The sequence below is a fragment of the Chelonia mydas genome, chromosome 5, assembly GCF_015237465.2.
Source record: "Chelonia mydas isolate rCheMyd1 chromosome 5, rCheMyd1.pri.v2, whole genome shotgun sequence".
Taxonomy (NCBI): Eukaryota; Metazoa; Chordata; order Testudines; family Cheloniidae; genus Chelonia; species Chelonia mydas.
In genome coordinates, this window is record NC_051245.2 from 124,461,907 (window position 1) to 124,750,264 (window position 288,358).

The following is a 288,358-nucleotide window of genomic DNA, read 5'->3' on the forward strand; positions in this document are numbered from 1 at the left end:
AGTAGGGCTGACTTACTGCTGGTCCCCACCCACTGCAAGATGGGGAAGAGTTAAGCCCAACGAGACACAGGAGTGCTCTGCCAGAGGCTGTTAAAGAGGACGGTGATCAGTTGTTCTCCATGTCCACTGAAGGCAGGACAAGATGTAATGGGCTTAGTCTGCAGCAGATATTAGGAAAACCTTTCTAACTAGAAGAGTAGCTAAGCTCTGGAGCAGGCTTCTAAGGGAGGTTGTGGAATCCCCATCACTGGAGGTTCTTCTGAACAGGTTGGACAAACACCTGTCAGCGATGGTCCAGATTTACTTGGGCCTGCCTCTGTGCAGGGGACTGGATTAGAGGACTTGTTAAGGTCCCTTCCAGCCCTACATTTCTATGGTTCTATGACACCTTGCTGTGTTGTGAGTGATCCGCTCCTAGCCAGTTATGCTGGCTTCCAGGCAGTTTACACTAGCTAAGTGCCTGCACTGAACCAGAGTGACTGATCTCACATTCCCCTTTTCTTCACTAGTTCCAATGTAGCACCCATTCACTCAGCCCCTGCTGGATTGAACTCTTGGTTCAGAAGCTCCCAGCTGGATTCGATTGTAAAGTCATTAGCATATTCAGTAAATCAGGAACATGAAAACACCATGTTCTGCATCCGCTTCCTTTAGTTTTTGGCTTTTGGTGGACTAGGATGCTTCCTCCTTTGGTTTCCAGCCATGAGATTGCTTCTCTCTGATTAGCTAAAGAACCATGTGGTTGAGTTATTTCAGTATCATGCAATGTTAATACTGGAACAGCTGTTTCATAATAGGGATGATACTTTATTCTGGATTAATTCCTAGAGACTCCCATTAAAATGCTGCTCTTAAAGAAGGCAGATGTTTTTTCCTCCCTTAGCTGAAAGATATCATGGGCTGTGTCCTTTTCACCAGTAAATGTTAAATATCAGTTTGGTACCCACAATTCAAGAAGGATGTTGATAGATTGGAGAGGGTTCAGAGAAGAGCCACAAGAACAAATAAAGAATTAGAAAATATGCCTGATAGTGACAGAATCAAGGAGCTCAATCTGTTTAGCTTTACCAAGAGCAGGTTATGGGATGACTTGATAGTCTATAAGTTCCAATGCTCAGAACAAATAATGGGCTCTTCAGTCTCACAGAGAAAGATAGAACACAATCCAGTGGCTGGAAGCTGAAGGTAGACAAACTCAGACCTGGAAATAAAGCATAAACTTGTGACAGTGAGTAAGTAACCATTGGAACAATTTACTAAGGGTCATGGGGACCACGGACAATTTGTAGGCCAATAGTGGATGTGTTTCTAACAGATCTGCTCTGGGAATTATCTGGGGGATGTTCTGTGGCTTGTGCTAGACCCAGGGCCGGCTCCAGGCCCCAGCGTTCCAAGCAGGTTCCCGGGTCGGCAATTCGAAAGGGGCAGCAGTTCCTCTGGCCGCGGCTGCAATTCGGCAGCAGCTTTTCTGTTCCGTGGCAGCAAATCGGCCGCAGCTTCTTCCTTTTGCTGGCAGTTTTTTCAGTGCTTGGGGCGGCAAACTGTAGAGCCTGCCCTGGCTACACGGGAGATCGGACTAGATGATCACAGTAGTCCCTTCTGGCCTTCGAATCTATTATTTGCATTTGTAAAGCTCTAATTGCCAGTGGGGGAGACTTCCCCCTTTTGCAGAGGGCCAGCCAAGGCTTGGGCAGTGGCTGGAGTCCTCCCAAGGTACAATGACTAAAGCCCTATTTTCAGGATTGACGGGACATTTCAGCATTGCATAGGCCTTGTGCATGGGGCAGGGAGCCTCCCACAATGGAAAGACATAGCCTCTCATTTTAAAAGGGTTTGGTGCATTAAGCTCAAAGTACATTGCTAGGCAGTGACCGGCACAGCCTAGGTGGTGCCTAAAATATACCACCCAAAAGCAGGGTACAGACACCCTTCTGAGATGCAATTCCTCCCCTGCTTTTTCCTTGCTCTGGGGGAAGGGGAGCAATTAGCAGCAACAAATTACTAGGACTTCCCTCCCTGCAGTGCTGGTTTGTTCCTCTGGCAACCAAGTACAGGGAGAGAGCCCACTCCCTGGCCACCCACTGTGGGGAGGAGGTAAATGGTTACTCCAGAAAAGGTGCCTAAGCTTGTGAAGGCATGTGATCCAAGCCCTTAACCACTGTCCATTCACCACGATTCTAGGCAAGAGACTCGCCAAAGCCTGGGAGTGCTTTAGCCCACAGTAGAGTTTGCAGGACATCCAGAGTGGGAGTGAAATAAGTCCTGCAGGGAATTCGCCACCATACATGGGCAATTGGAAGCCTGTCTGACAAACTTCAACAAGCCTCTAACTGGATAAGGCTTGTGCAGATGAGGCTTATTTTCTTTGTTCCCCTGTAGTGCCTGTGTGTGCCAAGCACAGCACAACAGCAGTGGTGTGGAATTATTCCCCTCCACTCCCCATTTAGCTGCACAAAGCCGATCCGCCCATGACTCTGCAAAACGGCAATAGCCGAGCCGAGGGGGGCTGGCAGAGTTGCTCTTATTTTCATCTGCAAGAATAATCATCTGCGATGCTTGATGCGCATCAGGCTGGTTTGTGCGTCTGATCCATGTTGTCATCAGAAGATTAAATTTTGTGAAAAGGATTAGATGGAGAAATGGCACATGCTCTTAAGGAACCATCGTGCGCAATTCATTAATGACAAGCAATGTGGAGTTAAAAGGCAGACAAGTGTCTGGAACAATGCTTGTTGTGCTTAAAAGGGATTTGGCGCACATTCACATTTGTGCATTTAAGTCTTTGAATCCTGAAATGATTTATCTCTGAACATGGGACTTTTCTCTCCTTATAATCCATACTGAGAATATGTAATAAATGCAATGAATTTTCTCATTACTATGTCTAATTTTAGGTAAGGACAGGTCATAGGAAGACCATAGAGGATTGTTAGTTTAGCATATCTGTTTTCCTCGAAGATATTTGTCAAGATACTCAGATTTAAAGGGAACTAAGTCCTGGAGTCAGCAAAATACTTAAGCACATGCTTGCATCCGCCTAATTTCCATTAGATTTCAATATGTGCTTGAAGTCCAACACCTAGTGAGACTCAAGCATGTCCTCAACATTAAACCTGGGCTTAAGTGTTTTGCTGAGTCAGGGTCTGTGCACTGGTCATTCACTTCTGACGGTTATTGCATCAAAATCCAGAGTCCTTCGACTTCTGTAAGCACCTCCCTGCTGGAGTGGAGTCTGCAATCTGTTTGACACCTTAATCCAGGGCAGACCCGTGGTGGTAACACTCTGCAGCACAAGCTGCTTTCTGCAGCCTGTATGACAGCTACAGCATGTGTGTGTGTGCTCAGCATCCAGAACAGAGCACCTCAGAGTCCCATCTCTTCCATGTCTCAGTGCTCTCTAGGCAGTGTTGTAGCCGAGTCGGTCCCAGGATCTTAGACACAAGGTCGGGGAGGTGATATCTTTTATTGGCCCAACATCTATTGGTGAGAGAGACAAGCTTACACAGACCTCTTCTTCAGGTCTCCATTCCATCGCATAGCATCTGCTGTGCTTCATGCATGGTTTGATTAGCCATGTTGAATCAAAGGGGTTTCCAGACCTCCAGTGGTTTGACCTTCAGTGCAAAAACCTCTTTGACAGTGTTCCCAGCCCTCTGTGACCTAAAGCCATGGACAGCCGGTCAGGCAGCTGGCTTTCAGCATACCAGTTACTCAGAATGCCCCGTTGTCTGACTTCTGGGCTCCTGCTCCCCTTACAAACCAGGTCAGACCATGTACACGATCCCCACTCCTCACTGGTATCATAGGGGCAGTTTCTGCACTGGATATTCAATCACCTGCCCTTTGATTGGGTGTGCAGTTGGGGGGAAGAAATGAAAGGCATGAGGAGACTCTGCTTCCCCCAGCTTCACGTGCAGCCTGCATAAGGGCTGGAGAGAATGCCAGTCCCTGTGTTTGGGGGGGAGGCACTGCTTCTAATCCCTTGGGGGCGGGGGAGGCCAGAGGTGGAGCTACAGCTGTGCTCCTCCTTCTCACTGGCCAGTGCTCCAGGAGCTGAAGCATCCTGGTTCATTGAGGCAGAGCAGCATTCTGGACTCCCTCGCTGCCAGTGCAGGGCTGTACCTGGATAGCAAGGTCCAGGGAAGGAGGGGTGGAGAAGGGAGGGGTGGGGCCATGGTTGTCCATGCATCCCAAGTGAGATTTCCTGCACCCCATGAGCAGTGGGTGCTCTCCCGCAGTGCGCTGGAGGGATTCCCTCTCCCTGCAGTAGGATCCTTCTCAGAGCTCCACCAGGGAGCTGCGCCGATTGACACATAGGTGCCGACTCAGTGGGTGCTCTGCACCCACTGGCAGCCAAGCTCCCCTCCCCCCATCTCCTCTCCCCCCTGAGCATGCTGCGTCCCCACTCCTCCTCCTCCATCCCAGCGTTTCCCACCCATCCGCCACCAAACAGATGTTTGGCAGGCAGCATTAGCATTCTCCTGGGGGTGGGGTGGGGAGGGAGGAGCAGGAATGTGGCATGCTCAGAGGAGAAGGTGGGGAAGAGGTGGGGCCAGGGCAGGGATTTGGGGAAGGAGTTGGAATATTGGCAGGGAGGGGGCAGAGTTGGCGTGGGGACTTTGGGGAAGGGGTTGGAATGGGGGCAGGGAAGAGGTGGGGCAGGGCCTCATGGAAGGGGTGGAGTGGGGGCAGGGCTGCAGGGGAGGTCTAGCACCCGTGGGAAAGAGGGGGGAATCGGCGCCTATGGATTGACACAGGGGCCTGTTCTGAAAGTTGCTGATTTTACTCCCATGCTGGCTCCCAGAATTTAAAAATAGAGCTGGTCAGAAAATTTCCAGCAACACCATTTTCCATGGGAAAATGCTGATTTGTCAAAACCAAAACCTTGCAGGGGAACGTCTCCATTGCAAGAAAATTTTGACAGAAGCCAGGCTGGCTTCCTGCCTCCGAGCCAGGGCTCTCGTGGCTGGCAGGGTCCCTGCTGCGGAGCAGCCAGGGCTCCGGGCTGCTCAGGGAGCCTGGGAAACATTTCCAAATAGTTGCAATGGAATATTGGGGTTTTGTTTTGCAGGAAATTTCAGAATTCCTGTTCCAAAGAACATTTCAAAATTTGCGTCGATTCGGAATGAAATCTTTGTCTGGAATTTCCCGATGTGACCCACAAACCTCTTGGTGCCAACTGGCAGAGGGCATGGGGTTACAGGCACCCCTGGGCTCACCAAAGGGTCAGGTGAGGTCTCTACTGAAAGCCTGTGTCACACTCATCTGAGAAATGTATATGCAGATAATATGTAAGGAGATATCCCATATATTGGAAATTATGTTCCTATGGCTGACCCTGGCTGACCACTGTGTCTTACAATGGAAGTCTGTTGGCATCTTGAGTCAAATGCTAATGTACAGATTGCAGGTGCTGGAGGAAAAACACAAACAGCAAGGATCACCCTGTTGACAAGTAAAGTCAATGAACTTTTGGGGTGTAACTGGGGACATGGAGGTACACTGGGCATCCTTCAGTCTGGGAAGACAAGCAGCCAGCAGGTGTGACTTTATAAAAGGGGGATCTCAGCCATCCTGGTTGAAAACAGTGGAAGAAGGACTTGGGGTAAGCTATCCTGTAGGAGACAGGGGCTGGCTTATGAGTTAAGTTGAGGCATAAGAATATCATTTTATTTTTATATGTAACTACTTGTTTCCAATATTCTTACTTGCTATCATTTGAATATCTTGTCTTGGCTAAAGAACTGATTCTTGTTTTCACTGTCAATGTACCTAAGTGCTGTGTGTCAAGTAGGGTGCTGGTGATCCTGAGTTGAAGCTTGCAAGCTGGTGTGCACTATTCCTTTTGGGAATAGTGCAACTGAGAGCTCCGTGTGCGTTCAGTGGACCAGAGCCTGAACGCTATAGGTGATGTTCCGGGTAGGTGTGCACCTTTCGCTAACCTGATCTGTCTCGATTATTATCTTTAAATTCCCTTCCCCAAACCTTCACTGTGTGTGTATGTGACAATTTCAGTGCATGCCACTCTCGCCAGCAGACAGGGAGGGAGGCAGGTGATGCTGACACTCATTTTGCAAGCTCTCTCTGGAGAACCCAAGTGAGATCCATCACACACATGTCTAGAGAGTGCTGGCTGATGATGCAGGGGGCTCGCTGCTCCTCCCCCGAAGCCAGAAATGCTATATTAATTAATGCTGTGCTCCCCCAGCCTCACATCTGTTCATCCCCTATCAGAAATTAAGTTTATGACTTCAGGTCTACATCTATCCCCAGCCCCTGCTGCTTCTGTAAAGGGTCTTCTCCCCATGCCTCCCAGGCCACGGGGGAGGGAGCAGATCCAGTAGGGACCCTCTTCTCCTTCCTAAGCCTGATGGTGCAGGAGGGGAGGTGCTGACCCATTTTTCCCAGGGGGGGAGGGTGGAAGAGGGAGTGGACGAGCCCAGCACCTCTGGGCTGGTCATCTGCTCTTCCTCCCCTCCCGTGAGAATGTGTTGGCTGCTCCCTCTCCCACTTGCCCTACTCACAATCTCTAAAGGAGAGGTGGGGGGGGACACACTGTATGTTTCCTGCAGCAGCTCTGATTGGCTGCCTCCCCCCCTGCCCTGCCTCTTGGGAATGAGTAGCCAATCAGTGGGGCTGGGGATCGCATGAAGTTTGGAGCTCGTGGCATCACCCCAGACTGGAGCTTGTGACATCATCCCAGACTGGCCAAAATTCTGTTACTCCTCATGACATCATGAGAGACAGCCACCCTGCTATAGGTGTTTGTAGCAGGAGCATGGCACACCATAATATGTGAAAATTCTTGCACGTGTCTTGAACACTCCATTGCCAGCAGAGGTCAGTCCATGAATCTAATGGTAAGATAAGTACATTCCATAGCACGGATAAGCACCAAGACACTTTTTGATATGCCAAGAAGTTTCAGCTAAAATGGGTCAGCTGTGTCCAAGGCTGAAGTTGAGCAAACCAGTATGTTTTTCCTATGTTACATTCTTATAAACACTTCATTAAGAAACTCTAGCACTCCTGGACTTTGTAGCAGGGACCTGAAATTTTGGCAGGGAATGTTGCCTGGTGTCAGGAATGTGCCTTTTGTCATCCCTGTGAAAACCTGCTCAAATTATAAGACTGACAATCTCAGTTTGCTCATGCTTGGTACAGACTTGTTAGAGTTTGGCAACTAAATTCACTGAAGATTCCATCTGTACTGAGCATGCTGCAGCCTGGGGCCAAGCAGCCCTGTTCTTGTGATTACTGCTTCTGGCTACCGTGGCCAGGGTGGCATCAGGAAGAGAACTGAGAGCAGGGGGATTGACTCTCCCATACTCTCAATGCTCCTCCCTGCCCCTGGAGGAGAAGGAGGGAGAAGCTACACTACCATGCAGAGGGGTGAGTAACAGGAGGGCAGGGGACGAGATTGGGAGGGAAAGGGGTGTCAAGCTTTCTGGGGGTACCCAGGGCTGTGAGTCAACTTGCTCCCACCAGCCCTTAGTGTGGGGATCTGCTGTGGATCAGCTCCTAGACTGCACCAGCCACAGGCAACACAAGCCCTCCCCTCTCAGTCCACGCAGGCTCTGCTCTCCCTCCGCAGGTAAGTGACTCCAGCTGGCTGCTCAGAAGATCCAGAGGGTGAGTCCAGCCCCTGCCACACTGGACACTCCCAGCAGGTCCAGAACTGCTGTTCCCAAAACAACAGCCCTACCCAGCTACACCTCAGAACACACCTCCACTTGCACACAGCACATGCATTGGTTATAGTGCAAATGAGTTTATTGAGCAAGGCTCAGCCATGCTAGTGACAGCAAGCAGAAAGAGTGGAAATAACAGGTTACATAGAAACCAAAATAACACTCATTCTAGAGCCTTAACTAGCAGAAAGCACCTTGTTAGACAGGAGGGCAATATACCCCAAAGCCTTTCTTCTCGTTTTCAACCATGATGGCTGAGCACCTCCTTTTGTAAGACCAAGCCTAGTCTTCTCATTAGATGAAGCATGCCAGGATCTTTGTTCTTCAGCTGTAAACAGGGGTCCCTCCCCCGCTGTTCAACACTTCCTGATAATTTCTTCTCCTGACGTCCACAATCTCTTCACTAGCATCTGACACCGGCTGCTAATAACTTCCAGTGTAAGATACACAATGGTCAGCCAGGGAGAAAAGTGCCTCCCACTTCCTGTCTGGTGGGACCTGTCTTAAGGCATATTACCTTGGGAGACCTGCCTTAACTATAGGGCCTTAAGACCATAACTTCCCATACATGTCCGTATCTCCTCACATAGGATCTGCACATGTACATCACAAAAATGGTGATCCATCTGACACAGGCTTTCAGTAGAGATTTTACATGACATTCTTTGGTGGTCTAGTATGTACACACCGGATCCAGGGGATCCCTGTAACCGTTATACACCTATCTGCCCATTAGCATCGAGGTCCTGGGGTCACACGGGACTAGGAGCAGAGGGACAGGCATAGAAGGAGGCAGATGATGGGGATAAGAGGGAGAGAGAGTTGGGGGGAGAGGGGCAAGAGCCAGAAGTGGGGAAAGATAGAAGTGAACTGTGTGTGTGTGGAGGGGAATCAGTTAAGACAAGAAGCAGAGGATGAGAGAGGTAGATGGGAGATGAGGACAGGAGAAGGGGGAGCAGGAGGAATGGGTAGGAGACAGGGAGGAGAGTGGGGTGGAGACAGTCTCAGGAACTGAGGAGGGAGAATAGGAGCAGGGGGAGGTGTCAGGGCAGAAGAATGTGTAACCACTAGTGCACACCCCTGTCCAGAACCTGGAATTGAACCCCGGGATCCTCTGCTGTCCGCAAATTGCTGTGAAAACCACTGGCAAAGTGTGTGACCCCATCCTCCCCTCTAGCGGTAGATTTACATAGTAGTTAACAGCCTACTCCTGCTACCAGCCATGTTGTTAGCTCGAGTGGTCGGGACTGTGGTTTGGATCTCAAGAGCTCACCCCCTGCTGATGACTGGTCTGTGTTCTGTCAACATGGTTCAGCTGAAAGCTGCCCTGGAGAACTGGATTCAATCCATGCCTCTGCCCCAGCTTCCCCGTGTGAGGCCGAGCAAGTCGCTTAAACCAAAACTTCTTACAGGTGGCCACTAACTGTATTCTTAGGGTACCTGAATCAGACAGTGAGGGTCTGATTTGCAGATGTGTTAAGCACTCAGGACTGCAGTGAGATCAGTGGGAGCTCTCTATTCTGAGCATGTAAAGTGCTATGAAATGCTAAGTACTGTGAAAAATAATGCCCTGGGCTTCTCGCGTTGGGCTCCCCACATTAATTGACGCTTGACAATTGTGACTTTAATCCTGGACACAATTTTATCCGTACAAACTGGGGATAATGCCATCAGACATCACAGGGGCATTGTGAAGATAAATGTATTAATGTTTGTAAAGAACTAAAATACTATGAGAGCATCAGAGAAAAGTCCACGAGGACACTGGTAATTCTGTATTCAGTGCAAGGCTTAGATGGTGAGCAGTAAATAGTGCATGGGGCTGAAAGATGAGGATAAAAGGAAATATTGAATAGCTGCACATTATGTGAGCACCATCCAGTCTGTGCATTGAATGAAGCAGAGGTCCTGGGGGGAAAATAGTATGCGATCATGTAATTAAAGACTGGATCATAATGCGTACAGTGAATAGAAGTTGCATGGGCAGCCTTAATTTGAGCATTTCCTAACTTTTGCTTGTTTGACACTGCAACCTTAAGTTTCTTTTAACATCTTGGGGGAGGGGGTTAATTTATATATATATATATATACACACACACCCCAATTTTATGACTATTGATCTTCTGAATGCTTGGTTACATGGACCATTGTTCTGCTGCTGAAGTCGTCATTCTGCTGTTGAATGTGATTTCAGTTCTTCACCCACAGTTCCAGCAGGCGGACAGCTTTGCAAAGATGGATGTGGTGGCGAAGAAGAGATGCAGTTCTGTCAAAGGGAAATCAGGCACCCGGTACATGTGTTCCCATTGGTTATGTACACGATCATTGAATGATTAATAAACCTATGAACTGTACCTACTGTAAAGTTGAGATGTTCAATTTTATGAATGCCTCAGTCCCCAATTGGTTAATAAGCTAGGGGGTCCACTGTACATGTGGGTGTTTATAGATCAATAGATTAGCTAGATATAAAAAGTGTGTATGTATGTGAAATCTTTGAGTCTGATCTTCCACAGCCTGATGCCATGTGGGACCAATTTCACTGGCACAAAATGAGTGGAAAGTTAGGGTAAAATTCTGTGGGTCTGATTCTCCAATCAGATAAACCAGGACTAACTCCATAGAAGTCAAGAAAGACATTGGTTTTACACCAGCATATAACTGAGAAAAGGATCAGGCCCTTGGATTTGCACCTTCCATTTCACGCTGATTTTGCACTGACTTTGTGTCCGTGTAAGTGACTGCACAAGGTGTGAGGCAGTGGCCAGCCAGGCTTCGTGGTCTCCAGATGCCCTGCTGAACTAGAGCTTGATTCTGCAAGTCTGAAGTTAATGGGTCAGATCCTCAGCTATCGTACCTGGGCCTAGCGCTCTCAACATTTAAGGGGTTATGCCAACCTAAGTCAGCTGAGGATGTGTTGCCCAACAAGAATAGAATCAGACACTTAAGGGGTGTGGAAAGAGCCCACTGGACTTAACTGGTTGGCTACGTTTTATTTCTCTATTAAACAAATCAAAGAAGCACAGCATTCTGACATCACATTTTTATATATTCCATGCATGGCATGTAAGCCCTTTCTTTACATGAATCGCTACTTTTTCAGGCCCTGATTTAGCAAATCATCCCTACTCAGCCAAGAACTCAGGCACTTGTTTAAGTGCTTTGCTGAATTGGGGTGGATTTAACCACATGCTTAGGTCCTTTGCAGAATTGGGGTCTAAGAAGGCCAGTTTCAAAATGGCAAACGAGATGATTCTAGGATTCTGTATGTTGAATTATTCATTAGTACAGCTATTAACTTTCCATCCGAGATCTTGTGTACATAACATGAAATTCAGACCGTCCTCTTTGCCATCATCATGTAAAGCAACTTAATCTCCTTGGTAATGAAAGTTCTATCATGAACGATTTGCACCAATTCATTTCGTGCCCAGTGAAACGTAAAAAATAAAGATTATGGTGAACATCATGGGCTTGATCATTAAAATCAATGAGTATCTTTCCACTGACGTGATGGACTTTGGATCATTGTCAATAGATGGGAGGAATGACAGTTTATTTGATTCCTTTAAACCATCTGGTAGTTAGCTAGCTTTTCATCTAAGCATCCCTTCTCCATCCTCTTTGCCAAGGGACTTGAAGTGTGCTGGAAGGCTGCAGGTAGCACTAGTCAGAAAATGGAATTTCCATTCCGCAGGAAATTCCCATTTGTTGAAATTTGTTTTCTTTTGAAATTGGAATGAAAACTCAAAAATCTAAAATTTTCTGTGAAACAGAAATCTCCCCCAAATTTTGATATGAGACTATTTAAACATTGTTTTGAGAATGTCAGAACATAATCTAATACACAATATGAGATATAATGGGCATATAGAGTAAAATACTAATTTAAATATAATATAAAAGTCAAAACAATATGGTAAAGTCAAGACAAAACACACTTACCTTTTCAAGATGATAGAAATGAAAGGAGAGACAAAATCCCTCTTTTTGACTTTCTCTCATAGAAAATTTCAGTGGAAATTGACATTCCTGCAAAATGTTTCCATTGATATGAAACTGCATTTGCTGATGGAAAACTGTTCCATTAACATTTTTTCAACCAGTTCTAGCTGGAGCCGTCTTGGGCCGGGTAGCACTGAGTACACTAAAGAGAGGTTCCAAATCTTTCCTCTGCCCAGGCTAGTGTTTAAGGGTGGTCACTGGACAGTGCAACTAGAAGGAATGAGATGGAATTGAGCAAGGGAAAATGTACACCTCTTTCCTTCTGTTCTGGCCTCTTTGTCCCACTTGGGGAATGCAAGGAGGGGGAATCTGGTCCAAGATGGCCAGCTGAGAATTTCTGGCATGGGGAGCTCTCAGCTCATATGAAATGACGTAGCTAGGTTCCACACCACCTCCCTCCCATCCCTCAGCCCTGCTTTGGTGGGGAGGAAGGAGTGTGTTGGGGTTGTGGGACCATGGGGCAAAGTATGCCTGCGTTGTGCCAATTCACAGGTCCCATAGGGACCTTTGCCAGTTGGTGTAAACTGGATCAGCCCCATAACTGCTCTACTTTATTTCGAGGGGCTCTAGAATCTTGAATCTGTTCCTGAGGATTTTCTGTGAAAGGCACTTGGATACTGCAGCAATGAGTGGCAGTAAGAAACTAAGACAGATTTCGTCAGCAACACATTAAGAGGGGGAGCCTCTTTCATGAGAGCATCAGGGCAGAGGTGACCAGCAGAGGAAAGGGACTAGTAAACCTACAAGGAAATGATAGATGCAATACTCTTTAGTTATTTTAAGATTTCCGTTGCTGTCGTTTTGACCCCATTCCCTCTGTGTTTCTCTGAATATAACAGGTCAGGGCCCTCAAACCTTTTCATAACCATATATTTTTAAAAGTTCACCATTTTTCTGGGCAGCTGTAGCCTTTTTTTAGCTTCCTTAAATGTGAATTATAGGGCTGGTCAATCAGTAATAAAGAAAATTCAGATTTCAAAGCGTTTCAACCAGTTCTAGTGAATTGGCAGCTGGCTAAGAGGAGGAATCTGCATCATGCGCTCAGCCGCATCTCCACAGCCCAGCAGCAGGATATGTAAGAACCACAGCATGGGACCTGCTGTGAGAGAGCCATCAAAGTCTCCAGAATTAGAGCAGGAGCAATGTTAGGAAGATTTTTGTCACCCCACTCACGCCCTGAGCCTGCCCCCAGTGAAGTCAGTGGCAGCAGGAGCAGATATATAACAGTCCCTGATCTTGCAATCAGAGACGGGTGGGGAGATGCATGCACCCACACCCTGCCCCAGATTCAATTTATGAGCTACTCTTGCAGCAGTGTGGCCCAGTAGATACAGCATTAAGCTAGGACTCAGCAGGCCTGGGTTAAGTCTCTGCCACTGCTCTGCTGGGTGATCTTGGACTAGTCATTTCCCTGCTCTGTGCCTTTGCTTTCCCATCTGTAAAATGGTTATAGTGATACTGACCTCATTTGTAAATCGCTTTGAGATCTGATGACAAGCGCTGTAGAAGAGCTAAGGATTATAACTATTCTTTTATTACTTGCTCTGGATTTTCTGGACATTCCAACTGCATCAAGCGTGCTCCCAGGCCCCCTTCAAGTCAATCGGGCTCCCCAGGGGGACAAAGGCTTGCCTGCACTGATCAGATTCCTGGCGCAGGGACTTAGGCTATGTTGCAGTGAAGCGGTACAGACAAGGTATAAACAGAGCTTACTGTTGTTTGGGAGGCTGGAGAGATGTAAGTTTGAGGTCTTTAGGCACAGTTTCCATCAAAAAAATTTCGATTCTCATCTTTGCTCAGTGCTTGGATACTCATATATTGATGACAGCACTTTATGCAGTGCTATTATTATGGAGAAATGTTGCCATTTCTGATTTTACTGCTGATCATTTAGTGTGCTATTAAACCACATTGCTTCCAGTTTCACATGCGGGCGTTCTGACCACATCCTGTTGTTTCCATGCGGATCAGGTATGTTCTATAGATAGCTGGATATTTAAAAATATCATTGCCCTGAGTGGATGATGTGACCAGTGGCCCTGCTGCTTTCTGCTTTGCTAAAGCAGAGTGCTCTTCCCATTGTCATTGTGCCAGTTTTTGGAGACCTCCCCATCTGTGTTCTCCAGCCCCCTTCCTATCAGAGAATGGCCAAGCTCTTGTTTCAAAATCTGCCTGTTCCAAAGATTTGGTGACCTTCAACTGCCTATTTGGAGATGACCTTAGCAACAGATCTATTCCCTGTATGTATTTTTTGTTCTGTCTTCTTGATGGCAAAGAAGCAGTCTGTGAGCTCTGACCAAATTCCAGTTGTGTGGCCTCCTGCCGGGTTCTTGCCACTTCCTCTGAAGCATCTGGTACTGGCCAATGTCAGAGACAGACCCTGATCTATCTAGTCCACTACCCTGATTCAGTCGGGCAGTTCCCCTGTTCCTATGACATATGAGAAGGGCAGGATCTAAGAAAGGGTGAGAAGCAAGACGCCAATTGGGGTTATGCTTAAGTATACCAAGCCCATCTCTCAAAGACCTCGCTGAGCCGCCTGTCATGTTTCCCTGCCCCTCTCCAGTGACACTGGTCAATCAGAGCTGATAATGCCAAATTCCTAGGTCATAAAATGCCATCTCTGCCAGCTGCCTGCAGCAATTTTGCCAGCGCAAAGAACTGTTGAGGCCCCAGCCATATACTGGTAATTTCTACCTTATTCTATCCAGGTGCCTTATACCCTGCCCATTAGCTTAGCAGCTGAATGTGTTGGTGCTATGAATGCGGAGAGCTAGGAAAGGTTCCACCACTTGTTGTTTCCTGGTATGACCCCTGGTGGGAAGAATTAGAGAGTCACATGATATGTTACTGGGAAGGAGTGTCTGCCCCACACTGGCTAGTAAGGGGTAAACAAAGTGCTCGGGCGGCTGAGTGAAAAGCAGCCAATAGGAGAGGGGATGTGAGAAGCAGCCAATAAGGGCCCAGCAGACCCATATAAAAAGAGCCTCAGGGCAGAGCAAGGTTAGTAGCTGCTTAGAGTTTGAGGACTGTGCCTGGAGTAGGTTGCAATCCTGTAGCATCTTAGACAAAGCAGTGCAGACAGGGACCTGGGGAGAAAAGCAGGAGCTCCAGATGGGTGCCGTGGCCACGGGGAAGTGGGCGAGGGAAATGCAGTGATAGTAGAGGCAAAGAAACACAGTAAGTGACTGCAGTTCGGAGGGTCCCAGGGCTGGGACCTGGAGCAGTGTGTGGGCCTGCGTCCCCCCCCCACTCGCCATTGTAGAAGTGGTAGGACTGTTGACTGCAGTCACCACTGGACTAGTAGCTAAACTCCCCCGGAAGGGGGGAACACAGATATGACATGGCCACAGGGCTGAGTCATGAAGTGGACGCTGCGGTTCCTGTGGCTGCAAGAGGGGCTGCAGGTGGATGGCAGAGATAAAGTGACAGGTGCAAGACTGCAGATGAGGGTGTTGGCCTTGAGCTAACCCCTAGAGCAACCAGAAAGAGATGCTGGGCTGGTGATGAGTGACATGCGCCATTCAGTTACACAAAATATTATTGGACTAGCTCCTGGAGACCCCAAATGAGATCAGGACCCCATTTTGCTGTACAAAGAGGGCTGATTCTAGGGGTGGACTGGTAGGGTGATCACTCAGGGTGCCAACTTCCAGGGGGTCTGGTATTGCTGTTTCACTCTGCTTTTTTTCTCCATTCTGTCTTGCTCTGATTGGCCAGCTGTGTTTGGAGGATGGGGTGCTTCAAAACTCTTTCTGCCCTGGCTGGCAAAAGGGCTAGGCCGCTCGTGTGTACAAGCACATACTAAGAGAGAGTGCCCGGCCCAGACAGCTTGCAATGTAAGTAGACCAGACAAAGGATTGTGGTGGTTAGGTGGGGCAGACAAAGAAGGGGCTGGGACATGCCAAGTCACACCCAATCAGTGGCAGAGCTTGGAATAGAGCTCTAGTATGTGGAGCCTGTACCCGACCCTGGCCTCTCACATCACTTAAGTGACAAATTGCCGGGCAGCTCTTAAAACATAAGGCTCTACACGTTTTAGAAAGCATGGGCACCTCTGAGACTAATGGAGCCCAAAGTAATGTCAGAAGGAAATTTTCTGGTCTCCCACTCCCCTGGCTTACCTTCTGTCCTCTGGGTCGAACGAGTGGATTAGCTTGTTCTTTGAGAAGCTTTGCAGAAGTGTTCAGAGTGCCTTTTCTCCTTGGTGGTTTGCATGGTATTGGGGAGAGGGGAATATTTTTACCTTTTAAAAAAGATGCATTGAATGAAACACTTTCAAATACAGAAATAAAGGGTGTGGAAGCAACATCACATCCAGCAGCAGGAGACACAATAACTACACTTAGTACTTTTCATGCATAGATCTCAAAGTGCTTTACAAAGGAGGTAGGTGTAATTAACCCCCCTTTACATAAGGGGAAACTGAGGCACAGAGGAACCAACTTAAGGTCACACTGCACCAGAATCAGGAGTAGAACTTGTCCTGCCTCCCTGTAGGAGGGGGCAGAACTCCCTAGACCCTCCCTCCCAGGTCCCACTATTTGTCATTTACCTTCTGTACTCCCCCAGTGGCTGCCCCTGGGGCAATTGCACCCTGGGAGAGGGCTGGTTTTTCTTCCTCCCTTCCCCTTGTGAGGGAGGAGAATCTGGTTGGAACAGGGGTCAGCCTCTCAGACAGGGCTTTATGGGCTCAGTCTCTCAAAGTCTATTGCCCCTGTGTAGGGTTTACCTCCTACCCCTCTTCCTGGGCGTGTTGCTTGGCTGTCAGCTGGGGCATCTCTGGAAGTGCTGTGACCCCCAGCTGTCTCCTCAACCAGCCTGCCTGTTAATAGCAGTCTCTGCATGGAGCAGCCTTCTGCCTGGTCACCAGCCCTGCCTATGGTAAGCTTCCCCTTCTCCTCCAGGTTGAACAAGCCTTGCAGTTGTTCTTCCTTTGCACAGCACAGACCCAGAGAAGCTGGCTAGCCTCCTCCAGGCCAGTGTCTCCAGCGCTGTCCCTTCCTACTCCCTGAGCTGGGTGCTCTATCCACTGGGCCTCACTGCCTCTGGTTTGTTGGTTTCAGTGAGACCAGAATGAGAGCATCGCGACATCTGCAACAAGAAGAATTCTGGCAACTGTTCTCGGCTGGTTCCTCCCCATTTTGCTGGTGGCTATGATGTTGCTTCCGCTTCTGTTATCCCTGGATAATAATAAGCAATACCCCAGGAGCCCCAAGCTGGGATCATTGTGCTCCATGCTGTACAAACGTAACAAAAAGATGGTGCCTGCCTCCAAAGATTTTACAATTTAAGGATAAGCGGCAATAGGTGACACAACACAGATCAGGTCCTGGAAGAGTTAAATTGTGTTACTCATGCCTCCTCGTCATGGCGTTTCAGGTCAGAGGGGACTCTCCCTAGGAGACTTGTCTGACCTCCCTGTATATCAGAGGCCACCAACACCACCCTGCAGCCGCCCATGAAATCCAACAACTGGAATTAGAGCAGGAATCTAGACTATTGTAGGCCATAGAGAAAGAAAGAAAACAGGTTCCACTAAGCAGCTGATAGGATGTTGATGGAAAGCCAGGGCTAAAAGGCCCACATCAAATCTGGAGTGGGGATTTCAAGGAGGAACACAAAGGGGTTGGATTGTTTTTGAAAAATGACCCACTAGCTGTCCTGCAGCAGGTACTGGGCTTGCATGCCATAAGATGGCAGGTCTCCCTGAGCTTCCCCTGACGGCATGCTGTAGACTCGCCAACCACTGGGGTTTGCTTTGCACCTCATCCGAAAAAGTAGAGGTTATAAAACGCAGAGAGGCCTTGAATCAGGAGCCAGAGGGGCAGATCCCAGTGAGCGGCGCGTGTGCACCCGCAAAGCAAAATGCAGAGACAGTCTGGTTTTCGGTTCCGCAGCGGCGCATCCGGATTAAGCCCCATCTTTCAGCGGAGTTACTCCAGGTTCACACTGAAATCAGCACCTGGCCCCGTGTCAGGGCTGGAGGGAGCTGCGCCAGCCCAGCCGGGGAGTGTGGAGTCTCAGAAATGCTGGGGGAAACCTTATGTTGTGTTCCGGCAAAATCCGGACTCCCCAGCGCCTCTGACCTTGACTGGAGCTCTGAGAGTCTAGTGCCCCCCTCCCTCCCCCGTCCTGCCCCAACAGGGTCCATGGCTCTGCTGACTGGGGGCTGCAGGGGGACCCTTCCCCATGGCCTCGTCCCTAGTCTTTAGCAATGGCAGGAAGAAGCGAGGTGTGATCCCTCGACCCCACCCCGCTGCAAAACTGAGTCACCCCCCCTCCAGCGGGACCCCAGTTGTCCGGCTCCCCAGCTGGGAGTTGCCCTGCCCTGCCCCCGGGATCGGAGCCCAGCCCGCTGAACCGGGGCGCTTGGCCGGGCGGCTCCCCCCTTTCACCCTTCAGCCGTTCCCTGTGGGAGGGGGATCCGTCTCCTCGGGCGCTTGGCTCTCCCCCCCCCCCCCCGCCCTCCCCCCGGGGCGTGCGAGCGGCTGGACGCCGGGCTGTGTGTGTGGACGCTCGGCACGGGGCAGGGCCCGGAGCTTTGCCCAGGCTGGCGCGGCTCGTTCGTGGCCCCGCACCGCCGCTCTCTCCCGACGGCTCTGAGAGACACGCGGCTCCTCCAGTGGCAGCTCCCGCCTCGGGACTGACAGCCGGGCCCCGCGTACTGAAAGGCCGGGGTGGGGCCGGGGGCCCGCCGCTGCCATTGCCGCCCGGGAAGGTCCCCTGGTGGTGGTGGTGGTGGGGGGGAGTTGGTCCTGCCACAACCCCCCCCTTAACCCCCCCCCCGCAGCAGGAGCGCTGCGAACCCCTTGCAACCCCCCTGGTGCGGGCTGGGCGGGGGTGGGCTGACAGTGTGTGCGGGGGAGGGGGCGCAGCCAGGCTGGAGATGCCGCCCTAGCCGCGGCAGGGGGAGGAGGAAGCCGCCAGGTCCCTCCTAGCCGAGTGCAAGGAGGGATGGTCCGGAAATCCCGTGATAAAAAGAGGGAGCGGGGCAAGCGGGAAGCTCTCGGCTCGGTTCGGCTCTAACTTCAGGGGACCGCTCCGGCCCGCGCCTTGCTGCGGCTCCCCCATGGACCCGGCCGGCTGGAGCTGCTAGGGCAAGCGTCGAGCCCCCGCTGCGGACCCGGAGGGGCAGGTACGTCTCCCTCCCCCACATCCCGCCCCCGGGGCGCTGTCCGCAGCCGCCGGGGTGCTGAGTCCGGCCCGGCCGGGCTGCAGGGACCCGCCGTGGGCCGGGAGGTTGCAATGCCTGAAAAACCCGCCTCTGCACGGGGTGCCTCCGCGGTCCCCTCCCCGGGCCAAGCAGCGCGTGGCTCGTGGCTGGGGGCAGGTTTCCGGGGGGGACACACCCCGATACCCTTCCTGGCAGAAGTTTGCAGAGGGGGGGAACACAAGCAGCGCGTGCAGCAGCCGGAGCTGGCGGCCCCCCCTCTCCATCTTGCCCCCCGCGAGAGGCTCCGAGCCAGGGGTTTGCAAGCGGTGCAAAGTCCGGCCGGTTACCCGAGCCAGCCTCCCGCTCTGCGGGTTACCCGGGGCTGGAGGAGCTGGGCTCCCCGGCCGCCCAGGCTCTGCAATGCCCGCCGCGGGAAGCGCCCTGCTGCCAGAGGGCTGACACGCCGCTTCCCCTTCCCGGTCAGGCTCCGGAGTTCAGCCGGCGGGGGGGAGGGCATTGGGGGGGGGGGGGGGCGTTGCGGAGCACACACAATTTGCGGGCATTTAAAAAGCCGCCCTAGCCGCAAAGCCGGGACCCCGAGCGCCCCGGGGTGCTGCATTCCCAGCTTCCCCCCAGCCCCCGCCCGAGCCACGCTGCCCTCAACTCCAGCCTTTGCGTTTTGCACCAAACCCAGAGGCGGCTGCTCCCGGGCGCCCGTCACTGACACGGATCCGTGTCACTGGCCGGACAAACGGGGGCTGGGGCGAGCGCCCGGTGCCCCGAGTCCTGAACGGCCGCCCGCCCCCCGGTGCCCGCAGCGGTACTTCCTGGCTCGGGCTCGGGCTCGTCAGCCTCACGGTGCGGGCTCCTGCACCAGCCGCTGCCAAAGCGGAGCCGGTTCACCTTCAAACGTCCCCGCGGCTCTCCCCGGCTGGGGCTGCTGCCTTCCGAGCACGCGCCCCGGCAAAGCCAGCCGCGGCAACAAAGTTGTAGAGCCCGGGCGCGGGGCTGCAGGGGGACCCCGCCAACCAGGCCCCCCCGGGGGAGCAACAGGGGCGGTGCAGCGCCGTCCTGGTGAGCGGCCCTGGCTGCGCGTGGCTTGCTGCCAACAGAGGCGGATGGGGATGCGCTTGCATCTGGGAACGAGTGCTACCCGTGTAAGGGGATCGCGCACACACACACGCGCACACACACACACGCGTGAGCACACTGCGCAATGAGGGTGGGCTCACTGTAGTGTCAAGTAACTTCCACTGTCCTGGAAGCAACTGACAGCAAGCTCTCCGAGAAGGGCTCCCCCGTGGGGATAGCCACACACACACACGCGGTCCGGCCCTCTGTCCTCTAGACCGACCTTTGTCTTGTCTTGCTTTGGGGGGTTCCCTCGCAGGCCGCGACCCGAGGACTCCTTCCCGTTCGACTTGCATGTGAGATCTGCCCGAGCGAGGAGGAATCTAAAGCCATCACCATGGATTTTGTTATGAAACAAGCTTTAGGAGGTAAGTGGGGTTGGGGCAGTTGATGCTTTGGGGTGCGTGCCGGACAATGACATGGGCCCCCCTCTCCGTAGCGCATCCCCCCCCCCCCCAACCCAGGAGTAAAATTGTATCTTTCAAATCCCACTGGAGAACCCACTGGAGAAGCCCCACGCAGTGCTGCTGGCACTAGGGCATGGCATTGCCCCACGGCACCCTCCGCTTCTTTCCCCGGGAGGCCCAATATAAAAGTCTTTCGACCGGAGCCAACATCCTGGCCCTGATATCCCTGGGAACGCGGGGACTGCATGTTTGCTGAATTTGATCGCCAGTAGGGGGCAGCACCGTGGAGAGCAACAAACACAGGACTTGATTTCAAGCCCGTTGAAGTCAATGGGAGAGTGTCCATTGACTTCTGTGGGCTTTGGATCAGGCCCGCAGATAGGTGGAAGTTTGGGGCGCTAGGCAGACTGACAAACTTCCATCGCTAGTAGCTGGTCGCCCATACAAAACAGCCACTGCGTGCTTCACTGCTCCTGATAGCGTCCTGCCTTCCGGGACAGCTCCCTGTCTCGGTGTGGTTTTGCCAGTCCAGCATGCTAGTTACAAACAAAAAACCTGCCAATAGTGGTCAGATCTAGCCAGAGTAAGGCCAGATAAGTGGTAAAATCTTAAGTGGAAGAGCTGGCCCTAAATTCTATTACAGACGCAAAACTTTGTGCAAACTCTGACACAGCCAGATGGTGCAGACATTTTGTGCAGTACATAAGAACAGTTGGTTTTCTAGAACGGCTACCACAGGCAGAATCCGTTATATCAGTTAAGTATCTTTTTCCTGGCTTGCACCTGATGCCCTTTCTCCTTATTTTAATGCATTTCTTATTGTGGATGACGATCGTTTTTCACCCGGACAGTGCAAAAACGAAATGAAAGAAAAACACAAATGAAGAAAAATGTTTTATAACAGAATTCCCTCATTCTGTGCTGGCTGTGTGGCCCATTCCAACCCAGCCTTTAGCAGGATCATTACAATTCACTCTTTCTATAACACTGACTATATTTTAGGTACATGCGATGTTTAGGTCTAATAGGTGGTCAAGGGCACAATTCTCTGATTATTCCGATCATATGGTAACTGCCCCATTTTTCCTTTGTCATTGGACCTACTGCGGTTTTATTGTACCGCGTTACTGAAGTCATTTTCTGCATTATAATCACTTTATAAGGACACTTGCCACGAGAGTCACTGTTCATGTCTATCAGAGGTTTCGATATTCAAGAGAAAATGCAGTTTTCGCTTTTTAAAGTGAAATAAATTAACAGTTGTAAATTGCAAAAATCAATCAGTAACAAAGCACAAGTTCGCACTGAGGTGCTGCGGATAAAAGGGTTTAATTTTAATTCTTCTGGGTTGTACAGCATTATTGGGCAGAATATATCTGAACCCATAATTGACACCGCAGATTCACAATGTGTTGTCACATTTAATTAAATTCCGCGCACATTTCAAAGGGGAAATAATTTAATTGAGGGCAAATTCTGCTACCCTTCCTCAAGCCTGCACCATGAGCAATCCCACTGAAATTAATTTCAGCACTGGCAGAGTGGAGTACTACTTATTGCAAGTAGGTATGGGACACTCAGACCCGAGGGACTACTTAAGTAGTCAGGTATTGCTTATTATGATTAAAAATGGCAGAATCTGGCCTTTGCTGGAAAAAAAATAGAGAGACCAAAAGACCTGCAATGTCATATGCTGTGGAATTGTAATTAAGAAATAACAATTGAGGTGCACACCATTTCCTGTGGATTAATAACCAGCTGGGAAGAGTTGATGGCCCAAGGCATAGCTAAGGATCTTTGATCCTAACCAGGCATCAATCCCATCAAAACGCCAATGTCAATATTTGCATTATAACAGGGGCATTCAAAAAAGCTGTTTTAAAAACCATTTTATGTCTCTGTTTTTGCATTTTTGGCGCATCAAGCACATGCTGCGACTGGCATCACTGTCAAGTCACTTTGCAACTCCCAGGCGTTGGTACCATAGACTCGCTCACCATGTGTCTATTTTTCCCCCCCGTTTGTCTAATAAAGAGAAGTAACTGCAGCATTGTTGAAAATCATTAAATGTTAATTAATGAGAGTGAAGTACCACAGCCAACATCATTAACAGGTTTCAGTTTTTGGAAGCTGAATTGCCACAGATACATAAAATCACAAGTAAGAATCACTCAGCCAGCTGTTTCAACATAACATTGTCGACACTGAAGAGCACCGACATGTGCATTATGCTGCAACAGCTGGCAGCGTGTTTTTAATTTGCATGTGTTTTTTTATTAATGTTCATAAAGAAATAAGCAATAAAAGCTACACAAAGGTAAACAACTTACAGTTTGTATGTTACCAAATACTGCACATTTCATGGGCTATCCAATGAAATTATGCAATTACACAACTTGTCAAAGCTGCAGGAGCAGACAACACAAAATCAGACAATATTACACAGACATAACATGCTAGGGTGGGAGTAACAATAATAGTAAAAACAGACATACATAAATGGGCACAAAAGGGAAGGAAGAGATGGGGTCGAAGGGGATATGCAGAGAGGGCAGGTGGAATGCCAGTCTGGTATTTGCTGCAATGGTATCTCAGCATTCTTTACCCAAATGTATCAAGAAACGGGGTCCATATTTTTTCATTTAATGTTTTATACATCAATAAACTATTCTTTCTTTCTCTGCTAACTCAGAGAGGTCGGAATACCCCTGCTCTAGTCTGGACATAAGTCTACTCTTCTGTTTTTGTAAAATCATGCACTTGGTAATCAAGAACCAAAGTCTTTGTGGTGGAGTTAATCCTAGCATAGTAGGTACATAACATATCTTATAATTTGGAAGAGGTTTTTTAAAATTTTTTTTAAAGTTTAAAGAGAATTTTTAAAGTTATTTGTTTTATGTGCTGAACCCACGTAGAGATGCTTTTTGGTGTCTATTTTCTCTGCATTTTTGAAATATGAGTTGATTTTCTAAATCTCCGTGTGCATTTCAGAGAACAAGTCCTCATGTCCATAAAGGGTTTTATACTAAACGTTACATTTTGTTATTTTTAATAAGTGTCAACCCCTCTTCTTTCATGTGAAGACCCACTGAATCTTGCGTTTCCAGTCAATGGAAAAACTCTCATTGGCTTATGGGAAAGAAAGCTTGTTTTTGCTAGAGTATCTTGCATGATATGGTTGTTGCATTTTCCATAGGCGTGTGCTCTAGGAATTATTTTAGGCAAGTCCTTTGGCCTGTGTAACACAGGAGGTCGGACTAGATGATCTAGCCTTAGAATTTATGAGTCTTTCACAAGCTCTTTTTGTATAAATTTGTCTCATTACCTTTCTATTTAATGCCATTTTGACCATCATTGTTTTGTTCTGAGAACATTTTCCACTGTGCAAAGTTATACCCTTCAGGTCCAATTCCTCTCTCACATGGGTAGAAATAAGAATTAATACCATTCAAATCAATGGAGTTATCCACCATGTTAGACTGACACGAGCAGAGAATCAGGCCCACTTACTGTTACCAGCGTAATACCTTGGACAATGATAAATTATCCTCCTGCTATTTCAATCTGCTCTTTTATCTGGGTAGGGATAATTTCTCCCCACACGCAGCTCTCCTGACATTGTGCACTTTCATGTAGTTTGGCCCAGAGAGACCCATTACTCATCCCTGTCGTGTAAGTGGCAAGCAGTGGAAATTCTGACACCAGTTGAATTGCACACCTCCTTGGGACCAGTTAAAGAAAACCAGGAAGAACGACGTTCCTTCAGAGGCTTCTGGAAGCAAATAGGATGGAATTTCATCATGCACTTTCCATGTGAACAGCGTTTTCTTCTCTTGAATCCAACAGCAAAGACATTTGCAAACTAGAGGCACTTAGGGATGGATTTTGAAAAATCCTCAGCAGTGGGACCAGAGCTTAGTAGAGCCTGGATGGTTACACCAGCTGAAGAGATGGCTCTGAGTTCTACTAAGTCAGTGTGAGCCTGAACTTGGATAGCCTTATGTCTATGAACAGTGATATTGGAATCAATCAGTGCAGTTCTCCTGGCCTTTGGGACTCAACTCCCTTCCTGACTGAAGGGAAACATTGTGAGGAGAACTTTGCAGTTTGCTCCCCTCCACCAGTGGGTTTTCCAATGGGAGAGGATGGCTTGGCCCTTAACTACTATAACTTCTAGGATACATGTTTGTGAGATTTGGGACCTGGTCTTTGACATGGTCCCTGATGACATGTCATTTGGCTCTAATAACATGCTGACAAACAAGTCAGATTTGGTCCATGTATATTTCCAACAGGAGTAGAACAAGGCTGTAAGACATTCAGGGGTGTGGATTGGTTCTTATTGGAGTTGACTGCTGGGTCAGAGGAAATTATCTGTGATGGATCTGGAAAGTTAGAAATGGAATTTTGGTCACTTTTCACCAACATTCATATGTGGGAACTGGGAAGCTTTGTTGTAGGAATGTTCATGGAAGATGAATTTTGGCCTTGTGGCCAATATGAGTTTTGGAGGGAAACTGTATTCCAGACGTAGGAATCTTCCTTTACTACCCAATTGATTCGTCCAAAGAAGAGTGCTGTTTACATGCAGTCAATAACCATGCTTTGCACAAACTTCAGTGCCAGCTGTGCCATCGGCGTAATGCTGTTGTGCCCACACTAGGGTTATGTCTACACTAGAAACACTACAATGGCATAGCTGTCCCACTGTAGTGTAGACACTTATTGCAGTGATGGGAGGGGTTCTTCTGTCACTGCAGTAAATCCATCTCTGCAAGAGGCGGTGGGGCTTAGATTGGCTTAACTATGTCTCTTAAAGGGGTGTGAATTTTTCACACTCCTGAGTGACATAGGTAGGTTCCTCTAAGTTTTAGGTGTAGAACAGGTCTCTGACTATCCCCTGGCATCTGCCTGGGCTCCAAATGTGTCTTTTTAGCACGTCTGTATCCCACCAGAACTACCTCTTGTTGAGGGTGTGCACTGATGTCCACTAAAAGCGGTGACAAGTACCAGCTAAGCAATGCTTTACACAGCAGAGGGACAGACCTACTAAATATTTCTCTGATCCTGAGCCAGAGCCCTATCACGGGGCTGTTCCACCTCATCCCGGCTAGGACAGACCATGTGCATCTATGCTGCAATTTTTGTATCTCAGTAACTGTGCTGCATAGTAATGGGTGGCAGAAAAATAGAAACCAATCTATTAAAACATTTCTCTTGGTACATTATATAAGCAATATTGTTCCATATGAGACATTGTTTAGTAACAACAGCTGCGGCAAAGGATGGTGTGGCTCCCACACCCCTGGCCAGAGCCCCGACACAGAGACAAATGCAGGGACTTGAGTAGGACCATACATACACACTGCAGTTACTAATTTGTCTGCCACAGTGACAGTGGCAAACGGTGAGAGGGAACAGCCAGCTGAAAACCGGTAAATGTAATAATTGCACAAGGCAGACTCAGGAAATATTGCTGTACTGTGTTTAAAACCAGCACAGCACCTCTGGGAGGAACTGTGTTCCCCAGAGCCCAGGATGAACACAGTTAAATTAGATGGACGTTGTCGTATGATTTCACCATGGAAAAAGCCCCGATCAGTGCCCTGCCACAGAGACAATTAAATAGCCCAGATGGGAATCCAGCCACAATGTTTTCAGCTGGGATGCTGCATGCAAATGCCACACACAATTATTCTGTTTGACTGTGATGGGAGACAAAGCATTCTAAATCTGACCTCGCCTAGAGTTAGACTTGGCAGAATTAGTAGATGCTGAGATTCAAAAAGTTAAAGCTTTGTGATTGTTAAACTACAAATTGTCAACATCACAGGCCAAAATATACAAAGTAAATGTCCTTAAATCAAACTCTGATAAGTTCTCAAGCAGCATTGTTCTTACTTTGTCCATTTGTCAATTTTGATTATAATCGATGGAAGTATTTTTCTGTTGTTGGTTTGTGTGTATGGTGAAATGTACTGACATTTGCCAATAAAAAATTAATCCTTTCAGATTTACCTACAGTACTCAAAAAGTTCAATTTCTCTATTAGCGATGTCTAAGACAAGGCCCCATGCAAGGTCACCTGGCCTTAAAAAAAAGAATAGGTTCTATAATTACAGTTGGACTGGAAATGGTTTTCCCATCCCCTGAGTTTAAGATTTCAATATTTTTGACCTGAATTGGGATGAACTACTGAAAACTAAAAAATAAATAAATTTGCAAACCAATAATCCAAAAAAGAATTGGATTGGTCAGTCAAACCAGTTCATTTTGATAATTTCAAGATGTTTCATTTCAATTTTGACCTTGTTATCTTTTAATTTCCCCCAACATTCTTTTGAATTGGGAGATTCATCAAAGCTGGCCCTTTTCTGTGAACAGTTTTGGTTTTGATGAATTGGCATTTTCCAATGAAAAAATGTTTCACCGGAAAATTCTCAGCCAGCTCTACCTAAAATCCCCTAATCCTGCAGGCTTGGCACCTCCTAGTGTCATAAACTGTTCTCACCCTCTTCCTCGAAGAATCAATGGTCCAGTGACCTTATTGTTTATCCAGTAACGAAAGGAGAACAACACCATGTGACTAAGGTGACCGATCACACTGTGAAAATAACAATCAACAGCACATGCACATTTCAAGAGCAATGCGGAGGCTGACTTCCATTTGCATTGAATATTCAGGCCCCAATCCTGCAAGGTGTCCCAGTTCTTTATGCCTATGTTAGCCAGTGGGGTGCCATATAGACAATGGGGGCTGTCTGTGCTGAACTGCTGTTGGGAACAGGGACTTGCTGAATCACTAACAAATCTATGAACATCAAAGTCTGCTGGCAAACAAAAGACGTGGAGAAAAACGTGCTAAATTTACTGAATACATCTGTCACTGCAAATAGTTTATCCAACTCTAATTCTTACTATAGGTGTTACTCCTATACATACATATAAACTGATTAGCGAAATGCAAAATCTTTTTACTTTATTAAGTGTTCACTTAATCCACAGACAGTACAGTGAGTTAGACAGTATGTACACCGTAATGATATAATAAACACAGAATAGGTCAAGATCTATCTATCATCAGTATGTCTACCCAGAAATACCATATATGCAATTCTAAGATATGTAAATACTGTTTTCTGATTTTTTCACTTTTCTGTATTATATCGGTATGTTCTTCATATAATACATGCACGTCAGCAGTGTAACAGATCTCAGTGAACTAAACATCGGACGTAGATAATTGTGTTTCATATTGGATATTCAGTATGTTGTACTGATCACATTGTTTGGTGTTGGCAGAATAGAGCTGTGGAGTAAAATAACATTCATTTCAAACTCTGCCAAGCTGACCTCCTGGTATTTTTATATGGCATTCATACAGAGTCAGGAGGAAACACTGTGATTGATGGGTGCAGATGTACTCATGCTACAGGCAATGGGAATTTTGTCTGTAATGTATCACAAGGAAAAGTGTCTGTTCCACCCCCCTTGCTTCTCTGCATAATCATGGCTGTGATTCAGCAGCGTACTCAGACACATAGTGAACCTTAAACCCATGAGTGACTTCAATGGGACTGCTCAAATGCCTGAAGTCAGGCATGTGTTTAAGGGCTTGTCTTCACTACTGGAGTAAGTTGACCTAAATTACGCTACTCCAGCTACGTGAATAAAGTAGCTGGAGTCAACTTAGCTTAGGTCAATTTACTGCAGTGTCTTCACTGCGCTGCCTCAATGGGAGACACTCTCCAGTCTACTTCCCTTATTCTTCTCGGGGAGCTGGAGTACCAGAGTCGACCAGAGACCACTCTGCCATTGATTTAGTGGGTCTTCAATAGACACACTAAATTGACCTCTGAGCGTCGATCTCCCCATAGTGAAGACCAGCCCTAAATCCCCCTGAAGTCAAGTGGACATGAGCATGGGCTCAAGTGATTTGCTAAATCAGGGCCAGTCCTGGGATTACACTAATTGAATATATGAAGATGTGTGACTCTCAGACACTTTGGGAGGCAGGTGATGATCATTATAATACTATTTCAGTGCCACGGATTTAAGGGTTTAGGATCAGGCCTTTTCCATAGTTTGTTAGGGATGGTTTTTACCTTTGCTGTGTAACCATGAATAATTCATTCACTTTCTCTTTGACCCATTGTGAAATGGATATTAAAATACTGGCTTATTTCACAGAGCATCATGAGACTTAACAAAATTAAAGTCAATGGGGCTATGCACATGCTTAAAGGTATGCACAGTGATGATGAAGAGGGAGATTTTCAAAGGCACAGATGGGTGTCAGACATCGAAGACCCACTAACTTTCAATCGGTATCGGGGCCCTGATTGCCCTCAGTGCCTTAGAAAATCTCCACTTTATTGATTCGGCCTAAAATCCCTTCGGGTGTCTTGGATTCAGGCTACACTGAAGTTTGAAAGGTTGTTCTTGTTGTAATTAACAAGTAGCTTTCATATCTGCTTGCTTTCCATAGCCTCTGCTTGGATTAGATGAGTTTGAAGTGCATTTGTATGATGAATTGACAGCATAGATTTTTGATGGGTGAATTTAAGAGAAGCACTGACTATTTTTCCATTAAACTGTTGGCAAGTGATTTTCATCAGTGAATCTCAACGCAAATGGCTCTTTGGAAGGCAATAATCATGGTTGTTGCCGAGCTAAGACTAGAAATGAAAATCACTGAGGTGACAGTATTATCAAAGGTACCAGAATGTGGTTTCAAGACATAGCACCAGATACTTTGCCAGTGTAAATCAGCGTAGAGTCAGAGACCATGCCAGTTTAAACCAGCTCAGGATCCAGCCTGTATATTCATTTAGGAACAAACCCGATCACCAGTATTCAATCCTACATGGAATAGCTTATAGAATCGGGGCTTTATTTTGCAGTCATTCCCATTGAGATCAGGTGGAATTACTCAATGAGGACGGTCCTATACAATGGATTCAGATCCAGTGTAAACTGATGTAACTCCATTGTAGACTAACTGATTTACAGCAACCTAGTATCTGGTGCAATGTGGGTAAAAGTGGCAGAATCTGGCCCTTATTTTTTTAGTCTCTATAAATCAGTGAAATCAATGGGAGTTAGGTGGCAAAATACCTTTAAAACTCTGGCCCTATGCCTTTCTTTTCTCAGTCCTGCTCATCTCTATGCTTACTTTCTTCTGTTGATCCCATTGTCCCGGCAATAATGTAAATGAAATCCTGCCTGAGTGTTCAGTAGGTATTAGGCCTCCTTTTGTTGTATTTGTAAATTAATATCAAGAGCGGACTGAGCTTATTCAGAGTCCTGTGATGGATGTGTGGTCTGGATCTGCTGATTGTAGGGATATGCTGAACTAGGATGTGTTCCATTTAGCAGCCATTTGTCAGACAGCCCATCCAGAATGCGTCTATTTCGATAAGGAAAAATGATTAAAACTCACCAAGCTGTGAGAAAAATGATTTGCCTCTGGGGACAAAGGAAATCTGAGACGCATCAATGGTTTCATTTAGGACTGATCGTTAAAAAACAACAATAAGCAAACAAAGAATGGAGGAAAAAGAATTACTGTTGATACTGGAAAATCAAAGAGAAATAATTCTTTTTAGGAAGGTTTTGCTTCATCAGCAACGTGATTTTGTCTTGCACCAAACACTTTATCATTAAAGAAAGAGCAAAAAGTTACGTCTTAGCAGAGAAAATATTGACACATGAAATCAAAATGTTAAAACTCCATATTGAGATTTTTCTAAGCCTGTTGCCCTTTGGCTTGAATTGTAGCATCAAATGCATAATTGCAAATGAGCATGGTGCCCAATAGGATAATAGAATCATAGGACTGGGGGGGACCTTGAGAGGTCATCTAGTCCAGTCCCCTGCACTTGTGGCAGCACTAATTATCTAGATCATTCCTTACAGGTGTTTGTCTAACCTGCTCTTAAAAATCTCCAATAATGGAGATTCCACAGCCTCCCTGGGCAATTTATTTCAGTGCTTAACCATCCTGACAGGAAGTTTTTCCTAATGTCCAACCTAAACCTCCCTTGCTGCAATTTTAGCCCATTGCTTCTTGTCCTATCCTCAGAGGTTAAGAAAAACAATTTTTCTTCCTCCTCCTTGTAAAAACCTTTTACATACTTGAGAACTGTTATCATGTCCCCTCTCAGTCTTCTCTTTTCCAGACTAACAAACCCAATTTTTTCAATCTTCCGTCATAGGTCATGTTTTCTAGACCTTTAATCATTTTTGTTGATCTTCTCTGGACTGTCTCCAATTTGTCCACATCCTTCCTGAAATGTGGCACCCAAAACTGGACACAGTACTCCTGTGAGGCCCAATCAAAGCTGAGTAAAGGTGAAGAATTAATTCTCATGTCTTGCTTACAACACTCCTGCTAACACATCCCAGAATGATGTTCGCTTTTTTTGCAATAGTGTTACACTTTTGACTCATATTTAGCTTGTGGTCCACTATGACCCCCAGAACCCTTTCCGCAGTACTCCTTCCTAGGGAATCATTTCCCATTTTGTATGTGTGCAACTGATTGTTCCTTCCTAAGTGGAGTACTTTGCATTTGTCCTTATTGAATTTCATCCTATTTGCTTCAGACCATTTCTCCAGTTTTTCAAGATCATTTTGAATTTAATCATAGAATCATAGAATATAAGGGTTGGAAGGGACCTCAGGAGGTCATCTAGTCCAACCCCCTGCTGAAAGCAGGACCGATCCCCAATTAAATCATCCCAGCCAGGGCTTTGTCAAGCCTGACCTTAAAAACTTCTAAGGAAGGAGATTCCACCACCTCCCTAGGTAACGCATTCCAGTGCTTCACCACCTCCTAGCAAAACAGTGTTTCCTAATATCCACTCTAAACCTCTTGCACTGCGACTTGAGACCATTGCTCCTTGTTCTGCCATCTGCTACCACTGAGAACAGCCTAGATCCATCCTCTTTGGAACCCCCTTTCAGGTAGTTGAAAGCAGCTATCAAATCCCCCCTCATTCTTCTCTTCCGCAGACTACACAATCCCAGTTCCCTCAGCCTCTCCTCATAAGTCATGTGTTACAGTCCCCTAATCATTTTTGTTACCCTCCGCTGAACATTTTCCAATTTTTCCACATCCTTCTTGTAGTGTGGGGCCCAAAACTGGACACAGTACTCCAGATGAGGCCTCACCAATGTCGAATAGAGGGGAACAATCACGTCCCTTGATCTGCTGGCAATGCCCCTACTTATACATCCCAAAATGCCATTGGCCTTCTTGGCAACAAGGGCACACTGTTGACTCATATCCAGCTTCTCGTCCACTGTAACCCCTAGGTCCTTTTCTGCAGAACTGCTGCCGAGCCATTCGGTCCCTAGTCTGTAGCGGTGCATTGGATTCTTCCGTCCTAAGTGCAAGACTCTGCACTTGTCCTTGTTGAACCTCATCAGATTTCTTTTGGCCCAATCCTCCAATTTGTCTAGGTCCCTCTGTATTCTATCCCTACCCTCCAGCATATCTCTCCTTCCAGTTTAGTGTCATCTGCAAACTTGCTGAGGGTGCAATCCACACCACCCTCCAGATCATTTATGAAGATATTGAACAAAACCGGCCCCAGGACCGACCCTTGGGGCACTCCACTTGATACCGGCTGCCAACTAGACATGGAGCCATTGATCACTACCCATTGAGCCCAACAATCTAGCCAACTTTCTATCCTCCTTATAGTTCATTCATCCAGCCCCTACCCCTCCTAGCTTGGTATTGTCCGCAAACTTTTTAAGTGTACTCTCTATGCTATTATCTAAATCATTGATAAACTATTGAACAGAACAGGACCCAGAATTGATCCCTGCGGGACCCCACTCGTTATGCCCTCCCAGCATGACTGTGAACCACTGATAACTACTCTCTGGGAACGGTTGTCCAACCAGTTTTGCATCCACCTTATAGTACTCCATCTAGGTTGCATTTCCTTAGTTTATTTATGAGAAGGTCATGTGGGACAGTATCAGAAGCTTTACTAAAATAAAGATATACCATGTCTACCACTTCCCCCCATCCACAAGGCTTGTTACCCTGTCAAAGAAAGCTATCAGGTTGGTTGGACACAATTTGTTTTTGACAAAGCCATGCTGACTGTTACTTATCACCTTATTATCTTCTAGATGTTTGCAAATTGATTGCTTAATTATTTGCTCAATTATGTTTCCAGGTACAGGAGTTAAGCTGACTGGTCTGTAATTCCCTGGGTTGTCCTTATTTCCCTTTTTATAGATTGTCACTATATTTGCCCTTTTCCAGTCTTCTGGAATCTCTCCCGTCTTCCATGTCTTCTCAAAATAATTGCTAATGGCTCAGTTATCTCCTCAGTCAGCTCCTTGAGTATTCTAGGATGCATTCATCAGGCCCTTGTGACTTGAAGACATCTGATTTGTCCAAGTAATTTTTAACTTGTTCTTTCCCTATTTTAGCCTCTTCTGATCCTACCTCATTTTCACTGGCATTCACTATGTTAGACGTCCAATCACCAGCAACCTTCTTGGTGAAAACTGAAACATAGAAGTCATTAAGCATCTTTGCCATTTCCACATTTTCTGTTATCCGCCCCCATCATTGAGTAATGGGCCATCCCTGTCCTTGGTCTTCCTCTTGCTTCGAATGTATTTGTAGAATGTTTTCTTGTTACCCTTTATGTCTCTAGCTAGTTTGATCTCGTTTTGTGCCTTGGCCTTTCTAATTTTGTCCCTACATACTTGTGTTATTTGTTTATATTCATCCTTTGTAATTTGACCTAGTTTCCACTTTTTGTAGGACTCTTTTTTTTGATTTTTAGATCATTGAAGATCTCCTGGTTACGTCAGTTTGGTCTCTTGTCAGACTTCCTGTCTTTCCTACGCAGTGGGATAGTTTCCTCTTGTGCCCTTAATAACGTCTCTTTGAAAAACTGCCAACTGTTGTTCCCCTTAGACTTGCTTCCCATGGAATCTTACCTGCCCACTCCCTGAGTTTGCCGAAGTCTGCCTTCTTGAAATCCACTGTCTTTATTTTGCTATTCTCTCTCCTACCATTCCTTAGAATCATGAAGCCTACCATTTCATGATCACTTTCACCAAAGCTGCCTTTCACTTTCAAATTCTCAACCAGTCCCTTCCTGTTTGTCAAAATTAAATCTAGAACAGCCTCTCCCCTGGTAGCTGTCTCCACTTTCTGAAATAAAAAAGTGTCTCCAATACATTCCAAGAACTTGCTGGATAATCTGTGCCCTGCTGCATTATTTTCCCAACAAATGTCTGGGTAGTTGAAGTCCCCTGTCACCACCAAGTCCTGGGCTTTGGATGATTTTGTTAATTTTAAAAAAGCCTCATCCACCTCTTCTTCCTGGTTTGGTGGTCTGTAGTAGACCCCTACCATGACATCACCGTTGTTTTTTACCCCTTTTATCCTTACCCAAAGACTTTCTACAAGTCTGTCTCCTATTTCCATCCCAACCCCAGTCCAAGTGTATACATTTTTAATATATAAGGCAACACCTCCTCTCTTTTTTCCCTGCTGGTCCTTCCTGAGCAAGCTGTACCCTTCTATACCAATATTCCAGTCATGTGTATTATCCCAATACAGCCCTGATACTGCAATGTGGTCTGCTAGCATAGAAATATAGGGCTGGACAGGGCTTCAGGAGGTCAACCAGTGCCCCCGCCAAGCTGAGGCAGGAATAAGTACTCTTAGACTATCCCTGTCAGATCTTTTTCTGTGGTGTGGACCCTTACACTTTAATGAAATCAATAGGACTGGGTGCCTATGGATCCCCTGGCAGAGTCAGGGACTGTGGCCCTGATTTAGCAAGGTACTTAAGTGTGTGCATAATTTTAAGCATGTGAGGGGTTCCATTGAAGTCAGTGGGATTACTCATGTGCTTAAAGTTAAGCATGTGCTTTAGTACCTGGCTGAATCGGGGCCAGAATATGTTCTCTGTGTGTGTGTCCCTTTGCTTGTAAAGCTGTGTCCCTGAGTCATCACTGGTCCTGCTGCACAGGGCTGAGAGAGCTCTAAAATGCTCTGAAGCCTTCAAGACTAGAAGTCCATGCTTTGCCCGTCAGGAGGTTAGGGACCTCCCCTTTCCTATGGCACACAGCTCTTGTTTCTAACCATGGCAGGTCACCAGGATGAGCGGCCTCTCAGATAGCGAGGAGCTCACATAAAGAAGCAGCACCACTGTCAGAGAGGCGAATCTTGCCCGTGGCAGGAGTAACTGGACACAGTGTGAGGGTGGTGGTACTGGGGAGCAGGAGGTGGGGTTATTCCACATTTGGTGAGAGAAAGAGGAAACGTTTCTAGGGTGGCTGATCTCTGAACAAGATGGCGGCTGCTCAGAGCTGTTGAGAGGGTTGGAATGTGTCCTGGAGGAGAAGGATTAGTGAGCAGAGGACAGAAGAGACTGTCCAAGGAGTATGGTGACTCCATACCACACGGCTCTGCGGTCTATCCCCACCACCACGTGAGATGGACGGATGTGTGGGCATTCATACATTTTGACACAGTCTGATGGATTTTACATGGGAAATTATCTGAGCTTACGTAGCCAATACCAGAGACAGGCCTGAACTGACCCCCTGTTTCTGACACCTCTGGAGCCAGGCAGAAGGTTAGAAACTGAATCTGGCTCTGACTTTTGCAGCTGGCCCCAATGCTCATAATGGGCTGAATCCACAGATCTGAATGCTCCTCGGGCGCTGAAACCCAGATCTGAATTTTCTGGCTCAAACGCTCTCTATTTCATACCACAGCAGCATCAGAATAGCTGTTCCTTTAAGGCCTGATCCTGAACTGCTGAACTCAATAGCACTTTTCCCATACATTTCAAGGAGCACAGATCCAATGCCCATTGAAGTCAATGGAAATATTTCTGTTGATTTTGGGAGGATATTGGATAGGCCCCAGTCCACAGGGTGTCTAACTGTAAGAAGGACAAGAGTCCCATTGAGATCAGTGCAATTGCTTAAAGTTAGGCAGACACTTAAATTCTCACTGAATCATGGTCTTATGTAGCTTACTGGCTGGTAGCCTATTATTTTAGCTGTAACTTGATCACAGTGACTTGCTTACAGCCCAACCTTGCATTTCTTGTGCATCCAGAACTCCCATTGGCTTCAGTGGGGACATGAACAGGGTTCAAAGTGGATAAAACTACACATAAGGGTTAATTTCCCCCCATAGGATTTTAGTCTGATGCTGACCATTTTGATGTATGGGTTAAACAATGAAATCAAGAAGAGTGGTAAAATGTATTAGTGCTCTTACTTACATAGCCGAAGATCACACGGCAAGACATTTACAGCAAGCTGGGTCTTTCAGCCTCGATTGATTTATTCTGCAATTTTAAATTAGCTAATTTCAAACTGGTTGGGCTCAGTCATTGCAGAAACACATTAATACAAACAAAATAAATTAAATCTGCTAACTTTTGATGTGCATCTTATTAGAGTTAAAATTTGTCATTACCTATACAAATGAAACTGCTTACTAGCTACTTATCAAGAATTTGCAGCATGACTTGAATCCCGTAGCTTTTTTGTAGTGCTATCGACCTTGGAGCAATGTCAAACGTGCAGCAGGCATCCACACAAGTTTGGAATTCAAAGTACTGAGAAGTATCGTTTAAGGAAGTAAATTAAAACAAACAAACAAGCAAAATGTCCTTTGGTGGGCGAAGTGGTGAAATTGTTTTGATAACTCTATGGGCCGGGAAAATGGAATGAAGAAACAGGAAAGCAGATGGCAAATAAAGAAAAGATAAAAAAGGATAAGAAATCCATCTGGGTGGATGGATAAGTAGATAGGCAGTTAGGCAGTACTTGCTCACTTCTATCTGTCTGATCAATCATTTTCACATTTTTTTTCTCCATCAGAGGGTGTAGGCTCAGCTGGCTGATTTAGAAAGAAGCATCTGCTTTGTGCTTATGGCACTGGGCAAGGAACTAGCTTCAAGTCTCAACCATGGCATGCATTCCTTGTGACTTTGGGAAAGTCACTTACTCGCTGGGCTAGATGTAACTTTACAGTCTGCCCTCAGAAAGAAGCAGTGCACATCTGTATCACCCCGGAAGCAGAGAATAAAACATGCTTCAGAGAGTCATAATAACCATTTTCCTTTCTCTGGGAAGGGAGAAAGTTACTTCACCCCTTCTTGAAGAGCAGTGCTCTCCTCCCAGCCAGCTGCTCTGGCCAGCATGTGGGAAGGAATGAAGCCTGCAGGCTCTGTGGCCTGAGTGTTTGTCCTTGCACTGATATTAGATTCATCCATCGAAACCCAGGAAAAATGATGTTTCAGTTAGAGCTGTTGGAAACTTTTTTGACAATTTTTTCTGTCAAACAATTTTTTTCTTCAAAAATGATTTATTTCCTTGAAAAATAGTTTTCCATTAAACTATTCATTTTTTGTGCTGAAAACTGGAAAACAATTTTTCAGTTTTAAATTTTTCAACAGAAACTTGTAGGGAAAATAATAATTCCCCAACCAGCTCTGGTTATAATCTGTGGCAAGCAATTTATTTTACACTGAAATTAAACTTACATCAGCCATTTTCCCCATAGCCAATTTCTGATAACAACACAAACGGTGGTGTTTAATGTCTGTAGCCCCATTGATTTTTGGGACCCAGACCTGTTCCTGTTAGAGTTAATGGGAAAACTCTCATTTCTTTTGGGGCTTGGACTGTGCTGCTACAGTTTAAGGTGACCTTTTTCTTCTTTTTTCCAAGCCCTTTTACCGTTAATCGACATCCACCAATCAGATCCTTTTGTTCCAACCTCTCTGCTTCCCAACCAATCAAATACCAGTTCCAGAAACTTCTGTCCAATCTCCACATCCCCTGCTAATAATGTCTCAACTTACTTTTCCAAGAGGGTGCAGTTCCTACAGTCTCCACTAGGTGGCACAGTGAGCCACTACAATAATGCTCCATGTGAGAACTTGTCTGCACTATGCGTTACTTCAGTATAACTACGTCACTTGGGGTGTGAATAATCCACACCCTTGAGCGTCGTAAGTTACACCGACCTAAGCGCCGGTGTAGGCAGTGCTATGTCATCAAGAGAGCTTCTCCCGCTGACATAGCTTACTGCCTTTTGCAGAGGCGGGTGTTATAACGGGAGAGCTTAGAGCCTCGCCACTACAAATGGTGCAGCAGAACAGCTGTATTGGTGCAGCTGTGGCGCTGTAAGTGCTGTGATGTAGATGTAGCCTGACTCTTGAACATATAAAGAACTCTGTAGAAGACCAAGCTATCCAGGGGTGCTGGAGCAATTTGTATAGTTGGGGTGCTGAGAGCCACTGAACCAAACTGTAAACCTTGTATGTGATGGAAACCACGTCAGCCTCCCCAGCACTCCTAGTTCCAACACCTCTGAAGATATCTGTTCTCACAACATTCTCTTCTTTCCTTTTTTTTCTTTTTTGTGTATTTGTAACTTCCCCCTTTTTGTTTTTCTTACTGCATAGTTGGGAGATCATAACTACACCTTCACTGTCACAGGGCTTGTTTACACTTACTGCGGGATGGATGCATGGTGATCAAAGCATCGGCAACCGATTTAGCAGGTCTAGTGAAGACCTGCTAAGTCGACCACAGATCACGTTTCCATCAACTCCTGTACTCCACGCGAATGAGAAGAGGAAGGGGAGTCAACGGGAGATGCTCTCCCATCAACATCACGTAGTGTGGATCCCATGGTAAATAGGTCTAAGCTACGTCAACTTGAGTTACGCTATTCACGTAACTCAAATTGCTTAGCTTAGATCGGCTTTCCCCTGTAGTGTAGACAAGACCATAGATACACAAAAAATGCATTACTACAGATTGAAAGAGGCCTGAAAGAGAAAGCATCCAATTATACAGAGTTTTATATTATTATATGAATTATATTATATTATACGAAAAGAAAATAAGCAATCTATTTGTTAACTGGCAGTTTGGACAAATGTTTTTTACAGGTTTTTCTGGGTGTGTTGAGGGGAGTTTTAGACTTTGTACAGTTAGAGTGTATGGAGGCAGAGGTGTATAGCTGTGTGGGAATTTTTTGACAAATCATTTTTTGCCAGAAAATGTCAATTTGAAACCAAGCTTTTCATGGAAATTTATCTGTTTTGATGAAAATTTTGTTGAGACAGGTTTCTCAGGTTCAGGATGGAATTTCTCATGCAAGAGCAACCTACTAGCAATAGCTCAGGGATTAGGCACTCATCAGGGAGGTAGATGACTTAGGTCCAACTCACTGCTCTACCTAATTTGGAGCAGGGACTTAAGCCTAGTTCTCCCACATCCCAGGTGAATGCCCTAACCTCTGAGCTATTGGCTACTCTGGGGTAGAGCTTGCTCTGCTGTTTTTCCTGAAATATTTCAAAGGGTTTCATTTGTGTTCTGCACTGGAATGAAATCAAATATTGAACTCTCAAAATTTTTTCAGAAGACAGAATTCTGATTTTCTGGCCAGCCCTAATCTGAGGCAAATTCTCTGCTGGTGTCAATTGGCATGGCTTAACTGAAGTCAACATTGAGGGCCATTGGAAAAGGTTGCCAAGAGGTAAGGTAAATTCTCCAGCACTTGGAAATTTTAAGGTTGTGTCTACGTGAGGGAAATTATTCTAGAATAGGCATGGCATCAAATATTCCTCTATAACTATTCTGGTATAATTTCCCCGTGTGGAGACTCTTTCAGAATCAAAGTGATTTTATTCCAGAATTATTACTCTACTTTCAAGGTTATTCTGGAATAGCTATGCTGGTAAATTTCCCAATGTTGGCAAGACTTAAGTAAAAATGGGATGTCTCTTTTAAGGATACATCTACACTTGGAGCTGGAGATGTGATTCTCAGTTCAAGTACACATAGGCTAGCACTCATAATAGTAGTGGCATGGGGCAGTGGCAAGTGATGGCATGGACTATCTGTGCTGAGTATGTATATGGGGGGCCAGATGGCACAGCTCCAAGTGTAGACATAGCCTAACAGAGATGCTCTAGTTCAACCACAAATTGTTGGGCTGGATGCTGGAATCACGAGATGAAATTCTCTGGCCTGTGCTATGCAGGCAGTCATAGATTCATAGATATTTAGGTCAGAAGGGACCATTATGATCATCTAGTCTGACCTCCTGCACAACGCAGGCCACAGAATTTCACCCACCACTCCTGCAAAAACCTCACACCTATATCTGTGCTATTGAAGTCCTCAAATCGTAGTTTAAAGACTTCAAGGAGCAGAGAATCCTCCAGAAAGTGACCCGTGCCCCATGCTACAGAGGAAGGCGAAAAACCTCCAGGGCCTCTTCCAATCTGCCCTGGAGGAAAATTCCTTCCCGACCCCAAATATGGCGATCAGCTAAACCCTGAGCATATGGGCAAGATTCATCAGCCAGATACTACAGAAAATTCTTTCCTGGGTAACTCGGATCCCACCCCATCTAATATCCCATCACAGGCCATTGGGCCTATTTACCATGAATATTTAATTACCAAAACCATGTTATCCCATCATACCATCTCCTCCATAAACTTATTGAGTTTAATCTTAAAGCCAGATAGATCTTTTGCCCTCACTGCTTCCCTTGGAAGGCTATTCGAAAACTTCACTCCTCTGATGGTTAGAAACCTTCGTCTAATTTCTAGTCTAAATTTCCTGGTGGCCAGTTTATATCCATTTGTTCTTGTGTCCACATTGGTACTGAGCTTAAATAATTCCTCTCCCTCTCCGGTATTTATCCCTCTGATATATTTATAGAGAACAATCATATTTTCCCTCAGCCTTCTTTTAGTTAGGCTAAACAAGCCAAGCTCCTTGAGTCTCCTTTCATAAGACAGGTTTTCCATTCCTCGGATCATCCTAGTAGCCCTTCTCTGTACCTGTTCCAGTTTGAATTCATCCTTCTTAAACATGGGAGACCAGAACTGCACACAGTATTCCAGGCGAGGTCTCACCAGTGCCTTGTACAACGGTACTAAAACCTCCTTATCCCTACTGGAAATACCTCTCCTGATGCATCCCAAGACCGCATTCACTTTTTTCACGGCCATATCACATTGGCAGCTCATAGTCATCCTATGATCAACCAATACTCCAAGGTCCTTTTCCTCCTCCATTACTTCTAATTGATGCGTCCCCAGCTTATAACTAAAATTCTTGTTATTAATCCCTAAATGCATGATCTTACACTTCTCACTATTAAATTTCATCCTGTTACTATTACTCCAGTTTACAAGGTCATCCAGATCCTCCTGTAGGATATTCCTGTCCTTCTCTAAATTGGCAATACCTCCCAGCTTTGTATCATCTGCAAACTTCAGTCAGACCGGATGATCATAGTTGTCCCTTTTGGAGTTAAAAACTACAAATTAGGCCCTGTATGGTTAAATCATGCCTCCAGATCATTTTCATCTTCCTCTCAGTTGCTTTATATTTTATTTTCTGCTTCTCCATGCATAAAGCTCTTCTGATGCAGCTCACATAGGGGACAAGTATTCTACGTGCCTGTTTTCAATATATTTGTTCGTTTATCCTACTGGAAACTCTTGGGTCTTTTGCACTTTAGTAGAGAGTGGAATCTTTTCAGAACTAGGTGTTTCAAAGGATTGAATTTGATGGTTTTGGACAGTGTACTGAGGACAAGCTGTTAGGTGCAATTTGTGAACGCCAGCACTCTATTATGTCAACTTCAATTGGTCCCAAACCTCACTTTATGTTCCTGTCCTCCAAGCTGGCAATATCCTTAGGGGTCCATGTGGTAGAGGGCATAAAGATGGGATGCTTCCGGGAAGACAGATGGTGGGCTAGAGCCCAGGGGTGTGTGCCATCCTATCTCTATCCTGCAACCAGCACATGAAATGGCAAGCTCAATAGCAAGGATTTTTAATGACTCCATAAACTTGGGGGCCGTACCCTGTGGCTGAAGAATTGCTAATATAGTACTTATATTTAAGAAAGGGGGAAAAAACATGACCAGGGAAACTACAGATCTGTTAGTTTGATCTCAATTTTTTGCAAGGTCTTGGAACAAATTTTGAAAGAGAAGGTAGTTAAGACCATAGAGGTAAATGGTAATTGGGATAAAATACAACATGGTTTTACAAAAGGTAGATTGTGCCAGCCCAACCAGATCTCCTTCTTTGAGAAGATCACTGATTTTTTAGACAAAGGAAATGCAGTAGATCTAATCTACCTGGATGTCAATAAGGCATTTTATACAGTTCCACATGGGAAATTATTATTAAATTGGAGAAGATGGGGATTAATATGAGAACTGAAAGGTGAGTAAGGAACTGGTTAAAGGGGAGACTACAATGGGTCATACTGAAAGGTGAACTGTCAGGCTAGAGGGAGGTTACTAGTGGAGTTCCTCCAGGATCAGTCTTGGGGCTATTTTTATTTAACATTTTTATTACTGACATTGGCACAAAAAGTGGGATTGGGCTCATAAAATTTACAGATGATACGATCTCGGGAGGTATTGCTAATACGGAGGAGGACCGGCATATCACACGAGAAGATCTAGATGACTTTGTAAACTGGAGTAATAGTGCAAAGTGCAAGGTCATTCACTTAGGGACTAACAACAAGATTTTTTGGTATAAACTGGGGACTTATTAGTTGGAAGTGACACAGGAGGTTAAAGACGTGGGTGTATTGGTTGATCACGGGATGACTATGAACTGCCAATATGATGCGGCTGTGAAAAAGGCTAATGAAATCCTAGGATGCATCAGGCGAGGTATTTCCAACAGAGACAGGCAAGTGTTGGTACCATTATACAAGGCAATGGTGAGACCTCACCTGGAACATGGTGTGCAGTTCTGGTCTCTCATGTCTAAAAAAGATGAATTCAAACTGGAACAGGTGCAGAGAAGGGCTATTAGGATGATCTGAGGAATGGAAAACCTACCTTATGAGAGGAGACTGAAAGAGCTTGGTTTGTTTAGCCTAACCAAAAGAAGTCTGAGGGGAGATATGATTGCTCTCTGTAAATACATCAGAGGGACAAATACAGTGGAGGGAGAGGAGTTATTTAAGTTAAACATTACTGCTGACAGAAGAACAAACAGATACAAACTGGTCATCAACAAGTTTAGGCTTGAAATTAGATGAAGGTTTCTAACCATCAGAGGAGTGAAGTTCTGGAACAGCCTTCCCAGGGGAGCAGTAGGGGCAAAAAACTTCACTGGCTTCAAGACTGAGCTTGATAAGTTTATGGAAGTGATGTTATGATGAGGTTGCCTACACTGTCATGGAGCCGATCTGCAACTGCTTACAGCAAATATCTACAATGACTGTGATGGACACTAGATGGGGAGGGCTCTGAGTTACTACAGAGAATTCTTTCCCAGGTGTCTGCCTGGTGAGTCTCACCCAAATGCTCAGGGTCTAACAGATCACCATATTTGGGGCTGGGAGGGAATTTTCCTCAAGGTCAGAGTGGCAGAGAGCCTGGAGGTTTTTCGCCTTCCTCTGCAGCATGGGCCATTGGTCACTTGCATGTCTGAACTAGTGTAAATGGTGGATTCTCTGTCACGTTAAGTCTTTAAATGATGATTTGAGGACATCAGTAACTCAGCCAGAGGTCAGGGGTCTGTTACAGGAGTGGGTGGGTGAGGTTCTGTGGCCTGCGATGTGCAGGAGGTCCGACTAGATGATCATGATGGTCCCTTCTGGCCTTAAAGTCTATGAGGTCTGCAGAGATGGCTGCTCAATTCTTACACCTGCAGCTACGATTGCTCCTGCGCCTGACTTGTTCTGAGCCTTGCTCCTGTCCTGCTCCCTTGCCCAGATTCTGACTCTAGTTCTGACACTTGACTTGATTCCTGGTCCCTGACTCTGGCTTTGTCCCATGGTTCTGGCTCCTGTCTCTCATCCTAGCTCTAACCACTAGGCTGGACAGCTCACATTCTGGTTCAGAAACATAGAGACTCTTCAGGAGAAGTCATATGGCTCTGTTTACTGGAAGTGAAAATGAATGTGATCATTGTCCGTTGTCAGATTTGGATGCAAAAAGTGTTTATGATCAAAGACAAATACAGTAGGAAGACGAGGAACTGCAGGAGGCTCATGACTTTTTGGGTGGACCCTATGCATTTTGGTAGATCCCCATTTCTGTTATGGAAGTTATAGCTGGTTTAGAGAGTATACGGGTCCTAGTGAGCCCAGTTATAAACTATCCTGCATCAGTCATCCCAGTCAGACTGCACGGGTTTCTTCTCGGTGGGGTAACCTCTAGTTGGATGCCCTCCGAGGCAGACTCCAGAAAAGGACTGTCAGTTGCGAGAGGAAGAGGCTATCTGCAGAACCGTGCTCCTGTGAGAAGCACAGCAGGTGCCTGCTTCAGTCGGGTGGTGCAGAGGCCTAAGGGGCTCTGGGAAAGCAGGTATGTTACACCCACAAGCCCGATCTCCATATACACACACACATGAGTTCAGAGACCAGCAGGTCATGCCCAGCTCGGGGGAGGGGGGGTGCGAGGATGGCTTTAGCCTATTACTGAGCAGCAGCAGAAGAACAAGGATTCTGTCCCTGCTATGCTTGACTTGAGTGACACTCACGTAGGTAGGGCTTTAGGTTGTAACACACCAAGCTCTTTAAAGCCCAGACAAAATATGTTCCAATTAAAATACTGCAGATTAGATGTTCTCTAGACCAAGAAAGAGCAAGTGGATCAGCCAGAGATATCCTGGCACAACAGGATCACCATCCTTGACTGGGTATGACTACATTGCAAATTATTAATAATCATCATCAGCAGCTGATATCAATCTGTCCATGTCAACGGAGCTGTGTTGATTTATATCAGCTGAGGACCTGACATCTGGGCGAAAGCAAATGACTTGCTGGTAATGCAAAGGAGACACTTGCAGATCTTTTTTCCTGAAACTTTAATACCTAAGAGGAAAAAAAACCTGAACCCAAATTAAAAATACTGCTTTCATGGCTCAGAATATTTATTGTTTCTATGAAAAGTTCCAGCACTAGGAATCGCGTTTGAGAACCTTACCAATACAAAAAAACATGCTTGTTCTGTACTCTGCCAAACAAGAGCCCCCTACGCGGGTTACATAAGATTTTAAACATTCCTCGCTTGCCGCATTGACACTTCAAAGTTAAGCAATTGTCTCTTTTGCTGCTCTTAAGAACACAGCGACTTAGTTTTGCTTTTTTCCTCAAGAGGTGGTCCACTTAGTTGATTAAACCGCAACTCAATTATAAATGGTCATGCTACAATGTGGGAATAAAGCAGATGTAACAGACTTCAGCTGATAAAGTCATTATTTTTTGCCTTGTTGGTTAACTGGAAATTATGGGAGGGATTAGTTTTAATAGCTCCTGGGTGGCAGGCTTCCCATCCTCGTCTTTGCTAACATTAGAGGATGCAAGAGTGGTTCAAAGAAATTTGTGCATTTCATGCTAGGATACAAAAGGTAATGGGGTAATTTATAAAAGATTTAAACTGAACATTAAATCCAAGAAAAGCCAAAGTAAGCAAATGATGAAGTGACAACTTAGTTAATATTTTAGTTGAAGTGAACCCAGAAAGCATGTTGACATTGGTGCATTATTTATAAGTATAATGCATCTGCAAAAGCCACATTAAACCATCAAAGATGTCGGAAGGGCAAATAAGTCATCTAATTGGAGTCTGCAGAGCGACCAAAACTCTGCTGGAGATGGTCCCTCCTTGGCATTCTTCACTGACAGAGTTTCCCTTGGAGCCAAGCACATGACAGCTTGGTAGCTGTAGAAACAAAGCCTCTTGATGCTGGGTTCATGCTGAGGACATGCTTTTAAAATGGAATCTGATGCTGGTTCGAGCACAGTGTAATATTCCGTATTCTCCAGGCTGCCTTTTCCTCTTCATTTAATGCTTTCATCTAGTCAGGGGACAGGATGTGGGCTAGACAAATGTTGAGGGGAGCTGGGCTAGTAAATACAAAGCCAATATGTGGTTTTTCCCATGGATACCTGCTAGACCATGGCAACGGAGCACTTCTGCAATTACAGTACCCAACCCAAGAAGGCAAAACATCTAACTATAACCATAATCCTAGAAAGGGGAATGGAGCACCCCCTACAAGTGAGTCATGTAGCAGACAGCAAGATCCGGGCAAGGCAGCAGATTCACCTTGGAACCAGTTTAACACAGGTATTCAAGCTATTCAGACTAGAAGGATGTCTAGTGGTTAAGGCATGGGCCTGTAACTCAAGAGTGCTGGGTTCAGTTCCCCACCTCTGCTACAGACTAGTGGTATGGCCTTGTGGAAGGCAGTGGATTTCTCTATAAAGTGGGACTGATACCGCTTCCTTTGTCTATTTAGACTGTCTCTTACTAAGTGTTTTTGAAATGTGTAGCACAAAAGGGCCCTGTGCCTGGTTGGTGCACCTAGGTACTATTGTAAGGCTGTAGTGGTCCCTAGGGCTCAGGCTCCTAGGGAGGCCACTCTGTCTCATTGCATCAGACAACAAACATTCAATTAGTAGTCTATGGCTCTGGTCACCTGGGTGGGGCACAGCAATGAGCAATCTTAGCCAGGGCAGACAGCAAACACACAAGGCACAGGCCTGGGGTGAATAGGCAGCCACCCAGGGGTTGGGTAGGCAGCAGCGGGGTAGGGGGACCCGGGCCCACCGTACTCCATTGGGTCCCAGCCCTGGGCCCTAATAGTGGCAGATGGTTCTGCCACTGGGTCAGCAAGGATCCCACTGCAATACAAGGACTCGTACTGAGACAGAATAACCAGACTAGTGTCTGGTTTCCCTGGGCTACTTCCCATCCCAATGTCATCGCGGCTCCCCAGTCGGTGAGTCCTCCGTCTCCCCTGGGTAATCGGCAGATGGCAGCAGCTCTTCTCCGCACTTGGTCTCCTCCACTGTCAGGGCGCTACATGGCTCGGTAGCAGGGCCAGAGTCCTGCAGCAGGATAGAGACATCTGTCTCATTTCCTGACTCCCTCCCAATTGAGCTGAAGGGCCTGCCTCTGATACCTCCTGTCCTGGCCCTCCACTTCTGGTGCCGGGGCAGGGCTGGCTTGGCTTTGCCTTCCAGGTGGAGTATAGTGGTCCCTTACTCTCAGGCTTGGAGGGAGGCCACTCTACCTCACTACAAATGTCAATAAACAATAACATCACCAGAGTAAAAACAACATATTAGGCTACGTTCTGGCCTTGGTTGCATCCACACAAGCGTACTGAAGTTGGTACCCTGAACACATATACTTACTGCTGAATATATGAAATGCCTCATTTGAAATGCCTGATTAGCTAAGCACAGCCATAACACACTGTCTCACTGCGTGGTCATTACTCTGTCCTCCTGAAAAGATCTAGGTGAGCTACAGCTATAAAATGCCAAATCCCTGTCTCTCAGTCTGGATCGGTCTGGGTTTTTGCCAGCTCTCTGAAGAACTAGCCATGGATTCCAGAGTCTAACTTTGGCACATTGGGAATTACAGATGATGAGCTTCCTTGGTGATCAACCTGATGCTCATAAAGAAGAGGGTGGGAGAAATAGCAGCAGTCCATTTTGTGTACGTTCCTATAGCAGGGAGGAGTGAAGGGGTAGGGGAAACAATACAGCTATTCTGGCCAATATTAAATAAGAGTGACATCAGGTGTGATTGATTTTGTGATTGACCATCAGCAGATCACAAGTTGTTTACAGACGGTGAAGGAGAAGGTTCTGATTGTTGTACCTGGACTGATCCAAATGAACGAAGCCCCCTGAAGTCCAACTGCCCTTGATTTCAAAAGGTCTTCAGAGTTACCCCTGCAGGTAGCGCTTTTAAGATGCTTACCCGCATCTCTATTTGTTGCTTTCATACTGCATTTCGCTCTTAAGTTTCTTTCAGACCTTTCTCTGCAGCCGAATGCCCAGAGGCATTATCTGCTGGTCTCATTTTTCTCACTTCAGTGAAACCTCTGCCAGAAGGGACTCTGCCTCTCTGTGTTTTGCTCCAGCACCCAAACTGAGCCCAAGAAAGAGCTCCACAGCGGCTGTGTGAGAACTGTCTGAGTGAATCAGAACGTCTGTGTTCATTGTATCAGACTTAACATCAGGGATAGTGTCCATCCTGAAGGACAGAGGGGCCACGGCCAGGTCTACACTCAAAAGCTAAGAGGACCAGCTACGTCGCTCAGGAGTGTGAAAAATGCACACCCTCACCAACATAGTTAAGCTGACCTAACCCCCAGTGCACACAGCACTAGACTGATGGAAGTATTCTTCCATCGACTTATCTACTGCCTTGTGGGGCAATGAGTTAACTACACCGATGGGGGGAATCCCCTCCCACTGCTGTAGTGAGTGTCTACAGCCATGCAGCTGTAGCATTTCCAGGGTTGAGAAGCCCTAACTCTGTGGGTCGCACCTGCTCTCTTTACTCACAGGAGTCATCTCTGCGACGGCAAAACCACTACTTGTGTGAGTAAGGAAGGCAGGGTTTGACCCTTTGAGAGAATCCTTCTTACTTTTGGTTTAAAAAGTCGTGTTTGGAGCACTGAGGAGCAAGTCTGCTGGTGTCCTCCATTTAACTCTAGCTCACTTCTAGCAGCTCTCTCTGGGCACCTTGTGATAGCCTGTCATGTTACCGAGCTGCACTGCACAGACTGTTCACCCAGCTGTCTTATGTGTCAGCATTAGGGGGCTGTCCCTTTTCTGTTGTGCTCTTTAGGAACATGGACTTCTTAGGGAGGTCTGCTGGCATCCCAGTGCCTGAACGAATCTGCTTGACATTTTATTAGTGGGATGTTAATGATATACAGTGTGACCAAGCTGCCTTCTGCGTTTCATTAAAATGTCAAGTTCTGCTTTGTCTGCTGGCTTATCATTTAGGGGGAGCTTGGAGTGAGGTTGTGGAAAACCAAATCCAGTTTGATTAAAAAGCTATGCAGTTCAGTTTAGTCCAAGATAAATGTTCCTCGTATTGCTTTTTGCACCCGGGCTCATTTCTTCCACCAGTACATGCCTGCTTTCTGATCCCTGCAATTACCTCCATCAAAGTGGTTACTGGAACTGGCAATTGGAGAGCAAAGTGGAATGACTACTACTTTTGTGAGTTAGCACACCAGGGGAGGGCTGATCTCTGGGTTAATAGTGAGTTATGAACTGGGTTTGTGCGAGATGTAAATGGGGCATATAATTCAAGGTTAATGCTATTAAACTCTGTCGCTAACTGTCTCTGGCTCTAGTCTGTTCTCATGTGCAATGATATAAATGGGATTAACACAAATGAAGTCAATGGAATGCTGGAAGAGCCTAATGTTTATTTCCCAATGTCAGGAAAATCTCCAGGCACTTCTCCCTGGCAGGGGCCTGGATCACTGACCTTATGGAAATACGAGTGGAGGTGTCAAAGAAAAACTCTCTGAGTCCCCTCCAAAATCATTCTGTCCCAGGAGCCAGGAGGGAGTTGTCTGAGCCAGTGACCTTTGGCATAGGTATGCCTCCTGACTAGTGCTGGGCAAGAATTTTTTGGCTGAAACCTTGTTTTGGTGAAAAATGCAGATTTGGCAACACTGAAACATTTCACAAACTCGTATTGGTTTTGCTGATTTGTTTTTGGGGAAAAAAACAACAAAGGAAAAAGTCAGCAAAAGCCAAAATGAAACTTTGATTTTTTCTGAATGGAAACAGCTTTCTGTTTTGTCATCATCTTCCGTTTAATGCTACATTTTAAAAAAAGGCTGAATAACACCATGTAGGGGTTGCCCAGAGCTGTGTATGACCTTTATGCAGCGCTTGGCAATCCCCAGTCTCATCAGATCTCTGAATGGCACTGGCCTGCCTCTCTCTCTCTCTATACACACCTGTCACACTTCAGGATAAATGCACCTGTATTTCCCCCTTGTGGGCCAGCAAGGGCACTCATGCTCAGGCTTCCGGTTGCCCAGCCATCACCTCTTGGGTGGAGAGCTGGTATCTCCAGGCTGCCACAGCTCCCTGCCTTCACTGTGTTATTCCCAGCAAAGAGAGTCTGCCTAAGCAGGCCTGCTGGCTTTCTCTTCAGAGACTGATCACAGCATAATTACCCACAGTTACAAGCTGCCCCACCGCTCTTTCTAAGCAAGAGCATTGCATTCTTAAGGTAAGCACATTACAGAGAAAACATATTAAAACAATAGAGGAGCCTACACACACTACTAAGCTTACCAGTGATTATCCCCACCCCTGCACTCCACAAGGGCTTCAGGCCCTCCCCCCATCTCCACTCTGCTGGGTATCAGTCCATCCAAACCCTTCCGTAAGGACTGGGGCCTCCCTTGGACAAAAGCTCCTGTTCCTTTGCTGGATCGGAATGAAGGCCCTGAGTCATCTTCAACTCTGGCTATTTATTCAAAAGTCCTTTCTTTGTCTGTTGGGCCCTGGAGAAGCCAGCTGGGATCTTTGAACTGTCCTAACATAGCAGACAAAAGGTCCTCCCTCTCCCCCGGCCCAGGGCAAAGCTTCAAAGAGCTGGTAACTGGAGGAATTATATTAGCATATCTCCTCCTCCTAGAGATGTTCCATACAGTCTCATAATAACAGACACACAATTGCATTTTTAACACAATGGACCCCAAAGGCATTAAACTTAATTCAATAAAATTTACCCAGGATATTGTCTCTAGTGTATCTCTAGCCCCATACACACCCGTAATAGAAATGCAGGGTTGGAAGGGACCTCCAGTGGTCATGTAATCCATCCCCCACCCCTTATGCTGAGGCAAGGTTACATAAGAACATAAGAATGACCCTACTGGATCAGACCAAAGATCCATCTAGCCCAGTACCCTGTCTTCCGACAGTGGCCAATGCCAGGTTCCCCAGAGGGAATGAACAGAACAGGGAATCATATACATACATACATATACCAAGCCACCTCCGACAGGTGTCAGTCTAAGCTGTAACCTGTCTAACCATCTATTTATCTGTACACACACACACACAAGTACACACCTACCCACCATCTTTTTTGATCCAGTAAAGTCAGATTGAGGAGCCAGACATGCTTCACTGGAAGAATAAAGAAGCAATGAAAAGCCAGTCATCATTACCTAAAGTACAACTTCATTAACCTGTGATCAACTCATCAGCTTACCTTTCAAGCTGAAGCCTTGAAGTCGCAAACTAAGACCAGTACGGCACTCAGACCGATACGCAATCTTGCCAATGAAAAGTCACCTCGATCATTTTCATGAAAGACTGTTTCACAATGTAACATTTTAAAATGCCTTTTCCTCACGTATCTCTGTCGCTCTGGGGAACATTTGCAGCTTCTTTCTATGACTAAGTGTGTGTTCTTCTCTAACACAAAAGGTGATAATGAAGTCCTTTACAGGATCCGTGCTGCCTGCCATGTACAAGAGGGTGAATTACAGCATCTGAATACATTCTGGCCCCCAGTCTATGAAAGAGGGAGGAAGGTTATTTAAACACTTTAGGCATAATGTAATCATTTGGAACATCAAGATGATTTGCCGCTTGCATTGGGCCCAATCATATAATAAGGAAATGAGTCACAGCATGCAGCTTGTCGAGTTATTTCACAATATGAACTATCTTTGAGCATATTGCATTGTGTGGCATGTCTTCATGACACTGCAGTACTACCTAGTTCTTATATAGCAATTTTCAGCAGTAGATCTCAAAGCATTTTACAAAGGAGGTCAGTGTCATGATCCACATTTTACAGATGGGGAAACTGAGGCACAGTGGAAGCAATCTGCGGAGCCAGGAATAACCTAGATCCCAGTCCAATGTTCTCTTCATTAGGCAACCCTGCCACTAGGCCAGGCATGGACTATATACAGAAGGGAAATGGTGACATTATTGGGTCAAGCATTATATTTGCCAAAGCATGCAGTTTCGTGATGAATGAAATTATTCATGAATTTGGGTCAAATTTATTGAGTAGTTTTGGCTAAATAAAAAAGAGGAATTTTTTTTTAAAGTCAAAATAGAGCATTTCAGCATTTTAGAAATGAACAATTTTGACATTTTGTTTCACCAGTTCACTTGGAAACTGTTTCATTTCTAAACGACGTTTGAAATGTTTTACTGAACCCAAATGATTTTTTTTTTTTGGTTTCTCGTTTCGGTGAGAAAAATTGAAAAGATCCGGTTCCGTTTGAAGCAAACTAGGTGGGTTTTTGGAGGGTTCTGACTGGTTGCATGGTCTACCGATTCTGCACACCTGTGAAGACCTGACCCAAAGTTTATTGAAATCCACGAAAGAGCCCGAATGATTTCAAGGGCTTTATGCTTACCCAAGATGCAAATCAGTGGAAACTCAAGCCCAGGTCTCTGCAGCTCTGAGTCAGATTCACTGTTAAGAGAAAATGTTTGCAAAATGTTCCCCTTTGTTTTCAGCCCACTAAATTTGAAGTGAGTTAGATAACCTCAGTGCATTCATTTGGATTCTTTCCTTAAAACTGTTAGTGTTCGGCAAATGTGCACAATTAGGCTATTCTAACAACAACAAAGCTTTGGGGAGGAATACCGAGCGATTGCTGGAGCACCACTGGAATTTGATCTGTCCTATGTTATGTGCTGTCAGAGCCCCACAGTTGTCCTGGAACTCATCTCCTCCTTTCAAGGATTTAGATAATAGCATCTGTCTCAACTGTCCATAAAATATATATGTTTTGCTTTAGAGCCTACGCTGATAAGCCTAATTGTCCTCATATCCATTTGAAAGGGCACTGGGAATTTGCAGTTGAAATGGTGTTTATGCTGTATTACTGCTGCGAATGTTCTCTCTTCATGGGCTGCATGCTTGATGGCATCTTGCTCTCTCTTCATAAGCAATATAAAACCTACTGCCACCATGACAACAAACAGCCCTTTGTTTAGCCCTCGTGTACAGTCAAAACACCCTTAGAAAGTTGGCATTTGCAGCACTGAGTCTCTGTATTATTTCAATTTGGCAGAGGAAGGCAGAGATGGGGAATGATTCTTTTTGTACTTTCAGCGCCATCGGTTGGTATTATGGCACCACTGCACACTTCAAGGCATGCGTGACGGGGTGGACTAGGCCCAGAGGCCCCCTGCTGGAGGGCTCAGGGTCCTGCCACACCCCGTCCCAGAGGGAAGCAGAAGAGAAGTCCTCCAAGTGGCTGAGAGTGGTTGCGGGAAAGCAGCCAATGAGAGAGGCTGCAGGGAGCAGCCAATCAGAGCTCAGCAGGGCCATATAAAAGAAGCTGCAGAACAGCGCAGCAGTCAGTTGCTTCCTGGAGCTTGAAGGGTGGTGGACAAGGTGTTTGGCTAGCTGGAAGAGTAGCAAGATCACGGACAGCTCACTGCAGGCCAGACTGAGCCCAGGGAAGACTGCTGAAGCTTAAGACAGTTTGTGGGCAGGGACCAGGAGAGCAATGAAGGAGCTCCAGGCTGGATGCTGGGACTGAGTAAGGACTGAGCCTAGGGAGGGCTGCAAGAAGACAGCTTCTTCAGGGAGGAAGCCTTGGGGGGATGGCCCCATACCAGGGCCAGGATACGTTTTAAAACTATGTACCCTGGAAGGGGTTTGTTCTGTTTCACGTGCAGAGGCTGGAGGGCTGAGTCCTTGAAAAACCACCTGAGAAACCACTGACAGGGGTCACCATAAACTAAAGACCACAGAAACACCCAACCAGAAGGGGCTGTGCCGAGAGGTGGGTGCCGCTCTGTTACAGTGTGGTCTCTATAAGCTGTTTCCATCTGCTTGGTCTCCCTTTACCTTCTTCAGTGCCACACACACACTCAACTGCACTGTAAGGAGCTATTTCCACAGACATTAAGGACGTGCCATTAAGGATGCAGGGGGCACATCCCTCTGGAATGGGGGTGGCTGATCAGGGGAATGGTGAGTTCATCTTACAAAGTCTGTCTATACTGCAGTGTAAGCCCAGGGTTAGTTGAACTCACGGTAGCAGACTCTGCACATGTTAAACTAGGGCTCCAACGTCCACACTCATTTGTAACCCCAGGTGAGGAATTGTTGAATCCTAGGGCTCCAGCGTCTGTGTTGCGTTATGCTGGCCCTAGTCCACCCCCCACATCCCAAACTTCCCAGGGCCACTCTAGCCCTTTGTTCTTAGTGCAGTGTGGGAAAACTGACTCTCCATGTAGACCTGTGGAAATGTGCAATGCTCTTGGGAGGCTCCCAGCGCACGAGTCCAGTGGGGCTACGTCTACATCACAAAGCAATAGGGCTTGAATCTTGGGTCCTAGTTTGACTTGGTTAGTGTCTGGGTTAGTGCAAGGCCTAGGTTAGTGCAATTTATGTGTAGACCGAAAAGAAGTTAGGCTTGAGCCTGAGTTTGAACCCTGGGCTTATGTTGCAGCGTAAACACGCCCTCAAAGAGCCTGGCTCATTTAGCCTAGCAAAACAAATGCTGAGAGGGGATCTGATTGTTCTCTATACATACATCAATGGGATGCACGCCAGAGAGGGTGAAGAGCTATTGAAGCTGAAGGACAATGTTGGCCCAGTAACAAAGGGGAACAAACTAGCCAGAAATATGCTTACACTGGAAATCAGAAAAAGGTTTCTAACCATCAGAGGAAGGAGGTTCTGGAACAACCTCTCAATAGGAGCAGTGAGGGCAAACAAACTAATTTCAAGATGGAGCTTGATAAGTTTGTGAAGGGGATGATATGAAAGGATTGCCTGAGATAGAAGGGGACTGGACTCAGTGACCCAGGAGGCCCCTTTCCATTTTATGCCCCATCTCCCTGTGACAGGAAGGATTAGCTGGGAGAGTGGGGAGGAAAAGAGCTCTCAGTTATTCTCCTGATTCCCAGTTTTCATTTAAAAACACTCCTAGGTTGTACAGCTGTGGAGAAAATCTTCATAATGCGATCCTCATGCAACCAAGGCAGTGATGCCTGCCTGAATTTGCAGAGAGTCTGAAACAGTAGCTCTATGGTGTGAGCTGCTCTGTTCATTTCAGTGGGTTCAACTCAGATGCCAATGCTGGTAGTTTAAATGCTAACATTTAGCATTTCACATTTAACATTAGCAGAAGCTGGGAATGGACGACAGGGGATGGATCACTTGATGATTACCTGTTCTATTCATTCCCTCTGGGGCACCTGGCACTGGCCACTGTCAGAAGACAGGATACCGGCCTAGATGGACCTTTGGTCTGATCCAGTATGGCCGTTCTTATGTTCCAACTCTTTGACTGCTTATCCAAGTATGTAAGAAAGGAGAGGAAGGATCATATTATGAAGTTCTACATCCAAAGTGTGTGTTGCTTACCCTTGGGAGGGCATGAAGGACTAGGTTAGGGAGCATATGAAGTGTATACGTTAGGATGGATTGGTCTTTAACAACTCCAGGTGGTTGAAAGGAGGGAGATAGGGAAGAGAGGGCATAATTGGTTTCATTTTCCAGAAGCAGGGACTCAGCTTTCAAAAGACTGGGGAGCACTGAATTCAGGAATCTTGGTGGAAGACTATGCAAGATTTAGCATGTGCAGTACATAAAGCAGGACTGTGCCTTGTTATGTGATGTACAAGTACAGGGATACAGTGCCCAGAGATTTACAGTGTTCTCACCAGGCTGGTCACTAGCTAATTTTTACTTTAGCTAGTCTCTTTGTAGAATTGCGTTCAGAATCAAAATAATACTCCACCTTGTGGGATGTTTTCACATGTTATCAGGGCGTGCAAGTTAATTTGGCTGCTAACTTCTGACCTGCCTACACTTAAGCTGCTGAGAGCAGTTCCAAATGGCTGCAATTAATGACTGATAATGCCTTTTTTGTACCATGTCTTCAAAAACCATTGGGAAGGTATTTCAAGGCTCTTCTTGAATTAGGCCAATATTTTCAAAAATAGGTGCCTAAAGTTAGACTCCTAAATCTATACTTAGGTGTTCAAATAAGTGGCCAGTTTTAAAAAAACAAGCCAATCCAAAACATCTAAGCAGTTAACATCTCCCACTGACTTCCCATTTAGGATCCGAGCATTGAAACCTTAGTTCTATGCCTTATGAATAGGGAAGAGCTATCATCTGATGAGGGCATGATGTGCTAATGATATTGCGTAGAACTAGGGGCTGCAAAGCAGTGATGGTTGTTGAGCCTCTGTCCAGAAAATGTAGTGTGTCAGGAAGCAAATTTAAGAGGAAATTCTCTGCTGGGTAAAATTAAATCCACAATTTTGTTTCCTAAACAGCCAAATGAGACCCTGTGCCAACTCTGTCCTATGTTCCACACCTGCTCAGCATATTGTGATGTGTCCATTTCCCGAAGTCGCTTGGCTGAAGCTTAGCTTCAGACATGAATAAAACAGAGGTGATTGGACGCTGCTAACATCTAATGCAAGGCGAGTCTCAGTGCTGCAATGCACCAGATCCTCCGCTGGTGTAAATGGGCGAAGATCTATTGGCATTGATTTCCGCTAGCTGAGTGTAAATCATTCCTGGCCCTTCGTGTGTATCCATTTTGAATGGCATTTTCCTGCCACTGGGAACAGAAAACAAAGATCCTAGAAAGATCAGTACGTGCCATTCTCCTCTGGTCTCTCTTTGGGGAGTTGTTCTGTCCCATCAGGCACCTTTGTTTGGGTGGTGGAGGCTTCATACTTTATTGTGTTGTTCACCATGGCGATTGCTCCCTTTTAGCGTATTGATGTTGCTTTGCTTTCTTAGTACAACAGATTTTGTCAGTGCCAGATTGTGTTGGTTCGGGTAGAACCGATTAGAGAAGCACTGCTGAAAGTCATCAGTGACTAAGATGTGCATAGCAAAGGGCTTCTCTGGTGACCCAGCAGGCTATTTCTGCTCCCCGGTGTGCTAGGGTTACGAGTCAGTAGACTTCGCTTTGGGGTTGAAAGCACCAAATCACTATTTTTACACACACACAGTAGCACAATGTATATGAGACAGAGGGTCAGTAGGAAAAGAAAGAGAGAGTAGACACGTATCTTGAAAACAATGGGTTTGGGATGATTTTCCAAGGCCAAAGGGAGCAAGGCGTCCAGCTCCTACCGACTTCCAATGGGATCTGAGCACCTTCCTGCTCTTTTTGCCTTTCAAAATCTCCCCCATAATTATGACGCTTTATGGAACTGAAATACCCACATGGCTTCTGCCACAGCAGCCAGAATGAGGCAATGAGGAAATGAAATATCCTGGGAAAACAACTGTCCTATCACCCCCTTAGCGGATGAGATGGTATATTTCATCAACTGCACATCTTCATCTTCCTTCTAAACACGATGCTGATGGTAGCGGGCCTTCAAGTGTGTCTCATTTCAATGCCTTGGATTCTCTTGAATTATATATTGCCTTGGACCAGAGAATTAAAAAAAAAAAAGCCCCTTCCTCTCCCCAAGCCTATGTATCCGAAGTAGGAGCAGGGAATGATGTGCCGGGAGTCTGACCCCTCTCTACTGCTGGAGTGGCATGTGATATCCTAGTGTTGAAGTTCATTTCCATAGCAGTTTGCAATGTGATAGTCATGCCAGAACTGCTGGGAATAAGAGGTGGCACGGGTACCACTCCCACTGTTATGTCAAAGTAGGTCCAGTATTGCTATGATGCCCGCCATTGGGGTATCATGTGGAGTAAGGTGTTCCTCTAGGTCAGATGTTCTCAAACAGGGGGGTGCAGAATGTATTTTGGAGGGGCATGAGACACTTAATAGAAAAAAACTGACTGCGCACATTCAGAGTTGGGCAGCCAAAGAGAGCTGGCTGCTGGCCAAGTGCCCAGCTCTGAAGGCAGAGCCACCACCAGCGGCAGCAGGGAAGTAAGGATGATATGCTATTGCCACCCTTACTTCTATGCTGCTGCTGGCAGCAGCGCTGCCTTCTGAGCTGGGCACCCAGCCAGCAGCCACCGCTCTCTACACTGCCTTCCGAGCCGGGCACCCGACCAGCAGCCACCGCTCTCTGTGCTGCCTTCTGAGCCGGGCACCCGGCCTGCAGCCACCGCTCTCTGCGCTGCCTTCCGAGTCGGGCACCCGGCCTGCAGCCACCGCTCTCTGCGCTGCCTTCCGAGCCGGGCACCCGACCAGCAGCCACCGCTCTCTGCGCTGCCTTCAGAGCCGGGCACCCGACCAGCAGCCACCGCTCTCTGCGCTGCCTTCCGAGCCGGGCACCCGACCAGCAGCCACCGCTCTCTGCGCTGCCTTCCGAGCCGGGCACCCGACCAGCAGCCACCGCTCTCTGCGCTGCCTTCCGAGCCGGGCACCCGACCAGCAGCCACCGCTCTCTGCGCTGCCTTCCGAGCCGGGCACCCGACCAGCAGCCACCGCTCTCTGCGCTGCCTTCAGAGCCGGGCACCCGACCAGCAGCCACCGCTCTCTGCGCTGCCTTCAGAGCCGGGCACCCGACCAGCAGCCACCGCTCTCTGCACTGCCTTCCGAGCCGGGCACCCGGCCTGCAGCCACCGCTCTCTGCACTGCCTTCCGAGCCGGGCACCCGACCAGCAGCCACCGCTCTCTGCACTGCCTTCCGAGCCGGGCACCCGGCCTGCAGCCACCGCTCTCTGCACTGCCTTCCGAGCCGGGCACCCGACCAGCAGCCACCGCTCTCTGCGCTGCCTTCCGAGCCGGGCACCCGACCAGCAGCCACCGCTCTCTGCGCTGCCTTCCGAGCCGGGCACCCGGCCTGTAGCCACCGCTCTCTGCGCTGCCTTCCGAGCCGGGCACCCGGCCTGCAGCCACCGCTCTCTGCGCTGCCTTCCGAGCCGGGCACCCGGCCTGCAGCCACCGCTCTCTGCGCTGCCTTCCGAGCCGGGCACCCGGCCTGTAGCCACTGCTCTCTGCGCTGCCTTCAGAACCGGGCACCCGACCAGCAGCCACCGCTCTCTGCACTGCCTTCCGAGCCGGGCACCCGGCCTGCAGCCACCGCTCTCTGCGCTGCCTTCAGAGCTGGGCACCCGGCCTGCAGCCACCGCTCTCTGCGCTGCCTTCCGAGCCGGGCACCCAGCCAGCAGCCACCGCTCTCTACGCTGCCTTCCGAGCCGGGCACCCGGCCTGTAACCACTGCTCTCTGTGCTGCCTTCCGAGCTGGGCACCCGGCCTGCCACCACCGCTCTCTGCGCTGCCTTCCGAGCCGGGCACCCGACCAGCAGCCACCGCTCTCTGTGCTGCCTTCAGCGCTGGGCACCCGACCAGCAGCCACCGCTCTCTGCGCTGCCTTCCGAGCCGGGCACCCGGCTTGCAGCCACCGCTCTCTGCTCTGCCTTCCGAGCCGGACACCCGGCCTGCAGCCACCGCTCTCTGCTCTGCCTTCCAAGCCGGACACCCGGCCTGCAGCCACCGCTCTCTGCTCTGCCTTCCGAGCCGGGCACCCAGCCTGCCGCCACCGCTCTCTGCGCTGCCTTCCGAGCCGGGCACCCGACCAGCAGCCACCGCTCTCTGTGCTGCCTTCAGAGCTGGGCACCCAGCCTGCAGCCACCGCTCTCTGCGCTGCCTTCCGAGCTGGGCACCCAGCCAGCATCTGCGTTGCCTTCAGAGCTGGGCGGTTGGAAAGCAGCAGGTGCTGGCTGGGTGCTTCAGGGAGGAGGGGCGTAACCTACTACAGATACAAATAAAGGGGGCACGATCACTCCCCCTTATCATAGCACCTTACTCCATGAGAAGTCCCATGGAAATCAATGGGGCTACTTTGGAGGAAGGTAGCCAGCATGGGTAGTAGGGATGTCAGAAACTGACCTTTACAGATTTTCCATTCCAGGCACAGACCGAGCCGGACCCTAGTGAGCTTATGAAACAGGGATCTTGGTGGGGTTTCACCTTGCTCTGCAGCCAGGATTATCTGTGTATATCTCACTTAATTATTTCATAGAATCATAGAATATCAGGGTTGGAAGGGACCTCAGGAGGTCATCTAGTCCAACCCCCTGCTCAAAGCAGGACTAATCCCCAAGTAAGTCATCCCACCCAGGGCTTTGTCAAGCCTGACCTTAAAAACCTCAAAGGAAGGAGTTTCCACCACCTCCCTAGGTAACGCATTCCAGTGTTTCACCACTCTCCTAGTGAAAAAGTTTTTCCTAATATCCAACCTAAACCTCCCCCACTGCAACTTGAGACCATTACTCCTTGCTCTGTCCTCTGCTACCACTGAGAACAGTCTAGATCCATCCTCTTTGGAACCCCCTTTCAGGTAGTTGAAAGCAGCTATCAACTCCCCCCTCACTCTTCTCTTCTGCAGACTAAACAATCCCAGTTCCCTCAGCCTCTCCTCCTAAGTCATGTGTTCCAGTCCTCTAATCATTTTTGTTGCCCTCCGCTGGACTCTTTCCAATTTTTCCACATCCTTCTTGTAGTGTGGGGCCCAAAACTGGACACAGTACTCCAGATGAGGCCCCACCAATGTCTAATAGAGGGGAATGATCATGTCCCTCGATCTGCTGTCAATGCCCCTACTTATATAGCCCAAAATCCCATTAGCCTTCTTGGCAACAAGGGCACACTGTTGACTCATATCCAGCTTCTCGTCCACTGTAACCCCTCGATCCTTTTCTGCAGAACTGCTGCCTAGCCATTCGGTCCCTAGTCTGTAGCGGTGCATGGGATTCTTCCGTCCTAAGTGCAGGACTCTGCACTTGTCCTTGTTGAATCTCATCAGATTTCTTTTGGCCCAATGAGGGGGCCATTGAGGGGGCCTCGGGAACTGGTGCGCCTCGGGCCCTCCTGTTCTCTGCCTGTGGCACATAACAGTCTAGTCTCCCATGGGCTGTAATACTTTGGTCTCATTTCAGTTGCTGGGTTAGTGTGTGGGGGTTGGGGGTGTTGGTGGCCTGTGACTTACAGGAGGTCAGAACGGAGAATCTGATGGTCTGGCCTTAATGGTGACTCTATGACACATGTTTAACTTTAAGCTTGTGCTTCGGCCCCGTTGGAGTCACTGCTTGGCTGGATCAGAGCACTGTGGAGCAGCGGAGCTCTGGCTCTTTGTCCCTTACTTTCCTTGACAAGAGTATTTCCTATCCAAACTGGCCCACCTGAGAGAGCGGGGTGTTTTCTCTGGGGCAGCTACCAGGACCCGCGTTCCTCCTTCCTGTGCTTCAAACCAATTTGCTAAACTCATGACCACGGGCTGCACAGAGTTAGATTTGATATTTAATTGGGTAATCAGAAGTTTGATTGGGGGTGGGGTCATAAAGAGTGAATCAGATAATATACAAACTGTCCCATTAGTGCTGGCAACAAAATCAAGGGTGTTACAGCTGGGAAGGTTTTACCCAGGAACTTTCAAATCATTCTGTCCCCATCCTCTCTCTCTCTCTGTCATTTTAATTTGAAGTTGTCTTTAAAAAAAAAAATTAACAGAAAGGATGGCACTTCAAAGGGCTATTTGGCTGTTACTGGCTGTTTCTCCACCCTTCTCATCTCCTTGTCTGTCTGACGGAGTCGCTGTCTGTCAGCCTTGCCTCAAACACACTTCAAAGGGAAAAGAAACAAAAACAAAAAACAAAAACAAATAATCTCCTGGCAGTTGTGTTGGCTGCCGGCTGGGTAGCGCGCTCTGTAGCTTGGTAATGAAGCTCACTCTTCTTCACTAGCCTGCTGACAAGCGTGCTCTGGGAAGTGGCAGGGAGGCGGAAGCCAGGAAGATCCCGATGCATGTGGAGCTGGCAGATCATCAGAAAAGGAAGAGGTCCCTGGAGCTCTGGTCTGAACCTATTTGTCATTATGTGCCACCAGGTTTCCGCATATTGCCCCCTATTCTACCAAAGCCCTTAACTTTAAGCCTTGAAGGCAATGGGATTATTCATGTGATTTAAATTAAGCAAGTGCTTAAATGCTTTGCTGGATCAGGAGTTGACCTCTGTCCTTTTCCATACAAAAGAAGAATATTCCAGTCAAACTACTATCTGTAGATTTATCCACCTCACACTGGTTCTAAGTTCCTTACAAATGGGTGCCTAAAGCTAGTGCTGTAGCATCAGCAGCTCCCGTTGACTTCATGGGAGCCTCTGGGTGCTCAGCACTTGTGAAAAGCAGGACACTAATATAGGTGCCCAAATCTGGACTGAGGAGCCAACTTTAGGGCCCTATTTTTGCAAATCTTGACCTTGGCAACATAAATCCCAGCCACTGCCTAATATTCAGCTTCTGAATGTTTCCCAAATCATTTGGCATCTCTTGCACTCCATGGACATCCTGAATACACATCTCACCTGTCTCCTCCTGTCCCATGCCAAAGGTGGCTTTGCATGATTTAAAAATCTTAGTACCTTTAAAACTGTTTTTCCTCTGTCCACTATTTATGGTCAGCAGCAAACAATGGAACAAAACGGACCTGCTTTAAATATCATATGGGACCAGAACCTCCACCCATGTAAATCAACATAGCTCCATTGACTTTACTCTGTTCAAGTCAATAGGGCGATACTGATTTATATCAGCTGAGCATCTGGCTGCAGATCGTGCTGCTGTTTTCTGTGCATCCATGCTATAGAAACATTTTTTTTCAGAAACGTAAAGGCGGGTGAAACGGTGTAAGTAAGTCTGTACCTGATCTCGCATCAAAACACCACAATATGCTGCCAGTCTCTTAATTAAAGCATATACAGCAGCATCAGTACTGACAGTCATTTAGCGATGTCACTTCTGGGTGATCCCGTTTTACATCAGTTTAGTAACAAATGGGAACACCTGGGTTAAGAGGGGATTCTGCACTTCCTCCATTATACACTCTCCCAGGGTGTTTTTATTCCCATGATAACGTAACTTCTGGGAGGTTTGGCTGTTTTGCTAGACAGTCGATCAGACAAGCACTTTCTGGTTCGAGCTATGTGGATTTTCACCCATGAGCTTTGCTTCAAGGTTTAAGTTTGAATGAACTCACAATCTCAAAGCAAAACTCCATTGAATTGGCCAGGTTTTGATTTGTGTGTGTGAATCCTACATGTGACAGTGAATTTGCCATGATTTCAAGTGTATTTTGCCAAGTCATTTTGAAACCTTCTGAACACTGGGGATTTGAAATTCAGACCTGGGTGGTAACTAACTGCAGGAAACATCCTCTGGATGTTTAGGGGAATCTGCATTTGTTACACTTTGATCACATTGCATTTATACTTTTTGATGCATGTGATTTCTACCAAGCCCTGTGTATGAATTACCAGCATGCTATTTTCAAACTGCTTTGACAATGTGTATGAAAAATAACAGCCCAGTAGTTCCCTCAGTTTATGTGGTGTATTTTTTTAAAACAGACTGTGAGTGGTAAGTGCTCTGTGACCCCTGAGGCAACAGCTAATATAATAATCCCTACTTTTATCACCAGCAGATCTCAAAGTGATTTATGAAGGAGGTTGGTATATTATTCTTATTTTACAGTAGGGGAAACTGAGGCACAAGGAAGGGCCGTGACTTGCCTGAAGTCACCCAGTGGTAGAGCTGGGATTAGAAGCCAAGTCTGCTGATCCCAATTTAGTGCGCTAGTTGCTAGGCCACAAGGGAGGAAAGAGAAACCATAGGCTACCTGGCAAAGGTGCTGAGAGAGCCCCCATCACTGTGGCTGAATGCCTCCCATGACCCCTGAGAGAGGGCAGTGCTATTACCCCCACTTTACAGATGGGTAACTGAGGTGCCGGTCAAAGGAGGGAACTCTTTCCCAGGTCCGACCCTGGTGCCCTAACCACTAGTCCAGCCTTCCTTTTTAGGCTAAGTTATTCAGATTCCCCTGCCCCTCTCCACTCTGTATAAAATATTTCTCTGCAATCCTTTGTGATGAGCTGCCTAATTCTCTGGTGACTGTCATAATGTACATAGCCCCAACTCCTACTGAAAACCCCTTTGCATCCTGTATGCCGCAGACAGGCAGATATAGAGACAGATATATTATACTTAGGCTGGGCAGAATTCGACTTCTATTATTTTTTTATAACTTTGACAGTTAATACTGATTTTTCATTTTTTGATTGATTTAAATGTTCACAGGTGTGGGAACTTATGGGGGATGGTAATCGGACAAAGGGGAGGTCAGACAATAATTATTTAATAACAGTAGATGTTGAGATCCATAGAGCTAAAGCTTTGGAATCATTAAAACACAAAGTGTCCAAATGGCAGGGTCAGAATGTACAAATCAAATATCCTTAGCTTAGTTCTCAAGCAGCATTGTTCTTACTTTCCCTGTCTGTAAATTTCAGTGATCCTGGATGGGAATATGCTGTGTGTGTGTGTGTGTGTACGGTGAAATCGACATTTACTGATAGAGATCTAATCCTTCCCAGCCTATGTATGCTATATGGATGTTTGTAGAGCGCATTGGAGAAGTAGGATGTTAGATGCAGTGACAGATTAGATATAGTCAATTTCAGCTGGGAAACCAAATGCAAAGATCTGGGAGCAAATCCTCCTCCCTGGTTCTTGCACGGGGAGCATCCGCCAGCGGGAGGGCCAGCCTGGTAAGGGAGTAATTTGGGCTGCTGCTTCTCATAGCCGCATATTTGTCACTGCCTTCCCGCTTCTGCTCCAGCCCGCCGGGCAGCCGGAGTGCACCTGGGATTTGCTGCTCCATTACACAGCACCAAGGAGACACTTCCTCTGGGCACCGCTGTGAACATGAAGGCATCCGAAGCTTAGGTCACATTCCCACAGAGGAATAAAGCAGAACTTCTGAATGCCTAGGACTAACCTTCCTAACAGAGGCAAAACAAGACAGATACACTCGAACCTCCAGCCCCTGGGTTAACTCTACTCATGAGAGGTGGGGGAAGGGGAGGAGAAGAAATAAGATTATAGATCCCTTTGAAGTTGGCTTCAGTTGCTTCTGATCTCACTCCTGTTCCAACACAGTTTGGATCTAAGTGGAACTTCCCCCATGCCAGGCTGGACAGGAGGAATAAGAAGCTGTCTATTTCATACTACTGCTGAGGCTGGATTGGGGCTTTGGAGATACACAGAGGACTTGTCAGGCTGCAGTTCCTGAGATATTCTTTCATGGGTTGAGTAGATAATTCATGCATTCTTAGGTACTTTCCTGGTGCCCATCATGTCAGTATCTGAGCACTGCATGATCTTTACCCTCACAAAGCCCCTGGGAGGCAGGGCAGGACTGTTCTCTCCATTTGGGGATGGGGAAATGAGGCACAGAGAGACGGAGTGACTTGCCCAAGGTCACACAGGAAATCAGTGACAGAGCAGGGACTTACACCTGGATGTCTCAAAGTCGCAGGCTACTACTCTAGCCGCTGGAGCATTCTTCCTTTTCTGTCTTGCCGAATAGGTGTTTGTTATGAGAAACAAATTTCTCCTGGCTTTGACGGCGGAAATCCTTCCCAGTTTTGGCTAGATCAATAGAAAAGTGTAACTGTCTCGCCTCACCACTGTGGCGCCTCCTGCTGGTTGTTCTGGGAATTAGCTCAGTCTTTTCACAGGGCGCCCTCCTCCAGTGGTGTCACTTCTGCTCTGGACCCGCGTCACCTCCAGGATCGTGGCGTCCTCTTCAGGACACAGCCCTCCAGCCGTTTCCCATCCCGTTCTCCCCCCGTTCCGGGGGAGTAGGAGTCCTCTGGCCAGCCACTCGCCTCTGTGGCCAACTGCAGCCCAACATTCTAGCCACTTGCCTCAGTGGCAAACTGCAGCCCTTCACTGGCCACTCCCCTCAGTAGCAAGTGAGGGGCGGGGAGACCCGGGTCCGCCCACTACTCCAGGTCCCGACCCAGAGACCCTTTAAGCAGCAACCACATGCTGCATCTCCTTCAACTCCTGCTGTCCGTTTCCCTGGGCCACTTCCCTGTAGCCCTAGCACCTTCTCTGCCCCTGTATCATGACTTCAGTCTTTCAGCCAGTCAGGCTGGAGTTCCCTCTCCTCTCCTGACCCAGCCCAGCATTGCCCTATGTTGGCAGTTCCCTCCGCCCTTCAGGGACCAAGTCCTTTCTCCCTGGACTCCCAAGAAGGAACTGACTCCTCTGCCCTTCAGCTCTCTTTATATATGGGCCTGCTCTGCTCTGATTGGCTGCTCCTTGCAGCCCCTCACTGATTGGCTGTCTGCTGCGCAGCCTCCCCAGGGCTGCTTTTTTAACCCTTTCTCCACCAGTGTGGGGCAGATGCCCCATCACAAACAGACACAAAAATATTATCCTGGACCCAGAGATTCTGAGAAATACATGTGATTTTGGATGTTTTTGTTTCTTTTCATCTGCTTTCCTATCTCTGATTATACATATTACAGTGCAATATGGAGACATGTTACCCTACAATCACATTAACCGATAATGTCCTTTTAAGCATCGAGATAATACTTTTAAGAAGATCTACAGCATAATTAAGTTGTATTGCATTTAATGGGCTACCCCAGTAAAACCCTATAAGCCCCCTTCCTGAAGAACTCCCAGTGACAACAATGGGAATTACACACATGTAACCTGCTTTTTGAGGCAAGGATCATCTTTCTGTTAGGTATTTGTACAGCGCCCAGCACAATAGGGCTGGGTTCTCTAGATGAGACGGCCATACCAATAAATAATAACAATAATAAGTAACCTGAATCTGCAAACATCTACTGCCAAGCGTAGTGCCAAAGCGTAGTGCCACTCTAACTGCATTGCCTGGTAAGCCCTACTCTCAGTAGTAATTCTTTGCAAGTTTGAGACTAGGACCAAAGTTTTTCTCAACAAGACTGCATGCCTGAAGACATGCTCTTTCTTTCTTTCTCTCTTTCATTTTCTGATGGAGAAATATCTGAGCATTGTCTGACACTCTGGAATCTGTACATTCTCTTTGTATTTTGGTTACCTATCTTACAGCTTTCCCAAACTGTACATGAAAGGACCACAGATCTGAATGTATTTGGCCAGATCCTCAGCTGACATCGACTTCACTGGAGCTATGCTAATTTGCACCAGCTGAGGATCCGGCCCCAGACCTCTAACTACAACTCAGGCAGAGACTGACAAAAGCTCATCTGGTACGTAGCAGTATCACAAGTCGACAAATGTGCCTTGGACAAAAGACACAGCAAAATCAGCTACCTATGGATGTGACATTTTGAAAATGCTGTAAGGTCATAGAAGCTTTGTATTTGTTCTGTCCTCTAGATTGGAAATCCAAAGGGCAGAATAAATTACCCAGGCCTGGGATTTCTTCCTTGCCGAAACACAGAGCTGTTGACAATGGGGTAGTTTTTTACGGCGCATCCAACAGGGAACACTTTGTTACAAGTAAACCCAGAGCAAACAGGGACGTGATGCTGAGAGGTACCGAGTGCCTCCTGAAAAGGGCTGAGCCTGGCTGGCTGACTCGGAGTAGGTGCTCAGGGTGTAAAAAGATGAGGCTGTAACTTTGTAGCCAGCCAGCAGCAGCCTACCTGCAAACCCGGAAATATCAGATAAAACCCCTTTTATGTGCTCCAGATAATGGGGACACAAAAACAATAAACAAATGAGATCAACAGTCAAATCTTAATATAGCTGTGGTTTGATACTGCCATCCTAAAATAGCAGCTTATGCTGTGAGTAGCCATTTGAATCAGAGACCCAGGAGGAGGGGCAGCAGAATCCGCCCCCTGAAGAATATTACTCATGCTAGAAACCAATTCCTCTTTACAGAAACACTTATTTTAAATCCAGTGGAGACCCACCTTAGTGACCAAGGCTGGGAAAGCCAGTTCTTTAGCTCTGTGGCAGAAGTCCCCTATGGAACACTGAGGAGTCAGTCCAGTTCTCCTCTGATCGGCTACTCTGCCCCAAACTCCCTGAAACATGGGCATGATTGGCTGGCACGGGGCTCTGAATTACTCTCCATGTAGCCCCAGCAAAACCACCCTGGCTCTCAGCCACAGGGCTGTGATGAGGGTGAGTCTGGCAGTGGATTCCCCTAGAGGTCAAATTCCAGACCCCCTTGTTAGAGCTGGCATTTGTGTCTGCAGGACCCAGCTGTGGCGACAGTCATAGACTCATAGAAGATTAAGGTTGGAAGAGATCTCAGGAGGTCACCTAGTCCAACCCCCTTCTCAAAGCAGGACCAATCCCCAACTAAATCATCCCAGCCAGGGCTTTGTCAAGCCAGGCCTTAAAAACCTCCAAGGATGGAGATTCCACCACCTCCCTAGGTAACCCATTCCAATGCTTCACCATCCTCCTAGTGAAATAGTTTTCCTAATATCCAACCTAAACCTCCCCCACTGCAACCTGAGACCATTACTCCTTGTTCTGTCATCTGCCACCACTGAGAACAGTCTAGATCCATCCTCTTTGGAACCCCCTTTCAGGTAGTTGAAGGCTGCTATCAAATCCCCCTTCAGGCTTCTCTTCTGCAGACTAAATAACCCCAGTTTCCTCAGCCTCTCCTTGTAAGTCATGTGCCCCAGCCCCCTAATCATTTTCGTAGCCCTCCGCTGGACTCTCTCCAATTTGTCCACATCCCTTCTGTAGTGGGGCGGGGGGAACCAAAACTGGACACAATACTCCAGGTGTGGCCTCACCAGTGACGAACAGAGGAGAATAATCACTTCCTTTGATCTGCTGGCAGTGCTTCTACTAATACAGCCCAATATGCCGTTGGCCTTCTTGGCAACAAGGGCAGACTGCTGACTCATATCCAGCTTCTCGTCCACTGTAATCCCCAGGTCCTTTTCTGCAGAACTGCTGCTTAGCCAGTCGGTCCCCAGCCTGTAGTGGTGCATGAGATTCTTCCCTCCTATGTCATCCACATAGTCACCTTTTCTTAGACTGTTGAGATTCCACTTTATTATAATAAGTATTAGGAAACACTATTTCACTAGGAGGGTGGTGAAGCACTGGAATGGGTTCCTTAGGGAAGTGGTGGAATCTCCATCCGTAGAGGTTTTTACAGTCCGGTTTGACAAAGCCCTGGCTGGGATGATTTAGTTGGTGTTGGTCCTGCTTTGAGAAGGAAGTTGGACTAGATAACCTCCTGAGGTCTCTTCCAACCCTAATCTTCTATGATTTTATGATTCTATTTGCATTATTTTTAGATCATTTGGGTGCCAAATTCTGCCAAGGGAGAGTCTCTATTGGACTAGGATGGCAAAATCTGACCTGCATAACATAGAGAACAAAGTAAACCATGTGTACATGGAATTTTGTCATTAAAGGGGCACTCAGCTTAAAAATTATGGGCTGGTGTAAATCAGCATAATTCTGTTGATTTCAGTTGAGGATTTGGCCCTATCTATTGTACAAAAAAAAAGAGTTTAACTGTGTGACTATTAAGACCTTTAACTATTAAAAAATGAGATTCCTCTTTCCTTTTTACCACATTTACTGCTTGTTTAATTTTTGCACTTCACTGCGGTCGGTGAAGATCGATGAAGTCCATTTCACTTTGGTTTTTAGTCGGTCACTTACAGGTTCCTTCCATGCTGCAATAGGTTGGTGCAGGTCAGTATTTATTTATTTTAAAAAAATCACACCCATGGAAAAATGTCTGTTGTTCTGAGGTGTTGTAAAAGCTCGTTTTCCAAGATCTGAATTTTGGGTCAAATTGGAATTGCCAGCATCCCTTTAAAAAAAAACCACCTTAATTGTAAAGGCTGGCTACAGCAGTAGCAGCGTACAAAAGGCAGTAAGTGTCAGGTTGTGATGTGGCCAATGCCCTTTACTTCTTTCCATTCAGTCTGGGAGTGAAAGCAGTAGGCCTGAAAGTCTGGTTGATGCATGATGCAATGTGAATAAAGAGCTTTTGTGGCATTTGACATGCTTGCTTTCTGGCTCTGATGATGAAGGGTGAAGGTTATCTGCATAAAACAGCCATAAATCATACTCATTGTGCTAGATAAGGCTGCTGATTGAATTCGCCACTGAAATTTGTACCTTATTTTCTGGAAATTAGTGACTTGCAAGGCATGATTATAAGATCCTACACCAGGCTGACTCCATTGTGGTGTGTGCAACTAATTGACAGTTGGAATCTACACATAGTGGATATAGTAGCTGGATACATAAGTTATCAAAGTCAATCTATCAGCTAACAGTGCTGATTTAGTCATTAGTGTATATTGTCTTCACCTGCATTAACTAAGGACATACTTTTAAGCCTGCACCACTGAAATCAGTGGGAGGTTTGCCAATTACTTCACCGCAGGCAGCATCCTGCTGAGCATTCTGGCCCTGATTCTGTACCCATTGGCTTTCAAGCGTCTACTCACAGGCTTAAAATTCAGCCTGTGTTGAAGTGCTTTGCAGTTCTAGGATCATAGAGACCGGCATTCTCTCTACACAATCAGAGGGTGAAACCTGGCCACGTTAAAGTCAATGGCAAAATTCCCATTGACTTCAGTGAATTTCACCCAGAGTCTCTGACGTTTCCTTGAGATTATGGTGCATACTCTTAAAGGGATTGAATTTTGGCTCTACAACTGCTCCTCTGAACAGAGCCGCATGAAGAACACAAAAGCAACTCATGCCAACGTTCATTCCGCTCCTGTACCGCACTTTGATTCAACCAAGCGTGTGCCCTTTGCTGGTCACTGTTCCTGAACATTCATGCAAATGTGCATTTGTTCCCACACATCGTTAGCCAATGGCTGTCCTTTGTGGTTGCAAATCACCCTTGTGCAAAAGGCTAGCACAAGGCAAGTGCATTACTTAAGCCCCTCTTAAGCCTTCAAAATAAGAATTAGGTGGTGCATGGCTTTCTTGCTTCTCTCTGTCCGTAGGAACAAGGGTTATTCATAATTCTCTATTTGTTAACAACTGTTTGCCTGTAAAGAAACTTTCACTCATCCTATCAAGGAGCAGAAAAAATATCATATGACAGGCAACAAGTCACATATCCTAGGTCACAAAAATAAACAGCAAAGATAGAAAGCAAATGGTTCATGAATAACCCTCACTCAAATGCATTGCATTCAACGCTTACGATTAAAAGATTCATTTGCAGAAATCAGGATTAGGACATGATTTGTAAAACTGCTACATTCACAGTCAGTATGATTTGCAATGAATAATATGACCAGCTCTGCCTCTTGGTCTTTCAATAGCTTATGTGGCAGGATGATGAATTCACTATTTCATATAAAACTAACCAAACTGAGTAATAGAGTGACTCAGGATATACACCAGAGTAACTGAGATCAGAATCTGGCCTGTGTTGTGTAGAAAGTCATAGAACTGATCGGTTTTTGAAAATGATTGTGATGGTAATTTATCTCAAAGCATTTGACCTTTGAAAACTTGAACAGATTCAAATAAAATATCAGCACACAAAGGCGACACTTTGCTAGTTTTTCACAAGTTAGACATTAGAGCAAGGTACAAATGGTTGGGAATTTTCCATGACAATATTTTTCAGATAGAAAATATAGATTCTGCAAAATCAAAATTTTCATGGAAAAATTTCAGTTTGGGGCTTCTGCAAAATCAAAATATTCTGGTGAAACATTTTGATTTGCTGATTTTTTATTTTTTTTGGTTTTCCCTCTGAAAAATTGAAACTAAATGTTTGGTTTCAGGTTATTTTGACACTGAGTTGTGTCCACCTGAGCTTCCTTGGTGTCTCCTGGGAGTTGTAATTTGGGTACTTCATTCCCCTACTTTTCCTCTATGGGCTGGACTTCCTAGCTGGACTACATCTCCCATGATGCATCATGGCCTCCTTTCTGGATGAATTGTTGGGATGCATCATAGGAGGCTGTGATGCATTGTGGGTGATGTAGTCTGGATGAGTAGCCCAGCCCATACAGGAGAATGGGGTCATGAGATACCTGAACTACTACTGCTATGCAGTACAGTGGTGGCTCTGGCAGATCTAATTCAATGCTGACTGAGCTGAAATAAAATATCTTGAATTTTCTGAATTGAAATTTTTCAGAATTTTTGTTCCAGGAAAAACTTCAGTATTTTGATATTTCATCCTACTTTGGGACTGTGCAAAACATGGGATTTTTATGCATTGTGTGTGACTCAGTTTATCTGTTTAAACTTGCGCTGCTTGTTACATGACCTGAAGGGTTTAACTTATTTCAGAGACACTGGGAGTGGGTAATCAATGGGCTGGTGTGTGTGTCATGTAGCCATGTCTGTATTGGGCTAAGGGACTATAAAGACTCGCTAACCTATGAATAGTCTACTTGGGCAGTACAATAGAGATGTAAAAGAAGGTGGCCAAATCAAGAAAACTGGTTCTGGCACGTGGGCTGGGAACGAAGCAAAGGATCCCCTGGTGCGGGACTTTGATCACCTCACAAGGCTGATCGGGGGTCACATGACAGAGAACAAACCCTTTGTAAGAGGGAAGGAGCAACACTAATCTCTTTCCATGGCCATTTCACCACCACACCTGCTCAAGGCTGGGGAGCTGCCTGCTGAGGTGGAGGACTCTGCCTCACTGCACACAGGTGGACCCTCAAGGCCTCCCATAGGAAAGGTGAGCTAGAGCGAGGGCGACATGGTGGTCAGCCAGCTGGTGTTTTCCAAATGGTCTCTGCGGTGCTAGCTGTGAGTATGGCTGTGGGTTTGGGTTGGAATCCATTTGCAAAGCCTGGGTCTGTGTACTTCAAGGGTCACATGCCCCTGGAGAGATGAACTCTAACCTGGAAAAGGGTGGACCTAAGCAACTGGGAAGTCTCTGCCCTACTCTCAGGGCTGAGGCAATTGGGCTGCAGGCTCTCAGCCCTTGGAAGAAGGTGCTAGACTGAGAATCTGCACCCTGTGGGTTGCTCAGCACACTCTGAGCTAGAGGCAGTGCCTGGGCACTGCACAGACTCAGGGAGCTGAAAGCACCTGGGGGGACCCAATCGCAGTTGCCTGGTGAGTATCCAGCAGGAGGCGCTTGGCAAGAGCTGCCCCAGGCATGAGAACTGATGTTGAAATATCAGAATTTCCTTTGGGACAGAAATTCTGATTTTCAATCAGTGGCAGCGCAGAAATGTGTTATGAAGTGTATGAGCAGCCCCTAAGGGCGTTAGGCACCCGATTCTCATTGAAATTCAGAGTTTTGGGTGCCCAACTCCTCTAGGATTCTACAAAAAATCCCAGCTTTATCCCCAGTTTCTTATCAGCAGTAAATATGCTACAGCATGAGCCATGCAATCTAAGGACTTGCGTACATGGTGCCTTGATAGGTTTCATTAAGAAAATTCCAAAATGTTTCATTTCAATTTTAACTCTTTTATTTTTTAAAAAACACCCCTTTTAGGCTAATTACCATGAAATTTCTAAACAAAGTCACTTTGAACTAGAAAACCAGAATTTTTCACTTTTTGAAATGCCAAGTTTTGACAACTTTGAAAGCTTTTCTCTGTGTTTTTTTTTTTGTTTGTTTGTTTGTTTTTTTGAGTTTGGAAATTCAACCATGTTTCACAGACAGCTTTGGTTTTGACAAATTAGCATCTTTGAGTGAGAAAAAATGGTCATATTCCCAATCAGCACTATTCCTAGGGTCGTGTCAGTACACTTGTATTCCTTGATTGAATCAGAATCCGTGCCTATGTATTTTATCTGCGACAAAACTTACTAAGGCTGAGATTGTCAAATTTGCCACAGGCAAACGGAGACCCAGCTGTCAACACTTGTATGGGAATTGACCATCCAAATTGCTCCAACATCTTGGGGAAAAATCTCAGCACAACAGATTGTTTCAGCCCCCATTGCAGTCTGGGGAAATCCTTCCATTGACTTCCATAGCTACAGCGTTAGGCGTGATGCTGGTATTTTACCCATCTGTGGTAAAAGCAAAGGGAGAGGAGCAGAAGAACTAGCAGGCTTAGCGACACCATGAGGTGAAGATCCCAGCTAATACATCCCACTCAGAGAAGGTTTAGATACCAATTGTCTTCTCAGAAGGCCACTGAAAACACGGTGTGTCAGCCTCAAAAATAGACCCATGACCAAGATCTACAGGGAATGGAAGTGCTACCCCAGCCTCTCTCCCTTTCCTTCCTGGCGGCATGGCTTCCCCAGCAACCAAAGGAAGTTGTCTTCTATGGGAATGGTGTATGTGGTATGTACATGCATTCCTGGCTCTGCTTGTTTAGATGATCTTTGTCCATGTTCGGTGGTTTGGGGTCAGAATTTTCTTTGTCTTTCCTGTGCTGTTCATCTCTGCCAAATGCAGGGGGTAACCAGGTTAGTGAAACATGGGCCTCCAACTCTACAGATATTATCATGACCTCCCCACTGCGAAATGTCAGTTATAGCACGTTTGCCATCCAGATGGAGAGCTGTGAGTAAACAAAACATGGTGAGGGGGAGGGAGTGTTAAAAGCCCCAGAATGTGATTAAAAATGAGAAGAAATGAACGCAAGCAATAATAGCAAGGTAACAAAGGTAGGAAGGGCCTTGTCATTCAAGGCCTGGGACTCAGGAGAGCTGGATTCAACTGCCAGCTTTCCCCCAGGCGTCCTACAGATCCCAGCGAGTATGTGAAGTTTGGGGGTGAGGGGAGGCAAAACTACAGACCCTTTGGCCGAGCCAGTTCCCCCAACTCTTCACCAGAACTATTTGAGGAAATTTTTGCAAGGGGAGCCATGCAGGGTGCCTGCAAGCCAGACCCCTTGTGAGAGTGTATCCAGAGGAATGGGCAACCCAAATTTCTCTTCAAATTCAGTCTGGTCTGGGCACTCCTAATGTCCATGGTCTGTTCCCAGCTGGCTGAGAATACAGGAGATGATCATCACTTGGAGAGGAAATGAGACATGTTGCCTGTTGAGATGTTTACCAATCTGGTGACATTTAAAAGCTCCATATGATTATTTATTTGCATTGCAGTCGTGTCTAGCCCTCCTAGCCCCATTGTGCTGGGTGCTGTACTGAGGCCTGATCCAAAGCCCACTGATCTCTATAAAAAGGCTGCCTCTGACTTTAATGGGCGTCACAATGATCAGGCTGGTCATGCAGAATATGAGCAAACTGCTACAACATATTTTGTTTGCAGAGCAATGGGAGCCATATTGGACCCAGGATGTTGGACAGAAAAGGCAGGTGAGGTAATACATTTGCTGGACCAGAAAGAGACAAGCATTCGAGCTACACAAAACTCTTCTTCAGTCTGTAGCTTGCGAGCTTGTCTCTTTCACCAACAGAAGTTGACTCAGTGAGAGAGATTACCTCATCCACCTTGTCTGTCACAGCATATTTTGACAGTTGTACAGAAGATCTGTGGATGAGCGGTGCCATAAAATTGCAAAGGAATATTTACTGGATGGCTGCAAACTTGCCTCTGGTTCTTTACCCGTGTCGTTTTTCAAAGGGCTATGGGATGATATTGGATGTAAGGCTTACACAATTGTTTGAGTGCCTTATGCTCTGTAGACCATAACAACAGGCCCTATCCAGTGGATTAGGGAGATATTGCTAAAATCAGCCAGTCAGGAACTAAGTTATTCAAGAAAAACTTAGGGCAGAGCCTCAGCTGGTGTAAATTGGTGTAGCTTCATCAAAGCAGCTGGACACAGATTTACACCAGCTGAGGATGTGGTTTTGTTTCACTGATGAAACATGAGGGGCTAAATGTTGCTTTCCATTCCTCCAGGGTCAAACTACAATGCAATGACCCCAGATTTAAAGAAGAGCAACAGAGGCAGAATTTAACCTAATAGTTTGCAACTGCCAGGTGTTAGAGAACTACTGCTGGAAAAATATTCTCAAGTTTTCTTGAAACAAAGGACCAGATACTTAGATTGTGTAAACTAGTGTCACTCCATTGACTTCAGTTTGCACCTGCTGGGACCCTGGGCCGAGTAGCCCTGTGACATTAAAAAAAATCTTTCCTTCTAAATTCTGCTCCCAAATAGACAAACAATTCACACAAAGATTTTCCAAACTCTTGTTTGAGTCACTGAAAAATGCAAAGTATCTTGACAATAGCCAATGTATTTTTTAGTGTACCCAAGTCATTTAAAAAAAAAACACAATTGTGCATTTGGTGAAGCTATGAAATATTGCTTTTTCTCAGGTAGAGAGCTCGTAAACTAACCCTGAAAATCTGGGCTTATAATGGAAACCCTGACAGACTCTTAGCTATTCCTGGCACTACTGAGTGCCTCAATAAATTCTCCCTGGCTTTGCACTTCCCATCATGATTCCCCCCAAATGTAATACATTTATAGCAAGTAATCACTTGAAAATGTAGGCAAAAGCTTTTAGATGAATAACCTGCTGTTTTGTGAATATCTTTATTAAGGAACACTGATTGAAATATTAGTTTCGCAGCGGGGGGGGGGGTAGCTGTATTTTTCTGAATAGGGTTCTTATCAAAGTCCTTTAAACATTTAGCCACAGATGTTCTTTCTCTTTCATTAAAATTTTTAACAATCTCCCCAGAGCTTTTATTCCAATTGTTTTTTTTTCTTAAGAGCAAAACCCCTCTAAGATATTTCAAAATGGTTGTGATGAACTTTGTTTTCTTTAGGCTGCTCAGATCAGGTTTCAATGACAATCGAAAGAGGAAAGGGAAATGTGGAAAAGAGAATGTAAATAAGGTAGAACCACAGTGATTGGCACCCATGCCTGGAGCTCTGATCCAGAGAAGTCCTTAAGAACATGGGTAACTTTCAAGCTGTGCATAAGTTTAATGCTAGGTACAAGCTTAAGTGCTCTGCTGGATCAAGGCCCACTGTGGAAAGGGCTGAATCCTGCACAAAGATCAAGCTGTTGGCTTGTGCATTGGAGCGATCTGGGGCGGTCTGGGTGTACGTCACAAAGTGGGAGGCTGTTAGTTTCAGCCCAAGCTTCTCCACCACTTCCAGACTATGCTAGAGGTGAGGAGAAAGGTGAAGATGGAAAAGGAGCTCATTCAATGGAACCAGGTATCCATTGCCTAAGCCCCTTACATTACCACCATGGGTACAATGTCTATAATCTCATCACTGGATCCTCCATTCTGAAAACACAGGGAATGAGATTTTAGGATGCAAACTTGCCCACTGGCTTCAATAGGAGGAGGGAGCAAGCCTTTAATGCAGGAGGCCTCACTGAAGACCGCTGCTCTGAAATCTTTACTGAGGTGTCAGGTTAAGATGGCTCTGTGGTGACATTCATCTGGTTTGCGGATTAGCAAAATGGGATTTAGACAGGTCCTGATCCACTGAATGTTTGTTTCTAGTGGAAGTTCAAGGTGAATAAAAAGTCTGTGGGGAGCTGAGCTTAGAAGCATTTCATCTCTTGTGGGTCAGTGGCATTTTGAAAGAGGGTGTTGTCAGCAGAATGCAGGTTAGTCTGAAGAGGTGCCAGACTGAGAAGAGTGTTTGATTTTAATAAAGCTAAGACAAAGCCAGAAGTGCCTTGAGAGCTCCTCAGTCGGAACAAATCCAAGAGCAAAACTGACCAATCTGAAAGCACAGGTGGTGTGAAAAGAGCTGATCTGATCGCTGGCAAAGGAGTCCGCCTCAACGTCAAAAGAGCACAGATCTTGCCGCTGTCTGCACTAATTAACAAATGAAAGCCTGCAGAAATAATGTGCCGTCTGTCAGATCCTTTATTGTTTAACGTGTAAAAAAAAATATATGACAAGCAGCTTTATTCGGAAAGGCTTTGAGATTCCTATTTGCATACCGCACTAGGAAAATGCACTGCCACTGCTCAGATGCGCTTGTCCGTCAGAGTGACGAGCCAAACCCTCAGGGCCAGATTGTGGCGCAAGCACTAAGTAAGGGGACGTGTGTAGTCGTGCTGCCCCAGCAGCAGAGGAAGGGCCCGATGTCATAATCTGGTCCCTGGCTCCTGCTCCAGGTGGAAGTAATCTTCAACCATATACCGTCAGTGAGCAGGTGTGTTTCCAGTCAGGTCTTGCTGGACTCAGTTCTTGGCCCTACACTATTTAATGTTTTTACCAATGACCTGGCAGAGAATATAACATCGTCACTGAAAGCTTGCAGATGACCCAAAAATTGGGGGAGTGGTAAATAAGAAGAGGACAGATCACTGAGTTGGATTGCTTGGTAAACTGAGCACAAGTAAACAATATGTCTTAATTACAGCTACATGTCAATATCTAGGAACAAAGAATGCAGGCCATACTTACACGACAGGGGACTCTATCCTGGGAAGCAGTGACTCTGTAAAAGATTTGGGGGTCATGGCGGATAATCAGCTGAACATGAACTCCCAGTGCGACGCTGTGGCCAAAAGAGCTAAAACAATTCTGGGATGCCTAAACAGGGGAGTCTTGAGCAGGAGCAGAGAGGTTGTTTTGCCTCTGTATCCGGCACTGGTGCAACCGCTGCTGGAATCCTGTGTCCAGTTCTGATGCCCAGGGGCGGCAGGTTTGTATAATTTTTGGCGGTGCCCAGAACGGGTCCAAGTCCCGCCCCACCCCCACCCCCCAACCCATGCCTAGGGCTCTGGGAGGGAGTTTGGGTGCAGGAGAGGGTGCAGGGGGCGGGCTCTGGGAGGGAGTTTGGGTGCGGGGTCTGGGTTGGGACAGAGTGTTGAGGTGCAGGTGGGATGCAGGGGGCAGGCTCTGGGAGGGAGTTTGGGTGCAGGGTGAGGGGTCTGAGCTGGGGCAGGGGGTTGGGGTGCGAGAGAGGGTGAGGGGTAAAGCGCTTACCTCGGGTGGCTCCCGGAAGCGACCCGCACACTCCTCTGGCAGCAGCTCCTAGGTGGGGGACCGGAGGAGTTTCCATGCATCGCTGCCTGCAGGCACTGCCACCTCAGCTCCCACTGGCCTCAGCTTGGGGCTGGGGCAGGGTGTGGGGGGACCCCCCCCACCAGCGGCCACAGGGACCTGCCGGCCGCTTCTGGAAGGGGAGTGGAGCGAGCGGGCAGGAAGCCGTCTTAGCCCCATTGCGCTGCTGGTGGCGGCGGCAGGGGTCCTTTAAAATTGCCCAGGGGTGGCAGGTGGGGCCAGGGGGGACGCTGAGGGGATGCTCCAGGGGCAGCAGGCAGGGTTGGGGGAGAGACCCGACCCCGAACTTTGGTGGAGCCGGGCCCCCATGGTCTCGTATTGGTGGAGGACGGCCATACAACTTGCCGCCCACAATTGAAGAAAGATGTTGATAAACTGGAGAGGGTTCAGAGACGATCCAGGAGAATGATTAAAAGATTAGAAAATATGCCTTGTAGTGATACTCAAAGAGGTCCATCTATTTAGCTGAACCTTCTCTTTGCTAAGAAGTGACTTGATCATGGTCTAGCAGTACCTGCATGAGGAACAAATATTTAATAATGGGCTCTTCAACCTTGCAGCAAAAGGTCTAACAAGATCCAATGTCTGGAAGTTGAAGCTAGACAGATCCAGACTAGAAATAAGGTATACATTTTTTACCAGTGAGGGTAACTAACCTTTGGAACAATTTACCAAGGGTCATGGTGGACATTCCATCACGGACAATTTTAAAATCAAGGCTGAATGAATTTAAAGATACATCTCTGGCAGAGCTGTGCGAATAATGGCTTGTTTAGTTCACTGGCAATTCTGAAGAATAAAAAAAAAGGCCTTGGGTCAATATGAAAAATGAAATTTTTCAAAATCTTCTTCAGCAAATTGAAAAGTCTCTCTAAAAAATTCTTTTCAGTTGAAAGAAACATTTCATTTGACTTGAAATATTTTGTTTCGATTTTGAGCTCTTGTCTCTCACCCTTAATTTTATTTTAAAAAGAAAATCTTTGGAACAAAATCACCCTAATTGAAAAGTTGTAACACTTTTTGTTTAGAAAATAACATTTTGATTTTTTAAATTTTTTTTTTGGCAAAGCAATATCAAAATAGACACAAATGCAAAATGTCTGTCACCTCAAATTGGCATCTTTTTTTTAAAAAAAAGGTTCGGTCAAAAAATGTTGCCCAACTCTAGTCACTAGAAATAAAAATGGAGGGTTCCCAGCCCAAATAACTGGAACCAAAGAGGCCTGAAGAAGAGCTCTGTGTAAGCTCACGAGCTCGTCTCTCTCACCAACAGAAGTTGGTCCAATAAAAGTTACCTCACCAACACTGTCTTTGGAATCAGAGTCATTATACAGACCATTAGTAAGAGACCCATTTCGATCTTAATAGGGATGGATGAATTGTGTTCAAAGCCAGCGTTGATTTTGCCAGGATCCATCCAGCTACTGTCTCTCATTGGTGACTTGTCGAGGCAGGAGGTCAGATAGAAATTGCACGGTAGGTATCCTGGAGAGTGGATGGGAAACAGACAGAGGAGGAAGACTCTTGAGGCTAGAGAGAGAAGACAGCCCATCTAGCAGTACCATGAGTCTTTGAAAATTCCCTACAAACATTGGCTACAGATCACAAGATGATTAAACAAGACTGTGGAAACTTCCAGTAGTGATCACAGAATATCAGGGTTGGAAGGGACCTTAGGAGGTCATCTAGTCCAACCCCCTGCTCAAAGCAAGAGCAATCCCCAATTTTTGCCCCATCCCTAAATGGCCCCCTCAAGGATTGAACTCACAACCCTGGGTTTAGCAGGCCACTGCTCAAACCTCTGAGCTGTCCCTCCCCCTGAATGATACAGTTGATACTGCAACTGATATTCTCTTATTGATTAACTAGCTAGGTGCTTCTATATCTAGATGGTACTGGGTCTGATTGCAATAGGAGATTCAGATAAGATAAAGTTGAGAAGAGAGGATTTCCTCCCCTTTCTCCTCTTTGAAGTCCTCAATTTATGTACAAAGCATAAAAAGAGAAAATACAGTAACATCGGAGGGCGAGTAGGAGGGGGAGCACTTTAGAAGTGAAGTAACATCCTAAGTATGATAGACAGCTTTGATAGCGTGAAAGAGAATCAACATTGAATAATGCTTCTCAATTACAGGAGGCAGCGCCAAACCATTGCGCCACAAAAGGGAAAAAGGCATTGAAATAAACCAAGATTAAGATTCAGCCTGCCTGTCATGCTTTCTAAAGCAGAGCCTGATGCTGGTTTCTCAAAAGACATCAGAGAGGGATGGGTTGCAAAGGGCCCGATCCAAAGCTCACGGGGCTGAGATTTTGAAAGAGGCTTTTAGGATCTCACTCTGAGAGTCTTGTCGTTGGCTAGAATGGTCCTTAGGCTAGTCCCAAAGCTAGGCTCCCAAATGCAACTCTGACATCGACTTCAGTGCCCTTAAATAGCCGCAAACATTGTGCTCGGACTTTGTAACAGGCCCCCTTCTAGGGCAGGCTGACGACCCTCCTGAGAGCCATGCACAGAGGCGACGGGGGGGGGGCATGTGGGGTCAAGTGCCCCCAGATTTCAGACCCTGGCCGGGCTTGCTCTGCTCCGCCTGCTGGCCAGAGAGGCGGGCTCTGTCCTGCTGCACCTCTGCCCCGGCATGTCCAGCTCGCTCGGCCCCTAGCCCCGGCAGCCGGGCCTGGGTGGGGGTGGGACGGAGCCACTTCTCAGGGGGCGGACACTCCCCAGCGCAGCCCAGCGGCCGCCTTAGAGAGCCAGCTGGGGAGGAGGCGGTGCCCCCCAGTCTCTCCCCTCCCGGCTGGCAGGGAGTGGGGCCGAGCGAGCCGGACACGTGCTCGGGGCGGGGGAGGGCTCGGCGGGAGGAGTCAGAGCCCTGCCCCCCAGGTGACTCTGGCGGGGAGAGCAGAGCGGTCGCTGGGAAAGGCGCCAGGAGCAGGGTCCCTCCGCTCCGCATGAGCTGGGGCACTGCCTGTGCCCCTCCCCCGGCTCATACGTCCACGGGCGCATGGGTGCTGCGGGGAGACCGTGGGGCTGTGAGTCTCCCCAGGCTGCGGCCAGCCCCGGCCCGGCCCGGCGGCGCGTGCTCCCGTCTCCCGTGGCCCCAGGGCCCGGCGGGATTGGCTGCTCTGGCCCAGGGAGGTGGGGCTGGAAGGTTCCTCCTGGAGGCAACACAGAGGGCAGTCACTTGCCCCCCCCCGCCTTTACTTTGTGCCCCCTCAGTATCAGCAGGGACCAGGCGTCTCCGGCCATGCAGTTCTCAATGTGGCCAACAATTCTCTGTTCAAGTGCTTTTTTTCAGTGGAAAATGGCTTTAAATGAAATGGAAACTTTTGCAACTAAAAATTCTGCTTTTGTCAAAAAAAAGAGAACTGAGTTTTTTGTCTTGAGTTTCACTGAAATCTCCCAAAGAGTGTGAAGAAAACTTCTATATGAAATCAAATCATTGTTTTCATATAAATTTTCTGGAGGAGTAAAAATTTGCCAAGCAGCCTGAGTGGTGGATGAGTCCAAATTATTTGACATTTTCATTTTTTAAAAAGACATTTTTGCATTCTCAGAAAATGGCCCATAACTAAGAGGACTTCACATCCATCTTCACTAGTCAAGATCCTCTAGTTAGAGCATTGGACAAATACACTTCTTGTTGATCTTCTCATGCCAGGTGAAGTGTTGCCAACTCTCACGATTTCATCATGAGCCTTGTGGCATTAGGTGTTTCCTTTAAAGCCCCAGTCTCTGGAGTGCTGTGACTTCATGAGATTTTCAGCTTTTATATTAAGGAGGAGATTTCTAACCCTCACGGTTGCAGAGAAAAGCTGGAAAACATGATCCAAGTGGAACATAAATGTACAAAAGCCAGAAAGCAAATAAAAAGAACTCTTAACTTATTTATTTTTTAAAAGCATGATTTTTAAGCCCATCCTAGGCTATTTTGGGGGGTGACTCCAAACAGCAAAAAGTTTGGGTTGGTGATATTGCAGGCAGAGAGAGGGATGTATGTGTTTTTTGGCTTTCCAGCCCCTCAAGTTCATGGGTCTTTGGTCTGATGGAATAGTGGGGACTTCAAGCCAGCTGGACTTGAAATCTAGGAGGACATTAAAAATGGGAGTGAGGGAATAAGGTGGGGAGCTAAAGTAAACCACAGCAGGGATAAAAAGTTTCCAGTCTCCGGCAGGAATCAAGGACATAAAGCACAGAGGTGATCAGCAGATTCATAGATTCCAAAGCCAGATCTTCTAGTCTGACCCCCTGTATAACTGTTAGCAGCTTGTGGTGTGGTGATCAGGTAGCTGGTCAGTGGAAATAATACAGTAAGGGTGAAATTCACCCTTGTGCAGAGGGGCAGTGGTGTATTGTCCTTGCATTGGCTCTGTGCACTGGTGAACTTCATCCAAAGGCAGCAAAGAGACCACAGCGTTTTTCTTAGGGCTTTGGACGGTCTTGTCCCAGTTTGTTTTCTTTTTCCCTCAAACCCAATTAAGTCTGAGCCAAAACAATGCTTGAGAAAGAGAGATTGCCATCTCTAATTCCCACTTGTTCTCCCTCCATTTGTGTAACACGAGGAGAAACGTGGTCTGGTCATGCTGCCCCAGAGAAAGGCTTTCACTCTGATCTGGGACACATCTTTTAGTAACTGCTCTGAAGCTAGGATTTTAATCCCCCAGTCGAGATGCTCAGCAGTGTGGCGTGCAAAAGCTCCAGTGTGCAGTGAAACCTGTGTGTTTGGGCCTGGTCCTGAGGCTGAAGGAGGGTGAAGAGGAATCTCCCCTGATCTCAGATGGGAACCTCAGAACTGCTTGGGGAAAGGGCCGGTGAGTTCATACAAACCAGCTTCCTGCCCCAGTGCCTTTAACAACTCCTCACTCTCTCTTCTTCTGGGGCAGGGGAGAGGGGCCAAGTTTCCATTCATGTAGGGAGGTGAGCAAGGATCCCCAGCCTTGTTACATCATAGGCCCAGTGGCCCTGGGCTGAGCGCTTTGATTCAGGTTGCCAAGCAGGACAGACTCAAGTCTTGCACCCTCTGATCCATTCAGGTTCCTCAACTGGGAAGGGATGTGCAGCCTTTCCCACAGCCAGAACCTCAAACAGGCACCATCTGAGGTGATTTGTCCCCCGAAGCGCTGACAGCCATACATGTCCACCTGGCAGGGAAGGCCATGGGATCACAGACTCTAGCTCTGGGAAGGGGTTGGGCTTGTGCGGTTGTGTAAATGCCACGAAAGTACTAAGGGCAGGGGGTCGAGCTAGCAGCATGGTGTCATGCTGTGGGCCGGCGTTCAGCTCCCTTGTTTTGCCAGTCTGTTCCCGCCTGAACGACTAGGCTGTTACTGCTTTGGCATGGCGCCAGGGCTACAGAGCATCGCTGGGGCTGCAGAGTTGTTAATGCTGCTCGTGTTGCTATTCTTGGAACTCTGGCATCAGCTGCACTGGCAGAGAGTGAGGGGGGTGAAGCACTGGAATGGGTTCCCTAGGGAGGTGGTGGAATCTCCATTCTTAGGGGGTTTTAAGGCCCGGATTGACAAAGCCCTGGCTGGGATGATTTAGTTGGGGTTGGTCCTCCTTTGAGCAGGGGGTTGGACTAGGTGACCTCCTGAGGTCTCTTCCAACCCTAATCTTCAATGATTCTATGAGAGTGCTGTATGTTTATTCAGCACACCTCAGTGTTAGAGACCAGCTCAGTTCGGTGGTGAAGGCGCCCGCTGGGCCAGGTATGTCATCACTGAAGCACACTCCAACAGGTCACAGGGACACTAATGCCCGTGCCAAGGTAACGGCTCAGTCAACAAAACAGGATGCTGTCCCCTTGGCCGATACAAAGTTCCCCCTCCTATGATTTCTCCTTTAGTACATTGAGATGAACAAGTTACATATCACACTGCAGATGTGTTACCACCCTTCTCCTTGTACCTGCTTGTTCAAACCAAACATCCTCATCTGTTATCCCGTCCTCCCATCCTTACCTTACAGGGGTTGGTGTGTTCCTCTACTATCTCTTGGGAATGTGTTTACATTGTTACTTGAGAACTTGGGTGTTCTTGTACTGTCCTCCCCAATCAGGAATGTGCTTCTGTGGTTAGCTGATACCTGGTGTTACTCTACTGCCAAGGCTACTCTGGTTCATGCTCTGAGTTATGCCTTGGGCTCCAGCAAGGCCTATGTGGCACCACTCTTATAATACATCAGTACTCACTCTGGGCTGCATCGTGGCTGGCCCTTATGCAGGTGCTCGATGTGTCGGTAGAGGGAGCGGGGACATGCCAGGAGCCATTGCTCCACAGTGTGGTCCCCTTCTGGACAAGCCAGACTTGCAGACCCTGTTCCCCAGGGTGTGCAGAGACGTTACCTTCCCCGCGTCTCAAAGAGGGTCAGGAAAGGGAGGCGAGAGCACACAGGACCATGGCCCCATCCCCTCCATATCGTGCTGAGCAGTGAGATGGGTGCTCAGGGTAATGTACGCTGCACCCCCTGCAAAGATATAGTCACTGACCCTCTCCCCCGTCTGAGAGCATCAGAAAGGACAGGTGATTTCAGGCTCTACAGTACCCCCTGCAGGGCTGTTCCTCAACAGCCTGCCTGAACTCAAGGGCTTGAAATAGGGAGCTAGAGTCTGATCCCAATCTGCATGGGCTCGCTTTACAAACAGAGGCAGCTTTGCTTACGAGGAGAGCAGAAGAGCACATTCCCATGTGTGGAATGACTGCCGATGGTGCTGCCTAGTGGTCATGCTTGGCGGAATGTCTCCCTGTTGAAGCACAGTCCTGTCCTTCAGTGCCCCTCCCAAGGGTTCTTAGCCCCCCCTTTTAGCACCGGGGCTGGGAGGGCTGGGCCCTGGAACAGTCAGTCTTTTGTTGCTGTATTGTCCTCTGACAATCTGCTGTATTGTCCAGGGCCCAGTGTGGGCAGCTACATCCAACACCTTGGGGTGCTAAGCCACTTCCCCCTAGATCACTTCGCACCGCAGTCTTCTTCCGCTCCCCAAAGTAAATCACTCCAAGCAAGTCTCTGACCCGCACACCCCGTCCCCTGCTTCTCCTTTGTGGGTTTGCCCAGGTCTGTGTCGTCAGAGCCCAGGCAGTGAACTCCTAGGCAGTATGCTCTGCTCAGAGCCACCATCTGCTGCCTTCCACTGCCTGCCTCTGAGAGCTGTTCCTTGCTCTCCAGTGCGAGGTCTGTACGCCCTGTCACGTCCTGCTACAGACGACCCAAGATCCATGATTGGAAGTGACTGCTAGGCTAAAGCAGAGGGATTACTCTTCAAGCATAGGGGCTGATTGACTTGTTTCAAACCCAGGAGGACAGACTGTAGCAGATCACAACCTGTGCTTTTTTTTGTTACAAGGTTGACTCTTAACAAACACGTGTACTGTAGGCTTCCAAAATGACCTGCTAACGTTCGTACAGCACTTTGGCAAGGGGAAAAGGCCAGATATACTGTAAGTGCTGAGTATTGTTCTTTATTTAAAAACAAGAACCAAGAAAAAATTTTCTGGAGGGATGTTTTGCTTGCTTGGTGACAGTAGAGACTGTATAGACACTCTTGTATTCATTTTATTGAGGGCCTGATCTAATTCCCATTAAAATCAATGGAAAGATACCTGTTGACTGCCATGGGAGCTGGATTGTACCCTAACTAGTTTACTAACAGGGAGATCATGCCCCATGTGAAAGGAGGGCTGTTTGACAATGTTTTGCCAGCGTGTTAATTTGGAGAAAAAAACGACACTTGGACCAATGTGAACAATGTTTGTATTCTAACTTCACTTTAAATTCAAAGAAAAAATGTATTTGAATTGCATGGAACTGAAATGAACTTCCTTTAATTTTCAGGGTTTTCCCCCCACTTTCTGTCTCTCCCTTCCCTCCTTTCTAAAGGAAAAAAATCTTTAATTTCAAATCAAGTTTGTGGAAAACTCAAAAATTTATGGGGGAGGGGGAATTAGAATTTGGGGGAGAACTTCAAACAAAATGAGAATTTTTATTCTAAATTTTTTTTCCAGAGAAAGGCTTTCCTGCTTTTGAGCCATTCCTGGAGGGGCGGGTTCTTCTGTGTACAGATCTTTCTCTACTGAGTCAGAGTCAGCCACTTCCTCAATGATGTCTGTCTCTTTCCAGGGGCCCTCAGAGATGTCTCCATGCATTTGGAGAGTGGTCAGGGGGTATGAGAGTCCATATTTTCCCCACACAGACCCTATGCACGTTTGAAATGAGCAGTCATAGTCAGAAGCTGTATTAACTTTCCTCTCTGTGGGGGCAACTGCCCTTTAAGGACGCTTCAGTCAGTTATGGTTGGGAGTCAGCACGAAGGCACAAAGCAACCTCTTCCTTGTGACAAGTTGTGTGGCAACTCTACAGGGTAGCACACACAGAGGCAAAGGAAAAATGAGGGCATTCCAGGGCATGTCTCCCCAGTGTGGAGTGTGATTGCGACTTCAGAGGTATTCCCACCAGTCATCATATAGTTCATTTGCATACTGCAGTCTTATTGGTTAAGAGTAGTGCTAGTCAGAAATTTTTCATCAAAATGATTTTCCAGCAGATAATGCAATCTCTGCAAAACTGAAATTGTCTGTAGGGAAATTTTGATTTTTTTTCTGCAATTTTTCAGTTTTCCATCAGGAAAAGTGAAATTAAATATTTTGGTTTGGGTGGGTTTGACCCAAATTGGAATGTTTTTGTATTGTTAAATGGACACAAAAGATTTTGTTTCGTGTCGGTTAAATATCAAATAGCATATTCCTATGGTGATGCATTGCCTCATGGGAGCTAGAGGTCAAACCCCCATTCTCACCTATGGACTGGGCTCCCTGGCTTCCCTCTCACTAAGCAGCATGGTGCATTGTGGGAGTCACATGACTACAAGTGCAGATGGGAGATGTAGTCCAGCCAAGGAGCTTTGCAATAGGGCAGAAGTGGGGCATGAAACTGCCTCATGGGAGTTATAATTCAGGCTGATCCCCATGATAGAGGAAAGTAGTTTAATGATGAACTAACTTGCAACAAAGTGTTTCAAGCCAGTTCAGTGAGTGAAAATGGATCTTCTTGAAAGATTGCCTTGAAGTATGGCTGAAATTTTCCAAAGCAACTCATTATGTTGGCTGCCATTCTGCAGTGTCAACGTGAGATGGCTGAAAGGGTTCTGCTTTTTTCAGAGGCTAGGTGCTAAGTATTTCTACAAATCAGGAGCTCTTAAAGTGTTTCAAATCGAGTATCCTAAATCATTAGCTACTTCTTAAAATTTTGGCCATGTTGACTTTTTCAGCTAGTGGTATCTTTTGTGAATCCATTCAATTAATCCGCCTTTGCCGTCAACAGATTTAGTTGGGGTTCGTCCTGCTTTGAGCAGGGGGTTGGACTAGATGACCTCCTGAGGTCCCTTCCAAGCCTGACATTCTATGATTCTAACCCATGTTCTGCTTCCACAATGAAGTTTATAGTGGAAAACTAGTGCCTTTGGATATTTAGTAGGAACAGTGCAGTTGTGAACAGCTTCTGTTGTCACTAAAGATTCTGTGGCCAGGCTAGCCCTGCATGCATTAGATAGTAACGGCTATCATAAAACAGCTGAGATTCCTTCTGTTGAGTATGAAAAGTACAGTCTCATTTAGCAGCAAAATACTTCTGCAGCAGATGTCCCAGCATAAGTCAAGATTCCTAGGGAATATAACATAGAATATCAGGGCTGGAAGGGACCTCAGGAGGTCATCTAGTCCAACCCCCTGCTCAAAGGATTACCAAGCCCCAAATGGCCCCCTCCAGGATTGAACTCAGAATCCTGGGTTTAGCAGGCCAATGTTCAAACCACTGAGCTATCCCTGCCCCCAATGTTTACATGCATAATGCTGGATGACTGCTTTTTGTTGTTGTTCCCCGAATTGCTTAAAATTTTCAAGCTTTGGTTCTCAACAGCTTGGGGACTACCTTCTGTAGCTCCACTGATCTTAGCACAGCATGTCAGCATGCATGGAACCTCGTTCCCCATGTCAGCTTTTTACACAGCCTCATTAAGTTTGCAGCAGGCCAACTGATGATTCACAAGAAGAAATATCATCCAGCGGATCTTCTTAGCCCTGCGGAGCCAAGCCAGCTAACAGGAATAAACAATAATAAAATCTCATTTTAGCCAGTAGAAAGCAGACCTGCTTCTGAACACAGCCAGCAGGCAGATCCGTGGAATGCAAAGTTAATATAGTTACCTGGGCATTTTTCAGAGCAGAACCCACACTTTGATATTGATGGAAAAGCATAATTGTGTATTTTACATAGGGCAAAAGCCTTTTACAAGGACTGGCTGGATGTTGATAATGCTAGCTATGAAAAGCATCTAAGCAGAACTATGGTGCTCTTCAGAACGCTGGTCCCAAATCTCTGTTCCAATTATGTTCATTCTTATTAAAAAATAAATAAAATCATGCCAGGGTTTTTCAGCACCTTTTGAGTAAGAACTTTTGAAGAAGCCAGGCTATCCTGGCAGGGTGTGTGAGCGAGAGAGTTGGTGGCGTGAGAGACAGAGAAAGGAGATTCTCTGTGTTGATGTCTGGGAGGACATAAAATATTAACAGGTGGCCAGAGGCACAAGCCTACAGGAGTTCACAGTTTTCAACAGAACAAGGAAATTCTGCTTTCAACCAATGACCACAGGTCAGATTCTCCGCTCTGTTGCAGCCCCTCTGTACCATTGTAACAGTGTAGCCAGGCCGCATGTTGGCCAGATCTCTCCAGCGTAGGGAATTCCCTGGGGTAAGCAGGATCTCCCAGTGGGGGAGTGTTGGCAGAACAACTCGACACCTGCCCCCCTCATGTGCTTCCCGTTGTAGGGGACATGCCAAGGTCAGGGATGGGGAGTGAGGGGGTGTGTTGAGGATGAGGCAGGGCCATGACTCGAGCAAGCGGGGCTCTGGCTATTCTCAGCCGTGGAGAGGCCCATGGGGGGATTGTAACCTAGCGTAGCCCTGTGCTCTCTTCTTTCTTCATCTTTGATTCCCACCCATAGCTCAGCAGTGACAATGGGACCCAATAAAGTCTTTCCTCCATGTTCTGGCTTCGTTGGCTTCCTTCATCTTTAAAGCTTTTTGTTCTGTGCCATTCTTCACCGTGTCCATCCGACACATCCTGGGACTTCCTCCATCTCGGGTTCCTTGCAGTCTGGTGTGCCTCTGGAAGTGAACTGGCAGGCCTTCCTGCCTTGGCTGGTGACCCCTTCAGGGCGGGGTCCAGGAGGAGATCAGAAATGTCCGTATTACCCCTGGACTGGATGCACCCTCTGGAGGCACAGGAGGGACAGCAGCCCAAGGAGCACTAAACAGTGCAGACAGCCCTGACACGCCTGAGCTGAATGGGAAAGGGAGACCAGCAGCTCTGTGCCCTGTTTCCTCAGTACCTCTGGCTGCTGGGAGGCCATGCTGGGCAGGAACTGGGCATTATCTGTGGAATGGGGACCAGATCCCCTTCCCTCCAGTATAGCAGTATGGCATGTATACAGCTACCATGATTTGGGGGACTATTCAGCTTGGCTGAGCCCTTGTTTGAGATCTGATGATATGCACTATAGAAGAGCTAGGCGTGGCTCTGTTGTTATTCATGTGCGAAGTAACGTTGTAAAGAGCTTTTTATTTAATGAGATTGCCAGATCCGAATATGCCTGACCACGAGCTGCAGCTCTGCATCTGCTGCCCGCCAGGTAGCCTCGCTCCTCTGGGAACCAAGGGCATAAGCTGGATGTGCCATGGGCAGAGATTAAAGCCGTGCACATTCGAGAGGCCGCACCAGAGGACAACTTAGAACTGCACAGATGTCAAGTTCAACATAGCTACAGAAATGTTACCTTCACAACAAGATGGTGCTGCCATAGTCTCTGGTTTAGTGCTGTTTTGTTTGTGTGGATCACAGCATTATCCTGAGGCCAAATTAGTGAGATACGCAAAGGAAAGGGTGAATTGCCATTGTAAAAGGTCTTAAGGCAGAGTGGCCTAGTGCCTAGAGCACTGCGTTAGGATTCTGGAGAGCTGGGGTCCATTCCCAGATCTGCCACTGCCTTGCTTGGTGACCTTGGGTAAGACATTTCAACGTCCTGTGCCTCAGTTTCCCCATTCCTGGAATACTTCTCCTTTTGTAAAGGGCTTTGTGATCTATTATGGAAAGTGGATAAAAGCCAGACATGTCACTATTGTTTTGTAAACAATTTTGATTCAACTGAGCTGAAGCTTACAAGCCTCGAGTCTGGCAAATACAGTACATTTGTGTGAACGAAATGGGGGGGCCCAATCCTGACCCAGTTGAAACCAATGGAAGGTTTTGCCTGCCTCGGAGGCTGACTTCCCTGCATTCTGCCACTGCAGGTGAAAATGGGTGATTTTACAAAGAACTGTTGGAGCTAACTTTCAACTAAGCGATGTCGTGCTATAGTTCTGGGCTGGATTGTGGCCAGCTCTTTCATACTCCCCCTTCTTAATTCTTGTCAATTCTTTGTATTCCATTAGTACCTAGAGACCCTTGCCAAGATCTAGGCCCTGCACAGGCAGAGTAAGACAGACCATACCCCAAACGGCTTCCAGTCTACATAGCTGAATAATATAATTTTTCAATATCCCTGCGGTGTGGCTCCCCAGAATTGCAGCACTTGCACTCAAGTGTGGGTATGTCTACACAGCACACTAAGCCCGAGTTCTGACTCAGGTTTGAGCCCAAGCCCCCCTTCCGTCCACACACAGATCAGTCTGATTCAGGACAGCAAGCCCTCAGGGCCCAAGTTCTAGGATCCTGGTGGTCAGAGCCTGACACAGGTCAAGCCACAGACCCAAGTCAGCAGGTCTTTGTAGTGCTGTATGGATATGTTAGCATGGCTGTGAAATTGTAAATCACAGAATCATAGATTAGGGTTGGAAGAGACCTCAGGAGGTTCAACCCCCTGCTCAAAGCAGGACCAATTCCCAATTTCTGCCCCAGATCCCTAAATGGCCCCCTCAAGGATTGAGCTCACAACCCTGGGTTTAGCAGGCCTGTGCTCAAACCACTGAGCTATCCCCCCCTTCTGTCATCTACCACCCCTGAGAACAGCTGAGCTCCATCCTCTTTGGAACCTCCCATCAGGTAGTTGAAAGTAGCTATCAAATCCCCCCTCACTCTTTTCTTCTAAAGACTAAATAACCCCAGTTCCCTCAGCCTCTCCTCGTAAGTCATGTGCCCCAGCCCCCTAATCATTTTTGTTGCCCTCACTGGACTCTCTCCAATTTGTCCACATCCCTTCGGTAGTGGGGGGACCAAAACTGGACGCAATACTCCAGGTGTGGCCTCACCAGTGCCGAATAGAGGGGAATAATCACTTCCCTTGATCTGCTGGCAATGCTCCTACTAATGCAGCCCAATATGCCATTAGCCTTCTTGGCAACAAGGGCACACTGCTGACTCATATCCAGCTTCTCATCCACTGTAATCCCCAGGTCCTTTTCTGCAGAACTGCCACTTAGCCAGTCGGTCCCCAGCCCATAGCAGTGCATGGGATTCTTCCATCCTATGAGCAGGACTCTGCACTTGTCCTTGTTGAACCTCATCAGATTTCTTTTGGCTCAATCCTCCAATTTGTCTACGTCACTCTGGACCCTATTCCTACCCTCCAGCATATCTACCTCTCCCCCCAGCTTGGTGTCATCTGTGAACTTGCTGAGGGTGCAATCCATGCCATCCTCCAGATCATTAATAAAAATGTTGAACAAAAAATGGAGGTTACAGTGCAGTGTGGATGCTCAAGCACAGGCTTGGAAAGACGGAATCCACCAGCTCTGAGGCCCACTGACCTGGAGTTACAAAGCAGTGTAGACATACCCTATGTGTGCCATGTAAGCTGTCCTTTCAAGGGCTTGGGCAGGCGTCTGGGATGCAGTGATTCTTGCTGATTTTATGTGAACATACGAAGGTAAGTGGGGCAGAGATGGCTCTGCCTGTTCTGCTCTGTTTTGCCTAAATCCTGTTATATCAAATAACCATTCCAGTGGCACAGTGCCAAGGAAACTCATTGCCAGCCTCTGAATTATTGGTGGATCTCTCTGGCCTGTTCATAATTCCACCCAATATGTGGGGGGTGATGGAGAACTGACAGCTAGTCTTGTTCATCCCCAACTATGATTTGATGATTTGATTGGGGATTGGTCCTGCTTTGAGCAGGGGGTTGGACTAGATGACGACCTGAGGTCCCTTCCAACCCTGATATTCTATGATTCTATTCTATGAACTGCCCCCAGGCATGTAACCATGAGTCCCATATAAACAATCCAATAGCAGCATTGGGACTGTGATTCTGTGCCCTTACCCCCACTGAGCAGAGCCTCGATCAGCATATCTCTCCCTGCTTATCTTTGTTCTATGTCGGATGGTAAATTGCTGCTGGTCTATACCACTAGCAAATTCCAACTCCCAGTCCACCCGCTCTAGGGCTTGGAGAACTGGGGAGTTGGTGTGGGTGCATGGAGGATTCCTGCTTCCCTGCATAGGCATGTGGCACAAATCACACTCGAGACCTAACCCAACATGTTCTCAACACCTAGTGATCTAGGCTGGAGTTTCTATGGCACCTGAGGAGAGGAGGGATGGTCCAGTGTTTGCCCGGGCTGTGGAAGACTTGGGTTCGAGTCCCATTGCCCTGCAGGCTTCCTGTGTGACCATGGGTAGGTCACTCAGCCTCTCTCACTATGTCTACACTACTGGCTGGGGCTGGCTTTCCCCGGTTCATGTACACGCACTCCAGTTAGTGTGAGTATCAATAGCGCTATACCCCCGGTAGCAGCAGAGACATGGCTTAGCCATGCTGCGTACATAGCCAGGGTGGGTTTGCACTTGGCACTGCTATTTATACACAAGCTAGCGCAAGTACCTAGAATCACACTTCTAGCTCATAGTGTAGAAATAGCCTCTGTGTCTCTATGGCACTGCCCTGCCTCCCGGGGTGTTGAGGATAAATACATTACAGATTGTGAGGTGCTCAGATGGGTGCCAAATAATTACCTTAGATAGCCTAACTCTCTTAGGTGTCTTTGAAAATCCAACCCCTGTGCCATCAATCTGGAGAGTCCTGGAAACTAGGCCACATGAGCTGTTTCAGTCTTGGGTGTCTGATGCTTGCATTTGATTTTTGACTGATTGACAGCTTGAATCCAACCCAGAGCCCAGCCAGGGGCTAACTTTTTGAACTATTCAGGTTGCTAATGTACAGTAACATGGCTGTATAGATTTCACAAATTCTTTTGAAAGCATGAAATGCAGCAAAGCTTTAAGAACAACCATGCCAATAAATTATCGTTTAATAAACCCAGATTCATATTCAGAGTAGATTTCTTTGATGGATGCGTACAAGTCAGGCTTAGCTGTCCTGTAAATAAAGCTGCTGTCAAGTGACTCTGAGGCATTGTTCGGGTTTTTTTTAATATTCACAGGAAAAATTCAAAGTCTTGTGTCAAAGGGAAAAAAAGAGAAACCCGCTGATGCTGAAAGATTAATGCACAGTGTGATGGAGCTTGTCAGAATAAACAATTCATTATTAAAAAGAACTGGGGCAAATCATGGCTAATCCTTATTTTACACAGAATGGGGGCAGGGGGGGAAGGAAGGCTACTATTTTTGTGGAATTGGTTTAGTGCAGAGGTATTTTGTGATGGGCAATTTGCACTTTGCGTTGTAGTCTTCCTGCTACCAAATGCCACTTTATTTGTCTTCCCAAAGGCTTGCATTCAGCTGATCACAGATCTTAGGCACTCTTTCTGCTGATCAGAAAGTAAACATTTCTCAGTGTGAGTTGGATGAATCCAGAGGGGGCCTGATCCACGGCATGTCGAAGTTTAATCGGAGTCTTTGCCCTGACTTCTGTGGCTCTTTGCGCCATTGATCCAGATTCTACTTTGTATTCTGGCTGCTTTGCACCACTCCACTGCCACAAAATGGTGCTAGGGCTGGATTGCCTGTCCACTGTGGGCTGTTCTAGCGTAGGAGGATCCCGTTTGGTACAGAGCTGCACTTCCAACCACCTTAAGCAACCTCTTCTTCCCCAGCTTCCTTTCCAAATGCCCCATTATGTAGTGTTCTCCCACTTTCTCTCTGCACCTTCTTCCACGAGGCCTTTGCATGCTGACCTGACCTGAGCAGGCACACAGCTCGTGTATTATACAGGACCGCACTGTGCCGTTGGTGTCCAGTCGCAGTGTGAGACTCCTCGGGGCCAGACTGTCTTCCTCTTGGTTGCCACAGCACAGAGCAAGCTGACAGATCTTGGCAAAGAATAACCGTAATCAGCTGGCTGAGGACTCTTTTTGGTGATGATTCCATTTGAAGACAAAGAAATCTGAAAACTGATGAGAAGGACAGATGTAAATTTCACTTACTGGCCTAGTAGGGCTCAAGCAAACACCTCCAAACTTTGGAGCACATGGATCTCAATCGCCAATCGCTCCAAACTTCACCGCTGGACTCTATCTATCTGTCTGCTCAATGGGACAAGCCAGAACATTGGTGCCAAACAAACACCCTCAAAACTCAGGGACATTCAGCTGTAGGACCCTCATTCAGCAAAGCATATGGAAGGCACAATGTGATCTAGTCGTTAGAACTCCAGATGGGGACTCAGGAGATCTGTGTTCTATGTGTGGCACAGCTACTGGCCTGGTGGGTGTCCTTGAGCAAGTCGCTTCCTCTCCCAGTGCCTCAGTTTTCCCATCTGTAAAATGGGCATAATGATCTCTATCTCCTGTGTAAAGTGCATTGTGAGCTGGGAGGTATTGTTCTAATAATATAAACATGGGCTTAACCTGAAGCATCCACTTAAGTGCTTTGCTGAACAGGGATGTGATTACTCCTATGTTTGAAAATAAGCATGTGCTTAAGAGCTTTCCTGAATCAGGGCCTAGACCTAGATCTGGATCTGAATTTTGTAGCTCAGGCTCGTACTTGCTGGCATCGGCGCCGAAGAAGCAGTCTGTCCTGTGCTGTTTGTCTTGGATAATCCCCTCTCATCCTCCTGCCCACCCAGATACTACCCAGTGGGAAGTAATTCAATATTTGCATTTATCATTCTGCAAACGTCGTGTCTCAAATGTTCTGTTCAAATGGAATGAAGGGAAAAGTTCAATTTGAACGCACTTCTAATGATAAATAACCGGTCCCATTCGAAAAGAAATTGTAGACAGAAGTCCATGTCTGCATAAAAATGAGTGACTGCAGAGTACCCACGGTGGATGCAGACATAACAGTAATGAGGCCTTGCACCTATATAGCTTATTCCCCTTCCTATATGGGAGTAAGTTATAACGGATATAAGCACATCTATACCCTGATCGCCCCATCCACCCAAATGGGGGTTGTATCACTTTAACTGCACTGGCACGGTTAAAGCAGCCCAAGGGTTGCATGTAGATGAGCTCTGAATAAATGCCTGGCTTTGTTCAGCACTTCCCAGTGACTTCAACAGGAGCCCCTTTGTAAAGCGCTTTGAGATCTATGGATGAAAAATCCTGCTTCGTTACCGGATGCTCCACCCTTTGGGAAATGAAGCCACATGGTGGCTGATACTGCACCCTCCTAAAGCTAATGCCAACAGTCCCACTGACTTCAATGACACATGACTGAGCAATTAGCCCCTGAGCCTGCAAGTCCTGACATGCATACTTAACTGTAGTGCCCTAAATAGACCAACGGCAACCAATGGACTACTCACGAGAGCAGCTCAGCACAAGTGTAAGTACTATCAGGATCGGGGCCTTGTTTAGGAGTCTAAATATGGTATTTGGGGCCAAGCTTTGGGCACTTTTTAACAATCTTATCCCATGATTTTTGCTTCCCCCAGAAAAGAGCCAGTGAGCCAACAGCCTCTTTTATGGCATGTTTGCATTACATGAGTAGCTCCACTCGATTTGCATTTCAAATGAAGCATGCTAGTGTTGGTGTTTAGTAAAACATGACCAGCGGGGTACCTTCTAATTCTGTCAATGAGCAGATGGGGAGACCTCCTCTGTTTTATAGAGACAGCACTTTGCACTTCACAGAGGAAGCAAACACAGCAGAAATTTGACCACTGCTAATGGAAAAATACCGAGGAAGCAAAGACAGCCTGTGGAAACACATTGCATGTGTGTACAGAGGATGTTATCAAGAGATTCTGTTTCAAAATGAAAAGGAGGACTTGTGGCACCTTAGAGACTAACCAATTTATTTGAGCATGAGCTTTCGTGAGCCACAGCTCACTTCATCGGATGCATACTGTGGAAATTGCAGAAGACATTATATACACAGACACCATGAAACAATACCTCCTCCCACCCCACTCTCCTGCTGGTAATAGCTTATCTAAAGTGATCATCAAGTTGGGCCATTTCCAGCACAAATCCAGGTTTTCTCACCCTCCGCCCCCTCACAGACAAACTCACTCTCTTGCTGGTAACAGCCCATCCAAAGTGACCACTGTCTTCACAATGTGTATGATAATCAAGGTGGGCCATTTCCTGCAGAAATCCAGGTTCTCTCACCCCCTCATCCGCCTCCAAAAACCACACACACAAACTCACTCTCCTGCTGGTAATAGCCTATCCAAAGTGACCACTCTCCTTACAACCTGCATGAAAATCAAAGTGGGCCATTTCCAGCACAAATCCAGGTTTTCTCACTCCCCCACCCCCATACACACACAAACTAGAGGACGTGTGTATGTATGTGTGTGTGTGTATATATAGCTATATATATCCCATAAGAACAATGCAGCTGTGATGAATAATAACCTACACAGCTGCAAAGCAGAAGTTTCTCTTAGAGTATGGGCAAAATACCCTTTTTACCTTGGTACTGGTGGGACGACTGGATATATATTTTTAAAAGAAGTTAGTTTTCAAAGGAAGAATAGGTAATGGGTCCTCAGGAAGTAGATCTCTTTCCAACACTACAGTGAAGCCGACTTACAGTGCTAGGTAGGATAGCATTGGTATTATACCTGAGTGTCTGCAATCTCTTGTACACTGTAGTATGATGAGCAGAATTGCATTAAACCCCAAACTGCTGTTTGAGCTGAAGCCTAGCTTTTAGAAAGACATCCCATCTTGATTTAAAGCCTTCAAGGGATGGAGAATCCACCATTTTCCTAGGCAAGTTGTTCCCCTAGTTAGTTACCCTCAGCGTTAACGTATGACCAGATTGAACGAAATACACAAGTGTCTTGTTTTTTCTTTTTTGAACAAGAACCTAATGTTTAAGGTGGTCCAAAAAGAGACTGGAGACTGGGGAGGAAGTACAAGAAACCCAAGAAAAATGTCCACAAGATGGGGAAGTGGCTGAACTAGGTTTTCTTACATGAACCTTCCAAATTATAGTCTTAAGCAAAGCTATCTTGTGCAAAGACACTGCTTATGAGTACAGCAACAGGGTGATACATGAAGAAAACTTAAGATGGAATAGACACAGAAGAAGAGAGAGAAGAGAAAGGGGGGAAGTGGAGAAGAAGGCAGAAGAGAAATTTTGATGAGGACGCTCCAGGTGGCCCCGCCCCATACTGGGGGTGTGATGGAATCTTTAATGTAAGCTGGTGAAACATCTGTTTTCCCTGTTGCACTCTTCCCTTTGAAGAGCAAGAGAGGGCCAGATTCTGATTTTCATTACTCAGGTGTGATTCCACTTTCTCCAGATTTACACTGCTGTAACTGAGATCAGATTCTGGCCTGTGTTTCTTCACTTATAAATGATCTGTCAGTTTTCATGTGGAACCTAAAGAGAACTTTACATGCTAAATCAAGAACACATAAGTCTTTCTCAGCTGCTTCGATGCAAGGCTATCAGTAAATTCTCCCCAGGCTGTATCAATAGCCAAGATTTCCAGCCATTTATTATGAATGAAGACTGCTCTGGAGTTCAACGTAGAGGTGTATTTCCACCCCTTAGTGAGTAAGAGACATCCATTTTATGAAACTAACAAGACTCTTTATATAAAATGTTCCTGGATTGTCTGTAAAAATTTTTCTGTAGGTGATGTCAATATAAGCTCACATATCATTTTTCTCCTATGACTTGAGGGAGTACCCCTCCAGCTAGTAATGAAACAGAAGCAAATATCAATTTAGTAGCCTATACATAGCCGAACTACATTTTGATCCATAAAGGAGTGGCCTTGATGGAACAGATTTTGGTGAGTCTGAACCATCTGAGTCTTCCTACGATGACAGATTTCCCTGAGGATTTTTTTCAAACCTCCAAGTGCTTGCCTAAGGAGAGAAAAGTCACAGACACAAATCAGCAGCATTTTTAGAACACCTTCCCTTGCTAGTCACTCTGGAAGATGAAAGGTAACAAAAGAAATTATTCCTTAATGGGCTGTGAAATGGAAAATAGTCCACAAAAGCTAATGCACATTGATCACGTCTGGGTTTATGAAAGGAAAGCTAAATGTTATGGTCAAGATTTTCAAAACGGAGGGCCTAAATCAGGGACTGATTTTTCCCAAACCTTGAGCATACACTAAGTGGGACAAACATACTTATCTTACCCTGGTCCTAATCTCCCATCAGATTTCAGGAGCACAGACTGTTGCACCCAGTGGACTCCTATTTATTTCCATGGGACAGCATACAGATCCATGCAAGGAGAGACCCTGTGGCGCAGCGTCAGGTTTATAACAGTCAGCTTGGGTGATGCAAGTGGATAGAATTATAAACTGCATGTGCATTGTACAAAATGTACACCACACGTCTTTAACACACACGACACCATATTGCTGACATTTCTAACGTTGAATATGTAGACCGACTTTACATTCTACTGTTAAAATGACCAGACCCTCCTCAGGGTAAATCTTTCAATGGCCACTGGAGTGAAGATGCTGCAAATTGGTGGAGGGTCTGCCCCATCCCACTTAAAATCTCTTACTGTTGCCAGGCACAGCTTGAGTGGTGAGTTCAGAGCAAGAGCCTGAGCCCAGCCGTGAGTGTGGGCCCCACTGCAGTCAACTGAGGTTCAGCATGCAGAAGGATCAGGCTCTTTCATAAGCAATGACCAATTCCATCTCCTCACAATAATTTTTACATACATCATTTGTGAAACTTTCCACCCTCTGCTGCTGCTTTTAGGTCCCAATTCTGTCGTCTGGCTGAGCAAGACTCTGGGGTGCTGAGTCAGGAAAGCACTTAATCACATGCCTAAGTCTCGCTGACATCGGGGGCCTGAATTGGGGCCTCTGTGAAGAGCCACGGGGGTTGTGACAGAGGTGGCGTTAAGTGATGGCTTCTTTAGTGCTGGCGGGAATCCTGTCTATTTCAGGCTGGGAGGTAAATTTCACTCTTAATGGAGCCACTGCTGATCTCTGCTTAGGGGAAGCCCAAGAGGTTCTCCCCTTTCATCAGCCAGGATGGGTAGAATCACAGGTGGTGGTTCCGACTGCAGATCCAGGGCCATGATCTTGGAAGGAGGGTGTTGTGCTGTCAGTCCCGTGCTTGCGTTGTTGCTCCCAGAGTCCTGGGAAGCCATTCTGGAGGCAGATGATCTTCGCTCGGCAGTAAAAGGTAGCTCCCAGTAGCGAGCGTCTCTGAGTTGTGACCACCTGGGGGCAATTGGGGTTCCACTACAGAGTGTGGGTTTTTTGCTGCCTCTTGCAGCAGAGATGCAGGTGGCTTTTGCCTCCAGCACAGCAGTGATGAAGGTCAGCAGGAATTCCCTGTCTGTCTGTATCAAACTGTTTTGCAGAGCTCATGTTCTTGCTTCTTCTGTCCCAGGTCCTCCTAGGACCATGCGATCTGCCTGGCAGGGAAGGTGGCACTTTGGTGCTGGCAGACCTATAGCAGTAGACAGGGAGTGATTGCATTAATTCTTGTACTCCTCCTTCACCTCGTCAGCGGATAGGGTTTTCTCTGCAAACACTGCTGGGAATTGGGCAGGATCAGTCATTTTCAGGCTGTGCCGTGGTGGTGGTTCTTCACGCCTGTGGTGGGGAAATGTTTTTGGGTGCAACTCTGATTGCCGTCCGCCTGCTTTGCACCATTTCCAGGGGTGACTTAAACAGCTGCATAGCAATCCCCGTATGCTATGCTAGCTGGCTGTGATGTCCAAGAGACTTATCTGCCAGCTGGCAATAGCTGGCGTTCAGGGGCACTCCGAAAATGCCTGAAGGGCCTGCAGAGGGCAGTGGTGTAGGATCCAGCTATGCCAGCTGCGGACTGTCCTTCACTAGAAGACTCCCCAGCTGGGGAGATGCAGCCACTTTCTGGATCCTTTGTGCCCCTGGAGGGGCTGTAAGAGGTCGTATCACAGCTGAAAATATGGCCACTGTCTGAAAATCATCTGCAACCTCCTCTCCTCCCCCTCTGCTGCAAACCTCTACCATTTGCAACATCATTGCAAGGGGTAGAAGCTTGCCACCTTGAGCTTAATGGTGCTGAGCGAAGAACTGCAGAATTTCCCTTCGAATCTATGCCATTGCAAAAAAAAAAAAATAAAAAAAAAATCTCTGTTATGCTATAGTTACTCCATCCCCCCAGTAGATGTCAGGCTATTTCTAGACCCATTTTTGCAATAATGACATAAGGAGCAGTATTAACAGTCAGCATAGTCCCCAGGCAATGGACTGGGGGGAAAGAACGGAACAGGAGAATTTAATAGTCATCCTTGCCTGTGTGGGAAGGGGACCTCAGCATGACAGTGTTCAGACAACTCCGATCTCTCTTTTCAAACTGTCCAGTCAGTGCTGAACATGTTACTTTGCAGATTGGTTTGTATTAAAATCATTAAAATGCCGCGTCATGAACACAGGGATCCAGAAGAAGCAGGCACAGACATTTTCCACATAGACTGTCTAGTATAAGAAAGGAGACAAATGGGTCTTTAGTGTTATGTGTATTGATTCTGGAGCTTTCTAACCAATTGGATGGTTCCTCTTTCTTCAAATGAGATGTCCGTTTCAAAACTATTACCCAATGGCCTGGTGTAAAAAGAGAGAGGACACAGCTTTGTAGAGGGGTTTTCTGTAAAGAGCATGATATCCATCATTCCCAGGGACAATTAGAGACAAATCCTGCCCTCCGTACATGAGCCAAACTGACACTGAAGTGAATATTAAAGTTATCATGTTGATTGTCCATTCATAACCTCGCCATAATTGAAATTTGTTTCCAGTTCTTTGAGTACAGCTATTGTGCACCACTCATCCTTGTCAATGAGTCGCCAAGCTGCAACGCTTACCCATGAATAATCTTTACTTATGTGTGACCAGATTTCCCCCCAGGTGCAGCCCTTGAATGCCCATAAATGCAGGGACCTCACGCTCCATGTTTCCTGGAACACAGGATTCCTCCCAAGAGCTGGGAAGTTTTGAGGAGGAGCCAAGGCTGCGGTCCTGCCCTTCCATCCAGTGGCTATCGGAGCTGGCTGGCCAACCGAGAGATGGGGCGGGGTTTGGTGCCCTCCTGAAGGAGGATGGTAGTGAATATATTTCCCCCGGCAAGCTGGATTTCTCAAGGAAGAATTCGGCTCTGTTGAGGTATAACTTCTCCCAGAGCAACCTAGTGGGTTGCACCCTTCCTATTGTGGGACTCTGTCTTTAAGGCATAGTTGAGCCTCTGGGTAGTAAGTCAAAGGGACTATTCACATGAGCAAGGTGTCCAGTCAATATGCTATCCCCATGTAAAGCCACTCCAACTCCAAGATCTAACTCTGGAATTTTTGGTAATAATTTTTTAAAAATAGCTCTCTACCCAAAATTCTAACTTATTTTACAACCCAGTTGACAAGCCTTCATTTGTGTAGTGTCTTTATGAGCAATGGTATTGATCAAGCAGCGAGTCATTAAGCCTCACTTTAGTGTCCTCGCTAGATGGGAAGATGGATACATTTTACCATTAGGTTACCCTTACCAATCATAAATGGAAAGTAAATAGAAAAGTTTCTAAACAGGTTTCCCCTGGCTCTAAAGTGTTCTGTGCTCTTCGGTTATCTTTTGACTTTCTTGCAGGAAAAAAGGAAAGTACAAAAAATGACATCAGTTATTTTTCTTGTCCAATTATCTCTTGATCCCCTGAGTTCTTCTAAGTAATTCCATAGACTGAGGTGACTCCATACCCGCTGTTGAAAACAGCGTGGATCAATAGCAGACATGGCCTATATATTAAAAAGAAAGAAAACCTCAGCTATTCATTGAGAACTGAAAAGGAACATGCACAGCTCTCACAATCAGGGCAGTGAACAGAGGTAAAACAAGTCATAGCGCTCTTGGTGCGTAACATTGCTGTAGAGCTTTGCTCTCCCACTGATATAAATTCCTGTTGATGGAAGAATAGGCACGGTAACTATATATATATATATATATTTACTCCATAGGAATATTAGGAACCAAGAGGTCTATGACTTGTTTGAGTTCTATTCACAGCCTTGACTGTGAGAGCTGTGCGTTTTCTATTTTCTCTCTCTCTCTCTCTCTCTCTCTTTCTCTCTCTGTGTAATATACTTCTAGAAGTGTAGTCAGTAACATTTTTCCACGACGGATTTCACCCCTTTGATTAAATGTGTTTGTATGGAGAGCAGGGCCTTGTAACAGAACTTTTCAGATCCTGGTGGGATGGGAAATGGGTTAAACTGAGAGCCCCCAAGAGGAATGATTCAGATGAATCTCTACTGTCTTCCCCTTATTGTCCTAGTCAATGTTTGGATTTTTTTCTTTGGGTGCTCAGCGCCTTTGGACAACCAGGCCACTAATTTAGGCGCATAAATATGGATTCAGGGGCCTGGTTATGGTCCTGACCCAACACCCCCTGAAGTCAGTGGAAGGATTCCCATTGACTTCAGTGGGCTTTGGATTAAGTCCTAGAGGCAGCCAGATCTCGGTCTTCCTGTCTAGATCTTGATAAATTGGGATAATAACTAGGGGGGGAGTGATTTCTATGGAATTTTCTGGGATGCAGGAAAATGCCACCCAGTCCTTACTCAGGTGCTGAGAGTCAGGGAAAGAATTTGGGTGGGGTATGGTTAGAGGCTCCCTGAGGCTCAATAGGCTCTTGTTGCGTTTCCCTTTATCGTATCTGCCCCAGCTGCGTTGAGGGGGGCTGTTTCCCTGGTAGCACTGCTGCCATGTTGGATCAGGTCAGGCTGATGGCAGGAATAAACATTTTGTCAGTTCTAAACCCAGCATGACCCTCACAAGATCGTAGTTCTCTTCTTAGGCTCTTTGGGTTTGACCTGAGTGTGTTTGGAATCAGCCAGGTGTCCCTAACTGTAACACTCAAGCGTGAAAGGTGTGCTTCTTGTCTCACCTGTTCTGGTTGTGCACTGGGGCAACTCCTCAGTGGAGTTGCTTCTGCTTTAACTTGTGCACTTAAAATCTGAACAGGACCAATACAATCTAGACACCTAATCTGTCATAGGGACCTCCTGGACAATGCAGGCATCTTCTTTGTTGCGCGGTTAGTTTTGAGTTTCTAGTGCTTTTGTCCAAACTAATTATAAATGAGCAAGGAGTGGGGGCTTCTGCTACTTTACTTGAGATCTTTTTCCAGAGCCCAATTGCCTCGCACAGCAAGGAAGTTTTACCAACTACTCAGCCTAAACTTTTTGTTCCTTGAGTCCATCCTATTACCTCGTGTTATAGCCTTTCCTTTTTCATTACACTAAATGATTCCTCTCCCTCTTTGGTGTTGACCTCCTTCAGATCTTACACATCTGAACTGTTCAGCCTTTCCTCAGAAGGCAAACCCTCAGTCCTAGAGCCAATCTGGTCTCACTTTGGTTTGTCCATACTTTCTAGAAAAGAGCTGCTGAGATAGGGGCACTAGCCCAAGTGTGGCTGTGCCACATCTGTATAGAAAAGGGACCTCTTCCCATGACATGAGGGGGCCTAATTCTCATTGACACAAAGGCCTCACTCCGGCAGTGAAAAGGGCCTTAAAGTAGGTATCAGTTCAGTTAACACCCACTTTAAAACCCCTTTCCACTGTCAGCGGGATATAAAGGTACCTTCGTGTCACGCCCTGCAGGTCTCAAACTTGGGTCTGTGGGAGGCAGCATACTCCAGTCTTCCACCCAGCAACTCGCACCAGGGTCCATGAAGCCCAACAGCGGCACAAGCCTCACCCCGAGATTCGGACTGGGTGAGCTCCAAGGCTCCTGATTGGACCACAGCCCCTATTTAAGCCAGAGGAGGAAACAGGAAGTTGTCTGTAGAAGTGGGCCTCACCCTACTGTGGATGGTTGATTGGGTGTGTACCTGTTCCTGCCTTATGATCCTGACCTCCTGGTATCCTAACTCTTGATCCCTTCCCTCCCATTCGTCTCGTGCCATTCCAACCTGGCCTGATTCCTGGCTCCTGGCCCCATGGCCTGCACCTGATGCTAACTCCTAGGCCAGGCCAGCCATGCCCTGGCCCTGACACTTAGGGTACATGAGAACCTGGCTCTATGGCTCAGCATCTTTAGCCCCAAATGGCCTTTCCTATTTCCTCATAGAAACCTGGTGAGAATTAATTCACATTTAAACATATGTAAATGTATTCCCCTCTGTGCCTGATCCTTAATGGACATGAGTCTGGTACAGCCCCAGCTGTAATTCTCAAGCTGTAGAGAATTAGAGGTCTGGAGATCCCTGGTTCAGTCCCTGACTGTCAAAGATGTAGATCCCACAACTTGAAATGGCTCCGTTTCACACATCCCGTTTCTTGACCTGTGCTATATTCTCCAATTTCTTCCTGCTCCCGTTCAGGGCAGGATTGGGGGCAGGCCACTCCATAATGTATAAGAGGCCATTTCTTTTCTACTGAGACAGATCTTTATTGCTAGTGAAACATGTTGCTCATTGAGATGTCAAAGGCATGAAGCATTAGCCAGCAAGACCATCTCCACTCTAATTCTTGCTTCATCACTTTAACATCAGACATATTTCTTTTCAGTTCTGTGTGGCAAAATATTGCTTTCCTTTGCTGTCCAGAGCTAAGCATGAATAGGGGGAGGCAGAATAAATGTTCTCTGGTTTCCTTGGAGAAGTCTTGGCTCAAGTTCCTTATAAACAAAATCACTCTTGCCAACAAAGATATGAAAATAAACCACATCAAATTTCTCCAGCTAGAGTTATTGCAGCCGGAGCAGAAAAAACTTTAGCCAACTTTCCCTTTAAAATATGGATTGAGCAAATTATTCTGCTTGTTCCCTTCTCTTTCTTTCCCCGCCCTTATCAAACACTTTCAGACCCGCAAAGTCTCAAGTGGATTTCCAGCATTCTCATCATTGTGGTGGTTTCTTGCAACTGGAAGCAATCTCACTTGTTAATGATCTACTTGCCAGCCTTTTAAAAGTGAAACTTTACATTCACTAGTGAAAGTTGCTTCTGCTTTTTGTTGTTTAATTGATGAGCTCTGGCATTTTGTATGTAACCCTTCTGCCCGTCAGAGTTGGCAGCAACAAGGGCCGGGTTCAATATCTAGGGGATCCATTCCAGTAACACAATGCAAACCGGCTCGAGTCCCCACCCAGTGACCTGAGACAAATATATACCACCCCTGCTGGGCGCCTCCAAGAGGCAATACTTCCCCTCTCGCAAGCACAGAGTCTGAGTGTAGCAAAAAGCCTTTTAATAACAGAGAGAAACAATGTGGCATTATGTTGGGGAAACACCACCACCAAGATTCATAACACAACCCATGAACAAAAAACCCACCCCAAGCAAATTGGGGCATGCCCTTTCCCTTTGGTTCTTGAGTCCGGCAACCCGAAATCACCCAAAGTCCCAAAAGTCCAATGACCCAAAAGTCTCTGTCCCTGGTCAGGGCAGCCCCAGAGTTCAAAAGTTTATCTGCAGAGCTTTACCTCCCAACCTGGGTGAAGATGGGGGCAGGGGTAAGAGGCACCTTACATGATCTGAAGCTGACCGCCCCACAGCTCCATAGGCCTTCGCTCCGCTCCACCAGCCGCCCCACGAACTGCTTCGCTCAGCTCCGCTCTGCAGCCCACAAACTGCTCCACAATATATCTTCAGGCTCCCCCACTACTTAACACAACACTCAGTGATCTCAACTCTTAGTCAGTTCAGCTCTTTGGTGAATTCACCTTGTAGTAGGGGAGCATCGGTGCACTACTAGCCCAAAGTGAGCTCAGCAGCCTGTAACTAGACTTCTAACGAAATCAAAATTAGCTCTGATATTCCACAGTGGAGAGAGGAGGAAGTGCAATTAGCATGTAAGGCCCTCACCAAGGGGCCCATACTACCACATATTAACACTTGTCCCCAGCCTCTCTCAATTCACAGAGTTTTGGAACCCATGACCCTTGCCTAGCGAGTGCTACTTAGTTGATGGTGAATCCCTCCATCATAACAAAAGGCCAAGTACAGTTCCAAGCACAGTTCCCATAATCAGGGTAATAACAATTTATTTTTCCTGCCCCAATAACAGAGACACTGGGGATCCCACAGCAGCCAAAGTGACCATTTGGGCAGCTATGGCCTCATTCTAGGCGGGGTGGGTGTGCCTATGCAAATGAGATCAGCCCCTGAAGTTCTTTTCCACAACTTGCCACACCTCACCACCAGATGTCAGGGTGGAGCTCATCCTGACACTGCTTACATCTACATCCCGGGTACCGCGAATTCAGCAGAGACCCAGTGCTGTAGCAGGGCCCCCTCTGGTAGTTCTCAGCTCCTCTATGTTCAGAAAACTTGTCAGACAGAAATTCTTCCATGCAATTGTGCCTATTTCTTAACAGCCCATGAAAAACCATCTCTCTTAACTTAGTAAAAAGCAACTGGAGCAAAACCTGGTGGAAAAGGACAGAACTGGTGATAACTTTCACTGCCAGGTCCTGTGTCTGGCCAGTAAGAATTATGAAACTGGATGGCTAAAGGGGTAAGAGTCAGACGAGCAGGTTGCTGAATCGTATGTCTGTTTCAATAGACCAGGAAGCTCAGTGCCTCGTGGTAATCTTGCCTGCAGGTAGGCAGACTGTCACCTTGTTTCAGGAAACCGGTTCAATGCTCCCAGAGGGCCACCATTGCCCTAGTGTGGAGGTTGGGGAGTGAGCAGAGAGGAGGGGAGGGATGGAGATTTTGTACATATTGTTTGACATTCACCTGAAGGACAGGCAGTGGCATCCGACAACAGGCGGTGCTGAGAACACGTCGGCAGCATTAGGAGCATCAGACTGTGCTGACTGCATTGCAGGGCTTCTCTGCCAGCATACTCTGCCCTTTGCACCGTCAGTGGCAGCTTGCTGCATTGGTGATGAATGTGTAGAATGAGGAATGATGTGGTGGGAGGAAAGTCGCTCTAGATGCAGCAGGCTCGTGCTGTTAGATAAGCCCAGCTCAGAGGACAGCCCTCGGCGCTGCACTGCTCGGTGTCTTTTGTAGGGGTATTGCTCAGATAACGCTTGCCTGGCTCTAAGGGAACTCTATAAGGGTGAATGTACAATACGTGCCTATAAATAAGTCAGCTACAGTCCATGCAGCCTGCTCCATCAGTCCGTCTGCCTTACTGCAGCATTGCCAGATAGACAGCTCTCCTTGCAAAGCCTCCCTCACTTTACAACCACTGCAGAGAGCAATTGCCCTCTCAGCTCAGCCCGGCGCCTACTCCCCTTCGTGCTTATAGCCAAAGACAACACCTGCCACATGCAGGAAAGGCCCGATCCCACAAAGCACTTGCGTACGTGCTCAGTTTAAGCACATGATTAGTCCTGTTGACGTTAGTGGGGCTACTCATGTACTGCAAGTTAAGCAGTTTGCAGGATCAGACCCAGAGAGCGCGCGAGAGAGAATGCAAGCTCTTTGTCAGGCAAGGCTTTTTGGAGAACAATATTAAAAAACCCCAAACCCTGAATGATGCTGTGTTTGTTAATGTGCCTAGTGAATTGTGACGTGGCTGGATATCAGGCAGAGGAACATCTCTGAAACAGTCATTCTGTTCACGCTTTTTGGGAGTGGGGGAGGGCTTCGAGAGCTTCAGATGTGTGAGGTTTATCTTTTACTGGCTGTATTTCTCCTTCCATTCATCCATCCATCTATTGATTTGTCTGTCTATCTAGGATTTTATATGCCACCATCCGCACAACATCTGAGTGCCTCCTAAATAGAATGGAAAGAACACTAAACATCTTTTTCCTCCTTCCCAAGCTGTAGGGAAAATAGTTTGATTGGTGTCAAGGATTTTCATCTGTTTGTTTGTTTGTGATCACATTACAATGTGGATGATAATCAAGGTGGGCCATTTCCAGCACAAATCCAGGGTTTAACAAGAACGTCTGAGGAGGGCGGGGGGGGGGGGGGGTAGGAAAAAACAAGGGGAAATAGGTTACCTTCCATAATGACTTAGCCACTCCCAGTCTCTATTCAAGCCTAAGTTAATTGTATCCAATTTGCAAATGAATTCCAATTCAACAGTTTCTTGCTGGAGTCTGGATTTGAAGTTTTTTTGTTGTAATATCGCAATTTTCATGTCTGTAATCGCGTGACCAGAGAGATTGAAGTGTTCTCCGACTGGTTTATGAATGTTATAATTCTTGACATCTGATTTGTGTCCATTTATTCTTTTACGTAGAGACTGTCCAGTTTGACCCATGTACATGGCAGAGGGGCATTGCTGGCACATGATGGCATATATCACATTGGTGGATGTGCAGGTGAACGAGCCTCTGATAGTGTGGCTGATGTTGTTAGGCCCTGTGATGGTGTCCCCTGAATAGATATGTGGGGATAGTTGGCAACGGGCTTGTTGCAAGGATAGGTTCCTGGGTTAGTGGTTCATCTACAGCCAAGCTCTGCGATACAACCGCATTTGCTCCAACCCCTCAGACAGAGACAAACACCTACAAGATCTCTATCAAGCATTCTTACAACTACAATACCCACCTGCGGAAGTGAAGAAACAGATTGATAGAGCCAGAAGAGTTTCCAGAAGTCACCTACTACAGGACAGGCCTAACAAAGAAAATAACAGAACGCCACTAGCCGTCACCTTCAGCCCCCAACTAAAACCCCTCCAATGCATTATTAAGGATCTAAAACCTATCCTGAAGGATGACCCAACACTCTCACAAATCTTGGGAGACAGGCCAGTCCTTTCCTACAGACAGCCCCCCAACCTGAAGCAAATACTCACCAGCAACCACATACCACACAACAGAACATATCTATTCAGGGGACACCATCACAGACCTAACAACATCAGCCACACTATCAGAGGCTCGTTCACCTGCACATCCACCAATGTGATATATGCCATCATGTGCCAGCAATGCCCCTCTGCCATGTACATTGGTCAAACTGGACAGTCTCTACGTAAAAGAATAAATGGACACAAATCGGATGTCAAGAATTATAACATTCATAAACCAGTCGGAGAACACTTCAATCTCTCTGGTCACGCGATTACAGACATGAAAGTTGCGATATTACAACAAAAAAACTTCAAATCCAGACTCCAGCGAGAAACTGTTGAATTGGAATTCATTTGCAAATTGGATACAATTAACTTAGGCTTGAATAGAGACTGGGAGTGGCTAAGTCATTATGGAAGGTAACCTATTTCCCCTTGTTTTTTCCTACCACCCCCTCCCCCAGACGTTCTTGTTAAACCGTGGATTTGTGCTAGAAATGGCCCACCTTGATTATCATACACATTGTAAGGAGAGCGGTCACTTTAGATAAGCTATTACCAGCAGGAGAGTGGGTTTGTGGGGGGGGGAGGGGGAGAGAAAACCTGGATTTGTGCTGGAAATGGCCCAACTTGATTATCATACACATTGTAAGGAGAGTGATCACTTTAGATAAGCTATTACCAGCAGGAGAGTGGGTTGGGGGGAGGTATTTTTTCATGCTTTGTGTGTATAAAAAGATCTTCTACACTTTCCACAGTACGCATCCGATGAAGTGAGCTGTAGCTCACGAAAGCTTATCCTCAAATAAATTGGTTAGTCTCTAAGGTGCCACAAGTACTCCTTTTCTTTTTGCGAATACAGACTAACACGGCTGTTACTCTGAAACCTGTCATTATGCAAGGCGATTTCAGGGTTGTTTCTTCCCTCCAGTCTCACAACATTGTCCATTCCAACAGATCTCACTGTCTTGCAGTGGCTCAGTGACAGACAAGAAGCCAGGCGCAAACCCCAGTTTGGCTGTGTTAGATTTCACCAACCAAGCATTTGGTGCAAACTCCTCAGGCGTGATAACAGCATAACCAGGGAGTCACAGACAGTCCCCAGGGTTACGCCAGTCAGTCTTGTCCCCTAGGCAAGCTTGCCTTTGTGATAGCTGGTCCCTTACACCAAACACCACAATAATATTCAGGTTACTCTCAGTCCCTAAGGACCAGTCACTTACCCCAGGTCAATTGCAGTTAGATCTCACACCAAAGACAATGGGAAGAAAATGAAAGGGAAAAAGGAGTTCAGGAGAGCTGGCAGTTCCTCAGGGAGAGTGTTAAAGGCACAACTGCAAACTATTCCGCTGCACAGGAAAGATAGGAAGGATAGTTAGAGGCCAATATGGATCCATCAGGAGCTTTTTAATATCCTGGAATTCAAAAAGGAAACCTACAAGAAGTGGAAACATGGTCCAACTGATGAGGAGTAGAAAAGAATAGCACAAGTATGCAGGGACAAAATCAGAAAGGTTAAGGCACAAAATGAGTTGCACCTGGCAAGGGACATAAACAGCAGTGAGAGGAGGTTCTTTAAATACATTAAGAACAAGAGAAAGAAGAAGGAAAGTGGAGGTCCTCTACTTGGTCAGAAAGAGAGATAATAAGTGAAGACATCAAGAAAGCTGATGTGGTTAATGTCTATTTTGCTTCAGTCTTCACTAAAAAGGTTAATGATAATTAGATACTCAACACAATTAATACTTACAACCGGGGGAAGGAATGCAAGCCAAAATAGGGAAAGAATAGGTTAAAGAATATTTAGAAAAGTTAGATTTATTCAAGTCAGCAAGGCTTGATGAATTTCATCCTAGGGTATTTAAAGAACTAGCTGAAGCAATCTCACAGCCATTAGCATTCATCTTCGAGCACTCCTGTAGGATGGGATAGGTCCCAGAAGATAGGAGAAGGGCAAACACAGTACTTAACTTTAAAAAGGGGAACAAGAAAGACCCAGGGGAATTACAGACCAGTTAGTGTAACTTCAATATCTGGAAAGATACTGGAGAAAATTGTTAAACAATCAATCTGTAAGGACCTGGAGGATAAAAGGGTTACAAGGAATAGTCAGCATGGATTTGTCAAGAACAAATCACGCCAAACCAACCTAATTTCCTTCTTTGATAGGTCTACTGACACAGTGGATAGGAGGGAAGCAGCAGACGTGATATACCTTGATTCTGACGCAGTTCTGCATGACTCTCTCATAAGTAAACTAGGGAAATGTGGTCTAGATGAAATTACTATGAAGTGCACAACTGGTTGAAAGACCATACTTGAAGAGTCATTATCGATGGCTTTGCAGTCAAATTGGGAGGGCGTATCTAGTAGCGTCCTGCTGGGGTCAGTCCTGGGTCTGTTACTATTAAATATTTTCATTAATGATTTTGATAATGAAGTAGAGTGTATACTTATAAAATTTGCAGAGGACACTAAGCTGGGAGGGTGGCAATTACTTTAGGATATGTCTCCACAGCAGCTAGACACCATGGCTGGCCTGGACCAGCTGATACAGGGCTTGGGCTGTGTGGCTGTTTCATTGGTGGAGCCTGATCTCTGGGACCCGGGACAGGTTTAAAGTACAAAATGACCTTGACAAATTGGAGAATTGGTCTGAATTCAACAAAATGAAATTCAATAAAAACAAGTGCAAAGTAGTTCACTTAGGAAGGAAAAATCAAATGCACAACCACAAAATGAGGAATAACTGTCTAGGTGTTGTACTCAGTGATGAGCTGGAGCCGGTTCACACCGGTTCGCTAGAACCAGTTGTTAAATTTAGAAGCCCTTTTAGAACCAGTTGTTCCACTAGGGACAACCGGTTCTAAAAGGGCTTCTAAATTTAATGACCGGCGAAAAGTGGCACCTTAGGCGCCGACTCCATGGGTCTCCAGCCCTGGAGCACCCAAGGGGAAAATTTGGTGGGTGCAGAGCACCCACCGGCAGCTCCCCGCCCCACCCCCCCCCCCGGCCCCAGCTCACCTCTGCTCCGCTTCCGCCTCCTCCCATGAACGCGCCGCCCCGCTCTGCTTCTCTGCCCCCCAGGCTTCCCGCGAATCAGCTGTTCGTGCGGGAAGCCAGGGCGGGCTGAGAAGCAGGCCGCGGCTTCCCGCTCAGGCCCAGGGAGGCGGAGCGGAGGTGAGCTGGGGCGTGGGGGGGCACGAGGAGGGCCGCCCGTGCCGCAGCAGGTAACCGGGGGGGGCAGGGGAACCGCTCCCCACCCCAGCTCACCTCTGCCACCCTTGGCCTGAGCGCAAAGCCGTTGCCTGCTTCTCAGCCCTCCCAGGCTTCCTGCCGAACAGCTGATTCATGGGAAGCCGTGGGCGGCGGAGAAGCAGAGTGGGGCTGTGCATTCAGGGGAGGAGGCGGAGTGGAGGTGAGGTGATCTGGGGCGAGGCGCGGGGCGGGGAGCTGCCGGTGGGTGCTCTGCACCCACCAAATTTTCCCCGTGGGTGCTCCAGCCGTGGAGTACCCATGGAGTCAGCGCCTAAGGCGCCACCTTTGATGTGATCAGTGGGGGAGCGGCTGCTCTCCCTGCTCCCCTCAGCTACGCTTCCCTGCCCCTAGGAGCCAGGGGGACCTGCCGGATGCTTCCTCAGAGCTGCCCCAGGTAAGCATCTCCGGGACTCCCCAGCTCGCCCCCCAGCAGGTGCCTCTTGCTCTTACGGGTGGGCACCCACTACGGTGGCCCACGAGACCCTCCTGCCCGGTTCTGGGGGCAGTCAGGGGACAGGGGAGGGGGGTGGATGGGGTAAGGGTCCTGGGGGGGGTGTCAAGGAATGCGGGGGGGGGTTGGATGGGGCAGGAGTCCCCGGGGGGCGGGGGTGGGCAACGACCCCCTCGTGGGGTGAGGAGGGAACCCGTTGTTAAGATTTTGGCAGCTCATCACTGGTTGTACTGCTGAAAAGGATCAGGGGATTTCAGTGGACAACAAACTGAATATGAATTGTCAGTGTGATGCAGCTACAAAAACAAGTCTAATATGATTCTGGGGTATATTAACAGGAGTGTTCTATGTAACACAGAGGAGGTAATTGTCCTGCTCTATTTGGCACTGGTGAGGCCCCAGCTGGAGTATTGTGTCCAGTTCTGGACACCACAATTTAGGAAGGATGTGGACTAAATGGGGAGAGTCCAGAGAAGAGCAATGAAAATGATAAAAGGTTTAGAAAACTTGGCCTATGAGGAAAGGTTGAAAAAACTAGGCAAGTTTAGTCCTGAGAAAAGAAGACTGAGGAGGTTTAGAAAACTTGACCTATGAGGAAAGGTTGAAAAAACTAGGCAAGTTTAGTCCTGAGAAAAGAAGACTGAGGGGTGACCTGATAAATGTCTTCTAATATGTTAAGGGCTGCTATAAAGAGGACAGTTATCAGTTGTTCTCCATGTCCACTGAAGGTAGGACAAGAAGTAATGGGCTTAATCTGCAGCAAGGGAGAGCTAGGTTAGATATTAGGGAAAACTTTCTAACTGTGAGGGTAGTTAAACTCTGGAATAGGCTTCCAAGGAAGGTTGTGGAGTGCCCATCTTTGGAAGTGTTAAAACAAGTTAGACAAATACCTCTCAGGGATGGTCTAGGTTTACTAGGGAACTGGACTTGATGACTTCTCAAGGTCCCTTCTAGCCCTACATTTCTATGATAAAGGAGTTACAGTCTTAAGTTTCAAAAGGTAATAGAAGCGTCTATAATAAGCAAGCTCTATATGTACTTTAGGGCTAACCCAGGCCAAGCGCTGGGGATCTTTTGCTTATGCCTAGTAATCCTTGCTCCTCAGAGTCCGAGCAGCATAAATGACACAGTCCCTCCTTGTTCGGGCATTTTATTCCTTTCTCCTTTCTGCTTTGATTGGAAAATTCAGCTGTTGGGAGGAATTCAGCTATACATCTTCTCTTCATGAGGGTGTCTGTGGGGGGGGGGGGCGACAGAACCTCTGGAGAGTCTACAAACAGAACTCAGTTTATTGAGCACAGAGGAGCTCATTCTTAATGGTGAGGGGCTAAAATGTCTCTCTTCTGCTGTGTTTCTTAATCTTTTCAATATTTCTAACCCTTAGTTTATGAGGGCTTGTATATGTTGGAAAATTGACCTACATAGCTATTCATGAGTCACTCTGATTTGCTGTAGCTAATCTGGAATAAGTGTCCACATGAGGATTTATTCCAGAATAGCTATAGCACTTTAAATTCACATCCTCCCTTATTTCAGCATCACTTCCTCATGTAGACCAGCCCTAAAATGGATTGTGGGAGCACACAGGGGTGTGAGCAGGAGTAATGCCTCCTCTTATGTCCCTACATGGCCGCCTTGTCCCTTGTATCTGGGTGCGCAGGGGATAAGTGTGCACCTGTTACTTCCTCTCCCAGCAGGTGAGCAGGGAGTATGGTCCCCAGTCCACTGGCCAATGTAGCTAAGCGAGTCTGGGGTGGGGTGGACAGGCATAGTAACTTCTAACTGGTAAGTAGCAAATTCCTACCTCCCTGGAGCAAGGCCACGAGGGAGCCATACTCTGATTTCAGGGGGACTACTCAAGGAGTAAGGTATTACTCAGCAGGAGTAAAGGTATCAGAATGTGGCCCATTGGTGCTCCCTGCACGATAGCTGGTAACCTACACATCTCACTTGTACTATCAAGAGTAATACCAATGCTGAGCACCCAGGTAGGTAAGTATCCTCCCCATTTCGCCAGAGATAGGGGGCAGATTTTCAAAAGGGCTCAGCTGTCATGTAGCCATGTATATAAGGGGCAGATTTTCATTAGTGCTCTGCACCCAGCATGCATCCAGTAGGTTGAGTGAACTCCTTGAGAAATTTGGGCCAGATGGGTCCAGTGACTTGCCTAAAGCCACAGAGAGACAGAGTTATTGTCACAGTTAAGAGCTGTGTCCAGAGTCCCAGTCCTGCTCTTAGATCACTAGACCACATCTCTGTTACCAGCTGGGAAACAGTGTCTGCTGTAATGTGGCGGTGTATGTTCCATCACACTCAGTGGCTTCCTGAAAACAAGAGGCAGACTCCGTAGTCTGAAGAGTCATTGGGAAGTGTTGGGTATTATGATACAGCCAGTCTCTTTTTTTGTGTCTCACTTTTCAAACACCTGACCGCAAGCCCTTTTAAAACAGGCTAGGACCTGAATGTTGAATTCTGTGTATTCCCGTGAAATAAGTGTTAAAGAGATCCGATTTTCCAAGAGTATTCTGTTTCATTTCCACGAGAGCACAGCCGCAACAGCCTCAGTTACCTCTTCCTATTAGGGGATGTCAGATGAAGAGCTGCATATAGGACTGTTAATGTATATAGGCCAATGCAACCCTTTGTACTGCCATGGAAGCCTACAAAAAAGATACTAGATTTCGTGGGCAAATAGAAGTGACCCAGAGTCTCATAAGCAGCATGTGTTAAGATAACTGGGATTTTAATACTGCACACTATTGTGATTCGTTCTTTCCATTCATGATTTTCATAGTACGGTGCAGCTTTAAGAGTTGAGGTGAATGGGAAGTAAATTGATGTGAAACAAAACTAGTTGCTTGATGCAGTACTGCCTCCTTTGCTGGGATCTGTGGCAGCTTTGCAGCAGAAACGTTTGAAGAAATGCTAACCACCAATGGGTACCTGGGAAACTCTTATCAGTGCAAGGAGAGCCACTTGCAGGTTAAGCTTTGAAGTTGGAAGGAAGCGTTTCTTATAGGAAGTCTGAGGACAATAGGGCAAACATGTCACAGGAAACTCCTCCTCCAGAGTTCATCATCGAACAGTGTTCCATTCATATGGCAAACGGCGCCTCATTGTGGGAAATTAAAATACCAGCCTCTGGTTAGAGAGGTGTTATAATTATTTGTACTGCCTAGAGGTCCCCAACTGTCAGTCATTTTGGTCCAGTGTGTATGAAATAATGGTCAGGTCAAGGAAAGGTGGAGAAAAGGTCTCTCTTTTTAAAGCCAGGATTTTTCTCTTTTCAATGTGTGTGTGGGGGGGGTGGTGGGGGGGGGGTGGGAAACGTGAGCTGGAGGGGGTGTCTACCCTAGAGTTTTAACCAAGTTAATGGATTGCCAGTTAACTTGGGATGCTACCACATGTACCACTGTACATGCAAGTCTGGCCACTGCACAGATGTTTGTTCCTTGCTCACGGAAGGCTGATCCTCAGCTCCAAGCCTGTCTGTTTTCCATCGGATTGCAATCTCTCTCCCCCCGGGCTGAACTTCATCGGCCTCCCCTTTGCGGCCAGACTCTGAGAAAAAGGAGGATGCATGTGGGTATAATTGCACTGACTTCACAGAGGTGATGTGAGGATAAATAAATTAGAGAGTGAGGCATTCACATACTCGGGGGTGGGAGGGGGCATGCAAGTACCTTAGAAATGGCTGGGGCTATTCTGGATATGTCAGCAGGGAAATCCTCTCTGTGCTGGTGCTGAGTGGTGATTTTAGGCCCATTTGCCTTCTACACCTGGGGCTCCTGAGCTACCTGAAAAGGAATTAGATGAAGAGATGCACAGGCGGGCTCCTGCTGTCTGTGTTTGCCTTGCGAGCAGCAGGAACCCTTCAGCTGTGTGAGCTCTTGGTTTCACAGATGCCCGCTATTGAAATTGATAGTGACAGCTTGATCAGCAATTTTTGACACGTTGCTCTGCATCAAAGAAGGGGAGAGGCAATCTCCTCTTTGTGGAAACGTCAGCAGGCTCAATTATTCCAAAGTCGTCTGAGCCATCCGTAATTAGACCTCTAGATTGCCACTTCCTCTTAGCTGCCACTTCACCTCCCAAGGTGAAGGGTTTGCCTTGGAGGGTGCGTTTACATTAGGGATACCATTTAGATTCGGGCCAGACAGAGATCCAGAGTGGCCCGTGGTATCTTTGCAAAAGGAAAGCAGCTTTTTGATTTTTAAAGCAGAAAGGCTTCCCGTGCTCCGGCCTTGCTCCCTGCGCATTACAGACACCGGTGAGACTTTAGAGGGGCTGGAAGCAATGACTTAGCTTTAAAAAAAAAATTTAAAAATGGAGAGCTCTCAGGTAGTTCAGTAACTAGCCCAAAGGCTCTGAGAGACCGGGAGTGTGTCCCAAGCCCCCGGTGAGTTCTTTTCAGTTTCCCGCTCTTTTGGAAACATGATGCTACAAGCAATGGTGGTACAGTGCCTTCGTGCGGGGTCTGCAATGAGTGCGGTGGGAAAGATTCTGCGGATGACTTATGAGACTAGCGGGTTTATTTTGCTTCGTCTCTCGGCTTTGGCCAGCCTGCCACTGCCGAAGTGGCGAATGGTCTGCCAGACTGCTGAGGCACTGCCCGACCTCTTGATCCACGAAGAGTCGAAGTGAGATGCCAAAAAGATCCATGAAAGGCACTTTAAATGCTGCCAGAGCCCTTCCTTCGGCATAAATGGTTCTCGGCAGCTGCCGCCTCCAGAGGCTTTCTTACTGTGGTAAATAATTTTCAACTTGTGTGGAATGTGGGTAACTTTGGGGTGAGTTAGGGACGTTCCAGAGGTGTGTCCATTGCTGAGAGTGTGTTCCCTATGGGCATCTAAGGCTTTCACTTCACCACCACACAGCTGGCTTATTTCCAGAGTGATAGTTATCTCGTTGTAATTCCCAAGGGGAGACCAAGTACTTGGGTTTACTGCAAGGCCAGCGCCGTCTCCCACACTCACACCCCATCTGTGGCTCACCTTCTCTGGTTAACGTTGCAGTACAACTCAAGTGCCTTGTCTCTGCTGCACGTTGACAGGATAGCTCTTGTCTGTTTTTACAGTCTGTGGGGGAGCACTTCTCTCTCTTCATCATTGGGTGCAACCACAAGTTAATTGTATATAAATGAGCTGCCAAGAGGAACTAATGAAATTGGCTCCTGGGGGAATGAAAGACACAATTTGAGGCCACTTGCATACATTGAAGCACTCACAAAGGCTGGGATATACACCGGGGCGCACACTTCATGCATATGAACCCACCTATGCACATAGCCACAAACATAAAGATCTCTGAGTGACCCATAAGACAAGAAGATGAAATAGCATTTCAATGGACTCTCTTTCCCTGGAGATATTTCAGACCAGCCTGGAGAAAGCACTGATAAACGTGCCCTGCCTTGGTAGAGAGCTAGACTAGCCGGCCTATGTCTTTTCCACCCCTCCTTTCTGTGTTAACCAGGTCCCTACATTTCAGCACTAATAAGGTTATCCAGGCAATGGATGTATGGACAATGAGTGGTGGTTTATACAAGAGCAGGAGAAACAGAAAGGTTCAGGTTTGGGGCCCACTGTTCATCACAAAGATGTACACAAATCAAGTTTAAAGAAATTGAATCTCAAACTTGGCGGTGCGATGTGCAACTGTAAGCCGGGCTTGCCAGGCCACCAGGCCTCTGTCCTTTTTCCACACCCTGGCACTGAGATGGGATTGGGAGGCCCACGCTCGGCTCACTCCAGTCTCTGCCTCCACGCTGCTCTCCACTGGCCATGCAGCTCAGGGAGACTCCTGGCTTCTCTCTAATGAGCGTGCTGGTTCCAGCGCTTTCCTCTTCCTGCCGATGTACTGGGTAACTGTTCTGATCCATGGTGCTTGCTTCATCATTGCCTGCTTCCAGCCTCCCCTCCATTCAGTGTGATTCCCCTGCCCAGGCTTAGCTGACCAGATGTAGCCTCTGTTCAGTCTCCTCAGAACTCAGCATGGTTCTGGTTCTCGCTCTGGTTCTCCACTACATTGGAGCTTGAATGCTCATATGCAAAGGGGCATCATGGAGCTACAGCTGGTGTGAATGAGTGCAGAGTTCTGATTTTGCACGTGGTGTCATTTCCTTGATGTGCCAGGCAGCGGACAAGCAGATCAGAATTGTTCACCTGGCTGTTTTGTGCTTTTTTGGAAGGCACCAATATTGAGGCTCATTGATTTAAACCTGCAGTGAAGTCAGATCTTCGGCTGGTGTGAACAAGGTTAACTCTGCTGGCTTCCATGGAGCTTTGCTGATTCACACCAGCTGAGGATCTGGCCCTAGACATGTTGCTAAAGAATTGTTCTGTGTGGAGTGATTAAGCTGGTTAAATCGAACTTGCATGTCAGAATAAGGGTAAGAGAAGGATAGTGGGTATGAGATACATGAGGAGACATCACAGACAGCCAATCAGGAACTTTAATTTGTTAGCAGCCTTCTCAATTTATTTCACAACTGGATTTAAAATGTCACACTGACTTCAACAGTAAAGCAACGCAGTAGGGCCTTTCTAAATAACTGCTACAACTAACACACTGACTGTTTCATTTTTCTGATTGTTTTTACGAAATGGAAATAGTAAACAACCATTGAGGGGGAAAATATGAGCCCCATGCAGCCTAGATATTCTTATTGTGGGTCTGACATCACATCTGAAAACTCAATTTTTAAATAGCTTCCTAATATATCACATGGATTTATTCCAAGGAAACTTTCCTGTTACAGCTAGTGCAATATAAAAAGGACTCTTAGCACCAATACAAAATAATAAATCATCTGCTACCTGAACAATTCAGTTAAGTGAGTGGATCAATAGGAATGTTCTAGGAAGGAGAAATATGCACGGATTTATAATGTCCACTTATGGCACAGATACCACTGAAATTAGCCTTGGGGTCACAGACGTGTGCTTTTTCTACACAACGAGGCAGCCTGACAGTGTATGCAGGCTTCTGCTTTCCAGAGAAAAAATAAAGAATGTTTTAAAAAATTACGAAATTATAAATGTGTTTAAATCTAGCAAAAAAATATGCTACCAACCTCCCGCGTGTCTACAACTGCATGACGGTTGCTGTGTGGCACATACTTGAAACTGGGTGACAGCAGTGGGCTTAGAGTTCCTCTCTTCCTGCTCTACAAGTGCAAGCTTCTTCCGTGTCACTGAAAGGAGAATCTCCTACAACTTGCAGTAAGAGCGAGTCTTCATTCTTAGCTGTATTGGGTATACGGCACACCCAGTGAAGCAGTTTGGTTTGCCTCCGGTAGAGGTCAGTGCCATTTCACTGCTGTACTGTTAACTTAGCACAATAACTCAAGGTCAAAAGTGGTGTGTGTCACTTTTTTTAACCAGTTTACCATTTTGCACTTTGGCATCACATGCATTGTTGTGCCCCGAGGAAGTCAAGCCTGAGCCAATATGAACTGACTTGATAAAACAAGAATTCGCCTGCAAAGAGCGGTGTGCATGTACATATTTCAAATACTCGTCAGAAAGAGCTTCTGTAACCTGAAAGGCTGATTCCAGAGGAGAAGTTCTCTTGGCAACAAAGTCTGTAGGGATACCTGAATCGTAAAGGATGTTTACATTGCCAGCAAGACCGGTGTCAAGAAGGATGAGTCTGAAATAGATTGGACAGCTGAGGTTCAGATGACCTGTGACAATCAGATTACTGCTGGAGCAATTGTTTGACCTAGGGGCTAGAGCCCCTTGAGGGTTCTGTTCCTGGCTCTGCCTCTGGCCTGTTGGATAACCTTGGGCAAGTCACCGCCCCACCCTGTGCCTCAGTTTCCCTAGCTGTAAGAAGAGAATGACACTGGCCACCTTTGTAAAGCGCTTTGGGATCTATTGATAAGTGCTATGTGAGATCTAGGTATTATTATTTTTATTTTATTTTATTTTATTATTACTGTTGAATCAGATCAAATGATGGATTATGACATAGGTTGGACATATGACCAGGGAAGAGTATAAAAATATTGCTCGGGCATGTAGGAAAGATATCAGGAGGGCCAAATCGCACCTGGAGCTGCAGCTAGCAAGAGATGTCAAGAGTAACAAGAAGGGTTTCTTCAGGTATGTTGGCAACAAGAAGAAAGCCAAGGAAAGTGTGGGCCCCTTACTGAATGAGGGAGGCAACCTAATGACAGAGGATGTGGAAAAAGCTAATGTACTCAATGCTTTTTTTGCCTCTGTTTTCACTAACAAGGTCAGCTCCCAGACTGCTGCGCTGGGCATCACAAAATGGGGAAGAGATGGCCAGCCCTCTGTGGAGATAGAGGTGGTTAGGGACTATTTAGAAAAGCTGGACGTGCACAAGTCCATGGGGCCGGACGAGTTGCATCCGAGAGTGCTGAAGGAATTGGCGGCTGTGATTGCAGAGCCCTTGGCCATTATCTTTGAAAACTCGTGGCGAACGGGGGAAGTCCCAGATGACTGGAAAAAGGCTAATGTAGTGCCAATCTTTAAAAAAGGGAAGAAGGAGGATCCTGGGAACTACAGGCCAGTCAGCCTCACCTCAGTCCCTGGAAAAATCATGGAGCAGGTCCTCAAAGAATCAATCCTGAAGCACTTACATGAGAGGAAAGTGATCAGGAACAGTCAGCATGGATTCACCAAGGGAAGGTCATGCCTGACTAATCTAATCGCCTTTTATGATGAGATTACTGGTTCTGTGGATGAAGGGAAAGCAGTGGATGTATTGTTTCTTGACTTTAGCAAAGCTTTTGACACGGTCTCCCACAGTATTCTTGTCAGCAAGTTAAGGAAGTATGGGCTGGATGAATGGACTATAAGGTGGGTAGAAAGCTGGCTAGATTGTCGGGCTCAACGGGTAGTGATCAATGGCTCCATGTCTAGTTGGCAGCCGGTGTCAAGTGGAGTGCCCCAGGGGTCGGTCCTGGGGCTGGTTTTGTTCAATATCTTCATAAATGATCTGGAGGATGGTGTGGATTGCACTCTCAGCAAATTTGCGGATGATACTAAACTGGGAGGAGTGGTAGATACGCTGGAGGGGAGGGATAGGATACAGAAGGACCTAGACAAATTGGAGGATTGGGCCAAAAGAAATCTGATGAGGTTCAATAAGGATAAGTGCAGGGTCCTACACTTAGGATGGAAGAATCCAATGCACCGCTACAGACTAGGGACCGAATGGCTAGGCAGCAGTTCTGCGGAAAAGGACCTAGGGGTGACAGTGGACGAGAAGCTGGATATGAGTCAGCAGTGTGCCCTTGTTGCCAAGAAGGCCAATGGCATTTTGGGATGTATAAGTAGGGGCATAGCGAGCAGATCGAGGGACGTGATCGTTCCCTTCTATTTGACACTGGTGAGGCCTCATCTGGAGTACTGTGTCCAGTTTTGGGCCCCACACTACAAGAAGGATGTGGATAAATTGGAGAGAGTCCAGCGAAGGGCAACAAAAATGATTAGGGGTCTAGAGCACATGACTTATGAAGAGAGGCTGAGGGAGCTGGGATTGTTTAGTCTGCAGAAGAGAAGAACGAGGGGGGATTTGATAGCTGCTTTCAACTACCTGAAAGGGGGTTCCAAAGAGGATGGCTCTAGACTGTTCTCAGTGGTAGCAGATGACAGAACGAGGAGTAATGGTCTCAAGTTGCAATGGGGGAGGTTTAGATTGGATATTAGGAAAAACTTTTTCACTAAGAGGGTGGTGAAACACTGGAATGCGTGACCTAGGGAGGTGGTAGAATCTCCTTCCTTAGAGGTTTTTAAGGTCAGGCTTGACAAAGCCCTGGCTGGGATGATTTAACTAGGAATTGTTCCTGCTTCGAGCAGGGGGTTGGACTAGATGACCTTCTGGGGTCCCTTCCAACCCTGATATTCTATGATTCTATGATGACTTGGGGGGCTGGATCTCCTGCCCCTTTGTAATGGCTCAGTATGCTGGAAGCTCTGCAAAGGTTTCCCCTGGAGTTTCCCATCATTCCAGTGAGGAAGCAGGGGTGGAATACAAATGCTAGAGATCCCAAGGTATCATCAGACCATCCCATGCACAGAGGTCCTGTGTCTGCACACTAGTTCTGGAGACTGGGTGCTCTCCCTATATCTTTGGAGCCTTCCTTGAATGGGATCCACACTGGGCACGGGAAAGCAAACACAAACCAAAGCTGTTACCCCCAGGTAATTACCACAGGGCTGGTAGGCAGGGCAATGAGAACCATATTACCTACCCTCATCCTTCCCCCTTCCTCCTCATGGATCCATCACCTATGGGGCTCCCCACTGCATAGCGGGACAAGGAGAGGCGGATGGACTCCTCCCCTTCCTATTCAGAGGTTGGGAGATCTGTAGGTAAGGAGCCCTCTACTCAGATCAGGGACACAACCTGTCCCATTGTTATCACATGCACTTGCAAGCTTCCCACAGCATCCACTAGCCTTCAGCTAATTACCATTGAGAGTCTGGATGCTGAAGCAACTTCTCAAGGAGGGTTTGAGTTTAATCTGGCCATCGGAAATTGCCCCAAGTGTTGAAGGTCTCGCTGTTTGTTTGATAAAGTGCTCAGTCAGGACCTGATCCAATGGACTCCAGCAGCCTTCGGGTCTGATCCAAAATAACCATTCCAACAATTCAGCCAAGGTTCCTTCTCTTGCAATACAATCAGACGAGGAGGAATCCGAATACAACTCCCTGCTTTTGTGGCTCTGGAGAATATTGTATCCATTCTTCTTCTCAGTGTGTCATGGATTCTCACAGGTATGCATGTAGCAACAGCTTCTGAAAAGAGAGCAATGATGAATGAATGAAAGAGAGAGAGATTGTGATATTATACCAGTGTAGCAGAGAGATGAATTTCTTTCCATGGCATGTGGCTGAAAAGGTGGCTATTTGTGTAATGGATTCAAATGGTCCAGCTACTTTTAATGGAATGCACTTTTCTTTATCCTTTTCCTAATGGCCAAGCACAGGAGGGGAAGTTAAAATGTTCTGCAAATCTCCAAAATCTTTGTGTCTGCTATGATTCAGAAAAGGAACGAATGTACTTCTCCCCAACTTGATTAACAGAAGGCCGATGAATACCTGAAAAGCTCGTTACAATCATTCCGAAATAGCTAAATGGGAAGAGGAAAGAAAATCTATGCTAAAAAAATCTCTCCAGTCTCTTTTTCTCGTAAGCTGGAGGCAGAGGTTTGCTTTTATCAATGCGGTGACCTGAGTTTTTTGGGCCAACAGAGTTGAAAAGAGAAACTTTTGTTTCCCAAAAGTGCAGAGCAGGATGCTAAAAGTGCTCATTTAAACCTCAAAGCAGAACTCTTCTGCACCTTCCAGTCCCCGCACAGCCATCATTATCTGAGCCAAATGACTCAAATCCAGGATCTCTCATTTAGCTATGCAAATCAGCTTGCTTTTTATTTGTTTTAGCACACCAATGGCTCTAGGTGGCAGGGTGGCCACCATCAAATCTACATTGAAAATGCAGTGTGAACTACTAACCCTGTTTTTGTTCTGTAACAATCGGAAGACTTTGGAATGGGAAGGGAAAGCTATTTAGGATGCTAGGATTTTACATGGAAACTCTGGACCATGTAAAGCATTTTGGCAAAGCTGGAAGCGGAGGGAACAGGGACAATTAGAATCTGACCTGAATTCAGAGGTCTTCTGTGGGTGACACTTCCTGCAGGGCTTAGTCCCCCACCCTGGCTTTGTAATGCATGGATCTTGCTCTGGCTCACAGTTGCTGGGTGGCAGTGTGGAAGCATTGCTCACCTTGAGCTTTGCAGACCTGGGTTTTAGTTCTCCAGCTCCCTGCAACATCCAGCCTAGATGATGAATTCAGATTGTCCAGAATCTAAGCTTTAACTGACTCATGAATTGAGTTTCTAGCCCTCATGGACTTCAGAGAGAACCTTCCAAAGGCACGGGATACCATTGTCCCCTATGAATCTGATTGGAGGGTCAACTTCAAAGCCCATCTGCAGTGTCAAGATGAACCACTTAATCGCTGGTCATGTCAATGGATGGAATGGGGAGTAGAAAATGGCAATGAAGACAGCCGGGTTGAGAATTGGGGTTTATTGCCAGAAAAAGGACAGAAAATGGGGAAGGGAGAGAGAAACAGAAGAGAGGATGGGGAAGGAAGAGAAACAAAAGGTCAGAGATAGCAGTGGCCTAAAGGGGGTAGCAGTGCTGAATGATGCCTGCAGATAACACAAGAAATGGGATTACCCAATGACAATAATAGGCAGTTGTTTTAAAACAAACATAAGGAAGGATTTCTTCACACAATGCAGAGTGAACCTGTGGAACTCACTGGTGAGGGAAGTTGTGAAGGCTGAAAGTATAATTAGGTTAAAAAAATAATTAGATAAGTTCATGGGGGATAGTTCCATCAATGGCTACTAGCCAAGATGGTCAGGGATGCAACCCCATTCTCTGGGTGTCCCTAAACCTATGACTGCCAGAAGCTGGGTCTGCACAAGAGGGAATGGATCATTCAATAATTGCCCTGTTCTGTTCCTTCCGTCTGGAGCACCTGGCATTGGCCACTGTTGGGAGACAAGATACTGGGATAGATGGACCATTGATCTGACCCAATATAGGCATTCTTATGATGAATGCAGCAAAAAGACACTGAACAAATAGGTTTAGACCCAGATTCCTAAAGATATTTGGGTGCTTAACTCCCATTGGAACTCCCCTCCTAACTACCTTTGAGGATCTAGGCTTCATTACTACAAAAGGTCTTGCTCTCTCTTTAATCTCTTTTTAACCATCCCACTGCCATCAGTGGACATCTTACTGTGTGCTCTGGGGAGCAGCTGGTCGTGAATTCAGACTGCAGCCTAAGGGCCATACATAAACACAGAATTCAGCTGTCTTCTTCAAATGAGTTTGCAGCCCTGCTCCAGGCTGTGTGTTGGCAGTGCATAGAGGGAGTTTTGGCCAGAGACATTTCAGCTGTGAAGAGGATCGTTGAGGAGCAGGGACAGAAAATTAAGGCTGCCATTTTTCAGTAAGTGCCATGCAATAGTGGGCCCATAAAGGATGTCACGTCTGGCTTGAGTTTTGAATTCCCTTTGTGGTTTTCCTCTTTTCAGAAAGAATAATAGCCCTTCACAGAGACCTGTACTGCACCTAGGAGACTAGAGTGGCCTCTTCAGAACTCCTGTGGTTCCTCAAGGGAGGTTTTAGTTGGCATCAGCTACATGCACATTAGGGAGGCCTCACTAGGATGCTGGTATTATTTATCTGATAAATGATAATGGTTCCTCTGGAGCCATTAGGTTCTAATGGGTAAATACATATCTGAGTTTGCATAGAGTGTGTCTTTGGAAAACACGCATTACTTACCTGATGGACTGGTAAATCTGTATTTACGACTTCAATCAAAAGGGGATTTTTGATTAAGTAGGCCTGCCTCTTGTTTAGCTCCCTCTTCCCATTCACTCGATCGATGATAGTGACAAGGGGGCTAATATGGCTGCTAAAAAACCGGCCCAAATTCCCGTTTTGCTACCCCACTGAAGCCAACAGAGAGGCGAGAGAGGTGGATTTAGGCCACTACGTTTAAATCTTAAAACTTCTCACAAGGGGTTTATTTTACAGAAGGATGTGGCCGTTTGCAGAGAAACGGGTTCCTACACAGAACACTCATCATAATTTCTGTTTGGTTTCTAAAAGCTCTGTTCCACTTTACTGACAAGTGGCCTGAAAACTGTGTCTTAATACACTAATTTGGACTAAATGGCTCCAGCACTGGGTCCAAGCCCATAACACCTTTCTCCATGAGTGGTTTCAGTGGGATTACTCATGGAATTAGGTGCTACTCAAACTGACTAAGGAATTAGAAGCTACCACATTTGTCCATAGGTCTCAAAGCAGTTTACAAAGGAAGTAAGCATCACAATCCCTGTTTTATCAATGGGGAAACTGAGGCACAGAGCTGGGAAGTGATGTACCCAAGATCACACTGTGGGCTGATTACAGAGCTGGGAGTAGAAAGCAGGTCTCCTGATGCCCATTCCAGTGTTCTATCCACTAGATCACACTACCTCCTTATATGCCTGTAAAAGAACACCTGAACATTTGCAGTATTGAGCAGTAATCTTCTAATGTAAAATTACTGGAAATACATTTTAATCTGAAATGTGTCGTACCTGAGGTCTTCTATGCCAAGTTTCAACCTCACGTTAACATTTTCAAGATTTATATTTTAGCCCCCTGAAAACCAGTTATGACACTAAAAGCTAAAATGCATTGCATTTCAGGAGTTCAGCATTCTAAAAGATCTGCAGGTTTAATGCTGGAATCATCTGCAGAAACCGCCATTTTTTTATCTATTTAGTTATTCAAACTATAGTAGCACCTAGAGGCCTTGATTAAATCTGGGCTCTCTTGGGCTAGGTGCTGACGTAGAGTGAATAACAGCCCCTGTCCCAAAGAGACTGCATTCTAGAAGACGAGATGTGACAGGCAGGTAAGACAAACGAGCAGGCTGTGGGGAAGGAAGACAAAATAACAATAATAACTGCATGTTGCCATCTAGACCGGCGGCATACACGGTTCGGAGATGTGGGTGACCCCATCAATAACTGAGAAATCCTTCCTCGAGCTCCTTGAGCCGTAGTAATGATGGGTCTATGGGGCCTTTGACCTGCAGTGCAAAGGGATGAGGTTCACATGGTCTCTAGTGAAAGCAGGAAAGTTCCCATGGCAAGGAGCTGGAGCTGCTGGAGGGCGGCCTTTGGAGCTCAGAGCTCAATCTGTAAGCCAGCCTAGCTCATGTGGCTGAGGCATGATACTGGAGGTCATTCATTACAGAAACCTTTGAATGCCTTGACATTAACCAGAAGGGGGGAAAACCCCTTGTACTCATTTATAAACAGATCATGAATTCCCTTTCACAAGGGCCTGAATAGCCCATGGACAGGTGTGTTAGGCTATTTGGCTCTGAATTTTTTAAAAAATCTTTTGGAATAAAGCCATCGGTGAGCATAGGAGCATCCCCCTCAACTCTCAGGCAAGGGCTGTAGCCATTAAATTCAGCTCTCTCTCTTTCCTGGCTATACTGAAGCTGTGTGGGTAATTTCAAATGGATGGGGAAGTTACAGGTGCCTTGGCATCATGTATGGACTAATGCAGAGATGTTGGCTTTTCACTCATGGCGGTTTTGCTGACTTTGCCCCTCCAAAGCTACTCCCCTGGTGTAGCTGGGTCACAGGGACGGAGGAACTGAGGATTAATGTTGAAATGCAGTGTCTTGCCTTGCTCAAGTCTTGGCCTGAATGGCATGCATGTAATCATCGAATGTAGTCAGCACCACTAGGAGGCCCTCGTGAATTGCAGGAGAGTTAGATGAAAACTAACACCAGAAAAGAAGGGCCAAATGCAAAAGTTCAGACTGGGAGAGTGTAGCAGATCGCTGACTCACCAGTGCAGCACCTACTGCTGGTCAGTCCCGGAATTAGTGTATCCAGCTCAGGAGCACCTTCCTCTGGCCGGTTTCTCCCTGCCCTTACCTGTCCCTCTGCAGTCCCTTTATCTCCACCACGTGTAGGCCCCATGTCCCTCCTGGACCGTGGTGCCCCTTACCTTGGGGTTCTGCCCCTTACCCAGGGAACTCCACTCCCCTGAGCCCATCTCGCCTCAGCGACCCCCTGCCAGACCTCATCTAGCCCCTTTACTCAGGGGCAAACTGCAGTCTGCAGTGGCCACCCATCATTGGCTAGGGGGTTGGAGTTGCTGCCTTTCCCTGCAGCCCCAGTACCTCCTTAGGCCTCAGCCTGGGAGGTCGCCAGGCCTGACTTCCCCAGCTCAGCCTGCCCCTTCCAGAGCACTGCTCTTTTGAAGGTACCCTGTGCTCCCAGGCAGCCCAGTCCTTCCCACCCCAAGGCTGGAGTGAGACTGCCTGCCTCCTAGCTCACAGCCCTGTTTATACCAGCCCTACTGGGCCCGGATTGGCTGCTACCTGCCTTCCGCTGATTGGCTCCTCGGGGCAGCCCTTTCCCAGAGCTGGTTTTAACCCCTTTCTCCCTGGAGCAGGGTGCTTGCCCTGCTACAGAGAGAAACCTACAAGTAGGAATGGGTCACAGAAGCTACACCTACACTGCGAGCCAGTGGTGTGATACCTCTGCCTGTCTAGACACACTCACGCTGGCTCTCATGGAACTAGCGTGAGTATACGTAGCAATGTCACCCCAGTAACAGCAGTGGAGGCCCGGCTGAGCCGTGCTGAGTATAAACCCTGCCGGAAACCAGCGGGTATGTACTTGGCATGGCGAAGCTGCGCCTTTGCTGTCGCTCCCGACGCTCCCGTGGCCACCCAGCTATTTATACTCATGCCAGCTCGGTGAGCGCCAGCGCGAGCACATCTACACAAGCAAAGGAACCAAACCCCTACCCTGCAGTGGAGATGCTTAACTAGAGACTGAGAAAGATAATAGGAGCAGAGAGAAAAGAAATATAGACAGGCAGGGACTTCCTGGGTCACTCAGTCCAGTCCCCTGATACCCCAGGCAAGCCACTCGGAAATTTATCCTGCTCCATATTAAAGCCAGGTAAGTTGTTTGCCCCCACTACTTCTATTGGAGCTGTTCCAAAACCTGCCTCCTCTGATGGTTAAAAACTTTCTTCTAATTGCCAGCCCCAATGTAGTCAAGGCCAACCTAGCCCGATTTCTTCTTGTGCCAAGATTGTTTTTTTAGATTAAATAGCTCTTCTTCCTCCCTGGGGTTTACCCCCCGGATGGATCCCCTCTCAGCCTTCAGTTTTGCTGAACTAAAGAAGCCCAGCTTCTCTTAGCATCCTAAAGGAGACCTAGATGGGTTGCAAGAGAATGTAGATAAAAAATAACACCATAAAAAAGACCAAATAGAAAGGTTCAGATCAGGGAAAAACTTAGAAGTGGGAATGTGTCACAAAGACCGGGAACAAATAGGAGCACAGGGAAGAGAAACGAAACATGATCAGAAAGGGGAGAAAACAAAGACTCCTCCGTCTCTCGCTGCCTCTCATGCCACTGGAATAAAGCAAGAGAGGAGGGCACATCTGACAGTGCAATGCCTCTCTCTGTGATCTTCCGATGGGCCCAGAACATGAACTCCTTCCATGGCCTCCGTGGGCATTGCGTATATAATTAAGTAACTGAGACACACACTTGTGGTTTGCTTTATTTTAAATGGTCAGTTGCTCTGATGACCATTAATAACATAGAATCACAGAATCGTAGGACTGGAACGGACCTCAAGAGGTCACCTAGTCCAGTCCCCTGCACTCATGGCAGGACCACGTAATAACTAGACCATTCCTGACAGAGGTTTGTTTAACCTGTTCTTAAAAACCTCCAATGATGGAGATTCCACAATGTCCCTAAACAATTTGTTCCAGTGCTTAACCACCCTGACAGGAAGTTTTTCCTTATGTCCAACCTAAACTTCCCTTTCTGCAATTTAAGCCCATTGCTTCTTGTCATATCCTCAGAGGTTAATGAGAATAATTTTTCACCCTCCTCCTTGTGACAACCTTTTAACTGTTATCATGTCCCCACTCAGTCTTCTCTCCTCCAGACTAAACAAACCCATCTTTTTCAATCTTCCCTCATAGGTCATTTTTTCTAGACCTTAAATCATTTTTGTTGCTCTTCTCTGGACTTTCTCCAATTTGTCCACATCTTTCCTGAAATGTGATGCCCAGAACTGGACACAATATTCTAGCGGAGGCCTTATCAGCGTGGAGTAGAGTAGAAGAACTACTTCTCATGTCTTGCTCACAACACTGCTTCTAAAACATCCAAAAATGATGTTTGCTTTCTTTTTGCAAGTGTTACACTGTTGACTCATATTTAGCTTGTGATCCATTATGATCCCCAGATCCCTTTCTGCAGTACTCCTTCCCAGGCAGTGATTTCCCATTTTGTATGTGTGCAACTGGGTATGGATCACTTGATGATTACCTGTTCTGTTCATTCCCTCTGGGACACCTGGCATTGGCCACTGTTGGAAGACAGGATACTGGGCTAGATGGACCTTTGGTCTGACCCAGTATGGCCGTTCTTATGTACTTATGTTAACTGATTGTTCCTTCCTAAATGTAGTACTTTGTATTTGTTCTTATAGAATTTCATCCTACTTACTTCAGACCATTTCTCCAGTTTGTCCAGATCATTTTGAATTTTAATCCTATCCTCCAAAGCATTTGTAAGCCCTCCCAACAGGGTATCATTCAAGTAATTTTTAACATGTTCTTTCCCTATTTTATCCTCTGATCCTGCCTCTTTTTCAGTGGTGTTCACTATGTTACACAATAGCTTGCTATTAACCTTTTGGTGAAAACTGAAACAAAAAAGTCATTTAGTACTTCTGCCATTTCCACATTTTCTGTTATTGTCTCCCCGCCCCCGCTATCAAGTAATGGGCCTACTCCTTCCTTGGTCTTTCTCTTGTCCTAATGTATTCGTAGAATGTTTTCTTGTTACCCTTTATGTTTCTAGCTAGTTGAATCTCATTTTGTGCCTTGCCCTATCTAATTTTGTCCCTACATACTTGTGGTGTTTGTTTATATTCATCCTTTGTAATTTGATCTAGTTTCCACTATTTGTAGGACTCTTTTTTGAGTTTCAGATCATTAACGATCTCCTAGTTAAGCCAGGGTGGTCTCTTGCCATACTTCCTATCTTTCCTATGCAGTGAGATAGTTTGCTATTTTGCCCTTAATAATGTCTTTTTGAAAAACTGCCAATTCTCTTGAATTGCTTTTTCCCCTAGACATGCTTCCCATGGGATCTTACCTACCAACTCCCTGAGTTTGCTATAGTCTGCCTTCTTGAAATCCATTATCTTTATTGTGCTGTTTTCCTTCCTACCATTCCTTAGAGTCGTGAACATGGATAGCTATGGCATGCAAAGAGGATGAGAATGAAGTCTCACGTTATAAGGCGCCTACTGAAGGGTCAAGAAGGGACTTTCCTCTCTATGGCACTGTCAACTGATACATACATTTCTGGGTTTGGAAAGGAGATTTTTTTTGTTTGGGGTTTTTTGTTTTTGCCTTAATCTGGAGCACTCTGGTGCTAGAGGTGGGACACTTGACTAAAAGGACCAGTGGCCTTACAGTGTATGGCTAATCCTATATTTTGTTTAATGAAGTCAAAGCTAATGAGAAGCAAGTGTTGCCACAGACAGAGAAGCTGTGAAGGATACATGCACTCAGAAGAGCAAGAGGGAGACATGAGGTCATCTGCTCAGAGGACACATACAAAGCTTTCTTCTCCATCATCAAGATGAAATGGCAAAATACTAACCAGGAGACTAGGCAGGTGAGGGAATATCTTTTATTTGACCAACTTCTGTTGGTGAGAGAGACAAGCTTTTGAGCTTACACAGAGCTCTTCTTCAGGATTAGGAAAGATACTCAGAGTGTCACAGCTAAATGCAAGGTGGAACAGATTGTTTAGCATATGTAGTTAACACATAGATGTTGCTGTTAAGTTTCTCGTCAACAGAAGTTGGTCCAATAAAAGATATTGCCTCACCCGCCTTGTCTCTCTAATATTCTGGGACCAACAGGGTTATGACACCACTGCATATGGCAAAATACTGTCTGTTTCCTTATTTAAAATGGATCCCTGTTGTCTCATGAATTAGATCAGTCAGAAAACAAGAATCCCGTCTGCCATCCCCAAAGATCACAAAACCTCGGCAATCCCTGCCATGAGAAGTTGAGACATGAGGCTGATGTTGTTTAGCTGTGTGATGCCTCCACACAAAATCAGACTAAGGAAGCCAGTTCTTCCTGTCTGATCTCTGCTGAGGAGAGAAAATGCAATAAAATATGGGAATTGACAGCAAACAAAACGTGTCTCCTCATAACACAAAGAATAAGAAATTTTAGAGATAGAAAAGATCTCTTTAGGTCACCGAGCCCATCCTGCAGAGACCAATTCAGGACGGTTCCCTTAACAGGATAGTCTCATCTGCTTTTTTCAAGCTTGCTTGTTAAGTATCTCAAGACCACTACCCTATCCCACAGTTCTAATAGATCTCACTGACTGAAGTTTTTCCTCCTATTCAATCTAAATGTTGCCACAGGAGACAAATGTAACAGTATTTTCCACTTATACGAGAGAGCCAATTTCTATGGCAATTTCATTAGAGAACACTGCGAGTCTGGAAATCTGTGGATGTCAAACTTCATTTACAAGGAATCATTTATGAAAATCAGCTACTGCAGCAAGGAAAGAAGCTGCAATTTTTTTCAAACCACGAAATCCATGCGTCAGATCTGGTTGATTTACCCCACCTGTGGATCTGGCCCTATATTTATTTTTTCTGGTTTAATGTTTTGATTTAGAATATCTGAAACTTGCTAACAAATATTAATGAATAAGGTTTTGTGATATCTACACACACACGTACCTCACATGTGTTTGGAGGTAGAAGGGAAGTCCCTTATGAGGATGTGGTGTCCATCATTGCCAATGCAAATGTACCACGTGGACATTAGGGTGTGGCTGAAGAGGTGTCTCGGAACATGTTATTTCCTTGCTTTCAATGGTTTGTGTTGGGAGACATTGTCATACTTAAACCAGATTAATCTCTTTAAAGCAAATAAGTCTATGGGGTCTGTATCCAGACCTAGATTTGTACCTGTGCCTAGATGCAGAAATAGATTTGCTGGTTAGCAAAGTTGTTGGCTATGTCAAATGATGAGTTACTAGTTCTCTACTATTGGTTGAATCTTGCTCATCTTACACTAGTAGCCCTGTTGATCTCAGGAGAACAAGGCAAGGGGGTCAGAGGTCTATATTTTCATTTATTCCTGAGAATTAAAGGGGGGGGGAGTGGAAAATTGTCACATACATTTTTGCCAGGCAACTGAGAATAGCATTATGTACAGAAGTGTCTCGTTGGCTTGGTAACAGAGAAACTTGGTGTCACTACAGTCAGAAAGAATTGTTTGGAGGCATTTGTGGAATTTATCGGTAACTTGGCAAGATATAAAAGCCAGGAATGAAAGTAATCTGATAAGAAAACATAACTGATTCCTCTGCATATTTTTCTTGTTTAGTGGCATTTGCATAAGACAGCCCTTTGTGAAGTCTCAAAATAAATATGGCCTGGGCTTTCCTGCCAAACGAGCAAGTGGTAAATGAAGATTTCTCCTTCCCCACTGCCTAAGAAAACAGTTCCCATAATTATTGCTACAGACTTTTTCAGTAGCTTCAGCTTCCTGGTATTGAATTAATCCTTGTTAAAGATATGGTGTGACTAAATGGGAAGACACTAATGAAACGGAGAACAACTTTTATCTGCAATACAAGAAATGTAACACTGTAGCCTTGAAGAAGAAAAGTCTCTCTGGGGTGGTATGTAAAAAGCTGGCTTAGATGTGAAATCAAGCTGAGTCAGTATAGAAGGAGGGCAGTTCTGAAGAGACATTGCAAAGAGAAGTGACCCTTTGACTTCTCCAGGCCCTCTCCTTCGAAGTACGCTAAGATTAGCTTCAGGAGTTCAGATGATTAGATCAAAATCATGCTGTGACTCAGAAACTCCGAGACATCAGGTTGTTCCTTCTGTTAGTTCTAAATAAGGCTCTGATACAAATAGAATGATCACAAAGTCAGTTCTTAGGCTCTCTATAGTGTAAAGCACAGCAAAATGTTAACATCTTTTGTAGATCTTAATGTTTATGGCTCTAGATGATAGCACATTCAGAAAGTAGCTCATTGACATTTCATAACTTGAAGATAAAATTTTCAGACATTGACTCTGAAAATTTGGTCAGAATGTTATGAAATATCTATGAGCTACTCTCAGAATGTCTACCAGCCAGAGTCATATGTTGCACCCTTAGAATCTCCTTGCCATATAAACCTCACAAAGGCACAAGCAAATTGTCATCGGGGGGTACTTCTGCAAGCCGTTTTCAGATGGGAAAATGCAAACAAGTCTTTCTGCACATTCAGATGTAAGCTCTATGCATTCACCTTGTGCCCACAAAAGCACTGCTGGCACAAATCACTCTTCACTGACAAGGTGTACCTTCTAGTCCATGCCATTTATACTGTATGGAAATTTCCAGGTCTCTTTGCTTAGCACATTATTTCTAACATATTTCTGCTACTTTATCCCCTTACAAATCTCCTCAAAACCCACCATTTGCCATAGTCCACCCACCAAGTCCCCGAAGCATAAATATGTCAGTAAAATTTTTAGGAAATTAACTTGGGCCCTTATTCAGCAAGTTAGTCCAGCAGGTACCCAACTTTAAGCACAAGAACTGCATTGGCTTCAGTAGGATTACTGATGTGCTCAAAGTTAGGCATATGTGGGGGTACCTTGCTGAATCATGGTGCCTGAGCGAAAGTCCATTGCAGCCAATGAAAAGACTCCCCTTGACTTTTGGGTCAGGCCCCTGATGCCTTGCCACCTTACTTTATGAAATCATCCCCTAACCAAATCTTGTCTCATGCTATTTTCCCCAGTTATCGTTCTCAAGGCAGATCCTTAGGGCAGGAATAGCATCTCTATGCAGTGTGTGACATATAGGAGGTCAGACTAGATCATTGCTTGGTTCCATCTGGCTTTCAAATCTATTGATGTTCTGCATCTTCCCATGGTGCTATATACAGCAATTAAATAATGAGTTAAAGCAGCCCACTGAATTACAGCTAGGTAGGAAAAATGGCTTATATCGAGCTGCTTCATAAGTGATGATACAACACGATGATGCTCGGACAATGAATATTAATCCCAATATGAAAAAAATGTCAGTATGATGCATCACAGGAAGTCCCAGGGGACAATGACTAAAGAGCCCAACGTCAATGATTTTACTGGGCAGTGACCACTCAGAGGCCTACTTCTCTTGGCTTTTAAACATGACTCAGAGTAAGGAATTCTAGGGTCACACAAATGGGAGATGAGAATTGTTCCCCCAGAGAAGCATGGATGATGTCATAGAGTTTAAGGCCAGAAGGAACCACCAGATCATCCAGTCTGACCCCTCTACATCACAGGCCACCAACACCACCCAGCACCCACACACTAACCCAACAACCAAAATAAGACCAAAGTATCACAGCCCACGAGAGACTAGACTCTTATGTGCCACAGACAGAGAATAGGAGAGACTGAGGGTAAGGGACTGACTAAGTGAGATACACCCAGATAATCCTTGCAAGCGATCCACACTCCATGTTGCAGAGGAAGGCAAAATCCCCCAAGGTCACTGCTAATCTGACTTGAGGGAAAATTCCTTCCCATTGCCACATATGGCGATTGTGTTAGACCCTGAGCCCCTGAGCAAGAACCAGCCAGCCAAGCACCTGAGAGAGAGAGAACGCTTGGTGTCAACTCACAGCCGTGGCCCACCCAGTGTCTCATCTCCAGCCGTGGTCATCGCTGATGCTTCAGAACAAGGAGACCAAAAGCCCCCAGATTACATTGTGGGGGAAGGAAATCCCTTCCTGACCCCCTTCAGGTGGCAGGCTGAAGCCCTGAAGCATAAGCTTTAGAAACATAGTTCATTAAATCAGATTCTCTTCCCTGCTGTGACTGGTTTGCCTGTCTCTGTAGCACAAAGAGGCCAGAGAATGGCTGCATATTATTTATTATTATTATTATTATTATTATCATCAGGCCTAGGATGCCTAGTCATAGACCAGGACCTGTTGTGCTATCCCCAGCTGGAGATTCCCATATCACATAGGATTCCTGGTGGGAAAAGCATGAGAATAACCAGTTCCTACCCCACCCTTCCCCTGCAGATTCAATATACACATTCAACCAGCAGGGTCTTGCTTTCTTTCCGTAGAAGCTTCAGAAGGCTAGAGGGAAGAACTGTCTACTGTTTGCTCCTGCCTGTTACTGTAATTGCAAGTCTCAGTTGAATGTAAATTAATTCTTAGGAGTCCTGTCACTGAACTGCTAAAAAACCCAGCTAAAAGCTGCTATCCAGTGGCCAATAATGGTGAAAACTGAACATTTGGAGGAGGAATAAAGAGACATAAAAAAGCATTTCCACACCAAAATACAAGTTAAAATGTAACATGACATTGCAGCTTTTTGTAATACATTACATTCCCATCAATTAACAATGGGATCACAATGTAATATTCAGAGCAATTAGAGAACGGCTTTGAATTCTCTGATGAGTTAAAAGACTCAACAAGAACCCTGGGAACTAGGTTTCCTTTCTTCAAGGTGCCCTTTACACTGAATGATTTTAGAATTAAATATCTACAGGATTCAAAAAGTCAGCCATGCCTAGTGCAGGGGGGAAAAAGAGGATGTCTAGTCTATTTCATATATAACATGCCAGGTTGTGGCTGCATTATGACATAATGTGGCATACAAAGCAATGCTTAAAGGCAATAGCCCTATCACTTTTTCTGTTGCAGAATTCAGCTTCCTGAGTAACTAGTTCACTGCGGTCCAGGCAGCTCCAGCTGGAGATAAACTAAGGGCAGATAACCTAGCAGTGCACTGAATCTAAAACAGTGTGGTTACCAGTGGAAATATTTCTGGGGAAATCAAGCTACTAAATATATATCACAATGGATTGTGAATGTATAGGCACAGGAGGGCTGCTTCAGAAGTTCACTGTATAATCAGCCCTGTGTATACCATCTTACCCTACCCTCCTAAGTTCTAGCAAGCCAGACGGCCCTGTTTGAGTCTCAGTTGGCCACCTGCTCTTTGGCCTTGGGCTCCATCAGACATGCAGCTCAGGACCCCCAAGTTGTCAGGCATGGGAAAGGAAGGACTTCCTTATACCCTCTTCCACCCTGCTCAGGAGAAGACAGAATGTAGCAAACATGAGCTTCTCAATAAGATTCATTCTGTCTCAATAGAATGCACAGGTCTGTCAGTGTTCATGGCAAACGCTGGGCAGGAACATGTCATGCAGAATGCTAGGGGGGAAAAGGACCGCCAGAAAAAAAAATCCCTGTAAACAATGAGAGTGTACGGGACTAAAAACCGCTTGTTCATCATTATTTTCCCTCATACAATTAGAACCACATGTAATAACCAGCTAAAAAACTACACAGTTCTCAGCTTTCATGGACAGGAATGGTGAAACAATTCACTCTTTGGATGAGATTTGGGAGAACACTCAGTGTAAGCTAGACACTTTAGCTTACCATGCTGGCAAAAGTCGAAGCCCAGCGAAATCTAAAATAGGCAGAGAAGAAATGTGCAGGAAGAAATCAAAAGATCTCAGAAATATTCCTACAGTTACTAAGTCATTCTGCTGTGCCTGAGAACCTTCTCAGAGGTTTTGATTTAGAACAAAAACCTTTGAGATGCTGCCCAATTTGTCCTCCATTTCTGAACCAAGCTGATCATGAATTGTTCTGTAATTTGTTGAAAAATTTCATAGCTAGGACAAGTACCTTCCATTCTTATCCAAATAATCAATTGATAGAAGAGTTTGCCATAAAGAACCATAAAAGCTGATTCTCCTACTTCACCCAGGACTGGAGGGCAAGATATCGAGGTGCTATCAGCGTCTGTGTATGAACTTTGTCACTTTCATATCGTGTAGCGCTAGGTCAGGCTTTGGTTATGTTCTCCGCATACACAAAGAGAACATGAGATGGTCAAGTTCAGGATCCTGACATAAGGAAGAAAGGAAAGCAGCAGAATACGGACCCTGGACTTCAGAAAAGCAGACTTTGACTCCCTCAGGGAACTGATGGGCAAGATCCCCTGGGAGAATAACATGAGGGGGAAAGGAGTCCAGGAGAGCTGGCTGTATTTTAAAGAATCCTTATTGAGGTTTCAGGGACAAACCATCCCGATGTGTAGAAAGAATAGTAAATATGGCAGGCGACCAGCTTGGCTTAACAGTGAAATCCTTGCTGCTCTTAAATACAGAAAAGAAGCTTACAAGAAGTGGAAGATTGGACAAATGACCAGGGATGAGTATAAAAATATTGCTCGGGCATGCAGGAGTGAAATCAGGAAGGCCAAATCACACCTGGAATTGCAGCTAGCAAGAGATGTTAAGAGTAACAAGAAGGGTTTCTTCAGGTATGTTAGCAACAAGAAGAAAGTCAAGGAAAATGTGGGTCCCTTACTGAATGAGGGAGGCAACCTAGTGACAGAGGATGTGGAAAAAGCTAATGTACTCAATGCTTTTTTTGCCTCTGTCTTCACGAACAAGGTGAGCTCCCAGACTACTGCACTGGGCAGCACAGCATGGGGAGGAGGTGACCAGCCCTCTGTGGAGAAAGAAGTGGTTCGGGACTATTTAGAAAAGCTGGACGTGCACAAGTCCATGGGGCCGGATGCGTTGCATCCAAGAGTGCTAAAGGAGTTGGCGGATGTGATTGCAGAGCCATTGGCCATTATCTTTGAAAACTCATGGCGATCCGGGGACATCCCGGACGACTGGAAAAAGGCTAATGTAGTGCCCATCTTTAAAAAAGGGAAGAAAGAGGATCCTGGGAACTACAGGCCAGTCAGCCTCACCTCAGTCCCTGGAAAAATCATGGAGCAGGTCCTCAAGGAATGAATTCTGAAGCACTTAGAGGAGAGGAAAGTGATCAGGAACAGTCAGCATGGATTCACCAAGGGCAAGTCATGCCTGACTAATCTAATTGCCTTCTATGACGAGATAACTGGTTCTGTGGATGAAGGGAAAGCAGTGGACGTGTTGTTCCTTGACTTTAGCAAAGCTTTTGACACTGTCTCCCACAGTATTCTTGCCAGCAAGTTAAAGAAGTATGGGCTGGATGAATGGACTATAAGGTAGATAGAAAGCTGGCTAGATTGTCAGGCTCAACGGGTAGTGATCAATGGCTCCATGTCTAGTTGGCACCCGCTATCAAGTGGAGTGCCCCAAGGGTCAGTTCTGAGGCCGGTTTTGTTCAATATCTTCATAAATGATCTGGAGGATGGTGTGGATTGCACCCTCAGGAAGTTTGCAGATGACACTAAACTGGGAGGAGTGGTAGATACACTGGAGGGTAGGAATAGTATACAGAGGGCCCTAGACAAATTGGAGGATTGGGCCAAAAGAAATCTGATGAGGTTCAACAAGGACAAGTGCAGAGTCTTGCACTTAGGACGGAAGAATCCAATGCACCGCTGCAGACTAGGGACCGAATGGCTCGGCAGCAGTTCTGCAGAAAAGGACCTAGGGGTTACAGTGGACGAGAAGCTGGATATGAGTCAACAGTGTGCCCTTGTTGCCAAGAAGGCCAATGGCATTTTGGGATGTATAAGTAGGGGAATTGCCAGCAGATCGAGGGACGTGATCGTTCCTCTCTATTCAACACTGGTGAGGCCTCATCTGGAGTACTGTGTCCAGTTTTGGGCCCCACACTACAAGAAGGATGTGGAAAAATTGGAAAGAGTCCAGCAGAGGGCAACAAAAATGATTAGGGGACTGGAACACATGAGTTATGAGGAGAGGCTGAGGGAACTGGGGATGTTTAGTCTACGGAAGAGAAGAACGAGGGGGGATTTGATAGCTGCTTTCAACTACCTGAAAGGGGGTTCCAAAGAGGATGGCTCTAGACTGTTCTCAGTGGTAGCAGATGACAGAACAAGGAGTAATGGTCTCAAGTTGCAGTGGGGGAGATTTAGGTTGGATATTAGGAAAAACTTTTTCACTAGGAGGGTGGTGAAACACTGGAATGCGTTACCTAGGGAGGTGGTGGAATCTCCTTCTTTAGAAGTTTTTAAGGTCAGGCTTGACAAAGCCCTGGCTGGGATGATTTAATTGGGGATTGGTCCTGCTTTGAGCAGGGGGTTGGACTAGATGACCTCCTGAGGTCCCTTCCAACCCTGATATTCTATGATTCTATGAACTTAGATCAAAACATAAATACTCTGGCTGTAAAGTTGCCACATAACACAACTTTATTTCTTAGAAATCAGACTAACACATATGAGACAAAGACAGAGAGAGGGAAAAGGCTGCTCCCTAAAGCAGTGAGGCCCAACTCATCCCACTTTGTTTTAAGCTGGCTCTTACCAGACTCCTCTGATTGTACCCTTCACTCCAGAGCCCCCTCACTTGTGAGCAGGACCAGGAAACCCACTGCCGCACACATACTCTTAAAGTGATAGTTTGTAATTCCAACACAGTCCACAATATGCCACTGGGACTGGATTAGCACTTTACAGCCCACCCCAAGGAATCATAGAATTGTAGGACTGGAAGGGACCTTGAGAGGTCATCTAGTCCTGTCCCCTGCCCTCATGGCAGGAATAAGTATTATCTAGACCATCCACTATCTAGACCAAGGAAGGGTAAGCTTGTAGCAGGGCAGGGAACCAAAAAGTCACAGTCTGCTTCCTGCTCTCCCCTTGCTCCAGGGTGCGAGCACTTCTTGCTAGTGCAGATTTCTTCCCCCTCTGTGCCCATTCTGGAGCAGGGGCCAGGACACATTGAGGGCTGGTGCTTCTGTGCCTTTTGCCTGCCCATGCCCTGGTCCCCAGGGTAGAAGAGGAGTGGGAGTCTGTCAGTGGCTGCTCTGCATGCCTGTATGGGTGCCTGCAATGCAGGTGAACCCACAGCCTCCCTTACTCCCCTGACAGCCTGTAGAGCCTGGATCTGTGTGGTCAGATTGATCGGTGTAACTGTGGCATCGCTCAGTCCTGTTCATATCAGTGGGACTGTAATGAAGCATTGCAGCGAATACCCATCCGACAGACCCAAAGGATCAACACCGTGCCCATGGTTCTAGGTGCCTCCGGCCTTGTCTGTAAGTGGCCCGAGTGCAGCTATGGGGGGGGCAGTGGGGTGCATGCGAGAAGCATGGCTGGGCAAGGGCCACACACAATAGTGGAAAGTTGGCTCCGGAGAGCACCAGGCCTAGGAGCCAGAGACCAAAAAGGGAGATGAGGAGTAGGTAGATTTGTGGCCCTGCCTGCCCCAGCATGTCCAGTGGGGCCGATGCAGTCTGTGCTATCCCCGTGGGTGGGGTGGAGCAGGTGCCCCCTGGACATAAGGAACAGCCCAGAGATGCTGTTGGCACAAAGTTGTCCGGTGCTGCTTCTAGGGAGGCCTCGCTCTGCCGAGTCCCCTGACCAGGGCCGTGGCCTCTCAGCCACTATCTAACCCTGCTCGTCTATAGCGTTACGGCGCTGGGGCTATGTATTAACTCACAACTGCTGCCAGAGTGCTCCTTCGGCCTGGGATACTAACCTCTGCATTCAGGATTTTCTCCTCTGCTCTTGTAGCGTTTCCCTTGCAACACCGGTTAAATTACAGAGCCGCCAGCACTCTGCACAGCAGGCTGGTTAACTGTCCTGCTACAGCAGCGCACACCCAAAGGTCAAGAGCCACTCGTGTTTACATCAACTAGGCACTTACGCGGCGCTCTCTGCATTCTCCTCAATGCTCCATCTCACTGCTGCTGGGTAACCACATCAAATGGGTCAAACCCACAATCACTGGCTGCAAGCTGGGGACTTGCAGAAGAGCTTGCCTGTGTATTTTTTGGCCTGTTTTGCTGTTTCCTTTGCTAAGTGCAGACCTTTTCCTGCCTCTGAGCTTGGCTCACCTCCCTGTGTCTGATGGAAAACCCTTTCCAGAGGCAGAGGAAGTGGGATGGGCTCATACTTTTAGCTAATGAACATACAGGAACAGAAGTTTTGTAAAGGGACCACTTAGTGCAATGAAATCCCCTCTCTACTCACAGGACTGCAGGCTGGGACCTTGCTGCTTTATCCAACTACCTAGGAGAGTTGGGGGAAAACTCCTACTGATGAAACAGAAGAAGGGAGGGGTGGAGCATGGCTCCATCCCAGAATACTCTGGGTAGCCCAGTTAACCCCCATTATGGCCACTTTACTACAAGAAAGGGCTGGCTTGTATTCACCTGTCCCTTAATCGGTTCTTCCTAACATGCATGCTGTCTTCTTCTTGTGTATTTTCTTTAGGGGCTACCAAAGACATGGGGAAGATGTTGGGAGGAGATGAAGAGAAAGATCCTGATGCCGCCAAGAAAGAAGAGGAACGACAGGAAGCCCTGAGGCAGGAAGAGGAGGAAAGGAAAGCCAAATATGCAAAGATGGAGGCTGAAAGAGAAGTGATGCGACAAGGGATTCGAGACAAGGTAGGTGTTGCTTTCAGAGCATGCTGTGCGAACCTATGTGTGCCCTTCCTAACAGGGAGCTGGTATTTTATGCTGATTATGGAATCACTACGGGACGAGTTTGTTGAGTGATCAGGAAGCACCAGGTAAGTGCCTTGCTGCACTGAACTTTTAAGCTTGTACTCTTGCCCTGAGCCTTCTCCTGGCTAAACCTGCCTCATGTGTTGAAAAGTGTTGTGATGCCAGAATGGGAATTCTGGATGGATGGAGACAGATGGTCAGTACTTTGTACATTGCTCATTAATCAGTACAAAAATAACTGAAACATACCATGACCTTTCCCATCCCTACCCTTATGTCATTTGACTCTCCAAAGTCATATAATTGATTTATACAAAATACCGTCATCCAATGGTTTTTGTTCTAAGAAAGTCCAAATATCTCCTGCTATTCAATGCGTTGTTTCCAAGATTTCCTGAATGCTTATGAATGAAAAGGGACAACTTATCTCTACTTCCCATGTTTGTTAGCATGATTCTTGTCACTGAGGAACCAGTTTGTCTGATAGAACAGTAAAACAAGAGAGATTCACTTAACATCTGCAAGAATTAAATATCAGGAAACATTGTTCTATCCTTCTTTGCACTGATTTTAATGGGAAATCCAGGTGCAGAGCAACCACAGGGTTAGGCCTGACGAATAAAGTAACACAATAATTGTGAGGATTTTAAGCAAAGTTTAAAGGGTGACTGGGGAAAAAAAAAGTCCAAATCCAAACATTGCCAGGGAGACTGATGTAACTTAACATGACTGGAAACAGATATGGCAGTGTATCAGCCCTTATGGCCCTGTGTGGAGGTGTAGAGCAGTTCTGCTGACTCACTGTGGTAACCAGATCAAGAGGGTCTCATTAGAACCAAATCCAAGATCTAAAAGTCTGAGTGGCTCTCAGAGGTGGGAGAAATAGCAGAAGGAACAGGAAGTCCTGCAGGGAGACATCCTGGAATTGAACAGACCTGAGAGGACTCTTGGACAATAGTCTGTGGAGGAGTCTGCAAGTACAGTTGTGCACAAGGGCTTTGTTACTTATGTTGCATGTCCAGAGGTAAAGGGTAACAGCAGATCCCAAGAAAGAAGGGGTTGAGTTTCAGACAAGATCTTATCGCATGGTGGTGGGGACTGGGCCAATTCTCAGAATATATTCAGGTGACCAACATGGGGATAGCATCAATCAGACTGGGGCTCTCGAGTGAGATGATGGTGCTGACTGTCAGAATTGGTGCTTGTCCAATATCTACCTCTACATAGCTTATGATGACCTCCGAAAGAGACAAAGAGAGAATTTAAATCCTAGCACAAAACAGAAAGAATCGGGGTCTAAAGGAAATGGTTATGGACCGTAATGTAGGCAGTCTGGTGTAGTAGTCTGAGCAGGAGTCAGGTCTAGTGGGCAGAGCAGCATCAAGGTTGTGGAACGAAGCCAATGGTTAGCACCAGAGTCAACTGTCAGTTACCAGAGCCAAGGGTCAAGCCAGAGTCAGAACCAGAAATCGAAGCTGAGGGTTGGAGCTAAGGTCAGATACCAAATGCCAGAGCCAAGGATCAGGCCAGAGTCAGGGTCCAAAGTCTGAGGCTGGGGTTGGAGCCAGGACTGGTAACTGATAGTTGGAAGCAAGGTGTAAGGGCAGGAACTGGAGGAAAGGCAAGGATCAAGCCCGGAGGAGGAGCATGTAAGGGGTGAGTCAGGAGCGGAGCAGGAATCAGGAACAGGGTAGAGTGCAAGAAGAAGGGTCCAATGTAACCACAACAGGAAGTCACCTTGTTGCTCAGACTAACTTCCTGTGCCTCCTTCTGTCTTAAATAGTGCAGCTGGACCAACTGGTGGAGCCGGGTGAGGCTCCAGTGGGTGGTACCTTGGCTGAGGCCCGCTAGGTTTTGGCAGACGTTGGGGGGAGGCCAGAATACAGTGGCTGTCTGGGAACTCCCAGGCCTGGGTTAAAGATCTGGGGCATCCAAATTGGGTCGACAATTCCAAACAGATCATGAAGATTCAGGAAAGGGATGCTCTATGAATAGATTGTTCTTGTGCCCCAGGTGTGAGTCTAGATAAAATACCAGCTTTCAAGGAGAATAGTCAATAACAAAATTGAGGGATTTCATTCTAAGAAAAAATGCTATTGAAAGGAGCTTGTCTCCTTGTGATGGTGGTAGATAGAACATTCATTAATGGGGAAGATAAAGGAAGCTCTGCTTTGCTGGATTGGTTCTCTAGCCAAAGCCAGCGGGCTATTTTAAATATAAGGGGAATAAAGTGAGTAATACATTTCTTAACAGGAGACGAATGAACCCCCAGCACATAAGAAGGGTCAGACTAATAGTCCATTTAGCCCAGTATCCTGTCATCTGTCAATGGCCAGTGCCAGGTGCTTCAGAGGAAATGAACAGAACATGGAAATTATTGAGTGATCCATCCTCTGTCTTCAAATCCCAGCTTCTGGCAGTCAGAGGTTTAGGGACACCCAGAGCATGGAGTTGGGACCCTGACCATCTTGGCTAATAGCCATTATGGACCTATCCTCCCTCCATTTATCTAATTCTTTTTTTAACCCCGTTATACTTTTGGCCTTCACAACGTTCCCTGGCAATGAGTTCCACAGGCTGGCTCTGTGTCCTGTGAAGAAGTACTGCCTTATGTTAGCTTTAAACTGGCTGCCTGTTCATTTCATTGGGTGACACCAGGTTCCTGTGCTGTGTGACAGGGTAACTAACGCTTCCCTCGTCACTTTCTTGCCACTGCTAATTTTTTTATAGACCTTGGTCATGTCCCCCCTTAGTCGTCTCTTTTCTCAGCTGAACAGTCCCAGTCTTTTTAATCCCTCCTCAGATGGAAGCTGTCCCAGACCTGTAATCATTTTTGTTGTCCTTCTCTGTGCTTTTTCCAGTTCTAATGTATCTTTTTTGAGATGGGGCGATCAGAACTGGATACTGTATTCAAGGTATGGGCATACCATGGATTTAAGAAAGGACAGTATGATATTTTCTGTCTTATCTATCCCTTTCCTAACCATCCTGACATTGTTCACTTTTTTGACCGCAGCTGCACATTGAGCAGATGAGTTCAGAGAACTACCCACAATGACTGCAAGATCTCTTTCCTGAGTGGTAACAGTCAATTTAGACCCCATCATTTTGTGTGTATAGTTGGGATTATGTTTTACAATGTGCATTACTATTCAGTTTCATCTGCCATGTTGTCAACCAGTTTTGTGAGATTCCTTTGTGACTCTTCGCAGGCTGCTTTGGTCTTAACTATGCTGAATATTTTGTATTGTCTTCGAATGTTGCCACCTCACTGTTTACCCCCTTTTTCCAGATCATTTCAGAATATGTTAAACAGCACTGGTCCCAGTACAGACCCCTGGGGGACCCCCACTATTTATCTCTCTTCATAATGAAAACTGGCCATTTATTCCTACGCTTTGTCTCCTATCTTTTAACCAGTTACTGACCCATGAGGGGCCCTTCCCTCTTATCCCATGACAGCTTACTTTGCTTAAGAGTCTTTGGTGAGGGACTTTGTCAACGGCTTTTTGAAAGTCCAAGTACACTATATCCACTGGATCCCCCTTGTCCATCCTCAAAGAATTCGAAGAGTTGTTGGGGCATTATTTCCCTTTACAAAAGCCATGTTGACTCTTCCCCAACAGATTGTGTTCATTTATGTGCCTGATAATTCTGTTCTTTACTATACTTTCAACCAATTTGTGTGGTACTGTGGTTATGCTTACTGACCTGTAATTGCCAGGATCACCTCTGGAGCCTTTTTTAAAGATTGGCGTTACATTAGCTACCCTCCAGTCATCTGGTACAGAGGCTAATTTGAACAATAGGTTGCATACCATAGTTAGTGGTTCTACAATTTCATGTTTGAGTTCCTTCAGAACTCTTGGGGTGAATACCATCTGGTGACCTATTACTGTTTAGTTTATCAATTCGTTCCAAAAGCTCCTCTATTTACACCTCAGTCTGGGACAGTTCCTCAGATTTGTCACCAAAAAAGAATGGCTGAGATGTGGGAATCTCCCTCACATTCTCTGCATGAAGACCAATGCAAAGAATTAGTTTAGCTTCTCTGCAACAGCCGTGTCTACGCTGAGGGCTCTTTTAGCACCTTGGTCCTCTAGTGCCACCTCTGCTTGTTTGACCGACTTCTCGCTTCGGATGTAGTTACACATTTTTGCTGTTAGTTTTTGTTTCTTTTGCTCGTTACTCTTCAGGTTCTTTTTTGGCCTGCCTAATTATATTTTTACACTCAGTTTGCCAGAGTTTATGTGCCTTTCTATTTTCCTCAGTAGGATTTGACTTCCAATTTTTATAGGATGCCTTTTGGCCTCTAACTGCCTCTTTTACTGTATTGTTTAGCCATGGTGGCATTTTTTGGTCTGTACTGGGTTTTTTTAATTTGGGGTATATGCTTAGTTTGTGCCTCTCTTATGGTGTTTTAAAATAGCTTCCATGAAGCTTGCAGGCATTTCACTCTTGTGACTGTTCCTTTTAATTTCTATGTAACTAGTGTCCTCATTTTTGTGTAGTTCCTTTTTGAAGTTAAATACTACTGTGATGGGTTTCTTTGGTATTTCCCCCCCCCCACAAGGATGTTAAATTTAATTCCCTTATGGTAGCTATTACTGAGCAGTTCAGCTATATTCACTTCTTGGACCAGATCCTGTGCGCCACTTAGAACTAAATCAAGAATGGCCTTTCCCTTTGTGGGTTCCGGGACAAACTGCTCCAAGGAGCAGCCATTAATGGTGTCTAGAAATTTTATCTCTGAATCCTGTCCTGAGGTGACATGTTCCCAATCAATATGGGGATATCTGAAATCCCCCTCTATTATTGGGTTTTTTGTTTTTTTCATATCTAATCTCCCTGAGCATTTCACTATCACCGTCACCATCCTGGTCAGGTGGTCAGTAGGAGATTCCTACTGCTAGACTCTTATTCCAGCATGGAATTTCTACCCATAGAGATTCTATGGTACTGTTTGATTCATTTAAGATGTTTACTATATTTGATTCTATGCTTTCTTTCACATATCATGCCACTCCTCAACCAGTGCAACCTACTGTGTCATTCCTATATATTCTGTACCCTGGTGTTACCGTGTCCCATTGATTGTCATCATTCCACCAAATTTCTGTGATGCCTATCACATCAATATCCTCTTTTAATACCAGGCATTCAAGTTCACCCATCTTAGTATTTAGACTTCTTGCATTTGTATATAAGCACTTACAAAATTTGTCAATATTTATTTGTCTGTCTTCATGTGATGTAATTAAATAGGACTCTTTTTCATTTCACTGTTTCTCTTCAGTTCCTACCTGTGCTTTATCAACTTCTATCCTCTCCTCTTTACTAGGATATAGAGTATTGCTTTTAATAAATCCTCCCCTTAGGTATGTGTCTGTCTGAACTGTGTGCTCCTCCACACCTCTCGGCTTTCTTCCAGCTGTTCATTTAAAAACTCCTCTCTGACCTCTCTAATTTTATATTCCAGCTGTTTGGTTCTGTTTTGGTTTAGGTGGAGCCCGTCCTTCATGTTTAGGCTCTTCCTTTCCCAAAAGCTTCTCCAGTTCCTAGTGAACCTAAATCCCTCCTCCCTATACCGTCGTCTCATCCACACATTGAGACCCTGCAGTTCTGCCTGTCTAACTGGTCCTGCGTGTGGAACTGGAAGCATTTCAAAGACTGCTACCATGGAGCTCCTGGACTTCAATCTCTTACCTAGCATCTGAAATCTGGCCACCAGGACCTCTCTCCTACCTCTCCCTATGTCACTGGCACCTACCTGTACTACGACCACTGCTTCTCCCCAGCACTGCGCATAAGTCCATCTAGATGTCTTGAGAGATCCGTGACCTTTGCACCCAGCAGGCAATTCACCATGCAATTCTCCTGGTCATCAAAACCAAGCTATCTCTGTGTCTGAGGGCCACGCATTCCTACACGCATAAGCCCGCCACCTGCTCATAAGGCAGGTAATCATACAAGCTGCGCTCAGTGCAATAAACTGTCTAGTCCCCATTCTGCTGCTGGACTTCGGCCTGCAGTATTGTTACTCTTGCAGGGCTTTTTGTTTGTGCTTTGTTTTTTCAGGGGATTATTGGCCTAAGCTTAGAGTAGGTTTGTTCGGTGTATTTGCCTCACGCACTCCCTCGTCAAACTCCCATTTGCTAGCACCGCTGGTGGCTCGGGCTGGCTTTTAAACGCCTGTTCTCTCTGTGTTAGCTCCAACCCATTGCCAAGGGATTATAAAGGGGTTAGGAGTCAAAGGGTGGTAGGCTAGAGCCTTCTTAGGAAGCTCTCAGTCTTGCCTAGCCAGTCACTAGCTTCAGCACACAGTCCCCCCATACAGGCCGCATTATAAATGTCAAGCAAGCAAGCACACAACAAACAAGCAAACAACGAACTCACCACAAGGATCACATGGTCGCTCTCCTACACCAGGAGAACTCTTCCTCCCTCGCACAATTCCCCTGTTCGCTGCTCCTGTTTGCGAGGAGGCATCTCGGACCGCCTCTCCTGCTGTGCTCCGGCAGTGTCTCTGCAGCCAGGCCTGAGCAGAGACCTTGCTGTAATGTCAAATGTTAGGTCAATATTTAAAGTAGGAAATTTGAAACACAGCCTTTTATAAATCAAAGGCAATCTAGATGAGGCCATACAATTCTTCGATATGACCAGGAAGTGGACCAATACTTTGGTGTGTCATGGGAAAAAGACAATATCCAAACAAAAGGTATTCATCTAAGACATCCTAAGTAGTTTGGATCCGGCTGTCTTGGGGAGAAACATGGCTTGGAAAATGTCTGTGTTCTCGAGTGACTTTTCTGAGCAAGGGATCTGGTCCTCAGTGAGTGCAAATCAGAATCATTGAACTCAAATGAAGCAGCACCATTTGACAGCAGCTAAGGCCCTTTCCACTAGATCAGTGGTTCTCAGCCAAGGGTCTGTGTACCCCTGGGTGTACGCAGAGTTTTTTCAGGGGGTAATTAACTCATCTGGATCAGTGTTTCTCAACCTTGGGGTTGCAGCCCCCAGGGTGGTCATGGGATGGGTTTAGGGGGATTGCAAGTGCAGGGCTAGCATTAGGGGGTGGCAAGCAGGGCAGTTGCCTGAGGCCCCACACCACAGGGAATCCTGCCAAGCCAAGATACATGTTTCAGCCCCACCGCCTGGTGCTTGGGCTTCAGACAAGGCTCACAAGTGAAAAACAAGCTCAAGTCTCATACTGAAATGTAAGCGCAATATTTATATTCCAATCAATTTATTTTTTAATTATATGGTAAAAAGGAGAAAGTCAGCAGTTTTTCAATACTAGTGTGCTGTGACACTTTTGTATTTTTATATCTGATTTTGTAAGCAAGTAGTTTTTAAGTGAGGTGAAACTTGGGGTATGCAAGACAAAATCAGCCTCCTGAAAGGGATACAGAAGTCTAGAAAGGTTGAACTGCACTAGATGAGTGGGGTGGATCTGAGTTTAGTGACAGAAATGATAGTGTTTTCTGTTTGTAAGGAGTGGCTGGCTTGAAGAGAATGATGAAGAGGCAAGGGACTCCAATCTCTTCATTTTTCTCTTGAACAAAATCCCTAATTGCCAACCTTTGAAAGAAGGAGCTGTTTCCTGAAGAATTGGAAAAGTTGTATTAAGTCTTTAAAGAGAAGCTTGAAAGAGTAGACATCTTTTTAACTGATAGGTCCACTGTGGGGGAATAATACCCTGCCTGTCAGAGAAATTGATTTGATGATAAGAGACAAAGACTTGCAATAACTTCGATGAGATCCTAATGGATGGAACTGGAGAATCTGAAATGAACCGAGATGCTACGGAAAGAAATATCCAGTATTTGACAGTGTTACATTTTTGTTTCTCAGTTAGTAATTGACCTTGGTCTTTGACAATCACTGTGAAACTGGAACTCTGGGGAAAAAAACAGAATATGGAGTGCAGCATGGATATATGTATAATATTCAAGAAGATCTTAGCCTCTTTCTTTCTTTCTTTCTTTCTTTCTTTCTTTCTTTCTTTCTTTCTTTCTTTCTTTCTTTCTTTCTTTCACTAACTTTTGAGTGCTTGACTTTGCATCCTTAATAGCTTTTAATGTGATTTTTAATGTGATTTCCTGCATTTTAAAAAAGCAAATTGAAAAAACAGAAATTCCATCATGTGAAACTCTCTTGAATTCTCATCAGCAGGGTTAGACCCTTCAGAGCCAGAGCACAGACCCTCTTCCACTTGAGCTGCAAGATGGACTGATAGCAATAATACGGTATCTTTCTCTTTGTGGACCCACCAGTAGAAGGGGGTGGGACACACATTTGGCCAGTGAGTTTCATAGCTATTTGCTGACAACAGAGGAATGCTGAGACTCGAGAATCATGAGTTCTACTCCAGATTCTGAGACAAGTGTACTCTCGAGGTAACAGACACTTCTGTCCCCATCTTGTTCCAGTAGTCCCATTAATTTTAATAGGCAATACAATCCCCTGGATGTTTTTGAGAATCTCAGCCACTGGCAATAAAGTTCTCTGCCATCCTTGGAATTTTAGAACTAAAACACTGTCAGAAACAAAAAATGAACTCCCTTTCCCCAGGAAAAGAATAAAAATCTTGAACCTTGATGAGGACTGCATCATTTCCAGAGCTCCCATGAGATATGCTAGCCTGTGTTGATTTTAACCTTGAGGAAGGTGACAACATTTGGGATGATCAGATTTGGATAAGCTGTCTAGAGGCTATCCCACCCACTCTTGCTAATGCTGGGCCTGCTGGCTTCCTTTTTTCATGGGGAAAAGTGTTGTCTTAATGCTGTCTTTTTGATCTGGTTGCCAAAGTCACCCTCAGGCTCTGAGTCCCAAAAAGATGAAATTGAGGTTTATATTTGTAGACCTACATCCTAATGTGAGATGATCAACCTGCAACATCACATAACTAATTTGCCTTGAATGCTTCACTCGAGTATTTGCATATTTAACTGATGCTTAGCCATGAAAATCTGGTCTGGAGGGCATTGGAATAACAGGATGTGTATTGACTCCGCTCTGCAATAACATAATTCCTTTGACAATAAGCTCCAAACCCAGCAGGGCAAATTTTCTCTTGGTAAAATTTTGCTTCCGTTAAACAGCTTTACAGTGTTTGCAAAGCTCTCTGATTTTAGGGAAACTGGGGGATGTTTTATTCTTGGAAAAGAACAACTTCAAATGTAGCTAGCACCAGGGGGCTTTAAAAATGCCAACTCAAACCTGCTTGAAAACCTGGTTGTGAAGATGTACCATTCCTGTGGAGGGAAATATAAAATTCATTCACCATCACAGACTACTCACAGCTAAAGAGAGCCAGAAGAATATTCTCCTCAAGTCAAAAGTTAAGGGCCTGGATAATACTTTCCCCAGCAATTAATCGTGTTCTGCTATTCCAAAGGTAAAGTTTATGGCCTGGGCAACTGAAATGTCCTGTCTGACAGACAGTGCACCTTTTACAACCCTAGGGAACTTTTCAGTTCAAATCTATGGCTGGGGTGTGGTTAAGGCGCTGGCTCTGGGTTCAATTCCCTAACCCTAAGCTTTGCAGGGCAGTGACTGTGTTGGTGTATCTACAGTGTCTAACACAATCGGGCTCTGAGCTCGGCTGAAGCCTTTAGAAGAACCCACCTGCCTAAAAATCCTAAAGAACCCTGCTAGCCTATTTCCATCTAGGAAGTCAAAAGAAGCACAGGTGGTGAGGGGGTTGCCTCCATGGAGACGTGAGCAGCCAAGGAGTTCTCTGAGCTCCCCGGATCCATCTATAACTCCACACCCAGCACAGTGCGACATCAGTGTGTATGAGGAATCCATTGGCTCATATCTTCTGCTCACATGCCAAGGATGGGCAGGGCCCAAACCACCCTCTCCTGCCACCTGCTCCAATGAGCTGGTGTTCCAGTATTATTCCACTTCGGTGACAGTGAGTAGGTCCCGGCTGAGAGGGCAATTGACTGAGGAGATGATTGTCTTCTGAAGGGCTCTGATCCACCTCCAGTGGGGTCAAGGAAAGGAAGGGATATAGTGGGGCTACAAAAGGGCAGGGCATATAAGCCAATATCTTCTGGCTGGGATTCTCAAAGGAACATAAAGGAGTTAGGGGCTCAGATTACGTTGAAAGTCATTGGGAGTTGGACACCCATCTCCTTAGGCCTCAAGCTTTAAAAAGTTCAGGTTTAGTTTGGTTCTTCCTGTATCTCAACAACTTTCCTAGCTGCAGAGAGGGCAAATGACCCCAAGGGACTAGGAGGAAATTATCAAGCTAATCACCACTCGTAACTTCAATGAGAGGTGAAGAGTGAAAGACTGGCAGAGCTAACTCATTGGACACCAGCCTTGCGGCCTCAGCTGAGACTTGAAAGGCAGGACTGTGCTCATAGAAATGTCCTCCAGAACTGAGTGGAATTTGACAGCAATTTCTGAACCGACCTGTATTGTGGTTGTTGTTGTTTATTTGTATTGTGGCAGTGCCCAGTCAGAGACCAGGGCCCCACCGCGCTAGGCACTGTATAAAAAGACGGTCCGAAGAGCTTACAGTCTGTGATATTCTGTAGCGGAGCTGTAATTACATTTGTATGATAATTTTAAGGGGTCTAGAGAGGTAGATCCCACTGGGTATCTACAGTGTGTTGTAAACTCTGGTCTATGAGACCCGTCTTTGTCTTTCCGTCTGTCTTTCCAAGCCTGCATCCACACTGAATTGTAAACCTGGGTTTACAATTGCTGGACCCAGGTCTCACAGTTGTGCTAATGCATCCATACTGCACGACGCAGACCTTCCGACTTGGGTCTGCAGCTTGAGCTGAGTCCATACGTCACAATGACAGGGCCTGGACCCAAGTCACAACAGGACTCGGACTCCTACCCACCCACCCCCAGCAGAGTCCTAGAACCTGGGTCCTGACTGATTGTTGACTGGAGTCATACTGGTTGTGTGTGGACAGAATGGGGGCTTGGGCTCCAACCTGAATCAGAGCCTGCGCTTAGCGTGCTTTGTAGACATACCTATTCTTTATTACATTCTATAGTTCTTTATAATAATTCTAGAGAACCTTAATTAGATACCATATAACCACATTGGTTCAATCCTCATTACGTTCAATAGCCCTTTTCCATAAGCATGCGTGTACAGGCTCCGTTTTCATTGACTCTTTCATATAAACGATACCGAATTTTCTGGGCCATCTGAATGCAAGTCTACAGACCAGTCCCTCAGCTGGAGTGAACCAACATAACCCCACTGACCACAGTGGTGCTCCGCCAACTTTCGCCAGCTGATTTTCTGTCTTTGTCACTTTTGATACTTTAAAAATTCAGCAAAGGAAGGCACCATTCCACAAATGTTTTATCTGGGAAACAAACTGACTTCATTTCCCCCCCTCGCCCCCCAAGTAATTTTAATTCAGTTATTTTAGAAGACTCCACTGGCTTAGTTTTTCCCTACTGTATTATTGGGCATGTATAGTAAATTGGCTTCCACATGCAAGACTGTTCTTGTTTAACTACATTCCAGTGTTCAGGGCTAATCCCAATCCCCTCCTAATTGCTGTCAACGAGATACTCAGAATAATAGTACAGCTCCTAACTAGGTCCCATGGGAGACACTCCCGTTGTTACTGTACTATTTTTAAAAATGACGAATTAAAGTAATATTTTCTATTTACATAGCATCTTTCAGGATCCTAAAGCACTCAAGCGCTTCATCAAGCACTTCATCCAGCGTTAAAAGAGAAGTGAAACACAACAGCTGTTTAAAAAGTGCTTGGCACTATACAACAATGCATGGGCCCAAACCGCTGATGTCGGTTGCATGATGGTGATTTACACCAGTTGAGGATCTGACCCCTTAGGACTGGATTGAAGAATACCGTAATCCAAATTGCAACTCTATTAAATGTAATTGCCAGGACTGTAATTGAGACAGGGCATGAGAATGGTGCCACAGGCCTTTCATGACTGTAAACAATCACCCTGTGCGCTCTAGGCATTGTGGTTCACTGGCTAGCGCAGGGAGCTAACCGTTAAGAGTCCTGGGTTCTAGTCTTGCCTCTGGCAGTGACTCACTGTGTAACTACAGACAATTTATTAAGACTTCTTTGCGCTTCAGTTCTTCAGCTGTCGAATGGAGAAATTCACACTTGCTTTTCCTTGTACAGCACTTTGAGATCTACCGATGCAGCAGCATGTCAGTGCTTTATATCATCATCCAGTCGGCACTCCTGTATGATGCCTGTTCTATCACTATAACCGTAGCAGTATAGTTACACCGGTATAGTCCTGCCGCTGCCAGTAAATTTCCCCACATAGACAAGCCCTGAGCTGAGGGCTTGGGCCATTTGTGGAAAAATGTTTTCTTTCCTAACAAAACCTGACTCCGAAGGGCTCATTGAGCCTTATATAGCAACAGTCATTATCAAACGAAATATGGAGCAAGGACTTCCTCCAGATCCACTATCTCTCTAGGCATTGGCATCTCTCTCATCACTGAAGCATGTGAGTGCCTCACATTCATTGATGAATTTTATCCTCAGAACACCCTTGTGAAGCAGGGCAATGCTGTTACCCTCATTGCACAACTGGGGAACAGAGGCACAGAGACCAAGTGACTTGCCCAAGGTCACACAAGGAGACTGTGTCAGAGGTAGATATTGAACCCGGCTCTCCCAAGTCCCAGGCCAGGGACATACCCTGCTGCCTAAAGAGCAGACAAATGGCATCACTTGAATCAAATTCCTGACCATTTCCTCATAGCCAGCAAAAGAATCATTAAAATGTAGGCCGTTATTGTTCTCCTGGGACCAGCAGCACTACAGGTGTTGTGACAGGGTCGGGCCAGATGGCTATAGGAGAGTAATAGAAGGCAGATACATTAGCCCCAGGCTAAGTAGGTCCCTTTTCCCTGGCTAAGGTAACAGGGAAGGTTCCAGAACAATCAGGAACCTTCTGGAGACAAGACAGGCTGATTAGAACATCTGCAGCCAATCAAGAAGCTGCTAGAATCAATTAAGGAAGGCTAATCAGGGCACCTGGGTTTTAAAAAGGAGCTCACTTCAGTTTGTGGTGTGCGTGTGAGGAGCTGGGAGCAAGAGGCACTAGAAGCTGAGAGTGAGAACGCGGACTGTTGAAGGACTGAGGTGCACAAGCATTATCAGACACCAGGAGGAAGGTCCTATGGTGAGGATAAAGAAGGTGTTGGGAGGAGGCCATGGGGAAGTAGCCCAGGGAGTTGTAGCTGTCGCACAACTGTTCCAGGAGGCACTCTAGACAGCTGCATTCCACAGGGCACTGATACAAGCCACGGCTGCCCAGCAGGAGGCTACTCGTGTCCAGGCAGCCGCCCAACAGGAGGCAGTGCGGCTGCAGCAAGAGACTAATCGCCTGCTGATGGACCAGGCTGCTCAAGACCGGGCCATGTTGTGGGAACTGGTAAACAAGGTAAAGGCCCTTACAGAGCTGAACCGCGGCCATGATGGGACGCAGATCATGCGGGCCAGCAATTGGCTGCAGAAAATGACCAGGGAGGATGATGTAGAGGCATACCTCCTGGCCTTTGAGAGGACAGACCTGCGGGAGGCTTGGCCCTGAGAACAGTGGTCTGGCATCCTCACTCCATTCCTGTGTGGGGAGGCCCAGAAGGCCTACTATGATTTGCCTGAAGAGGCTGCGGCAGACTACCCCCAGCGGAAAGCAGAGATCCTGGCCAGATCTGGGGTAACGACCGCAGTGCAGGCCCAGCGATATCATGAGTGGAGATACCAGGAAAACAAAAGCTTGCTGTCCAAATTATATGACCTCATCCATCTCGCACGAAAGTGGTTACGAACTGAGTCCTGGAGTCCGGAGGAGATACTAGAGGTTCTGGTCATCGACCGGTACATGAGAGGACTACCGCCAGACCTTCGCCCCTGGGTAAGCCAGGACGACCCCTCCACCTACGACGAGGTTGTCGCTCTGGTAGAAAGGTGAAGGACGGCGAGGGAGCTGACCTGACCGGTTAAGGAAGAAGCACCCCGGGTTAAACTAGCAGCACCAAGCCCTAGAGCTCGGGTGACTGGGCCACCAGGAGAGCCCAGGTGGAAAAAGAGGGGGGCTGAAGGCCCACCAGAAGCCACAAAGAGTCGGAGCACTGAGGGGGAAGAGGATCGTGATGTTAGACTACCCAAACCAAGAGACCGGGGAATGCCTAGGGCTCCATACAGATGTTATGCCTGCGGGGAGTGGGGACACATAGCTGCACAGTGTCCCAATGCCGAGGAGCCGATGCAGTGTAACCTGGGAAACTGGGCAGACCAATCCTCCCTAATTCACCTTGTGGGGGTCTCACTAACCCCACATATGTACACTAGACCAGTGAAGCTAAATGGGGTAGAGACCACAGCACTGGTTGATTCGGGGAGTGCTATCACACTTGTTTCGGGGAAGCTCGTGAAGCGTAGTCAGCTGCTGTGGGCTAAGCGTACAGGGATAACATGCGTCCATGGGACAGTTGGTTATTACCCCACCATCCCAGTAAAAATCGAGATTCAGGGGAACACTACTAAGGTAACAGCAGGTGTAGTCCCTAAACTCCCATACCCAGTGCTCATAGGGAGGGACTTCCCAGGGTTTGGAGACTTACTCCTGGTAGGGGAATTGGAGAAAGGGGGAAGCCCTGAAAGTAGTGAGGCATCCACAGTAGACTGTCAACCCCCAACCTTCTCTGAAATATCCCCAGATTTGTTCTCCACTCCCAGACAGCGTAGAAAGATGAAAAGGGAAAGAAGGGCAGCTAAGGCCTTGGGAACCAGAATACTGGCCCAAAGCCAGAGGGTCGCTCTCGTAGGTAGGCGGACCCGAGCAGCTGAAAAGGAGGCCACCCAGGAGGGAGAAGCACCCGAGTCTGACCCACACCCTAACACCTCTGAACCAGTAGAGGCAACAGAGACTGGCCCCCTAGAGCTTGGGCTGATTAGCCCCGGGAGAGGAAATTTTGGACGGGAGCAGGTTAAAGACCCAAGGTACGACAACATTAGGAAGGAGGTGACTGAAATAGATGGGGTCCCCATGGAAGGGAAAACCCAGGGACCAGGACCCTACTTCATAATGAAGAAGAATCTCTTATACCGGGTTGCACCAGTACAGGGGCAGAAGGTACAGCAGATCCTAGTACCTCAAAAACACCAGAATGCTGGATTAAGTCTGGCCCATAGTCATCTTTTTGGGGGGCATTTGGGGATAGAGAAGACCCTGGCATGGGTCTCACCTGCTCTCACCGTCCTCTTCCTCGGTGAGTATCAGACACAGCCAGAGCATGCGCCTACAGGGGGGTGTCTGAGACCAGGGCGTGTGCCCATGGGAGGGTGAATCTGAGACCAGGGTACGTTCCTGTCACGGAGTGTGGGGGAGTCCGGGGCCTGCACCCCTCTTCCTGGGATTCACTGAGACTCTCAGGCAGGCAGTAAAGCAGAAGGTTTATTGGACCACAGGAACACAGTCCAAAACAGAGCTTGTGGGTACAACCAGGACCCCTCAGTCCAGTCCTTCTGGGGGACCAGGGAGCTCAGACCCCAGCCCTGGGGTTCCCTGCGTTCCCCCACCCAGCCCCAAACTGAAACTAACCCCCCCAGCAGGCTCCCTCCTGCAGCCTCTGTCCACATTCCCGGGCAGAGGTGTTACCTCCCCCTCCCGCTCCTGGCTCAGGTGACAGGCTCTCAGGTCTCCCATCCCCAGTGAAACTCCCCTGCCACATTCCCAGGGCAACACTCCCCCCTCCCTGCTGCGTCACAGTTCCCCATGGTATTCTTGTCAGCAAGTTAAAGAAGTATGGGCTGGATGAATGCACTATAAGGTGGGTAGAAAGGTGGCTAGATTGTCGGGCTCAACGGGTAGTGATCAATGGCTCCATGTCTAGTTGACAGCCGGTGTCAAGTGGAGTGCCCCAAGGGTCGGTCCTGGGGCTGGTTTTGTTTAATATCTTCATAAATGATCTGGAGGATGGTGTGGATTGCACTCTCAGCAAATTTGCAGATGATACTAAACTGGGAGGAGTGGTAGATACGCTGGAGGGCAGGGATAGGATACAGAGGGACCTAGACAAATTGGAGGATTGGGCCAAAAGAAACCTGATGAGGTTCAATAAGGATAAGTGCAGGGTCCTGCACTTAGGACGGAAGAACCCAATGCACAGCTACAGACTGGGGACCGAATGGCTCGGTAGCAGTTCTGCGGAAAAGGACCGAGGGGTGACAGTGGACGAGAAGCTGGATATGAGTCAGCAGTGTGCCCTTGTTGCCAAGAAGGCCAATGGCATTTTGGGATGTATAAGTAGGGGCATAGCGAGCAGATCGAGGGACGTGATCGTTCCCCTCTATTCGACATTGGTGAGGCCTCATCTGGAGTTCTGTGTCCAGTTTTGGGCCCCACACTACAAGAAGGATGTGGATAAATTGGAGAAAGTCCAGCGAAGGGCAACAAAGATGATTAGGGGTCTGGAACACATGACTTATGAGGAGAGGCTGAGGGAACTGGGATTGTTTAGTCTGCGGAAGAGAAGAATGAGGGGGGATTTGATAGCTGCTTTCAACTACCTGAGAGGTGGTTCCAGAGAGGATGGTTCTAGACTATTCTCAGTGGTAGAAGAGGACAGGACAAGGAGTAATGGTCTCAAGTTGCAGTGGGGGAGGTTTAGATTGGATATTAGGAAAAACTTTTTCACTAAGAGGGTGGTGAAACACTGGAATGCGTTGCCTAGGGAGGTGGTAGAATCTCCTTCCTTAGAAGTTTTTAAGGTCAGGCTTGACAAAGCCTTGGCTGGGATGATTTGATTGGGGATTGGTCCTGCTTTGAGCAGGGGGTTGGACTAGATGACCTCCTGAGGTCCCTTCCAACCCTGATATTCTATGATTCTATGATTCTATGACAACTCTTCTGGCCCGGAGTACATGAAGAAGTGTGGAGGTACTGTGCGTCCTGCCCAGAGTATCAGCTGCACTGTTCCCATCCCCACTTGAGGGCACCTTTAGTACCCCTTCCCATCATAGAGGTCCCCTTCGAGAGAATAGCCATGGATCTAGTGGGACCCCTGGAGAAGACAGCCCGGGGCCACCAATATATACTTGTCGTTCTGGATTATGCTACTCGCTACCCAGAAGCCGTCCCCCTGCGGAACACAGCCTCTAAAACGATAGCTAAAGAGTTGGTGGGGAGTGGGGCTACCAAAGGAGATATTAACAGACCAAGGTACCCCATTCATGTTGAAGCTAATGAAGGACCTCTGTACACTGCTCCATATACATACCCTGAGAACTTCAGTCTATCATCCGCAGACCGATGGGCTGGTAGAAACATTTAACCGAACCCTCAAGGCAATGATAAGGAAAGTGGTAAGTTGAGATGGGAAGGATTGGGACACCCTACTACCCTACCTTATGTTTGCAATCTGGGAGGTACCTCAGGCCTCAACTGGGTTTTCCCCCTTTGAATTATTATATGGACGCCACCTCCGTGGCATACTAGATATTGCAAAAGAAATCTGGGAAGAGGAATCCAATGAGGGGAGAAATATAATTGACCATGTGTTGCAGATGTGAGAACGGATAGCCCGGCTCACCCCGATTGTACGGAAACATTTGGAAAAGGCGCAGGAGGCCCAGCGAACCCATTATAATCGCCAGGCAAAAGTCCGACAGTTCCAACCAGGGGATCGGGTGATGGTGTTGGTACCCATAGCAGAAAGCAAGTTTTTGGCCCAATGGCAGGGCCCCTATGAGGTGGTTGAACCCGTGGGGGAAGTAACCTTCAAGGTGCGGCAGCCAGGACGCCTGAAACAAGAACAAATTTATCACATTAACCTCTTAAAGCCTTGGCACCTACGAGAGGCATGTGTAGTGGCCCAAGAGACCCCGATCCAGGGAAATAATATGCAGGAGCAGATCAGGATATCCACTGATCTGACACCAAACCAGAAGAAGGAGGTAACTGAGATGATCAACCAATACCAGGACGTGTTTTCAACCAAACCTGGTCAGACCACCGAAGCATATCACCACATTATCACAGACCCTGGGGCAAAGGTAACTTTAAGGCCCTATCGGGTCCCAGCAGCAAAAAGGGAGGAGATCAAGGCAGAGGTAAAAAGGATGTTGGAGCTGGGAGTCATCGAAGAGTCCCACAGTCAGTGGTCAAGCCCGATTGTGTTGGTGCCCAAACCCGATGGCACCACTAAGTTTTGTAATGACTTTTGCCAGCTGAATGAGATATCCAAAGTCAATGCATACCCCATACCCCGTATCAATGAGTTAGTTGACCGCCTGGGCAATGCCCGATTTTTGATCACCCCTGATTTAACAAAGGGATATTGGCAGATTCCCCCTGCCAAAGATGTGAAAGAAAAGATGGCATTCTCTACACCAGAGGGTCTGTTTCAATTTACTGTTCTTCCTTTTGGACTGCATGGGGCACCTGCCACCTTCCAGCGTCTTATGGACAAGCTCCTACGGCCCCATACCAGTTATGCAGCGGCATACCTGGATGACGTGATTATTCACACCCCCGACTGGGAAACCCACTTAGGAAAGGTGGAAGCGGTTCTGGACACGCTAAGGCAGGCTGGCCTCACAGCCAACCCAGCCAAGTGTGCTATAGGGCTAGCCGAGGCTAAATACCTTGGCTACATTGTAGGAAGGGGCATGGTCAAGCCCCAGCTAAACAAACTAGAGGCTATCCAAAATTGGCCCCTGCCGAATCGGAAAAAGCAAGTCCGGGCATTCGTGGGTGTGGTGGGGTGTTACCGACAATTTATTCCCCTTTTGCTACCAGAGCGAGTCCCCTGACAGACCTGATAAAAGCCCGGGGTCCAGACATGGTGAAGTGGACAGATGCCACAGAGAAAGCATTCATGTATCTACAGAGAGCCCTCTGCAGTAACCCCGTGCTTATAGCCCCAGACTTCAACAAAGAATTCATTTTACAAACAGATGCATCTGAAGTAGGATTGGGAGCTGTCCTATCGTAGATGGTCGGAGATGAAGAACACCAATCCTCTACCTCAGCAGGAAACTCCTCCCAAGAGAGCAGAAGTATGCCGTGGTTGAAAGAGAGTGCCTAGCTGTGAAATGGGCCATGGAAACACTACGTTATTACCTTCTGGGACGATGGTTTACCCTTGTGGCTGACCATGCACCTCTCCAGTGGATGCAGCGAAATAAAGAGAAGAACTCAAGGGTGACCAGATGGTTCCTGTCCCTACAACCTTTCCAATTCACCATACAACACCGGGCTGGAAGCCACCATGGCAATGCAGATGGCTTGTCACGAGTACACTACCTGACGTCCCAAGTTGCTCAACCCCGTAGTGTTGAGCAGGGGGGGTGGGATATGTGACAGGGTCGGGCCAGATGGCTATAGGAGAGTAATAGGAGGCAGATATGTTAGCCCCAGGCTAAGTAGGTCCCTTTTCCCTGGCTAAGGTAACAGGGAAGGTTCCAGAACAATCAGGAACCTTCTGGAGACAAGACAGGCTGATTAGAACACCTGCAGCCAATCAAGAAGCTGCTAGAATCAATTAAGGAAGGCTAATCAGGGCACCTGGGTTTAAAAAGGAGCTCACTTCAGTTTGTGGTGTGCATGTGAGGAGGTGGGAGCAAGAGGCACTAGGAGCTGAGAGTGAGAACGCGGACTGTTGGAGGACTGAGGTGTACAAGCATTATCAGACACCAGGAGGAAGGTCCTATGGTGAGAATAAAGAAGATGTTGGGAGGAGGCCATGGGGAAGTAGCCCAGGGAGTTGTAGCTGTCGCACAGCTGTTCCAGGAGGCACTCTAGATAGCTGCATTCCACAGGGCCCTGGGCTGGAACCCGGAATAGAGGGCGAGCCCAGGTTCCCCCCAAATCCTCCCAACTCCTGGTCAGACACAGGAGGAGTTGACCTGGACTGTGAATTCAGAAAAACGGCCAAGCTGAGGGCTGCTGTGAAGCTCCAAGGCGAGCAAATCCGCCAATAAGCGCAAGACCCACCAAGGTAGAGCAGGAACTTTGTCACAGTGTATAATGTCAGGCACATAGCACATTATTACTGGGTATCGGTCAATAGTGCCTACAACCCCAACTCACCAGTGTCGCTCAGGGACTCCCCCCACATTACTACCCTGAGGGCATAGGTTGCCCCAGAAGACGTGGGGTGAAAGGCATTGCCATAGATCTGTCCCATACCTTGCCCATAGGAGCTAGCTGGGCCACCTCTGGGGGCAGAGAGCTACACTGAGCAAAGGGGCGTATGACGGGGCAGACCACAAGATGGTGCCCTGGGGGTGATGGGAGACATTCTGCTTCCCAGAGGCAGAATACTTGCTGCTTTTTCCTTCATGCCTACCCTTAGCTCTGCCCACCAGGCAATATCTAGCTCCTTGCTGAGAAAGAGGAGGGACATGTGCTGTGTTTGCCCACCATTCTAGGGCTATACTCATCGAAGAGCCAGATAGTCAAAGGTAGGTACGTGCCTAAAGATACATGTAGTGGGGTTTTGCCTAAGCAGGTTAAGCACCAAACTCCAACTGATTTGAAGTGTCCTAAGGTACCTAACTCAAAAATCCCACTAGGCATCTATTTGCACCTTAAGGGACCTAAATACTTTTGAAAATCTGGTTGTTGGGGTCTAAGCCCCACTGGCTTCTAGTAAGACTTAGGCTTTCAAGCATTTAGGTCACTTGGGCTCTTTTGAAAATTTTAGCCCAGGCCTTAGTCTAACACCATACTTCAAAAATCAGAGGAAAAGAGAAGAAGTAATGGTTATCTTATATGGCTAGGAACATCAGCTTTGCCATACTGGATAGATCCATAAGCCTGTTAATTCCAACTGCTGTCCCCACTTACCTGATGCTTCCAAGGAAGGTTAAAAGTAATGGCAGTGCCTCAATAGGTGACTAGCTGCATCTTTAGGCACCTAAATAGCTTTGACAATCTGGGCCTAGTGCTAACCTTTCCACCCAGTCACAGCGAGGGACCTAAATGGTTAGTGAGACTCGTTAACACATTTTAAAGCACAGTCCAGTTCCATCACTTCTTATTAACCTTCATTTCCAGTCACCGGTGTACACCATTAACAATAGAGCTGCTTGAATAAGATTCACCCAGCAACTTACTTGATAGATTTCATGCTATGTTGAATAGATCACTCAGTGAATATTATCCTCTATTTCTTCATTACTCACCCAGTTTTCAATCTGGGTAGAGAATTTATTAATATTGACACATTTCATGACTTTTCTCTTTACCAAAACATTTGCAAATAATCTTTTCTATTATCTGCCCAGCTCGATTTATGAATTCATCCCTTTCCCCTTTCCTGATTATTCTGTTTGTTTCCTCAAGACTGAGGAATATGGTTCTCAGAGTCAAGAGAAGTAGTTGTTGGAGGGATAGCTCAGTGGTTTGAGCATGGGCCTGCTAAACCCAGGGTTGTGAGCTCAATCCTTGAGGGGCCATTTAGGGATCTGGGGCAAAAATTGGGGATTGGTCCTGCTTTGAGCAGGGGGTTGGACTAGATGACCTCTTGAGGTCCTTTCCAACCCTGATATTCTATTCTATGACTTCACATCAAGAGTGGTTCAACATAAATGTTTCCTGCTATACTAAGGAGCTATGTATAGCATATATGTGTGTATATATATATATATATATATGTATAGGGTATATATGTGTAACACTGACAGACCCTGGTCGGCAGGATTGAACCTGGGACCTCTGGAGATTAGTGCATGAGCCTCTACCACATGAGTTAAAAGCCAACTGACTGTTAGCTAAGGCTGTAGAGCAGACTTATTTAACTCTAAGTGGTCTCAGCACCACTAGATGGGACAGAACACCACACCCAGAAGGTGAACTCATATTTGGTGTCACTCTGAATATATCTCAGTGCTGTGTGTTAAGTGGGGCGGGGAACTGGTGAGCGGGGCATGCTATTTCTTTGGAAGCAGCAAATCAGTGAATACTGTGGCCACCCAGTGGACCAAGGGATGGAAACTCCAGGGAGATGCATGGAGGGCTGGAGTGGGCCTATCGCTAACGGGCAGCGCGACAGCAGGGCCTGTGAGGCCTAGAGGGGAGGGACCGTGTTGACAGTGGGCAGTGGGGCTGGGGAGCTGACCCATGGCAGGCGCAGACAAGGATTTTCTTCATGCTAAGGGCAGGTGGTAGCGATGTGCCTCAAAACATCACATATATAATATTGCTGCTCAGTATAGCAGTCAGCATCTATGCTAAACCACTGTACACTGATGTCAGTGTGTGTTGGATCAAGCCCTTACGCCAGTGCTAAGTGGCTGTGTAAGTCTGACCTGTCAGATTCTAGCACGGCAGCCATTACAGCCATTCTGTCATGACTGGTCTGGATCTGGTGCCCACTGAAGTCAGTGGAAAAGGCTCCTGTTGACTTCTTTCTACACTGGACGAGGCCCTCTTTGGCCTAGATCCTCCAAGAGCTTTCAGTGGGAGCGAGGCGCCTAAATAACTTTGAGGGTCTGGCCCTAAGTGACGACACAAGATGCCGGGTGGTGGAGGACCAGACCCAGCCTGCTCACCTTCCCCAGTAAAGCTGACACAGCAGAGAGAAGTAGATGAAGACCCAAGCCTCTTCCCCCTTAGCTCCTTCTTCTGCTTGTCTGAGAAAAGCAGAGCTCATGTACCTGTGCTGATTGGACAGCTCTCTCTGCATACATCTATATGTGTAATTAGATGAAGTGGCAGCTCTTGCTGTTCTGCGCTGGGATACTGCTGTTTGACGAGACAGAATCAGCTCTTGGATCAGTTCTTGTCTGTGATCCAGGACAGTTACATCCCTAACAGGGAGAGTTATTACTGGCTGGTAACAGGAAGTGAGAAGAGGAAAAGCGTGAGATGCCATTGCTTTTGAACCAGTAGACTCCTGCCTGGGATTAATTGGCAAAGGCTGACAGTAATAGGATAGCAGCTTTCATCCCAGAGCTCTTTGCAAACTCCAGCTCGATCCTGTGAATGCTTACTCTCCTGAGTTCTTGATGGAACTACTCCATCATGAGTAGGCATTTGCAGGGTCAAGCGTTAGACAATAATTGCTATTTCCATCTGTAGATCTCAAAGCATGCAACAAAATATGTCAGTATCGTCAACTCCATTTTATAGATGGGGAAAGTTTGGCGCACAGAGATGAAGTGCATTGCCCAAGGTCAGCCAGTAGGCCAATGGCAGAGCTGGGACTGGAACTCCAGAGCTCTATCCACTGGACCAACCTGCCTCCCAGTTTACATTTCATCCAAACGATTACACTGTCAGCAGTATGGGGTATTACTTCACACTGCAGCTGTATCACCATCCAGCAACACCTGGGGATCCAAACTGTGCCCCTAGATTGCACAGCTGAGTCACAAATGGCAAACACATCCATTAAAAGTAGGAACAGTGGTACCTAGATCGAACACAGTCAGCATGGATACAGAACCATCATCCTGCATCTGGAGGAGACCATCCACTGATGTCACCAGTTCATAGACTGCACCCAGACTGAATGAATCAGGGAGGTCTGAGGCAGCTACGTACTTGGAGAGTCATCTTGCCACAACCTTCTCTAGGGCCTGCACTAGAAATGGCAGATGTGATGCTGGTTATCCAGGTTTTCATCCTCAAGTGTGTGTTCTTGGTCGAAGGATGCACCCCAGCTTCTTTAAGAGAAGCCAGCACCCTGCCCTGCCTAACGGAGGTGTTGGCAGTGCTCTCCAGCAATGGACCCAGTGCTCTCCTCCTGGCCTTCACCAGCCAAGAAGGACATGCATCCAGTGGACAGGCTGCAGGATGAAGTGCTCTTAACTCCACTAGTGCCTCAGAGAGCATCACGGGCTAAACGCAGCCCAGGGAGACCAAGCCCCTTGAGAAGTCTCTGTGTACTGAGGAGAGCAGACAGCTTAGCCTGGTTTTATGCACAAAATGATCTGGAATTTCCTCACAAGAAACACAATTCAAACCAGCCATGGAGTGGAGACAGCTTGGATTAACAAAAGTGTCTACCAATTTAGACCCCTCCACCAGTAGATGCTGTGGTACAGACAAAGAATCTTCCACACAGTGATGGCATTAACCCGCAAAAGGTTTTTGACACCGTCAGTCTGAACCTGAGACAGCCACCTCCAACCATGCTCTAGCCATCTGTTTGCAAACCTATGAATGGCGAGGAATACAACGCATATCTTTTAAAGCCAGAAGAGACCACTATGGTTATATAGTTTGACCTATGTAACACAGGCTAGAGATTTTCACCCACTGATCTCTTCTGTGTATCTGAATACAAGCACAGTAATTTGTGGCTGCAATAGAGTGTATCTTTTAGAGAAAAAATCTAATCTTGATTTAAAGACTCCAAGGGATGACGATATAAAACCCTGCCAGCAGGAGCAGTGGAAGCTCCCCAAAAGTGGGGCACCACCAGCACCCGAGCCCCTGCCCCCTGCACCGCCCCTTCCCCGAGCTCCTGCCCCTGCACCGTCCCTTCCCCCAAACCCCCGCCCTGCCCCGCCACTTCTCCAAAGCCCCCGCCCCGCCCCTTCCCCCGAGCCCCTGCCCCCAGCCCTGCCCCTTCCCCCAAATACCTGTCCTCGCACCTCCCCTTCCCCCAAACCCCTTCCCCCACACCACCCCTGCCCCTGAGCCTCTGCCCTTGCACTGCCCCTTCCCCCGAGCCCCTGTCCCCCTCCCTGCCCCTTCCCCCGAGCACCTGACCTTGCACTGCCCCTTCCCCCAAGCCTCTGCCCCCTCATCGCCCCTTCCCCCGAACCCCTGCCCTCACATCGCCTCTTCCCCCGAGCCTCTGCCCCCTGCCCCGCTCCTTCCCCCAAGACCCTGCCCTCGCGCTGCCTCTTCCCCCGAGCCCCTGCCCTCACACCGCCCCTTCCCCCGAGCCTCTGCACCCCACCACTTCCCCCTTCCCTCGTGCTGCCCCTTCCCCCGAGCCGCTTCCCCCACACTGTCCCTTCCCGAAGCCCCCTGCCCCTGCACTGCCCCTTCCCACGAGCCCATGTCCCCCTCCCCGCCCCTTCCCCGAAGCACCTGCCCTTACACAGCCCCTTCCCCCAAGCCTCTGCCCCTGCACCACCCCTTCCCCCGAGCCCCTGCCCTCGCACCGCCCCTTTCCTGAACCCCTGACCTCGCACCGCCCCTTCCCCAAACCCCTGCCCTCACACCGCCCCTTCCCCCGAGCCTCTGCCCTCGCGCTGCCTCTTTCCTCGTGCTGCCCCTTCCCCCAAGCTCCTGCCCCTGCACTGCCCCTTCCCCCATGCCCCTGTCCCCCTCCCCGCCCCTTCCCCTGAGCACTTGCCCTTACACAGCCCCTTCCCCCAAGCCTCTGTCCCTGCACCGCCCCTTCCCCCAAACCCCTGCCTTCGCACCGCCCCTTCCCCCAAGCCTCTGCCCCCTGCCCCACTCCTTCCCCCGAGCCCCTGCCCTCACGCTGCCTCTTCCCCCAAGGCCCTGCCCTTGCACTGCCCCTTTCCCCTGAGCCGCTTCCCCCACCCGCCCCTTCCCCCAAGCCCCTGCCCTCGTACCGCCCCTTCGCCCGAGCCTCTGCCCCCTGCCCTGCTCCTTCCTCCGAGCCCCTGCTCTCACGCTGCCTCTTCCCCCGAGGCCCTGCCCCCGCTCACTCCTCTCCGCCCCCTCCTCCCTGTCACTCGCCCTTCCGGCCTGTAAAAAGCGATGGGACCCTGGCCCCCTGTCACGGTGTCCCTGCCTGCAAGGACTTCATCTGGTGGTCTGTCGGAGGAACCCTGACTTCCCTCACATCCCTCTGCTTTGATATCAATAGTCTTTGACAGTGGACCATCAAAACCTTGTCCTAACAGGTTAGGTGAGCAACAACTGCGAAATGCAGGAGAGGATGCTGATAAGATGTTGGGCTGGGATGCGTCATGGGGCACTTGCATCAGTCATGTCCTATTTCATGGACTAAGTACAATGACATTGTCATCATTTGCCTAGTTTTTCACGTAGCATCTTTCTTCCTACCTAATTCAAGGACAAAAGACACTTTGAAGGTCTCCAAATGAGGAATTAAAGATCTGTTCTCCTCCTGCTGTATCTAAACTACCCCATTAGTTCTTAAGATGCAGTAATTAACCACATGGACCCATGGGGAGATTACACCCCTTCGAGGGGAGGTTAGTTATTGGAATCTTGAATAATCAGATAATAACTTACAGGGGCTTAATGAAATCAGCAGCATTGCCCTTGTTCTGAATGCAGCCCAGTGTTCCCATGTAAGCTGCTTCACAGATCCCTAGTCAGATGCATCATTCTCTACTGTTAAGAGTAATACAAGCCAAACTCATCCTTTGAAATGCCAGAGCTCAGAGCAAGATCATGGAGCAGAGCTGTGCATCAGTTCTGACATGGCTTTCACTTTCTTCTCCTGGGATTTGTGATTGTCACAGAGAATTAATCATTTTAGGTGCCTAAAGAGGAGGACGATCTCAGGATATTATTAAGGTCATATGCAGGGCAGCGTGAGAAACTTTGCAGTATGTTTACTTGCAGTATTAGCCTGGCCTTTGCCTTCCTTTTCCAGTGCTGCTGAATCCCTTACCTGAGGGCTTGTCTACACATGGAGTCATTCTGGAATAGCTGTTGTGCCTTAAATTCACACCCTGCCCTAATCTGAATTAACTTTCAAGTGTAGATGAGCCCTAAGAGCCAGATTCTGCCACCCTTACTCATGTTCAAAAGGGTGTCACTGTGCAAGAGGCAAAGGGTTAGATCAGTCATTACGCAACTCTAAGCATTCAAAAATCAGGAATCAGGGCCCCTGAAATCATGACATTTTAAACAGTGATAAATTTGAGGGAAGGTTCTTTACTCTGTTGGTTTTGAGCCTGCAGGATTCACATTTCCAAGCTTTTCGCTGCAACGATGAGGGCTAAACTCTTACCTTTTATAAAATTAAGCTGAAATTTCTCTTGTGTTCACCTGACTCCAGCAGCTGGGACTTTAAAACAGCCCACCAAATATTGAGACTCACGATAAGATTATGAGAGCTGGCATGGCTTTGGCAAAAGCCATGTTAAGTGGGGTGCAGCACTCAATTGCCACATACCAGGAGAGTGCAGGGAAGGAATTATGCCTCTGAGATGCCCTGTAGCCTCCATATTCCCTTCTCACACTGGTATAAGGGATGGGGAAATTAATTTGCCAAATACAACATCTTGTGCGCCAGATCAGCTGCACTGATGGACACATTGGCAAGGGGAGAGCTAATGCTCCAGCCACCCTCCAGCGCTGCACTCTCACCTGCTTTGGAATGGAGTGACAGGTACAGAGAGCCTTCTTAGTCCTGCTTGTCTAGACCAAGATACCACACAGAGGCATCAGAGCAGGCCATATAGTCCCATCAGAATCTAGCCCAATGAGATCATTTGCAATATAAGGTCATCCTCTCCCTGAGTAAGGGTAGCAAAATCTGGCCCTGAGCTATTTTCCATGCAATGACATCCGCTTAAATGAACACTGCCAACACGGTCCCCGCAAGACACAGGAACCCTGCAAAGCCCTGGGGATGGAATGTTCTGAAGATCTCTGCAGATCTGGGTCCAGATTTCCAAAAGGGCTCGGTATGTCTGGGGTGACGCTAATCTGGATGTGTCCCACTGGGAGCTTCCGCCTCCTGAGCTGTTTTGAAAACCAGGCTTGATGTAGCTCTGTCCAGCCCCTTTTCTCTGTCGCAGCTTCTGAGATATTTCCTTCAAGTCACATTAACCAGATCCCAAGCCCATCTTCAGCTCTAGTGGTGCAATGGGTTAGCACACAGTACTTATAGAGGAGTTATGCTGAGGTTGTGAGTTCAAACACCGATTTCTTAGTGGTTTTTAAGGTCAGGCTTGACAAAGCCCTGGCTGGGATGATTTAGTTGGGGATTGGTCCTGCTTTGAGCAGGGGGTTGGACTAGATGACCTCCTGAGGTCCCTTCCAACCCTGATATTCTGTGATTCTTATTCAGAAGCAGTTAGAGATCTACACTGTGTCTGGAGGGAAGCAGAGGGGGGACAATAATAAACAAACTACCAGGGCACAAGACGGCCAGCAATGAAAACTTAGCCCTCAGCCCCTTGTGTATGAAAGCATGCCAGGGCTTGTTTGGTTTTTATTCAGCAAGCCCAGTGGTTTAGTTTCCATCTTGTTTAGAACAATGAAGTAGCTTTCCATGCACTGCTGAAGAGACCAGCGTATTGAAACAAATGTTTTCCCAGTTTACATCTATTGGACAATGCATCACGATGTTTTGACAGGTCCTTTTTCCAGATTTCTTGCTTTTGAAGCACGTTGATTTTACGGAACTGCAGAACACTCTGGTTTTTCACTTCTCTAACAAGCCTGAGAGTTGATCTGGGATTGCACTATCCAAGAAACGGCATAATGATCCTGCTCATTTTGACCATAATCTTGCAAACTGGCCAGTGAAGGAAAATCAACAAAACAATCACGTAGGTCAGAGGGAGATTGTTTTCATAACTTCTGTGCGCTCTGTCCAGGCGCTGGTTCAATAAGAAAAGTTCTCACTTATCTTCTGTTTTCAGAGCTAGTTAGTTCCCTCTCACTGTGATGCTGTGAAATTGGCTTCATGGGAACACCTCATTGTATGCTAGACTGAGTATCAGAGCAGAAAAAGGGGCAGTGTGTACCCAAAGTGTCCTGGGGTAGTGCTGGTTGGGAAGTTTTTAGTGAAATGTTTTTTGTGAGGGAGGTAGCTGAAAAAAATCCCATTTTGTCAAAACCAAAACTGTTCACAAAAGTGTTGGGTTTCACAAAATACCTAAAAAACAGTTCTGGAAAGTTGTGATTTTTTGAGTAAAAATGACTTTTTGTTTGAAAATTTCAGTAAATTTACACTAAAGGTATAAAAAAAACAAAAAAAAAAGGGGGGGGAAAAAGGTTGAAATTGAAACAGACCGTTTCGGAATGATCCAAAGGAAACATTCCGATGGATCTGGCCCAAAACATTTTCGGTCCATGAAATTTTTGAGATTTCGATTTCTCGTCCTGATTTGGGATGGGAAAACCCGTTGGAGATGTTGAAAATGCTTGGTGGATGGGAAAACCATTTCTCAGCCATCCCTACCTAGGAAGAGCTGTGGGAAGCATGCATGATGCACGCACGGTCCCTGCCTTACTCTCCCACGTTGCCCTAACAGGCAGTAAATTACTTCCTCTTTTCACAGTGCAGTTCACTCCTCCCCACCCACATATCCAGCCAGCTACTCTGGCTGGCGAGTAAGATGGGCAGGGACAAGGCTCCTCCCACACCCCTTCCTTTATTTACCCACTTGCCATGAGGTTGAATACTGGGCAAGCAGCCCTGGCTTCTCCGCGACATGCCTGGGGCCGTAGTCCGAGCAGCTCTTACTTGGTCCAGCCAGGGAGGAAATGCAGTAAAGGGCCTTCTTCCCTGGCATAGCTAGATGCAGTCTAGCCCTGGGAGAGGTCCAATAGTGCTGTGAAGGGGTCAACTGCATCATCTGCTACTCTCTCCTCAGCCCGCAATGGCACCACTCACGCTGCCATAACCAGCCGTGCAGAAGGTGGGCTTCCGATGGATTAGTGCATTGAGGTCCAGGACACTGCACCTGCTTGAACCAGGCCTAAAACTGGCCCCCAAAGGATGACGTACAACAGCCCCTTTGTGGAAATCTTCCCATGTCAGGGCACAACAATCTTTCTGGGTCACCACCTCCGATGGTGAATTCAGCCAGCCCAGGCCCAAATGTAGGGATGCTAATTTGAATTTAGCTGAACTTCTTTGCTCTGGAAATCAGGCTGGAAATCTCCCAGGAATAGAGCTTCTTGCATGATTTCCACTAGTTTGGGGGCCTTCCATTCTTTGCTGTCTGGTCAGAATGAGTACAAGCCCTTCCTTGTGACATATTCTGATCTGTTGCTCCTGGTCTGGTCAGAAGGGGCAGAGGGATGAGAAAATTAGCAACAGCAACAAGGCGAGATGTTGTCTAGGTATGTCCAAACCTCCAGAAAGGACTGGAGTGAATACAGTGCCAAGCCGGCAAGCAGCTGTATGTGAGCAGCCCACTGGCCCTGTGCAGAGCCCCGTCAAAGCTCATGCTACTGGCTGGATTGGGGCATAAGTTAGGGAGGAAGCAGTGAGCCTCTTAGCAAATTCACCTGTCCCTCCCAGCTAAGTGCCTCAGAGTCCCTCCAGACTGCACTGTCACTCAGTCTTGCCTTTGCAGTGAAACGCAAAGATGCCCTTTCCAATTTAAATAGACAATTTTCAGTGCTAACTACTTTGACTCATTTAATAAATGTATTGTCAGCACACGCACTCACAGCACTTCCTGCTGCTTCAGGCCTCGGTTTAGCTCCTTATTTCCTTTGCTGGGAAATTGAACTCTTCCTGAGTATGGAGAAGGTTTACATGGGGTTTTCAAAACATGCAAGTGACTTAGGAGCACAAATCTCACCAAAAGCCAATGGTCGGTGGTTTATGCTCCAGAGTCACTTCCAGTCTAGCCAGGAAGCTAAAATTAGCAGTGTGGACATTGCAGCTTGGGCTCTCAAGCCCATCTGAGCCTGGGAGTTTGAGCTGGCTAGCTGTAGTCTCTGCCACAATGCTCACATTGCTATTTTTAGTGCACTTGAGCAAAGTTAGTGTGAGTCTGTCTACCAGGCCTGAGAGGCTTGGTCCCAGCTGCAATGTAGACATACCCTGACATGCTTTTGTAAATTGTGCTGGTGTCGATGGGAAAAAAACTGTGCCCAATACCAGGTCAGAAAGTGTGATTGAGACTTGGTAGGATGGGCAAATGGGCTTTGTCATGTCTACAGCAGTTTGGGGAGCCTTTTGTTCTAAACGATTTTCAGCAACAGTTCTATTTCCTAGAGCATACAGAGCATACGCCTTTCTTTCACTCAGGTTCAGTGATAAGAGGTTCCAGTGTTGACAGATGATTTTCCCTGGTAGAAAGCCTTAGAGGTAGAGCTGTGGGAAGCCAGTTGGATAAATTTCCATGGAACCATATTCTGTTGCAATATGGGGATCCATGAAAATGCATTGAGCAATCAAGTTGATTTTGCCAGAGTTTTGTCTCAGAAGACAACCGGAACAAGTTCTGACAATGTCAAAACGTCCTATTTCAACGTTCTCAGAATGAAACATTTAGGTTTTCCACTCTGAAGCAACTTTTCATTTCAATGTTTGTATTTTGCATTATATATTACAATTTAAAAACGTCAAAATAGAAACAAGAGATTTTGAACAACCTTGAAACATTTTTTTGGTTTGAAATTTTCCTTCATGGAGAATTTCATAATTTTTTAATTTCATTCCCACTTGGAATGATGCCAGAGTCAGGGTCTGTTGAGTCAGACTGCTACTCAGTGCTTGTGAAAACGGCAATCTGCGTGCAATGCAGAAGGAAACATGGCATCTGGCGGAAGAAAGTGATCTCGGGGGAATGCGCTACTTTATTTTTTGTTTGTAATTTTTTCCATTGTTTTGTTTCCCATTTTGCAGTTTTTGCAGAAATGTGCAGTTATCCATTCTCACAACAGTCAGTTTTGATCACCTATGAAATAATTTACAGGAGAAAAACCTCGATCCAAAAGACAAACTTATTTCAGTGTTTTGTGCCTCATTTCTGGCATGATTTATGTTTTAAATAACCTCTTACACAGGCAGAATTATTGAAAAGACAGGGCAATATGTAAGAGTATAGGATATAGGCTAAGATCTACCCCAGAGGTCTGTGCGCAGATATAACTCCATGCACAGATCTACCTGTTGCAGTGCTAATTGCACCTCCTTAGCACCTTCCTCCCCGATCACACACTCCCCTAGCCCCATGGAGGACTCTCTGTATATTTGGGATCCCCAGTGGGGGAGGGGACAGAAAGTGGGTGGGGCAGAAGGAGGAGATGGGAGGCGGGGCTAGGAGGGGACAGCATAAGGTTGAATCCTCGCGGTGTCCCTGGTAATGTGACTCCACTGGCACTGTGCTGCCAGGGAGCTGTGCCAGGGGGTCACTGCCGGGGGACAGAGCCAACATGGAGGACTAGGGCCTCTGCATTGATAGCTCTGGCCTCTCACAGCTTTGGAGATGTGTCCTGTTCTGTGAGGCAGTTGGGGAGGCAAGCCCCCCCCCCGATGGTGCAATCAGGGGTTCTCCGTGGGAGGATCCCTGCTGAGATGTCTCCCCCAGGGCACTCTCCAGGAGGTTTCCTGCAGGAGAGGATGATCTGGCCCATAACTCGTCATTATTCTGTTTCTTGAATGTTTAATTATCCCAGAGGTGCCCCGTGAGACCGTGCCAATCCCTTGAAGTGTCCCCAAGTATCTTTCCATCTCGCCTTCTTGAAATATTTCCATCCGTTCCGAGACTTAGCCCAAAGTGTGATTGGATGGTCTCAATTCAGTGTCATGGGAAACGTCATTTAGGCTTGTCAAGCCCTGTCTCCCACTCTGCCACCTTCGATTAGAGGCTGCCTAAAAGGAGCATCCGGCATGTCAAAGGACACAAAAATAAGATCTCCAAAACCCAGCCAGGCTGAGCTCCGCAGCAGTCACATGCTGTGTCAACAAACCTCATTTGGATCCGTTGCTTGCATTTGGGGTGTCGCAGGTGGCGAGGCCGTGACCCCACTTCTCACTGCTGCTGGTTGGGGGGAAAGGTGATTTGGAGGTGGAATAAACAGCACTATCGTCTTTTTATTTATTGGTCACCCTCACCCCGACACTGGGAGGGGCGCTGCTCTGTGTAAAATCACATTCAAGGCATAGAATCATAGAATCATAGAATATCAGGGTTGGGAAGGGACCTCAGGAGGTCATCTAGTCCAACCCCCTGCTCAAAGCAGGACCATTCCCCAATTAAATCATCCCAGCCAGGGCTTTGTCAAGCCTGACCTTAAAAACTTCTAAGGAAGGAGACTACCACCTCCCTAGGTAACGCATTTCAGTGTTTCACCACCCTCCTAGTGAAAATTTTTTTCCTAATATCCAACCTAAACCTCCCCCACTGCAACTTGAGACCATTACTCCTTGCTGGCAAGAATACTGTGGGAGACAGTGTCAAAAGCTTTGCTAAAGTCAAGGAACCACACGTCCACCGCTTTCCCCTCATCCACAGAGCCAGTTATCTCGTCGTAGAAGGCAATTAGATTAGTCAGACATGACTTGCCCTTGGTGAATCCATGCTGACTGTTCCTGATCACTTTCCTCTCCTCTAAGTGCTTCAGAATTCATTCCTTGAGGACCTGCTCCATGATTTTTCCAGTGACTGAGGTGAGGCTGACTGGCCTGTAGTTCCCAGGATCCTCCTTCTTCCCTTTTTTAAAGATGGGCACTACATTAGCCTTTTTCCAGTCGTCCGGGACTGCCCCGGATCGCCGTGAGTTTTCAAAGATAATGGCCAATGGCTCTGCAATCACATCCGCCAATTCCTTTAGCACTCTCGGATGCAGCGCATCCGGCCCCATGGACTTGTGCTAGTCCAGCTTTTCTAAATAGTCCCAAAACACTTCTTTCTCCACAGAGGGCTGGTCACCTCCTCCCCATGCTGTGCTGCCCAGTGCAGTAGTTTGGGAGCTGACCTTGTGTTTGTGAAGACAGAGTCAAAAAAAGCATTGAGTACATTAGCTTCTTCCACATCCTCTGTCACTAGGTTGCCTCCCTCATTCAGTAAGGGGCCCACACTTTCCTTGACTTTCTTCTTGTTGCTAACATACCTGAAAAAACCTTCTTGTTACTCTTAACATCTCTTGCTAGCTGCAACTCCAGGTGTGATTTGGCCTTCCTGATTTCACTCCTGCATCCCCGGTCATTCTACTCTTCCCTGGTCATTTGTCCAATCTTCCACTTCTTGTGAGCTTCTTTTTTGTGTTCAAGATGAGCAAGGATTTCACTGTTAAGCCAAGCTGGTCGCCTGCCATATTTATTATTCTTTCTACACATCGGGATGGTTTGTCCCTGTAACCTCAATAAGGATTCTTTAAAATACAGCCAGCTCTCCTGGACTCCTTTCCCCCTCATGTTATTCTCCCAGGGGATCCTGCCCATCAGTTCCCTGAGGGAGTCAAAGTCTTCTTTTCTGAAGTCCAGGGTCCGTAGTCTGCCGTTCTCCTTTTTTCCCTGTGTCAGGATCCTGAACTTGACCATCTCATGGTCACTGCCTCCCAGGTTCCCATCCACTTTAGCTTCCCCTACTAATTCTTCCCGGTTTGTGAGCAGCAGGTCAAGAAGGGCTCTGCCCCTAGTTGGTTCCTCCAGCACTTGCACCAGGAAATTGTCCCCTACCCTTTCCAAAAACTTCCTGGATTGTCTGTGCACCGCTGTATTGCTCTCCCAGCAGATATCAGGGTGATTGAAGTCTCCCATGAGAACCAGGGCCTCCATCTAGTTGGTGGCCGAGGTTCTTTTTTTGCCATCCCCACCAAACAAAGTTAATCAATTACATGTCGTAATTAGTTTATTGACTTATAAATTAGCCCTATGTTTTATAACTCAAAATCCTGCAAAATTAATCAGATATTTCTCAATCACTTATTTCTATGCCCGCTCATAAATTAATCTGTTTACACAGGCGTGCTGCGGTGTGGCTTCTTGTTTGATTTTAATTCACATCGTGCAGTGCCTCCTCATGCCCTTGAGCATGGGAAAGCAGGAGAGGACCAGCACCTCAAACTGAGATACGTGCTCTTCAATCACGATTACTCCTTTCTTGGCCAATACTTCAGAGTTTTCGGGTTTGATTCTAATTAGAGGAGTTGTGACTATTTTAATACCTTTTAAGCTTACGTGGTACTGCACCATCCTGATGCTCTGACTGTTACGGCTTCGGGGGAAAATAATACAGCTATGTTTGCGGTACGTTGTGTGGAGGTTTCCAGGTGATTGTTTCCTGTTAAGGTCCTTGGGTTCTTATTGATCCAGAGTATAGCCAAGCTTTCTGTATGCTAAACCACTGACCTTTTCACTTCAGCCCTTTGTGTTCATGTTATGGACATATATAAACCTGTATCAATATATGGTTTAAAGGCAGGACCTTGGCGTTATCCTTGGGCAGATGTCACTGACTCTCCTAATAAAACAGAAGGAATTATGGGTGCAAATCTGAGGACCTGTACCTCTATTTAGGATGTCTGTTTTGTGCCTGCTATCAAATACTCAGAAGCACAATGCACCTAGGCTTGTGGCTGCAATTAAATCGAGGGGGTATTTTGCACCTGCCCAAAGGGAACTGCCCTTTTGAAAATCTGCCCCTTTAAGTGGAAAGGAAATGATGATAACTGTCATTTTGTTAGGAAGAGTAAAGATAAAAAGAGAGGGCAAGATCATGCTGAGATTACTGGTTCTGTGGATGAAGGGAAAGCAGTGGATGTATTGTTTCTTGACTTTAGCAAAGCTTTTGACACGGTCTCCCACAGTATTCTTGTCAGCAAGTTAAAGAAGTATGGGCTGGATGAATGGACTCTAAGGTGGATAGAAAGTTGGCTAGATTGTCGGGCTCAACGGGTAGTGACCAATGGCTCCATGTCTAGTTGGCACCCGCTATCAAGTGGAGTGCCCCAGGGGTCGGTCCTGGGGCCGGTTTTGTTCAATATCTTCATAAATGATCCGGAGGATGGTGTGGATTGCACCCTCAGGAAGTTTGCAGATGACACTAAACTGGGAGGAGAGGTAGATACTCTGGAGGGTAGGAATAGGATACAGAGGGCCCTAGACAAATTGGAGGATTGGGCCAAAAGAAATCTGATGAGGTTCAACAAGGATAAGTGCAGGGTCCTGCACTTAGGACGGAAGAATCCAATGCACCGCTACAGACTAGGGACCGAATGGCTCGGCAGCAGTTCTGCAGAAAAGGACCTAGGGGTTACAGTGGACGAGAAGCTGGATATGAGTCAACATTGTGCTCTTGTTGCTAATGTCCCAGTGGCATTTTGGGATGTATACGTAGGGGCATTGCCAGCAGATCGAGGGACATGATCGTTCCCCTCTATTCGACATTGGTGAGGCCTCATCTGGAGTACTGTGTCCAGTTTTGGGCCCCACACTACAAGAAGGATGTAAAAAATTGAAAAGAGTCCAGCGGAGGGCAACAAAAATGATTAGGGGACTGGAACACATGACTTATGAGGAGAGGCTGAGGGAACTGGGATTATTTAGTCTGCAGAAGAGAAGAATGAGGGGGGATTTGATAGCTGCTTTCAATTACCTGAAAGGGGGTTCCAGAGAGAATGGATCTAGACTGTTCTCAGTGGTAGCTGATGACAGAACAAGGAGTAATGGTCTCAAGTTGCAGTGCGGGAGGTTTAGGTTGGATATTAGGAAAAACTTTTTCCCTAGGAGAAACACTGGAATGGGTTACCTAGGGAGGTGGTGGAATCTCCTTCCTTAGATATTTTTAAGGTCAGGCTTGACAAAGCCCTGGCTGGGATGATTTAGTTGGGGATTGGTCCTGCTTTGAGCAGGGGGTTGGACTAGATGACCTCCTGAGGTCCCTTCCAACCCTGATATTCTATGATTCTATGATTCAGCTTACATTGGACAGTTTAATTTGCTGATGGGTCCCATGTTAGAATATTCGGGGAGGTTTGAATGATAAAATAGTCACGGTGTTGGTACGATCTGCGTTGCCTCCAGGCTGTGGTCAGTGTAGCGCCAACAAACAGGCTGAGTTTGGTGACAAGTGAAGGTTATACTTCCATTGGTTAGAGTGACTGTGAAAGCTGCAGATCCAGCAGAATGGAGTTTTGGAGATAAATTCACCTCTGGGTCATCACAGAGGGGGAAATTTCACTCCCAGTACCAGCCTGGCTTTTTTGTTCATTATTATTTGTATTATGATAGCACAGAGAGACCTCCAAAGAGATCAGGGCCCCATGATGCCAGGTGCTGTACAGATATATAGTAAAAGATAGTCCCTGCCCTGAAGATTTTACAGTCTAAACAGACCCATGGTGGAAGTGGACACAGAGAGGGGAAGTGACTTGTCCATGGTGGATAGCAGAGGCAGGAACAGAACCCAGGGCTCCTGAATACCACTCCAGTGTGGACAACCCTGGATGCAGATTGTTCCTGACATTGAGGTGCTGCGTGGAGGGACTGAATGGATGCAATGTGATGGTTTGAATTGAATTACAATCTGCAGAAGCCATGGAGGGCAAGACCTTGCTGACTCGAGAGCTGAGCAGAACTCGGCTTCGGCTCCCTTCATGACAGTGGTGTAGCTTGTAGCAATCCGACGTGACTGCAGCCACTCCTGGTGCTCAGCTTTTCTTCCCTCCTGCTTTTTCTTCACAAGCCGTCTGAGCACCAGGCTGGTGTGAATGGACGGTGGAGTGGGAAATGCCAATAGCAGTAGTTAGGGAGTGGTTGAGGGGCATTACTCAATGAGAGGCAGGATTCTCTCACTCTTGCTTTGATTTGCGGGGTCCTCGTCATAGGTGATATTGCTACTATCACTGGGCAAAAATAAATGGAAAATTGATGTGACTGAAAACTATGAATTATAGTGAAGGCAGAGGAGAGGAATATTAACCAAATTCACAACACTGGGTTACAGTCCCTGCTATTCGGTGGCAAGGTCTTCATTGTGTCTCAGACCTTTCAGAGCAGTGCACAATTGCATTTTGTCACCCCCTAACTCATTTCATGGTGCCTGTGCTCTGTCTGTTTTACTCCTGGAAGAATACCATGGGGCCCGAGGGCCCAATGCAAAATCCATAGGAGTCAGTGGAAGGACCCTGGTTGACTTTAGTGGGCTTTGGATCAGGCCCGGAGGTAGTTTGCCCTTGGCGCTCCATGAGAGGTAGCTTATAAGCAGTGCTGTAACTTGTTTCTTCTGATGTCACATACAGAAGTTGGAGGACTTAGCCAAGGCCAACCTCAGTTCAGCTATCAGAGGAACAGAAACCCACCGGCCAGGCTGTGATTCTCATTGAATCCTGCTATTGTCAGGTTGCTTTCCCTATTTCCCTGCGTAGGGTGTTTGGTAGTGCAGCCAGTCAGGGATGGTTTCAGTTACTTTCTGAGATCCTATATCTTAGTATGCAGTGTAACGGGTCACCGTAGATTTCTGTACCAATCCTTGGCTAATTTCTGCGGTCAGGAGGAGAGATTTCAGCAGAACTCATTTCATTAAATGCTGCAACACATCTGCAACTGGGATAATGGTTTAGCCTTCTGTAGTTCCACCCCTGCATAACGCAGGTAACTGTCCAATTCCAGGGACCTGGCATTTCACACTCTAATGGCCGTGAAATTAGTTCTGGACTTAATACGTTCAGTCATGGCCATAAAAAGAGGCATAAACAGTCTGAAATGTCATGAAAACCCCATGCAGAGGAGAGATTCAAACAACATCTCCCTGGGTAGGTATGCAGTTACATGCCATTTTGTGTTATTGATTGGTTAAAAGCTATCCTGGCAGCTAAACGCATGGCAAGAAATCACAGAGGGCCTGATCCCAAGTCCATGAGACAATGCCCGTTGACTTCAATGAGTTTTGAATCAGGTCCCTTAAAATATGATCCCTGGCTTCCCAATGCAATCTGGCACTCTGGTGCTTTGGTGGGGAGCACAGGCACTGCTACGGAGCTGCCCCCGCCCAAGAGTGACCTGCTGCAAAGGAGAGTGGGAAAGATCGCGGAGCAGGGGGAGCCGTGGCTCTGCCCACCCCTATGTGCTGATGGAGCCGTGAATTGGGATATCTGCTGCACCTCTTAATTTTTGCAGCAAATTGCTCTCCCTATATGCTGGGAGGCAAAGTGCCTGTCTGGTATACAGTGCCTCCTGGGCCAGTTCGGCTCCACCGCACCCCTTCCAATGGGTGAGGGCACGATCTTCTCCTGGATGCTGCCTGGTGTCTGATGACCTCTAACAATGGTCCACAGTGGACAGATGCTTGCGTGGAAGTTCCGGGCTTGGAGTTGACGTGGTTGGAGCAGCGGAGCTATTTTCCTGTCCTGTGAGTTATCTTCTCTCCGCTTGGCAGAGGAATGCCCATCACACTATTCTGCAGTGAGATGTTCTGCTGCACAGTTATAAAATGAGCATCTGCCTTGGGCTCAGCTAAGGGCTTGCTATCGAGTGGAACAGCACAGAAACACGGGTTCCCAGGGTACCCATGGCATAATCCAGGGTAACTCGGGATGACATTATGTGGAATATGAAAGCAGCATTTGAAGACCTGACACCAGCTTTATTATGACCAGGATGGCCTGCATTGATGCCTGCCACTCTATGCTGTCCTGCGTAGCCCCCTTCCTGGTCTGAGAGTCTCATGGCTGGGGATGGATATTTGTTTTGCAGCACAAGTGACCATTTTATAGACTTATTTAAGGACCCCATCATAGCACCCTTACTCATGTGGGGTAGAATCTACTCCTCTGAATAACCCCATTACCGAAGGGAATGATTGCACTTGATACGTCCCAAAGATCTGACCCTGGGACTGCTGCATATTGCGTGAAGCACAGCTGTCTCAATGATGCCTTGTGTTCAGCCCAGTCTGTTTGTTGTATCCGCCTGGTCGTCCCCAATCAGAGAGTTAGATTGTAAGCTCTTCAGGGCAGGGCCTGTCTTGACATTTTAGTTTAGTGCAGCACCTAGCACAACAGGGCCCTGAGTCAGACCTCTGTGCATGACCATGATGCAAATAAAAGATGACCGTGAGAATAGCAAAGACTCCAAGTCATTGTCCTGACTGCTGAGTTCATGAAGGGAAGGCTGCACAAGCTGCATTTGGAGCAGCTTGAACCAGACAGCATCAACGGGAAAAATGCCTCAAAGTCTCTTTTGTAATTGCCAGGAGAATTAGCGGCATTCCCACCTATAGATCCCCACACTCCAGCGTGTGCTTCACTTTAAGCACATGTGTAGATCCACTGAAGCCATGTGCTGAGATGCTTTGCTAGACCAGGGGCCCAGTGCAGGAAATATCTAGAATCCCACCTAATTCAAAGTCACCCTGGGTTGCCTGCTTAAACCAGATAATTTAAGTATGTTTAAAAAAAAATCACTTTATACTAGCTGCAAATTAAAGTGACTGACAATTTTATTTAGAGCTCTTAAACTGCACAGAAAATGTCCTACAGTATTTAACTTATTTAAATGCAAATTTACAGATTAATACAGGAACAATGACATTGTTATGCTAATCACAACATCTTTCATTTCTTCCACTAAATACTGATTTTCTCTTTCTTTTGTTTCATGTGCATTATTTCCTTCTCCGCCTCCCCCGTCACCACTCCAGCGCAGATAAACCTCTTCAAGGTTTTCTCTTAATGTTTCCATTCTATAGAAAGTCATGTTCTCTGAGCCTTTGTGCTCAATAAACATAGAATGCTCTCTGGAAAGGGTGCAGGGCTGCATTCACATTGGTAAAGAAATGTTGTACCTACTGTGAATGGAGAAACATTGCATTGCCTTGGTTTCAGACAAGAAGGAACACCTCTCCTTGTGAGCCCCTTTGGAAGGGTAGGAGAGAAACTAATCACTGTGAAACTATGTGGTACACCTGAGGAAAAACCTTCCAGCTTTTGTAATCTACTTTACCTTCCTCACAACAAGAATAAAAGCAAACAAATATGGGCAATGTCAAAAAAAAATCACCAGCCTAAACATATAAGACACTGAAAACAATTAGATTCTGTTCCTCTCCTCTGGATAATACTCCTTCTTTTCTCCCACCCTTCGTTTGTCTCATCTGTTCAGGCCCTGATTTAGTTTAGATTTAAGTGTGCGCTTAAGTACATCCCTATTCAGCCAAACCCTTACGCACAAGCTTGATTTAAACCCCATTAAAATCAATTAAAGTTAAACATGTGCTTAAATGCTTTCCTGGATAACTTGGACTTAAACATGTGCTTAAATGGTGATTAACCACTGGAAAGAGCTACCATGGGAAGGGGTGGATTCTCCTTCTCTTGAAGTCTTCAAATCCAGGGTCTTTACCCCGGACTGCCTTTCTGGAAGAGATGCTTTAGTCAAACAAGTTATTGGGCTCAATGCAACTGTAACTGGGTGAAATTCTGTGGCTTGTTTATACCAGAGGACAGACTGAATGTCCTAATGGGCCCTTCTAGCCTTAAAATCTATGAATCTTAAAACTAAACATGTATATTGGGAGTTTAGGGGCTGATCCTGCTAAGAGTTATGTGCATTCTTAACCTTAAGCCCATGAGTATTCCCATGCACATGAATAACTGTTAGCAGGGTTGGAGCCTTTCTCTTTCCTTATGCATAAGGCCCTAATGAATTTGCAATATTGTGGAAGTTGCAGATTCCACAATATTAGGCTTCCACTGTAATTTTGATTTTAATTAGCTTACTTTGCACACTTCACAATTTTGCATACATTTTGAGGTTTACAACACACTTTTCCCCCCACTAACACAGTAGAACTGCATTTAACCGAGCTGATAGCGGCTGGGGCTCGGGCTGTCAGCCCTGCAGGTGGCTGGAGTTCCCACTTTCAGACCCGCACATTAATGACTATAATATAATTGCAGCAAAATGTCTGGTTATCAAAACAATTAGCAGGCATAACATAATACTTGAGTGTTCATATTGTTCCAGCAAATTTTTCTTAAACAAATAGGTCTTCTCTGGCTTTTCCAAATTACGGCAATTAATGAAGGTCCCTTGTTACTTTTCTGTGATTTTCCATGTCTTGGCCGCAACTCAGCTATAGTTATTTGACAATCATCCCGCAATTCAAGTAGGGCCTTACCTATGCATGTACCAAAATAATAACAATACTCAAAAATACAGAAGCAGTAATCCAGCCTACAAGAGTGACCAATATCAAGTGTTAAGTCACACCTGTTCTGTACAAAATCTCATCCCCCAAAATGAAACTGAATTCCCCATCCAGCCATTTCCCTTCTACCCAAGTTTAGGCCAATTTAAACCCTGGTGCCACAAACCACAATTCCACTGATATCAGTGGAGTTGTACCTATTTATGTCCATCCTAGATTTGGCCAAACATGGCGTACAAGTGTTAATCTGTCCCAGTGGATCTCAACTCTGGTCCACCGCTTGTTCAGGGAAAGCCCCTGGTGGGCTGGGCTGGTTTGTTTACCTGCCGCATCTGCAGGTTCGCCACTCCAGGCCAATGGGGGCTGCGGGAAGGGCGGCCAGCACATCGTCACAGTTAAATGGAAGCAGAGCTAATGGAAATAAATACCTCTGCGGTGTAACCCAGAATACAAATTCCGAAGGTCAGATGTGCCTATTGTCTCCCATTCATACAGGCTTTCAGTAGTTACTTGTTTCAAATATAATGTTTAAATCCTTTCACAAAGACTCTCATTTTAAGTATATATAACGAGAGAGAGCGATTTCTAATGCCGGCTGAGTAGTGTATAAAATATGAAGTCTGTCTTTGTGCTGAACCTAGCACAATGGGGCCTTGGCTTGAGCTCCTAGGCACAGCACAATAATAAATAATGCTTGTACTACTGCTACGGATGGAGGACAGTATCTAGCTTTGCTTCGCTTGGCTCAGTATGAGCATGTTTTCAGCTAATAATGCTAAGAATGAAAACGTGTGTCTGTGCTTGGATTAGACTAGTGCACACCCCACTTGCACGCTAACCCCTGGTTCATGTGGCGCCTCGGTCTCTGGAATTTGAAGCTTCCATTTAAAAAACGAAGAAGGGCAGGTCTACAGCTAAGACTTGCCTACCTTCATTGCTCGGGGCTGTGAAAAATGTTACGCCCTGTGTGACATATTCAGATCAACCTAGCCCCCACTGCAGATGCAACTTGTTCAACGAAGAATCATAGAACTGTAGGACTGGAAGGGACCTCGATAGGTCATCTAGTCCAGTCCCCTGCACTCATGGCAGGACTAAGTATTATCTAGACCATCCCTGACAAGGCTTTGTCTAACCTGCTCTTAAAAATCTCCAAACCCTCCTTAAGCAATTTATTCCAGTTCTTAACCACCCTGATGGACGTTTTTCCTAATATCCAACCTAAACCACCCTTGCTGCAATTTAAGCCCATTGCTTCTTGTCCTATCCTCAGAGGTTAAGAAAAACAATTTTTCTCCCTCCTCCTTGTAACAACCTTTTATGTACTTAAAAACTGTTATCATGTTCCCTCTCCATCTTCTTGTCTCCAGACTAAACAAACCCATTTTTTTCAATCTTCCCTCATAGGTCATGTTTTCCAGACCTTTAATCATTTTTGTTGCTCTTCTCTGGACTTTCTCCAGTTTGTCCACATCTTTCCTGAAATGTGGCGCCCAGAACTGGACACAATACTCCAGTTAAAGCCTAATCAGCGCGGAGTAGAGTGGAAGAATTGCTTCCAATATTTCCTGCTCTTTGTCTGGCCAGATAGGGAGCAATCATTGTTTTCTTGGTACACCAGTGCTTCTGCACCAGAATGGCAAGAACCAGGAAGCAAAGAGACATGCAAACAACGGAGGGGAAAATGTATTCAGACGTCCACAAGTGACATTTCAGTCTCTTGTCAATCTGGTGGAGAAAGTTCAAGTCAGTTTACATATAATCTGAATTTATTAGTCCATTCCTAAATGAAGCACTCCTGAGTGCTCCCTGGCAATACACTTCCATTGTGTTCCTTAGTACATGTCACTTTTTAAAATAGGAAATACAACTTAACGGGGTCACTGCTGCTGGTAAACAGTATAGGATCGCCCCTCCTTTTTTGGCCCCCACAGACTCAGACAGAAGGGTGAGCTAGCGAGGTGTAGAAACAAACCATCTGAAGTAGAGGTGTGGGAGGAATCAACAGGATACAAAATTGTGGGGAATAATACCAGCATAACAAAAAGCTCTCTCACAGCATGGCAAATATTTAAATATACGAGCATGTAAATATGTGCATACACGATGTCGAGCCCCAATCCTGCAAAAACACACACACACACACATGCTTCATTTTAGGGTGAAAAGTAGCTCCAGCCCTGCATTGCCTGCTTCCCTGGTGGGCTGTAGGAGCCCCAGGCAGAGTGGGATAGGTGCTCGACTGGCTCTGCCTGAGCCCAGGGAAATAGTTAAAATATTGACCGAGGGCCCCTGACCTTTGTGAAACAATATGTTCAGCCCCCAGGATGGTGAGGTTGAATGTTGCTGATTGAAGGAAAGCTGTAACTGTTCCATTTCTTGGAGACCAATTTTATACTTGTTAACCACCTTTCTACGCTGGGTGTTCAGTTTTGCAACCACAGTGATGAAATCCATGTATTGGTTGCAGCCTCAGGGATCCTTGACAGGTGTCATTCTTTAATGTCAGTAAATCTGGACCTTTGTCAACTCTGTATTGATAGGAGTCCTCTCCCTGAAAGAAGTCTTATATCACATCCTGTCAGAAGTCCTTCAGTTTGGGATTTTACCAGAAGATAGTTCCCCATACCATGGTATTCCTGCCAGCATTTTTGCTCTGAAGTTTGTGTCCGGTTTGTAAAGCTGGCATGTGAAAATATTGAATACTACTGGTGGAAATATTGAATTTCCATTGGTGTTCTTCCCACAAAAGGGAAATCACACTGTTCATAGAGGTAAGCACATATCTTTCCATTCTACAGGACAGATCTACTGATTAATTTCCTTCCTCCAAATTAACCTCATACTGCCAGTATTGCCCAGTAGTTCTGTGGAAAAGTGATCACCTTATACAGTAATTGCTTTCTGTAGTCTCTTGTTTGGGATAAAGCTAGTTAAAATGTCTCAACTTCATGTGGTTGTGTAAGTAACATCTGAGCTGTAAGAAGACAATAAATTCCTGATTTCTAATTTATAGTTCTCTTGCAGTAGTGTGAAAGATTTCAGTTCAGTTTTGTCACTGGATTTTCTTATGTACTCGAATGCTGCTTTGCCCATTTTCCTTTTCTATCTTTTGTGAAATTAGGAACGATGCACCAGGGTATTAATCAATATAGCTCCAGTGAACTCACACTACACCAGCTGGAGAGCTGGTCTAGTATCTGGGATATTACAAATGGTGATCAGTTTTTAAATAGCCCTCACAGCTTCCGCTAGGTTCAGCGCACTCAAAATCCACAGATTATCCCTTGTGAATATTTTCTGATTTGAGTGAGCAATTAATGATGATTTTCTGTAGTCCTTAATTGTGTGTGTCACTTTTCCAGACTGTAACTCATTAGCTCTGATCCAGTCCACCATAAACGTTAATGGGATTGCACAGGGATACATTTAATCAGGTGGCAAGGTTGTGAATATGGAAAGGCAAGTCGTACATTTTTTTTTCTTCCTCAGCTGCATTTGTGCCAGATTTTACTCCCGTTCCATCTGAGTCACAAATTCACCCCCTGGTCTTGCAGTGCCTAGCCCAGTGGGGTCTTGGTCCAGGACTGAGACACCTAAGCACTATTGCAGTGTACATAACACTAATGAGTTTGTCATCAGTGTGTCTGGATGCAGGATCAGTCTCAAAGCCAAAAGTAACTTCTCTTGTGAGATCCAGAGCTGCTGTTCCATGAACCAATCATTTGTGCTGTGAGGAGATTGTTTCTCCAAACTGAGGTGACATTTGACCATTTAACCTTTGGGTAGAAAAAGTCTCTCATTAGCAGTTGAGGCTGGGATTTTCAAAGGAGCCTAAAGGTACGAGGTGCCCAGCTCCTGTTGAAAATCAAGAAGAATCTAACTCCCTTAGTCCCTTCTGAAGACCCCAGCATAAGGGTGATGAAGTTGAAGGCATGCAGCATCTCGTTAGTGGTGATCAGCACCTCACACGACGGTCCCTACAAACCAAAGCAGGGTCGCGTGCACATTCATGAGACTGCATCTTCAGGCTGCTAGGAGAATGGAAACAAGCCCTTATAGTAAACCAGGATCAGAAGTGTATTGAGAGGAGGCAACATCAGTCTTTCAGTTTTCTTCAATACTTTCAATGCATCGTGTTGTCCTCACTTAGGGCAAGATCCAAAGTCCCCTAAAGTCAGTGGAAAGACCCCCACCCCCAGGCCTTCACACCTGTGCAAACCCGTCTGGCGTCAGCAGGAAGGGATTTTTGCAATTCAGAGCAGAATGTGCCCCTCGGTTCTCAGGTCTGCTGCTGAGCTAAGATATGTGACATGCGTTACGGCCAGGAGAACCCGTGCAGAAGCACGGCAATGGATCACACGTCTGAGATTAGAATCAGACACCTTCAGGTGAGGATTTTCTAGAAAGCAACTCATGAGCGCTGGGCTGTTCTAGGCAGGAATCTCCTGTTGTTTCAGATAATGGTGTACTGCCCAGCTTTTCTCTGAAGCAGTAACTTTGCACATCATCCCACTGCTCATCAGTCACCTGGCACTCCCCAGATTCCAACTGTCTTCAGCGGGGACTCTGGATGTGCAAGGAATGAGGGATCAGGCCCCTTAGTGCTCAGATACTAAGTCAGGGGCTCATTAGTGGTGATGGGTCAGGTTCTCATTCGCACTGATGCCAATTTGCACCACTGTAGCAGCATAATGGGCCTCACAATGAGTGTACACACAACTCAGTCCCACTTTAACATCCCTTTAAACTTCCTGGGTGATTTCGATGGGCCTTCGTGTGAATGGGAATCTGGCCTGATCAATACAGACAACGAGACAGTCACTGAGGGGTTGCCCTTGATCCAACGAGGCCAGGATTTCACCTGTTTGGGGCATCAGGTAATTCAGACTTAGCCTTGATTTGTTTTACACACATGCCTTCCATATGCAACTAACCCTCCCCTAGCAGGGAACATGATGAGCTGTTCAAAATATGGATGTAAGAAGAATATGAAACAGCAGTTGACACCTGGAAACTTTCAAAATATTATGATTAGAAGAATTTCTTCCTCTTTATTTAGTTGCGGTGTTTTTCTTCCCTTGTTAATGACATTTGCATAAAAAGTGGGCCTGAGTCTGATCTCCAGGTGGTGTAAATTAGAAGTAGCTCAGCGAAAGTGGAGGCCATTACAGCAGGGTAAATCGGGTGCAAGGGAGATGAGAATCGCGCCGGATACTTTGATTCTCAAGAGCCCATTTGTGCCTGCTGCATGTTCCCCGTTTGAAGTGATAAGCTTCTGTGACATCATAATTGCCTGCTGCGAAGAGAGGCTTACGGGCCCAATCCTGCTGATACAGATGTGAGCGAGTGACTTGTGTGAGTTCCATGGGACTCCCTCATGTGCGTAAAGTCGCCCATGTGCCCAAGTGCTTGCAGAATTGGACTCCTTGGTGGGGTGTAAATCAGTGTAGCTCCAGTAAAGCCAATCAAGCAAGGCCCATTTAGAGCTGTTGAGGTTCTGGCCATGTAGGATTTCCAATGGGGTCCGTAGGAGTAGGCGGATGGACTAGATTAAGAGCTGGGAACAAAGGCTCTCATTTTTATGCAGTTGTCTGTGGAGAGAAACAAAATGTCTGATATGTACGCAAAAGCATTTCTATACAGGTTCCTCGTGAGATGCCAAGAGCTGGAATGGGTTACCTAGGGAGCTGGTAGAATCTCCTTCCTTAGCGGTTTTTAAGGTCAGGCTTGACAAAGCCCTGGCTGGGATGATTTAGTTGGGGATTGGTCCTGCTTTGAGCAGGAGGTTGGACTAGATGACCTCCTGAGGTCCCTTCCAACCCTGACATTCTATGATTTTTTGATTCTATCCCAATGCACCCGAGCAGTGTTCTGCCCTGTTCTGCCTAGCAGCTGTGAAAGATGTTTGCATCTCATTAGTTGGAGAACTCTGACAATAATTACACACAGAGATAAAACGCCCTCAGCTGGTGCGGGGGCAGGATCAAGAGTTTTGACCACTATGTACCTAACACCTTTTTTACACCAGTAACAAACCCTGAGTCTCTGGGGTCTCTGCTGAGAACCTGGATTTCCTCTAAGAGCTGCTGCATGTTTGCAGTGCTGAGCTATGTTCCTGGGTACAAGCATGAAGACAGCAGCAGGGTAGGCACTTGACTGCTGATGGACAGCCCCAAATACTACTGGATCACATCAGCGCAAAGGTTCCCAAACATTTTCATGCCACAACTCCCTTTGGGCCTGGGGGTGGGGAGTCGGGTGCTGACCCCAGGATGCGGGAATCTGGGGGGAGGAGTTGCAGAGCAAGCTCATCCTGCACTCATCCCCGGAGTGGTGGCCTCTGTCCTGCAGGGCTGGTTGGGGGCCGCTCCCTACTCCAGAGTAGCCAGGCCAACCCTGAGTAGCTCTGTGTCCCTGGGGACCAGACACCAGGGCACAACTCGCAAAGGGAGAAGCCGAACCTAGCCACTCCTATGGGGTGACCAGCTAGCACTAGCAAGTGTGAAAAATTGGGACAGGGGATGTGGGGGGTGATAGGCGCTTATATAAGACAAAGCTCTGAATACCAGGACTGTCCCTATAAAATCGGGACATCTGGTCACCCTACACCCCTATTAGACAGGAGCTGCTTCAACCGGGATGGGGAGGGGCAGGCGGTTGTGGGTCAAAGCGGGACAGTCTTGTGATCTCCCCTGGTGCCGTCTCGACCCATAGTTTGGGAAACTTTCCATTAGAGCATTAACGTCCAGCACACATGTGGTGGCTGCATTCAGTGTAGCCCATAGTGGCCTTTGCTATGTTGGAGAGAACAGCTAGGAATGATCCTTTTCATATATAGATGTTTGAGGCTACTGTGAAAGGGCAGATGGCTAAAGGCAAGTGCAATCTCTGAGAGAGGAGGTTTCCATTCATCCTGGGTGTCCACTGTGGGGGCATGCAAGCTGTCCTTACTCAAAGCTGTAACAAGTGCTGGGAAAGTTGTGTTTAGGCCAGCAAGGGCTGGCTACATGGAAAGTCCAAGCATGAAGCTATATTTGGTGGCCAAACACTGAGGGCTACATTGGAAATTTTAAAGTCACGGGTGGATGTTTTTCTAGTTCAATTAGGAATTAATTCGGGGAAGTTCTCTGGCCTGTGTAATGCAGGAGGTCAGAGTCCAATGGATCGAGGAATCTATGCAATAATAAATCTATGAAATAACTATGTTGGCCAAAGGTCTGTCATGGTGACAACCAACACAGAATGTGTCCACTCTTGGAAGAAGTTGAGGGCACCATGGCAGCTCATACATATGAGCCAAATGAACTTTTTTTATGACGGATGCCTAACGAGATTAGACAGAGGGACTGCACATGCCACCTACCACATCAGTCCATAGCACTAAAGCGTTACATGCAGCATTGGTAAGAACAGGTATCACAGAGCAGAGGGTGAGCAAGAACGGATCTGAAGAATCCATGACGTGTGGAAATATGCCTCTAACCACAAAGACAAAGGTGGTGCAGACACGTAGATCAGTTGCATGTGGCAGCGCTACTAGCTAACTGCAACCGACCTGTTACAGCAACAGTTTTATGACCCCCTGGCTACGCTATCTGCTGAGCTACAATGGAGAAAGCCAGGGATGACTTCCAGTTCTCCCTTGCTTGAGGGGGGTGACGAAGAACTAAATACAGCTGCCCCCAAGGTGACTCCAGATAACACCGTTCCATAGGGTCGAGAATTCGTCCCTTAGCAATCAGGCCCTGATCCTGCGTCATTGAAGTCAGTGGGAGTTTTGCCATTGAGTTCCATGTGAGCAGATTGGGGCCCTAGTGAAAGATCTGTCTACTTCTCATAAAGATGATTCTTTAGTTAACTAAATGTTGCATTCACAGTGCTGTTTGTGTTCAGTGCAGCATTAGACTTATAGGTATGTGATGTGATGTTACTAAAGCACAGAGAAGAAGGATGGCCCATTGCTTGGGGCAGTAGTCTGGGACTTGGGTGACCTTGGTTCAATTCTTTGCTCTTCCACAGACCCCCGGTTGGCCCTTGGGTAAGTCACTTACCTCTCTGTGCCTTGGTTCCTCATCTGTACAATAAGGTAATAGCACTGGCCACCTTGCTGGGGTGCTGTGCGGATAAACACAGTTCGAGGCACTCTGTGGCTGTGGTGATCAAGTCCGCGTCAGCATTTGTTGTAGACAGACAGCGTTATCCATTGCTTAGGTCTGATTTATCTTCAAAATGCAAATCAAGACAGCAGGTGCCTTGGTGCTTTCTCCCTGCTGCCTCTTATGTCTGGCACAAACTCCCCCCCCAAAAATATGGAAAGCTAACACCTTATCCTGCATAAGGCTCACTTCTGCTGTGATGCCTGGAGTAGCCTGCCAGCTGCTGCCCAGATGGTGAGCTACCGTGGCACACAGCTAGTCTACATGAAAACACACCGGGGTTATTATAGCCTCACTATAAGAGAGGCTATCATAACACTTCAAGATGCAGCAGCGGGTGCAAATGGCTGGACCTCTTCCAGTCGCTGAGCTCCAACCGTTTGCTCCTGCCGCTGCATCTTGTCCTTGTTCTAGATTCTAAATTCTTTACGGCAGGGATTGTCTTTGCCTACATGCCCCAGTGCAATGGGGCCCTGATCTCGCTGCTTCGGCAAAACCTAAATGAGTAATGATAATGATTAGACAAGTCCCAAAAGGCTTGAGAAGGATGGAGGAGTCTTTTATTCTGAGGCTATTGATAACAATCACTAATACATAGCACGGGCCTCTTTCTCGGACTCCACTCCGATCTATGCGTGGTGGAACAACTCCCGCTCATGCCTTGATCCTCCGGGGTTGCGGCAACACTGTCGCTCTGGATATTGTCCAGAGTAAAAGGCTGGTGCATTTTGCAGCATTTAGAACATTATCAGTCCTGTGATGAGCAGAAACGCCTGCTCCGAAAGTCAAGTCAGTGGAAATAATGAGAGTCCCCAAGTAAGCGAAGCAGCACGTTTCACCAGGCGTAAGAAAGGGGAAGGAAAGCCCCACCCGTGCGAGCGCCCTTCCGCCGCTTGATCACAGTCGTGTTAAAAAGTGTTAAAGCCCCACGTGCTCACACAGATTCCTTTCACGGGTTATGGGCTATGAAGGAAGATCCCTTTGAAACTGAAGCCAATAGGATCCACTTGTGAGCAAGCGGAGAAGGAGTCTGCTGCAGGGAGTTTATCCTCCCTTTCCTGGGGCTGTGGTTTCTCCCCGGCTGCTCGCTGTGAAACCATAGTGCCCTGGGACGTGCTGCGTGGGCCTCACAGCTGCCGCCCGCTTTCAGCAGCAGCCTGCAAGCAGGTTTCCAAGCCCTTTCCTTTTCTGCAGAGGGAATGGATTCGGCAAAGGGCTGTCCAGGGGGGACCGCTCTCCCTTTCCCTGATTTCGGCGTGGCAGGGAGTCTGATGCCGAGCAGTTAACAAGCTGCTTTTTACTGCAGTGTTTCCGTGACAGACCGGGCTGCTGCTCCGCACGCCAGGGTAAGGGTGACTCCGGGGAGTTGAATCTGAGGCTAAAGTGGGACCTTAAAACGGGGTCTCCTTGTCATGCCAGTCCCGGCTCAGTCTTCAAGGGCTCTTACCATCTCCAAAGCCTACCTCGATCAGCATGACTGCGAGGCGTTTGTCAGGCTCTCGGCAGAGGAGGGTTTCGGCACAGAGGCTGACTGGCTGTCACAGTGTAATGAAAGCAGGCAATTTTGTTTTCTTCTACGGCTTTATGAATAATTTTTTTTGGTGCCCCTGGAGAGGATAAATTTCACAACACGTGGAAACTTGCTGATTACATAGGTGTGAATCAAATGCAGCACCTACCTCACTGTTATTACTTACTACTGGTATAAAGGTAGCACCGAGAGGCCCCTACGGAGATCAGGGCTCCATGGTGCTAGGTGCTGTACATGCATATAGTGAGAGACAGTCCCCGCCTGAAAGCGCTTCCAGTCTGGCTAGACAAGACAAAAGGTGCTGGGGGCAAGAAAGGCCCAGAAATGGGAAGTGTCTCCCTCGGGTAAGTAGCACAGCTGGGAATAGAATCCAAGTCTTCAGTCCAGGTCCTTTCCACTGGGCCATGCGGCCTCCTTCACCCACTAAAATAGTCTCAGATGCATCAAAATGTCTGACTGAGGTTCAGAGAACTGGCAGACATTTAAGCAAAGCTTCCTGTGCTCCTGGCCACGTGCTAAGGGTCCATTGCTCACACTGAGAGCTCGCCAGGAACATCTCAACAAAACCTTTTTTCTTCGGAAAATGCAAATTCGACAACACTGATTACCTACTTATGGAAAAGTGTCAATTTTTGACAAAAATGTTCTTGGGGAGACAGCTCAGGGCCAAGATGGAATTTACGGTAAGACTGACAGAGATCTATTCCAGGGTGGCCAACAGGGCAGGGGTGAGGATAACCCCATGGCGTGTGGGTGACTCAGGGCATGTCTACAGTTCAGCCACTGCAACAGCACAGCTACCCCACTTCTGCACCGTAGTCTAGACATCTCCTACGTCCATGGAAGTGGTTTTTCCATCAATGTAGTTCATCCACCTTTCCGAGAGGTGGGATTCTTCCATCAGCTTGGCCGTGTCAACGCCAGGGGTTAGGCTGAAATGTTTCACGGCCTGGAGTGACATAGCTGGGTTGGTCTAATTTTTAAGCATAGACCAGGCCTTAAGGTACAAGTCCCTGCTCAGCTTGATCTGGACCAAGGTCTTGAACTTGGCTCTCACCCAGCTCACGTGAGTGCCCTCACCTCCAGGTTATTGGCTATTCTAATGGAGGGAGTGGTCTCTCTCTCCATTTTTTTCCCCAGAAAGCTTAGAAAGGTTTTGGTTTTGTTCCACACTGGAATGAAAACAAATTCCAAACACTCAATATTTTTTGTGGAACAGAATTCTCGTTTTCTGGCCAGCCCTTCTTACACGTTAGTACAGACCAGAATGTCCTTTTACACACTTAGCCCTTGCTCCTTCTTCCTGAATTCCTTGTAACCATTTGCAAAAATTTATTTACAAAATAAGCCACTTTAAGGGGATCGTAGGAATCAAGAAGTTAATCCTGGACAGTTTGCTACTATGGTGTAAACAAGGCAGAAAGCGAGCTGGTGCCCCAGGACTCGCTGCCCCCATTCTGATGGCATTGTGTCTCCCTAGTATAGATTCCATTTAACAGTGAGAGTAATTGACCACTGAAACTATTTACCAAGGATCATGGTGAATTCTCAATCACTGACCATTTTAAATTCAAAACTGGGTGTTTTTCTAAAAGACCTGCTCCAGGAATTATTGTGGGGCAGGTCTCCGGCCTGTGCTATATACAGAAGATCAGACTAGATGATCACAATGGTCTCGTCTGGCCTTGGAATCTCAGAATCTCTGACTTTGCTTTCTGCAAGCTCTCAGACAGTTGACCTTGCTTGGAATGAATCTTTGGGGGAAGTAAATTTCAGCAGTACCTGCATGTGTATTCACTAAAAACAGATTGTAAATTCATGCCTGGGAATACTTGGGCTGAAAGTGCATATATACTCAACCAAGCGGGGACCAAAAGCAGTAGTATGGGACTTATCTGACCAATCTGACCTAAAGAAGAGCTCTGTGTAAGCTCAAAAGCTTGTTTTGCTCACCAACTGAAGTTGGTCCAATAAGAGATATTACCTCACCTACTTTGTCTGTCCAATCACAATAAAACGAGACAGCTCAGTATCAAAGACTGATGATCACAAATAGCCATTTGTCATCTATCCATACTGTTTAAAAATGCCATATTGGAAAGAAAAAGAAAAAGAACGCACCATGTATACAACACTTTCTAAATATAGATCAACTACTCTTTATAACAGCCATGTGAGGTAGGTAATATAATCTTCGTATTATAGGTGCAGACCAGAGAGACAGAGGTTAAGTGACAAGCCTATGAAAAGTGTGGATCTCCAGGCAATGCCATATCTTTTCTTTTGCATTTGCTAATAATGCTATTTTTTCTTTCATTCTTTTCATAAGGGGCCCTAACCCTATGAACATGAACCTACCCCCCCCACACACACACACAAAAACCCACCACTTTCAATGTACCCTGGTAGCAACTGGAGGGTAGACTTATCCAATACAGGTCAATCTTCAGGTGGCATAAATCAGCGTAGATTTGTTGACTTGAATAGAGTTATGCAATTTACACCAGCTGACCATCTTTGTCTCTTAAATTTAATTCTAGCTAATTGTCTCTCATACTCAATCTTACCTTTATCCTCCCTTCCTGAGTTGCCCAAACACTTAGATTAGCAGCTATAGCTCATCTCTGGGCAATAACAGATCTGCCTGTAATAATAGAATGGGTTGGGAATTTTCCGACAATTTTTTTTTTCATCTGAAAAGGTCAATTAGTTGAAAGTGAAACTTTTTTCCGAAACAGTGTCAGGTTTGATGAAATACTCATCTCAAAAACTTTTTGGTTAAAAAAACTTTCAGATTGTCAACCCAGAAAGGTTTTTCTTTGGGGGAAGCAGGGGGAGGGGAGTTGAGTCAAAATGACTTTTTGTTTGAAATTTTAGTAAATTTTCAAAAAGTTGTAAAAAGGTGGGAGGGTTGCAATCAAACCAAACATGTTTAAATTAAAGAAACAAAACTTTCTGATTTTCCTGAACCAGGATTTTTAGTTCACAAAAAGATTCAGGATGGAAAAACAAAATCTGAAATGTCAAAAATGTTCACAGGAAAGGAAACCCATTTCTCACCCAGCCCTGGCCAATATAGGATAGAGGATTGATACTGGAGCAGCTCAGAAGGGAAGTCACTCAGCAGAGTTTCTGTCAGCCAGCCCTGGAATATTACCACAAAGGGCTAAAAGTGAAGCAGTACAATTACACCATCCTTTTTTAATAAGGCTTTCATGGTCACGATTAGTTGGCTGGCAGGTAAATTTAGGAAGGTTTTGCCTTTGAATTTTGAGCCGCATTTTCATATAGTCAAGAATGAAAAGAAAATAAATAAGCGTAAAACTGTATTGATCTGTGTGCAGTCTATCAAAGAACTGTTCTTAAAACCGGCTGCAACTGAATATAGGCACAGCCCTTTGCAGCAGTAATTACAACTAATATCGGACACAAAAAGATCCTGCAAAGATAGCACTGATCCCATCTGGAGTGTTATTTCTTTGTTGTGGATTTAAAGTGCTCTTTAAATGTTGCTGGCAGTGGTGCCACAAGGGCACTAACAAATGATGTAGGAGCTCAATAGAACAAATTAACTTGCGGCTTCTTGCAGCTCGCCCTTTTCATTGTGCAAGCAACTGATTATGGCGAGGACTTTTCTGGTGACAGTAAATAAATGGGATCACAGTGTCACAGGGCTAAGCCTAATGGACATTTCAAGACCTTTCTCTGAAAGGCTTGTGTCAGTGTAGGAGTGTGGCTGCCTGCCCGGCACACAGTGCCTCAGTTTCCCTTCTTGGATCCCCAAATAAATTCCCATCAGGATTTTTCCAGTCCAATCACAACAGGCCAGAATCTGATTTATTAACTTAAAGTTCAAAGCTAAGCACAGATGCCTTCCCTCCAGCCTTCATCTGGGTGCAGCCCAAACTCCCCTGGTCTGGTCAGAGCCCTTCCTGCTTTAGCAGGAACTCTCAGACCTTCCTAGCAGCAGCAATCCCCCTGGTCTGAGAGTCTTCCCTCTCTGCAGTCTCACTACAGCCTCTGGAGCTCCCCCCTAACTGCAGCCACCTTCTGCTCTTTATAGGGAATTGGCTGATCCCCTCTAGGGAGGCGGGGCCGGGGGGAGGCTCATTCTGTAGTCAGGGCTGGCTTGGACACAGGCTCGCCAGCCCATAGGCAAGCCACCCTGTGATGGAGAGCATGTGCCCCAAGCAGAGAGCTCAGCGAAGTCTCTTCGTACGTGTTTGCTGGGGTTCTTGGTCCATGAGTCAGCATCAAGAATGGCAGTGGTATGCTGTCTCTGTGCTGAGGAAGGGTTGTTCTCTGGAATTTCAGGGATCTCGTTAGAGAGAGAATACAGAGCATGGCACAGGGACTCTTTATTGGGAATTGAAGGTTAGGCGTTTTCTCACCCAGTAGTATTGATGGGAAGAAGCTGCTCTGACAGCTTTCCTTCCCCCTCTTCTTTCCTGCAAGACACTCCCCTATGGACTAGGGGGTTGATCAGTGCTAATTTGTAATGAAAGAGGTGCTGAGGCTCAAGCAATTAGGTGCCAGGGCTCAAGCCATTTTTTTTACTTTCAAAACTGATGCGGCAAGCCAGAGGGGCCGGGGCTATGAACGGCCAGGCCCAGAGGAGCCGGGGCTGTGAACGGCCAAGCCCAGAGCGGCCAGGGCTGTGAACTGCCAGGCCCAGAGGGGCCGGGGCTATGAACTGCCAGGCCCAGAGGGGCCGGGGCTATGAACGGCCAAGCCCAGAGGGGCCGGAGCTCAGCCCTGGCACAAATTAAGCATTGGACTGGATCGTACGCTCACTGAATTCAATGCCAAAGCTCCCATTGACATTAAGGATTCAAGATCAGAGTCCGAAGTGGTGTCTGTATAGCGTCCTATCCTCCAGGTTGGGTAATGTTGCTTTTCTGTGTTTGGGTGCTTTTGATTTTGCTCCGGTGCTTGTGCCTTTTCACAGAAATGTTTGGGGAAAACCAGCTGGCTTGGGTCCCAAATGTCAATAATCTTACACTGGCAATCCTTCAGCTTCTAAATATTTGTTCATTTGCTATTCCCCACTCTGTTGCTGAGATTATAAAGGGACCCATGACCCAAAATAATCCACTTCTGCTAAATGTATGGCCTTGCATTATGTTTACTCAGATGGAACAGAGGAAGTGATATCAGAGAGCAAAGGAAGCTCCAGTGAATAGAACTGGGGCACTATAGCACAAAAAGGGGGTGCACATATGCCTGCTGCTGAAACCTGCTGATTGGCTTCTCCACTAGGCGCAACCCCTGTGATCTGAGTTGTCATGAGTTCCCAGGTGAGCAAAATTTTCCTGTAAAGAATGTTCATCAGCAGCATCCTGAATATAGCCAAGTGTCCAGAGCTGCCAATAATTGACTAATGATCCTTTGCAAATTCTCCAAACAATTACTAAGCCACACAGATAATTATTTTCAAATTCCAGGTTATTTTTAGACTCCGTGAGTAGCACCTCAAGGAAGACACTGCCTTGGGGTAGAAAAGACTGGCATTCAGTTCTCACCTCTTCCACAGACTCCCTGGGCAAGCCCTTGAATGTCTCTGCGACTTGGTTGATGGTATTCGTCTTCCTTTGTCTATTCAGCCTGTAAACTCTTCAGAGCAGTGCCTGTCTCTTCCTATGTGTCTGAATAGTATCTAACATGATAGGGTCATGATCTTAGTGGGGGCTCTTCAGTTCAGAGGATAATAAGAAAGGGGTTTTTATTTCATTTTTATATTGTAGGTTCCCTTGCAAAGCCGTCGTACATTGTTTACGCTCCTAAAGTATCGCACTAAATATAGACAGCATTTGGTAAACTGGAATGTCTATGAAACTGCATTCAATCTAACTGCAAAGCTGCTACGAGAAAGCTTTGCTGTGTTAGCCTTACTGCTTTTCTTGGCACATCTGAAATCAAGTAAGCATTCGGTTGCCTCAGCTCCTCCCATGACCTTGCAGAAGTCGCTCATTTAGAATATGAGAAATAGGTCAGGCTAGTTTTCCTGTGCTAGATGATTAATAATTCACCAACAGCTATTGTGAAATCTCTGTTAAAGAACAGGTCACATCCTTCTTCGGCTGGGGCTGGGGGACTGCTGGCTGAACACTGGCAGTAAGGCTAGTCAAAGAGAACATTTTGCTTGAACCTGGTATGCTCATAGCTGTGGTTTGCACAAACGTGCATCCCTTTCTGAATGGTAAGGAATCCGGGGATGGGCGTGGGGAGTTTTTAAAATTAAGAAATGGTGCTTGTTCTGAACGCAGCATCCCTCAGGGGCAGAGAGACTGCATTGCAGGGAATCTAAGCACAAACACTTCACTGTTTTCAGGGAATGCGGCTCGGCCCGGTAGCTTCTCACAGCTTCTCACTTAGCTGCAGCATTGCAGGGCCCTTACCCACACAGTGTGGTGCCTGACACCTTTGCTTTCAGCTGGACTCCTTGTGGAGTAGGGGACTCACAGGGAATAAGGGGATCGCTGTCTGGCTGCACGTGACTAGATATATGGGGTGTGCTTCTTTATGCAATGCATAGACCTCATCCTGCAAACACCTGGGGCCATATTGGGCTACCTACCCTTACCCACAGTGAGGTCCTATTGATGAAAAAGGAATCCTACAAAACATGGAATAATGGACTAATTACTAAGGAGGGGGACAACAGAATAGCCTAAGCATGTAGGGACAAAATCAGAAAGGCTGAGGCACAAATGGGTTACACCTGGCAAGGGACACACAAGGCCATAAGAGGAAGTTCTTTAAATACATTAGGAGTAAGAGAAAGAAGAAGGACAATGTAGGTCCTTTACTTAGCAGGGAAAGGCAGCTGAGAACTGATGACCTCAAGAAGGCTGAGGTCCCTTCCAGCTCTAAAATTCCTATGATTCTGTAATTGCAGTGGGGCTGCCCGAGGAGGAAGGGGCTACGCGGTGTGAGGGGAGGGTATTCTGGTCTGGCTCTAACTTGTATTGTGTGGCCTTTACTCTCAGGGCCAGATCCTCAGCTGGTGTAAATTGTCATCGCCCTATGGGCTCCAGTGGAGCTAGGACCATTGGCCCGCAGCCTCCAAACCCCTCCGTCCAGCTGCCCCTCTTCATCCTACCCCGCCCCCCATTCTCACTTTCTTCCTTTCACCACCTCGATTCTCTCTCTGCCCATCTGAGCCTGAGCCTGCGGGTCTCTCCCCATGGGCCTCCCCCGGCTCTGGGTGTGTCGTTGCTGTGGAGACAACAGAGCACTACTGAGGGGCGGTGATTTTCCAGTGTAACGGGAGTCCCCGCTCAGCCCCTGAGGTAGGGGGTGGAGATGGAGCCATCCTAAGCTCCCCCTAGCAACCGGCCTGACCTCCATGGGCTCAGAAGAAAGACAGTGCGGCTGCACTTGGCTGAAGTGGAGGGGACAGGGACGGCTGCTCCCTGGACAGGCAGTATGGACTGTACCTCCACCACCCAGCCCCTGGACTGGTCCTTGATGCCTGTGAAATCCTATTGACACTCACTGTGCTCAGCTGTAAAAGGGGACACAAGCAGCCAGGTAGCAGGATCCAGGCTGGAAGTTATTGTTACGGCCACAAATACCCCAGATTCACCCATTTGGCTGAGGTGGTGGCGTGACTATCTGGATTGGCCCTCAGAACACTGGCCTGGCATGTGAGGGGCTGGAAGCATAAATGCTTACCTACCCCACTGTAAGCTTAGGTGGGGTAGGTCCCACTGATTGCAGAGATGCTGCCGGAGGAGAGAAGGGTGGTTGGTCTGGCCCTACATTGTACAGTGTGCTCATGATGGGCTTAGTCATAAATCACCTTCCTGACTTCTCTTCACGGGCTGCCACTCACATCACCCAGCTGTGCGCATGGGAGAACAGGCACAGCTCCTCCCCCTCCCATGCAAGTGGGTGGAGAACGGGTGGGCAAGATTGGGGAGTGGGCGGAGCCTTGGCTACATCTCCATAATGCACTAGCTAGCACAGCTGAGCTGGCACGGAAGGGGAAGTCATCTGCACCAGGTACAGGACTGGTTCAGATCGCTGCTCCCACCCGAGATCAAAGGCTCATGGTAATGTCCTGCTGGGAATGCCCTACAGAGACCTTGTCAGCTCACAGAGGAGCCTTGGGCCCTGAGGGTGTAGCCAGCAGCGTGACCTTTAACAGGACAACCCAGGATCTCTGCCATTTGTCCTGGAGACCTCTTACAACAAGCCCTGTTGTTGCGACTGTGCCTCTCATTGTGGCTGCTGTGCTGGCTGTTGGCCCTTGAGCTTCCGACTCATTCGCGCTGCTGCTGGCACAATTCTTGGTCTCGACACAGTCTGTGTTTTTCAAGTGGTGTTAAAAAAAGAAAAGAAGCGCAAACTTCCCGGAAGATATTCCACCAGGGAAAGCTGCCGGGCAAAGTGGGAGCAATGTTACTAAGGGCTACTAATTACATTAATTAAAACAAAACAGTTTTCTGCGTTCCGAATCCTTCCTTTCAGATGTGCTCTTATTTCTCATCCAATGCAGCACAGCCAGCGCCAGCACTCGTACTATGGATTGTCGTCTACAGAGAGTCCCACGCCTGCTTTGAAAACGCTGACGTGGAGAGAATCCCAGGCAATCCGATTTCTAAACACAGTCAGAATGGCCAAACAAATGGCGTTTCTGCCCCTCTTCACTGAACACTAGCATGCCATCCTTGGGGCCGCTTCAGTTTGGTGGCAGGTGCATGATGAAATATTGATGGGTAATCATCTTTTCAGAGCTGGGGAGCATTGCATCTTCAGTGATGAGCCTGTCTTTCAACAAGATGTGACTCTACGCAGCTGAGTCAGATTTCCTTATCTCTTTTCTTCTGGCGAAAAGATCTGGAGGTGCTGATGGCCCGGGAATAAGGAAATTAGGAGATTCCTACATGTGACGATCCAGCAGGAGGAGGAATAATTCATCTGAAATATTGTGTCAATGTTTAATTTAAGGGTGGGATTTTCAAAGGGGCCTATGTGAGGTCAGGCTCCCTACTCCATTCATCCTTATTGAGCCTCTGAAAATCACAGCCTAAATAAAGAATATTAGAACATAGGAATGGCCATACTGGGTCAGACCAAAGGTCCATCTAGCCCAGTAGCCTGTCTACCAACAGTGGCCAGTGCCAGGTGCCCCAGTGGAAATGAACAGAACAGGGAATAATCAAGTGATCCATCCCCTGTCGCCCATTCCCAGCTTCTGGCAAACAGAGGCTAGGAACATCCTGGCTAATAGCTATTCATGGACCTATCCTCCGTGAACTTCTCTAGATCAAAGATCAAATGTCAAAAGATAAGCTGCCATTCCTATCACTAACAGGAGAGCAATAGGCCTTGGCGCCATGGTAAGTTTTAAACAAACTGGTCAAAAAAATGGGGACAATGTTCTCAAAAACTTTTGAAGTAAATACATCCCTCTCTTTCCTCAGAGAAAATGTCAGAATTGGAACTGGTGTGACCAGTTCTGTTATCAAAGTACATTTCACAGATTGGAAAAAGCTGACAGTAAAAATACCTTTCTTCACTGCACAAGGTGCTCCCAAAACCTACTGCCTGAGCTCCTCTGTCCCAGCTCCATCATAGCTCGCATTCCAATGGGAAGCCCTGGGAGGATGTGTTTTGGGGTGAAAGCAGCAACTGGTCAGAGCCTAGCAGCCATGGGGAGCCAGATGGCAGAACTGCTCAGGACCTGCAGGGAAGTGGTAGTTCCAGTGACATGGGCATGTTGCAGGTCCCACCATAGCATTAGTGTTCGGGGATTTCAGATACCCACTGCCTCATCTTCACTTTGGGGCTGCCCCCTCCTCCCTAGATCGGAACAGGATTGGACAATAAGCTCTTTGGTTGCCCCCGTCCTGTCCTACCTGTATAAGGACATTTTAAAGGACAAATTTTCAGACTCAGTGCTGGAGGGTTGAGTAGGCTGCATCCTAAGACGCAAGGTAGCAAGTAGAAACTGCTTTGAACACTTTGCAGAAGTTCAATTCAAGGGATGAATGGAGGTTCAGATCAGTTCTTGTCTTATTCAGACTAGCTTGCCCATCCCTTATCGGAACAGAAGTGCCCTCTTCACGGGCTGCTTTTCACTATACGCTTTCCTCTCTTTTCTGTGCCTCTGCACGGAACTCACCACTGGGCCGAAGTGCTCGTGTTCCAGTGTCTTGTTCTCCAGAGCATTGTCACCGGGCGCTGCTCCGAGCTCTGACTCAAGGCGGTTAGCCTCCGACAATCAAATTTTACATATTCTCCTTTGCCAATGAGTCAGCTGTCCTGTCCATCCCGCCTGTGTTCTAGTTTCCTAGCCTGCACTTTGTATGCGGCACAGGCCTATTCATGCAGCTCTTGCAGCTATAATTGGTTTTAGAGGCAGTGTTCACATTGACAAAGGACTCTTTTGTGGCAATAAACACTGAGACCTGAAAGGGTTTCTTCTGTAGCACAGCAAAAGCCGGCAACAAAAGACTCCCCGCACTTATCGACAGCATCAATTTGGGCTATTAAAAGACAAATTATTTTGTGTGCATAGTTGAGTTAGAGGCACATTTTATTTTATAGCTGAAGAACATCTAGCCAAATAGACACCATATTAGCGACTCGCATCGACGGAAAGCGTGTAATTGAGGAATGCTTAAGATACACACTGCACTGCAGGCTTGTGTGGATAGTTTAGGCTCACGGATAAATCCTGCCCATGGTGGTATATTAACTGGTCGGGGAGGGGAAATAGAGGGTTCCTGCTATGGTGATGGCAGCTATATGATGACCAACTCGTTGGGGTAATGCAGGCAGGGGTGTACGCGATCATTGCTTGAAGAGCAGCAGCACCTAGTCCAGTGTAGCTCATACTCTGCACCGTAGCACAGCTGTGTGGCTTGAGCATGGGACTCAGGAGACGTGAGTTCTATTCCTGGCTCTGCCAGGGACTTTGGGCACCTTAGTTTCCCCATCTGTGAAAGGGGGAGATTGGTACTGCCCTCCTTTGTGATCTCCTGAGGAAACGCACCAGATAAGAGTTAGGGATGAGGGTGATTATGTCAGGGACTGGCTTTAACAAAATCCCAAGGCGTTATTTATATAAAGGGAAAAGACACCCACCCCAGACAAACAAAAGAAGCTCCAGACCACCCGCCCTGAGAACAGAGAGCGCCTGTGCATTGCAGAGTCAGGGTCCTGCCCCTAAACAGTTACAGTTACTTTTACTACTAGCTCTCGCTAGCTGACCTGCTGTGGAGGCCTACAGGGATAGACAGGCCTATAAGCCACAGCAGTCGCACCTTGGAGCAGGGGACTACAGGCAGACATAGCAGCCAGACCTTCCTTGAAACAGCCCCCTCCGCCCTGATGTTGTATTCCAGAGGGCGGAGGCTCCACAGGCCCTCTTCCGCTGAGTGTGTCCATGCAATATAGCCAGCAGATTACCCTCCTCATGGTCCACCTGGTTCAGTATTTAGAATGTTAACTCTTCGAGGCAGGGACTGTCTCTCACTGCGTCTGTACAGCTCCTAGCACACTGGGGCCCTGAACTGGGTGTGGGCCATGTAATGACCTGAACTCTAGATCCGGTCGTACTGCACATAATAATAATAACAACCCTATCTCCAACAGTGGCCAGTTCCAGCTGCTTCCAGAGAAGGTGACAGAAACCCCCAGTAGGTAAATGTGGGGTAATCTGCCCCACCCCACGAGGGGTCAATCTCTGCCTAACCCCTAATAGTTAGAGATTAGTTTAAGACCTACAGGGGGTTTTAATAATTTTGAAAATAATGCCTTGATCATTTCAAGTACAAGCAATGCCCTTGAAATCACACTCTCTCTAGCATATGTAAGGGCTAGGTATTGTTAGCATTTTATAAATATGATGATATCTAGCTCTTTTATAGCACTTTTCACCAGTAGAGCTCAAAGCGCACTACAAAGGAGGTGAGTACCAGCATGTCCATTATACAGATGGGGAAACTGAGGCACAAGGCGGCGCCATGACTTGCCTTAGGTCACCCAGCAGGCCAGTGGCTGAGCTGGGAATAGAACCAAGGTCTCCCAGTACAATGCTCTATCCCTTAGACTATACTGCCTCCCAGTTTGGTGCAGGTTGGTGCAGTTGTGGGTTTTTATTATTCAGTAACTCACCCCACAAAGACAGGTTTCAGAGCAGCAGCCGTGTTAGTCTGTATTCGCAAAAAGAAAAGGAGTACTTGTGGCACCTTAGAGACTAACACATTTATTTGAGCATAAGCTTTCGTGAGCTACAGCTCACTTCATCAGATGCATTTTGTTAGTCTCTAAGGTGCCACAAGTACTCCTTTTCTTTTCACCCACAAAGGCTCTGCAGACCAAATTTTGCCATACAAAAAGCTTTTAAAATACCTTCTGGTCCTACAAGGCATGACAGGGTCCCTTTCAGACTGTAGTTATCTTTCATCTTGCTAGCTAAAGTTGTTCAAGATGCAACCACAACTGCTCTTGCACAGAGACCTTCATTCAACGATTTCCAAGTGCTTTACAAACGTTAAATGAATTCAGCCCCCTTTCCCGCTGTAAATCACCTCTGCTGTCAGTGCACACAGTGGTGAAGTGACTGGTCCAAGCTCATACAGTGAATCAGGATAGGACCTGAGTGCCCTGAGCCCCAGTCTCTCTTCTGAAGACTGACCCATCCTCTCACTTCTTTGTGGCCTGGTGGGTCAGGTACTGAACTGGGAGTCAGGTGACCTGCATGCTCATCCTGTTTCTGGTCTTCTGGTTGACCTTGGGCAGGTAATTTCATCTCCCTGTGCCTCAGTTTCCCTCTCTGTAAAACAGGGAATGATCCTGACCTCCTTTGTAAAGTGCTTTGAGCTCTACCGATGGAAAGAGCTGGGGATTGTTGTTGTTTAAAGGCTGTGACAAGTAAATAAACATGCAGTATGATCTTATTGAATTCTCTTTGCTCCTGGAAGCTTTTTTCTTCTTCTAAGGATTCCCATGAAAGGGTTTTTACTCTTCCTTGCTTTTCTAATGGGATTTAAAAGCGTTTTTTGCATTTCAGAGTGAGGTTCAATTCAAAGGGTTGAAAATAATTGATTAATCGCCTTTGATTTTAGTGAGTCTTGACTCAGCCTCATGGTCTCTTCAGATGTATTATCAGGCGGAATGTTATAATGAGAGGATCCACACAAGGGGGAATGGTACAGTTTGATTGTATTCAGCAAAATCCCAAGAGCACTGCCTAGAAAACCGAACTCGTCTCACAACAAGTACTAGATAATCACCTAGCTCACCTCCCCAGAGCTTTTAGCAAAGCAGGATTGTGCCTTGCTGCCTGGACTGCAAAACTGACTCGGAAAAATTGGAAGAGGCAAATGAAAAATAAATAAATAAATGGAACCTTTGGATGAGCCTAACACACTGTCAAAATGCATGTCCAATAATCCCTTCCATTCAAGGAAGCTATTCAAGACAGACTTCCTTTATGAAACGTGCTGCAAAGCAACACTTTGGGCTTCCTGGCAATTGCATCATGGGTGCTGAGCACATATTGACCCCATGCTCCATTGGAATTCCAGTGGAATGTGCATCTAGGAACATTCTGTGTCCCCGTCTGCCTGAAAAAATTAGTTGCCGTCCGGATTGCACTAAACCTGGAAAAGCACAGATGCAAGCATGATAGCTGGTTCCATTATCCAAGGGGAAGGTCATCCTGGGGGCCGTGTTCCCTCCAGCTTTGCCCCCAGCAGTTCAGAGAGCTCATGGTGTAATGGTCCCTGGAGATCAGACCCAGCATCTTCAACAAGAAAAACCCCGGCCTCTGCCACATGAGCTGGATGAATGTTCTGCTAGGTACTAGTCAGCAATAGATTCTAGAGTCACTGAGACCATCACTGGAGCAAGATGCGATCGCACTCCCTAGGGCCCTCCTGTTGCATCTCGCAGTGCTGCTCCACCATGTGCACAGAGGATACAAGGCCCACGGGGAACGTCAGCATTGAGGCCAGTGTAACTTCCACATATGGGCTGCACAGGAGAGGGGAAAGTGCTGCGACACCTTACCTGGGAATCACAGAAAGAGAGACGTCTGCCTTACAGAGACAGCTGCTGCTTCTGAAAGCTCCCTTCCTTGGCTGGCTGCTGAGAGATGCTCAACTCTCTGCAACTGCTGCTTTATGATGAAAGATATGAATCCATAAGGTCATCTTCATGCTTGGCTGGCCCCTGTCCTATGGCTCTGGCTAACAGCTCTATTTTGAAGCTCAACCAGGGGGAGTCAGTACAACCTCATTATATTTCTTCTGCTTTAGAGAACCAGGGAAGAGGAAGCTCCGCACCCTGTTAGATCATAAGAGAGCAGTGGGCTTGGGGAAGGACACAGCAACAAAGTCAGTGGGTTTCTGGCATCGTTCCCAAGAATCCAGTTGACAAAGAGCATCATTTTGGGGAGGAGGACGTGTGCTTCTGTTTGAGAAGAGTCTTCAGTGATTGTGAAGGTATCCACAGAGAAGGAAGGATGGTCTTGTGGGTGAGGCACTGGACAGATCCTAGCTCAGCCACTGGTTTCCTGTGTGATATCAGGCAGGTCACTTTATCTCATGGGTCTCAGTTCCTCCTCTGTAAAATGGGAATAATATTACCCTACCTTGCAGGGATGTTGCTTATGTGAGGTGCGTAGAGTCTATAATGAAGGTGGCAATGTATGAACATAGGCTGATGAGGGAGCAGCCTCAGTGGTAGTGGATCTCAACTGGAAAAGTGAATTTGGGCTAGAGAGGGACTTAATGTCTTCTGGGCAATAATATCACTTCATAGAATCATAGAAATGTTGGGCTAGAAGGGACCTTGAGAAGTCATCTAGTCTAGCCCCTTGTGCTGAGGCAGGACCAAGGGAACCTAGACCATCCCTGACAGGGGTTTGTCCAACCTGTTCATAAGAACTTCCAGTGATGGAGATTCCACAACCTCCCTTGGAAGCCTGTTCCAGAGCTTAACTACCTGTATAGGTAGGTTAGATATTAGGAAAATCTTTCTGTGTGTCCCTTGCTGCAGATTAAGCCCATAATTTCCTGTCCTACCTTCAGTGAACGTGGAGAACAATTGATCACAGCCCACTTTATAACAGCCTTAATATATCTGAAGACTTGCTACAATGCCTTTTGATTTCAGTCTCCTACTGTGGTCATATGTACTATGCTCTGTCACTTTTGCTTAGTGGGTACTACATTCAAAGTACTTTGAGCACTTTTATCAAATGTACAGTACAGCATAAACTTGTAATGTGAAGATCAACTGCACCTACTTGAAAACAAACGTAACACACCAGAGACAGAACACGTTTCAAAAGTTTTGTAATTCATTATTAGCGGTTCCCTAGAAATTCTGAAAAGGCCATACAGGGAGTGTTGAAATAATTCAGCTGTCAATCACTGACCTCCAGAAGAATTAGCCACTTGGGATTTAGCTTCTGAACGTCACTTGACTTTGATTTATGGGTTTGTGAAGGTTCTTGTGATCAATGCGGCAATCCTCAGAATTGCATGTCCAACCAGCACTAAATCAGCAACACAGAGCAGGAGCAATCCCTGAGCCTCCCAAGCTGCAGATGAACTCCTCTGAGGGGGCAGATAGGTGTTCTCATTTGCTGGCTGATGGCATCAACGTCACGCGTCACTTGGGACAGCCAAGCTATCGGCTCCTCCCAGCGTTGAGCCAGGAACATCCACATGGGGCCTGTCTCATAACGTGCCCAGACATGTGCTCCTGGGTTATGAGCACTCCAGAGCTACTGCAGTAATTGAGAAAATAATGGATGAGACTGTGAAAAGGAAAATAGAGCTTTTCACACCTGGCAAGCAGGGTCTGGCAAAGCAGATGACTGTGCCTAATGGAGCATCCTGGGTGCTTATAATAGATTGAACAGCTCTGATTTGTTCTTGCTGTACTGGGAGGAGGCAGGACGCAAGTGTTTTTGGGGTTGATGCCTTGAGCCTGGTGTGTGTGTGTGTGTGTGTGTGTGTGTGTGCCTGCCCCACACCCAGGCCTCTGTTGTTAGCACCAGGACTTTGCACCATTTGCATATATAAAGAACTGGATGCTAATTGTTGCACTGCTTGGTGAAGCAAATCAGCCCCCCCCCCCCCTTTCCCACCCAGGAATAAATGTTCTGTGCAACAATATACAACACCACTGGTCCAGGGGTGGAACCTGGATACTCTAAGTGTCAGTGATCAGGAGGCAGAATTGAGGGTGTATGAAAACCAGTAGGAAATGGGATTCTAACTTCCAACGCAGGTGCCTCCTGTGTGTTATAATTGCGTCTTCTCCCTTCCCTTCATCTTCTGTCCATTCCTTTTAAGGAGTCATTTGGCTCATCCATTATCTCTTTCGTTCTCTCCCTCTAGCCATCTCTCTTGCTGTCTGTTTTGTTTTGAAGCTCCAACAGCAAAGACGTGTCACAGTCCCAGCTCTTCAGAAATAATTAGCTCCTACCGCTGAATGGGCCTGCAGTGATTTCCCCCCCATAGTTTTGTAATTGTTAATGCACCAGACACCATATTCTATACTCTGCAGAAGTGCTGTGGAGAGTGGCCGGGCTTCGTTATCCCCAATGACACAGTTGTGCCTTGGTCCTGCTCCAAGTAGCAATCTTTGTTATTTGTGTTGCAGGACCAAGCAGAGGCCCCAGGCAGGTACTGGGATCTCATTGTGCTAGGGGCTGTACATATATCTAATAAAAACACAGTCCATGCCTCAGAGAGCTTACTGTCTCAGAACCAGCAGCTTGGTCCTACTCCCGACATAGTGTTACCATGGGTCAAATCTGGTCCCACCGCACAGCCTGGAGAACTTGAAGGCAGACCTGATCCCACTGCCATCTCAACAGGCAGGGCACACCGACTATTCAAAGTGTGACAGGGTCAAGGCTAGATGGCTATAGGAGAGTAATAGAAGGCAGATACATTAGCCCCAGGCTAAGTAGGTCCCTTTTCCCTGGCTAAGGTAACAGGGAAGGTTCCAGAACAATCAGGAACCTTCTGGAGACAATTAAGACAGGCTGATTAGAACACCTGCAGCCAATCAAGAAGCTGCTAGAATCAATTAAGGCAGGCTAATCAGGGCACCTGGGTTTTAAAAAGGAGCTCGCTTCAGTTTGTGGTGTGCATGTGAGGAGCTGGGAACAAGAGGCACTAGGAGCAGAGAGTGAGAACACGGACTGTTGGAGGACTGAGGAGTACAAGCATTATCAGACTCCAGGAGGAAGGTCCTATGGTGAGGATAAAGAAGGTGTTGGGAGGAGGCCATGGGGAAGTAGCTCAGGGAGTTGTAACTGTCGCACAGCTGTTCCAGGAGGCACTCTAGACAGCTGCATTCCACAGGCCCCTGGGCTGGAACCCGGAGTAGAGGGCGGGCCCGGGTTCCCCCCAAATCCTCCCAACTCCTGGTCAGACACAGGAGGAGTCGACCTGGACTGTGAATTCAGAAAAACGGCCAAGCTGAGGGCTGCTGTGAAGCTCCAAGGTGAGCAAATCCACCAATAGTAGAGCAGGAACTTTGTCACAAAAGACACTGAAGAGCAATTCAATAAGTTAATTTTAGACGTTCGTTTTCAAAAGCCTTCATTTTCTGAACATTGTTCAATTTCCTTTCTCATTTCTGGTGCCTGTTGAATCCACCAGCACCTGCACTGATCCTCCGGCTGAAGAATGGGATCTGTGGAAGAGTCATTTTCACCTTTCACAAAGAGCAATGCTTGTTCCCAAGCTGAAAACTCGAGCTGGCCTAGACTTTGTCGATTTTTTTTTTTTTTGGTCTGAAAAAGCCAGTTCATCAAACCTGAAACTGTGGGAACAAATAGGTTTTGATGAGCCTTGTGTCAGGCAGGGGTGGCAAATCCAGGATGGAATTTCTGGTGAAAGAGTTTGCAAGACTAGGATACCCAATAGCCCACTGGTTAAGGATCGACCCTGGGGTACATGAGACCCAGGTTCGAGTACCCCCTCTGACTGGTTGAACCTGGGTCTCTCTCTGAGGTATATCGACCCAGCAGTTGGGAGGAGTAATTGCCTGGAAGGAAGACAGACATGAGCTAGCACCTAGAAATAGTTCATGATAGCTGCCTCAGTAGGTGACCATGGGGTTGGGTGGAACTGTACTAGCAGACCCTTAAAGACACTTCCAGTGGTACTCCTTGCAGTTCTGGTAACAGAGCCCTATGAGCTGGAAAGCCAGTTCATTGGGATAATAATCCACAAGCAGTACTTGGGTTTATACCAGGGCTTTGTTCTCAGATCCCCTTTGAATGATTCAGTCAGTCACTCTGGGCCTGATCCAAAGCCCTTTTGTGCCTGTTTACGCCTTCACAAGGCACCAACTTATTGACAGTGGACCAAACTTGCGAGGAAGTGATGGATTCTCCATCTCCTGAAGTCTTCTGTTCCAAGCCGGCTGCCTCTCGGCTTCAGTCACACGCAAGTAATTGAGCTCAGTACAGGAGGAACTTGATAAAATTCTCTGGGCTTTGTTACAGGAGATGTCAGACTGGATGACTGAATGGTCCCTGCTGGCCTTAAAGTCTATGAATCTATGAATTGAGCGAGCATTTACATATATGCCTAACATAAAGAACATGCACAGTCCCATTGACTTCAACCTCAAGTACTTAACATTAAACATGCACTTAAGTACCTTGCAGAACTGGGCCCTATATTGATGCAAGTAGTGGCATGGAAATCCATGGCATTTATCAATGACGTGGATCTGAGCCTGCTTTTTAAAGCCTTCATAGTAAACAATAGTAATAATTTCCCTAAATCAAAACAAACAGGCATTTGGTACCTTGATTGGTGAGTTAAGGACATGATTGTGCTTCCATACAAGACAGTGGAACAACTCCCATTGACTTCAGTGGGGTAGGATTGAAACCTAAGAGCTGTTCTACTGGCTAACAGTCCGTCCAACTCCTCCCAGGAGCTGATTAGCACCAGGCCTGTTCTCATTTCTCCCAAGGTGTCTGGCACAGCTCTAGATCACTGCCTGCTTGTGGCAGTGGGGTCATCCCATGAAAACGTTCTGTAATCCTTGGGATAATTAGGATGTAAAATTACAAGGGGTTTTTAGAACAGGAGCAAAAAATAGATACTGAGCGAAAGAACCGTTTCACCTTAATGTCAAAATATGCGGAAGAACAGGGCGCCGCTAAGACACAGCTACAAACTAGCTGTGAATTAAGAGAAGCTTAGAAATATGCAAGTGCAAGTGATCAGGGCATAACACACTCTGAAAAATGCAAGCCTTAGCAAAGTCAGCTAGAGAAATAAACACGGGTGTCTGCCATGGACCTGCTCTAAAATGCTGGCAAAGCAAAACACAGCCACATGGGGGGGGGGGGGAATGCCCAGAACACCCCTCCTTGATTTTTCTTTCAATGCCTGGCAGTGCATATATCCTGCTTCTAAATCTTATTGTACTGTAATGAACAGACTGGCTGGCAGCTACTTATAGCTTCACTGTTAGACGCCTTTTGGGGGGAAGCGGTGAGCCAGATTCCACCCCTTTTATCTCACACTGAATACCAGCACACGGCATAAATCATGCCATCGACTGAGTGGGATCAGGAAGGGGCTCCGAGTTCTAATGTATTCAAAGTAGACAGGGAAATCCCCACCTCGATTTCTGATGAATAGTTCTCATTGCTAGTTACCTAGCCCTTCACAGGGAGCTATGCATTTTGCAGAGCTCTATGAAACCAGGCCCCTGCCCCAAAGAGCATGTTACACCACACAGAGACAGAGCATGGTCTACTAGCTAGGGCCCTGGGCTGTGAGTCCAGAGACCTAAGTCATGTTCCTAGCTCTGTTACTGACCTGCTGGGCAAAGCTGAGCCAGTTTGTGTTAGGCCTCTGTCTGGCTTGTCTATTTAGATTGCGAGTCCTTTGGGCCGAGGCTTGTCCCTGGGTATGCCAGGGAAAGCACCGAGCAGAAAGGCAGCTGCAGTCGCTACATACCACTGTAATAGACATAAAAATTGGCCATGGGCAGGGGCGTTGTGGGGGGCCGACAGCAGCCCCCATCCCATGTCCCCTCCCCCCTGGGGGCGCACCGCCCAGGGCAGGTGGAGGGTCCAGGTCTCCACACAGCGGCCCGGGCTCCCTGGACAGGGCAGGGGTGGGGCTTTGGGGCAAGGGGAGGAGCAGGGGGCAGGGCTTCATGGTGAGTGGGGCATAAGGCCCACCTTAGCCCCCCATCACGAAGAGGCTGGTGCTGCTCGCAGGGGCTGGGCTTTGCGGTGGGGAGCTGATCACGTTATCAGCTCCCCTGTTGCTAAGCCTAGCCCTTGCCGCTCTGCACCTGCCCAAGGTTACTACACCCATGTTAAAAAGTGGGTGGGCATGGCCCCCCCTGGCTCCCCCGATTCTGGCACCCTGGGTCTCTGGGGTCTCTTTGTGCCCAGGGCCCCAGTGAATCTTAATCCGCCTCCGGGCTGGATGGCAGCCATTAAAACCTTCCAGCATAAGAATGTTGGGGGCAAACAGGGACACACAGAGCCCCTGGCATGGGAGGGGAACCTGGGTGTGGGGGACACACAGAGCCCCTGGCATGGAAGGGGGAGGAGAACCCCGGGGGAGGGGGGACACAGAGCCCCTGGCCTGGAGGGGTGGGAGGGGAACCTTGGGGGGACACACAGACCTCCTGGCATGTGGTGGAGGGGAAGCAGGCGGCACACAGAGCGCCTACCAGGAGGGCAGGGGGAGGGGAGTTGCAGGGAGTCCCAGAAATAGAAGGGGATGGGAGTGGAGGGATGCAAGGAGACATTGGTCTATATGCAATGAGCTCAGCCGCTGGAAGCTCTGCAGGGTGCAGCCCCCTAGTGGTAAGTTCTGCTCCCTGAGCTCACCTCAGGCACTAAGCAGATAGAAGAGACGGGAGGGGGTGAGATCCAAAACTCCCCCCATCACCAAACGACCCCCTTTCCTTTTTGCCATCTTTCCTGGTGTTTTATTTCCTGTCTCTGTTGTACCCTGACTGCTTTGCTCTTGAGTTGTGCATGCTCAACCCGACCATTTGGCCTTGGAGCACATTTTCCAGGCAGACCAGGTTCTGCCTGGCTTTTTTCTATCATTAATAAACTCTTAATCAACACGGGAACGACTCAGCATCGAAATCTACAGGACTGTGTGATACTAAAATTCAAACTCAGGGAAAAGTTTTTGTGCTGTGCCCGGGGAGCCGGTGAAAGCTGCATAATTCCCCGTGTGCGGTGCTAAATATGTACCCCTTATGTTATCTAAAAATCCTTTCTCTACCTTCCTTTCTCCATTCAACCCACCACACTACCGAGATTGCCAGGCTCTGTTTAGTTTGGCAGCCCCTCCAGAGTCATTTGGGATGACCACATGTGAATCCTTTTCATGTGCTGACCTCATAAGCCCTCGGCAGAGCCAGAAATTAAATGGATCCGTTGCGGTGCTGGGTTCTTAGCTCTCCCACAGTAAAATGTATCCCCAGTGATGTTCCATATTATTTTTCTCCCACCTCTGACTTGTCTGCGTTTCATTATGGAATTAAATTAATTAATACGAACAAAGTAGCTAAAAAACCCAAACAAACAGACCCATACTGTTGTGGGGTTTTGTTTTTTTCAGAATTAAGGTTTTTGTTATTATAAAAGAAACTATTCGTAAGTCCAAATGCAACGGCAGATATTGGCACCATCCAAAATCCCGGCACGTTTGAACCCACTAGGCATTCCCCTGAGAGAATTCAGGGGCAGCCGGGGGGCAGGGAGGGCACAGAGCCCCCTCATTAGAGTAGTCCTGGCTAGATGGCGGGCAGTTTGTGTGCCAGGACATACCGACAGTTAACACCAATGGTCTCTACTGTTCAGCTAGGGAAATCTTTCACATTTGGGCTAAGCGATAACGGGCCAGATCCTTAAGCGGGTATTACCCCAGTGCCATAAATTGAGTGACACTGGTCTACACCAGCTGGGAATCTGTCCCATTGACCTCAGTGGAGCAACGTCAATTTCCTTGCCAATTAACACCAGCTGGAGATCTCACCCACGGAACGGACATTTGTATTTTTGGCTGCTGGTCCCTCTTAGATGGATTTTTAACTTTGCGGCAACTTGAGAATTTCTTCCAACAGCTGCTCTGAACATAAACACCTGACGTGGCTACCTGGCAAGTTACTGTGTGTCTGCTTTGAGCAGGGGGTTGGACTGGATGACCTCCTGGGGCCCCTTCCACCCCTGATCGCCTGTGATTCCCTGTAGCAAGCCAGGGGGCGAATCTACAGCTACGGTGCAGTGAAAGTCCTGTCGCACCCAAGCCACACTCGGTCGCTGGGCCCACGGGACGTCACCGCGGCAAACCGGGGGCTGTAGATTCACACCCTGGCGTGCTGTGGAGAGAAACTTGAGAGAAATTGCGGAGGGAAATACTTTCAGTGTGTTAACTTCTGTTTTGCAAGGACCCCAAATCATAGTTTAGATGAGAGCAAAATAATTAGCTGCCAAAAAAAAGTTGAAATAGTTTGAAATGATTACAGAGCAAAATGGTAATTATTCTTTAATGGTGACGGGAGTCGGCACGGATATTTCCAGAGACCACCAAATTAATATATTAACTCACTGACTGCGAGCATAGTAGCAGGTTTCCCCAGTCAGGCCCACACCGTTTATTTTAATTTCGTTGCCTGTCAGGTGAACTGCAGAGGATGACAGCAGCTGATTCTGAGACAAGCTTATATAAGCACCAAGCAAGTGGCATGTCAAGCAAACCTTTCCGGATCTATGTAATTGGTTGCTTGTTCCGGGACAATCACAGAATATCCTTCAAATGGAAAGGTGCCTGATGAGCATTTAAATCATGTTGCAGCGGAAGCGAAACTGACCTGGCTTTGGCTACCTGCGGAAGCAGTTATTCACCTGGGGAAGCTAAGTCAGTTTCACTCAATGCAAAACCAGATTTTTAGCTCTTGTAAGTATCGCTTCCCCCCCCCGTGCGTGTTTCGGTGCACAGGGAACTCCAGCCCTGCGCCGCAGCCCAGCCGGGACTGTGGATTTGTTTCAATTTGAACAGTGCCCAACGCGGTCGCCAGAATTCGTAATTGCGAAGGGAAGCTCTTCGCAGGAGGGGCGGCCACACTGGTTTAGCTTCTGCTGCCAATCTAAAGCTCCTCATACGTACAGTTGAACAGAAAAGGCCATCGGCTATCTTTTCGGAGCGTGCTTTTTCGTGTTTTGTTGTTCTCGTTCGGTTTTGTGGGAACGAAGGTGAACGGGGAATAACAGACGGGGCTGTGTAAGGAGAGATGAGACATCTGTAACAGGGGGATAATAGTACCGACCTCCCTTTGGAAGGGGCTTTCAGATCTGCTGGTGGAAAGAGCTGGGGGGGTGCTAAGGGGGGCAGCCAGCGCCCCTGTGGGCTGGGTAGGGCAGGGTTAAGCGTGCGGAAGGAATTCTCCGGCTGATCATTCAGCCCTGGCGAGAGGCATGCAGTCTCTTCTTGTCCTTCTCAGTAGCCTGAGTCGTTGCCCACGGTCCGTTTTAGCAAAGCATTTAAACGTGCTTCACTCCCACTGAAGCCAGCGGGACTTACCCATGTGCCTATACTTAGGCACATGCTTAAATTCTTTGCTGACTTCAGACTGCAGTGTGTGCTGGGCGCATCAGGCTTCCATTCCCGCAGCCGGGGTATGCGCTTGCCCGGTCCAGCTCGCACGCCTGGTGCTGTCCACACACGCCGCATTGTCCAGTCCAATCAGAGCGGGCGCGCATGGCGACGGTTCACGGCTCTCCCTCGGCCCGGAGCCTGCGGACGCTCTGTGGATAATCGCATGCCCGCTTCTGGGGAGGAACAGACAGGTGTGAGCAGCGCCATCCAGGACTCCCGGCTCTACAGTCCCCACCCCGCTCTACAGACTGCACGTGCAAGGTGCGCGGGGAAGAATCTTCCTTTTGGCCCTCTGCACCCCGGGGTGCCGCCCCCTGCGCAGCGCAGGATTGAAACCGAGCAGCTGCTGTGGCTCGTACAAAGGCACCGGCTTTTTCAGGCTGCCGGCGCTCGGAAAGGCAAACGCCCCTGAGAGTTACCAAGGGGCATCCTTGGAACCTCTGCGCTCGCCTTTCCTTGCCGCAGAGCCAGAGTCTCCGCCGACCACTGCAGCCTCGAGAAATCAGGACTAACCCGGGGGGCGGAGAGCCGGTGTAACCAAGGGAGGAGAGGGATTTCCGTCGAAAGGCATGTCTGGGGACGTGCATATTTGATGGAGATAATCCAACATTTGTCAGCTAACGGAACAACACAGAGCAGCCCACGGAGTTGTTCCCCGTAGCGCCCCGCCAGCGGCCATTACTTCTGCGCCCATCTGTTGGCACACGAAGGCCGCCACTGGCCCCTCACCTAACTAGAGAATAATTTGTCTTCACTAACCTTTCCACGAAATGTCACTGGGTTTGAATGGAAGATATTCGAGTGCTGCCTAGCATCAAACGGAGGTAAAATAATGAGGCGAATATCCCCGACACACACATAAAAGGGGGCTGGCATTTGCAATTAATTGGACTTTAAGGAAGGCGTTCCTTTAATCTCCTGTATTAATTTTGGGAATCTGTCACTCTCAGATCTAATGGTGAGGGGGAGAGAAGGCAGGAAAACTTTTCTTCAATAGAAAATGTTGAGGAGTTTCTTGATGAGACCTGCCACACTTTGGTCTGGTAGAGTTTTGCGGGAGACTGGAGCTGAATTGTTGGCATTACAACAAATTACGCCAGCTCTATGTAATGGGAGAAATAAAAAGAGCAAATCATGAAAAGTGCATCTGCAGCGTGCCTATTCCACCGCACTGTACTGATGGTACCAGGAAAATACAGAGCACTTTGTGCCACTCTAATCCTTTGAGCTCTTTGAACTCCCATGTAATTTTCTTTTCAAAAACACTTATTCTTGCAACGTGTTTTGCTGGCCTTTACAGAGGTTCAGGCTAGTTAGTCACCCTGTGAATCTGCTGTATCAAATTTAATCTTAATTCCATTCAGGGCTTTAACTAGAATGTGGGCAAGATGGAAGGAAGGGATATGGATGCATTCAGAGCAGGCAGACAGGTCGTCCCACAGAAAATCTCAGCTACCTCTAGACTCCTCTTCACCCATTCAGCTCAATTGAAATGAAAATGAGCCTACAGGAGTGCCCTAAGGGTATTTTGGATGCTGTAGGTTTGTACATAACTTGGAGCTGAAGTGCTTTTTTCTAATATTCCCGTAAACTCAAAGCAACTTCTTCTGGAAGTAACAGGAACGTCTGAAACTACCCTGAAAAGTGTAATGGCCATCGGGGAATTGGGAGTGGTGGTATAGAAATTATTCCTTGAGGTGGGTCAAACCCAGATCTTGGCAGCCAAGACCTTTCCAGTCTTATGCCTGCTTCTGAAACACCTGGTTCTGACCACTGTCATAGACAGGATACTTTTTAAAAATAAATAAATAAATATTTGTATTTTAAAAAAAGGGGCAGGGAGGAGGGATAGCTCAGTGGTTTGAGCATTGGCCTGCTAAACCCAGGGTTGTGAGCTCAATCCTTGTGGGGGCCCATTTAGGGATCTGGGGCAAAAATTGGGGATTGGCCCTGCTTTGAGCAGGGGATTGGACTAGATGACTTTCTGAGGTCCCTTCCAACCCTGATATTCTATGACCCAGTCTGGCAGGTCTTATGTTTCTCTAGTGAATGCTGTTGTTTAAATATAGAATCCTAGAATAAAATTCTGTTACTCATGTAGAGTCTCGGCTTCATGACTTTAATTCTCAGGGACAGTAGCAAATCTCCACTCCACTTGCAGGCTTGAGAATGTTTCTGTTCAAACAGTAATGAGTCAGATTCATACACAGGAGTACGGAAGCTTGCTGTGCCTACAGAGGCTGCAGCTCAGAAGAAGGTATGTTTTGAGCTCAAAGGTCTCATTCCTATCTAAAGGATAAGGAAGAGGCAAGGTACGGGGCCACATCAGTTCTGCTAAACTCACCCCTCTGCTTTCATGGATGGCTGTTGCCTGCTAATCATTTTTTTCTCCGCAGTGCTGTTACCACCTGGTCCCAGGATAGAAAACGAAACATTGAGGTAGGCGAAACTACTTGGTCAGGGGTGTGAAAAATCCACACCCCTGAGCCCTGTAGCTTGCTGATCGAACCCCTGGGGTAGGTCCACAGAAGAGTGCTTCTGTCAACTTAGCGACCATCGCTCAGGGAGATGGTGTTCTTGCACCAACAGAAAAATCATTTCAATCAGTATAGGCTGTGTCTACACGATGGGGTTATGCTGACATAGCTACAGCCCTGTAGTGATGCCGGTGTATTCTCTGTAGTGTAGACATACCAAAGTCTTGAGCTGCGTCGAGTCCTTCTCAATTGTGCATAGTGTTGGCCTAACTCTGCTCCCAGGGATAAAGCTCCCCTTGACTTTGCAGGTTCAGTATTAGGGTTTGTCTACCCGGGGACACTCAGGGCTTGTCTTCAGGTACCGTCAACACAGTGCTGTCTACAATGGGGGGGGGGGGGGGGGGGCTAGGTCAGTATAACTAGATCGCTCAGGGGTGTGGATTTTTCACAGCCCCGAGCAACATCATTATAGCGATACAGGTTTGCAGTGTAGACCTGGTTTCAGGAAAGTTAATCCAATTTGACAAGGTGTAAATTTGAAGTGCATTAGTTCACCTGCATTAAACCACTGTATGGATGCTCTTCCAAATTAAAGTTTCCTGAATTCGGTTTAGCTTAATTCACTTTCAAAGCAAATTAAGCTAAACTATATTCAGGCCACTGTAAATACCGAATAGGGGCATCCATCCAGGCATTTAATGTGGTTTAACTAATCCACTTTAAAAGTGAATTCAGATTAACTTTCCTGAGTGTCTCCATGTAGACACTCCCTTATGCTAACACTGAGCACTATGGATAATGCCACCCAAACGTTTTAAAGTTTAAAAAACACAAGTTTGTATTGTCTTGGTGAGGGACATAATCATTAGCGTAATGGGCAGTGGTTAGGAGGGGCTGCTTTTAACAGGATGTCTCTGCTCCCTATGTAGGGAACAGAAGGCTGCTAACAATTATGCAGATATTGCAGCAGTCAGAGGCATAGTTTTATTTTCATTAGCACCTCAGGTTTCTACAGCAGGGCTGAGCTGACATTTGAAAGCAGATTCCTTTTTAAAGGTTCATGATTATTTAACACCATGCGCTGCAGTGAGCCAGGATCCTTGTCAGAGCAAATGTCAATGTTTGATGGACCCCCTCATGTCCTCCGCCGCTCTGTTCGCTGGGTGTCTGACAGTATGTTCTTTCCCCTTGCAGTACGGGATAAAGAAGAAGGAAGAAAGAGAAGCCGAGGCCCAGGCCGCACTGGAAGCCAACGCTGAGGGGAGTCTGACACGTCCAAAGAAGGCCATACCCCCCGGCTGTGGGGATGAGGAAGAGGAGGAAGAGGAGAGCATTCTAGACACAGTCATCAAATATCTACCTGGCCCTCTTCAAGACATGTTCAAGAAGTAATGGCTGCAGCCTGTTAGACTGTCATGAACAGTAAAGCAATGGATTTCTCAAATGAGAATTTACAATCTTGCCACACATCACACAACCCCACTCTCTTCCTCCACTCTAACCCCCCGTCCCCAACCTCTCCCCTGGCCCCCTGAGATTCCATCCATTCCTATTTTGTACATAGTCACATCCAGTAGACGCCTCTGAATGGATGTAAGGATTAATGAGCTGCAGTCTACACAACTTTTATTATAAGCCATAGTACTATGTATGTTAAATAAGGCAACTGTACATTAAACAGAGCAAAGGAAAAGCCTCATGTTTGTTTCCACCCAAAGCAGGAAGGAGTGTTCACTAACAGTGAGCAGTGGCTTCTTTTATTTTCCTTAATTATTATTATAATTTTTAATATGATAGTTGATCAAGCCACCCTGGTTGTTCATTGTTGGGTACATCTCTTGTAGCAAGGGATGCCTCCATCTCCCATGGAAACAGACCTTTTCCATTTTATTCCATAACCCTCATAAATAAGAGATCATTTGGAAAGTGAACCATGTGCAACTCCTATCTCCAACACCATTCTCAGAGCTGTGGAAGAGCTGAGCCTTCCTCACCAGGTGTTGATGGTAGAAACCAGCCGCCTCAGAATCTAAGCAAGAGTCTTGTTGCTTTGGGAATAGCCATACAATGAATAGCATGACCAGAGTGTAGTGTGAACGGTGCTGTCATTAGATCTAGACCAGACTGGTTCGGTGGTGTTGTAGTACAGAACTTCCCAACCCAGGGGCCTTATAAGCCCACCACTGAGTGGAGTGGATACTTAGACTCCTCAACCTCCCTCTTTCGGCAAAGATCCCCAGTGGCATATTCAATCATGCCGTTCCCAGCTGTGTTTCCAGGAATGGCATTCCAGCTCCAGCAAATGCTGTGGCTATGCTCTGTTCCCCCCGGTAGCATCAGAGAGGGGTGGGCTTCTGGTCAGAGAGCAGGACCAGGAGGCAGGAACTGCTCCTGAGTTCTAGTCTCCATTCTGACTCTAATTCCCTCTGTGACCTTGAACAAGTCACTTAACCTCTCTGTCCCAGTCCCCCCATCTATACACTGGAGATAATAATACTTACCTACCTCACAGGGATATTGTGAGGGTCAACAGGTGAATGCTTGTATAGTGCTGCACAGGGGCTAAGTATTATTATAACGTTGGGTGGCATCGCTGGGTATTTACCCAGTAAATACCCTTGCATATTTACCCAGTGATGGGAAGGTGGGACCAGGACTCTTGTACTGTCACATTTAAAACCTTCTCAAATTCAGATGGATTTAGAATGTCTCCCAGCCTAATGGTGTCAGACAACACATTGTCCCCAGACAATGCTGTCTTGCTACCGCAGTGAGTATATGTGTACACTCTTATTTGTTACACAGTTATTCATCATTTCATCTGGTCTGTTATTTGTAGAGCTGACCTTCGGTTCTGGGACTCTCTCAGCTCAGAGTCACTGTAAATGTCTGGAGCTTCTGGTCAGCACCATGTCTTGATCTCATGAGAAAAGAAACGGTCTCAGGTGACTTCTAACAAGCTGATCATTTGTCTGGCAGCATTACACTGCCACATGCCCTGTGCTAGCCCAGGCTTGGAAAACAAATGGTTACTCGTTATTTCGAACATATTTGCAAGTAAATAGCCACTTAGCATGGACGGCAGCGGGGAAAATATCCCATAGATGCAGATTTAGTAGGAGACGTAATTCAGCTCTGTGTGCCTGCTGCCGACTGGTGCTGAGAACGAGATGTTTTTATTTGCTAGTATAAAACCGACTGTTGAGTTAAGTACGCCTGGGATTGCCATTGTAGAATATCCTGTTCATCAACAGCCAAATTGTAGGACTGGTGCCAATTCAGGCTGGGGTTGGTGGGTGCATTGCTGTTGACTTCAGTGGCAGTGTGCCTGCTTTATTCCCTGTGAGTCTGGCCTGAGGGGTTTTGCTCTGAATACCCATTCTGAATTTTATTTTTTCTTGAGCTCGATAAAATCTTGGGGTCAGATTCTCTGCCGGTATAGACAGACTACACTTCCCTGCAGTGAGCAGCGCTACACCCACTGAGTACCAGCAGAGAACTCGGTCCTTACATGCCACAGATAGCATGTGAGCAATCCCATTGGCTCCAGTGAGACTATTCATATGCTTAAAGCTAGGCACATGCTTAAGCATCTTTCTGAATGGGGCTCCTAATTAGATTCTTACATGAGCCAGGCAGGAGCAAGCTGTGCTGGATTTAAGCAGGGGAGGTGGAACAAGGCTGTAAACACAGTCCCTTTAGCATCACCCATAGAACCACACATACCAACTGCAACAGACGGCCTACGGGATGTACGCTCCCTGCCACTTGTGGACTGATGTAATGAGCATGCTCCAAACCCGTAGCGCATGCTGGCGGACTTTTGCTTTCCTTCGAAGTCAGTGTCCAGAGAATTCGCTAGAGTAGGAATGGGATTTAGAAAACCAGCCCCAGGAAAGTTGTGTGCTGGATGCTGAGAGCTGCAGGTCAGCCTCCCATGGGCAAAAGCAGAATGTTGTGACTTCTTAAGATAGCGTCAGCATTGTTTGCCCTTGCTTTCACTAAAGAGAGACGAATTTCCCTGCTCAGACTTCAATCGCCCGCATTGTTTCTTATCTGTGTGCCTAGATTTGATACCAGAGCAGCTGTCAGTGATTTGTCATTTCCTAATGAAAGCGCTCTGTTCTCCCTTTCCAGAGCTAGCAAGCTCCCGCTTGTTTCCATTTAAAGTATAAAAATCCTTCCTCATCCTTAAAGCCATCCTCACCCCCAGCAGACTGCAAAAACTACTGTAGGTTCCACAGAGTAAGTGGACATTGCTCACTCTGCACCTGCTTTAGACACCAGTCGTCCTTTGGCCATCAGCGTTGATTTGCTTTCCTCTCCATGCAAGCTCTATTCCCGAGGCACAAGCATGCAAGCTCTATTCCCGAGTGCCTGCTGTCTTGCCTTTTCTTTTCTCTTGTTGTTCTATGTTGGGTTTTTCAGGGTCTGCCTTGCGGAGAGAAAATACATCATTATATCCAGCTCCAGGTGACTTTACAAGACTTTGGTTTAATCGAATGGGTCACAGCGGTTGAGCCATTCACTGATTGGGTCCTGGAGTAGCTAATACAAGAGCCTGTGCTGCATGGTCTCTCGGATCAGGAGTAAGTGTTGCTGCTCCTGGGGGGACAAGTGGGTTTGTTTTTTAAAAGTTCCATTCCCCTTTTTGATTTGGCCTCCTAGGAGACTGAAATTGAGCAAAAATATGGGGCCTATGTAGTCTTTCCACTGGGCTTGGAATCAGGATCATAAAGCAGAATTGGGAGAGTCATTTGTCTAGCAAAATTCACAAGGTCTATTACTGGTGCCATCAGAACCATTGTAGGGTTTCCCAGCTCATCGCATCTGTAGCCAATATCCCTCTCACCTGAGCTCCCAATGTATGGTCTAGTCCTTCTGCCATTAAACTCAACTGGAGTTTGCCATTGACCATGGACTTCTGGGGGAGCAGGTCTGAGCCCACAGTTTTTATATTGTCATTCGTTCAGTAAAGAAACCTGATGGATAGGGTACTCTGCCTGTGAATTACATACAGGTCAGTCCCTATGGGAGAGAAAGGCAGCATGTGCTGACAAGATTTGCCTCAAATTACCTTTTGGACCTTGACTAAGTTATTGGTCAGCTCAGAGGGTTTCTCCAGCTCCAAAGTGCCTCAACAGCTTTGAATGAAATTGAAATGGGCACTTCCCCAACCCCGAATTTGACAATCATCACCCCCAATCCCTTCAGCTAACTTGCATTGTGCATGAACGTGAAGAGCACTGTAAAAATGCCACATGCTCGGTGCTCAGTCAGATGTCAAAGCACTTAAACAAGACCAAAGAGAAACATGGTTCATTGTTTGGATTCTGAATATCTCTTTGTCTTTCCGTGCCATCATTTTATTTGCATCACCAATATGTTCAATCTCAGGAAAATGAGGTCTTCTGTTTTTAATTGGTTTTTATTTACACAGAAAGGTGGGCAGCCATTTTTTTTTATTTTTTTTTTTGCCATTCTTTCTCCTTCATAACTCCAGGGCCTTTCTGTTTAATAAAAAAAAATCAAGAGGTCTCCACTTTGTGGAGGGCAGCTAATTTAGTTTGACATTGCCCTTCATGGACTTACATCTATCTTTAGAGAAAGCCATATGAAATCAGACTGCAATATTAATTATGAATGCTACTCTGTGTTAAAAAAAAGAGAACAGATCATGTGCTAAATCACTCTGGCGTTTCTCTGTCTATGTTTCTAGTATTGTATGTTAGCCTAGTTTTTCCCTAGCCCCTTCCCTTTGTCAAAGAAAGACCATACCAATGCTGCTGACCACATCTTTTTGACAAGCTTACCGCACCAATATAACTGTTGTTTGCAATCAACTGTTGTGACCTGAATGTAATGTCCTATGTATCTGAAATGTGTCTGTATCTGTTTTACTCTGTTACCAAGATAATGTTTTTCATGTGCTGAGTCGGTAATATGTTTCAGTAACTGTCCTCTAAAAAAAAAAAATGCTTGTTTTCATACATACACACACATACATACACACACAAAGGCGAAACTCTAACTAGCTGGTGCATTTTTCTAAAAGAAATGCCCCCAGGTGTCTCCAAGATGCATGCAGTACCTTCCAAGCAGCCAGAAGATGATTTAAAGTAGAGACTTTGTGAATGTAAATTTCATTTGTAATTTGCCTGCTACCTTTTTCTGCATGACATGGATAAGTGATATGATGTTCTTTTAAAATGGAATCACAGCCAATAAAAAAAAAATAAAGTGATTTCATGCCTTTTTTGTAATGCTTTCATATTAAATCCCTACCACGCTGACCTGGGAGAAAAAAATTCACTCGTACATATGCAAATAAAATTGTAGTGGAGTAATTTAGAAGCATGAGCCTGCATATGCCAGAAAACAGCAGTGGCATGTTATTTTTTTTTCACTTGTGCAAACTTCACCAAGATAATGTTACACCCACGGGTAATTAACCATAAGTTATAACCATGTCTATGTTAACAACGAGGAGTCCGGTGGCACCTTAAAGACTAACAGATTTATTTGGGCATAAGCTTTCGTGGGTAAAAAACCCACTTCTTCATATGCATGTTTCATTGTTTTTGTGGATACAGACTAACACGGCTACCCCTCTGATACATGTCTATGTTATTGTTAGTTAGTTTTCCTTGGGAAAACCAGAAAAGACATCCCTATCATAGAATATCAGGGTTGGAAGGGACCTTAGGAGGTCATCTAGTCCAACTGCCTGCTATAAAAGGTGGAGGATCAAAACCTATGGAAGTTTAGCAGATTTGAAGCTTAAACCAGGGAGAAGATGAGCTACTTTGAAATTGACTGTATCAGCGAATCCAGTTCTCATGTTTATACAAGTTGTCAGGTTGTTGAAGACTCTAAAGACCTGATTCTCCTCTAAGTTATGCTGATGCAAATCAGAAGTAACACAACTGAAGTCAGTGGAGATACACAGTGTAAAAACAGCACGTGGGGAATCAAAATCTGGTCCTAAAATGTTCAAGCCTTATGTTTTCCCTTAGGAAATATTTTCTGTGGGAGCATACAGTAGGTGATATTTTCTCTGCCAGCTACTGAAGATTAGGAAGGACCATGAGTGAGTATTGGATATCAAACTGATCTTCTTGTTAGTCTATGCAGCATTTTCAGCAAATAAAAATATATCCTTTATATCATGTATATTCATCATGTGGCTCCTGAGACAAAGCCAATAGGAAATCCATATGGACTTGGTGATAGTAGGAGTTAAGCCTCATGACAGGAGGAAAAATATCCCTGCTTTTTCCCCTCACCACCAAAAAAACTCTTGAATGTTCAAAGGAAGGATAGGCTATAATAACTCTGCAAACTATTGAGCAACTGGGTGTTGAGTGAGGCATCTAGAATTTGCAGAGCAGTGACTGGGGTTGATAGGCGTCCCCTGTATCTGGAAGGAACAAGCTTTGTTGTGACGTGAAGCTCTCGACCAAATTGCGCTTGGGCCAAAAAGCATTTGCGGTGATTTTTAGATGGCTGTGGCCCAGCAAGGTCACCCTGTGGCAGTGAAGTTGATGGCTGAGGCATGTGAACATAAGAACATAAGACTTGCTCTACTGGGTCAGACCAAGGATCCATCTAGCCCAGTACCCAGTTATGATCTTGGCCTTCACAACATCCTCTGGCAAGAAGTTCCACAGGTTGACTACGTGTTGTGTGAAGAAATACTGCCTTTTGTTTGTTTTAAACCGGCTGCCTATTAATTTCATTTGGTGACCCCTAGTTCTTGTGTTATGAGAAGTAGTAAACAACACTTCCTTATTTACTTTCTCCACACCAGTCATGATTTTATAGACCTCAATCATATCTCCCCTTAGCCATCTCTTTTCCAAGCTGAAAAGTCCCAGGTTTATGAACAGGGCCGGCTCTAGGATTTTTGCCACCACAAGCAAAAAAAATTTTGGACGCCCCCCCACTTTTTTTTTGTGCCCCCCCGCCCCTGGCTCCGCCCCAACTCTGCTCCTTCCCAACCCCTTCCCCAAATCCCCGGCCGCGCCTCCTCCGCCGGGCGTGCCGCATTCCCCCCCCATTGCTTCCTGCGGCTCCCCCCGCCCCCTGCAACCACCCGCTCTAGCTCACCTCCGCTCTACCCGCTCCCCTGAACACGCTGCTGCTCCGCTTCTCCTCCCTCCCTCTCAGGAGAGGGAGAGGCAGCGCGTTCAGGGGAGCAGGCGGAGCGGAGGTGAGTGGGGGGAGCGCAGGAAGTAGCAGGAGGGGTAGAGGAACCGCTCCCCGCCCCAGCTTGCCTCTGCTCCACCACCGCCGCCTCCCCCGAGCAGGCCGCCGCTCGGCTTCTCCTCCCTCCCTCTCAGGCTTGCCGCGTGAAACAGCTGTTTGGCATGCGGCAAGCCTGGGAGGGAGGGGGGAGAAGTGGAGCATCAGCGGCACGCTCAGGGGAGCAGGCGGAGGCGGAGCGGAGGCGAGCTGGGGCGGCGGGGGCACATTTCTAGGGGCAGCATGGCTGGCGCCGGAATGCCACCCCTAGATATGTGCCACCCCAAGCACCTGCTTGTTTTGCTGGTGCCTAGAGCCAGCCCTGTTTATGAATCTCTCCTCATAAGGAAGCCATTCCATGCCCCTAATCATTTTTGTTGCTCTTTTCTGAACCTTTTCCAATTCCAGAATATCTCTTTTGAGATGGGGAAACCACATCTGCACGCAGTGTTCAAGATGTGAGTGTACGATGGATTTATATAGAGGCAACATGATATTTTCTGTCCTATTATCTATCCCTTTCTTAATTATTCCCAGCATTCTGTTCGCTTTTTTGACAAACGCTGCACACTGAGTGGATGTTTTCAGAGAACTGTCCACAATGACTCCAAGATCTCTTCCTTGAGTGGTAACAGCTAATTTAGACCCCATCATTTTATATGTATAGTTGGGCTTGTGCTTAAATACCTTGCTGAATTTGGGCCTAAGGTTTTGGGAGCCCAACATGCCTTTTATGATCTGCTTCAATGCCAGTGCACAGGAATGTTTGGAGCTACTGCCCCAATCCTACCCACTCCCAAATACACATCCATTGACGTCCCACCCAAAATCCCCAGGCACTGAGGACTGAGTTCAGGTTCACCGCTGGCCATTGATCAGTTCTTCACCAGAGCATGAAAGTCATGCCCACTCTCTGCTCAGCAACCGATTGGCACAAAAATAACTAAGTGTATGAACCAGACTGCAGCCTACACGGTTGGGAAGGTGAGTGGGAGCTGGAGAGACCAGACAAGAAAGAATCAAAATATAAAGAAGTGGAGGGGCCATGTGAGAGAGGGCAGGCAGCCCACTACAAGTCCAACCCAAAGCCCAATGAAGGCTTTGGATCTGACCTACAATGGAGAGCCCAGGTGCTCCCCACTGGCACAGGTATGGGGCTAGGACAGATGTTTCAGGTGGGCCTTTAGTTCCCCTGAAGGCAGTGGTGAAACATCCACTGATGTCAAGAGTTAGGCCAAGGCAGAGCATGCTTGAAAATCCTGTCGTTGGAAGCCAGTGAAGGCAAAGGGGGAAAGAGAACAATACAATGGTATGATGGATGGAGGAGCCCGTTTACAGTTGTGTTTGGGGCTCACATCATTAAGCTGTCATTGTGCTGTAAGATGAGGCAGGAGCGGGGCCTACAGAATGTCCCCTCAACAGTGCCTGTAATGTGTTTAAATACAATACAATGAAATGTCTTCAGAAAGGCAGGGCGCGGACAGGATACAGAAAACAGAATCCTGAAGAGCCAGTGTCCTGCTAAAACCCCCGAGTGAATGAAAGATTGATTGTGTTGTGTTATCTGCTCCCAAGTGGGAAAAGCAAAATCCTGTTGTAAGCCTGCAACAGCGATGACCGGGATCCTGGCTTATTGTGTCTCAAAACCATCACAGAGTGACAAATTGGTGCAATCCGCTGTCTTTCTTAAACCCGTGCTTTGTCACATAAAACACTCTTCCAGGAAAAGATGCAGGACAAATGTTGTGGGCTGGTTAATGTGAATCATTTAAAATCCCTGCAGTTATGTAGGTTTGTAGTTAAAAACATTGAGCAAGATTGATGCTCTGCGTAATGACACTGGTTGTCAGGGTGACAAGAGAGTCACATGAGTGATGGCTATTTCTTATTCACATTGGTATTAGTAAGAATTGTGGGCTAGTGGATAGAGCACTGGACCGGGACTCAAGAACTCTGGATCCTAGTCCTGGCTCTGCCACTGGCCTGCTGCATGACATTGGGCAAGTCATTTTCCTCACTCTGTGCCTCAGTTTTCCCATCTATAAAATGGGTATAATGACATTAGCTTCCTTTGCAGAGCACTTTGTGAGCTGCTGATAAAAAGCACAATATAAGAGCTAGGTATCAGTGGTCAGTGACCCAGTATGGAGAAAATAAAGACTTCTAAGAGTTCATCCACACACAGAAGTCACACTGGTTTAACTTAAACTAATTTCAAAAACTAATTTAGTTAAACTGGTGCAAACCACTGTGTGGATACACAGCCATGTGTTTAAAACTGGTTATGTTGCGTTAGCTTCCTCCTGTACACTAAACTGCTATAAGCCAAGTCTAAGCCAAACTAAGAGCATCCAGACACAAAGATTTGCCTAAACCAGTTTAACATCACACTTTTGGTTAAACCAGCACGTCTTTGTGTATAGACCAGGATACATTTTCAGAAGCCTCTAAGTAACTTAGGACTCGAAGTTCCATTTTCAAAAGAAACATAGAGGCAGATTTTTCAAAGGTATTTAAACCCTTACAGTGCCAGATAGGCGCTTAGTGGGCCTTTCAAAAGCATCAAGCAGGTTAGGTGTCTAATTCACATTGATTTTAATCGGAGTTAGGTGCCTAACTCACTTAGACCCTTTTTGAAAATCTCACTAGGCACATATCTGCCCCGTGAATACCTTTGAGAAACTGGCCCTTAGAAGCTTAAGTCCCACTGGCTGCTAATGAGACGTGCATCCGATGAAGTGGGTATTCACCCACGAAAGCTCATGCTCCAATACGTCTGTTAGTCTCTAAGGTGCCACAGGACTCTTTGCCGCTTTTACAGATCCAGACTAAGACGGCTACCGCTCTGATAATGAGACTTAGACTCTCAAGCATCTAGGTCACATGGGCATGTTTGAAAATGTTAGCCTTAGTCTAATGACATACTTCAAAAATCAGAGCAAAAGAGAGCAGAAGCAACAGCTTTCTGATACAGATTGGAACATCTGGCTTGTCGTACTGGATCAAGCCACTGCTCCTTCAATTCCTCCAACTACAGCTACTACTTGATGAAGGTTAAAGAGGACAACAATGCCAGCGAGGAACTCTGCCACAGCATGCATTTGCACGCCCCCCCCCCCCCCCCCCCGCCCGGTGCAGGGCTGGGCCTTCATGTGGCAATCAGCACATGGTCAACATAGACTGATCTGTTAACAGTGCTGAGGGGAAATGGCCAAAAAATGAGCAATGGGTGAAGATGGTGCAAAGAAAATAATTTCGGGCCAGGGGGACGGGAAGTAACCGAACTCTCTGTATCAAGATTGACAGTGCGGTAGGGGTGGTCTGAAACCAGGAGAAAGCAAGGAACAACACATATCCATGGAGAAACAAAAGGCAAGTGACCAATGCCTGTACTCTAGGGGTCATGCGATGGGACTGAGTCACCACTTGATTACGGCTGGTCCATGCTGATGTAACACTACTCTAGGCAACACCCTCTAAGGGGTCTCAAGTTGGGCATCCAAAAGTCAAGTTCAAAACATCTTGATCAAGACTTTTAACCTTCCCCCGTAAAAAAACATGGTTGATGTTGCATTATACCTGCTTGTTAGTCCAGCCCCCTCTAAAATATCCCCCTCGTGATTTCACAAGCCTCTGAAAGCCATACTAAAGGAGCTGACTAATCGAAACAAATGGCACCAGCATATGAATGTTCATCCAAGACTTTGATACCCACAGACAGGGCTGGATTTCCAATTAGGCACAGTAGGCCCGTGCCTAGGGGAGCCGGTGTTCTAGGGGCGCCTAAAAGTGGGTTAAAAGTTAAAAAGTGAATACATACAGCTCCCCTACAGGCAGCCGGGCTCCTGGTGTGGGTTGGTAGCCGCCCAGCGTGTGGGGCTGGAGCAGGGTATGCATCCGAGCCAGCCTGCCTGGGGGTGCTGTGAACCCCAGCCAGCCAGGGCAGCTGCTAAATGTGCTGGAAACGCCCCAGCCCCTTCCCAACTCGGCTAGCCTGCTGCCTCTGCCCTGTGCCACAGAGGGAGCGGGAGGAACATGGCCAGAACCTCATTCACTTGCATGGGCACAGCCAGAGTGCGGCTGCCACGCCAGGCTGCAGGAAGGGTGGAAAACACTCGCCATGGGGAGAGGTACAGTCCTCCCCTTGCACCTCGCCTGGGGCAGGTGGGCTGTGTCCTGATGGGGGCTGGGAGCGCTGTGCGTGGCAGAGAGTCTTGTGCCTTCCCAGGGAGGCTGTGTTTATATTTCTTTTTGTTTTATTTGTTATGGAAAACACAAAGGTCAGCTGTAGGCCGGGGGGGCATTGAGGATGCTGTGCCTAGGGGCGCGTAAGGTGTAAATCCGGCCCTGCCCACAGTGGTGCGCTCTGCAGCTTCCTACCCAGAAAGCTCTAACCCGCTCGGTCAGGCAGAAAGATTGGACAACTGGACAAAACAGATTTATTAGGAGAAAGATTTATTAGGAGCCTTTGTGATGCTTTATTGGGGTGGGGTTCAACTTCTCGGGCAGGGTTCTGGAAACTTGGGAAGAGATTGTCAAAGCCACGGTGAGATTTGGATGTCCGGTTATTGTTCATTTGAACAGGGCTGGCATTTCTAAGCCTTGAGGCTTCGCTAGAAGCCCAGGATTAAATGAGGCGTGGATGTGTGGTGAGGCGGTTCATGTTCTCTTAGCTTCTACAGATGTTGAACACAGTGGACAATTTCTTGCCCTGTGGAAAATTCTAAAACCACCTGAGGCCAAATTCTGCTCTTGGTGGCCCGTCCCCAGCCTTTCCCTAGGCTAACTGTGGGAAGCATCTGGCCCTTAAAGTGGATTCACTCACAAACACGCGTTTGCTGCTGCCTCTTGTTTTCTGGATGCACCAAGCAGCACCTTAGCAGCAGCTGTCACCATGGCTGGGCCAGACGGAAATGCACGTTGCTGTGATGGGTCTGAGCAGACGCCTGACCATTGTGACTCTGTGCTTGCTTGGATGTTGGAGGCAAATACTTTCATGGTGGGTCCTGGGTGTTTATTAAAGATCCCGGTGGTGGAAAATCTCATTGCATATTGGTTTCCGAGGTGAAAAATACAGCTTGGCTTGACGATAACTCTCGCGAGGCGTTTATTCTGCTTTTCTGCCTGTGTTTTTTTCAGACGATATTTTCAGTGTAAACAGCATAGGATTGTTTTCATTACCCCACGCCAGAGTGAACATGCAGGCTGTAGATCGGTTGGTGTTTTCAAGAGAAAGCCAGATTGCTAATCCAGACGACACTTGGTGTACATCTACACGGCAGCTGGAAGTGAGCCTCTCCACCCAGGCAGGCTAACTTGCTACTGGGACTCGAACTAATGTGCACAAAGAGCGGTGTGGATATTGCAGTGCTGGCTCTCCAGCCTAGCGGCCTGGGGGTGCTTGAGAACCCAAGCGCCAGCCAAGTTGTGACATTCACATTGCTATTTTTAGCATGCTAGCTCAAACCCCACTAATACAAGCCTGTCTCCCGGCACTGGGAGACTCACACCCTGCTTCAGACTGCGTAGACATACCCGAAAGGTCTGGGAGTGACAGAAATGAGTGGAGCATCTTCAAAGATGAGCATGTGTGTGACTCTGAATATGAATCCCCTAGAGCCACTGTGAAACTCTGTGCCTGATCCTGATTTCACTTGCATTGGTGCAAATCAGCAGTAATTCCAGAAAAGCCAGTGGCATGACTTGTCAATCAGAGGGGAGTCAGCCCTTCCCAATGGGAGGATGACAGGTGGGAAGGACAGATGGGGCAATGGCATTTGTCATTGTTGCTTGCTGAGATTCATGGGGCTGGAAGGGCTGGTCTCTGACCTGAGCATGGTGTTATGCACTGGGTTAAACCTCTTTGGAACTGGCGCGGGTAACCTCTGGCCCAGGGGATTTCCTGACATAGAAAATGCAGGGGCAGAGGCATTGATTGGATTTGAACAGTGTTTTGTCCAGTTGTCTGAGAGACACAGCAGAAAGACCAGAGACACTAAGAGAGAAAGCAGCAAAGAAGCACCAGACATAGCCAAAGAACTGGTAGCATGGCCCTGAAAAAAGCCTAGAGAGAGATTTTGGGCTGGGTGCTGGCTAAAAGAGGCTGTGAGCTAGGGCACTGTCTCCTGCTGTGTTCAGGGAAACTGGACTTGGTATATTCTTTGTAAACAAACGGGATTGCATCAAAGAAACGTCTGCCTCCATCATCAATTTTCTCCTCTTAACTGGAACAATCCGCAGGGTCCTGTCCTTTGGCTCTCTGCTCCCATCAAAAAGGGGTAAGCTTCGTTCCTTGGTTGGTGGCTGTCAGCAAGCTAAGCTGGTGGAGCTTTTCTTCAGGAGGGCAAGAAGCCAGCTTATTTTAAAGGGATGATTTGTTGGGCCGTCACGCTAAAAGCCAGCTCTGGATGTTGGCAGATATGCCAACTATCATTGTATCCTGGTGGTGAGACAGGGAAGTCCACACTTGGGTCTGGTACAGGGAGCACCCTGGGTCAGTGATCTAATTCTAGTGATGGTAAAAGATCAAGTGTCCATGACAATCTTTTTGTATTTGTGTCCCCTTTGGTCCTGTGGATGGGGAGGTGTTTCTGCCCTGCCTGTTGACCCCACGTGGCAGATGGAGTTTCCCGAGAACCCAGAAGGTGGCATTGCCATTTTAAGGGGCTCTCCCATGCAGGGTTCCATTCAGACTCACCTCACGCCCAGAAACATAATTTTTTTGCAAATGAAAATTTAAGTGTTGCTGAATGCACCAATCTTTTTCAATCCTGGGATGCACAGGAGGTGTGCTAACTCCTGGTGAGAGACAGTTCCCGGGCCAGGATGCTCCTGGTCTAAATAGAGAGGAGAGACCAAGGGTGGGAGGGAAAGTGATTCATCCTTGGTCAGCATTAGAACTGGGAACAGAACCCAGGCTGCCTCTTGCCTGTCCCACTACACCCTTCTACCTTTCTAACCTGAGGGGACATGTGTGGCAGCTGGGAGGCCCGATTCCCAGAGCGGACTTGCAATGGCTCAGCTCAAGCTAGCATGCTAAAAATAGCAGCACGGAAAGTGTGGTGTTGGTGGTGGCTTGGGGTAGCCGTCCAAGCCTGCCCGAACCCCTGGATCTGAGCCTGGGCAGCTAGAGCCTGAGCCAATGTCACAACATCCATGCTGCTATTTTACCCCAGCATCTCGCGCTAGCTAGCTCAAGTCTGTCACACCTCCCTGCTGCAATGTAGACATACCCCTATATACAAGCAGCGGGGTTTGGTGGATTATAAATGGTCCCAGATAAGCACTCCCAGGACTTGTCAGTCTGTTCAGGGAGAATGTGTATTGTTACGTCACAAAAGAGATAAGCCCTCCTTATGTTCTGCTTAAACGTTTATCCAAGACCTGCTGAGCATGCTCAGAGCACATCTGCAATCTCTTCTAATTGTTATTAGCCAATATGTCTTTTTCAAACTCAGTTCTGGGCAAAATCAAAATAAGCCCATTTAGCTGCCAAGCTCCAAAATCCCGGCCTGTCTGAGTGATCTGTGTGTGGGAACAGAATGTCTAGCAATAATCTAGCTGAACAGATGGCCATCAAAATTCCTCCTCTCGTCTGCAAAAATTCACCTTTTGGCTGAGAAGAAACATGGGAAATTGCAGCCCAAAATATATTGTTTTGGGTTTATGAGTGAAAAATCACCATAATCAAAAATGTTTGACCACTCAAATTAGTCAAAAAAGGGACCATTTTTCATGAGTGCATGTGAATAAATGTCACTTTTTTCCCCATCAAAAAGTTTTTGTCATTTGACAATCTCCCCGCAGCGCTATTTCCATTCTTCCATGGGAGGCCCAATTTTCAAACTAGCTCAGTTCCTAGGTCATCATCATTATGTTCCTATTACGCCTCTGGCGTTTAGGGCTGCAGTGAAGCTCCTCCACTCCTGTCTGTTTCTGGCAAATCTTTCAATGGTTCCCCAGCTATGGCCCAGGTTTTTCAGCTCAGCTTCCACAGCTTTTTGTAATATTGTTTTCGGGCGGCCTCATTTTCACTTGCCATTAGGAGTCCATCTTATTGCTACTCTGGTGATGGAATCAGTTTCCATCCGAAGCACATGACCGATCCATCTCCAACGCCTCCTGGAAATGATGATGTTCAGATCCTCTTGGCTGCAATGTGTCAATAGATCTTGGTTTGAGATTGTTCTGGGCCAAAAGATACAGAGGTATTTTTCTGAGGTAGGTTGTATGGAATGAAGACAGTTTGGACACGTCCTACTTTCTCATTCCCCAACATTCCACACTATAAAGTAGTGTTGAAAGAATGCAGCTCTGATAAATCTTGAGTTTGGTTTTGGTGTTGTATTTTAATCATTTGCAGACTGTATTTAAGATCCTGGAGGTGTTCCTGTCTTTACTGATTCTGTTCCGGATGTCCTGGCTTGTTCCACTGTCCTGGCTGATGGTGCTGCCTGAGTATGTGAATGTTTCTACATTGGTGAGAACATAATCCTCTATCTGTACTGGTGATGGTGAGGCACTATTAAAGGTCATGAGATCTGTCTTACTGCGGTTGATTTTCAGTCCAATTTGCTGGCTGAAAGCGTTGTGTCAAGTTGTTTTTTCTTGTATATGGTGTTGGGTATGTGATAGGAGAGCAACATCATCTGCAAAGTCCAGGTCTTCAAGGGATGAGAAGAGTGTCCATGTAATGCCTCTTGGCATATCTTCTGCTGTACGCTGCATTACCCAGTCAATGGCAATGTTGAAAAGGATTGCAGACATGACACACCCCTGACGTATTCCTCTTTTGACTTCAAAACTGAGTTCACTGCGATCAACACTACATGTAAAGTTGAAATAGAAGCTTTTGATTACGTTGATTATATGGAAAGGAATTCCATATGCCTGCAGAATGTGCCATAAACTGGTCCTGTGAATGCCATCAAAAGCCTTCTCAAAGTCTATGAAATTTATGTAGAGTTGCCGTTGCGATTATAAGCACTGTTGTATTATGTTTTGTAGAGTGAAGATCTGGTCTGTGCATCCATGCCCTTTCTGAAAACCAGCTTGCTCTTTTCTGAGAATGCTATCAACTGCCTTTGATGTATGCTGGACTATGATCTTACACAATACTTTGCTTGGCAAAGATAAAAGTGTGATACCACGCCAGTTATTACAATCACTGAGAGTTCCTTTCTTTGGTATCTTCACTATAACCCCATTGGTCCACTCATCTGGCACTTTTTCACTTTCCCAGACTGATGTAAATAGAGGGGCCAGGATAGATGCTGCTAATTTAGGATTTACCTTGAACAATTCACATTCAAGTTATCCTTGCTGTCATAAACATAAAGGGAAGGCTAAACACCTTTAGAATCCCTCCTGGCCAGAGGAAAAACCCTTTCACCTGTAAAGGGTTAAGAAGCTAGGATAACCTCGCTGGCACCTGACCAAAATGACCAATGAGGAGACAAGATACTTTCAAAGCTGGAGGGGGGAGAAACAAAGGCTCTCTCTGTCTGTGTGATGCTTTTGCAGGGACCAGAAAAGGAATGGAGTCTTAGAACTTGGTAAGTAATCTAGCTAGATATGCGTTAGATTCTGTTTTGTTTAAATGGCTGATAAAATAAGCTGTGCTGAATGGAATGTATATTCCTGTTTTTGTGCCTTTTTGTAACTTAAGGTTTTGCCTAGAGGGATTCTCTATGTTTTGAATCTGATTACCCTGTAAGGTATTTACCATCCTGATTTTACAGAGGTGATTCTTTTACTTTTTTTCTTCAATTAAAATTCTTCTTTTAAGAACCTGATTGCTTTTTCATTGTTCTTAAGATCCAAGGGTTTGGGTCTGTGTTCACCTACGCAAATTGGTGAGGATTTTTATCAAGCCTTCCCCAGGAAAGAGGGTGTAGGGATTGGGGAGGATTTTGGGGGGAAAGATGTTTCCAAGCGGGCTCTTTCCCTGTTATATATTTGTTAGACACTTGGTGGTGGCAACAATAAAGTCCAAAGGCAAAAGGTAAAATAGTTTGTACCCTGGGGAAGTTTTAACCTAAGCTGGTAAGAATAAGTTTAGGGGGTTTTCATGCAGGTCCCCCATCTGTACCCTAGAGTTCAGAGTGGGGGAGGAACCTTGACACTTGCCATTTCCCATTTTTTAAGGATTTGATGGCTTGAATGATCTCTTCCTTAGTTGGGGTGTCTGTGTTGATATCAAGATCTTCTTCTGCCTCCTGGATGTTTGCTTCCTCTTTAGATGGTTCCTGGTTCAGCAAATTGGCTTGTGAATTTCACAATGTTCAAATAAGGTTCTGCCAATGACTAGGTCATTCACATTACAGAAATCAATGAGCCTTTCTCCATTTTCATTCATGGTGCCACACCCATGTGTTCCCATTGCTCTGTCATTGTTTGTGTTGTCCTTACTGACCCTGGCATTCAGGTCTCCCATGAGGATAGTTAGGTCGTGGCGTGGTACTCTCTCTAACTCCACCTGTACAGTAAGGTAAAATTTGTCCTTTACTTCTTCATCACTGTCATTTGTAGAAGCATAGCACTGAATCAGGGTGATATTATTATGTTTCCCTTTCCGTCTGGCTCTCAAGTCTGCGGCTGATGGACTTCCACTCAAGCAGGGAACGCTCCACTCCCTTCTTCAAAAGGATGGCAACACCCTCATGGTGTTGTCCATCATCCCACCCAAAAAACAGCAAAGTTTCTCCTGAGGCTGCTGTTAATCTTCCTGATCCCATCCATCTGCTCTCGCTGACAGCCAGGATGTATAAGCTGTAGTGTCTCATCTCTGCTGAGACCTGAGCTAGCTTCCCTACTTTGTACATTGTCCATACGTTCCAAAAACCAAGTTTGGTTTTTGTTTTGGTGTTGAGCACTTCAGTCTTCATGCCAGTGGCTTCCTTTCAGCTTTCACCACAGGCAGTCATACGGGTCATTGACTCCTAAAGGCCATCACACACAGTACTGGTCGATTTCTCCGTCGCTGTTTCTGTACCATATTTCGTTTTACAGGACAGGGTTGTTAGGACACAGACTCTGGGGATCGTTAGAGCACACAAGCTGTCCCGCCATGACAAGGCGTGGACACCAGAGGACAGCTCCTAGGTCAGGTCTGTCTATATCTGAGCAATGGGGTGTGATTCCCAGTTTGTGTAGACATATCTGTGCTAGCTCCTCAAAATAGCAGGGTGTCCACAGCAGCATGGATGGCTTCTTGGTTAGCTTTCTCAAGTACAGTCCCACTCAATCCCTAGGCATGTACCCTGGTGGCTAGACCAAGCCACAGTGGATACACTGCTATTTTTAGGACTAGCAAGAGCGGGTACATCTATGCAAGCTGGAAATCCCACTTCCCTGCTTAAATGGAGACACAACTTTAGCCAGTTAGATAAGGGCCAAACTCTCCAAAGCGCTCAGCACTCTGGTTGCACACCAGGTGCAGGGCTCTTTTGATAATCTTGCCCATAAGCCAATGCTATAAGTCCTAGAAATTGCTTCTCCACCACTGGATTTCACAGCCACCCTGGGGTGGAGCACAGCAACACTGTTCTAGCAGAGAAAGCGACGCAACATCCAATAGCAACTGAACATGCAGGCTCCAGATGGATGGTAACGGCCCAGATTAGAATTCGGCCAGGACACCACGCTTTTGCAGAAACGGTATTTCCTGTTGAAAATTCCTGACCAGCCCTAGTCTTGACATTTTCTGGTGCCGCTGCTGTGAGGGATTCAATCTGCCATCCCGTTTCCTGGGAAGTCTCAAAGATTTCCTCACACAGGCAGCTTTCGAGGTTGCTTACTGCTCAATTATTCCAGTGTGACCTTGTGGGTAGTGTGCTCAAAAGGACTCAAAAGAGATGGGTTCTATAGTGGCCTCTGCCACTAGCCTGCTTGGGACAGTTATTTCGCTGCCCTGTGCCTCCTTTTCCCCATCGGTAAAATGGGGCTAATGACAGTAACCTGCCTTTTAAAGCACTTTGCGAGCTACTCATGAAAAGTGCTAGATAAGAGCTAGGTATTGTTATTCGTTACCATCTCAACACAAACACCTACAGTTAACCTTCTCTGGAGCCCAGCCATCTGGATGTCAGATAAATCACTGTTTTATCTAAACAATCCAAGGAAAAACCACCTTGGAAACTCAGCATCATTGTTCTCCTACCCCCAAATACTGTGTGAAAGAGGGTGGAACGCCATCTTACAAAGCTAGGCAAGGCGGAGCCAGCATGGCAAATTGGAACATTCCCTTCTCATCCTCATGCTATTGCTTTCCAATGGCCCAGCCTCTTTATCTGCTTGCTCCAACATGCCCTATGAAGGGAGCAGCTCAGTACTATAAAAAGGCTGAAGAGGAGGTGGGGTTTAGAGGCAGGAGAGTTGCTGGGGATTTGCGTGAGAGCTCACTGGGGCTGCTGGGAGAGGATTAGGTGGTGTTTTGGTAGGTGTGTATATAAATTTAGTGGTAAGTTCTGTGATTGGTCTAACCCAGACTAGTGGTTCCCCACTCATTGTGGTTTGGGTTTAAAAAGGGAAGGAAATCCATCCCTTCCTGGTGGTGTCAGTGGAAGACCTGCATTAAGGAGGGTGTCTTGGAAGCAAAGTGACTAAAATGGGGGTAAATGACGTGATTATTGGCTAAGCCTAAGTTGTCCAATAACAAGCCTGTCTGCTGGACTGCACAGACCAGCCTGAGCTGGGAGTAGGAACATCTGGAGGTTGGTTGTTCAGGCGGGAGCCGCTTGGGATAGCTAAATCCACGAAACACAAACCTGAGTGGAGCAGAACTAGTGTAAACCATTCCTGGGCACCAGAAGCAGCAATGATCTAAGAAGAGGGGAAGACACGCTCACTTAGAATCATAGAATTGATTTAGTTGGTGTTGGACCTGATTTAGTTGGGGTTGGTCCCGCTTTGAGCAGGGGATTGGACTAGATGACCTCCTGAGGTCTCTTCCAACCCTGACATTCTATGATTCTATGAATCATTGAATTCCTACAGTGAAACCTCGGGTGGGAGAAAAAAGCTTTCTAATTGCTGCCTTGACGATGCCACTTCCAGTAGAACAAACTTGATGTCATTTCCCTTAGTCAGACCTTTAAAGGTGAATGGCAAAGGGGACATTCTCGGTCTTGAGTCCTTTACTGCTCCTTTCACATAGCAAGTGTTTTCACCCCAAAAAGCTAGAAACAGGTGTAAAACTTATAGCCAACTCCACTGGTTTTTTCCTGCCACCTTCTTCTTTCCCCTCATTTCACTCTGGCTCTACTGTAGCACCCGGGCCCGCCCACAGCTCCTGGTCAGGATATCCAGTGAGGGCCTTCAGCTGGGCCAGTCTCCTGGAGACAAATTAGGGCATTTCATGTACATCCTGGTGCTTCATGTTCCACGGTGACCTGTTCAGGGGCCTCTGTTTCCCTCCACTATCAACCTGCAGGTACCTCCTGTCTCATGGACTGCCAAATTCTAGCTCTCTCAAGGCAATGTCAAAGCCTGTTTGACAGCTTACTGGAAGAGCTACTGAATTCTTCATAGATTTAGATTTTTCTCTGTCCAGACTTCCCATGTAGCTTCAGAATGTGACTGGTAAGCATTGCCTGCTTTGGCCCATCTTCAGGGTTCTTCTGATCATGCTGGCATTCCTTTTGCACTAGGGTAGTTTCCACTGAAAGTATCAGGACCGGTTATACACTCCACATCTGATGGCCTGATCTGAATCTGCTGGTGAGTTTTCACCATGCCTGTTGGAGACAACAGTCACAGCAACTGATAGGTTACCAAATTGTGGCTCTCCTTTCACTCTTGGCAGTTGTCTCTGACTTCCATGTCTTCTAATGGTAAATCAAATTCTACTTCCACAGAGACCAGGCTACAGAAGCAGCTGATAAGCCAAGTGTGTCCTGCTAGGTGGAAAATCAATGCTTTGGGTGAAACTGGCCTGACTTCAGTCCCTGAGCTTTGACAGTCATTGCGATAGTGAATGAACAGGGAGGTGGAGTTACCTTAGATGGGGGATGGAGATATGGAGGTACCAGAGTCTGAGTGGTCTGTTCTTGGCATGTACACAGAACTTGGTTAAAAACATAAAGTGCTCTCTGGAAGGTTGCGATGTAGCACTGCTTTATTTCTCAGAACTGTAATACACCAAGACTCAAAACCAGAGAGCAAACTGCCTGCTCCCTCAGAAACACAACTGGCCCCACTTTACTGTAGGCTGGCTCTTTGCAGCCTGACTTATCACACGCTTCCTTACAGAGCTCCTTGCCTGCAAGCAAGGAAACCCCTTGCAAATTAAAGTGATAACTTTGTAATGCTAACAGATTTCAATGCACCACCGAGGACTGAGTTCCTTGCTCTCTTCAGCTCTCCCAAAAACTTGAGCAGCATCTACCACTAATACGTAGTCATGAGTGCAGGGGACTGGACTAGATGACCTCTCGAGGTCCCTTCCAGTCCTACGAGTCTATGACAGTGGGCACTATCAGACATGGGTTGGGCTCTGACTAGTATCTGGAATGCCAAGGAGGGCTCTGAGTTAATACCACTCTGTGGGGCTAGGGGCACTGTACACCTTCTCACCTAAGCAGGGTAACGGGTGGAAATAGCTTCCATTTGAGGTCTGCTTCATCCAGATAAACTAACAGACTCCAGAAGCAGTTGGCAGGCTGCTCCACTCCCAACAGTGCTAAGGGACTTCAGCATGGTGGGTCAGGCTACAGTCCCAGCCTTCCTGAGAAGCTAGTGGCTTAGAAAGACAGATGGTGGGGCTTAGCTTTTTAATCCGTTGCATATCTTCAGTCACTGCTCTAATCTAGCTACCCAGCTACCCAGCTTTCCTCCTCGGGGTCCCTAGTTCGTCAATCTGAGACTTGCCCTCTGCCATGGTGGTAGGAACGCAGTGTTGGGTGTTCAGTAACTAGGGTGACCAGATGTCTCGATTTTATAGGGACAGTCCTGATTTTTGGGTCTTTTTCTTATACAGGCTCCTGTTACCCCCACCCCCTGTCCCGATTTCTCACAACTTGCTGTCTGGTCACCCTATCAGTAACTATTCAGCCTCCCAAACTCACTGTGCTGTAATCATGGATATAGCCTGCCATTTCCTTGCCATCCTCACTAATGCTACAGTTTTCAATCTATGCTCCAAAGTCAGGGAGATGCAGGGAAATTGGGCCAGAGCCTTATTCACTCACCCAGGCTTGTGGTGGTGGTGGGTGACTTAATGGGTGTAGACTTCTATTGCAGGGCAGGGGAAATGTTTTGTTTTTTGATTTACTCTTTAGGCTACGGCAAAAGGTGAGAAGGGCATGCCTTTCGGCCTTTGAAATGAAAATCTCCATTCTGTGGAGTACTTCTCCCTAAAGGTTTGATCCCGCATCATTTGACTTCATCACAAAACTCCCATGGAGTTTAGTGGAATCAGGTGATGTATCTCCTAAATGCAAGCCTTCCAAAGACTGAATAGACTGTTTCATTGGAGGTGTTCCATGAATCAGAACTATTAACTTGGAATCTGGAGACCTGGATTCTCTACGGGGTCCATCTTTGCTGACTGGGAGCAAGAAGCAAAGCTTATTGTGATCTGCCACTATGAAAACAGCAGCACAGCAGTGAACAAAATTCAATCCTGTTGGGCTATATAAAATGGGACAAGATGCTAATCCTAGGAATACACTTGATGGCTCATCTTCATATTGCAAACTGTGCTCAAATCTGCTTACCCATCTCAAGAGCAATGGAGCAGAAACAGAAGCAGCCCAAAGGTGGGGGTGTGACGGGTTTGGTCACAGAGATCCCCTTGGGACTGTCACCTGATGTGCTGACATTACCTCTGAGCCCATTTTCCCTGCCAGCTTGGGACTCCAGAGCCCTGTCTTGTTGAGCCAGACATGCTAGCCTGCTGCAACCCAGACTCTGGGTCTGGGCCGCGCCCCCAAAGCTGCAGACTTTAACCAAAAACTGCTCAGCAGGTTACCTGTCTCCAGCACCCAGACACCCAGTTCCCAATGGGACCCAAACCCCAAATAAATCTGTTTTACTCTGTATAAAGTATATATAGGGTAAATTCATAAATTGTCCGCCCTCTATAACACTGATAGAGAGATATCCATAGCTGTTTGCTCCCCCAGGTATTAACCACTTACTCTGGGTTTATAGGATGACTATAAGCTGCCAATGTGATATGGCCATGACAAAAGCTAATGCAGTCTTGGGATGCATCAGGAGAGGTATTTCCAGTAGGGATAAGGAGGTTTTAGTACCGTTATACAGGGCATTGGTGAGACCTTACCTGGAATACTGTGTGCAGTTCTGGTCTCCCATGTTTAAGAAGGATGAATTCAAACTGGAATAGGTACAGAGAAGGGCTACTAGGATGATCCGAGGAATGGAAAACTTGTCTTATGAAAGGAGACTCAAGGAGCTTGGCTTGTTTAGCCTAACTAAAAGAAGGTTGAGGGGAGATATGATTGCTCTCTATAAATATATCAGAGGGATAAATACCAGAGAGGGAGAGGAATTATTTAAGCTCAGTACCAATGTGGACACAAGAACAAATGGATATAAACTGGCCACCAGGAAATTTAGACTAGAAATTAGACGAAGGTTTCTAACCATCAGAGGAGTGAAGTTTTGGAATAGCCTTCCAAGGGAAGCAGTGGGGGCAAAAGATCTATCTGGCTTTAAGATTAAACTCAATAAGTTTATGGAGGAGATGGTATGATGGGATAACATGGTTTTGGTAATTAAATATTCATGGTAAATAGGCCCAATGGCCTGTGATGGGATATTAGATGGGGTGGGATCCGAGTTACCCAGGAAAGAATTTTCTGTAGTATCTGGCTGATGAATCTTGCCCATACACTCAGGGTTTAGCTGATTGCAATATTTGGGGTCGGGAAGGAATTTTCCTCCAGGGCATATTGGAAGAGGCCCTGGAGGTTTTTCGCCTTCCTCTGTAGCATTGGGCACGGGTCACTTGCTGGAGGATTCTCTGCTCCTTGAAGTCTTTAAACTACGATTTGAGGACTTCAATAGCACAGATATAGGTGTGAGGTTTTTTGCAGGAGTGGTGGGTGAAATTCTGTGGCCTGCGTTGTGCAGGAGGTCAGACTAGATGATCATAATGGTCCCTTCTGACCTAAATATCTATGAATTAATAAACAAAAGTTATTTTATTAAGTATAAAAAGTAGGATTTAAGTGGTTTCAAGTAATAACAGACAGAACAAAGTAAGTCACCAAGCAAAATAAAGCAAAAACACGCAAGTCTAAGCCTAATACATTCAGAAACTGATTACAGTAATATCTCACCCTCAGAGATGTTCCAATAAGCTTCTTTCACAGACTAGACTCCTTCCTAGTCTGGGCCCAATCCTTTCCCCTGGTACAGTCCTTGTTAGTTCCAGCAGACATCTCAGGTGGTAAGCTGGGGTTTTCTCATGACTGGCCTCCCCCTTTCCTGCTCCACCCCCTTTTATAGCTTTGGCACAAGGTGGGAATCTTTTGTCTCTCTGGGTCCCCACCCCTTCTTCTAAATGGAAGAGTACCAGATTTAAGATGGTTTTCATTACCAGGTGACATGGTCACATGTCACTGTAAGACCCCTAGTCTCCATTCCCCATGGGCTGGCCCACACATACACAGGAAGGCTTTCAAGTAACTAAGGCCATTTACAACTGATGGAGGGAGGGATAGCTCAGTGGTTTGAGCATTGGCCTGTTAAACCAAGGGTTGTGAGTTCAATCCTTGAGGGGGCCATTTAGGGATTTGGGGCAAAAATTGGGGATTGGTCCTGGTTGGACTAGATGACCTCCTGAGGTCCCTTCCAACCCTGATATTTTATGATTGTTTCTAGAGCACCCTTAATGGCCTTAATATGTTTACATCAGTGATAAAAGTTTATATCTTATTCTCCTAACTCCAGATATAGAAATAATACATGCAAACAAATAGGATGAACACACTTAGTAGATTACAAGCTTTCTAATGACACCAAACAAGGGGTATTTAGCGTAAACCATATTACAGTTATGTCATATTCATAAGCATATTTCCATAAAGCATATGAAGTGCAACTTCACAGGAGGATAAACTAGGAGATGTCCAGTGAAAGTGAAAGGTGACATTTAAAAACGTACTGGCCAAAACTTGCAAACATGAGTGTCTAGGTACCTACATAAAAGGCCTGACTGTTTTGGGATGCTGTGCACCCATAACTCTAATTGAAGACAGTTGGACTTGCAAATGCTGAACTACTGAGAAGCCTTATTATTCTGAGTTAGGTATCTGATTTCAGGCATCCAAGATTTCCTAGCATTCATGCTATGTGTTTTATGGTACCCACAAGTATTCTCAGCATTTCACCAAGAACACAGATGGCTCAAAAGGAAAAAAGCTTTCTTTTTACACACAACTCACCTGTGGAACCCCCTGCCACAAGATATTATTGAGGATGATATCCTGAACAGGATTCATAGAATCATAGAATCATAGAATATCAGGGTTGGAAGGGACCTCAGGAGGTCATCTAGTCCAACCCCCTGCTCAAAGCAGGACCAATCCCCCAACTAAATCATCCCAGCCAGGGCTTTGTCAAGCCTGACCTTAAAAGCTTCTAAGGAAGGAGATTCTACCACCTCCCTAGGTAACGCATTCCAGTGTTTCACCACTCTCCTAGTGAAAAAGTTTTTCCTAATATCCAACCTAAACCTCCCCCACTGCAACTTGAGACCATTACTCCTTGTCCTCTCCTCTTCTACCACTGAGAATAGTCTAGAACCATCCTCTTTGGAACCACCTCTCAGGTAGTTGAAAGCAGCTATCAAATCCCCCCTCATTCTTCTCTTCTGCAGACTAAACAATCCCAGTTCCCTCAGCCTCTCCTCATAAGTCATGTGTTCCAGACCCCTAATCATTTTTGTTGCCCTTCGCTGGACTCTCTCCAATTTATCCACATCCTTCTTGTAGTGCGGGGCGCAAAACTGGACACAGTACTCCAGATGAGGCCTCATCAATGTCGAATAGAGGGGAACGATCATGTCCCTCGATCTGCTGGCTATGCCCCTACTTATACATCCCAAAATGCCATTGGCCTTCTTGGCAACAAGGGCACACTGTTGACTCATATCCAGCTTCTTGTCCACTGTCACCCCTAGGTCCTTTTCCGCAGAACTGCTGGCTAGCCATTCGGTCCCTAGTCTGTAGCGGTGCATTGGCTTCTTCCGTCCTAAGTGCAGGACCCTGCACTTATCCTTGTTGAACCTCATCAGATTTCTTTTGGCCAATCCTCCAATTTGTCTAGGGCCCTCTGTATCCTATCCCTGCCCTCCAGTGTATCTACCACTCCTCCTAGTTTAGTATCATCCGCAAATTTGCTGAGAGTGCAATCCACACCATCCTCCAGATCATTTATGAAGATATTGAACAAAACCGGCCCCAGGACCGACCCTTGGGGCACTCCACTTGATACCGGCTGCCAACTAGACATGGAGCCATTGATCACTACCCGTTGAGCCTGACAATCTAGCCAACTTTCTACCCACCTTATAGTGCATTCATCCAGCCCATACTTCTTTAACTTGCTGACAAGAATACTGTGGGAGACCATGTCAAAAGCTTTGCTAAAGTCAAGAAACAATACATCCACTGCTTTCCCTTCATCCACAGAACCAGTAATCTCATCATAGAAGGCGATTAGATTAGTCAGGCATGACCTTCCCTTGGTGAATCCATGTTGACTGTTCCTGATCACTTTCCTCTCCTCTAAGTGCTTCAGAATTGATTCCTTGAGGACCTGCTCCATGATTTTTCCAGGGACTGAGGTGAGGCTGACTGGCCTGTAGTTCCCAGGATCCTCCTTCTTCCCTTTTTTAAAGATTGGCACTACATTAGCCTTTTTCCAGTCATCCGGGACTTCCCCTGTTCGCCATGAGTTTTCAAAGATAATGGCCAATGGCTCTGCAATCACAGCCGCCAATTCCTTTAGCACTCTCGGATGCAACGCGTCTGGCCCCATGGACTTGTGCTCGTCCAGCTTTTCTAAATAGTCCCGAACCACCTCTTTCTCCACAAAGGGCTGGCCACCTACTCCCCATGCTGTGATGCCCAGCGCAGCAGTCTGGGAGCTGACCTTGTTCGTGAAGACAGAGGCAAAAAAAGCATTGAGTACATTAGCTTTTTCCACATCCTCTGTCACTAGGTTGCCTCCCTCATTCAGTAAGGGGCCCACACTTTCCTTGGCTTTCTTCTTGTTGCCAACATACCTGAAGAAACCCTTCTTGTTACTCTTAACATCTCTTGCTAGCTGCAGCTCCAGGTGTGATTTGGCCCTCCTGATTTCATTCCTACATGCCCGAGCAATATTTTTATACTCTTCCCTGGTCATTTGTCCAATCTTCCACTTCTTGTAAGCTTTTTTTTAATGTTTAAGATCCGCAAGGATTTCACCGTTAAGCCAAGCTGGTCGCCTGCCATATTTACTATTCTTTCGACACATCGGGATGGTTTGTCCCTGTAACCTCAATAGGGATTCCTTGAAATACAGCCAGCTCTCCTGGACTCCTTTCCCCTTCATGTTAATCCCCCAGGGGATCCTACCCATCAGTTCCCTGAGGGAGTCGAAGTCTGCTTTCCTGAAGTCCAGGGTCCGTATTCTGCTGCTTACCTTTCTTCCCTGTGTCAGGATCCTGAACTCAACCAACTCATGGTCACTGCCTCCCAGATTCCCATCCACTTTTGCTTCCCCCACTAATTCTTCCCGGTTTATGAGCAGCAGGTCAAGAAAAGGTCCCCCCCTAGTTGGCTCCTCTAGCACTTGCACCAGGAAATTGTCCCCTACATTTTCCAAAAACTTCCTGGATTGTCTATGCACCGCTGTAGTGCTCTCCCAGCAGATATCAGGAAGATTAAAGTCGCCCATGAGAACCAGGGCGTGCGATCTAGTAGCTTCTGCGAGTTGCCAGAAGAAAGCCTCATCCACCTCATCCCCCTGGTCCGGTGGTCTATAGCAGACTCCCACCACTACATCACCCTTGTTGCTCACGCTTCTAAACTTAATCCAGAGACACTCAGGTTTTTCTGCAGTTTCATACCGGAGGTCTGAGCAGTCATACTGCTCCCTTACATACAGTGCTACTCCCCCACCTTTTCTGCCCTGCCTGTCCTTCCTGAACAGTTTATAACCATCCATGACTGTACTCCAGTCATGTGAGTTATCCCACCAAGTCTCTGTTATTCCAATCATGTCATAATTCCTTGACATCACCAGGACCTCCATTTCTCCCGGCTTGTTTCCAAAGCTATGTGCATTCGTATATAGGCACTTGAGATAACCTGCTGATCGCCCCTCATTCTCAGTATGAGGTAGGAGCCCTCCCCTCACAGACGTTCCTGCCTGTGCTTCCTCCCGGTATCCCGCTTTCCCGCTTACCTCAGGGCTTTGGTCTCCTTCCCCCAGTGAACCTAGTTTAAAGCCCTCCTCACTAGGTTAGCCAGCCTGCTCGCAAAGATGCTCTTCCCTCTCTTCGTTAGGTGGAGCCCGTCTCTGCCTAGCACTCCTCCTTCTTGGAACACCATCCCATGGTCAAAGAATCCAAAGCCTTCTCTCCGACACCACCTGCGTAGCCATTCGTTGACTTCCACAATTCGACGGTCCCTACCCCGGCCTTTTCCTTCCACGGGGAGGATGGACGAGACCACCACTTGCGCCTCAAACTCCTTTATCCTTCTTCCTAGAGCCATGTAGTCTGCAGTGATCCGCTCAAGGTCATTCTTGGCAGTATCATTGGTGCCCACGTGGAGAAGCAGGAAGGGGTAGCGATCCGAGGGCTTGATGAGTCTCGGCAGTCTCTCCGTCACATCGCGAATCTTAGCCCCCGGCAAGCAGCAGACTTCTCTGTTTTCCCGGTCAGGGCGGCAGATAGATGACTCAGTCCCCCTGAGGAGAGAGTCCCCGAACACCACCACCCGCCTCCTTCTCTTGGGAGTGGTGGTCGTGGAACCCCCAACCTCAGGACAGCGCATCTCATGCCTTCCAACCGGCGGAGTCTCCTTCTGCTTTCTCCCCCCAGACGTATCATCTGGTCCACTCTCCGCAATGGTACCTTTGGAGAGAACATGAAAACGGTTACTTACCTGTGTCCGCGTTGCTGGTACCCGGACATTCCCCCTTCTTCTTCTGGAGGTCACATGTTGCCAAGCTTCCTCACTGGCCTCTTGGCTCCGCTGTGCAACCTGCTCTAAATCTTTAGAGCTTTGTGCCCGTAGAAGCATATCCTGACTTTTGTCCAGAAAATCCTCAGATTCTCATATGCAACGCTGTTTAAAAATAGCCAGAGCTCCGCGAACCAGCTGAGCGGCGGCGAACCAGCTGAGCAGCAGGGAACAGCAGAGCAGCACACAGCAGGAGTTTGCCTGGGATTGGTGAGTATCCGAGTGTGTGTTTGCTGAGTGAGTATCCGAGCGCGTGTTTGCTGGGAGGGCAGTCTGAAAGCCTGAGTGAGTGCCTGATTGGGTGGTAGCCTGCAGCGGGCAGGTATTGGGGCTGTCTGTTTGTTTGTTTCAGGGAAGCCTGGCTGTTTAAAAATAGCCAGAACTCCGTGAACCAGCTGAGCGGCAGCGAACCAGCTGAGCAGCACACAGCAGGAGTTTCCCTGGAAGTTCGCCTGGAGTGAGCCCAGTGAGGCTTACATCTTGCCAGCTTCTCTGAGGAAGCTCATAGTAGGAAGGTAATATGGAAGGGGGGGGTTTAGCTATTGTGACCTGCACTGGATGTGCCATGTTTGTCTTTCTTCCACAGGACAGAAGCGACTTTGTCTGTACAAAGTGCAAGCTAGTATCCATATTGGAAGAGAAGATCGAAGGTCTGGAGCTACAGATTCAAAAATAGATCTTCATAGAAATAGAGCTCCTAACTGCACAGTTACATGAGACAGCATGCACCAAGAATACAATAAATCCTCCTGTTTCAGGGCATAATCCCAAAAATGACATCTAGAGACTAGGAAGAGAATTTCCTATTGGCGGGCAACTCTCTACTTGTCCATGTTAATGGTTTTTGAGTATTCTTTCGAAACCACTAATACCAGGCATTGTCATGCAGGATGCTGGCCTACCGAGATCTGTCTGAGCTAGTGTAATTGTGATGTTCCATCCAAACACTACACTGAATGATGAATATTCAATCCTCTTCATTCCCTCAGTGGGCTTTGCCACCATAAAACTATATGAACAAGAGGTTTGTCAGCAAACTAAACTGAGCTTTGCTCACAGTCACAGCAGCAACTGAATATGCTTGCAAGGGTCTAGACCAGTGGTTTTTAAAACTTTTTTTCTGGCTACTCAGTTGAAGAAAATTGTTGATACTCATGAGCCAAAGGTGTGTGGGAGGGGCTCAGGATGGGGGCAGAGGTTTGGGGTCCGGGGGTGAGGGCTGCAGGGTGGGGCTGGGAATGAGGGGTTCAGAGTGTGGGAGGGGGCTCTGGACTGTGGCAGGGGGTTGGGGAGCAGGAGGGGGTCAGGGATCTGGGCTGTGGGTGCAGGCTCTGGATTGGGGCTGTGGATGAGAGGTTCGGAGTGCAGGAGGGGGCTCCAGGTTTGGTGGGTCTCAGGGCTGGGGCAGGGGGTTGGGGTGCAGGAGGGGGTCAGGGATCTGGGCTGGGGGTGCAGACTCTGGGGTGGGGCCAGGGATGAGGGCTGTGGATGCAAGAAGGGGGCTCAGGGCTGGGGCAGGGGATCGGGGCATGGGATTGGGGCACGGGTTTACCTTAGGCAGCTCCCAGTCAGCGGTCCGGCTCCTAAGTGGAGGTGTGCAAGCTGCTCCAAGTGGCTCTCACCCGCAGGCACCGCTCCCTCAGCTCCTATTGGCCAGTTCCCGGCCAGTGAGAGTGCGGAGCAAGTGCTTGCAGTAAGGGCAGCAGGCAGAGTCCCGTGGGCCACCCACTTAGGAACCAAACCTGCTGCTGGCCATTTCTAGGGCCTAGCGCGGTGTCAGAACAGGTAGGAACTAGCCTGCCTTAGCCGGACAGCACTGCCAATGGGACTTTTAACGGCCCGGTTGGCAGTGCTGAGCAGAGTCACCATGACCCAGTGCCTTCCATGTGATTTTGTTTGCCTGGCTTGAGATTAGACGAGTCCATGGGATCAGCCTGGGTCAGATGATGATGCACAGCCTGGATGCTCTGCTGGATGGAGGAGCTGGGGGAATCACGATCATGCAATTAGAAATGAGGAGGTGGGTCAGAGCTCACCAGATGGGCAGTCATTCCCTGTACTGCAGGGATGGCAAAGCACCCACCTCCCTCATTTAAGCTACATCTGGGTTCTGTGGTTTGGACATCTGTCTCACTAAAATAAGCAAATGGCTCATTTTAGGGTTAAACTGGGTCCTTCGAGGCGGCTTTTTGGACATGGAAAAGACCTAGTGGCCTTATCCATTGCTCTTTTTGTGATCCTGTCACAACCTCAGGGAGGGCATCAGAATATGCCCCCACTAAGGCCCATGTGTTTACCAATACCTCTGCATGTGTTTGAAAAACCACTGACCCCAAGGTGCCCCTTAATTTGCTGTTACAGTCTTAGGCGCAAAATTTTTCGGTGCATTGGCCCGCAGTTATGAAAAGTATGGTGAATATCTCTATGTTGTGTTTAATTTTTCACGGATTGCACCCAATGTTTTCCTGCCCTTGACGCACACCCGGGAACAGCTGACCGTATTTCAGATGCCTCCTCCTTTACGGTGTTGCAATACGGGTTTAATCTGAATAAAGCTGCCTTTGTCACAGCCATTCGGATGGGGCATTTATGTCAACAGGGGAACGTGTTATGCTATGTTACTACTGCAGCCAAAAGCCACTACTGGCTAGTGTATGCAATTGTTGCCGCCCTGACAATCTTGTTTGTGCAATAATGCTGTTTATGGCAGCCAACTGTGACCCTAGCCAGCGTGTCAGAGGGATGGTGGAAACCTAAGTGGTGACCCCTCACAACAAAACATTGATTTGGGGTCAAGGGGGGATCTGGGGAAGGCAGATCAGCACTGAATGTTGCTAATGCTGTTGCAAGCATCACAAAGAGATTTGGGGAGGGTCAAAGGTGTGAGTGAAGAGTGAAAGATTCTTTTGCAGGCTGCAAGAGGCCAAAGGGGAAAGGAGAAAGAGAGCAGAGAAGGAGTTAACTCAACACTTCAGCTAGCAAGCTCAGTCCAACAATAAGACGCTGGCCCCAGTCCCAGGTCACAGTGCTAGATGAGAAGTTTATCTCTCACCCAAACACAACCAGCCATAAAAAAACTAGGGCTGCAGAGATAAAACACACAGGTGAGACAACAAGGCGGGAGCAGAGCTTCGCATCCTTGGAGCCACTGTGTTTTAAAAAAGCGAAAAAGACCACAGAAAGCCAGTTTGGACCAGCACAAAGAGCACCAGGAACAGAGGTCGCAGAATGGAACACCCCCAAAGGAACCCAGGACTTAAAACCCTCCTAAAAGATGGAGTAATTGGGAGATCACAGTGGACCCCGGACGACCTGAGCCCAGGACAGAACTCCTGTCCACCCTCCCCCCTCTTCTGCTTACATTACACCCAGGCTTGGCCAGCCTTGGGTAGAGTGTGTGAGAGGATGAAAGTGGGTTAGGGCTTGAGGCACTAACGCTTTCTTCCTTCCTCTGAGTGACATGGGGAGTATGCATCACTCTCTGCTGTTATTTTATCATTTTATCAATAAAGCTTTAAAATTTAGACAGTTGGTGTGTTTCGTCATCTCCCCTCCGCCCCCCGAAATGATCCTGTGGCCTCAGCCTAATCACCTGACGCCTCAGGCAGATTGGTAACCTAAATATGTCACAATGGTCCCTGTCTCGTCATCAGCCAAGCACCATGCTTGCTCAAACCCTGCCTATGCAATCAGCGTGAGAGCGAGAATACCCATAGTGAGAGCTCTGCTCCTCAGGCTGACTTCCTCCCCTCCCCGAGGGAAGACACTAACGGGGAGGACTCATCCAGATATCTGTAGTTCCTGGACAGCTTCTTTCCAGAGTCTTCTTCTCTCTGGGAAGCAGGGGTTGTAAACAGGGCAGCTCTGTGAGTGGACAACCTGCAAAATTGGGATAAAAAAGGGATAACTTTCTCCTCCTTAACCAAGGAAACGGCGCTTCTCCAAAATCATTTCACCCCTCTCGAGTGAAAACAGGCTGCTGAAAAGCTAAGCCTACTGGAGATTAATTTTAATGGGAGATTTATTTCATTGATGCAATCTCCTAGGCTGCTTTCAAAAAAGAAGCCCTGTGAATAGCTGGTCTGTGAGCGCTATCGGCCCTAATATGAGCTTGGGCCTAGAGCAGGCTGGATCGCTTAGTTTTTGGTTTGCTGGCAGTTCAGGTGGGGTGGAAGATGGGGTGGACTCTGTGTGAGGTGAACTGAATTTGAAAAATTTCAGTGAATCAAAAGGCCATTTTAGGTCAACTAAACACTTGTTTCTGGGTGTTCATAAGGGGCTAGAACTCCCAGGGAGGCTGCCTGCCTGGTTTGTAACCTGTAGCCTGATGGTGAAGACACTCACTTGGGCTGTGGGAGGGCAGGGGTTACTTGCGAGAATGTGGAGACAGAATTCATATGAATGTGGGTAGTCTCTATTACAGAGAGTGTCGCGCCACTGGGTTCTGGGATATTCTGCAGTGGGGCTCTCCAGGCTCTCCTCTGTGTATAAACAGCCAGTGGAGTGGGGAGTTGGGTCTCTCCCTGCCCCCAAGTTCAGGCCGTATCCATCAAACTATAGTTACTCCCTCGCTTGCTGGCCCAAACGGAACAATTTATACCCAGTGGGAGGGGCTAGACACATCTCTACCATGTAGGTGTACTGGCTTCACTTATGCTGCTCTTTTAGTGTTAGGAAGTGAAGGGTATGAGTTATTAGTTACTTATCTCCCGCCTGAGGCTGCTGCCATCATTGTGACATCTCCCTAGCTCTCTGTGTAGGCCCATCAGAGCATCCCTGAAAATCTTGCCTATGCTAAGGCGAGGAACTTGGAGAAGGCCAGGCTGTCCCCAAAGCTTGGAAGTGTTTTGACTATTAACTGACTTGCAGCAATCATCAGGTAGCTAAACAACTTGCTTCCCTTGACCTCAGTGATGTAGGTATTCCTAACCCAAAAGGATATGCCTTCGCAAAGAACTGAAGGCTCACAGACTGTTGAAGAGGGGAAGTCTGTGCTCCTGGGCATAGTATTGGTTGCTCTTATTCTTCTCCGGCATGTGTACAGTCTCCATTGAACAAAACCCACCAACCCATTGTCTTGATTTTCGTAGCTGCAAAGGAATTATCCCCATTGGTCAGTGGAAGAGCATGGACAACTTCCAGGTAGCATAACAAGCTGTCCTGGGGAACAGCTGACTCTCCTCCTCCAGAAGAGAATAATCTTGGCTGGCAGCTTAGGTTAATTTAGCTTTTCAATTATTGCTATTGTGGGAATGTCTGAGCCCCAGCCATGGAGAAGGACCCCCAATGTGCTCAGTACTGTATGAACCAATCTGTCCCTGCTCCCTGCATGGCCTGAGTTAGGGGTTTCACCTTGGAAGCCAGTGGATACTGTGAATACCCAAAGAGGGTAGGATGACTGTTTAGTGAAGGTTTGCATGAACGGACGTTCTGTGTGAATGCTTCCAGGGCAGAAATAAATTGGGCATGTAGCCAATCACCTTGTTTCCAGGGGCAGCATTGTAGGTGGGATTCTGCAATGGGAGATGAGGTAGGAAGGTGGTGTAAAGAGATGGTGGCTGGATATGGAGCCGGGGGTGGGGGGAAGAGTAGACAAGGCTGGGAGAATGCTCACTCTTTTGGAGGCTGATTGCTGAGACAAGACCCCTATGAAAGGGCAGATGAGCCAAACTATCTAGCACAGAGCTTGGCATGTGCACCCTCCCCTATTCCTGATCACACCCATTCTGCTCCTGCAGAAGGGAAGATGGAGCACAATTTGCCCCTGTGTTCTTCCATCCAGCTAGACTTTGAAGCCTTTCAGCTGATATTTTTAAATTCCTTAGGGAGCTTTGACCATTCAGTTCCTATTCAGTGTGATGTGAATGGGACATCTAAATCCCTTAGCCAGCTTTGAAATTGTTCCCCAATTAAAGTTTTACCCATAAGAGCTCGGTATTTATGTGAAATAAGTCTTCCCTCTCAACCTTATAGCGCTAACTACCTCCATGGCATTTCCATGTGTCACCACTGAAGTTGCTCATTTGACCTCTAGGTTACTCTGCCTCAAAGATGGGGAAGACATACGGCAGGTTACGCTGTTCTAGGTGTATAAAGGAAATTGCTGATGGCCAGGAAAAGTGAAGTGTTGGGACCCTGTTTCTGTTCTTAGCTGGGTCCTGTTTCTACTGTAGGCCAGTGCAGAATAGAGCTTGGGAGAACTGCAGCTTGGGTGGGAAGAGATGACTCCAGGTTAGAACTCAGTCACCTGGATTGTAAAAATAAAGGGCAAAATGCCAAGGCAGTTTAAGCAGCTGCCCCACCTACTAGGGCTGGCTAGCAACAAAGAATAGGGACACTTGGGCTACCAGCAATCCGACCCCACCATGATCGAAAGGAGCAGAGAGGGATTTCCCAAAACATTTTGAATGAAAACAACTTTCTGGACTCCATATTCTCTCCCTAGCAGTCAGGCCCTGCTCAGCACCATCAGCTAGGGAGTGTCTGCTTTCAGGCAGACTGGCCCCTTCTGCACCTCTGAAAACCAGCTGTAACATGCCCACCTCTGTGGGCGCCTCACCCCATAACACGCCAAGCAATACTGGCAGCTGACGAGCTGTAGAATTTGTGCCTTGGCCATGCCCTGCATGCTGCCGGACCCAGGATATAGCTCACTGGAATTTGGGCGGAGATGAAATATTTTGTAGTGCAGGATGTTTAAGTGAGCTGTAGAAAGCAGTGGCGCTGGGTGTAACAGCACACTTGTAATAGTCTCCCGCTTGGCTCAGTGACAGGATAGATGGGGTGCTCAACAAAGAGAGCTCTTTACCAAGACGTGTTTTCTGTAATGCCCGCTGCATCGCTAAAAAGCCAGTCTTTGCTAGTAGGATTATCTGACCTCGCACTGTAATTTCCAGCCTGTTTACGAAGAGGCTAATTGAGTTATCTCAGATGCTCCAGTGTGTTAGCGGTTGGCAAACAGTCATTTTCTAATAGCAATCCCTGCAGAAGAGAGTTCAGTGCAGCCATAATGTTCCAGGCCAATACTGCAATGAAGTGGGTGTTCGATGCTCTGGAGAGGAATGAGGCAGTTTCATCTCCGCTTCAGAGAAAGAGAAGCAGAGCAAAATACATAACCAATTGTAGGCTTAATCATAATTGCAGGTCTAAAGAAGACCTCCCTTGTTTTGCACTGTACTATCAATGCTGAATTACTACAAATGTACATGTAAAAGGGGAGACGGATTAATCTCTCAGCAATAAACAAAGCCTTAAAGCCTCCTTTCTTCAGTGCTACAGTCTGCTGTTACACGGCAGCATTGCTGCAGTTCAGAACAAGTCAGTGGATGTGGGGCTGCGCAGAGTCTGACTTATCTAAATTGGGTGACAAGTCCATAAAGCACGTGCAGGAGCCGGAGGAAGAAGCTGCAGTAGGAGGTGAGACCAGCATGAAATCACGCCAGGCGCATGTTCCCAGCCTTTACAAATACAGGAAGGATCCCTTGGAATTGTTGCATTGCTGGCTTTCGAGCTGATCCCCTGAAAAAACACAATTGAAAAGCATGCCTGCTTTTCAAACACTTGCTCTGAACTAACTGTGTTGGCTTTTGGGGAACTGGGGGCAAGGAGGGGGCAGTCCAGGCAGGTCAGAAATCGTTTTTTTTCCTTATGAGTTCAGTGAGGGCTGAATCCTGCAAGGTTCAGAGGCCTAGATCCTCAAAGGTGTGGAAGTGCCTGACTCCCATTGACATCACGGGGAGTTAAGAACCTAAATCCCTTTGAGGAGCTGAGCCCACAGTTCCTAGGGTGGTACGTGACTGTGCCCTAGCTATTCAGGCTGAAAGACATAAATAAAGATAAACAATGAATGTGCTGGAATCTCTTTCCCAGAGGAGAACTGGCCATATAATGCCTGTGTATCGTTATGTCACTGAGTCAGCACCATGGGAGGAGCGTGGACTAGAGAGAGGCAGTGCAGTCCCATGGAAACCTGGGTTCTCTTCCTGACTGGCTTCCTGACTTGCTGTCTGATCATGTGCAATCCCCTCCCATCTCTGTGCCTGTTCCCCTCTCACCCTTTGTGTGCCTGGCCTATTTAAAGGTCTGCTCTTTAAGGCAGGGACTGTCTGTCTCACTGCATGACTCTACAGCACCTTGCATAATGGTTAGGGTTGCTAACTGCCAGTAGCCTACAAGTTATTTCCCTGTCCAGAATAAAACATCAGGGATGGGACCTTCCAAGCTTAATAAAATGAAATGAAACGAATGGCAATTAGCTGTCCAAACCCCCATGGCCCCTGAAAAATCTCAGCCCAATGTTTAGACACCTAGTTTTTCATCTGAGCTCTTAAATAGCTATTCTATAGTAGTGCTGTGCATCAGCTGCTTCAAGCAGCAAGGGGAATAAACCATGTATTCCAGAGTTTTCCTATCTTAGTAGCTAACTGAGATCTGGATTGTTTATGAATTTGGGGCCTCAGACATGATTTGCTACTTGAAATGTACATTCATTCTGACTGTGGAATGGGGGGGGGTGTTACAAAGTAGAACACCAGCTGAGCATCAAAGGGAATGTTACAAGACATAGAAATAAATAAATATAATATCCTACAGGCTGATAGGCATCATTAACCAGGGAAAGAAATAAATATTCGACTTGAATCAATATCACAGATTTAAAACAAACACACACAAATGATTTTAAACCACAGTCAGCAAAAGCTGCTATTTTGCTAAAGGCCGTATTGTGCTTAGCGGCTTGCTCATGACTGGGTTAAAACCCAGCGCACCTTGAAAAATGACATGGCTCTTGAAATGTAGGTGGGGCGTGATGTATGTATGTGACTGGAAAGGGTTCCACATCAGTTACTGGCGTGTGCTTGGATAACGTTGTGCAGAAGCAGCGGGCTTGCAACCCTGCAAAGATGGCTCACAAGTCAACCCAATAGAGTGGCACAAAACAGCACTGGGAAAAGCCATTGAGTTTTCAAGGGCAAAGGAAGGTTACAAGCAGAATATTAACGTATTATATTGCCATCTTTAATTCACCTCTCAATTATTGTTCTGCTAAGTATTAGCCCAATGTGTCTGAGATAACCGAACAAAAATTATGCTTGTAATAATTTTATTTAAAAGGGAAATTATCTCCCAGTTTTGTAACACACAGAGATATTCATGTATGAAACTTTGCTAAAGTTGACAGCATGATATTTCCCTTCCCATCCCATAAGAGATTCCAGTGTTTGTGTGTGGCAGTGGGGGCAAGGTGTGTGTTAAAAGTCAAATACTTCCCCTCCTCCCCCTCCAAGCATTAGATGCAGAGAATAAGACCAGGTTTAAATGGATTGTGTGTGAACAGTGTCTGGTGCTAATACACACACCAGTGAGCCTACAGCCCACTGACGAGGTGTTGCTGCTGAAAGCTTGGCAAAGCTCCTGCTTAGTACGGCGATGTCGTTAAAGGGAAACAGGCTGCGGTGGCAATTTTGCTGTGGTCCCCGACTGCACTGCCTTGGCTGGATGGCTCCACTGATTCCAGTGAACAAAGCTGCTCCCAGGTTTGCTCAGCCCCGCCACGAGCCATGCAGCTCACATGTCTCTGTGCGTCAAGATGGGGCTCAGAACAAGCGGGCTGCCCATTGGGGTTCTCCTGCCCCCAGACACAAATCAGTTACCCCCAGAAATGTGCAATTGCTTCACACCTCCCACATAAAATCAACCCATCAAACCATCTGGGGCTCCCCACCCTCCTGTCCCAACAGCTCTAACGCCCACCTCTTCTCCCTTGTGCCACCGCCTCCTGGCAAGGAACAGGTGCTCCGCTCCCTTGCACCCCATCCTTCACCAGCTCACAGGCTTCCTCGGCTCTCCCTCTCTGCTGTGCCCCTCGCCAGGTCATGGGCTCCCCACGCACCCCTTTCCTCCCTGGTCACAGCCCCCTGTCTGCTACCACCTTGCAATCGCAGGCTGGCTAGCACCTCCCTCCACCTCAGTTTTGCCCCCTTGCCCCACCCCTGGTCCCCAGGTGGAAAAGGCTTATTAAAACCCCTGCTGTGCACTCTAGGCTGCTGGCTCCGTTGTCCTGCTGGAGAGAAAGAAGAAAAGGGAGGCATCTGTCCCAAGGCTTTTTGTTTGCTTAAAGAAAGAAATAGGTCCACTGGCTCCAAACCCATGTGAATTCGCTAGCACTGGCAGTGTGTAAATGAAAACTGATGGCTTGGCTAAAAGAGCTGCTAAGATACAAACAGGAATTAATTCTGAGAAGTCCTATAGCCAGACATGCCAAACACATGAAAAAACCTCAGAAATTGGGCTCACTTTTGGCTTAATTGGCATGTGAGTTGCTTGTTGGCAAGTTTTTGGCTTGTAGCTTGTTGCTTCTTTTTTTTTTTTTTTTTTTGCTCCCGGCAAACAGGGGCAAGGGGCAAGCAGGGGCAAGCGGGGGAGAGAGTCAGGGATCCACAGTCCCTGACTGCAAGCTGGGGGGGTCTAGTCACATAGAGTGTTAGGACTCTTAGGGATTGGTTTGTTTTGGCCTTGTTTTGAAATGGGATTAGCTTGATTTTGGGCTTATTGTGGAAGTCAGGGAGCTTATTTACTGTGTGAAAGGTGGCAACTGTGCCTATAGCCTGTGCTGTGCAAGCGTTGAGTCTAGATGCTCATTGTGGTCCCATCTGGCCTTAGGATTTATGATTTACCAGTTACCATTGGGCTCAAAGACTTTGCAGACTCAGGGCTAAAACACAATACTCTGTAGACAGCATGTAAACATAACTTGACTTGAAAGTTCTGTGAACATTAAAATATTTTTGCCAGTGGTCAAAATAATTTTTGTAGGCGGTAAGTTATTTTTTCCCTAGAGCTCTTTAGACTAATTGTGCCATTTCTCAAAGAAATGCTTAACAAATGCTGACATCATTAAATTACATAATGGTTGAAACTCAGTTCATGCGGTTAAATGAAGATGTTGGTTTAATTGGCTTTTTAAAAAAATGTATTTGCCTCAGTGATGTATTTCCATTATTAAATCATCTTGTATTTGCAGGAATTTTTAAAACAATGTATTTTTAGACTGACTCATTTTCAATCAATCATCTTAATGGGACTGCCAGAAGACAGCAGAATAATCAAGAACAAAAGAAGCCCAGCAGAAATGAAATGTAATTTATGGGACTCATAGTAGTCTATACAATGTATGACTTCTCCATTTGACTTACCGATAGAGCTGGCTGGGAAATGGGTATGTATTTTTCCAGGAAAGAAAGTAAGAAAGAAAAAGAAAACGCCTGCTTTGAAATGTTTCACAGACATTTTCTGCTTTGTTTTTTTCTACATGGAAAAAAGGGGAAAATGCTAAAGAAAAGTCCATTTTCATTTCCAAAAGGGGCAATTTTTGAGTGAAAAAAATCATTTCTCTTAGCTGTTCTGGAATGCTTGTTTTCACTAAAGATGGACCTGACCTGCACAGGGCTAAGTCTACAACCTATGACACAGCTGCGAACAAACCCCAAATTTGGGGCAGTCAGAGATGAGCCCATCTGTTGTGCTTTGATACAGAACCCGGCTGGGACAGGTTTGAGTTTCTGGGGTCAGACGGGCCCGGCTTCATTAACATCTCAGGTGTAGTCTGACCAGCCCCCACCACTCACAGGTACAAACTATATTCCACAGAGACGCTTTCTTCCCTTCCCTAGTGGTTTAAATTCACTCACAACAACACAGCACAAGGGAACTAGGGTCTGGGGGCCTGATCAAAGGCCTTTAGAAATTGTTGGGAGTCTGAGAACAATGGAGCGATTCCCTTTGACTTCAGTGGGCTTTGGATGACTTAGCCAGATTTTCAGAAGCTCTCAGGAATCAATGTTTGCTCTGCCTGCTGTGCTCTTTTATAATATTTGGTTCCAATTGTGGGGGCTGAGCTCTTCTGAAAATTGTGAGCATACTGCACAGGTAGAATGCCAGTCCACTGCAAGATGCACGAAACTCTGGGGCCTCCGATCGCCCCCATTTTGCTGTGGAACCCTGTAGATTTTTCACTTGTTTTATGCATGGTCATGCCCCAATCCCTGCAGAAAGTGTTTCTTCATAAATCCTCTCCCTGCAATGCACATGGAGCTGAGTGGAAGAATGAAAAAGAACTTGAGACCTAGCTTTTCTGATGGGATTTTAGGTGGCTTGTGAGGTTTGGCAAACCAGGTAACTGATTTCTTCTCAGACTGGGGGTGGTGCAACCGAGCCTTGCTAGCAACCAGCTGATGGGGCAGGCTTAGCAGCAGCAGACCCAAACCCCAGTGAGCATGCTCCTTTAGGAGATATCCCTCTCTACCTCTTACTGCCGGATCTACATTCTGGCTGTTATCACGTGACTCGTTTGCTTTTTCATACATCCACACGTGAAATACTTTTGTTATAGGCACTGTGAGAATGACTCTCAACTGCGGCTCTTCTGGAAACGTTCTGCTAAATTTTCATGTTGTTTCATCTCAGGGCAGAGAAGCCTTCTGTCTGAAAGACAGGGCTGCAATTTTGACAGAGGCCTAAAGGATTTGCGGGCCAAGTGAATGGTAATGGGATATCCAGATCTCCTGAGTCGCTTTGAAAAAAGTCAGCCTAATGGTATGACTTCAGACAGGCTTTGCCTCCTCTGTAGTTACTGCCACTAATAACAAGATGAGTGCACTTCTCCCTGGAATCCTGCTCTCTTCATGCAGGGGGACAGGACTGTTGGTTTTTGCAGGATGAGAGAGAAGCTGAAGCACATGTATTAGAAGACAGGCCCAGATTTCCATCCTCAGCTGGTCTAAACTGGGCCACAGCCTCAGCTGATGTAAACTGGCATTGCATTACTGACTTCAGTACCGGGCAAGGATCTGGCCCTGTGTTCAGTACTTCTGCAGAATTTAGAGCCTTATGTTGCAAACCTTTCGAGCCAGAGACCAGACTTCTTACAACACCACGCAAATCTATGGCACCATAAATAATCATGTTAATAAATAGTTTTGTGCTTTGTTTGGACAGCGTCTAGCCTCATGGGTCCCCAGTCCCAGTAATACAAATAATGATAAATAGGCATGCCTGTCACGTGGTGTGTATGAATCTAAAAGATACTAGATCCGATTCTCAGCGGTGGAAATTGGCATCACCCCACTGAACGCAAATGGAACGAAGTGGCTTTATACCAGCTGAGACTCTGTCCTGGTGCCACCTTTGTAAAAAAGGTTTGTTATTACTGCACAAACGCTGATGAAGCAAAGCAGCAAGAGACATTGCTAGGAAGATGCACTGACTGAACCAGCATCTTTGTTTCTATTTTGAATACAGTTTTCCATTCCCCAGCACACTAACCTAGATCACCAGGCAGGTGGGTATCTCAGGACCGTTGAACACACATGCTTTTCCCCAGTTACAGAAAACCTGTTTCACACACTTCTGTGCTCACCACTGTGGACATTTGCCGTATTTCATGGCCCTCGAAATTAATGTTTGGACTCGTTTCCACAGGAAACCATTGATTGGCTCATGTTCACTGGAAGCAGGACCCAGTTTTATGGGCAGTTCCTGAGCCCTAGCAAATGTGAGTGGAGTTTTGAGATTGTAATGAACCTAGCACCAGGCAAGTTTGGGTTGGTTTCTGGCTTCATTTGCACAGCTCCTCTAGTGCACACCTTACCAAATCTGATGATGGCATTTAAAAAAACTATACAGTTTAAGGCCAGAAGGGACCATCTCATCAGACCTGAGGAACAATTCACCTGTAGAATGCGTTGCCATGGAATGTTGGGAAGGTCGAAAGTATAAGAGGGTTCCAAAAAGAACTACTGTAGATACGTTCATGGAGGATAGATCCATCAGTAGCTGTTAACCAAGATGGTCAGGACTAGAACCACATGCTTGGGGCAAGGCTAAACCTCTGACTGCCAGTACCCAGGAGGGGAAGCTGGGTGGAGCTCTGGTACTGGACTCTGTTGGAGACAGGCTACTAGGCTAGATGTAGCATTGGTGTGCCACCTGCAGAGAACAGTGGGACCAAGGTGCGCCAATGCTCGAGGCCCCTGCCATGGCAGGGAATTGATGTGGTGAGATATAGCCAGATGAGCCAACCAAGTGATCTGTGCCCCATGCTGCAGAGGAAGGTGTAGCAACCCCAAGATCCCTGCATGTTTGATCTGCATGTGGGAGTTCTAATTCTTTGTTTCGTTAAAAAAAAACTTCACAGAGTGCTGGCCCCGAATGTTAAGTGCCTAATCTCTGAGTAAAGCTTGAATTTTCAGAGGAGTTGCAAGAAAATCAGTTAATTAGTTTCTGAGGTCTACTCAATTAAAAGCTGGCACCAAACGAGTTCACATTCTGAGTGGGTTTTCTGGGCTGCTTTTGCTTAAAAACGACAGAATGTGCAATAATTGTACCTAGCGGGAGTTAGATGGAGTCTCTAGAGTTACATAATTATTTTGTTAATTAACAAAAATAAGGTTTTACATCATAACTGTTAGTTTACATCATGTATGCAGTGTAGCTGCAGCTGTGCCAGAGGTGTCAGGCTCAGGATATTAGAGAGACAAGGTGGGTGAGGTAATATCTTTTATTGGACCAACTTCTGGTCATGGTTAGTCAAGGGAGTTATGTCTCACCATGGAAGTCCATGGTTAATGATGACCAGCATCTTCTATGAAACAATAGCTGTTGGTTCATCATAGCCCAGGAGCTCTGTGAAGCCGGCTGCATAGTATCATACATGAACATTAGGATCTTAGCAACTGTTGCTATGATGAAGTCCAGGATTGGTTTGAACCTGTTGAACAGGTTCAGAACCTGTGTTGTACTGTACTCCTGAGTCATGTCATGATGACCAAGATCCTCTAGTCCAGTGGTTCTCAATCTTTTGGGGCTCAGGACCCATTATTTATTTATTTGGCATATGCAATCTGGTCAAGCCAAGCCATAGCGTTCTTATCAACAATGTTCAAGGCACAAAGACCTCCAGTCATTCCACTGTTTGCAGTTCTCAACTGTGCATGTCATGGTTTGTGGTTGCCTACATTGTCATAGTGGACTGTCTCTAAAAATGCCACCGAAATGCTGCTGCAGCACAAATTCCACATCTAGTACAAAACTGGTGAAGACGGCTCCATTGCCTTCATGGGAAATCAAACCGGGGTTGACATTGAGTGGGGTCCAAGATGAGATAATTATTTGTCACTTTCTCTGCAGCCCATAAAGCTCACCACACGTCCTCTACCATAAATCCCTTGACTGTTAAACTTAGCCACAGCGGGCGCCATGTGGGCAGATGACCATGTGGTGGATTAAACAAATCTTTAGTTATCAGTAGAAGTGGCATATCACATACTTTCATCATGAACTTTCCTGTGCTTTCCTCTCTGTGAACACTGGGTGGAGCAATATTGCAGAGAACCACTAACCAGGGTATGGGATTATATTGTAGTGTGCCTGAAATACTACGCATGGTGGAATTAAGTTGTACATCAATCATCCTTGTGTGAGACGAGTGAGCCCATACCGAAGCACAGTGCTCCCCCACTGAGTAACAGAGTGCCGCTCTGAAGTGCATAATGTTTGGGCATTGGCACCCCACATCATTCCGGCCAGTTTTCCAAGCAGGTTGTTGTGCATTTTGACCTTAGTCGTTTTTGTAAGATGGTCACAATATGTAAGAGTTCCATCCCACGTGACACCTAGATAGACCCAGTGTGAATCATGCTTTATTTGCTGAACATTGAGAACTACATTCAGCTCTCTGCTCGCTCCTGCATGATGTAAGTGGAAGATACTTGACACAGTCTTACTTCCACTTGGTATCAGGTGCCATCAATGACAATAATCAGCCATAGCTGCCATATCTGCATTCAGAACATGCTCAAGTACGTCAAAGGAGTGTGACTGGGTGCCAAGGCATACGTTGTCTGCATAAACTCACTTGTGAGACCTGTATATGGTAGGTCAGTTGAATAAAGTTGGAAATAATACTGACCTTTGTGGGAGGCCTTCAAGCACATTTTCTATCACCAATATGCACATGGAAAAGGCAGTTTCTCAAAAACAGAGCCACGGCACATACAAAGGTACTTGGCATAGGACCCATTTGTAAATGTTTATGACCTGTCTTGACCCAGTAAATAGTCTGGGGGTGGAGGCCCTGGGATGGTTTCACTCGGATCCTGCCTCCCGGGTGGAGTTGAGTCCTGCCAAGGATTCACCCCATGGTGGCAGCTCCTGCAGCTCCTGTGCTGTTGGGCTGGCTGGTCTTGGCTCTCTGGTCCAAGCGTTGCAACCTCTGGGGTTGCAGCGCTGCTCAGGTTTGGCCCCGCTCCTGTGACTGGGGGGCTGGGCCAAATTTGTGAGAGTGGAGTTGTGACCCAGCTCAGGGGATTGCCGTGCCGCTCACTCAAATCTAGGCTACCCAGACTCCCGTCATCATGGTGCTGGGACCCCAGAGGATACAATGCCTGGAACAGGAAGACGAGCCCAGCCAGCCCTGTGGGACAGGAGCTGCCATGTGATCCTTTGAAACATTCTGATGACCCAATTTTGGGTCCCCATCCACTGGTCACTGCTGGCTTGTGGAGATCCATGGAGCTGGTCAGCTGGTCAGGAGAGAGTAGCATCTTTGACAAAGATATAGATACAGTGTGGAAGGTCCAGATGCTGCAGTCCTGTCCTTTGTTGAACTGTCAGGCCAGTGCAGGGGTCAGGCTACTGCGCTGGCTTGGCATTTTCACAGAGATCCTGGTTGTCCACGAATGTTGCCAGTGCTGGATTGGAGTTCCTTTCTTAATCTATGCTAGGAGATTAGTACCCAAAATGCACGGGAGAGTTACATGGTGTGTGAGTTAAGGCTGCTCTGTATATAATGAGGAGGTGATTTTACTTCTGTATTCAACACTGGTGAAATATTTCTGCAAGAGATGCTTGGGTCAAACACAAGTGATTAGGCTCAGTACAGGAGCAACTGGATGAAATTCTATGGCATGTGCTATACAGGAGGTCAGACTAAATGATCTAGTGGTCCCTTCTGGCTTTAAAAATCTATCAACAACGTACCTAACCCAACCCCACAAATGCAGGGAAATGAAAAGTTAGGGCATCTAGCATGGTATTCTGTATGCTGCTCCACCCAGAGATGTACACATCACCCCAACAGTCAACACCTCCCCCCACCCCAATCTTAGTTCTGCCCCAGTATCTTCCAGCCTTCCCTCCCCCAGCTACAAGCAAGTGCAATGTTTCAGAACGGCACTGGGCAGAGGGTAAGAGACAAGACTGGGGGGCGTCTGGCCATTTATGATAGCAAGGAGTGTGGAGATAGAGGATGCTGGAAGGCTGGCAGCTCTAAAGGGGCAGAGTTAACGTGGTGGTGTGCTGACTGAGTTGGCCAATGGTGAAGTCTCTGGGTGAAGGAGGGAATATTAGATGCCTTAACTTTTCCCTCACTTTTGTGGGTTTGTGTTAGGTGTATTAAGATGTGGGGAACCCTTAACTCACATAGTCATCCCGTTTTTGTGTACTTCTGAATGGTTAATTAGCTTGGATGTTTCCAAGGGCCCTAAGGGAGTCAGGCTGCCCTTGGAACTCAAAAGGGATGGAAAGCAAAGATGACACAGCACTGTCTCAGCCGGGGATTGTCTTTACTTAAGGAAGTCCCCAGTGTCATAAAGTGGGCATCGTTGTCTTCACGCCACCCATTCCTGGCTATGAAGGGTGAAGGCCTATTGGGCATGTGGGTGCCAGTCAGAGGGAGCACGCTGAGCTCTGTCAGTCCTGGACCAGCAGAATGGCCCTAAAGGGATGGTGCAAGCTGGCACAAGTCTGTGCCTCAAGGACTGTGGGGAGGAGCTGAAAGCTGGCCCCACCTCCTTGGGTGGGCGGGGCAGAAATCAGGTGATTCCAAGACATGTGAACCGTTTACCTGCAAAATTAACCCCAAATCTCAAAGCTGTGACAGGTTCGGTTCAAATTTTGCATCCTTCCTAATTTTAAACTGTATTGAAACCTGCATTAGCCTCTCCTCCAGCCACCAAGCAGGAACGCAGCTCTTTTAAATATCGCGGGTATCGGCATGCGATCATGATGTGAGGCAGCTGTGTCAGCACCAAGGAAAATAATTATCACAGCAGCTTGAGAGTGCCAGGAAGCAGCAAGCCTTTGGGGTGGCATGCCCCCAGCACACAGCTGAAGCATGAATGAGCATCAATGTCATGGAGCCATGGCCTTGAGCTGCGGCAGCAAAGACGGGCAGCAAGGTTTGGACAAGCATCTGGGAGGAAGGAGGGGGCAGACAGGGTGGGAGATGGAGAAGGGAACGGATCCGGCGCATAGGAGCAGGGAGATGCCTGGAATCAGAGAGAGAGGTGGGGAAAGGAAGCGAAAAGGGGAGTTGACTGGCTGAGACAAGGTCACGCGTATGAGGGTGGGGTCTGCTGCGGGCAGGTGGATGGTGCTGCACGGGGGAGGGGGCTTGGTGTGTAGTCCTGGTTGTGGGTGCAGGTGGGTGAAGATGATAGTGGCAGCAGGGATGCAGTGGGAACACAGTTTTACCTTTCTGACCATCTGTCCAGGACCAGTGGTTATAACATGGGTCCGGGAACCATTTGTCCTCATCTGTCAGAGTGATTTCTGTATCCAGTGGGAGCTATTCAGAGCCTCTAGAGGCATACGAGTGCTCAGGGGTATTAGGTTCACCCCACAGTGCCCAGTCTACACTGCTACCCTCTCAGCGAACACAAGTGCGGTGTGGGGGGCCTCACTCCAGACGCAGAGACTCTGACCATGAGAGATGAGAAAGTTGTGCACTACTGGCATGAGGGATCAAACAAGGAGAGCCCAATGGCAGGTGCACCTATCATACTTATATGTCCCTGTGACGGGGTTAGGACTCACCACCGCTGGTGCCTCCCGCTGGTTGCTCCGGGAATTAGCTCTGTCCAGACATGGAGCATCTTTTTCGCATGGCACCTTGCCCCTCATCTGCTCTGCTGCTTTGGGGACCTTCGTTGCTCCCCACTCGGTGTCCACTGCTCCGGTCTCACCCCCTTCCGGGGGTTTGGTGTTATCAGCAGTCCACAATCTGCACCTGTTGTAGTGGCCGGCTGCAGCCTCTAAGTCTAGCCACTTATCGCTGGGCCCAGCCACAGCCTGGATCAGGCCACGCTCCTCTTCAGCCTGGTGTAGCACAAGGGGAAGGGGGGGACAAAGGCCCACCCATTACTCTGAGTCCCAACCCAGGGACCCTCTAGCGGCAGCCTCTCTGCCCTCCTTCTCTCCCCTTGCCCTGCTATTGTCCCTGGGCCACTTCCCCTTCAGCCCTATGCACCTGCAGCCTGGGGTTTTCCATGGCCGGAGCTCCCCGGCTCCTTCTGGCCTTCCCCAGCTCTGCTCTGTCCAAGGTGCTACCTTCCAGCCCAGGAGCCAGTCCTCCTCCCTTGACCACCAGGGAGAAACTGCCCGCTCCCTTCCTGGGCAGCCTTTATATATGGCTGAGTCTGGCTCTCATTGGCTGTCTCTAACTCAGCCTCTGATTGGCTGTCTCTAACGCAGTCTCTGATTGGCTGTCTCTAACGCAGTCTCTGATTGGCTCCCTAGCAGGCCTTCTCTGAGTGGCCGCCTACCTGCACTGCCTCCCTGGCCTGCTGAAGCCCCATCTAGGTTAGGAGTGGGGCAGCCACCCCACTACAGTCCCCCTTAACCATACTATCCAAGCACTGCACAGTCATTCATACATGGAAGAATATTTAAATAAGTTAGATGTATCCAGGTCACCAGGGCCTGATGATTTTCATCTTAAGGAGCTAGCTGAACCAATGTCACAGCTGTTAGCAATTATCTTCGAGAGCTCATGGAGGATGTGTGAGGTCCCAGAGGACCGGAGAAGGGCAAACACAGTATCTATCTTTAAAAAGGGGAACTAAGAGGACTGAGGGAATTATAGACCAGACAGCCTAACTTCAATACATGGAAAGACACTGGAACAAATAATTAAACAATCAATTTGTGAGCTATAAGGAATAGTCAGCATGGATTTATCACAAACAAACCATCCCAAACCAACCTAATTTCTGTCTTTGGTACGGTTTCTGGTCTCGTGGATGGGGGGAAGCTGTAGACATGATATATCTTGATTTTTAGTAAGGCTTTTGACACAGTCCCACATGGCATTCTCATAAGCAAACTAGGGAAATGTGGTCTATATAAATGACTATAAAGTGGGTGCAAAAGTGATTGAAAGACCATACTCAAAGAGTAGTTATCAATGGTTTGCTGTTAAACTGAGAGGGATGTATCTCGTGGGGTGTCCTGGGTCTGGTACTATTCAATGTTTTCAGTAATGACTTGGATCGTGGAGCAGAGAGTATGCTTGTAAAATTTGTGGGTGACACCAAGCTGGGAGGGGTTGCAAGCACTTTGGAGGACAGAATGAGAATTCAAAATGCCCTTGACAAATTGGAGAATTGGTCTGAAATCAACAAGATTAAATTCAATAAAGACAACGGCAAAGAACTACAGGTAGGAAGAAAAACTCAAGTGCACAACTACAAAATGGAGAATAACTGGTTAGGCAGCAGTACTGCTGAGAAGGATCTGGGGGAATCACATATTAAATGTGAGTCAACAATGTGATGCAATTGCAGGAAAGGCCAGTGTAATTATGGGGGTATATTAACAGGAGTGTTGTATGTAAAAGACACTGGAGGTAACTGGTGAGGCTCCACAGGAGTACTTCTCCTGTTCTGGGTGCCACACTTTAAGAAAGATGTGGACAAATTGGAGAGAGTCCAGAGGAGAGCAACAAAAATGATTTAGGAAAACCTGACCTATGAGGAAAGGTTAATAAAACTAGGCATATTTAGCCCTGAGAAAAGAGGACCTGATAAAAGTCTTCAAATCTGTCAAGGTCTGTGATAAAGAGGACGGTGATTGGTTATTTTCCACGTCTACTGAAGGACGGACAAGAAGTAATGGGCTTAATCTGAAGCAAGGGAAATTTAGGTTAGATATTAGGAAAAAATCTCTAACTCTGAGAGTAGTTAAACTCTGGAACAGGCTTCCAAGGGTGGTCGTACAATCCCCCTCATAAGACTGGAGAAACACCTGTCAGAGATGATCAAGAGAGACTTCGTCCTACCTCACTACAGAGGGTTGGACTAGAGCAGAGTTTCCCAATGACCAGTCCATAGTCCAGCGCCAGTCTGGGGCAGCCTCCTTGCTGGTCCCCTGAGAGTTCCCTGACACAGAATATTGAGATTTAAAAAGTAAAGGTGTTTTTTGGACTTGCATTTTGCATCACTATAGTCATTCAATTATTTCAGAACCTTAAAAATTAATAAATAAATAAATAAACAGCATGGGTTGCCATTGTGCTGATATGCAGAACACATTCGTGTGCTTTTCTTGAAAGGAAGTAGTTAACAGAAAGTGGCGAGTGAAATTTAAGCTCTAGTAAAACTTTTACTTAGCTAAACCAGACAATGTCATTGTCAAAGCAGTTACCTCTGGATTGATTTTTTGGGACTAACAAAGGTTCAGACACATATAACAGAAATGCGAGTGACTCCAAACATGATAAGGAAGAACGGTTAAAAGAGAAAAGGAAACATTAGGCCCTCAATCAAAAATACAATTCGTCTTACGTTAAGTATAGGTTTGTTGCAAATGAGGGTGTCAAATGCTCAAAACCTCTCTGTGTTGTGTGTGGCCCGTCTCTGAGCAATGATGCTATTGAAACCATCAAAAATGATTCCACACCTTCAAACCAAACATCCAAATTTAAAAGAAAAGTCAGTGGAATTCTTCCAAAGGAACCGAGATGAAGAGAAGGGGCAAAAGAAACTACTGCGCACTGCCATAACATCAAATGAAGGCACTTTAAAAGCATCCTATCTGCTGTCCCTACGCAGAACTAAATGCAAATCACCACTTGCATCTGGTGAAGAACTAATCAGTAATAGATGCCTGTTGCAAAGTCTGGGGTGACGCAGCTGCCAAAAAAGTGAGCTGCATTCCATGGTCAAATGATACAGCAACACCCTAAATTGGTATTCTTTTCCAACCGTTTTCATTTGATTCTCAGACCAAATTACAACCACCTAGGTGAGAGGTTTCTAAAGCCTCTCATCAGTTGAAGCCTGCCATTTATTTCTCTTTATTAAAAGTCCCCACTAAAGTTAACTTTTAGATAAAACACTCTCAAAGTAGAGTCAGATGCAAGAAATTGCAGCCCCTGCCTTCCCCTCACTAACTTTGCCAATGACTCACCATCAGACCATTTCATAGCAAAAGTTCTGCAAGCAGGTGGTCTCTGAAGGCATGTGTCAGACTCATTAAGGAGCAAAACAAATGTTGCCCATTAGCTGACAAGACTAAACTCCATCAGCTATTCCTGGTGAAATCTGGGCTGTACACAATAACTCTCCATCTTTGGGAGCACCACAGAGTGCAAGAGAAGCAGAACACGGACTACTCAGGATTTCTACATCCTTGATGTTTGAAAGTGGCTCATAGTCCCCAAAACTTTGAGCCCAGGCTCCTGGCTGCAGTGACTCATGCTGAAAGCAGAACTGTGTCAGACATGAAATGGCTTTTATGAACAGAACCACCCCACACCCTGAAGGTACAGTCCTTCATCCCTGGCATGCCCAAACACGTGTGGAAGTCAGTGGTTTGATTCTGCCCTTTGTGTGGTCATTTACACCTCTTGCAACGTGACCCAGATCAGAGCAGCAGCATTTCACAACCACTTTGCTCGGATGGAGATGACACTGCAGTGTACAAGACACTGGGGGATCAGGCCCCTTGACTGCAGTAAGAATTTGGAATGTGCGAGGTATGCAAGTTTGGACCCTTAGACACCTAGAAATCAAAAACCTCTGAGGAGTTCTAGTCTGTCTTTCTGCCCGTCCAGGGTCACTCCAGATGTAAACTCATTGGGCCAGGACCATGAATCATAGAATCATAGAATATGAGGGTTGGAAGGGACCTCAGGAGGTCATCTGGTCCAACCCCCTGCTGAAAGCAGGACCAATCCCCAACTAAATCATCCCAGCCAGGTCTTTCTCAGGCCTGACCTTAAAAACGTCTAAGGAAGGAGATTCCACCACCTCCCTAGGTAATGCATTCCAGTGTTTCACCACTCTCCTAGTGAAAAGTTTTTCCTAATATCCAACCTAAACCTCCCCCACTGCAACTTGAGACCATTACTCCTTGTTCTGTCATCTGCTACCACTGAGAACAGTCTAGAGCCATCCTCTTTGGAACCGCCTTTCAGGTACTTGAAAGCAGCTATCAAATCCCCCCTCATTCTTCTCTTCCGCAGACTAAACAATCCCAGTTCCCTCAGCCTCTCCTCATAAGTCATGTGTTTCAGTCCCCTAATCATTTTTGTTGCCCTCCGCTGGATGTTTTCCAATTTTTCCACATCCTTTTTATAGTGTGGGGCCCAAAACTGGACACAGTACTCCAGATGAGGCCTCACCAACGTCGAAAAGAGGAGAACGATCACATCCCTCAATCTGCTGGCAATGCCCCTACTTATACATTCCAAAATGCCATTGGCCTTCTTGGCAACAAGGGCACACTGTTGACTCATATCCAGCTTCTCGTCCACTGTAACCCCTAGGTCCTTTTCCGCAGAACTGCTGCTGAGCCATTCGGTCCCTAGTCTGTAGCGGTGCATGGGATTCTTCCATCCTAAGTGCAGGACTCTGCACTTGTCCTTGTTGAACCTCATCAGATTTCTTTTGGCCCAATCCTCTAATTTGTCTAGGGCCCTCTGTATCCTATCCCTACCCTCCAGCATGTCTACCTCTCCTCCCAGTTTAGTGTCATCCGCAAACTTGCTGAGGGTGCAATCCACACCATCCTCCAGATCATTTATGAAGATATTGAACAAAACCGGCCCCAGGACCAACCCTTGGGGCACTCCACTTGATACCGGCTGCCAACTAGACATGGAGCCATTGATCACTACCCTTTGAGCCTGACAATCTAGCCAACTTTCTACCCACCTTATAGTGCATTCATCCAGCCCATACTTCTTTAACTTGCTGACAAGAATACTGTGGGAGACCATGTCAAAAGCTTTGCTAAAGTCAAGAAACAATACATCCACTGCTTTCCCTTCATCCACAGAACCAGTAATCTCATCATAGAAGGCGATTAGATTAGTCAGGCATGACCTTCCCTTGGTGAATCCATGTTGACTGTTCCTGATCACTTTCCTCTCCTCTAAGTGCTTCAGAATTGATTCCTTGAGGACCTGCTCCATGATTTTTCCAGGGACTGAGGTGAGGCTGACTGGCCTGTAGTTCCCAGGATCCTCCTTCTTCCCTTTTTTAAAGATGGGCACTACATTAGCCTTTTTCCAGTCGTCCGGGACTTCCCCGGATCACCATGAGTTTTCAAAGATAATGGCCAATGGCTCTGCAATCACATCCACCAACTCCTTTAGCACTCTCGGATGCAGTGCATCCGGCCCCATGGACTTGTGCTCGTCCAGCTTTTCTAAATAGTCCCAAACCACTTCTTTCTCCACAGAGTGCTGGTCACCTCCTCCCCATGCTGTGCTGCCCAGTGCAGTAGTCTGGGAGCTGACCTTGTTTGTGAAGACAGAGGCAAAAAAAGCATTGAGTACATTAGCTTTTTCCACATCCTCTGTCACTAGGTTGCCTCCCTCATTCAGTAAGGGGCCCACACTTTCCTTGACTTTCTTCTTGTTGCTAACATACCTGAAGAAACCCTTTTTGTTACTCTTAACATCTCTTGCTAGCTGCAACTCCAGGTGTGATTTGGCCTTCCTGATTTCACTCCTGCATGCTCGAGCAATATTTTTATACTCTTCCCTGGTCATTTGTCCAATCTTCCACTTCTTGTAAGCTTCTTTTTCGTGTTTAAGATCAGCAAGGATTTTACTGTTAAACCAAGCTGGTCGCCTGCCATATTTACTATTCTTTCTCCACATCGGGATTGTATGTCCTTGTAACCTCAATAAGGAGTCTTTAAAATACAGCCAACTCTCCTGGACTCCTTTCCCCCTCATGTTATTCTCCCAGGGGATCCTGCCCATCAGTTCCCTGAGGGAGTCAAAGTCTGCTTTTCTGAAGTCCAGCGTCCGTATTCTGCTGCTCTCCTTTCTTCCCTGTGTCAGGATCCTGAACTCAACCATCTCATGGTCACTGCCTCCCAGGTTCCCATCCACTTTTGCTTCCCCTACTAATTCTTCCCGGTTTGTGAGCAGCAGGCCAAGAAGAGCTCTGCCCCTAGTTGGTTCCTCCAGCCCTTGCACCACATGTTATGTGTTTGTCCAGTTCTGAGCACAAGGGAGTCCTGGGTCATGACTGGGCCTACCAGCCACTAAACTAGTAACAATAAGAAGAGAAAATATTTATTAGTGTTTTGTTAAGTCTGGTTTTGACATGAAGAGAGGAGGGTTGGTCTTGTGATCAAGTCACTGGCCTGGAACCTCAAATTTTGTTCCCTAGCTTTGCCTGGGGCTCCCTTGTGACCTTGGGAATGTCTTACAGGCCAAAAATGATCAAATCGAGATGCCTCCAGTTATGCTCCTCAACTAGGCCCCTAAATGCACAGCGTCCTATTTGAAAGGGCTGCACTCCGAGCAGCTCCTATGAACTCCACTAAGAGGTGCTGGAGGCTTGGCCCTCTGGAAAAGCAAGTGTGAGTCAGTGCAGTGCAAACCCGACAGCAGAGTGATGCTACCAACTGATATGCCATTGCTAGTCGGCTACCATCATGAGTATTTTTGAATTTAGTAGAGGCCTGGAGGTTAGGGCCCTCCCCTGGGCGGTGGCAGCTTGGGTTCAAGTCCCTGCTCCATTGAATGTTTAATTATCTAAACAATGTGGAAGAGACGTTCCCCACAATAGCCCATATCCGGGTGGCTTGAACTTTCAAGGGGTAGACCTGGGTTTAAGTTCAGGTGCCGATGATGCAGAGTGGGAACTTTTGACTGGAGGGAGGGGCACCTCCGCCTCCCTGTTTAGTGAAGGGCACCTTCATTTCCAAATGTCCTTTGCTTCTATTTAATAAAGGTGAAACAATGCCTGGAAAGAAAACACCGTTCATTTCAGGTTCAACCCAAAACATTTTTCTGACTTTTCAATTTGCCAAAAATTTTGAACTTTTTCAGGTTGACCCAAAACGATTTTTTATCTTCCAGAACAGCCAGCAAACGAGAAAACCAGTCACCCACACAGCTGTACTCTATGGCTAGCCAGTAGCTATCGGAGGGAGTTCAGTTGTTTTTGCTAAGTTCCCCCATCTATTATAAACACAGTGCATTAAATCCCAGCAATCGGTTTGATGCACCCGTCCCAGCGGGGTCAGCCTGGTGTAACTTCTTATTATCATCCCTTTCATGTCACTGACTGCCAGAAAATGAGATACAGATTGTGGTGGTGAGTCCAGTTCTTCCCCCTTATCCTGCACGACGTGCATGATTTATGGCTATTTAATTCAGAGGACCTTCACCCATTATTATCACAATTAGATAGCAGGATTGAATTGCACATCAAACGCTTCCAAGCCGCTTTACTCATATAGATCCGTGCATTCTCCCCTAAATAAAGACAGGCAGACTTCCCGTTCTAGTGGTTTGACCTCTTTGGTTGGCTGGAAAACAGCAAAGGGTAAATTCACATGCTGACACCTACAGCCTTTTAACTTGTCTCAAATTGAATATGATGCTATTTACATTGGACCTGATTTGCCTCTCACAATTGGTGAGTTTGGGTCAAGTTTGAATTAAAAAAAGAACTCAAAATGTCAAAATGGTTTGTTTCAGCCTTTCTGAAATGAAGTGTTTTGAGTTTTTATTTGCTGATGGAAACCTGTTTTGACGATTTTTTTCTAACCAGCACTGCTCAAAAAACCCAAAGAGAGAAAGATCTGCCCAGACCCAGGTCAGAAAGAGGTGGACAGTTTGGGCTGGTGGGTCCCTGGCAGGCCAACCAGGGAAACTAGGGAGGGGCTCATAATTTGCTGCAGGAGAATCTGCTATCTGTTGGCATAGGGCGAAAGGGAGTCTACTTGAGGGGAGATCTTTCCAGATTGGCAGACTTTCTCATCCCAGCTAGGCACCCTTTTGCAAGCAGACACCAGGGTCTACGCTGGAACCCCGAGCTGTACACACAACTCATTTTTTGGTTTGGTGGCAAAATTAAAAAAGATTACGTTCAGCTCAACTGGCCACTTTTTAAAAAAAACTTCTGGAGGAGCAAAACAGTAAAAAAAATTGTTTTAACAAAATATGTTAATTTGTCTTCTTTTGTTTCTGAGATATTTTAAACCTTTTTTAATACAGGATTTTTAATAAAATTGAGTGAAAGTCATACATGGAACATCTTTCTGAAATAAAAACTCAAAACATTTCTTTTCAGAAAGGCTGAAACAAACCATTTTGACATTTTGAGTTCTTTTTTTTATTCAGACTTGACCCAAATTCACCAATTGTTTCAGTTTGAATCTTCATTTTTTGGTGAAAAAATGATTCATGTGACACATTTTGCCCAGCTCTCCTGGCCCGTGAACCTCACTCTGAGTGGGTCTCAGTGCAAATACTCTCCACAACTGGACACGCACATCCCACGGGGCGGATCTCATTAAAAACCTCGCGCTGGTGCTTATTTTAAAATCACACCTTCAGATGGGGACCGGGCCTCTTCCAGTTCACACTGGAGGGTTATTTTACAAGCACGCTGACTATTATGCCTAACAAATGGTGACCATTAAAGTTACAGTATTACCTCTCAGCAGGATGCCCTGGGAGAAGGCTTGAGATTTACTGATACCTCTAGTTAGTGGCTCAGCTACACTTCCTCTGAACCAGCTGTTGGGTGACACTGGAGACTCAGTCATGACTATCCTCTCATCTTGTCTGCACTGCAATACACCCTTCAAAGAAGCCATTGAAATAAAGAGAAATTATTTCTCCGTGCGGCCCCCAAAACAACATTATAGTACAATGTGTAACTACATGTACATACCCAGCAAATGCAGCTTTCTAACATCCAGTCCCACTGTGATGCATTAATACCAAAGACATCCGAGACAGGATTATGTCCCCATCCATACTGAAGAAAATGAACAGGCCAGATCCTCAGCTATGCAATTGGAGGATAATATAGAGCTACACAGATTTACACTCTGGCTCAGATCCTCAAAGGAATTTAGGCACCTAACTCCCATTGATTTCACTGGGTGGGAAGTACCAAAATACCTTTGAGGATCTGGGCTGAACTGAGGGTCTGGACAATAGAATAGAAATCAGGGGCTACACCGTATGCAAGGAGAAATACCGGTTTCCTCACGATAGATGACGAGATGGCCCCATCTCTTTCACATATAAGGAATCATAGAATCATAGAATCATAGAATATCAGGGTTGGAAGAGACCTCAGGAGGTCATCTAGTCCAACCCCCTGCTCAAAGCAGGACCAACCCCAACTAAATCATCCCAGCCAGGGCTTTGTCAAGCTGGGCCTTCAAAACCTCTAAGGATGGAGATTCCACCACCTCCCTAGGTAACCCATTCCAAAGTGCTTCACCACCCTCCTAGTGAAATAGTGTTTCCTAATATCCAACCTAGACCTCCCCCACTGCAACTTGAGACCATTGCTTCTTGTTCTGCCATGTTGTGCTAACTGTCCAGGAGTACAAGCCCATGGGTTTGTCTGGCCAACAAACCTTTAGTCTATATACACCCAGCTCAGTATAGGACTGCTGCATTGAGCTGGAGGAGAGCTGGCTGAAGGACAACTCCTTTTCTCCAGTGCTCTACAGCGGGTATCCCAGGTGGGGTACAAACCCAGGCAATGGGACCAATGTTTCCAAACCTGGGGGCAGATCCTCAAACTCAGCAAAAGTTCTATTGAGTCGGGCACTCCTCACCACCAGCTGGGGCTGGCAGAACCAGGCTCTCACTGTTTGCACGGGATAACGAACTCTTTGTCTGGGACGAGTGCAGCATGGTTAGACCTTCTTTGTTTCCCTGGGCACACACATGAGCATGTCTCCCAAGCCAGGGATGCTGCTATGCTTTTGCTATTTGTGTTTGAAAAGCAATTTCAGCGCTCTGATCTCTCTCCCTTTTGTTAACGGGATGTCTTTCTTACTAAGAAAGGAGCATTTCACTGCCAATCTAAGGCCACTGCCTATACCCTGGTTCTTCTCCCAGCCACACGCTCTCTCTGTCCCTGCTACACGCAGCCACCTGTCATTTTCCTTCTGCGGTTGCTGTTGTCCCTGGCAGCACAGCACAATTTTGTTTTGTTGTTGCTTCTCAGAAGCCAGCGTGTCAATGCCAACCCAGCATTCATAACCTTGAGCTGCAACCAGCAAACAGATACAGAGCTCTGTCAACTCCACTTAGTCTTTCTGCCCCTGCTAGGCTGGATTTGTCAAAATAGAGAGACAGTGTTTAAGGCACAACGCTGGTGGCTGGGCCAGTGCTCATAGCTGTGAACTCCAGCCTTCAGCAGCAAAGAGACTGTCTCAACCTCTTTCCTCCAATACAGGGGTGGCCAACCTGAGTCTGAGCCAGAATTTACCAATGTACATTGCCAAAGAGCCACAGTGATACATCAGCAGCCCCTCATTAGTTCCCGTGCCCCACTCCCAGCACCACCAGCCCACCGGCAGCCCCGCCGATCAGCGCCTCCCCATCCCTCCCTGCACCACCCAATCAGCTGTTTCGGGGAGTGCAGAAGGCTCGGTGGGGGAGAGGGAGGAGTGAGGGCACGGTAGGCTCAGGGGAGGGGGTGGGAAGGGGTGGAGTTGGGGCAGGGCCTGTGGCAGAGCCAGGGGTTGAGCAGTGAGCACCCCCCGGCCCATTGGAAAGTTGGCGCCTGTAGCTCCAGCCCCGGAGTTGGCGCCTATACCAGGAGCCGCATGTTAACGTCTGAAGAGCCGCACGAGGCTCCGGAGTCACAGGTTGGCCACCCTTGCTCCAGTACATCTATCGGTTTGTATTTATCTAGCAAACAAGACCTGACTCAGGAAAGCAGTCAAGCTCATGCTTCACTTTAAGCCTATGCTAAGTCCCACTGGCTTCACCAGCAGAACTGGTTGAAATTTTTTCAAATTAAAAAAAAAAGGCTTTTTCACCAATACAATTTTTGTGGAAATTTTTCATTTTCAACAGAAATTTTTTTTTTAAATAACAATTTTCACAAATACTTTTGATTTTGGAAGGTTTTCTTTTTCAATGAAAACAATATAACCATAACATTCTGAATGAAAATGGTTTTAAAAAAACAAACCCTATTTTCAATTTCAGTTTTTCATTGAAAATCCGCCCCCAAAATGAAGAAAAAAAATCCACAAAAATAATGGCCATTTTCCAGTCAACTCTATTCAACAGGGCTTAAAGTGTGTGAATCGGGGGTGGGGGGGGGTTGTCACAAGGGGTCATAGACCCAGCCAAAAAAACAAATTAAAACTCAAGCTGGGTCACTGAGAGGCGCACAGTGTAAACACGGTTTTACCAAAGTTGCTGCTCCCAGATTATGGTAGATCCCCCCTACACCCTTTTTTGAGACCACTTTAAGTACCGATCTTTAGCATGTGCTCTGGTGTTGTCCTGAATAGAACAGCTTTAGTGAAATGGGGCCATCAGGTGTTTTTATTGTGCCTTTCCTGCACACGCTTCCCTGCTTGCCCCATGTTTGGAAACTGAACCTGAACTGATTGATATTACAGATGAGACCAAGCAGCAAAATTCAGCAGTTTATCTGCAAAGTTCCCCAAGGTTTGAGTGTTCTGACCTGAGTTGTTGGCTTGGGCCCATGTGCAATATGCTGTTTCAGGAAAGTCCTAGCTGCTGCCTGAAGTCCTGGGTAACATAGCCTCTTCTTGTCTGCATGTGACTTGATCCAGCCCACAGGGCATTCAGTTCCCTTCTTCCTTTGACTTTCATTGACACAGGAAAATTCGGTCCATTTCTATGTCTTGGACACAATTTGTTGCTGTTAATTGGCATCATGCCATTGCAGTCAGAGTCCTAATTTTTATTAGACAAAATCTTTGATTTTGAGTTTAAAAATGCCAACTGCAGCAAAAGCTCTAGGAAGACCCTCAAACTCCTGGGAGCTACAATTTATTTGCCATCACGATTTTCTACTGGTGCCATGTACGACTCATTGCAAACCCCTTCCCCAACAGCCTTCAATCTAGTCCTATCTGGACAACACAGTAGAAATCCATGACCTAGGAACAAGTCTGGTGGCATCCCATGTGCCTATATTTTATTTGATCTACGGCACAGCAAAAGGCAATTGAGTTTGATTATGAAAACAGTGTCAGTTGTCACTTTTATTTACCCAAGCTCTTTTTCTGCAGAAAGCTGACATAAGTATTGATGCTTCTTGGCAGGAAGGGAGGGAGGTAGAATGGGTCATGCACACTCAGGGCTTGGATTTACAATCCACAGACAAATTCTAGCTCCAGAATGTCCTAGCGATGGGCTTGCTAGATCCCATTGTCACCTGCTTTCTGCACTGGATGGAAGTGACCCTGGTCTCCAGATGTGAAAAGTGAGTCATTGGCCGAGCTCTGCTGAGGACTTCTACTGGACAGGGGAGAAAGATGAAAGGTTGCTGGCTGGCCCTTATGAGCTCCTCTTCATTAGGAAATGAGGTTGTGTTAGAGCTTAACCTTGAGGGGTCTTTTTAATGAACACAGTGTTAAACCAGACTTGGCAGTCAGTGCAGACAGAGACGAGTCAGCCGGACTGGGGAAACCTGGGCTCTCATGAGTCTCCCCTATTCCACAAAGCCATATTTCACATTGTGACTCCTTCAGGTCGTGTGCCAATAGGAGCTAGTTTTCTAGTGATGCCAGTCCCTCGGATGAAAGCAAAGGGAGCTGGGGCTCATCGTTCGGTTCTATTTCAGAGCAGGTATCCAAACCTGAAGCGATTTATGGGAACTGATCTTCCAGTGCTGCTGAGAAGCGCCCGGTGCTAATGTGAAGAAAATAGCATCCGGATTATTTGCAAGTAAGATGCAATTCTTTGTTGATGACTTCCATCTGGAAACACTCAGACCTATGCACAATAGGAACAGTTTTTGTCATTTTCACTCTTTTTCCCCCCTAAAATGAATTCCAATCGCATTCTCTTTCTGCACCCTTCATCCTTAGCTATTTCCTCCGCTATTCAAAAACCATTCTTTTCATCCCCATTGTTTACTTTGTCCATTATCAATTCCCCTGAGCTGCCTATTTTACAGTGGCCAGAAGGGATTTTCATTTCCAAATGTAAATATCTACAAACAGTTTTTAGTGCCATGTGATCACTTGGATATCTACAATTTGTGTTTGAATTGGAAGGCACTTACAGTAAAACTGCTTCGTTTATACAGTGTTTGGACTACTTACAAAATGTTTTCTGAATTCAATATGCAGAAAGCTCTTTGATGCACTCTATTAAAAGTGAAATGGACATTTTGTTACTAATTCTTTGTTTATAACAATTAAAGAATAATGGAAGAACTAGCTTAGAGCAACTGCACCTGCACCTGCATTTCTTCTTTGTGGGCCAGCAAGGGAACCCACACTCAGGTTTTCGACACCCCAGACATCACCTCTCTTGGCTGGGGACCAGCGTCTCTCTCCCTCCTGACTGAGGCTTTTCCAGAATGTGAATTCCCCAGCAAGTCAGACTCCCCAAAGGTCCAGAGTCTGCGCTTTGCTTTCTCTTAAAAGTAGTTACAATTTCAGTTGTAACTGGCCATGGTTTTAACTTACCACACAGCTCATTCCAAGCAAGCACATTTATTCTTAAGGTAAAAAGCATTACAGAGAAAACATATTAAAACAAGAAATGGACCTAATTTATGCTCACCTCCTCTCCAATTCCAACAAGAGCTCTGGCCAGTTTTAGTCTTCCAACCCTTCCCTAAGAATTGGGGCCCTCCCTTTGGACAGAAACTCCTGACCCTTTGCTGGATCAGAATGAAGGCCCTGAGCCAGTTTAAACTCAGGCTATTTACCCAAAAGTCCTTTCTTTGTCTGTTGGTCTTTGGAGAATCCAGTTTGACCCAGGATAGGTGAGCCTCTCTAGGCAGTCGTACGTCCCTGGAGGTGTTCCAACCTCAGTGAATTTGCCTAATCACTCCCCCTTGAGGATCTGTGGTCATTCCCTCCCTTCACCACCATGGAACTACATGCAAATCCTGGCCCACAATGATACATAAAATTAATACAGTAAGATCGCCCAAAGACATTGCAGAAAATTGCCATGTCTGTCACACTATCTGTTCTTGATAGTGCATTACGCAGCATGAGTTAAAGTTATAATGCTAATTACAACTGAATCCAAGGGCAAACACAACATCCATTTGTGCTGTAGGACTCTGCTAATTGAATGTGATGGCCATAGGAGCGACATACTTCGGATTCACCTGATGCAGGTGTGTGGGCACCAAACTCACACATGCAGATAAGAAAGGGGGTAGGGGGTGCTGCAGCAGAAGCAGCAAAGGTGATTGCTAAAGAGGTGAGGGGGAGATGATCTACACTTAAAAGCTATATTCTGCCTTTCTCTAGTTACGAGAGCTGATGCATGTAAAATACCTGCCGTGCTTATGTAAAACACGGACATCAAAACCAGAGGTGCATATGGATATGAAAGTGAAAGTTACTGTGTGCTTGAAGACTGGTCATTACAAATAGTATGAGAAGAGTTTGTCTTTTCTCCCCACCCTGTGAGCTGTAAACAAACCATTCTCCCACTTCTCCCATGTGATGCAATTTAAGGCCCAGATCCCCTGCGGGCAGACTGCTGCCTCCACATGGAGCCACACTGAATTGGATGGCTCCGTGGGTCACAGAATTGGGGCCTGCATATTCCCTGCTGCTAAAGCTACACTGCAGTCGGGAGGTGTCACCACAGCAGGAGCAGATACGCCTGAACTAGCTTTGAGCTCAGCTTGCTGGAGTGACAATGGCAGTGAAACTGTAGCAGCCTGGTCAGTGACCACTCGAGGGTAGCGAGGGTGAGCAAGGCTAGGAGGGGCAGCTGCCCAGGCTGCTATGCTTACTCAAGCTAGCTTTGATCTAGCTAGGTCAAGGAACACAGGTATGCCTATCCCTGCGGCAATCACACCTGATTGTAGTGTGCACATACCCAACAAGGCAAAACACTCCCATGGGCAGCGTACCACTGGGGAGAGGCTGCTGCTGCTTCTGCTGCTCCAGAAAATGCCAGCCTCTTGCTTCGGTGCCAGCAGACAGATGCGGGTAAGGGATATAGTGGGAACCTGCACATGCTGACAGAAGGATAATGAATCTTAATGCCCCTCTGTCAAGGTTCCTACCCCACTCTGAAATCTAGGGTACAGATGTGGGGACCTGCATGAAAACCTCCTAAGCTTACTTTTACCAGCTTAGGTTAAAACTTCCCCAAGGTACAAATTATTTTACCCTTTGCCCTTGGATTTCCACTGCCACCACCAAACTTTACCTGGGTTCCTGAGAAAACGTAGTTTGGACACGTCTTTCCCCCCAAAATCCTCCCAACCCTTGCACCCCACTTCCTGGGGAAGGTTTGGTAAAAATCCTCACCAATTTGCATAGGTGACCACAGACCCAAACCCTTGGATCTTAGAACAATGAAAAAGCATTCAGTTTTCTTACAAGAAGACGTTTAATAGAAGTAAAGGAATCACCTCTGTAAAATCAGGATGGTAGATACCTTACAGGGTAATTAGATTCAAAACATAGAGAATCCCTCTAGGCAAAACCTTAAGTTACAAAAAAGACATACAGACAAGAATAGTCATTCTGTTCAGCACAACTCTTCTCAGCCATTTAAAGAAATCATAATCTAACACATACCTAGCTAGATTACTTACTAAAAGTTCTAAGACTCCATTCCTGTTCTGTCTCTGGCAAAAGCAGCATACAGACAGCCCCAGACCCTTTGGTTTTTTTTCCTCCTCCCAGCTTTTGAAAGTATCTTGTCTCCTCATTGGTCATTTTGGTCAGGTGCCAACGAGGTTACCTTAGCTTCTTAACTCTTTACAGGTGAGAGGATTTTTCCTCTGGCCAGGAGGGATTTTTAAGGGGTTTATCCTTCCCTTTATATTTATGACACCCTCTGTATATAAAAACTGGGAAGATCAGCTCTTGGCAACTGTGTATCCTTTAACAAAGAATCCTACGAAAAGGATTCCAGAGCATGGACAAGTTCAGCCGTTTCTTGGAGAACACTTAGAGAGAACTGGAGTTAGGAGAGAAGGATGAGGGAACAGGGAATATCCATTCCCTGCTAGGACAGCACTAAGAACATGATAATCATAGAATCACAGAATATTAGGGTTGGAAGAGACCTCAGGAGGTCATCTAGTCCAATCCCCTGCTCAAAGCAGGACCAACCCCAACTAAATTATCCCAGCCAGGGCTTTGTCAAGCTGGGCCTTCAAAACCTCTACAGATGGAGATTCCACCACCTCCCTAGGTAACCCATTCCAGTGCTTCATCACCCTCCTAGTGAAATAGTGTTTCCTAATATCCAACCTAGACCTCCCCCACTGCAACTTGAAACCATTGCTTCTTCTTCTGTCATCTGCCACCACTGAGAACAGCCAAGCTCCATCCTCTTTGGAACCCCCCTTCAGGTAGTTGAAGGCTGCTATCAAATCCCCACTCACTCTTCTCTTCTGCAGACTAAATAACCCCAGTTCCCTCAGCCTCTCCTCGTAAGTCATGTGCTCCAGCCCCCTAATCATTTTCGTTGCCCTCCGCTGGACTTTCTCCAATTTGTCCACATCCCTTCTGTAGTGGGGGGACCAAAAACTGGATGCAATACTCCAGGTGTGGCCTCACCAGTGCTGCATAGAGGGGAATAATCACTTCCCTCGATCTGCTGGCAATGCTCCTACTAATGTAGCCCAATGTGCCGTTGGCCTTCTTGGCAACAAGGGCACACTGCTGACTCAGATCCAGCTTCTTGTCCACTGTCACCCCTAGGTCCTTTTCTGCAGAACTGCCGCTTAGCCAGTCGGTCTCCAGCCTGTAGCAGTGCATGGGATTCTTCCGTCCTAAGTGCAAGACTCTGCACTTGACCTTGTTGAACCTCATCAGATTTCTTTTGATAAGTAACTAGATGTGTAGGACAAGACGTGACAGGGCCCTAGTTATTTTCATGAGAAAACCAGGATGAAAAAAGAAACAATGGTAGTATCTACAGCAGGACAAAAAGTAGTAGTTAAAAACTTAAAACTCTAGAAAAGTCAGCCACCAGGACAAGATGCCCAGGAATGTCCAGCATTGGAGCAACTCCAAAGGAGACATCTGTCGGGGATAGTTTTAGGTGTCACTAAAGGTACCATCCAATGAACCACTGACACACAAAGAGCACAGCAATAAATAAATAAAGACCTGTTGATAATGGCTGACCCTAGTCACGTGACATTGATCAAGCTGACATATCTGTGTCATATGATGGGGACAGAAGGTGATATTTTTTGAAAGCTATATAGGGTCTGATTCTGCTACCTTTACTCATTCAGAGCAGTATCTTATTCCACTGGAATAAATGGGATACTCATGGCATAGCATACAGCTCAATAGGAATTAGGGGCAGAATTGGGCCTAGAACCAGGGAACTTGCAAAACAGTAGAAAGATCTTAAGTACATCCATTGTATTCTATTCCATTCCAGTCCTGACCACCACATCCAGTATTATTGCTTGAAAAATGGTAACAGCATTTCAACAAACAAACTAACCCCTCAACTATTCCAACATCATTTTCAATCCATGGCTTTCAAAAATGAATGATTTTTGCCTTTTTTGAAAATTTTGGTTGCTTTTTTTCAGTTTTCAATCTGTCACTGAAAAAAGGTGGGGTTAGGGTCGGGGAAAATTGCATTGAGGTTTCAGTGAAAAATGGAAGAAAATGTGTTTGCAAAAAAATTTTGGCTTTGAAGGAGAAAAGCCATTTTTGGATTAACAAAATGCCAGCCCCGCTCTCGTGAATGTCTGTGCTGTAGTCAGATACAGGGAGAGAGACAAATGGAGATGCAGAAGGGAAAGGACAACATTTTTATTGCACTGGCCGTAATAACGATGTCTGAAGAAGATAAATCAGGAGAAAAGGACAATTCAGAATACAGATGCCTGTTGCTGAAGAAAAGTCTCTCCATGCATTTTCTGAGGTCTTTGTTTTCTGAAAGGTTTCTGTTAGACTGTGAAGGCTGAAAAGAAACTCTGTGATTCTATCGTGTGAACCTACCTTTAGTCCTTGGATTTCAGGAATGGGGTTTTGACCTAGAGCTGTGGCTAATTGAAGCGTGTAGATAGGTGCTCCTGTGGCCAGGGTGACTGGGCACTGCACTGTTCACAGTGGCTGGAGGAATTTGGCCTACCCCGGACAAAGGTAGGCAAAATGCCTTCAGAAAAGGAAGGATGAGCCAATGGTTAGAGCACTGACATGGGTTCCATTCCTTGCTTCCCTGTTAGTCTCTCCATGTGCAAAATGAGGCTAATAGAACTTCCCGACTTCACCGGGTTGCCGTAGGATCCCTGGAGGCAGAGGCGTGGGTGGAGCAAGGAGCGCCTCCTCAT

General features: G+C 46.9%; 1 protein-coding gene and 2 long non-coding RNA genes across 4 annotated transcripts; 2 read left to right on the forward strand and 1 right to left on the reverse strand.

Moving 5' to 3' along the window:
- Positions 1-14,722: 14,722 nt before the first annotated feature.
- On the forward strand, positions 14,723-17,626 carry LOC122465773. 2 transcript variants are annotated; one of them, XR_006290814.1, is made up of 4 exons: positions 14,723-14,876; positions 15,417-15,535; positions 16,422-16,580; positions 16,763-17,626. It is a non-coding gene; the product is annotated as an uncharacterized LOC122465773 (long non-coding RNA). The 2 variants fall into 2 exon arrangements; XR_006290815.1 differs by lacking the exon at positions 16,422-16,580.
- A 535-nt stretch (positions 17,627-18,161) lies between these two features.
- On the forward strand, positions 18,162-226,367 carry CPLX1 (complexin 1). Its single transcript, XM_037902223.2, has 4 exons — positions 18,162-18,834; positions 20,243-20,351; positions 142,532-142,707; positions 221,536-226,367. Exons 2-4 carry the CDS (start codon positions 20,321-20,323, stop codon positions 221,731-221,733), a joined length of 405 nt encoding a protein of 134 aa, XP_037758151.1. The 5' UTR covers positions 18,162-18,834; positions 20,243-20,320; the 3' UTR covers positions 221,734-226,367.
- LOC122465774 lies at positions 209,222-239,471 on the reverse strand. Its single transcript, XR_006290816.1, has 4 exons — positions 239,460-239,471; positions 221,473-221,475; positions 214,487-214,499; positions 209,222-209,325 (listed from the first exon to the last, which is right to left on the reverse strand). It is a non-coding gene; the product is annotated as an uncharacterized LOC122465774 (long non-coding RNA).
- Positions 239,472-288,358: the final 48,887 nt, after the last annotated feature.

What these genes read in the sequence shown, in the direction of transcription:
- CPLX1 (XM_037902223.2), top strand. Translation starts at nt 20,321, where the DNA reads ATGGATTTTGTTATGAAACAAGCTTTAGGAG. An exon ending in TATGAAACAAGCTTTAGGAG is followed by an intron (nt 20,352 to 142,531) that starts GTAAGTGGGGTT and finishes TATTTTCTTTAG; the next exon opens with GGGCTACCAAAGACATGGGG. An exon ending in GACAAGGGATTCGAGACAAG is followed by an intron (nt 142,708 to 221,535) that starts GTAGGTGTTGCT and finishes TTCCCCTTGCAG; the next exon opens with TACGGGATAAAGAAGAAGGA.